The sequence below is a fragment of the Lissotriton helveticus genome, chromosome 8 (genome assembly GCF_964261635.1).
Source record: "Lissotriton helveticus chromosome 8, aLisHel1.1, whole genome shotgun sequence".
NCBI lineage: Eukaryota > Metazoa > Chordata > Amphibia > Caudata > Salamandridae > Lissotriton > Lissotriton helveticus.
Window position 1 is genome coordinate 61,401,792 of NC_136069.1, and position 270,426 is coordinate 61,672,217.

At 45.1% G+C, this 270,426-nt stretch overlaps 1 protein-coding gene across 2 annotated transcripts; it reads right to left on the reverse strand.

Moving 5' to 3' along the window:
• Positions 1-4,503: 4,503 nt before the first annotated feature.
• On the reverse strand, positions 4,504-182,453 carry LOC144772359 (CD276 antigen homolog). 2 transcript variants are annotated; one of them, XM_078656623.1, is made up of 7 exons: positions 182,369-182,453; positions 139,873-139,977; positions 136,776-136,834; positions 124,746-125,099; positions 46,024-46,311; positions 7,157-7,289; positions 4,504-7,067 (listed from the first exon to the last, which is right to left on the reverse strand). In XM_078656623.1, the coding sequence occupies exons 2-6, from the start codon at positions 139,926-139,928 to the stop codon at positions 7,183-7,185; spliced, it is 864 nt and encodes a 287-aa protein (XP_078512749.1). In that variant the 5' UTR covers positions 139,929-139,977; positions 182,369-182,453; the 3' UTR covers positions 4,504-7,067; positions 7,157-7,182. The 2 variants fall into 2 exon arrangements, with proteins under 2 accessions (XP_078512749.1, XP_078512750.1); XM_078656624.1 differs by lacking the exon at positions 139,873-139,977 and having other exon boundaries at positions 182,369-182,434.
• Positions 182,454-270,426: the final 87,973 nt, after the last annotated feature.

Genomic DNA, 270,426 nt, shown 5'->3' on the forward strand with positions numbered 1-270,426 from the left:
AAAATTGTTGGATTGATTCCGGATAAATATATCTCCTGAGAGTTACTGTTTAGGTCAGTAATTCGAGCGATCAAGCTAGATCCATTATACAAGTATTGCGGCAATATTGGTGCCCTTTTCGGTTCTTAGTGATTGTATTTGAGGCTTGTCCTTATTGCCAGTGAGCCCAGACCCTGTCTTGGTACTGATAGAATATCCAGCGCAACCCCGCTGTATGATTCTGATCGTTTGGGCAACTTGTGGAAGATGAAAGGTTTTGATAAATGGGACATGATAGGTATAAGTAAGGTTGAAGATCTTTGGTCCAAAGGAACTGTTAAGACCTTTGAGGCGCTCAAGATTGAATACGAGCTTGACGACAAGGAATTCTTTCGGTACGTGCAGGTGCAACATGCCTTGTTTTCTGCCTTCCCCACGGGGACTGAGATTCCTGAATCCTCGCCTCTCGAAGATCGTATTCTCGATGGCCACGTACCTGACAGTACCATCTCTTTGATTTATAAAAAACTCATTAATAACAGAGTCAACTTGCTGGTGCGCCTCAGGGCTTCATGGACCGCTGACGGTTAGGAATTGGACGACGAGGACTGGCAAATGGCCGTGTCCTCCCCCAAGGAGGTGGCCGTCCCTGCCCGCCTTCGGTTCGTCCAGTTTAAGATCCTTCATCGAGTGTACGTAACTGGTCCGCGTCTGGTGCGAATGGCCTACTCTCTAGACGGTTTATGTAAGCGTGGCTGTGGTATGAGTGGTACCTTTCTTCACATCATTTGGGAGTGTCCTGTTGTGGCTGCCTTCTGGTCCAGAGTGCATGCAACTATGGACAGGGTCACTGGGGTCTCGCTTTTGCCTGAGGCCAGGCGATGCCTTCTCAATGTTTGGGAACCTACTGACTATAACACGGCTCAGACTTTTTGGGCTACACTTGGTAACATGGTGGCCAAGAGGGATATTGCGCAGCTATGGGGTTCCCACAGACCGCCTTCAATATCGGCTTGGAAGGAAACATGGACTGGTGCATGTACAGAGAAAAGACGGTGTACCTATCCCGGGGCAGACCCAAGAAATGGAGTAGAATATGGTCCCAGTGGAATGCCTATTGTGGAAATGTTTGTACTCCTCCACAAGACTTTACCCCTGATGTCCCCATATCTCCCTAGACGGCATTCCAAGCCTACATACGCTATTTGTATATACTGCATGGTCTCCTCGCTGCCCCCTCCCCTCGACACAGATGCTTCGATTATAGTGTGCTAAAATGGTTTTCGTCCCCCGTGACCTCATGTTTCCCGAGTATGACTTTTGCCAGGTGAATGTGTTTATCTGTTTGTTTTTAATCTACGACAAAATTAAAAACCAGACCTTCAATGATCTGCTTTCTGATCTTGTATCCCATACACGCGTACTTTGCATCGCCGCCGTACCCCCGGGTTGACAGAAGAGGGGCTGTGTTTTAATGGAATGTGGAAATTTAATTGCCATTGCGGCCGGCCCGCTGGGTTGTAGGCTGATAGCTGTGTTATGTGAAACAATACAATAAAGGTCTTTAAAAAAAAACAAAAAATAAATAAAAATTGATTTATATGAGGAAATTTCTCCCCTAATACCTTACAGCTGAACAATCTGTATTTCATTCTGTCATGCTGTTCGAATGTTCACGCAAACAGCTCACTGTACAATTTTGGACTTGTATATTCGTTTTTGTCTCATTGTGTTGTATAGTTCTAGAGGCATTATGGTAATCTATCTGTTGAACACTATATATGTTGTTATACCTTACGGAAGTGTAAATGTAGCAAATCAGCAATGTCTCGTAATATGTAAGGTTTGATGTGTTGAAATGCTCCTGTAAAGTGCTCTGATATCCTGTGCAGGGTCATGTTCGCGCTATAGAAAACACTAAAATAAATAAATAAATAAACACATGCGTTTGATTGTGTTCTTACGATTATGATCTTTTTGTGCGCCATCTTGTAAGATGTGTATTAAAGAAGGATCTGACATGAGATAATGGATGCTTGTTTTGATCCGAATATTAGGGTCTCTTATGCCATGCCCTGTATGAAGTTTGTAAGTGTGGAGTGCATGTGTGTATATAGTTAGATTTATATATATTTAGCCACTAAGTTAGTGTTAAGATTTGTGAGTATACATGAATGCTAACAGACGGTGCATGGGCCACCGCTAAACCCGAATTCTGGTCTAAGACAATTTACCTGGTTCAAGGGGACGCAGTGTAGGGACTTCTTTCCTTCTAGTACAAGTCAGAGTGTATCTCCAGATAGTACATACGGAGACCCAGTCTCATGTTTGTGCAGGACTGTTGTAGCTGCTGGTGTGTGATGTTCCTGCAAGCCAAACATGGGTTTCCACAGCTAGTAAGCAGTATGATTTGTGAGAGACAGTAGAAATGCATGCAGTGTGGGTAAGTGGAGTCTGTTGTGTCCCCGTGTGGCTGATCGGTGGTGGCCTGCAGGAAAGTGACTTATAAACACGACTGGGAGAGTCCGATTAAAGAGTAAACTTCTGAGTAGGTCTGGTCTGTCAATGTTGTGAGGAGACACAATGTGGAGCAGACCTTCAGCTCTGGGGTTTGACTTGCGCCCTGAGAAGCAAGAGTAGTAGGTGAAATTCCTCCCGTTGGGCCTGGGACCAGATCTCCTTTTGTGTATAGGAAGTCCACCAGTGTGCCTAGAAGTCTGATTTGGGGCGTTACCAATCATTGAGAGTCGTAAGCTTGCACAGTAAATTGATTCGCTGAATGTAACACCATCCCTGCTTCAAAAGACAAGGTAAGTTAATGTGTACTTAGATTTCTGAACCATAGGTCTGGAAGAATGGGTACGAATCGATCAAAATAACCATCACATTGGGGAAAATAAACTACATTTTCTGTTGCTGTTTATCACTGCTGAAAATTGATTTTCACTAGGGGATTTCCTGCAGTTCCTGGATCCACATCACATACTAATATATGTTCTACATTCTTACACTAAACATTTAATTTTATAGCCTTCAATGGATTATCACTGAATAGTTTGGAATTTTCACTTGATGTACAAAGTACTATATACATTCTTACTAGTAACTCGGCTCGGAGAACTCTGGGAGAAGCTGCAGAAAGAGGGAGATGGGTGAATATTCTATTTCACCAATTTATTTCCACCATGACGTGGACACCGCTGGTTGTAACTCTGCTCTGCGTATTTGACAAAAATGTTCCTGTCTGTTGATATAAACCTCAGGTAGCTGGAAGAGTTCAACAGAATTAACTGGATTCTCATTTGAAGACACATTCTGATACCATTCGAGTTATAATTCAAACCAAATCCTGTTGCCTTCCTAGGGTGTTGATAAATTAACCCGTTGTCGGCGGCATCACTTGTCAAATAACTCCTGTTATTTCATGGCTCACACAATGCATTGCCCCACAAACATTCTTAGACACACTGGCATATTTTTACGGTGAGTCAAGGTCAGCTTTGTGGAGTTTTACTTTATGATCCCACAAGGATACAAAATAAAGCTAACCCCGACACACAAACATGATCGTCAATAAAGAGAGCATGCTCAGGAGTAGGCGAACTGAGTGCGCAAACCATGTCTTCTGTAGGAAGATGATGTTGGATTTGCATTAAATCGTCATCTCTTCAATGTATGAGACGTTAGTTCTTACAGACCGATAGTTCAGGAGGCGGTGTAGTTCCATCCTAGCTCTTCTATACAAAATCAAAAATTTTCATTAAATGGACGCAAATATCATGGATCTGTGTCATAAAACTATGGACTTATGAGATGTTGAGACCTGGGCGCTTTATTATCGTGTTTAGCATCATAACAATGACTGAGTATATTTGGAACTACATATGAATGATTCTAAATTTTGTTTTTCTTTTTTATTCATGGCCACGATAAAGCAAACCTTGTTCATGAAACAATTAGGCATGCAATACATTTTAACTTAAGAGAAATTTAAAATTACCTTGAAGAACTTACTAACAAAAAAATCTTTGAAGCGGGCATGCCCTTTCGATATCTTCAATTAGGTCACAAACTTTTAAATGGACTGCTTCCATTGACATTGTATAAATAGGGGGCTTTAAAGACCCTGTTATATACTCCATTATTCCAAAATGCACAAATCTGGCACAACACTTTTGTGGGCATATGTCTCAGAGGGCCCTGTGAAGTCAGCTGTCTTGGCATCGTTCAAAAAACACTAAACAGCATCTACTTGTGAAAAGAACAATCTTCCTCCCAGAATTTGAAAGACATAATTTGAAGGACAAAGAAAGCAAATAAAATTAATATGACAGAATATACTAAAATATTCATAAAATACATTTATAATTAAATAAACTCAATACTGGTCACAAATAGTTACATCCAACATGACACTTTACACAGAATATTCAGATTTAAAACCTGGCTTGGATGTAAAGCTGTGGTCACAAAATAATCAGACAGTGTGTTGTGTCCTATGAAGGTAGACACCAGGAGCCAGGATGTACATTCAAGTCTTCTTTATTATCTCTCAGTTCAGATTACATCAGTCTTGACTCCAGCCAGCATAGTGTGGTACCAGCCCCACCAGGAGCAGCCTGCCTAGCTGCTCAGCCCATCTCTAACTGCCAACGCTCATCCATTCAGACACCCAGGCATTCCACGCATCACAGGCACACCAACATTCCATGACCATCTCACACTCTGGCTGAGCAGCTAGGAGCAGCAGGGCTGGAATACATGTAATAACAACTAAGTAGGGTATAACACAGTGCATACAGACCCACTGAATATAAAACAAGGCACTGAATGAAGCTAGTGTTCCCTGAATAATGCAATATAAATTCTGGCCTCTGAAGTAAAGCAGTGTTAAAAGAGTAATGGAATGTGCAATTTGGCACAGATTGAAAAACTGTGTTGACAAAATAAATCTATCACTTAGTATTAACAAAGAAGCAATGCTACCAAAAATAATTAAGTCTAGTATCTGGCAATTATTGAATGTACCATAGTGCTCATAGAATAAATATATAATCAAGGCCACTGGGATAGTGCAATCCTGAGGCTTTGGCAGTTTCTATAGAAATATGATTTTACCACACTTGCCACATAATCCGCCAACTGATTCCTAATTTGCAGATTTCAACAAAAAAAATATTCTAGCTCGAACGGATGAAAAGTGACTTAAAAACCCCAGATGTGGTGCAACTGTTTGCAAAGTTTCACTGGGCACTTTCAGTTGCTGATTGCTGTATTCTGGTTTTACTCTGGTACCAATGGTATGAAACATTTGCCAAGTGTGCTAAAACGACAAACAGCTAATATTGCCACAACATGTTCTGCCTAATTTGGCTTTTCTTGAATTCAACCTTGCTGTATAATTTGTTCCTCCACTGGCACAATGTCAGTGCCCTGAATGCAATTGTTTATAGTGCTGCTAAAACACTTGTCAAAATCTCACATTTATGGGACTATTAATTTCATAAATCTAATTAGAGTCTTTCAAAAATCGAAAATTAATGATATATTGATTATATTGCAAGATTTCTATAAATTGCACTGTCCAGTGTACAAAACTGTCAGAAGTATAAAAAAATATAACATTATCTATTGACCGGAGGGTGCTGCCCGATAATATTACATTTAGCTGCAAATGTACTGCAATGGCGACTGGAAAATGAAACCCAGCATTGGACCATGATTATATGACACTGCTCAAGACACAGTTTAACTCACATCTGGCAAGCAGTGTTCACACAGAACAATGCCATATTTACTGATAGCTTCCATATCCCTTGGAAATCCCTCATGGATACATTTCATGGCTCTAATACGTCGGGCAAATCTTTTTGCAGTGCTCCTACTAGAATAATATAATATATCTGGCACTGGCTGCAGGACAATGCTTTAAAAAATGTAAACCTAATATTCAGTATGAACTTTTTTTGGCATAAACTCATAATTAACTAAATCCTACTGCTAATATCCCTAAGTGTAGGGTTTTGCTCATAAAAAATGAAATGTAATATTTATTGCTGTTCCTCTAAGTCCCCCATCATCTTGCAAAAAAGCGCAATTGAGTCTACAACATCTGTGTGGCGTTCTCCTCCAGTCCCTTCCTCCGTGCTCAGCTGATAGTCAGAGGCCACCGTACTCCAATTAACAAATGATGCTAACACAGGGATGGATATCTGCACCGCCAAAGAATCGCCCACTGTATTATGTGCACTATAACTTCTTAGTTTTGTGATGTTCTCCAGCTGCATGGCATTCTACAGAATCAGACCTCAGCCAGTGTCTCCGGGCAATGCTCGCCGCAGTTGTCCACAATTTCCTCCAGAAGCACTAACAACAATATGAACAACCAAGCCATTTCTAGCCAGATCCTTAGAAGGCAACCACTACGATTCCAGGATAGCTTGACACCAGGACCAGAGAGAGCTGGGCCTTTCTCCAGGAACCCTCAGCGGGCTGCTTCTTCCCAAACGACCAAGCTTCTATTGATGCTGGACATTGTCGATGGCTAAGCTTTGATAGTGCATAAACATCTCCAGCATGGGCCGAAGCTCAACATCCACAGATAGATGTCCAAGGACGCAGGTAAGGCCTTCGTTCTTTAGTACCTGGAATGACCTGCACTCCTGCTTCAGCCAGCCTCAAGTGACCTTCAAACTCTACTGTTCTTCACAATAGAGCCATCAAGCTGGCAGACGACACCAGGGTGTCTACTCGCCTTCACGAACAACAATAAGATCTGAGACCATTAACATCAAAAGGAAGTTGAAATTAAGAGACAGGCAGGAAACTTTAATACCGTGATAGATCGGTAGAGGTAAGAGAGGGTTCAATTAGGTCTTTTCAAGATAATCTACAAGGATTTTCCCTGGCAGTTAGCATTAATTATGACCATATGAACCGTCCTCTGTCCTTGAATGTTTTCGGTGGCTGTACAAGATCCTCTTACCAAGTACCTACTCCCGGTGGGACGGCTGTGGGATGAGCCTGCAGGAAGACGGTTCAAGAGCTTTCTGCACTTCAGCATCTGTGCTGGCCAAGAGCATCGCCACCTGCAGAAAAGGAGCACACATTTAGTGAACCACACCTCAGTTTACACCCCAAAGGTTGATTCCAAACAATACCTTCCACAGGGACTCACCCTTGCAATCTGGTGTCCCTGCCCTGTTAAATTTTCCAGAAAATCCATTGCACTAACAGGTATATGAAGGCAACATAACCATCGGGTAGGGCCAGCTCGCAGTTACTAGTCGAGCGACTTGTACCAATTTGAGCTGAAAGAAAATGCAGGCATCGTTATTGTGCAGGAAAAGATCTCTGCTGCATGTTACTTTCATAACGTCCTACAGAAAAGAATGGAAACAAACAGCATTTGGATTTTCAGAACAGCCTGACGCAGCATTTAACCTTTCCTTTGCACAAGTAGAGTATAGATATAGGTACTTGTTAATAGTGCCCCTGGGGATTTGGGGTTCCTATTTATGTTTGATATGTGACATTCCTATATAAATTCTGAATGGATTACCATACATTAGTCAGAGAATCTCTTGTCCTCCCTTAAGGATTAGAATGTTTGATGGCTATTGTTTCCTACTAATTATTGTTCTAGCATCCTCTTGAGTACATTTTATGAGACATCAAGAAACAGATGGATTATTCCTGTGTTAAAGAAACTAGGTTTGAGACGTTGCCGATCCACATTTTTAGCATTGCAACTTTTAGAAAATTAATTTGTTAGCGCATCTGTTCTTGCGTTTCTAAAAAATGTTTTTAACCTTAGGAAATCAATGAAAATGTGATTGGTAAGTGTGTACTTTGTTGGCTCAGAAATCATTCTTTTAATTATGTACATTGATGTGCTTTTATGGTTATTGTCATTATAACCGAATAAAGATGTTTGAATTGAATTGAGTTACAATGTCTTCTTATATTTGTTGTTAAGTCTTTATTTCATGCAATATACATGACAATCATAATAACAATGACGAGGAAAAACTGAATTTACAATCCCTGGTTACCTAAACCAATTCTAATGTGTGCTTTCTAAACTACCCATGCTTCTTATCCATCGCAAAATACCAGGAGCATTATGAATATGCTTAAAAGGTATGCGTTGAGTCCGGCACCCGACATAAAGAGCTCCTCAAGATCAAAACAATGAAGCAATAGAGTCGTCTGAAACCAAATGTACTGTCCTATGCCAAATGTAACCTCTAATGGTACCCAATTCAGTAAGGACCTCAATACCTGGCTCCTCGCCTGAACCTCCACACCCAGACGGATCAGCAGCCTCGACTCCCCCCTTCAGTTCCTTGAGAGCCTTACGGGTGAGTAGCCGTGCTTTACAAATCCCTGATTGAATGATGGTATCGAGCAAGCGAAGAGAGAGCCCAACCAGCCGACAAGGTAGAACATTTCTTAAAAAACAAAAGCCAAAATGGCACTCTCATAGAACAACTGTTTAAACATTTTAGCTAAAAATCAAGATTTTCCATGAAGTTCTGAAGGAATAATAAAAGAATTAGGTACTTGTTGCTGGGACTGCCATTCCACATGGGTACAGGGGAATAATAATCTGTCTATACAACTTAATTTGCCTTTTATCATTTATTAACTAAGAAATCAAAACGAAAGAAAGGTGGTGTGTAGTATGACAGTGGGAGGAAACCGAAATATTGGGAAAGGTGGAATAAAAATATTCAATGGATAGGAAAGAAACAAGCATTGGAAATGCAATAGGGCTCGCATTAGGAAAGTTTGGGCTATTGGTCTTATAAATGATTTTTTTTTATTTATGTGTTATTTTTTAAAATAGCTAAATTAATAGCTTTGTCATTTACAATGCTAATAGTTATAACTTTCGCAAATGTGACACCTATAGCATTTGTAATGCAACATGTTTTGTATTTACGTGACTTAGATGTATTGATATTACAAATAACAATGGCTTTTAATTTTTTTAAAAAAATTTATACTTAAATAATTTATTTAATTTGTAATTTGCAATAGTTTAAACTTACTCTGAAACTGAATTGGGAAAAATCCTGTCTGAGTGGATCTAAGGAACAGGTAAACTGGAGAACAAATCCAATAATACACAAACATTGGATCCTGAGTAAATCAAGGGAACTAGTCAAAAGAAAGGAGACACAGCTGGCATAAAGAGGCCAATCTTGGGTAGTGCATAAACATAAAGATCCCATCTCTAACTACATAGTATTGTGCCGCCACCGGGTGCCAGGCCCAGCTGGGTGTGCGGGCTCACGACAGATGGCGGTGGCAAGCCTATGTCAAATAGGACCTGGGCAAGACTTCTCTCCGGGGGTTCTAAAAGAAGCCGAATAGACCATTCCAACAGACGGCAGGGCGGTACCTGGCCAATGTGCAGGGCAACCGCAGGCCTACCGCAGGCCTATCCAGATCTACATCTCAAAGATACACATTGATGTACCCATCGAAAAATTTGCCCTCAAAACGGGCGTATTTAAGACCACATTGAGGGTCATGGTGTCTTTAAAAGCTTGCGAAACACAAAGACGGTGATAGAGTATGGCCGGTAGTAATGGCGAAACTCTTTGTACAGCTCTTAACCCTGATATAAACGATCATTAACAGGCGTATTCAAGACCACATTGAGGGTCAGGGTGTCTGAATCACCTTACTAAACACAAAGACGGTGGTAAAATTTGGCCGGTAGTTATGGCGAAACTCTTTGTAAAGCTCTTAACCTTAATACAAACAATAATTAACCACTTCTCACAAAAGAATCAGGCGCTGCGCCGATTCCCTCACCACTGGGAATGGGCTTGTTAAACTACACAGCGAGGGTCAGGAAACAAATCAAAGCATATTGATAATCGTAATGTTTGGCCGACAGTGGTGGCGAAACTGCTCGTCTGAACCCTTCTATGAAAGACACCGACTCGGGACCGTAAATAAATGAAAGATGCATATTTTACAAAGATAGCCAATACAGGCGTGCATGAGTTTTAAACAGAGACTACTTTGTTGCAACAGAATTCCGATATTGGTCTTTTAATGAAAATAGTGTTCCATACACGCAAGGTCTTTCAGGATAAACACATTGAAGTATAGATTACAAAGACGGCCAAACAGGCGTGCATGAATTACTTTATCACAAGTAAATTCCGAGATTACTATGAATAAGCACTAGTTTATTGACGGCTTATTATAGGTCAACAATGCGCATGAAAGAGACAGAGTCCGAATACTGTAGAAAACAAGCCCTTGCTGTGGTGGGGAGGGGGGGCGGGGAGAGGCAAGAAGGGAAGAATAGGGGCCGGGAGCAGCAGCCTTTGATGTGCCGGCCGGCCGTGCAGTGAATAATTAGGGGAGGAGAAATGCCGGCTGGGGGAAGCTGAGATGCCTGTGGGAGGGAGGCTTTGATGTGCTGGTGGCTTTGATGTGCACGCGCTTTTTGCCAATGCGCTTGCGCATTGAGCTTATGTTTCTCGGGCACTGCAACAAATCGCCGAGATGGTTAAGCTCTGTTTAAGCCACAATATAGCTCGCCAGCTATGCGCAAGCGATCAGCAGGCGAGCCCTAAAAAGGAGCAATGAAAGAAAGAAGATACGAAAAAATGATAAAGAAAAAAGAAAGAGTTGAAATCAAAGAAATGGTGAAAGAAAACTAATGGTTGGAACCAAGAAGATTTGAAAGATAGGAATTTTAAAAAATGAAGAAAAGAGGAAAATTGACAAAGTGAGAGAGCAAAAGGAGAAAGGAAAGAACCAAAACAAAAGAGAAACTGATAGTGTGATGTATTCCTATAGGTTCTGAATCGATCCCCCTATTCCTGACCCTATTCTGGTTAACAAACCAGCAAGTTAACTAGCAGTCAGCCCATGAGGCAGCAAACCCCCATGATGCAGATACCGTTATCTGACGAAGCCACACTACGGCACAGGAACGTGTTATCTGATTAGGTCATAACGCTTGCGATCTAATTAGACAAGCGATATTCCTCCAGCCCCTGATAAGGCATACGGAGTTCTCATAACAAATCAAACCTATGACAACCTGGGAAAAACCCTGCGGCCATTGTTTTGATTTCACCAAGAACTTCAGCAAAAGAATGTGCTAACGACCTGGTCGTATGACATCCTTATTGACGTATCTATGTCCATCCTTACGTCAATCTCGGCACCTTAAAGGTATAAATATTACCGATATTGCCCTATGCAAACACACGCGGTGGTGACGAGACGGAGCAGCCATACTTGCCGAAGCCCAGAGCAGAGCAGACCCCGCTGGCGCAGCCCCGCCTTCCTGACGCGCTGAGAACGAGACGCGCTGCTTTCTCCTGCCGAGAAATCCAGCACCGGCGTTTCTGGGTAGCCCTCGCAGGCAGCCTGGAATATCGAGAGCAGAGAAGAGAGATACCATCCCTCATTCATCCTAACTTCCAGGTACAGAACTGAATAACCCCTCACAGAGAATTCTTTAGTCAGTCACTTGGCAAAACAAACTTAACTTAAACTGAAACTTTCTATTCCCGCCCACGTATTAGGCTTAGGTCAGGTACACGGGGTAGGCGTATCTAGAAACACCAGTTGAGTACGTTTAGTCAAATGTATATGTGTATGTAATATATTTTATTCATTTTAAACCTTCATATGGCTTAGAAACCATATCAATGTTTTTACAGTATTATTTTATACTTCTGCTTTTAATGTATGCACTTTACTTAACGATAAGTATTGCAATAATATCGATCCATTTCTCTTGTATGAGAAAAGAGACTGATCAATAAATAACATCTTTTATTTAACACGCCCGTCTCTTCCTTTTCTCTACAATCTGATGAGACTAAGAATGCACGTACTGACTGAGTAAAATAAATTGCCTTTTGTTCACACGACTCTCGAGATACACTCTTGATTAGGGGAGAGCAAAGTTGTCATGTTCTATGGTTGTCAGAAACTAAATCCCTTCTTGTCTAATCAGGGAAGTTAATTCCTTCCTGAACATTCGAGAAAGTTTCTAGTGAACTCTGAGCTAGCTGGCAAACCCAAAACTTTAAGTCTAATATCGACAGTAGTAGACCTCGTTAACGTCTGGTCTAGGACTATACTATTGAAGGTATTATTCCAATGCGCAGAGCCTATTGGGATAATAGGAACTACACTACATGGCGCCCAACGTGTTTGGAAAGGGCGATAAAACTAACGTAAGACATTTAAAGTAACTCAGTCGTGCTTTCTCACTCAGACCCCTTTTCCCATAATACTCCAAAGACGTCTGGAGTGGGTGAAAGGTAATATCCGCCAGACCTCGCAGGAGGGAACTCCTATGTATGGTTCTTGGTATAGTCAACGTTGAAGGATATACTGTTCCAGAATATTGTGCATCGAATCTTTGTTTCCATAAGAAACCTGATCTGCAAACAAACAAAGTAACCATCCTGTCAGTAAAATGGTAGACAGTGATGAAGAAAGAGAGACAGTTAGATTAGCAACTGAACTCGCAGCAGCTGATGCAGCACTGCAAGACGCAGACCAGGATATAATACTCATCCCGGTCATCAAAAGGAAATCTATAACCTTAAAACTTATAGAAAATGGACTGACACCTAGAGGTGGTACAGTCATATTCGTAATTGAGGCACACGAATATCGGCAGACAGAGGTATACTATTCATGGATAAATTTTCCAGCAGCAAATGCTGTAACAAAGTACTTCCACTATTACAAAATAGAGGAACCTCCTGAAACGTACACTCCTTTCGAGGAGGTGGAAGTACCACTCAAATTTCAAGAGCACCTGCTCTTATTTGATGGCGCCCTAAAACATAATAATCACATCACCAGGCTCGGTCCCTTAGGTAGACCAGGAGCAACGTGGCCGGTCCTAGCCGGATACACACCACATCCAGACATCGACGGGATGTCTGCAGCAAACCTTTTAACACAGCTAAAACAATTAATAAAAATACATAGACAATTAGTCCAGTATGTGATGCGGACTTCTACAATTCAGCCAGCAATTAAAATTCCACAGCTGACCCCTCACCAGGGGAACACAAATAAAATTACACCACAGAACATACAGTCCTGCCTAGGTAAAGTACCAGCTAAACGGGAACAAATACCATTCTGGTTGGCACAGAAAATAACCCAAATAGAGGCGGTGTTTCCTGACACCACCCCGTTAGAAAAACACAGGATTCTGACTATCTGTCTTCCAATGGGAATCGCACCACACATTGAGGACTGTGACACTTGGGGTACAGTCTTTGCTTCAATTTACACAAAAACGCACGGTGTTCCATCCATTTCGGTAATACCAGATGTGCTAAAACAAATTCAAGACGAATATGGTCCAGAACCCGCTTTAACTCTTGGTATGAAATTACTAAAAGACTTCAAGCAGGTCTCAGCTATATTATTAGCCAACATAAAGGGAGAAGCAGCAAACGTGGCGATCCGCCAGAGGTTAAAGGAGACAGATATAGCAGACCAACCAGCTGAAATTGCCAGAATCATAGAAAAATCCTATGAGGAACTAGGTAGAGATAGTCTAGGTGGAATACCAGTAAAACCACAACTGATTGAAAGTCCTGAAAAAATATTTTTTAATAATAATTCAACATCACAGAAAAAGAGCTGGGATGGAAACAAACAATCCAATCCTAAAGAAAAGAAATTCCAGTCCAGAGGCAGGTCTCCAAGGCGAAGAGAAAAATCTCCGACCCAAAGACACAGGTCACCCCAGAGTGACCCCTCTGGGAAAAGATATAACCTTAGAAATAGGGATAATATAAAAAAGCCTGATAGATATCAAGACATTGATACACGTCCCTCTCAATCTTTTCAGACTTCCTCGCAGAAATCGGAAAGAAGAGGACGATCAGAACAAAGAGAAGAGCACGCCAAGTCCAAAGACAAGGAACCTGCTCAGCTAAAAAAGATATTACAATTTCCAAAAAAGAAGGTAGCCAGTATCAAGGTAGTTAACAATGCCGAGAATACTGAGGACACAACTGAAAAACGGAGAATGGGCTCAGACAATGCTAGACAGCGCAGCAGAAGTGAGCATAGCTCGCAAAGTCCTTATGAATCATCTGGAGACAGTGGACACGAATGAATATCTTCAAGTGGAAACTGCAGACACCAGAGTTAGCAAACCTCACAAAATATACGAAATAACATTACATATAGAGGGAGATAAGACTAGAAAAATAAGGGGACTATTTTGGGATAATCTCTCCAGGGGCTATGACATCCTTCTAGCTGAAAAAGACTGGCCACCAGAATTTGTCAGCGAGTGCCCTCATGGCGAAGAAGTAATTATGTAGAAGAGAAGGGACTAATATAGCCCCTAAACCAAATGCACAGCTTTGTGCCGCTATTTAGCGTGCACAATTTAATTCAAAATCCTTAGTTCTTTATATCTTAATTATCCAACTTATGTCTGTATTTTAACTAATACTTTCCAAATGTTATTTCAATCCACTTTATCAAAAGTCCAACACTCGGGTTGTGGTGCCAATTTTCAGTTTTCTAGCATTCAGACAGTGCCAATCCTGGCCTTTTTGAAAGAACACGAGTAGTGCACAAAGTCCATCACAAGCAGTATTTTATTCAAGTTAAAAACCCAATGCATTTCGGGCCATTTCCAGCCCTTCTTCGGGGGTCACTACAAATGAACAAACAACATAAACAAATTATTAGCACTTTTCATTTTAAGTGAATAAAAATGTGACATACTTTCAACGTTTAACTCACTCCGTCAGTTTCAAAAGCCTAAACATTTCCCCATGGTACATGGTCCCTCTACGTCTTTCTCTTTTGCAGTTAAAGAATCAAACAATAAACCATTAGTGCTCAGGACGTGAGCCAACATTTCCGGTGTTGCTGCGTGTTAATTCATATTATCTAAATAATCATCCTTCCCTTCCGTTGTAAACCTCCCTCTAACCCTCTAATCACATCGCGCTGCCTCCAAATCATCAGCAGTGTTTAAAACCACTCTCTAAACTTTTAAACATGTACGGTACTGTTTTCGATTCTCTCCGTTATTACAACATTTCAAAAATCATTCTTCCCCTCCCACGCTTCTTACGACCTGCACACAAACCAAGTCTTCCCACTTTTCCCCGTACCTGCTTAATAAGTTAACAAACGTCTCCGGTTCTCGGCATGATTACTCCAAACAATTAGTAAATGTCGCGTCCCGCCCATTGCCTTTTAAACATTCCGCCCCTGCTTTATCCCTCCCGATTGGCCCAAAAGTCTAAGCTTTCCTTTACTATCTAACGCCTTGGTTTATGTAAGAACTACATTCCCCATAGTGCATGTCTGCAGTACATTATACTGTCCATAGAGTCCATAAATAAACAAGTGCCACATTCTACTACATGCGCATTTGTAAAACTGTACATGTGGTTTGTATCAGTGCATGTAATTTGGTTAGGACCCCTGTGATAAACTTCGATTTTTCCTCCGGTTGTGTTGGTCTTAAGGCATCCTTCTTTTTCTTGTTTATATCCAGTTTTTTAGACGGGTGCAAACCCTGTGTAGGGCTATAGTTACATAGTACCGTACATGTTTAAAAGTTTAGAGAGTGGTTTTAAACACTGCTGATGATTTGGAGGCAGCGCGATGTGATTAGAGGGTTAGAGGGAGGTTTACAACGGAAGGGAAGGATGATTATTTAGATAATATGAATTAACACGCAGCAACACCGGAAATGTTGGCTCACGTCCTGAGCACTAATGGTTTATTGTTTGATTCTTTAACTGCAAAAGAGAAAGACGTAGAGGGACCATGTACCATGGGGAAATGTTTAGGCTTTTGAAACTGACGGAGTGAGTTAAACGTTGAAAGTATGTCACATTTTTATTCACTTAAAATGAAAAGTGCTAATAATTTGTTTATGTTGTTTGTTCATTTGTAGTGACCCCCGAAGAAGGGCTGGAAATGGCCCGAAATGCATTGGGTTTTTAACTTGAATAAAATACTGCTTGTGATGGACTTTGTGCACTACTCGTGTTCTTTCAAAAAGGCCAGGATTGGCACTGTCTGAATGCAAGAAAACTGAAAATTGGCACCACAACCCGAGTGTTGGACTTTTGATAAAGTGGATTGAAATAACATTTGGAAAATATTAGTTAAAATACAGACATAAGTTGGATAATTAAGATATAAAGAACTAAGGATTTTGAATTAAATTGTGCACGCTAAATAGCGGCACAAAGCTGTGCATTTGGTTTAGGAGCTATATTAGTCCCTTCTCTTCTACATGTTTCTTAACAAGTGGCAATAGGGCATGCCTAATAGCCAATCTGCACGCAACCGCGCTAAAGGAATGATAAAAATGAGGATTATATAAAAAATGGTTTAATAAGGTGTGCATCCCTCCATATTTGCAAATGTTCGTAACTATAGCCCTACACAGGGTTTGCACCCGTCTAAAAAACTGGATATAAACAAGAAAAAGAAGGATGCCTTAAGACCAACACAACCGGAGGAAAAATCGAAGTTCATCACAGGGGTCCTAACCAAATTACATGCACTGATACAAACCACATGTACAGTTTTACAAATGCGCATGTAGTAGAATGTGGCACTTGTTTATTTATGGACTCTATGGACAGTATAATGTACTGCAGACATGCACTATGGGGAATGTAGTTCTTACATAAACCAAGGCGTTAGATAGTAAAGGAAAGCTTAGACTTTTGGGCCAATCGGGAGGGATAAAGCAGGGGCGGAATGTTTAAAAGGCAATGGGCGGGACGCGACATTTACTAATTGTTTGGAGTAATCATGCCGAGAACCGGAGACGTTTGTTAACTTATTAAGCAGGTACGGGGAAAAGTGGGAAGACTTGGTTTGTGTGCAGGTCGTAAGAAGCGTGGGAGGGGAAGAATGATTTTTGAAATGTTGTAATAACGGAGAGAATCGAAAACAGTACCGTACATGTTTAAAAGTTTAGAGAGTGGTTTTAAACACTGCTGATGATTTGGAGGCAGCGCGATGTGATTAGAGGGTTAGAGGGAGGTTTACAACGGAAGGGAAGGATGATTATTTAGATAATATGAATTAACACGCAGCAACACCGGAAATGTTGGCTCAAGTCCTGAGCACTAATGGTTTATTGTTTGATTATTTAACTGCAAAAGAGAAAGACGTAGAGGGACCATGTACCATGGGGAAATGTTTAGGCTTTTGAAACTGACGGAGTGAGTTAAACGTTGAAAGTATGTCACATTTTTATTCACTTAAAATGAAAAGTGCTAATAATTTGTTTATGTTGTTTGTTCATTTGTAGTGACCCCCGAAGAAGGGCTGGAAATGGCCCGAAATGCATTGGGTTTTTAACTTGAATAAAATACTGCTTGTGATGGACTTTGTGCACTACTCGTGTTCTTTCAAAAAGGCCAGGATTGGCACTGTCTGAATGCTAGAAAACTGAAAATTGGCACCACAACCCGAGTGTTGGACTTTTGATAAAGTGGATTGAAATAACATTTGGAAAATATTAGGTAAAATACAGACATAAGTTGGATAATTAAGATATAAAGAACTAAGGATTTTGAATTAAATTGTGCACGCTAAATAGCGGCACAAAGCTGTGCATTTGGTTTAGGGGCTATATTAGTCCCTTCTCTTCTACATGTTTCTTAACAAGTGGCAGTAGGGCATGCCTAATAGCCAATCTGCACGCAACCGCGCTAAAGGAATGATAAAAATGAGGATTATATAAAAAATGGTTTAATAAGGTGTGCATCCCTCCATATTTGCAAATGTTCGTAACTATAGCCCTACACAGGGTTTGCACCCGTCTAAAAAACTGGATATAAACAAGAAAAAGAAGGATGCCTTAAGACCAACACAACCGGAGGAAAAATCGAAGTTCATCACAGGGGTCCTAACCAAATTACATGCACTGATACAAACCACATGTACAGTTTTACAAATGGGCATGTAGTAGAATGTGGCACTTGTTTATTTATGGACTCTATGGACAGTATAATGTACTGCAGACATGCACTATGGGGAATGTAGTTCTTACATAAACCAAGGCGTTAGATAGTAAAGGAAAGCTTAGACTTTTGGGCCAATCGGGAGGGATAAAGCAGGGGCGGAATGTTTAAAAGGCAATGGGCGGGACGCGACATTTACTAATTGTTTGGAGTAATCATGCCGAGAACCGGAGACGTTTGTTAACTTATTAAGCAGGTACGGGGAAAAGTGGGAAGACTTGGTTTGTGTGCAGGTCGTAAGAAGCGTGGGAGGGGAAGAATGATTTTTGAAATGTTGTAATAACGAAGAGAATCGAAAACAGTACCGTACATGTTTAAAAGTTTAGAGAGTGGTTTTAAACACTGCTGATGATTTGGAGGCAGCGCGATGTGATTAGAGGGTTAGAGGGAGGTTTACAACGGAAGGGAAGGATGATTATTTAGATAATATGAATTAACACGCAGCAACACCGGAAATGTTGGCTCACGTCCTGAGCACTAATGGTTTATTGTTTGATTCTTTAACTGCAAAAGAGAAAGACGTAGAGGGACCATGTACCATGGGGAAATGTTTAGGCTTTTGAAACTGACGGAGTGAGTTAAACGTTGAAAGTATGTCACATTTTTATTCACTTAAAATGAAAAGTGCTAATAATTTGTTTATGTTGTTTGTTCATTTGTAGTGACCCCCGAAGAAGGGCTGGAAATGGCCCGAAATGCATTGGGTTTTTAACTTGAATAAAATACTGCTTGTGATGGACTTTGTGCACTACTCGTGTTCTTTCAAAAAGGCCAGGATTGGCACTGTCTGAATGCTAGAAAACTGAAAATTGGCACCACAACCCGAGTGTTGGACTTTTGATAAAGTGGATTGAAATAACATTTGGAAAATATTAGTTAAAATACAGACATAAGTTGGATAATTAAGATAAAAAGAACTAAGGATTTTGAATTAAATTGTGCACGCTAAATAGCGGCACAAAGCTGTGCATTTGGTTTAGGGGCTATATTAGTCCCTTCTCTTCTACATGTTTCTTAACAAGTGGCAGTAGGGCATGCCTAATAGCCAATCTGCACGCAACCGCGCTAAAGGAATGATAAAAATGAGGATTATATAAAAAATGGTTTAATAAGGTGTGCATCCCTCCATATTTGCAAATGTTCGAAGAAGTAATTATGCCTGCCTTCTCAAATCACATCCCAATTCATAAAAAATACACACTTGCTAGAAAGTGGGCAGTAGCTCTAGCTCCTGCTTTATATAAAAATCACGTAGGATGGGATGAGGACTCTCCTCCTCACAAAATCCAGTTAAAATCACAACCTACTGCACAAAGGCAGTACCCAATTAAGCAAGAAGCTAAAAAACAGGTAAAAGAAATTCTAGATCAGCTAGAATACCAGGGGGTGATTGAAACTTGCACCTCACAAATGAACAACCCTTTGTTTCCGGTCTCCAAACCAGACAATTCATACCGTCTAGTTTTGGATTACCGACACCTTAACTCATGTTGCAAAACTTTTGCAGTGCAAAACTCACATAGTGCTGCACTAATGAATAACATAGTGCGCAAAAAATACAAAACAACCTTAGACATCTCTAATGGATTCTTTTGTCAAAACATAGCACCAGAGAGCAGATATTTGTCTGCGTTCTCAATAAATGGCACTCAAAAACAATTCTGTCGGTTAGCCCAGGGGTACAAGAACAGCCCGGGAGTATTCTCAGCGAGAGTAACAGAATTACTACAAATATATGACGACGAAGCATTATCATATGTCGACGACATATACTTAACAGATGATGACTTGGAGACTCACTTGAAGAGAGTGAACACCATAATACTTGGGTTCGCAGCAGAGGGTTACAAATTCAACTTTAAAAAATCCAGAATTGCCCATCTGACAGTCCTGTTCTTAGGATATGAATTATCAAGTGAAGGCAAAAGCCTGGCTGACAATTTTCTAGAAAAATGTGCCGTACTCCAAGCACCTAGAACACTAAAAAACCTACAGTCAATTCTAGGCTTCCTAAATTTCGGAAGAACATATATTGCAAATTACGCAGAAAGGGTCAAACCCCTTTATGATCTAATAAAACCAGATTTTAAGAGATCTAATTGGACTCAAATACACACAGAAATATTGAGATCCTTACAAACAGACATGCTAATTAAAACAAAATTAGAAACACGTGATAACACACGCAATCTTGTGATCCGAGTCATCCCAGGGAGATGCGGATTCACATACCTGACCTCTAATGAGGGAGAAAAGGTACCAATTGCATTCAAATCACACTTGTACACAGAAGCTGAACAGAAATTCAGCATTAAAGAAAAAATTGTTCATGCAGTTCAAACCACAATAGCTAGAGAAAAAGATCAAGCGGACGGTAGACAAATCACTGTCAGAACAGCTGAATCAGCCTTTGAGGCATTAACAACGCCGTGTAATTTACCAACAACAACATTGAATCCGGAATGGATACAATGGGTGAATTCAATCACAACGGACAAAGTATACTACTACTTTGATCCAGAACTAGAGGAATTAAAAAATCTAGAATATGAAAGAACATTCCCTCTGCCAATCGATATTCTGCCTTTACGACATTACGCCTGTGTAATTTATACAGACGGACATGCTCAACCCCCCGTTTGGGGAGAACAAGCATACAACCCCACATGTGGGATTACAAAAGAAGTGTGGCGCGGAGGTAAACTAAGACCTCTATTAACAAAAACACACTCAGTAGAAACTAATTCAGAACAACAAACTGAAATATTAGCATTGAAAATGGCGCTAGATAATGCGGATCGCGAATTCCCGACACTTATAGTGTCAGATTCATATTACTGCGTCAAATCATATAACAACGATTTGCAGACATGGATTCAAAACGGTTACAAAGATGACACAGATGCAACAATAAAGCAGAAACTGCTCTGGGAACAAATAGCTCTTTTACAAAAAGAACTACCAAAGACTCACGTGACACACTCACTGAGTCATCAGCGTGATGGCGTTCACGTTGCAGGGAATTCATTGGCTGACACAGCCACAGCGGTAGCAACTAAATCGGCTCCCGTAGTTCGAAAAAAGCGTACATTAAAATACATTGACGGTGAAACAGTGCTGGCGGTGAAAACGTCATTAAAAAGGCGACTGCTCAGCGCTACCGATCAACTATCCACTCAATTATACATACATAATCGATGCAAACTCCGTCCCTTTTGCTCGAATCCCTGGAGTGGGGGATAGAGTGATTCCAAACATGGACAGGAGAAACTTGTTAATCGCAGACGCACATATGGGCGAGGGTCTCGGACACCTCAAACTAAAAGATTCTCTGGAAGAATTACAATCACGGTACTGGTGGCCAGGCATGAGCCTGCATCACACCATGTTTGTAAAAAACTGCCCAAACTGCAACAGAGATCGCAGTGGGGAGAGAAACAGCTTAATACCTCGTCGTTTTACTCCAGAAAAAATCAAGAGTAAAAAGCAAGGCTTGCGATTAACATATACAGGCTAGTTTCCACTTATAATGTAGACCACCAGCACTCGGCTGACGTCTGGACTGTTATACAAAGATTTGCGAGTCTAAATGGCATATACGCTAAGAGCATGCTACGTTTGACCATTATTTTCACTCTAGCCCTCCAGCCTGAGGGGACACATGGCCAAATGAGCATAGCACAGCGGGAATCTTCTCACTTCCTTCCTGAGGGATACGGGATGGTGTAAAGAAAAAACCAAGGCATAAAGCAATCTATAACGGAAAGGATATTAGGTTCGGGAGCTGGGTGGGTCAAACATCTAATAAGTGTCCAACGTAGTCTAAATAACTTGCCAAGAAATTCTCTGAAGGGATTCAGTCCGTACGAATTATTATTTGGAACTAGGATGTTGATCTCTGACCTTGATAGTCAGACTTCAGTGGTGAAAGAAAAAAGCTTAGATATCAAAGACCGTTTGGCTATTTTGCAGGACTTAAACAAAACAAGAAAAGACCTGAGCAACATAAAGTTGAAACAACAGCCAACAACCACTGACGAACCACCACCTGTCCCAGGAAGACCTGTCTGGATTCCAAAAGTCGGGGATCTGGTCAGAGAAAAGATCGCGGTAAAGAAGGAATTTGGGCCTTCTTACAGAAAAGCAGTTCCTGTCTTGTCTGTCAACGGGACAAGATCAGTTGTACTACCGCCGCTTGCTGGTAAAAAGGAGAACCGAGTTGTATCAATCGACCTGGTAAAACCACAATCATGTGGCCGATAACAAATAGTAGGCCAAGTGGACTCCCAATAAGTAGCAGAACACCAAGGTTTGCTACCAATACAGAGGTCCTAACTAAGAGGCTCATTACATTCGAAACGCCTAGAGAAGAACAACAAGGACTATGCAACAATGCAATGGAACTTAGACCTCTGAAAACCCAAATAAAAACATTTAGCAGAGACACACCAATCTATAATGAAGTACCAAGTGCAAATGCAAGAAACAGTAATCCTGAACCAATTGGAACAATTGACAGAACTGCATCCGGCTACTTCATAAACTTCGATGATTCCTCTGAAGGCTTCAGTGAATCAAAGACACAGCCATCATCAAAAACCTTTAAAAGATAAAGCTAAAGAACTTTTGAAACAACTGAAAGAAACATATCTGGTTTCTCCATGGCTTGAATTTTGGGTGGGTTTTGGTGCATTTATCCTCATACTTTGGCTCATCATGGTACTAACTTTGGGACGCTTCATTGAGGGAAAATATGCTAAAATGGACACCGCAAGTCAGAAAATCAACTTGATCCTCAAACCACACACATCTTCACACGTCGAGAAAAGAGAACTTTCTTCAGTCAACTTCACAGCCAATCCTATACCGGGTGGGGTAGCATGGAATAACACTGACTATGAAATTTATGGTCCGGTCGAAATCCTGAAATATCCACACCAAATTAAGATCTCATTGAGTGACTTTGTAAAACCAAGCTCATTTGCTGATGATTGGGACTTCGAAAGCATTAATAATATGATGTCTGACTTAGTAATGTCTGCTAAATTTACAAAACATGATTATTTGCAGGGTTCTACAAATTATGATAGTATGTACTGTTATAACCACTATGGTAACCATTTTCTACATAGATCTGCACAACCTAGAAATGTTTTAAATTATAATCAATGGGAACATTGTGCAACCCCTCCAAAAGGAAGCTCAAGAACCGTTTACGACAAATATTCATATTTTTCAGGTTTTAATATAAGTAATGCTGAAACATTTTATTTCAAATTGTCAATTAAGACAGGGATGAAGACCATGATAACCAACACGAAATTGATATATTCAGACTCATTCTTTGAACAAATGAATACTTTTGGTTTTGATTATTGGGACAAAAATGTTGAATTGAAAAGTGTTTGGGGCACAAAAGAATGGCAAGTACAGGGTATAGAATCTTTGTTTAGAGCCTGCATGATCCCAGAACAAATTATATTTTTAAATGACACTGTTCAACAAACCACCTGTCTTGGCCTAGCCAAAATCAAAGACTTAAATAAACCGTCTATTCCAAAACCAACAATGAACAGCAATAGTTCTACAGAAGAAGAGAAAGACGTAAATTATGTATTCAACCAAAACAGAACACATCCAGATTGGAAACAATGGTTGATCTGGCCCACAGATACTAATAACTGTCAAGACAGATTCCTGAACAAAACACAGGGGTTCAAAATGACCAGGCCAGACCCTAGATATCCTCAAAGACATCACCCAGGGATAATAACCAGCTACAGTGTGGGCAAATTATGCCTTCAATGGCTACAAACTTCCACACTGGCAGAAATTAAGCAACACCTAACTTTACTTACTGATGGTGCTGACTTGCGTGATTTCACTATGGGACCACGCAAACAGCGTCAAAAGCGTTTCATAGCAGCCTCAGTATATGCAGCATACAATGAGGCCTGGAAGGTTACTCAAATTGAAACAGCAGAGAGAATACGGGAAATTGACCGTATTAATTTGGAAAAATCACTTTCTGTAGTAGACAATGGGTTAATGACTCTGTCCTCCAGAATTTTTTCTTTGGACAGCATTGTGTCTTCAGCAATCGACATATTATCGCAAGACTTACTGTTATTACAACACGGTCAGTCCCAATTGCGTTCTATTGTACAGCTTGGCTGGACGTTACAAAATCTGCGTTCAGGCTATGTGCCTTGGCGTTTAATCAACACAACGTCACTATTCTATATCTTTAACCTTACTGATAGACAAATCAGTATGGCCCAAAAGGGAGCTGATTATACAATCCTGAGCATTGAGAAACTTGAGAGATTACCAGTGACAATGTCAGAACGACCTGTCAGTGAATGGATAATACATGGGATAATAAATATTCCAATTTCAACCTTCAGGTTTCAATACTGCCAAAAATATATACAGGCTGGCATGTACGAGAAATTGGGAAAGGGGTACATTAAAACAACATGGGACCTGCCCTATTCACATGCATGTGTCAGTAATAAAGGACAGAAAGTATTTCTTAGTGGCAATAATTGTGCAATGTCACTAAGCGGTACACTTCTGTGTAACGGAATTAGTTTGCACGGAGCCTGTGAAGGGAACTCAAATAACCTTTCATGTCACCAGCAAGGCGCACCTGCAACAGAGATAGAACCATTCTTTCAAAGACTCTATAATGGGAGTTACATTCTAATTGTAGATCGCAGATGTTGTAGTCTTATGCCCGGGACTCCTTATCTCGTAACTACGACTGCGAAGGTCAAGTGCTGTGGACACTCATTGTTCCCCAGCTCCATTCCAGACAGGGAGGCAAGGGCATGGCCCAACTTGAAAATTACTTCTATTCGAATAGATACTTTAAGCAGAATGAAAACAGTGCTTCTTCAGACGCCGACCAGGCTCACGTCATCAAAAGAAACATAAGATCTACAAGTCGCAAGGACGACTGCAGAGATACATTCATTGTTATCAACTAATTCCCCCATACATTTCGCAGAAATCCTGAATGAAATTTAAATATTTCTGATACCAGTGGGGTCTCACAAGTATTTAAGACAGTATTTTCGATGGCATTAACACCATTCAAAGCCATACTGGGTATTTTTCCAGACTTCGTCCATTCGATTTTTGGCGGACTTCCCCTCATTTTAGGACTGATTGCAGGAATCCTATTCCTAGTCCTTATTTTTCGTTATGGCAAACCATGTCACAGACAAAACACCTGCGACAAGGGAAGAAACAATCCTAGCCATTGGATACCGGGACCGGATATCAAGAATCCTGGGACTATCCCGGCTTAGAGACCTGAACATGACTTGGTTTCTATCCTTTCGACCTATGTGGCAACGATGTGTTTTACCTGTTTTAAGGTGCCTGCTATGCGGAGAAGAATGCGTGTTAGACACCTGTCTGACGCTACAATCGGATGCGCCAATGGATGCAGAAACATTGTTGAGTCCGATCAAGGCTCATGCTTTGTGCTGCCCTCAAAGGCTACCAATCCTGATGACGGCATTCGTGGAAGCTTCACCACTACGATTAAGGGGTAGTGAAGTACAAGATGAAAGCAGCATCGATCAGGTACGACCTTCTGTCAGCAATCCAAATCAGAATGTCAATGGAGACAATCATGCGCATGAATGCATGGTTACACCTATTTCCGAGTTAGTGGAACTCTCCCAGGAAGCTGTTGACAACTTTTTCGAAAGCCTAAATGATATGATGTTCTCACCAGAACAGAAATAGGGACTTTTGAACAAACTCGTACACGGCGTTCCCTGAATTTGGCCTTCAACTTTAATAATAAAGTCACATGAACAATTTTCCCTCCAGTTCACGGACAGCAATTTTTTCAGCAGCCCCAAATTATTTTTTACAATTTTTCGGGACACTTATCTTCTGCTTAAAGTAAGAAACTATTCCTAGAGAACTAAGATTTCTATTTTTAGACAGCTTATAGACATTAGCTGCCCGCTGGTATGTTCATTGTTATTATATTCTGTGATGAAATGGTCTCGAACTTTTTTTCTGTATTAAGAGCCATTTCATGTGTAAATCTCATATACCAAAGAGCGATAATGTATACAAATGCGTTATTACTTTAGCATTATTCTACAGCTTGAGCGCACAATATACATATGACTGCATTTCTTCCGTATATTTGAAAATTTCAAAATGCATTTATGTATTTTGGGGTGGTAAGGTATACACAATACTCTATAATATATTGTACTATGTTTTACTATGCATAGATTAGTAAATATGACCATAGTTAGCGTGGAGTGGGTGTGATGTATTCCTATAGGTTCTGAATCGATCCCCCTATTCCTGACCCTATTCTGGTTAACAAACCAACAAGTTAACTAGCAGTCAGCCCATGAGGCAGCAAACCCCCATGATGCAGATACCGTTATCTGACAAAGCCACACTACGGCACAGGAACGTGTTATCTGATTAGGTCATAACGCTTGCGATCTAATTAGACAAGCGATATTCCTCCAGCCCCTGATAAGGCATACGGAGTTCTCATAACAAATCAAACCTATGACAACATGGGAAAAACCCTGCGGCCATTGTTTTGATTTCACCAAGAACTTCAGCAAAAGAATGTGCTAACGACCTGGTCGTATGACATCCTTATTGACGTATCTATGTCCATCCTTACGTCAATCTCGGCACCTTAAAGGTATAAATATTACCGATATTGCCCTATGCAAACACACGCGGTGGTGACGAGACGGAGCAGCCATACTTGCCGAAGCCCAGAGCAGACCCCGCTGGCGCAGCCCCGCCTTCCTGACGCGCTGAGAACGAGACGCGCTGCTTTCTCCTGCCGAGAAATCCAGCACCGGCGTTTCCGGGTAGCCCTCGCAGGCAGCCTGGAATATCGAGAGCAGAGAAGAGAGATACCATCCCTCATTCATCCTAACTTCCAGGTACAGAACTGAATAACCCCTCACAGAGAATTCTTTAGTCAGTCACTTGGCAAAACAAACTTAACTTAAACTGTAACTTTCTATTCCCGCCCACGTATTAGGCTTAGGTCAGGTACACGGGGTAGGCGTATCTAGAAACACCAGTTGAGTACGTTTAGTCAAATGTATATGTGTATGTAATATATTTTATTCATTTTAAACCTTCATATGGCTTAGAAACCATATCAATGTTTTTACAGTATTATTTTATACTTCTGCTTTTAATGTATGCACTTTACTTAACGATAAGTATTGCAATAATATCGATCCATTTCTCTTGTATGAGAAAAGAGACTGATCAATAAATAACATCTTTTATTGAACACGCCCGTCTCTTCCTTTTCTCTACAATCTGATGAGACTAAGAATGCACGTACTGACTGAGTAAAATAAATTGCCTTTTGTTCACACGACTCTCGAGATACACTCTTGATTAGGGGAGAGCAAAGTTGTCATGTTCTATGGTTGTCAGAAACTAAATCCCTTCTTGTCTAATCAGGGAAGTTAATTCCTTCCTGAACATTCGAGAAAGTTTCTAGTGAACTCTGAGCTAGCTGGCAAACCCAAAACTTTAAGTCTAATATCGACAGTAGTAGACCTAGTTAACGTCTGGTCTAGGCCTATACTATTGAAGGTATTATTCCAATGCGCAGAGCCTATTGGGATAATAGGAACTACACTACAATAGCAGTATGAAGAGACAAAGAAAGCATGGCTACAATAATAGCGCTGCGCTAGATAAACAGAAAACAAATCAAATAAAGTGAAAAAGATGAAGTGAGAGGGAAAAGGAGAGTTAAGGTGAGAGGAACTGGACTGATTAGAAGAAAACGCATGAAAAACAGATAAGGGGAGGAAAACAGGAGAAACGTGAAGGAAGATGGACTAGGAGAGTGATCAAAAGCATGCAAACGAGGAAGATGAGATATGTGTAGAAATAGTCTTTTGGGGCGAGAGTATTTGGGGAAGAACGAGATGTGACGATGCCCATCACAAACCATGTTTGGGAACCATACGCAACAGTAGCCAGCCATCATGCTACCTCGGATGTACACAATATGCCACGGATGGCTAACTTACTCCAGGGCTGACAAGCCTATGCCACCAGCGACTGCACTGCTAGCATGTTTACAGTATGCCCAAGATATGCACCTTATGCCAGAATCACCATAATGGCTTGAATGTCCTCCATAATCTGTATAGGTGTCACGATCATCTTAATATTCCAGTTTCCCTCTCAGCTCTACTCTCTTAATCCATTTCACCCCCATTTTCACAGCTTTTCTCTCGCCCGAACGTTTTCCTCTCTCTCGCCCGAACGTTTTCCTCTCTCTCTTATCTCAAGTCCTCCCTAGTCCCTTCCAAATGCCATTACCTACTGATTCTGCCACACTCCCGTGCTTCCCCAACTCCTCCCAGACCTATGCCACGTTTCTCCCATTCCCACCTCGGCATCTTATTCCTTCTACACCTTCTAGTACCTCCCACTTCTCCTACCTCACTAAGTAGCTCCATCATATGTTACGTAGGTTTGTATGGCGCGGCTAACCAGCCGTGAGGATATCCAGGAGCCGAACAGGTGCGAAGGGTGGAGCTGGAACATGGGTGGGACTGGCTCGGCAGGTCCCACGTAGCTGATTTCGAATAGCCAGGTCTTCGGCTTCACCAGTTCTTCATGCTTCTCTTCTAGCAGCTCCTAATCCCGTAAAGAGCCTCCACCACGTTGGAGCCTGATGATGGGTCCTTCAACTTTACTACATATTCAACTACTCCTCTATAGCATTCCTGCCTTCATTCTCAGCACCCCTATTCACAACTAAGGCTACACCCGAGGGAGTGGTCAGATATAATGCGTTCCTGCACCAAAGTAAACCTAACCTCTCAGAGCACTTAGCAAGCGAAGCACGTAAGCCAGACCCATCATGCCTCTCCACACCAGGTTTAGAGTATGTCAATGCGCAATCTCCTTCCAATGCTCCTTAATGCCTATCCCATCCCACTACAACTAGGATAGCAGCACCCAAGTCATCTCGAAGCTGGACAGCCCAATGGAGCTAGATGCCTTAGTCTAGACCCCTGCCGCCAAGTCATCAACCAATAGATGCAGAGGAACCACGTGAAATTGATCTAATCTAAAATGGATGACTTAACCTGCACAGACTATAAGAACAAGCAGCCGACAACCATCTGACACCAGAAATAAGGCTTTCTTCTGACATCTGCTAAAGAAAGAAATCTGGGCTGGCCATGGACTCGACCCTACTACTCTTTCTTCCAGTGAACTATCCAATAGAAATACACCATAAAAAATCTACAGCACGTCTTCCACACCCTATACCTAGGGACCCACTCTTTTTACTTGAAAGACCTCAAAGAATCTAGAATAAGCAACGAGACAAGTATTACACCAATCCCTACTTGACCACATCACACCAGCAATACAAGCGCCCCATAGTCCTGTGCTCCTCCTATACAAATCAAATGTTCACAAGGACAATCACAATTCATTCCACTTTACGGATAGCACAACCATGATTGAAGGAAAACAATAAGAACAATCAACAGCTCATCACACAAAGCAACAAAAAACTTCCCGCAAAGGCCACACTGCAAATCAACACTCTTCAAATCAAGCACACATTGAGGATGCTCCCTATCCACCAGGGGTCTTTGCATCTCATCGGGGATGAAATTTAACTATAGTACAATATAAGCTTGTATTCTTATGCACACAATGTCATCCATTGAATACGTTGTGTTCTCGTACTTTTATCTACCGCTGCAGTAAAGTCTCTTCCTTTCCAACAACAAAAAAGATAACCCACTCTGGCATCTGGGCAGAAACTTATGGTGATGGAAGAGAGGGATAGAGAAAGAAAGAGATGGAGAGAAGGAAAGCGAGAGACAGAGGTGCCCAGGCATTGCTTTATATTTGTTTTTACCTTCTTTGACTGTATTAGTTGGAACAATAGATGGAAGTGGAGTGAGTCCTTTTCCCTCACCCACAGCTTCTGTGGCAACAACACACAGAGCAGAGAAGTCACCAATGACAACAACAGGTTCATTCTTGGGAGTCTGGTCTTTGGGGGTCGAAAACCTTGGAAATGGAAGATTCAGATTGAGGTGCATTCCACATGAGCACAGACTGCTCAATGAAGAGGATTCCCTGCTTGGAAAATGTATGTTTGGCTCAGAGTCCTAAAAGAAGCCCTGCAGTGGCAGATCTAGGAGGAATGACCTCTCTAGCCTGCAGAGCCCTTGTCTGGATGTCTCTTTGAGGGATGCACAGGTTCATCTTGAGATGCTGAGCCTCAGCAGTCGTTGCTTTCATTGGTGGTGCCTGATGCAAAGTTTCTTCAGTAGGGTTCAGAACAGGGTTATACCAAGACAAATCAATTTAACTCTTATCCATCATTGTGACTCACCACGGCATATAAAAACTGAAATGATATTACAGCAGCTAACAGAGTCTGAGCAATATCTGTGAGCCAGTCTGCACTGGAATTGAAATGAACCAGATGAATATGCTTTCCTCCAGAAACTATTGTCAAAGTAGAGAGGCCTTAAGTTGTAACTGGCGGAAGTAAGGCAAAACATAAACTGGGCTTATTGTGTTCTGAACCACTAGGACTGAGCATTTGAACATTATACCAAGGAGCACTGGCCACATTTTGGCAGACGTTAAGAAATCAGATTAAAACAAATGAGGGACTCCCATATATAGGCGCTCAGATCATCTCCTAAAAGTTGAGAATATTTGCTGAAGAATTATTGCTGCTCTGATTTTGCTCCCCCTGGTTACAGATCATCAATCTCTCCTGTTTGTAGAGTCCAGCTTGTGAGTGCATGCTTTGGCACACCCGTCTGGCTTGTGAGATACTATTGTTTACAAAAAGGGCTTGGAGCCTGCCCACTGCTTACCATTTCTTGGCTCACGTGTTCCGTTTCTATGATGCCTCCTTAATTGGCCAGTGCTTGCCAAACCTCACTTACGATCCTTTCAGTGGAGCAGGGGCCTTTTTTGTAAATGAGCTTAAGTGGACGACTCTGCAAATCCACTCAAAAGCAACAAGAAACGTCAGGCAAGGGGGAGATGGGAATAAGCCGTACAGCCTCATTATAGTGATTAGTCTGAAACACCACAGAAATCAGGAGCCATAGTGATGTGAAACTTTTCATAATTGGCAAAGTGTTTTTCATTTTATTCTTTCCAATTGATTTGTCTGAGAAATCGATGGGAGTCTTGGATACGTTATGTAAACATTGTTTTAAAAAAAAGCATTATGCTCCAACAAAACAGCTGCATCAGCCACTTAACACTCTTTAGACACATCTGCCTCTAGGTTTTGGGGCTTGCGCCCCTTCTAATTTTCTCCTAGAAATGTCCAGCCTAACCTGCTGTCGTAATGCGACTGCCTGACCCCTGTCTGTGACAGGACAGGCAGGAAAGGAAAGGGCGTGGGGAAGGAAGGAAGTGGGGAGGAGGAAGTTAGTTGAGAGGTAGACACGGTAAAATAAAGACGTGTGTAACCTACCTCTTTGGCTCCGGTGTTTCCTTGGGGGAAGAAGCGACACTGGCGACGAAGGTGGGATCCAGGACTGATTCCCACGTCGCTTGAAACCCCCGCCGCTTGTGAGCGGCCGAACACATCGAGCCTGCAGCCTGCGTCGGAGCGGTGCGTGTGAGCAAAACGAAGACGCGCCCACACGCTGCCCGGTTGCCGCCAAGAGCGGAGCCCAGAGACGAAGCTGCCCTCCAGGGGGAAGCGACCCCTGATGCACAACGCCCTCGCGCAGCCCCAACAGTAGCTGCGACTAAGGAAAGGGCGCGAAAACGGCAAAAGAAAAAAAAGGGCGCGAAGGCGGAGAAACATCTGCCGATCAGACGCTGTGACCGGAGCTGAAGGGGTGAGTCCCTAAAGTCAAGCGATAACTCCCATTGCAGCGGATCATTCAAAAATTACCGGCAAGCACCCTGCAGCGTGCCCCCTGCAAATGAAATAAACATTACCTAGCTGGAGCCACGTGTCCTAAACGGCGGCCATCTTGAAGTCAGGCACCGCCCATAGTCTTCCATGCACAAAAATCTGTTTGCCATTTTGAAGTCAGGCACCTGGAAATAAGTGTAAACTTAACACTGCTTTAAATTCAGGCACCTGGAAATAAGTGCAAATTAACACTGAAACAAGCACCTATACAAAAAGAATGTTGTTGCAACCCAGCTCATCCAGTGACACAAGAGGGGCGCCAGCGACACAAGCCCCACCAAGTAACCCTGCAGTGACGACTCCGGGGCCCCCGGCAATCATGGGAATATCATACCTCAGGCCACCTGAGCCTCTGGAACTCACCTCTGGCAGCAGCATGGACCCCAAATGGAAAAGCTGGTCCGAATACTTTGAGGACTACATGACTGGGTCGCAAGTACAAGACACCAAACAGAAGCTAATTGCCCTACGAAACCTGGTGGGGAAGGACATTGCCCAAATCATCAAGGAGCTGCCCAACGCAGCCACCGCCTCATATGATGAGGTCAAAGGAACTCTTGACCGGCAATTCCTACACAAATACAACCTTGACTACGAACGGTACACGTTCAATCTAGCTACGCAGGAGAAAGAGGAACGAATGTGCGACTTCATACTGCGCATACGACGGCTAGCCCGCCACTGCAACTTTGACGACTTTAACACTGAGGATGCACTACGGCTCCGCATAATTGAAGGATGTCAGTCCGAGTCACTACGTCGGCGTCTGCTGAAGAAGCGCTATTCATTGGAAGAAATTGAAGAAATGACGCGCATAAATGATCAGGCGGAAGATCATGCAAAGAAAATGGAGGTAAACAAATCGGACAAGAAGGAACAAGCATTTAGGCTTCAAGCCCACAAGGATCAGAAACACCAGACTGATCGTCGGAAATCGAACAAGTCAACATACCACGCGTCGTCTCGGAGACCTGGGGCAAGCCATGGATCACGGGAAGCACGACATGCCAAATCCAACAAGCCTGCACCAGCCTGCTACAGATGTGGACAAGACTATCCCCACTCGGGCCAATGCCCAGCCATTGGGCAGCGCTGCCACCGTTGCGGCAGAGACAACCACTTCGAAACTGTCTGCCAGACCAGGTCGTCGAGACAAAGATCATCGCGCTCAGGACGAAGATCATCACGGCCTCGATCCTCAGCACATCATCACACACGGGCAGTCAAAGAGCGGGAAAGACGCTCAACCAGCTCCTCCCGATCCAGTGATCACTCCCTCAGATCACGTCGGTCACGCCGGTCGAGGTCAACGTCCAGCGACTCCGTGACACACACACCAGTGTCCCAAGACAGTGATGAATACATATGCATGGTCTCAGATCCAGACCGTCTGCGGAAATATCCGAAACTAGACATCCGAATTGGAGATCACCCAGCCAAGTTTGTCCTAGATTCAGGCGCCTCACTGAACTATATCTGCGCCCTGGAATATCAAAGCATGAAGCCACGTCCCGCGCTAGAACCTGCAGCGGTGAGAATATTCACGTGGATGTCCCGGAAACCACTGCCATGCCTCGGCCGATTCCACACAACCCTATCATATAGGGACCGAGCGATTCCAGCGTACATTCACGTTGTGGAAGGTCCAGATGTAGCTGACTGTCTACTCAGTCTGCCAACGGCGGAACGACTTAAACTGGTAGAACTTCTCTATATGACCGAAGATACCCCAGACATCGTTGCAAAGTTTCCTAACCTTTTCAAGGGACTTGGAAAGTTAAACCACTTCAAGGTCAAACTCCACATAGATGAACGAGTAACACCAGTGGCACAACACCATAGAAAAATACCATTTCATCTGCAACAAGCAGTAGACGATGAACTGCAAGAACTACTCAGAACTGACATTATCGAACGCACATCCGGCCCCACTCCGTGGATATCACCTGTGGTGGTCGTCCCCAAAAAAGGACAAAACAACAAAGTACGTCTGTGTGTGGACATGCGTGCAGCCAACGTAGCAATTGAACGAGAACGTCACCCTGGACCACACATTAGTGACATGATTGCCCGCCTCAACGGGGCCACCATATTCTCAAAGCTGGACCTTAATAAGGGCTACCACCAGCTTGAACTTCATGAAAGATCTCGCTATATCACCACGTTTACAACTCACCAAGGACTCTTCCGCTACAAACGCCTAAACTTTGGCATATCATCTGCCGCCGAAATTTTCCAGGAGACCATCAGGCGCGTGATTCAAGGGATACCAAACACCTTCAATTACAGCAATGACCTACTGGTGTATGGCAAAGATCAAACCAAACATAACACTGCCCTTGACAGAGTGTGCCATGCCCTCCTCAATGCGAACCTGACTCTGAACTCAGCTAAATGTGAATTTCACAAATCAAACTTGAAATTCTATGGTCACATATTCTCTAAAGATGGCATGACTCCAGACCCTGAAAAGGTCTCGGCCCTTGCAGACACGCCAACACCACAAGACGTGAGCGACCTTCGCTCATTCCTAGGTATGGCAAGTTACTGCGCCCGCTACATTCAGGACTTTGCCACACTCAGTCACCCTCTGCGAGAAATCACCCGCCAAGGTCAGCCATTTGAATGGACGGAAGCATGTCATCACTCTTTCCAAAAGATCAAAAAAGCTGTCAGCTCCGCGATCAACCTGGCTTACTTTGATGCAAAAAAACGCACGGAGCTCACCGTGGGTGCCAGCCCGGTAGGTCTTGGTGCCATTCTCGCACAATACACAGAGGACTCCGACCAGCGCTACATCATCGCATACGCCAGTCGCAGCCTCACTGATACCGAGACCCGGTACTCCCAACCAGAGAAGGAGAGCCTGGCAGTGGTCTGGGCGTGTGAACACTTCCACCTTTTTGTTTACGGTAAACATTTCACCATCGTCACGGACCACCAAGCCCTCATCACCATCTTCGGCAACCCCAAGGCCAAGATGCCTCCACGTATCGAGCGATGGGGTCTCCGTCTTCAGGACTACATCTACACCATTGTCCATAAGCCTGGGAAGTCGGAGAATCCTGCCGACTATATGTCCCGTCACCCCAAAGCCACTGCCGCTGCACCGCAATCTGTTGCAGAAGAATACCTACATTTCGTCATCGACGCGGCGTGTCCTCCCACTGTCCCGCTTGCAGCCATTCAAGAAGCGTCCATCCAAGACCCAATCATTCAGGTCGTGACAGAACGCGTTCGCAACAACTCTTGGCGCCACGTGACGGATGATCAAAGTACACAGTCTTGCGAACTCATCGCGTTCAAACACGTCCAGGACGAGCTGTCCATCAGCAGTGAAGGTCTAATTCTGAGAGGGGGGAGGATTGTCATTCCCCAAAGACTGAGACAAGGGGTAATCAACCTCGCCCACGAAGGCCACCGAGGGATAAGCGCCACCAAGAAGGCGCTACGGGAACGCGTCTGGTTCCCGACATTAGATCAGATGGTAGAAGCCACCCTCAAGGACTGCATATTATGTCAATTGGTAAGCAGAGACGAACCCCCAGCTCCACTACAGATGTCGGAATTGCCTGAAGGAGTGTGGCAACAAGTTGCCGTAGACTTCTTTGGACCCCTGAAGTCAAGCCAATACATCATCGTCATTATGGACGAATACTCCCGGTTCCCCTTTGCACACCTCATACCATCCACCAAGGCCACCGCGGTAATCCCAATACTTGACGAGACATTTGCAGCATGGGGCATCCCATTACGTGTCAAGTCGGACAACGGACCCCCGTTCAACGGCCATGAATTTGTAGACTTTGCAAAACACCTTGATTTCAAACATCAAAAGATCACACCACTATGGCCTCAAGCCAATGGTATGGTGGAAAGATTTATGGGAACCTTGAAGAAAGCAGTGCAACAAGCGGAACTGGCCCACAGAGACATTCAGCAAGCACTGAACGAAGTGCTGAGAGCCTACCGCACCACGCCTCACAACACCATAGACCAATGTCCAGCTACTCATGTTAGGAAGAGTCCCACGCACCCGACTGCCCACCCTGGGCAGCGCGAGCCAGTCCCGACCTCCGAACATTGATCATGAAACACTAGTCAATATTGATCAGGAGAAGAAACTGAAAATGAAGACATACGCTGATCAGCGCAGGCATGCAAAACACACCGATATCCGAGAAGGAGATTGGGTGGTAGTTCGACGGGATCAAGGAACAAAAGCAGACAGCCGCTACCTTGCTCATCCTTTAAAGGTCAGCCGCCGGAAAGGAACCATGATCACGGCGCAAGGTGACCACAAGAGAATTACACGAAACGTGTCACATTTCAAGAAGTGCAGTCCCCAAGGAACAGACGATCACCACCCCTGGGAATCGTCCACCGACTCTGAAAGCCAAAGCAGAAGCAGTGACCGCAGTCAATCCAGTCCAGCAAGACAGGATCATCCCACGTACCACCGAAGCACCTCAGAACCATCTGAGAGACCCAGACGACAAACTCGACGGCCAGAACGCCTCATCGAGATAATCTGAGACACAGTAAGACTTTATACAAAAGGGGGAGATGTCGTAATGCGACTGCCTGACCCCTGTCTGTGACAGGACAGGCAGGAAAGGAAAGGGCGTGGGGAAGGAAGGAAGTGGGGAGGAGGAAGTTAGTTGAGAGGTAGACACGGTAAAATAAAGACATGTGTAACCTACCTCCTTGACTCCGGTGTTTCCTTGGGGGAAGAAGCGACACCTGCTATACACATTCTTCCCTAATTCCCTCTGGACATCTTAATGGATCATCGCTTTTTTTGCTTGCTTGAAGGAAACAACTGTGCCGCATCAAATAATACAACGAGACAGGCATGTGTGCAAACAAGCTGCGGCTTAATGGCAGCAGACTATGAAGGCAGAGCACTATATGTACTTGATATTGTTTCAGCCAAGTCAACTACCCTACCAGAAATCGCATAAGGAGGGGCGTGGCCAAGTAAGCCGACATGGCGGACGCAGCCTAAGACAGCTCGAAACCTTATCCGCCGACTTATCCTGCCTTCCATACCCTGCGGCGCCCCTGGGGAGCAGCGCTGGTTGCGGAGGGCTGTTGGCAGGCTAGGGGCGAAATCCCGTCTCTCAACGGTCACCGGGGACGGAGGATCAAGCACTGTGGCTGTGAGGCCTGCTCCGGGCTGTGGAGCCGGGGACCGCGAGTTTGGTGATCCCTGGCGGAGGCGGAGATCTGGCGTGGTGCAGTGGCCTCGGAGGAGCGGAGGTCCACCCGGCCGAGTGAATTTGGCCATTTTTCCTTGGCGGCTGTCCATCTGCGTGCCCCCGTGGGCCGGGTCCTGAGGGAGCAGCGAGGAGGTGCGGCCTGTCTGCCGCCGGGCGGGCGGGACCTCGATTTTGGTGTGGTCCAGCCGGGCCTGGCATATTGCCCGCAAGTTATTGGACTCCCCACCGTCCACTGGGGTAAGAGAGAGCACAATGACTGATGCCGGGGCCCCGGTTCGGCGGCCATATCGGGCCACGGTGGTGGGACGGGGACTGTTTCTGGGACGCGCCGGGGGGGGGGCCCCCCCAGATACTGGTCGGCAGCAGCTCCTGGAGCTCAGGAAAGGAGGCGGCACGGCGGCCGGGCTGGGGTCCGCCACTCTGTTGTTGGGCCCGGCAGGAGCGCGTCTGGTGGGGCGGGGGCCACCTGCACACGGCAACGGAGGACTGGTATCAGAGGGGACAAGGTGGTGGCCCCCATCGGACATCCTTTCAATAACAGGGGCTGCAGAAAACCTAGTCCAGTGACCCTACTGCTCGGTGGCTTTGTCAGGCCACGGCCCTCCTGGAGGGGCCCCCCGCTTATCCTTGGTGGTCGGGCCGGGCCGCGGCTGGGGTCTGGGTGGCCCGCGCCTCTTCTCCTGGGGGCTCTTTTGCTGGCCGGGTCCGGGGACGCAGTGAGACAGCGGCCTGGGCTGAGATCGGGGCGGCCGGGTCGGTGAGGAGCCCCGGCTGGTGACTCTGATATTGAGACCCCCATAAGCAGTGACCCCCGGCGTGTGCGTGACAATGACTCGAGGTGGTGGAGGGGGAGGCCCCAAGCAAGGCCCAATCGATAAATTCACCGGCCCCAGTGGGGGCGCTGGAGCGTCTGGGGGCCGCCAAGACTCCGGACCGGACATTGCAGCGTTATTGGCGGCCATAACGCAATCTAGAGATGCTTTGGACGCAAAGATTGGGGCCGTCGGGTCCGAAGTGACATTGCTCCTCCAAGACTTGCGAAATGCTGTGAGCCGCATTACGGAAGCCGAAACTCGCATCTCCGGGGTCGAGGACGATGTGGAGACCCTGAAGCGCAAGATGGCGAGCATGGAATCTATCCAGAAGGGTCTGGCGCTCCGGGTGGAGGATGCGGAGGGGCGCGCCAGGCGGAATAACCTGCGCTTCGTGGGCCTGCCGGAAGGTTGCGCGAAGGGCGATATGGAGGGCTTCCTATCGAGGTGGCTGGAGAGTTGGCTTCCGCAGAACTCCCTCTCCCGTTGCTTTGTCATTGAGAGGGCGCACAGGGCCCTAATGCAGAAACCACCGGAAGGGGCGAGGCCGGTAATTGCTAAGCTCCTGAATTACCATGACCGGGACACTATCCTCAAGCTTGCCAGGGACAAGGAGCCGCCCATGTTTGAGAACCACCGGATCATGATATTGCTGGACTACACGCGCCTGGTGCAGCAGCAGCGACAATCATTCAAGGCAGCGAAGGCCCGATTGCGTGAGTTGCGGCTCCCCTATGCCCTATTGTTCCCGGCCCGTCTGCGAGTGGTGTACCAGTCCCGTACCCACTTCTCTGACACCCCGGAGGTTGGACTGATGAGACGGTCCCGATCAGAGTGAACACGCCACCGGGGTTGGATGCCGATTCCACTCAGCCTGGGGCACAGGCGCGTACTGCCCAGGGGGCCCGTCGGAAGGGCAACTGGAGATCCCGCTCCCGGCAGCGCTCGGCATCGGTACATGAGACGGAGAGACAGCGGGAGGCTCGAGCGGATTGTACAGACGGAACTTAAACTGCCGCTGATGAAACTTTGGGTCCCTAGCCTACGGAGATTCGATCATTTCACTGTATTTCAGACTCTATGTCGTTTCTTTTCTTTCTAGTCCTTGGTCTGGTGGTGATCAGACCGATAAGTATTGCAACCAGGACTGCCCACCGTCTGGTCTGTTCTTCACAGGGGTGCTATGCGGTGGGGTTTGGGGGGGTGGCTGGGCGGGGGGGCACTCCAGGAAGTGCGTTAGTTACAGGGGGCGGAGGGGTTGGGAGAGTTCTTGGGGATCCATTGGGGTGAGGGACTGCCAGTATCCAGTTGGGTGTTGGTAGGTTGCTGCTCCGCGACAGGTACTTCACTGTTTTTGAGGTATGGGGGCAGGGGTGGGGGGCTGGGAGTTTTCACAGTTTCAGGGAGTTGGGGGGGAGGGGTAGGGGCGAGTGGGTGAATTCTGGGGTGGGACTTGGGGATGACAATTGCACGACAGTTCCAGTATTTCCTATGTATCTGTATCTCCTTTGGTGTGGTCCGCTGTGGGGCACTCTCCTTTCCTGGACTTCAAATGGCGACTGCTGAGACAAAGGCTCTGAGCCGTGGGGCCTCATTGCGTATTTTGAGCTGGAATGTAAGGGGTATGTTGGATAAGATTAAGAGGGGGGCAGTCCTGCGGCAGGCGAAGAGAGAACGTGCGGACATATTGTAACTACAGGAAACCCACTTATTGGGTAATAAGATCTTATGTTTACAGCGCCTTGGCTATCAGCATGTCTACCATGCAGGCTTTGTCAGAGGGTCCCGGGGAGTGGCCATTTTGATACACCGCAGGCTTTCATACATTCACTCCACCCAGTGGGTAGATACGCAGGGCAGGTACATCTTCATCAGGGGGCAGGTGGGAGGGGAGCCCATGGTGCTGGGCAGTGTGTATGCCCCGCCTCCGCTGCAATGGTCCCTAGTGGAGAAGTTATTCACGATCTGGGCGGATATCCCCGAGTCCCTGGCGATAGTGGGTGGGGACTGGAACGATGTCATGGATGGCCGATTGGACAGATGTAGGCCCGGGGATAGCCAGTTGACACCTGGGGGCACTAAATTAGGGGACTTGATAGGGGGCCTGGATTGGGTGGACACCTGGCGCTATCTACATGCACATGGGAGGGAATAAACCTATGTTTCAGCAGTACATAAATCCTTCTCTAGGTTGGATTACATATTTGTCCCCCGTTCGGTTATTGGGAGGGTGGAGTCGGTGACAATTCAGCCTAGGGGGCTCTCAGACCACTCCCCAGTAGTCCTGGACTTTGCTTTGGATAAGGGGCGGCAGCCCTTCCGATGGCGCCTGTCCACGTGGCATCTCCAAAATGAGGAATACCAGAGACATATGAGGGAAGCCAAAGGACTCTATTGGGCAGAGAACGCCGGACCTGGTATGAGGGCGGGTACCCTGTGGGAGGCTAGGAAGCCCTCGCTCCGGGGAATAGATATTACTTGGTGTGCGGCGGAGCGCAGACTAAAGAAATCAGAATTGCTTCAGACGGCGGCGGAAGTAGAGGCCCTAGAGAGCCGCTGCCGTATCAGTGGAGATGGCCAGGAGGTGGAGCAGCTCCTGCTGGCACAACAATCATATGCATCGCGGTTGCTGGATGAGGTATGGCTGGCAACGTGTAGCAGAGTATACCAGTGGGGGGACAAATCCGGGACAATGTTACACCGCATCTGCCAGAACACATTTCAAGCGCAGGCCCTCCCGGGACTTCTGGATACGGCTGGAGACCCGATCACAGACCCACGGGCACTGGCGGAGAGCTTTGCGACTTACTACGCGGCCCAATACGCCCCCAACGAGTGTATACCGGCCTCCATGGTAGACAAATTCATTGCGGATTTGCCGCCTCGGGCGGTGACGGATGAGGTGCGGGATAGCCTAGAGCTCCCCCTCACAGCAGAAGAGCTGGGGCAGGCGCTGGGGGAACTTAACACGGGGAAAGCCCCTGGGCCCAATGGGTTCCCCAGTGAATTTTTTCGGTACTATCATGTGCAGCTTGGCGCCCACTATGGGGCAGCCCTTGAGGAGGCGAGGGAGAGAGGCATACTCCCGGCAGATTGGCGGCACGCGGAGATTGTGGTCTTTCAGAAACCCGGCAGACCTCCGGAACGACACGAGTCGTACCGTCCTATATCGCTCTTAAACATTGAGGCTAAAATCCTGGCCAAGGCATTGGCTAACCGTCTCCTGCCCCATATTATGGAGCTTGTGCATCCGGACCAGGCCGGCTTCATGCCAGGTGGGGCCACTAGACATAACATACGTAGAGCACATGTGGCCTTGGCGGCTGTTCAGAAGGCTGGAGTCCAGGCCGCGCTTCTCCTCGCAGATATTGATCGAGCCTTCGATTCCCTGAGCTGGACTTATTTATTTGCGCTGCTGCCCCTACTTAACCTGGGGCCCCACTTTTTGTCATATCTGAGACTTCTATATACGAATCTGACGGCGTCGGTTAGAGTAGCAGGGGCGACTTCCACCAGGTTTTCGATTGCGCGTGGTACACGACAGGGGTGCCCCCTTTACCCTTACCTCTTTGCTCTAGCAATGGAGCCGCTGGCGGCCTGGGTGCGAATTGATGCACAGCTCCACAGCTTCGATTGGGGTCGAGGCCTGACGGACAAGATCGCCTTGTATGCCGATGATGTCTTATTCTTTCTTACACGGCTGGACAGATCGGGACCGCGCCTTTTGGAAATCATGCAGATTTTTGGCGAAACATCAGGTCTCTACTTAAATCCGCGAAAATCGCCTTTATGGGTCTTGGGGAATGGTCCAGGTGTTGGGGATTGGGCTTCCATGCTGCAGATGGCCGAGGACGGAATCAAATACCTGGGGATGTTCATCTCCATGAGTCCTGAGCTGTCCTGGGAGCGCAATGTATTGCCGGTTTGGGATAGGGTCCGCTCGGAGATGAAGACGTGGTCCCGGATGCCCCTCACCATATACGGCCGGTCAGCCATCTTCAAAATGGTGGCTCTTCCCCGTCTTCTGTATCAACTGCAAAACTACGCTTACCCGGTTAGGCCTCAGTGGTTCCGCCAAGTGGACTCAACACTGGGGCGATATCTGTGGGCCGGGGGGATGGTGCGGGTAGCGCTGCGCACCTGCTTTTTGTCCACCTACGATGGGGGATTGGCGACTTCTGATATATTGTCCTACTACCAGGCTTCCCATTTGCTAGTCCTCAACGAATGGTGGTATGGAGATAGAGGCGATCTGGCATACGCCCTAGAGAGACATCTCATGGGCTCTAACACGCTGCACACGATCCTATATGCAGCACGGCTGCGGAGAGAACTGCCGCCGGCCACTCAAGTGGTGTTTCAGGTTTGGAGGCAGGCTCTGCGTCGCATGGGTTGGTGGGACATACTAACGCGAGAGACCCCGCTGTGGAAAAATGGCCGCTTACCGGCACTTGCGTCCCTCCAAGGGTTTGGAGGGTGGGATGCCGTAGGCATCTCGTTCCTGGGAGATGTGATGTCTGGTACGACACTCAAATCCTTTCAGGATCTGCGCAGGGAGTATGGTATGCCCAACTCCCAATTTTTCCGGTACCTACAGTTCCGCCATGCCATTTCCCCGAGTATTGCTGACCTGGATTCCTTGCCGGAGTTCAGCCCCCTGGAGGCCAAAGTCTTTATGGGAGATATAGGAGATAAAAAGATGTCCCGCATCTACCGCACATTAGTTATACACTGCGCGCCACCCCTTCAGAAACTTCGGGAGTCCTGGGAGCGGGATGTGGGGGCGCTGGAGGAGGAAGACTGGAGAGAGGCACTGGAGGCCCCGAGAGGTGCCCCCATAGCAATACGGCCGCGACTGATCCAATTTAAATACCTACATAGGGTCTACTTCACAAGAGAAAGACTGTGGCGGGCAGGCCTCATAGCATCACCGGACTGTCTCAGGTGCGGGGTAGAGGTGGGGACGCTGATCCATACGGTGTGGAGCTGTGGTAGGCTGCTTAGATTCTGGACCGGTGTGTGGAATTGTCTGGATGAGGTGCTGGGATGGGAGCTCCCTCGTACCCCACAACTTGGGTTGCTGCATGTCTTGGACGGGGTGGGGGGTAACATTTATAAGAGACATATCCTACTGTTGGGTATTACCCTCGCCAAAAGGGACATAGCGCTGCCATGGAAGGACCCTCGCCCTCCCTCGGTCTTGGTATGGAAAAAGGGCCTTGACTTCTGTATGGGGCTAGAATTACCGATATTTGGGTGCCCGCGAAAACACTACAAGATATGGAAGAGGTGGGCGGAATATCGGGGTCTGTGGTTGGAACCCCCAGTGGAAAGGGAAAGGGACCAGGAGTTGTGATAGGAGATTCTGAAGTGGAGATACGCACACGCTACTGGTATGCGGTTATTATTGAAGACTTTGGAACATGTTGTCGTGCACTCGGGCTGGGTGGGATCCGGGGGGGGGGGGCGTTGGTATGGGGTTCGGGGGAGGGTCGGGGAGGGAAGGGTGAGTTCACTTCGTTGTAACATTTGATATAAAAAAGACTGTATGGATTGCCGATCTGGAACGAGCCATTTTATTGTGCAGTTGACCTCGGAGTGCGAGGGGCTGCTTACTCTGTGCAATCTCTCAATAAAAATTTGTTTAAAAAAAAAAAAGAAATCGCATAAGGGTCAACCGCAGCATCTATGCCAAGGTCCCTATAGACCAGGTGCATCCTCTGTGCCAAGGTCCCTATAAGCCAGGCGCATCCTGTGTGCCAAGGTCCCTATAGGCCAGGCGCATCCTGTGTGCCAAGGTCCCTATAGGCCAGGCGCATCCTGTGTGCCAAGGTCCCTATAGGCCAGGCGCATCCTGTGTGCCAAGGTCCTTATAGGCCAGGTTCATCCTCTGTGCCAAGGTCCCGATAGGCCAGGTTCATCCTCTGTGCCCAGGTTCCAATAGGCAGGCACTTCCTCTGTGCCAAGTTCCCGATAGGCCAGGTTCATCCTCTGTGCCCAGGTTCCAATAGGCAGGCACTTCCTCTGTGCCAAGGTCCCGATAGGCAGGTGCATCATCTGTGCTAAGATCCCCATGTGTGTTTTAGACACCGGCTTCACTGGAAACTGAATTGTAAGACAGAAGTGGTGAACATACTCACTTCAAGACGCTTGTGTCTGGTGTTCAGGTGGAAAGCAAAGGGAACTAGAGCCCTGCATGGCAGTATAAGCTTCCTTGCCCTGCTCACCAGAGAGCTGGGGCGCACTGCGGTACCTGCCCATTGGACTCTTCTTCCATTCTTTGCTCGGCCCTCTTGGCTGCGATGACAAAACAAGTGTTTTGCCTCCTTTGTGAAGAGGATTGACGTGAAATTTGTATTACCAAATTGATACAGGCGCAATGAACTATGACTGCAAAGCCTACGTGAGCCTCTTGGGTTCCAAGCCAGTGGTTCCCAGATCACAAAGATGCATGTGGTGTTGTGGGGTAAGCAAGAGCACAAGTTCCTGAGGCTAAGGACAGAGGGCTCACAACCAGGACTGTGTGTAAATCTATTAGGTTATGCCCACATGGCAGCACTGGTAGGGAAACTGTCTGAATCATAATTGCAAGCTGGCCATGTTGAACTGTGTCTGCTGTGAGATTTACAAGACTCCTCACTCCTGCCAGTTTAGTGCACACTACTTTGCATTCTGGTACTTGTATTTTAAATGCCCCTGTTAAGTTTACAAGTCAGAGTACTGGGATGTAAATAATGTGGGATAAAAATGTGGAAAATATAGCTGTCGAATGGCACATCATCATTAGGGACACATTCAGCTACCTAGTCCTGCTTGCCAACAAAAAGACCTAAGCATGCTGGGACTTGCAGTTTCAGCTTACCTTTGAAATGGACCTCCAGTAGGCACAGCATGCTGACTGCTGTTATCTAAAAAGCAAGGACTGAGTGGAATTCATAAACTGATTTCATCAGGTGCCCTGCAAGAATCCACAGCAGATAAATGAACACCCTCTGCTACCTTACTGTACGTCCTGGACTGCTGCAGTTGGTCCCATTGAACTAAGACGCCTTTAAAATACAAACTTATAAAAGATAAGACAGCATGACCGGCTGACTCGTGTCACCCGGATAGTCTGTTCTCATTACAGAGTTGTCATTTAAAAACACGGTGCATTCTGGTAGTTGTAGTGATTTGTTCAAAATAACAGTCTAACACTTTAACAAACCCTCTGGCAATGATTAGCATTAGGAAAGTTAATGAAAAGCTTTGGAAAGAGGCCACTATGGGCCGCACATAACAAGCATGGATCGGAATATTTAACTAACACTTAAAGAGTTTGCAATAACAATATGCAGCAACAAATTATTTTTCTGGGGTAAGCTGTGGAAAGTATCACTATTATTCAAACAGAGGTTTAACTTCTTCCAATCTGGTGCAACGTGAGAGTCCTATGAAAGTGTTAGGCTAGACAAGCATTTCCCTTTATATTTTGACATTTCATTTTTATTTTTTAATTCTGTTCAGAGCTTCTGGAATAAAAAAAAATTGAAAAGTAAACCATGTCATTTATAAAGATAAGAAAAGAATAATTTAAATGTACAGTTTTGAGATACCTTAGGATATGCGTTTGCTTTTCCAGTATTTTGACATTTCCTTTCGTTTTCCTTTTTCATTTTTTTCAAGCAAGGCTTTAAAATCAAGCCTTGGCAAAGCCAATAGTTTGGCACTCGCATTTCAAAAGCGAGACCTATTGGCTTTGCCAATGCTTGTTTTTTCCTCTGAGTCCTACTATCAATCGGTTTCATTACCTGACAAGTGGTGTCGCAGACCAGATACCACCCTTATGGAGGTCCATCAAAATCTACAGCCGAGGAGGCAGGCTCTTCCTATTTAGCGCGGGAGACAAAACACCTCAAGTGATGACTTGCAAAGTGCAGCTCTTGGCGCGGCCATCACAGGAGAACCCTGGACTTAAACCGCTTTAAAATGTAACCTGTACTCACCGCCCATTATTGATGCAGTCCGGTTCTCTTTGAGCCGCTTGTTTTCAATGATGCATTCAACACGTTCGGATGCTTTGGCGGTCAGACTGCTGGAGACGTTGTAGGTCCCGTTAGCGGCTTGTTTGGATGGCGTCTTCTGCACTCTTCCGGAGTCTTTAGCTACAGGTTCCCCATCAATGGTCCAGTGGACATCTGCCTCTGGATAACCCCCAGTAGCAGTGCAGGTGATGGTCCTACTGTTGTTGGAAGGTCCCTCTCTGGGGTGTAGGACTGGTTCATTGTACTTGGCTGAAAAAGACACCAGAACTACCATTTAGAACCACATGCAAGTGTAAGGTGTTTTATTAGGTCTCTATAGAGCAGCATAGGGTGAACTTAGTCTCACATCATATCAATCACAACAATCATACCAAATGTGTTTTACCATAATGGAGGGTATAGAGGAGCATGACTGGATTCGGCTCAAGAGGTAAACAGCAGGGCTAGGCTCAGGACTATGAGCCGCTCAGATGGTTACGGGCATTTGAGGGAGCGGTTCCTGAATGTATGGCACACAGCAGGAAACATACAGCGCATGGCTTCACAATTAAACCAAAGCATCTAAGCGACTTTGAACAGCAGGCAAGAATCACAAGCCACACAAGGGCAATTGTATGGCAAGCCACGGAGGCCAATATTATGCATTATCTTCTTTATTGCCACACACACAGCAGCAGCAACTAGAACCTTTAACTTCAGAATTAGAATACTAGTAACATTCGAGTAGACATGTCCCCTACAAGCAGCCATCTTCCTTCCTTGTTGCTGCTCACGCATCAGATGAGTTCTTTGGTTCATCAACAAGATTTATGTCAGAGGTATGCTTGATATGCAGATGATAAAGTGTATATATATATATATATTGTGTAATGATGGTAATATGTGCAGTGAATATACAGTTGGAATTAAAATAGGTAGCTTAAAATATACAGAAAATTGTGATAGATATAGATAAGTATAAACATGTTTTAAAAAGATTTATTCTGTAAGCACACTAGATTTATTTATAAGCTTGGGTATTTTCAGTAGTTTTTAGCAAAGTGTATTAACGTTTTGTTACTTTGCAACAAACAGATACGTTTGCAGCCATATTGTTTGGTGCTTACAGTTGAGCACTCAACAAATGGTTTGAAGATTATATAGGTTTATTAGTAAAGTTAAAGTTTAATGGTGACGAGCATTTAAAGTTTTCAAATTATGCAGAGCTGTGCAAGCGGATGTAACAGTGTTAGCGTGTGCAAAGAATGATGCAGAGCTGTGCAAGAGGACCTTATACATCATAGCGACATGAGCGCAGGAATGGAAAATTTGCTAACATTCGTGCCAAGAATTTTCAATTCTATTAAGGACAGGAGGCGAGGATTATGCTTACTCAATTTCTTTACTGACAAACAGCAGCCAATCAAAATGCAGTGAAGAAACAACTACAATACCCAGAAACACAGGGTAACCATAGAGTATGATAGGGTATAAATAGGGTCATAGAGGTGAACACTTTCTCTTTCTTTGTCCATAGTCAATAATAAGTAAAGCAACACAAAGGTAAACAATCCATCAAAGGGATCCCCCGGAGAGGTCTTCATCCTGCTGACGTGGAGAAGGAACTTCAAAGAACCAGAGGAACAGCAAGAGACCAATCAGGAGAAGAAAATCCCGGCACACCTCATTTAAGGTCGGAGCCTGAAGGAAGAGACAAAGGCCGTAAAAACTGTTCCCCAAAAATTGAACATAGTAATCATTACAGGGAGGGAAACATTTCATAAAGAAGAACCAGAGGTATACAGTATAAAAGCAATATGCATATATAAAGACAATCATGAAAAAAGGGTGGGATAATCCTCGCCTCCTGTCCTTAATAGAATTGAAAATTCTTGGCACGAATGTTAGCAAATTTTCCATTCTATGGCAGGACGGAGGCTCCGATTATGCTTGTTTAAAGCTTCGCCACCACAACAGATGCAACATCAAGAATAGGCTTAAAGTAATAAGTTTTAAACACAGTTTCAGATGACCAGTCCGCAGCCTTCATGATGTCCTGAAGGCTGGCACCCATGGATAAAGCTTTAGAAGCCATGGCTCCTCTAGCAGAATGAGCACCAAACAGAGAAATGTCAATGCCCGCTTCATGCATGAGCCAACGTAACCAACGTGCCAAAGTAGCCGGAGTTACCGGTTTGAAAGGTTTCTGCAATGCAATAAGCAATTGGCCCTGTAAATCATGCCGAAAAGGCGCCGTACTTACCTCGTAATCTTTAATACACTGAACCACACACAACTGAGGATTGTGGGGAAAAGAAGGGTAAGAGACTGAGGGCGTATTACACTTAGTCCTCTTTGAAATAATAAAGGTAACACCTTCAGGAGAGAAAGACCGACCAGCGAGATCCAAGGCCCGCACATCAGAAACTCGTTTGCAAGAGACTAAGCACAAAAGCATAGTGAGCTTGGCTGACAGTCGTTTGCGTGTCAAAAGAGAATTAGAAGGCCAGGCCGACAAGAAACGCAAAACAACTGAGACATCCCAAAGGGCTACATACTTGGGACAAGGAGGTTTTACCATCCGGATGCCCCTCAACAATTTAGAGATCAGGGGATGTTCTCCCGCTGGTTTACCATCAAGAGGCACATGGCCTGCAGAAATTGCCGAACGAAAGTTATTAACTGTTCTGTAGGCTAGCCCAGAGGATGCGAGGGACGCCAGAAAATTAAGAATTAAAGAAAGATCCGCTGAAACGGGATCCACCGACCGCTGTGAGCACCAATCACACCAGCGCTTCCAACTTGATGCATAACGCTTGTGTGTGTTGGGTGCCCAAGCCTCGTTGATAAATCTGGTAGCGTCGCCCGATAAGCCCTGGATTTGCCAGCGTCCCCCGAAATTCTCCATGCTACCAGAAGGAGTTGACCGGACAGTACCAGTGGGTGAGGCTCGCAGAGCGGATCCAACAGGAGGTTCCACATGTGAGGAAGTAGAAGCGGCGTCGAGCAGCTCATCTCCAGAAGAACTGGAAACCACGCTTGAGCCCTCCAAAGAGGGGAGATTAGAATCAATTCTGACAAGAAAAGACGTGCTCGGGCCAGCACCCGGGGAATCATGAGGAACGGCGGGAATGCATAGCACAGATGGCGAGGCCACGTCTGGAGAAATGCGTCCGTGGCCAGCGCCTCCGGATCCGGACGCCAGCTGAAGAATTGGGGAATCTGGGTGTTGAGCCGGGAGGCAAATAGATCCAGATGACAAGTCCCCCAAATGCGGGACAGTTTGCGGAACACACGAGGATGGAGCCTCCAATCGCTGAAATCTCTCAGGTGACGAGAGTTCCAATCCGCGATCAGATTGCGAGAACCCGGCAGGTATTCCGCAATAATCGTGATCTTGCGCTCCAGACAAAGGTGCCAAAAATCCTTCGCAATCTCCGAGAGAAGCTTGGATCTGGTACCCCCCAGTTTGTTCACATAACGAACCGCCGATACATTGTCCATTCGGAGAAGAATGCAACAATTCGTTTTCTGAGGGGTGAGACTCCGAATCGCGAAGGAGCCCGCCAGCAGCTCCAGGCAATTGATGTGTAGGGTCAATTCCTCCGGAGACCAACGACCCCCGGTCGACACTGATCCGCAACGGGCTCCCCAGCCCCAAAGGCTGGCATCGGACTCTATCACAACATCGGGAGTCCTCCCAAACAGAGCCCGGCCGTTCCAGGAATCCATGTGGTCTAACCACCATCTCATTTCCGTCCTGGCATCCTCCGAGAGGAGGATGTGATCTGAATAACGAAGAACCTTCTGCAAATGACGAATTTTGAGGCGCTGAAGAGCCCGATAGTGCAGAGGTCCTGGAAAGATCGCTTGGATGGAAGACGATAAGAGACCTACAATCCTGGCTATTGACCTGAGCGAGACAGTCTGTTGAGCAAGAAACGATCTCAAGTCCCTCTTGATGGATCTCATCTTCTGACCTGGAAGAAGAAGCTGACAAGAGACCGAGTCTATCTGAAAACCCAGGAAAGATATCGATTGGGATGGAGAAAAATCTGACTTCAGGGGATTGATAAGAAAACCCAAGGATTGCAAAAGGTCTATGGACCAGTGCAAGTGAGACTGTAGAAGAACAGGGCATTGAGCCAAAAGGAGAATGTCGTCTAGATAGACTATAAGACGCACTCCGCGTGACCGCAAAGACTCCATCACTGGACGGAGGAGCTTCGTGAAGCACCACGGAGCGGAGGACAGGCCGAAAGGAAGAACCTTGTACTCGTACCACCTGCCCAACCATTGGAACTGAAGGAATCTGCGATGAGGAGCATAAATCGGTACTGACAGATAAGCATCCTTTAGGTCGAGACGAACCATCCAATCCCCTTCTTGAAGAAGGTCTCGTAGAAGATGAATGCCCTCCATCTTGAAATGGCGATAAACCACATTGCCGTTGAAGTCCTTTAAATTGAGGACTAAACGAGATCCTCCCCCTTTTTTCTCCACGAGAAAAACATTGCTGACGAACCCTTGGGGATGAGGAGAAGTAAGAATGATGGCTCCCTTTGTCAAAAGAGAGGAGACTTCCTCGGTTATGAAGTTCTGATCTTGTTGGGAAAAAACAAGGGGGCGAGGCCGAAGATCTTGGTGAGGGCGAGAGTAAAATTCTATCTTGTACCCTTTCACCGTCTCCAGAATCCAGGCATCGTTTGAGATCAAACGCCAATTGTCGTGAAAAAATTGAATCCTGCCCCCCAGAATTACATTTGAAGCTGAAATCAAGCTCACCTGATGGGGAAGAGTCTTGACGTCCTCCATGACCTCCGGAATATCCACCTTTGCCAGGCTGTCCTCTATTCCTCTTAGAGGGGTAGAAGGAAGACTTGTTTGAAGAATACTGCTGTTGACCACCACGTTGGGACTTGTTCCCTCGCTGGGGAGCATTGTCGGAACCACGGCCGGACGAACGCCCCCTTCGTCCGGCCCTGCCAAAAACTGGACGGAAAGCCCGCTTCAAATTAGACTGGGCCTTGTCAAGGCCACTAAAGGTGGAAACAAAGTTTGACAGTTCTTTCAGGAAGGGGGTACCAAAAAGCAAACCTTGGGCCATAGGGCCCGACTCCGAAGAGGCCAAATTCGTCAGACGTGGATCTAGTTTCATCAGGATGGAGCGCCGGCGCTCAGTGGACAAGGCACAATTAGCGTTGCCCAGCATACAGATAGCCCGCTGAGACCAACCGACCAGGTCATCCGGGTCAATTATGGAACCAGATTCTTTGGCTTGGTATCCTAAATTCTGTATTTTTGTAAGTGGGCCCAAGAGATCCAAAAGTTTGTCTTGGCACAAACGCCACGATCTATCCAAGCCTTTGGTAGGTTCTTTTGAATATTTCCTCATGTAAGTGATCATCGTAGGATCTACATCAGGAGTAGCGGCCAACTTATTTGGTAAATCAGGACGTGGGCACTCGGAGCGCAAACGCGCCCTCACATCCTTGTCAAAGGATTGACGGATGTGGGATTGAATGTATTGAGCCACCTCGGGGCAGGCAACCAAGAAGAAGAATGTGGGTGGATAATATCAGAGGGATTGAAGGTTAACAATTGAGGTGAAGAAGGCGCGTCAACAAAATGCTCCTTACGCGATTTTTTGGAGGGAGGAGGCTTAGAAGGCTCGGAGGAAGAAGACGAGGACGTGTCGTCATCCGTGTCAGATGGAGGATCAGAATGAGAGGACTTCTTACGCTTCTTTGCAGAAGGAGCAGACAGGGTCTTTGCAAGTTTTTCAAAATGGCTGGAATGTGGATTTTTTGGGGACTTTTTGGAACGCCCAGAGGAAGGAGGCACCCAGCCATGTTGCGCAGCATAATCTGCCAGATGTTTCTTCAACGGCGCAATTGCTTGACAAAGCGCTTGGCCCATAAAATCATCAAATGAAGTAGAGGATTCCTCCTCCTCATAATATCCATAACCTTCTTCATCACAGTAATCTGCCATGGCTAGAATGTCAGCCGATAATGCACAGTGAAGGTTAGCACTTAAAGAGGCAAAGCCTGATAATTTGGGGGAGTGGTACCCCTTGCGCAAGTCTGATAACACAGAGACTGTGTAGAAACTACTGAATTAAATGTGGAGGGAGCAGACCTGCACAAACAAAATACGAAAAAATAGTAATTTTCCCACTCTAGGCAAAGCCTAATCCAAATTTTACAACCCTCAAACTGTAATTGTTCGTGGGCGTCAAGGAGCTTAAACGGCAGCAAGCAGGGCGCTGTGGAGAAAGTCCTCCGTTTCTGACAGGCTGAGGCACAGGCGGCGGTTAAAGAAGTACACGCTCGAAGAGACGTGTAAACAAACCGCCGCGCATGCGCGAACAGCCGCTGCCGCCTAGAAAGGGTGCGCGAGGGACGCGCGTCCCTTCAGCTCCGCTCCCGCTCCACAAATGAAGACCGGGTTAATAAAACCCTGGTAGGAGGTGTCGCACACGCTCCTAAGGCACCGGCACAGAAGCCGGTTCCGTGACAAAGACGCGTCATACAACGCTCAAGCACTCTGACAAAAGCGGCAATGCAAGCGCTGAAACGCGCACACAGCTTTAGCAATAAGGTACAATGCAAGCAATAAATGCGATAAGGCTACGCAGTTATAATAAAAGCGAGTAATGTAAAAGCACTTAACTGGCTGCGAAGCAGCAAAGAAAGAGGAAGTGTTCACCTCTATGACCCTATTTATACCCTATCATACTCTATGGTTACCCTGTGTTTCTGGGTATTGTAGTTGTTTCTTTACTGCATTTTGATTGGCTGCTGTTTGTCAGTAAAGAAATTGAGTAAGCATAATCGGAGCCTCCGTCCTGCCATAGAATTAATGTCAGCGTGTGCTGTTCTTTGAACGTTGCGTGCTATGTGCGAGAGCAAAGCCGTTCAAATTAAAACCGGCAGTTGAAGTAGAAACGAGCAGCCGCCAGTAAAATAAAGGCAATAATAATAAAATAAAAAATTAAATGTAGGAATTGAATTCAATGAGCACCTCGAGGAAATTACCGGATATCCTTAATCCTGCATACTTCAGCAGAGACGCTGTCAGTGTTCTTGACTCTCCCTGGAAATTATTTCCTTGGGGCTCGCCGTTGTAGCGCCGAGGACACTGGCAGCCATCTTAGATTGGTCTAGTTGCATTTAATGAACAATTTTACATGCCAGACATATTTAGGGCTTAAATAAATGTCGTTTTTTTCAGTCAGAATCACTGTTTGAGGGCAGATGTTCGTGAGGTAGTGTGAAGAAGGTGTATATTGGGAAGTGTGGTTCTTTGATGAGATTTGGTATTATAAATATAATATTAGTTGTGGAAGAGACGATAGAATTTAAGACAGCAGAAGGACAGAAAGGCTTTTACTGCAATGTCATCTCAATTAGGTAAGAGATTTGATGATTGGATGGAAAAGATTTTACCTACAAAATGAAGTAGAGAGATTTGCACTGATGATGACGATTGATTTTTGGTCTGTGGAGGAAGCTGAGGTTAAGGTATCTACCTCTAAAAGTGCTCCCAGGGCAACACAGAAGAGAAAACATGTTATGGAGAACAGAGATGGAGCATACAAGATTAAAGGACAAGAGGGACCTCAGGCAAAGAGGACATTTTGAGTTTGGATGAGAAGGCGGCTATGAAGGCCAAAAAAGGGAGTCGCAAAGCCCTTGTCTCCTCGATGGACACCAGCTGATGTTGTGGCCCAATATGCGCATAATTGGGCGAGGTCGGGAGATGCCTAAAAAGGTCAGAAACAGGATGGGATCAGAGTGTCCAAGGTCATCCTTGGAGAAATTGGATTCTAAGATGGTGGCATTCTTCAACAAGACTGGGAAGGATCCAAGGAAGGGCTTAGTCAAGGGCCTAAAAAGATATCAGGACAGATCTTGGGTGTCTTTGCCCCTTGACCAAGATATTCGATTTAAGTGAGTAGGTATATATGAATACAACTAAGATTAATATTGAGGAGTTACGCCAATGGACGCAGACAGCAGTTTGTTTGAGGGCAATTACAATGCACCCTGTGTATTGAGAGGAGAAAAAGTATTATTGTGAAGGTAGGCCCAAACTTACATAGTTAGCCTTTTAAATTGGCCAGGAGAGCGTGGGGTTATGGAATCACGCAAGCTTCCTTCTTGAGAGGCTTTAGACCCTCAGGAGGTTACTATAACCAGGATTCTTACCCACCACATCAGAGAGGAAGAGGAAGATCATCCAGGGGTGACAGAAGGGCAAGAAGAACCCAAGGTATGTTTGTAAAAAGACCCTTGATGTATCCCGTTAACGTTGGGTGGCAAACTCGCCTACTTTGTAACACCATGGATAGATGGAGATGACCTCAGATCAATGGGTAATACAAGGGTACAAGGTTATCAAACAGATTTTTAGATGTACCATTTGAGGTAAAAATGCCAAAGACACAGACATTTCCAAAAGAATGGACACAGTTGGTGACTCAGGAAGTGGAAGCACTTGTAAAGAAGGTTGCAATAAAGAGTTGTTTGAGAGACTCAAAATGATTTGGAAGCAATATATGTTTGGTAGAAAAGAAGAACAAGGGAATTGGGCCAGTCATAAACTTGAGAGATATGAATGATTGGGTGCAGTACAACCATTTCAAAATGGAAGGAATTCATTTACTGAGAGATCTACTGAGAAAGGGAGTTTGGGTGACACAACTGGGTCTAAAAGATGCCTATTTGACAATACCTACATGTCGGGAACACAGAGATTGTCTGAGGTTTCAGTGGTAGGGTAGGATGTGGAGATTCACTTGTCTCCCATTCAGAATGACGTCAGCTCCAGGATGTTTCACCAAAGTAATGAGACCAGTAATGGCTTGGTTGAGAACCAGAAGTGTACGTCTGATAGTTTATTTAGACAATGTTTTTATAATGGCAGAAACCAAGACATTAGCTTTATAGCACACCGAGTCAGCAGTCTGTGATTTAGAGAATCTGGGATTTGTTGCGAACAGGAAGAAGTCATGTTTAGTACCGAGTGAGGAAATGACATTTTTAGGTTTTCAAATACGGATGTTGGAATGTGCATTCAAATCAGCCATTGGGTGGAATTTAGTATTCCCGCCCCTGCCCTCCTCTCAGACTTGTGGCCTGGTGGTTTATAAAAGAACCCCAGAGGGAGCAGGGAGATGTTAATACTAGAGACAGGGCCCTGGATAACCCTGCTTGAAATATTGCCCGCCTGCCAGAAGTTGTGGAAATTAATGACAATACAGTCACCATCCAAGATCCTGTCAGAATGACCAATCCAACCCTCTCTCTGGGCTATGATGATTTCATTTGTAAAAAGTGTGATCTAAATGTGCCCTGTCAGACAGCCAGTGAGTTACTTTGTTTTTGAGCTGCTGATAGCTTTCAGAAGCCTCTAGTTTAAGGGGAAGCATTAGCCAAACCCATAACATAGGGATTGGATGTGGGGGGGGGAGCTAAATTACATTACGAGATTAAGTCACCATAGGGGATTGAAGACGGCCCTCCCTGCTCCCCAGTGAGCTAGAGATGGATTTAGTCCAGGGGGAATATCCCGACCATTAAGGTTGGAAGCCCCTCGTGGCTGGAGGAGGCGGGGGATTGGTGCTAGAAGGAAGATCCATGGCGGGGGCGGCACACCTTAACCCCTGACCCACTCCGCTGGCTGGGAAAGGCAAGCATGAAGGGGGCACTAGTGTTAGGGGCAGTTAAATCAGATGACACTCAAGGTTTATTGAGGTTGGCCAAAAGCGACTGGGTTGCAGCCACCAAGTCTCCCAGTTTGCTCATAAACTGCTCCACCTCGGAGATGCGAGCCCAACTCCTGACAGAACGGTGACATAAGCTGCTCACATTTCTGAAAGGCAACGAAATAGCAGCAGAGGGTCAATGCCAGGGAGAGGTGTGGCACCGCGGCGAGGGCGACTGATGCTGGAATCTGGGGATCACGATTCGATCCCCGACAGATTAGCCCAGCACCATGTGACTCTGGGCAATAGCTTGCTTAATCTTCCCGACGGCCCCCAGCGCCTGGAGAACCTTACGGGTGATTGTTCGCACTTTACAAATGTGGATTATTATGGTTTTACCGGTAAGTCAACATGATGTGGTAAAAAATTGCTAAGGGTGCGGTTGAAAGTGCCTCCAGGTCCGAACTACTCTGGGATGTTGATGTAGTGTTGAATGAGTCATCTACCTGGAGTGACAATGATTTTTTGTCTTTAAACCTGACCTTAAAATTAACAATGCTACTTTGTTTAGCATCATTCAGAAGAGTGTCCGATATAAGGGCCTTAGAAGTATCCTCTAGGAGTCATGTTCCAAAGTATGTCCCAAAAACTATTTTGTATCCTAGAGAGGGAGAAAATGAGAAATTGTATGTAGTAAAAACTTTTAAGGAATATGAAAGAAGGAGTGAAAGTTTGAGAAGATCGGATGATGCTCAATTGTTGATTTAATTGAAGTATCCTTATAAGTCAGTATCATGTCCAACACTGGCAAGGTGGGCTTAACTGGTCACGGAAAAAGGAGTAATAGATTATCTATATTCTGGGCACACTGAGCAAGAGGTGCTATGACTTCAAAGGCATTCATGGTCGGTGGAAGTCTTAGCAGCATTCTCACTTAAGCAGATTGGTCAACAGACTCTGTTTAACACCTTGAACGCTATGGGGATTTTTCTCCTGTGCTGGGATTCTACAGATACCACTATTCATGACGAGCTGGGCTCGTCATCAGCGTAGCAGGAGGCTACTGCATGACGAGCCCAGCTCGTCATGAGCGTCGAAGGGGTTAAGAAATGTTAATTAAAATCAATAGAAGTTGCTTCTTTTAATTTTATATGTAAAGTGGAGATTGCCAGCAAGGGATTTATTTTGTGATATATTATACAGCATGTGGAATCTATACTTTAAGTTTAAGATTCAGACTGTGAATATCAGTCGCTGTGTTAATTTCAAATATTCAATTATTAAAAATACATGTAAATAGCTACCACACTAGCTAGAGAAACAAAGACATGCAACACAGGGAAATTATTGTATCAAAAATGTTATTATTTGTTATAAAATGATAAGGGTTCTTGATCAGTCATGAGAGTTAAACAGAACAAATCTAATGTACAAGGAATACAGCCATCTTTCCTTTAATATAATAGGCTTTTGGGCTTTAGATCCTGTGAAGAAGCAGAAAGAATATTGCAAACAGATGCTACACAATCAATTGGGTTCAGTGTAAGCAGATATCTTTTTTGTGTAGACTTAATAAGAAAGAGAAGGGGACTAACATTTTAGGTATTTCTCAAAACAAGTGTGTGCCAATTAAGTAATAGGCACTCACCTAGACGTAAATCTTCAGTTAATTAGCATGGAACCTTGCACATATCTTTGATAGTTAATAAATACATTTTATAAAGGAAGTATTTCCCCTTACAACTTGTGATTTGAAGTATTACTAGGAGTGTGAATTTATTGTAGGATGGCCTTGTTGAGGGGATTTTATCTTATTTATATTCATATTTATTGCTTTTTAAAACCTTAGGGAAATCCTTATTGGGACATTGATTGCTATTTAAATTGTATTCGGTCGGGCGGGTTTTGTTTCGATGTATTGTCGTATGAATATTTTATATAACATGTAGGGCCAGATGTAGGTAGGCAAATACCGGTCGGTAACGGCCGAAATTCGGTAATTTCGGCCGTTACCGACCGGTATTTGGAGTTTGGGATGTAGGGGCATGTTAAAATACAGATTCGGTAATTTTACCGAATCGGTAAAATACCGAATCGGTATAATTACCGAATCAGTATTTTGACATGTAGGTAGCACTGTAATCAGTGCTACAGGGGTTTATGAATTCTTAATTGACCACCAACTAGAAGTTGGTGGTAAATTATGAAAACCCTTTAAAAAGCATTGTTTTTGCTTTTTAAACAGTGCCATGTTGCAGACATACATGCCCTAAGGGCATGTATGTCTGTAACATGTGCACCCATGCACAATTGAGGGGTGCAACAGGGTGTCAAAGTGACACCCTGCAATGTTTCACCCAATTACCGAATCGGTATTAACCGATTCGGTAATTGACATTGATTCCTATGGGCCTCAAGGCCCATCGGAATCAATGGTAATTACCGAATCGGTAAATACCGATTCATTAATTACCGAATCATACCGATTCGGTAATTAATTCGGTAATATTACCTACATCCCGATTGCCAGTTCTTAAATACCGAATCGGTATGATTCGGTATTTAAGAATCGGTAATCTGGGATTACCTACATCGGGCCCTGTAATCTTTTATGGTTTTTTAAATCGAAATAAAGATTATTGAATTGAATTGAATCGTAAATAAGGCAATTACTGTCAGGTAACAGAGTACACTAAAGTGTGCCATGACTTCACAGAGACCAGAAATCTCCTGTTTCAACCATCACTGTAACCTAAGGAAGACAAAATATGGAGTGTTGAACTTTAGAGTTTGAAGGACAGAATGTCATGCCAGAGGGGAAGTGGTGGAATACACAGATAAACCAATAAGTTAGTCCTTGTGGGCCGGAGTGTAGACAACAAATCTAAGTGGAGCGGAAGCACAGCTGGTCCCATGAGAGTGTGAGAGATGCATTAATGCACCTCAATGGTGTGCTCCTACTGATGAAGCAAAGCTTCGCATATTTTGCGGACTTGCTGTACTCATGAACCTCGTTTGTGTGTAACAAAGTAATAATTGTGCGTCTTACTAATGTTTATTTTATGTTTAAACGAGGTTTTCAGACGCTTGCCTATGTGTATTACTAAAATAATTTACTCGAGTCCTTTAAAATGTCTGCCGCTTGTATTTAGTTACTGCGCATGCGTCAGCCACACTCACGTGTCCTGACGTGTCTGCAGAGTTGGAGGGAAAATTATGCGCATGCGTAATACATAGCTTGGCCCAATGTGGTACTGCTCGTGGCACTGCTCTTGTCGTTGTTTCCATGTAGCTAACATTTAGACTGCATAAGTATATTTTTATGATGATAAGTTGAAAGTACAACCCTGTGATGTGATTTCATAATGTTATTTCTATGTATTAATTTGTTCTCGCTTACTTTTCATGTACCGCGGGGAATGGGGGTCTGTATGTACCGAGAGCCATCTTGGAGGTCCCTTCTACGCATGCGCGACTTTCTGGGGCACCGACAACCTTGGCTGATGGAACTCCGCCAGTTGGCAGGGATGGGCAAGATGCTCCTGAGAATTGACCTGCAAGACTCGGCTGGACGAAATCATGTGTCCCCATTCTGTTACTTTGTACAATTGTCATTGTATTTCTGTGCAGTTTCTCATGGGAACCCCAATCTTGCTAGGCGGTACCCAAATATGATAATGAAGCATCTAAATGGCATGTTCTGATTGGTGTGTTACCCAAATCCTACCTTAGGACCAATCCAAATTGAGGGATTCTGACACTTTGCAACATTTGGGGGGTGGTACACTGACCCAAAGAGTATAACTACCCTGGGTTCACCTAGGGAATTGTCCGACTTGTCTGGTTTAGCTGACCTGTCACTGACCCATCGTACTCAATAGGTGACTGAAGATACAGAGCGCTGCGGAGCACTCTGTCTGAAATTGACCATAGACTAAGGTTTTACTGAACCTTAAAGTGCTGGCAAGCACTTTGCTGGGAGTTCGCTGACCCAATCGGGGTCTTGATCGATAGCTGCAGAGAGGGTGGAGCGCAGGCGTTGCTTCCGAACTGTGGGTTCCGGTCCAGTCCTGAGCGGTCCTGTCCTGAGGGTTTGCTGTCCTGTCCTGAGGTCCTGTCCTGATTCCAAATTCGAGGGTATCCTGTCCTGTCTTGGGTGTCCATTCTGCACCTGCTGTCCTTTGAGGGGTATCCTTCCTTGAGGGTTTCCTGTCTTTAACTGACCCGTGGCCAGGGTTTGGTTTCCACACCAGTCTAGGTAAATACTGCTCTAAGTTCCTTAAACTCGCACCTTCCTATATTTCTACCTTTTGCTTCAATAAAGTGATACCTTTGCATATGTTATTTTCCATGCTTTCCGCAAACCATTGAAAGTCATTTGCAATTATCTCATAAACGTGTTCCCATGTCATCTCACCTGTTAGAAATTATATTTTGCATTGCAGTTTGTCATTTTCTGATATGGTCTAGAACCTCCTTACCTAGACTGTTTAAAGGTCCCTTCACTTTAAGCTTAGCGTGTTACTCTTTATAGGCCCGCCCATAGTTACCCATGCATAGTCTGTCCATGCTTAAACGTTTATGAGTTTTTGTAGTATTTTTCCCATTTGCATTTCATTGCAGTATTTCGATGATTACCCTGTCTTTATTTCTCTATAGTTATATCATTTACATTATACTAGTTATTGAATGCCTTATTCTTGTATATCTTATGAATGAAAATAACGAACTTTAGATAAACATTTTAAAACTTCCAGTTGTCCGTGGTTATTTTACAAAGTATTTTTGAATGATATTGGTTGGGTTTGTATTTTGTTGCCTTTCCTTTACAGCTAGCTCCCCGATTCATTGTGGTCATTAGGTACCCGTGTTGGTGGATGGTAAGTCGGGTGCACTGAGAAACAATAGTAGGGAACACACACAAATTGGTAGAGCTCGTGAAGTCACCTGATCAATGTATACGGTGATTTGAAAGTATATGGGCCCTGAAGCCGGAAACGGCGAAATTATTGGTCGGGTGGCCTCGCGCGCTCTATCAGTTTTTCTGGTAAGCAGAGGATGGTTAGGGACTAGTTGAAAGTAAGGCAGAGACTAGTTGGTCTAGTCAAGTCGGTAGCTGCTAGTACATTGATGCTGCTATAAGAGCGGCCATTCCAGGGGATCTGATCAGTCTCTTGAAGTGTGTTGCCTTTGAATTCATGAACTGTTTTTTCATTATTATTCTTGTTCTTATATTGTTATATGTATTAATTCATGCGTTTGTTAACCGTTTAGTTTTGTGTTGTCCGAACTCCCCGGGGAATTGAAAGGGCAAGTGGTGAATAGAATCCATTGTCCTGAGGTCACAGGCTTGAGGAAAGTTAGGTGCAGGTTAGGATAACCGGGAAGCACTAACTAGGGTTTTTTCTGAATACATGTGTGAATAAATGTTAGTAACGAGGTTCGTTGGCAAAATTCCCATAGTGGCGTAACCTAGTAAGGGTCACATCGGAAGAGTAGCAGGTTCCTTGGAGCTTGGGTGAAAGCAAAGGGGTCCGCTGGGAAACCTTAGACTCGGAACATATCTTGGAAAGAAGTGGATGAGTTTAGGGGAATAACAGGTTCACTGATGCTAAAGTGAAGGGTAGGCGGAAGAGATCTACTCGCAGCGTGTGAAAAGTAAATGGAAGTAGTTTACTTGCAGTAAAACAAAGCGTTCCTGTCTAGACACTTGAGCACTGTGGCGAATGTGTATTTGTTGTTAAATAACCAAGCACTGAGCACTTTAAAAAGAAAGAAAGTTTCCGTTACCTTGTGAAGGGAGGGAGTCAGTCGCGAAGCGCCTCTGACGTCACTCCGTGCCGCGCTGGGATTGGTAGAAGCAGCAGGCGGGTAGCGGGGCTGGAATTGTAAAGGAGGGGTGAAGCACCGAGGAGTGGGAACTGTCTCACGAAGGGGCCGCGCACCCATTGGTCGAAACTATTTGAACGCGTGCACCCCATTGGTCGCACGGCGTTGCAAGGCGCATTCTGATTGGAGGTAGTTTGTAAACAAAGTTAAGCGTAGAAGTCGTATGTGGCACTCGCAGACTACAGGAACTAGACCTGATCCAAGGTACCTAGGGTTTGAAAGGGATCAGTGGAAGACTAATAGATACGATATTATGTATGGAACTAAGAGAAAATTGTCCCTTGTAAGTAAGGTGAAAAATTATTTCAAAACGGACAAACCAATTAAGTCTAGAGAAGGTGTTCTTGTCCCACCACCCAATACTCCTGCCTCATTCATGATGTTTGACCGAGGGTATAATACCTGTGTGTGGTTGGAGAATTGGGTGAAGTACACAAAAGATGACGGAGTATTGGCTTTTCCGTTAGAAGGTACTTTCAATGGTAGGATCTTATTTAATTTAAGAACCCGAATGAATGAACTACATCCCAGACCGAGACTAACGCAGTATGAGGCATTAGAGGAATGGGAGATTGAGGCTTTTGAAAGAGAAAGACCCCGAATGGACAAGGGATTGACCAAATGGTACCCCAGGCTGAAACAGGAGTCAAGGGACAAAAGGATGAAACAGTGGAGGCAGAGCATGATTGTTGAGGGTCTGTTTCCCATGATGCCAGCATGTCATAACCCTACAGCGGGTGAGAAAAGTACCGAAAAGTGTAAGCATTGGGGGGCCCCTGGGGAGTCAGACGATGAATTGATAGATGACATCTGTACCAGAAGTCCGCCACCTTATAATGAGGGGACCCGACCTTCCAGTGTAGGAGATGTTCCCAGACGCCACTTCCCAAAGGAAGAAGACAGATCCCTAGGACTGGGAGGGGGTGGTCAGGTATTGCCCTATTTTGAGAAACCCGAACCGGCGGAAGCGAGGGATATATATCCCAGAGTGCCCGCAAACCAAGAGGAAAAATATTCACGTACGAAAGTTTTCTTTCCCAGACCCCTGTATGAAAACGAAGAGAAACCATCGAGTTCAGGACTGCCTTTTGTTCAACCTCCATATGAGGAAGAGCGCAGGTCCTTTAATACCGGAACTTTGTTCCCAAAACCAAATTATGGTGGGGGATCAAGTGAAACGCATCCTACTGCCCCGAGTTTTACTCCTCCATTGACCCCACAGATATTGCATGACACGACTTTAAGAAGGATACTAGTGGAAAAAGGAGCAAGAGGCTCTAGCTAGACAAAGGACAGAAATAATTCAGAAAATCTCCCAGTTAAACACCAGTCCTGAGGCATTGACTATTCCAGTAACTATTGGACCAGTGGTTCCGTTATACGGAAATGGTCAGGGAAATCCGATTACTCCAGTTATGACCCCAGTCATGGCACCCCCGAGACAGGAACCAATAATCATAGATGATCAGTCCAGTGAGTGTGAGTCTGAAGTAGCGTTCTTGGACTTGCCAAACAAACAGACCGGAAAGGGAATGCAGCAGAGGCATAACCCTTTTAATGCGAAAGAAATTAAATTAGAGTCAGCAACAGGTACTAGGAGTGTCTCTCTGGTAACTCCGGATGAAATTGAGAGTTGGAGTCGCGAATTAGAGAAACAGACTCCGCAAACGAAACCTTTAGACCTCTACAAGCTGAGGGTCGAAATAGAAGAATTAATGGCAGGAAATGTGGGGTTGGATCGATTAAATACCTACTCTGAAGAAGAATTGTCGTTTATGTGTAAAAGCCTTACAAGAAACACCAGAGTGCTCCACGAAAAACTGACAGACACCGCAGCTAGTATGGGGGTAGATATTTCAAAATCCAAGCCCTTGCAGAAACCGTACAGAGCAGACTTCTCAGACAAAGATATAGAGCACCTGAATGTGGCCGGAAAAAAGTTGCAGATTAAAGAATTATTGGCGGTACTGCAAAAATGGGGAGATGTGGAAAGATGGAGAAGTAGGTGGGCGAGAAAGAAAGAAGAGGCTCGCTCCCGACAAGTGACTCCTGAGTTACGGGAGGTAGAAAAGCCTGAGCAGTTATGCCCCATGCGCGAAGTACCAGGAGGAAAATATGTGCACGTTCCCTGGTCCAGGCAGGATATTGTGTCCTTTACGAACGATTTTCCAAAATTAAGAGAGAAGCCAGTTGACTGGTACCGACAAGTGGAAAGGTTCGTCAAGGTACAAAAATGCCTGTGGAAGGACCTGGATGGGTTTTTCGACATTGTAGATCTATGGACCGAGTGTAAAATAGCTATAGCCTGGCCTAGTGAAGAGTACCCAAGGAATAAAGAGACAGGGGAGCCATCGAAAGAAGTCATGAGAAAATATGAGCAGGTAATTCAGCATTTGAAACTAAAAGTGCCAGCTAAGGAAACCGATTGGACCAAGATAGATAGGACAACACAGGAAAGGGACGAGACAGTGCACTCCTTCTATGAGAGGTTATTGCAGGTGTTCAAAACATACAGTGGTATTGATAACATCGAGATGAAAGACATGACGCATTTTATTTACAGGTTTGTAAATGGTTTAAGACCCGAAATTTGTCAGTGGATAAAAGATAATAAAATCTGTTGGCACACCAAAAAGATGGATGAGGTCCTGCGGTACGCAAAGTACTGCGAGGACGAGATGGCAGAAAAGAAAAAGGCCCTTAAGGAGAAGGTGATGTGGGCTCAGGTGAAGCTCGCAGAACAGCAAGAAAAGCAGTTGAGTAACCTGGTTAAAAATGCTGAGAACAAAGGTCCTGGAGGTGGGGGTGGAGGAAAGCCCCGGCCCAAATTTAGCAGGGAAGAGGCTATGAAGAAATTTCCCTGCCATCAGTGCGGCGAAATTGGACACTGGCGTAACGAGTGTCCCTATTTGATAGATGATAACGCCAAAACACCTGATTTAACTCCACAGACGCAGAAAGAAAGACCAAGAAAGACTCAACCACAGGTAAAGACAGTTCAGGTGCCCCGAGCACCAAAGCAAGTATACAGGGGAAAACAGGCAGAGGGGGATGAGATAGAAGTTTGGGAAAGCGGTGAGAACAGAAATGCAGCAACTTCGCAGTATCTGCTGAATGATACCTTCCTTTGTGATGACCAGTACTGACGGGGCCTGAGAGGGGAGGACGAGGAGTGCGTACTTGGCGCTTCCTTGCCGGTAGACCAGTCCGGACCATACATTGAAGGAAAGGTGGACGGAAATGATGTCACCTTTCTGTTGGACACTGGTGCTACCCGTTCTACTGTAAGAACAGTGGACGTTCCAAACCTACCCCTCTCGGGAGAAAATATCCAAGTAGTGGGTGTATCTAATCAATTGATTAGTACTCCTGTTACCGAGCCAATGGAGATTTCAATTGGAAATTTTAAACAAATGCATAGATTTGTCGTCTGTGACACCAGTCCAGTGAATCTACTGGGTCGAGATTTGCTGTGCAAAATGAACTGTACTATCTTTTGCACACCAAAGGGTGTTGAAATTCAGACCCCGGATGAAGATGGCATTTATAAATTATTGTTGCTCAGACCGGACTCAGAAATTAAACGATTGACCCTGCAGGACTTGCCCAAAGAACTCCAAGAAGCAGTGAAGCCAGATGTGTGGGACTTCACTGGAAAAGATGTAGGATTAATGAAGGATGTAGACCCCATACAGATAGCCATCAAGGATAATGCAGTATACCCTAACACCAAGCCCTACCGAATGAATGCTGAGGTGAAAGCCGGTGTTACACTGGAAATAAAAAAATTACTAGAAGGAAACATCATACAGGAAGTGATGAGTAGCCCATGCAACTCACCGATTATGGGCATCAAGAAGCCTAGTGGCAAGTACAGAGTAGTGCAGGACCTGAGAAAGGTAAACAAAATTGTAGTTCCCTGCTGCCCTATTGTCCCGAACCCTGCAGTGATTCTGTACCAGATTCCCTGGGATGCTGAGTGGTTCACTGTGATAGACTTGTGTCATGCATTCTTTTCCATTCCCTTACATCCAGATAGCAAATTTCTTTTCTCATTTGCCTTCGAGGGTCACGTATATTGTTGGAACCGGGTCCCTCAAGGGTATACAGAGAGCCCCTCTATCTTTAATCAGATCTTGAAAAGATGTCTAGAAACTTTGATCTTACCTGGGAACTCTGTCCTAGTGCAGTACATAGACGACCTTCTGCTGGCGTCTAAAAGTCATAGGGACTGTGTAGTTGACACCATTGCCCTACTGAATCACCTGTGTGAGAAAGGACATAAAGTGGCCCCTGACAAACTACAGTTTTGTGCAAAATCAGTGAAATATCTAGGACACCAGATAGAAAAGGGCGTCAGAAAAGTAACATCAGAAAGAGTGAGAATAATTCAAAAGATGCAGTTGCCCCGTACTCAAAAAGAGATCAGAATGTTCCTGGGCGTACTAGGATACTGCAGGCAGTGGATTCTGGGATTTGCAGTCTTAGCCAGGCCTTTGATAAAAATGACCAAGAGAGGAATGCCAGATATTGTAGAATGGGACGATGAAAGCCTAATGGCCTTCACAAGACTGAAAAATTGTCTGTGTACAGCCCCTGCGTTGGGAATGCCAGATTATTCCAAAGAGTTTGCCCTATTCTGTGACACTCGCGATAATTGCGCATTGTCTGTCCTGACTCAAGAACATGGCACGACCAGAAGGCCTTTGGCCTATTTCTCTGCCACCTTGGATCCAGTAGCTGCTGGGTTACCAGGTTGTCTGAAAGCAGTAGCTGCTACCTGCGCAAGTTTGGAACAAAGTGAGTCCATTGTCATGGGACATCCTGTGACTGTGTATGTTTCACATGGAGTGGTAATTTTATTGACCAGAACCAAAACGCAGTATCTCACCCCTAGTCGGCTGACTAAATACGAGAGGATTCTTGTGGGTGCAGCAAATGTAAGCATTGTTAGGTGCGGTATCCTGAACCCTGCCACTTTACTCCCCGACCCCATGGATATGGAAGGTGGGGACGATGATGAACATGACTGCATTGATCTGACAGAGTTCAGCACCAAGCCACGCCCAGACATTAAAGAAACTCCATTGCCCGTGCATGACATGGAATTATTTGTGGATGGTTCCTGTCTAAGACATGAACTGGGAGGCCTGAGTGCTGCCTATGCAGTAGTCTCCTTAACAAAAATTGAAGAAGCAGGTTATCTATATAACATAAAGTCTGCACAAGTAGCCGAATTGATCGCTATGATAAAAGCTTGCCAAATTGGGAAAAACATACGCATAACAGTGTACACTGACAGTCAGTACTGTTATGGTGTTGTGCATGACTTTGGCCAATTGTGGCTACAGAGGGAATTCCTGACCTCCTCAGGTACTCCCATTCGAAATGGAAAAGTTGTTCATGACCTTTTAGAGGCCATCCAGTTACCAAAGGAACTGGCAGTGGTAAAGTGTGTTGCTCATAAGAAGAGCATGGACAAAGTATCACTGGGAAATGATTTTGCTGATCGCGTGGCCCAATGGTGCGCCAGAGATCACTATATCATTAATCCTAAACGAGGGGGAATCGGAGCCAGCTGCCAACTTCAAGTGTTTGAAGAAGTGCCTACTTGGGATGAAGTGAGAGAGTGGCAGGAGGCGGCCCCATGGCAAGAAAGAGAGAAATGGAAGGAGGATGGGTGTAGACCGAGACGTGTGGATGGTGTCATCTTGGGTCCAACTGGTATGCCTGTATTACCCAGACACTTGCTTGGCACAATGGCAAGATTAATACACGAGGGATCACACATTGGTAGGGATGCCATGATTCTGGTATTTCAACAGACTTGGTACAGTAAAAAGTTCAGGAAAGTAGCAGAGTCCCTCTGCCAGAGGTGCCTGTCATGTCAACAGATGAACCCAGGCAAGAGGACAATGGTAGAACTGAGCAAAATTGGGAGATCAGGGGGTCCCTTTGTAAGGATACAGATTGATTTCATCACCATGCCCCGTTGTGAAGGGAAGCGATATGTCCTTGTCATTGTTTGCGTATTCTCAAAATGGGTAGAAGCTTACCCTACTCCCCAAAGTGACGCACTGACAGTAGCCAAGTGTTTACTAAAAGAACTGATACCTAGATTCGGGGTACCATTCATTATTGAATCAGATAAGGGTGGACATTTTCAGAATGAAATAATGGCTGAACTCTGTAAGGCCTTTGGAATAAGGCAGAAACTTCACTGTGCATATCATCCAGAGGCTTCTGGAGTAGTGGAGCAAATAAATGGAACTATCAAAAACAGGCTAGCAAAGCTGTGCGATGCATCTGGCATGACCTGGGTGAAGGCCCTGCCCCTGGTCCTGATGGGACTGAGAAGTGTTCCTGACCGCAAGACAGGCCTAAGTCCCCATGAAATCATTATGGGAAGAGTGATGAGACAAGCATGGGTGCCAGGAAGCAAACTGTTGAGTATTACTGATGATTTGGTGCTTGAGTACTGCAGAAGATTGGGTGACCAAGTGCGTTCTATCTCTCGCCAGATTGGAGACGACGGCATCCTCAATCCAACGACTCCTCTCCACAACTTGGTTCCAGGAGACTGGGTCAAAATAAAGAAGCACACTCGGTCAAGCTGTCTGGCACCAAGGTGGGGAAAGAAACGCCAAATAATCCTGGTAACAACCACTGCAGTGAAGTGTGCAGGTATTCCCCAGTGGATCCACGCTGGCCACACCCAGAAGGTATTACCAGACGAGGAACCTGAAGAAGAAGGGCGTCCAGCAGAGGACTCTGCAGGAGCCAGACCAGAAGTAGCTGACAACGTACGGCCCAAGAATAGTTGATGACGAACTACCAAGAGTCCAGCCTGCTGAAGGGGTCCAGGAAACTGAGCCAGAAGTAGCTGATGACGAGCTGCCAAGCATATGGCCAGAAGAGTGGATACCATTGATTGATCTGACTGAAGATCCCATCCGAACAAGAGAGCGACTTTGCGAAGGTAGAGAGTGGACTAGTCAGGAAAAGCAAGGCACAGGCGAAGAACCTCAGAATCTTGAGATTCACATCAAAACTGAGGAAGGAGAAGGTCAGACAGGGACAGAGCACGTGATTGATACAGAACAAGTGAATAAGACTGAACAAGTGCCCGATACTGAACAAGTATACTCAGACATGAGTCCCTTTCTCACTGCTCCATCAGGATTCAAGCAAGCCGGGCCGAAGAGGCTGAAATGCCAGAAACCGGTCCCCGGTAGCTTGTCTCCTTTCTGGTGAAGAATTGGCTTGGTAGTTTGGTCTGCCCTGTTCCCATGATGCACTGGGCCAGGGACAGACTAATTTGCATATAGCCAGGTTCTGAGCTGGGATGGGGCAGTGAGATAAATAACGGTGATGGATCAAGCCCTGATCTTTGGACTGGGTAAGAGTGGTCTGCTTAATTCAGACACTCTGTTCATCACCACCCCCTTTTCTGTATCGTTTTTGGCCACTATAGGTGTGGCAGGGTATACTCAGACATGAGTCCCTTTCTCACTGCTCCATCAGGATTCAAGCAAGCCGGGCCGAAGAGGCTGAAATGCCAGAAACCGGTCCCCGGTAGCTTGTCTCCTTTCTGGTGAAGAATTGGCTTGGTAGTTTGGTCTGCCCTGTTCCCATGATGCACTGGGCCAGGGACAGACTAATTTGCATATAGCCAGGTTCTGAGCTGGGATGGGGCAGTGAGATAAATAACGGTGATGGATCAAGCCCTGATCTTTGGACTGGGTAAGAGTGGTCTGCTTAATTCAGACACTCTGTTCATCACCACCCCCTTTTCTGTATCGTTTTTGGCCACTATAGGTGTGGCAGGGTATACTCAGACATGAGTCCCTTTCTCACTGCTCCATCAGGATTCAAGCAAGCCGGGCCGAAGAGGCTGAAATGCCAGAAACCGGTCCCCGGTAGCTTGTCTCCTTTCTGGTGAAGAATTGGCTTGGTAGTTTGGTCTGCCCTGTTCCCATGATGCACTGGGCCAGGGACAGACTAATTTGCATATAGCCAGGTTCTGAGCTGGGATGGGGCAGTGAGATAAATAACGGTGATGGATCAAGCCCTGATCTTTGGACTGGGTAAGAGTGGTCTGCTTAATTCAGACACTCTGTTCATCACCACCCCCTTTTCTGTATCGTTTTTGGCCACTATAGGTGTGGCAGGGTATACTCAGACATGAGTCCCTTTCTCACTGCTCCATCAGGATTCAAGCAAGCCGGGCCGAAGAGGCTGAAATGCCAGAAACCGGTCCCCGGTAGCTTGTCTCCTTTCTGGTGAAGAATTGGCTTGGTAGTTTGGTCTGCCCTGTTCCCATGATGCACTGGGCCAGGGACAGACTAATTTGCATATAGCCAGGTTCTGAGCTGGGATGGGGCAGTGAGATAAATAACGGTGATGGATCAAGCCCTGATCTTTGGACTGGGTAAGAGTGGTCTGCTTAATTCAGACACTCTGTTCATCACCACCCCCTTTTCTGTATCGTTTTTGGCCACTATAGGTGTGGCAGGGTATACTCAGACATGAGTCCCTTTCTCACTGCTCCATCAGGATTCAAGCAAGCCGGGCCGAAGAGGCTGAAATGCCAGAAACCGGTCCCCGGTAGCTTGTCTCCTTTCTGGTGAAGAATTGGCTTGGTAGTTTGGTCTGCCCTGTTCCCATGATGCACTGGGCCAGGGACAGACTAATTTGCATATAGCCAGGTTCTGAGCTGGGATGGGGCAGTGAGATAAATAACGGTGATGGATCAAGCCCTGATCTTTGGACTGGGTAAGAGTGGTCTGCTTAATTCAGACACTCTGTTCATCACCACCCCCTTTTCTGTATCGTTTTTGGCCACTATAGGTGTGGCAGGGTATACTCAGACATGAGTCCCTTTCTCACTGCTCCATCAGGATTCAAGCAAGCCGGGCCGAAGAGGCTGAAATGCCAGAAACCGGTCCCCGGTAGCTTGTCTCCTTTCTGGTGAAGAATTGGCTTGGTAGTTTGGTCTGCCCTGTTCCCATGATGCACTGGGCCAGGGACAGACTAATTTGCATATAGCCAGGTTCTGAGCTGGGATGGGGCAGTGAGATAAATAACGGTGATGGATCAAGCCCTGATCTTTGGACTGGGTAAGAGTGGTCTGCTTAATTCAGACACTCTGTTCATCACCACCCCCTTTTCTGTATCGTTTTTGGCCACTATAGGTGTGGCAGGGTATACTCAGACATGAGTCCCTTTCTCACTGCTCCATCAGGATTCAAGCAAGCCGGGCCGAAGAGGCTGAAATGCCAGAAACCGGTCCCCGGTAGCTTGTCTCCTTTCTGGTGAAGAATTGGCTTGGTAGTTTGGTCTGCCCTGTTCCCATGATGCACTGGGCCAGGGACAGACTAATTTGCATATAGCCAGGTTCTGAGCTGGGATGGGGCAGTGAGATAAATAACGGTGATGGATCAAGCCCTGATCTTTGGACTGGGTAAGAGTGGTCTGCTTAATTCAGACACTCTGTTCATCACCACCCCCTTTTCTGTATCGTTTTTGGCCACTATAGGTGTGGCAGGGTATACTCAGACATGAGTCCCTTTCTCACTGCTCCATCAGGATTCAAGCAAGCCGGGCCGAAGAGGCTGAAATGCCAGAAACCGGTCCCCGGTAGCTTGTCTCCTTTCTGGTGAAGAATTGGCTTGGTAGTTTGGTCTGCCCTGTTCCCATGATGCACTGGGCCAGGGACAGACTAATTTGCATATAGCCAGGTTCTGAGCTGGGATGGGGCAGTGAGATAAATAACGGTGATGGATCAAGCCCTGATCTTTGGACTGGGTAAGAGTGGTCTGCTTAATTCAGACACTCTGTTCATCACCACCCCCTTTTCTGTATCGTTTTTGGCCACTATAGGTGTGGCAGGGTATACTCAGACATGAGTCCCTTTCTCACTGCTCCATCAGGATTCAAGCAAGCCGGGCCGAAGAGGCTGAAATGCCAGAAACCGGTCCCCGGTAGCTTGTCTCCTTTCTGGTGAAGAATTGGCTTGGTAGTTTGGTCTGCCCTGTTCCCATGATGCACTGGGCCAGGGACAGACTAATTTGCATATAGCCAGGTTCTGAGCTGGGATGGGGCAGTGAGATAAATAACGGTGATGGATCAAGCCCTGATCTTTGGACTGGGTAAGAGTGGTCTGCTTAATTCAGACACTCTGTTCATCACCACCCCCTTTTCTGTATCGTTTTTGGCCACTATAGGTGTGGCAGGGTATACTCAGACATGAGTCCCTTTCTCACTGCTCCATCAGGATTCAAGCAAGCCGGGCCGAAGAGGCTGAAATGCCAGAAACCGGTCCCCGGTAGCTTGTCTCCTTTCTGGTGAAGAATTGGCTTGGTAGTTTGGTCTGCCCTGTTCCCATGATGCACTGGGCCAGGGACAGACTAATTTGCATATAGCCAGGTTCTGAGCTGGGATGGGGCAGTGAGATAAATAACGGTGATGGATCAAGCCCTGATCTTTGGACTGGGTAAGAGTGGTCTGCTTAATTCAGACACTCTGTTCATCACCACCCCCTTTTCTGTATCGATACTGAACAAGTGCAGGATACAGAACGGGTGTTTGATACGCCTCCACTAACTCCTGATGTGGATAAGGGACAGACTAGACATGGAGTAATAGTTCGAGCAGAAGAAAATCAAGAGATCGAAGTGCTTGAACAGGATCAGATAGGGTTAGAAGAACGGGTTCAGGAAACAGAAACAGAGACAATTGAAAGCCAAAAACAAAATATTCCTGAACAAGGCCAGATTAGTAACCAGGCAGAAGAACTAGATGCTAGCCCTGGAACTAGCCAGATAGGGGAAGAAGAAGAAAGTGAAGCGGAATTGCCATCTGTTAAAGATAAAAAGAGGATAAGGGAAGAAAGCGAAGTCCAAGTGGCAACTAAAAAAAATAAGAAAAGAAAGCACCTTGAGCCTAGGTTCGTAAAGAAATTGAGGCTAAGGATAAAGACGGTGGAAGAAAAACGTGCAGAGGCAAGGAGAAGTGCGCGAATAGCAGAACAAGAGGAAAACACTTCCAAAAGAAGAAGTGATCGAATAAAGAAACAAAACAAGAAGTACAAGTCACCTGAATGGATACTTGTGTTGGAAGAACTTGAAGATCTTGATATAACTGACGTAAGCGACGGAGAGCCCGTCCCTGAGTACTCTGCTGAAGAAGAAGACGAACCACCGTGAATTTGCACAAAGTAAGCTAGCTGTGTAAAGACACAAAGAGGGGTTGAGAAACTTCTTCTGAGCCAAAATGTCTGATTCAACTGTGAATGGTAGACCTAGTTGCAGTCGTTGCAAGACGTGCTGCAAGGTGTGTATATGTAGTATAGTAGTACTGATAGTGATATGGATAGGACTAACAGTTTTCATCCCTTTTATAGTGAGTAAAGATACTAATATTGTCCCTGCTGAAATTGTAAATACTGACAGTGAGGAGCTAACAACACAGAGTGTAGCAAGACATGAGAGAGCATTGAGACAAACAAAACAAGACTTAGAAGCATCAGATGAGGTAGGACTACATTATCACGGAGTTAAGAATAAGACACACTTAAATGTTTTCGCAAACTTGTTAATACACTATGTAGAGACTATGGAAATTGAAGATTGCTATGTCTGCATGAAGCTACCTACTTCTGTAGCTGAAGGCGTGACATACCATCACTTGCCGTTGACATATGGAATCTCCTGTAGCATTTTAGCTAGTTTATTTTACAAAAGAGGACCGTTACAGTACTATTATTCTAACAATGACGTGATCTTTTCTGAACTTCCTATACGTGGGAACTTGAATCCTGTACATACCAAAAGTGACACAATAAGGTATATGGGAGACTACTTTCTGACTATAGGTAACATTGACATAGCTGATGCACACAGAGATAACTTGACTTGTTCTTTGCGTGAGCAGGAAAAGATGTTCCTGAACATGGCAGAGAAAAGGAGAATTAAAATCCAAAAGAAGGCTAATGACGAAAGTCAGAAAAAGCCAAGATGGGCAGAGAACATGGAAGGCACCTCATCTGGTGGGGCGGGTCCTGCTCTGTTGCTGGATTTTGAAAAGAAAGGCAAGCTATGTCTTCATCGCGAGAAGACTAGCTATTATAATAACATTTTCATTGGTTCCAGTGAATGCGAACATAATTACAAGGTAATTGGAGGTTGGGGTTTCAAAAATGGGTCAGAGCCTGTGTTTCCTGGAATTTATTATATTTGTGGGGACAAGGCTTATTTCAAATTGCCGGATCACTGGTATGGAAGCTGCTATTTTGGCATTGTCTTCCCGAAAATATACCATGTGAATGGAAATGCTGGAAGCAATGAAAATACTAATGGCTTAGTGCGTAGTAAAAGAGAAAGTATAGGTGAAATTATGGGTAGTATTTTCAGTGTACTGATACCTGGAGTGGGAGTGGTTCTGAACACTCACAGAATTTGTAAATTGTCTACTATAGTGGATGTATTGTCTACTGAGACAGCTCATGGATTTCTGCTGGTCAATACCGAAATGGTTGCGATCAGATCAATGGTTTTGCAGAATCGACTTGCTCTTGATACCTTATTAGCGAAAGAGGGCGGAGTCTGCCGGATGTTGAAGGCGCAACATTGTTGCACTTATATTCCGGATAAAAGTGTACAGATCAAAAGATATGTTAAAAACATTACTAATTTGACAAAGGAACTCAAACCACTCGAGGTTGATAGTGCCTGGAAGAGACTGGTAGATGGTCTCTCAAGTGTAGGTCATTGGTTTGCTAGCTTAGGTAAAAGTTTATTGTTTAAGGTACTGATGCCAATTGGAATTATAGGTCTTATCCTATTCTTCATCTTTATCTGTTGCAAATGTCACAAACACACCAGAAAACATCAAGTGAATGCTAGAGGAGTGAAACGAAGTGTGGATGAGATCGAATTGGAGGAAGTGAATGATCAAATATACAAAAAGGTGAAGACTTCTCACCCTACCAAAACTGAAAGAGAAAAGTTGGAACGCTTGCTGGAAGAGATAGAATTATATAAAGTGTGAAAGAAAGTTGGCATCTGGTTCCAATTATGTTTTGTGATGATAGTAAATATCATCAAAGAGGGGATTGATGAAGCAAAGCTTCGCATATTTTGCGGACTTGCTGTACTCATGAACCTCGTTTGTGTGTAACAAAGTAATAATTGTGCGTCTTACTAATGTTTATTTTATGTTTAAACGAGGTTTTCAGACGCTTGCCTATGTGTATTACTAAAATAATTTACTCGAGTCCTTTAAAATGTCTGCCGCTTGTATTTAGTTACTGCGCATGCGTCAGCCACACTCACGTGTCCTGACGTGTCTGCAGAGTTGGAGGGAAAATTATGCGCATGCGTAATACATAGCTTGGCCCAATGTGGTACTGCTCGTGGCACTGCTCTTGTCGTTGTTTCCATGTAGCTAACATTTAGACTGCATAAGTATATTTTTATGATGATAAGTTGAAAGTACAACCCTGTGATGTGATTTCATAATGTTATTTCTATGTATTAATTTGTTCTCGCTTACTTTTCATGTACCGCGGGGAATGGGGGTCTGTATGTACCGAGAGCCATCTTGGAGGTCCCTTCTACGCATGCGCGACTTTCTGGGGCACCGACAACCTTGGCTGATGGAACTCCGCCAGTTGGCAGGGATGGGCAAGATGCTCCTGAGAATTGACCTGCAAGACTCGGCTGGACGAAATCATGTGTCCCCATTCTGTTACTTTGTACAATTGTCATTGTATTTCTGTGCAGTTTCTCATGGGAACCCCAATCTTGCTAGGCGGTACCCAAATATGATAATGAAGCATCTAAATGGCATGTTCTGATTGGTGTGTTACCCAAATCCTACCTTAGGACCAATCCAAATTGAGGGATTCTGACACTTTGCAACATTTGGGGGGTGGTACACTGACCCAAAGAGTATAACTACCCTGGGTTCACCTAGGGAATTGTCCGACTTGTCTGGTTTAGCTGACCTGTCACTGACCCATCGTACTCAATAGGTGACTGAAGATACAGAGCGCTGCGGAGCACTCTGTCTGAAATTGACCATAGACTAAGGTTTTACTGAACCTTAAAGTGCTGGCAAGCACTTTGCTGGGAGTTCGCTGACCCAATCGGGGTCTTGATCGATAGCTGCAGAGAGGGTGGAGCGCAGGCGTTGCTTCCGAACTGTGGGTTCCGGTCCAGTCCTGAGCGGTCCTGTCCTGAGGGTTTGCTGTCCTGTCCTGAGGTCCTGTCCTGATTCCAAATTCGAGGGTATCCTGTCCTGTCTTGGGTGTCCATTCTGCACCTGCTGTCCTTTGAGGGGTATCCTTCCTTGAGGGTTTCCTGTCTTTAACTGACCCGTGGCCAGGGTTTGGTTTCCACACCAGTCTAGGTAAATACTGCTCTAAGTTCCTTAAACTCGCACCTTCCTATATTTCTACCGTTTGCTTCAATAAAGTGATACCTTTGCATATGTTATTTTCCATGCTTTGCGCAAACCATTGAAAGTCATTTGCAATTATCTCATAAACGTGTTCCCATGTCATCTCACCTGTTAGAAATTATATTTTGCATTGCAGTTTGTCATTTTCTGATATGGTCTAGAACCTCCTTACCTAGACTGTTTAAAGGTCCCTTCACTTTAAGCTTAGCGTGTTACTCTTTATAGGCCCGCCCATAGTTACCCATGCATAGTCTGTCCATGCTTAAACGTTTATGAGTTTTTGTAGTATTTTTCCCATTTGCATTTCATTGCAGTATTTCGATGATTACCCTGTCTTTATTTCTCTATAGTTATATCATTTACATTATACTAGTTATTGAATGCCTTATTCTTGTATATCTTATGAATGAAAATAACGAACTTTAGATAAACATTTTAAAACTTCCAGTTGTCCGTGGTTATTTTACGAAGTATTTTTGAATGATATTGGTTGGGTTTGTATTTTGTTGCCTTTCCTTTACAGCTAGCTCCCCGATTCATTGTGGTCATTAGGTACCCGTGTTGGTGGATGGTAAGTCGGGTGCACTGAGAAACAATAGTAGGGAACACACACAAATTGGTAGAGCTCGTGAAGTCACCTGATCAATGTATACGGTGATTTGAAAGTATATGGGCCCTGAAGCCGGAAACGGCGAAATTATTGGTCGAGTGGCCTCGCGCGCTCTATCACTACCACTAAGAACACCCAGAGGGATTGGTGAGATGTGTGTGATTACCTAGTTAGTCAGAACCCTTTCCACCAAGACTCTAAGAATTAAGTCTTGCATTCTCTGGTAAACTTCTGGAAGAGCATTGTGAAACTCTTGGGCTACCTAATGAAGGTAATACACACTTCATAGACATCAGCGCCTGGAGATCATGTGTGCTATACCAATGTAAACTGATGCTAAATTGCCCAACACTCTGTGGGGTGGCCTGCGTGCCCGCTACAGCAGGGTGTAGAGATCCAGGCCCAAAGACTTATTTATGCACAGACTGGCTGGTTGCAAGTTCTCTGTGGACTTCTGAATACCAGTGGAGCACCAGAGCTCTGTTCCTGTTGCAGCAGCCGCTGGTTCCCAGCAACAGCATCGCAGGTTGGAGCTGATGCTCAAAGTTAAATCTTTCTGTGAAGTATAATAGAGCATGGACGACACACATTCCCCAGAATTCTCCACGCGTTGTTGTAATGTGTCAATGCGAGTGGAGAAAGAGGTCCTAGTAAGCGTAGTGTTTAAACATGCACGCACTTAATACTTCTGAACTTCCATGGACTTCTATCTGTGCAGGTACACCTCCTTCAACTGTGGACAGCAGGGCTCTGGTGCAATGATTCTGTTGAACCTGGCACACTCCACCAGGTAATAAGTTTAATTTCTTTATGGTTTCTTCCGTTATGAAACATCCACCCTATATGTTTTGAATGTATATATGCAAACTTAGTGTTTTTTTGACTTTCTGAATATTACTTTCAGGAGGTATAGGAAATGCCATCACAATCCTAACAGAAATATGTACATTAAACACAAATTGATCAGTCGAATACAAGATACCCTACAAAACAGATGAGACCAAAAGATATATTTAAATCAAAGATCCACTCCAACAGCACACACACAACATTTACAATCAAACACCAAAGCATACAACCCTCCATGTAGGCATTTATGGAGCCAGGAAGATCTATTATTTGGATGTTAATTTTTCTAAATACATCTTATGAACACACTTCTTTTTTGCGTAATAGGTTTTCTTCAAAATTTTCCGTTCCCAATTCATAGGAAATAGATCTACAAACTCTTAGCACAATATTGATATCAGATAGTTTCAAAGGTAATCCGGTTGTAAAGAATATATTTCCCACAACTAAGGATAAAGGATGAAGAAATAGATTTATAAGCATGACAAGAACATGTTTAGAAGCTTTCCTTAATCACACCGACATATTTTACTACCTATTTAAAAGAAATCATCATACTACAGACAAACTAGAGATAATTTTATAGCAGGTTCTATGTGTGTGTGTGTGTGTACACCATAGGCTCTTCAGATACCCTGAAGTTCTCTTGTCACAGAATTTACTAAAACGGTTGAGAACATACTACTACTTAGAAGGAAGCATGTACAAAATAAATAGTTATCTCCAAAAGTCTTCTTTCACCAGTCTCTTTTTTTCAAAATGTTTCTCCTTTTAGGTCCAGAAGTTCCCAACATTTTCACAGTTTCTTGTTAATGTGTATATGGACGATTCTATTTATCGCCATGCGTTTTTGCATCATTCATTTATATATTTGACCCTATAGTCACTCCTCAAAACCTGGTGGCTCCACTCAGTCTTTTATCCTTGTCAGGGATCAATAAAAAGAGTACCTTTAAGTTGGGTGACAAATATTCATTATCTGTCAACAGTGCACAGATGCACGTACCAGCTTCAAATACACATGCTATGTTATGCCACGCCAGTATTTGCACTGATACCCAGAAGGCATACACCACTGCAAATACAGCATCCAAAAGGACTTCCGGCATCTGATTCCCCAGTACCATGCCATATTTCTAAGGTTCGCCCCGGTAACATAGAGCATCAATGCCATACCAGTGTAGACATTATCCCCAGCATCTAAAGCTGTGTTATGATGCCTGCGTCCACAGTGGTCCCCGCACTTGGAGCAGCGCCACTTTAACCCCTTGGGCGCAGCCGCAATTCTGCACCTGTGCGGCCGTTTTGAAGAGTGGGCGGGTTCATGACGGCCCCCAGCCGTCATCAGCACACGAGCACTATGATTCATGATGGACGGGAGCCATAATCCAGAATTATCTGAAGTATGTAAATCTGTAGTACCATTTTAGTTCTGCTCTGGTCATCAATATGTAAAGTGACTTTGCAATGTAACTAGTCACATCAATGCACACCATGCCCTTCCCTTTGAAGTGTCAGTGACCACAGTTGCCCACTGCATGTAAAGCTCTGTTACTATGACAGCAATCCTCACTGCTCCAGTAATCAAAGCACTATTGTCATGGTGTGATCCCCTGTAAAACCCTATAATGTCATCAGTCATTGCCACACTGTAATTATTATTAATTACTCGTATGACCCTATTGTCATTACGTTAACCACATTGATCACCACCCCATTTTCACCAGCATATTGTTATGTATTGTTTAATAAATAACATGGGAAACAATTACCCTCACGGAAATATATTCTTAAATGAAAAACAAAAATGAAAAGACAAATTGATCCAGCAATCGTAACATACAGAAACTTTAATATACACTCATTAGCAGGAAACAGCATTAACAACGCTGTTGGAACCACACGCGCCATTAGAACACAAGCTTTCCCACGCTTGCCTTTACCACATATATGCCTATGCCATGTATATTCCTTTACCACGCAGGCCTCTACAACAATTTCTGTTGTAATAGCAGTAAAGGCATATGCGTGGTAAACGCAGTCAGTGCCCTGGACGAAAGAGGAACGGGAGGGACTTACTTCCCATACAAGATTGGGAAGAACGGGAAGGATCGGGACACGGCCTGGTGAGTAGTTTTCTGTTTTTAGGGCTGGGGTCCGGTTTTAGGGCTCAGGATGCAGGCTGGCGTGTTTTTAGGGCTGGGCTTGGGGTCGTTTTAAGGGCTTAAGGCTGGTTTTACGGCTCAGCGTGGGGTGCTGGGGTGTTTTTAGGACTGGGTGTGGGGTAGATTCCACGGCTGGATGCCGGGTTTTAGGGCTCAGGGTGGAGTGTTGGGGTCGTTTTTAGGGATGGGGGTTGGTTTCAGGGCTCGGAGCGGGGAGCTAGGGTGCTTTCAGGGAAGAGGGCCGGGTTTTAGGGCTCAGGGCAGGGGGCTGGTGTGTAACCTTTACCACGCATATGCCCTTACCAATCATGCCATTACAACGAAATTTGTTGTAAAGGTATGCATGCTAAATACGTGGTTGTGGCAAACACCACGTTGTTAAGACATGCGATGTAATCGCATGAATTGTTGTTCCGTCATACAACCCTCACAAGCATCTAAACCAGTGCTTCCCAATTTTTTAGAACCGCAAACCAATTTTTAGAACGACAAACATGCGCAACCCACCAAGCTTTAATATGCATGAGGCAAGCAATTTTTTAATGCAACTAAAGCATTGTGCTGTAGTTCATTGTCATTTACAGACAGAACATTTAGAGCCACTATATTTGCATAGATATACAGTGTTACTGATAAATCTACATTGCACTCAAATCATAATTTGTGAAAATCAGGTTTCAATGAATATTTATCATTTGCCCATCAACAAGTAAAGTGTCTTGATTTGTTTTGGTCCTAATAAATCCTTTGTTTCCATCACACTTCAGAATTACAAAAAAGTGCTTTATTTTTGGTTTCCTGACTGCTGAATGTGTACTGGTAATTTACAGGTATTTACATTTTGCTGCGTGTTACAAAAAATGACATCCTACAATCTTTCCTTTTAAACTCCAGTACCCCAGCAATGTTGTCACATCACTCGCTTTACTTTTCTTTCTATGACTGCAAAGTGAGAGGGGTTTGTAAACGCCAATCCCTATGTTATAAAAAGCAGCAAATTGTCAGAAGACATACCTGACATTTGACCACGGCCTTTGAAGTGCAGCAAATGTGACAAGATAAATACAGAATTAAAAGGCATCTTTATTTATTCTATGGACTTTTGCGACCAACCAAACATCGGCTTGCGATACATTCACCATTTGGGAAACAATGATCTGAACCTCTACAAATAGCATAAGCTTCACAAACATCTATTGTGATCTCCTTCTAAAAACTTTAATAATGTGGTGTGTTTTTACTGACCACATAATATAAAAACAATATAGTCAATGATTTCTGATTTCAAGAGTTAAAAATATCCCAATGTTCTAACACTTTTAGGACAGTAACAACACATATCAGAGGGGCTGTGATATCTCTGAATAGGGCAAGACCAACATTTCTAAGTGGAACTACCACACTTTTAGTGGAAACAACATGTATTAGAATGGTTGCTGTATGTTGAATGGGTGAGCCTACTCCTCTCCACAGGCCACACAGACATTTACAAGGCACTCCCCATCCTCAAGTCCCAGCAGAGCTGCTAAACTTTCACTGCAGATTAGGTAGAACTTGCAAGAAAGCAGTAACATTGAAATCCGGATCCAACAGGATCAATGAACATTTCCACACTTCTTCATATCCACAGCCAACCAATCACAATAGCAATATATTGGTTAGTAACAGAGCAAAGGAAAAGGGAAATGGGACAAGAGAGAGGAAAGAGTCACTGGACTTATGGCCATAATGATGGGCACCAATGTTTACTTGTAATAGTAGACATCTAAAGACAAGATTAATATCTTTCGAACCGTATAGGTCTAGCGAATCATCTATCACTTGCTACAGAAATGCTACATCTTCAGAATCTCTCTCTACTTCGTACACCCTATGTTTTTGTACAACTCTGACATTCCTGGAATTGGTAAGTGTGTCTGACCAATGCTATTTGTCTTTGCCATCATCTCAGTCTCTTCACCTGTAAAGGTAACTGCCTTCTGTTTTTGTGTGTACACAATCTTTTGTTAATTAGCATTCAGAGTTTGTAAATTTGTAGCGATTCCTCAGAATTATACAGCTGTCACTGATACTAATAATGTCTTCCCTTAGCACTACCCCTACCTTAAATATAATCTACATTGCCAATATTTCAACAGTCTGAAGCAGAACCTTTCCGTTTCCTCATGTAATGTAGGATTCAAAATGTGCAATGAAATAGAGTTTTATACTAGTGTAAGATAAACTCACAAAAACACACACCATAAACCTTTAGAATACTTCTGTATATTCACTTTCAATTTCAACCATGCTTTCAAAAAGGAAAACAAAAGGAAAAGGATTCCAGTGTGCTGGTATCGGTTTTGCTTACTAAGACCACAAAATAGTGCCCCTCCAAGGACCTGTGGTCAACCCCTAGAGCACAGTAACGTTGTGCTCCCTACACACACTTTTTTTCTGGCGTTTGGGTGGGCTAAAAAATCCTAACATCCTTCACAGGGCCGTATAGCACCCAGACCTCTGGTGAGGGGGGATTTATGCTTAGGTGGAAACACCTATAACCTCTTCTTTAGCTCTTGGAAGTGACTGGACAGTGTTTCTTCCACTGCAGACTATTGTGATCTGCAGGGAGACACGCCAGGCATCCAGACGTAGACCCCAGGTGACACTGGTAACCAGGGCGGCAACCCCAGCAAGTACTGGTAAGCCCAGAGTTTCAGCAATTGAAGAGGCAATGGACACTGGAGCCCCAGTGACCACTCCAGAAGGCATCCCTCCACCGGACGCCCCCCAGCCTAACACACAGTCTCCTGGGGAGGGCAGTAAGGTGGCAAGTAAGGCTGTAACCCCAGAAGCAAGCACCAGCGCAGAGAAGGCTGGTGCCCAGAAGGCCTCTGGGCCTAAGCCGGGGACCCCTGAAAGCCCTTCATGCCAAACCAGGGAGTAAGGGGTCGGGCGAGGAGGGGAGTAGGCAAGGGACCGCCCGAACTGTTCAATGGGTATAATCTCAACCACAGACACGCCCAGGTTATGCAGTGCAAGGGGAAAATCAAGAAGGGACCCAAGCTAGACAAAGACCTGTTCCTGAACAAGGTCATCAAGACAGCTGGGATCAAAGGAAAGGATGTGCTGAGCTACCAAGCCTCAACATCAGGGTGGAATTTTCTTCCCAGCTTCGTCACCCAGGTCCTCTACAGGAAGTACTGGGAGATCTTCCAGGGGAAGAAAGAAGAGAAACCCTACTCAGACTTTGACATCTCAGCAGCATGTGAACCGGCATCGACGGAAAAGAGGATCACGGTTGAGAAGACCATCCCCCACATCATAGGCAAGAACATCGCGCCACTCCTCCAAAGATACAGGACCAGGACCCACCAAAGTCAGAGACAGCAAAGGAATCTGGAACAGGACCTGGCAAGCGATGGTCAGCCTCCAAAAGGACCCAGCATCAGGGGATGGCCTGAGACACGCACCTGCAAGCTTCTACCTGGGAGCTGACGAGGAAAAGGAAAAGATTAAGTATCCAGGACAACCCTTCAAATGCCGGATGTTCCAGGCCATGGGGCACATGGGAAAGGGCAGCCCGGGGAAGTTCTAGAGGATCTCCAAACAGACATGAGGCAAGTGGATGCAACGGGATCAAGAAGTGCAACTTCTGCGGAGGACCGGGTCACACCATCTACCGATGCCACAAGTCTGACTTGCCAAGGACCTACGAAGCGGCAGCAGCATGAACCCCAGCCTGGAGAGTCACAAGACAGACGGTATCCCCAGCAGCCAAAGCCAGGGTAAACGCCCTCCTGAAGGATGCAAGGCTACAGACGGCCAAGACACCAGAAGCACCCAGGAAGTTCAACCAGAAGGGCCCAGCGCTGAAGGCCCCAACACCCCCAGGACCGGACCCAAAGCCCACAGAGGACCCCAAGGCAGGACCAGCCACGGTGGAGGAACCAACACCCCAGACTGGGACAGCACAGGCCACGGAAGACCAACAACCCAAGGGAGTCCCCGAGGAATAAGCACCACAAGCAGCCATGCCAAAAAAAAAACAAAAGGACACAGACCTGGTGCCAAAATCAGAGGTAAAGGAGGAAGAGAAGGTGACAGAAGACTCGGCTGTGGCGTAGGGAAAGAAGAAGCAGCAGAAGCAGCAGAAGCAGCAGCAGAAGAAGAAGCAGCAGAAGGAGAAGCAGCAGAAAGAGAAGCAGCAGAAGGAGAAGCAGCAGAAGGAGAAGAAGAAGCAGAAGAAAATGAAGAAGCAGCAGCAGAAGGAGAAGCAGAATCAGCAGAAAAAAACAGCAGAGGAAGTAGAAGATGAAGAAGAGAAAGCAGCATCGAGGATGACATGATTGCAAAGACATGGGGTCAGGTCCAATATGCTGCACCACAAAACTGCAAAAGAGAGGGAAGAGGCAGAGGAACAGAGAAGGACCATTTCCAAAACACAGCAGGCAACCCTTCAAGGATCATCACAGACCGGGCCCAAGCCGTAGAGGTTGGAGGAGGATGCTGCGCCGGACACAGCCCTCCAGCGGGCAAGCAGGAAGCAGACGATGACAAGAAAAGAAGAGCACCTAGGCAGCAAGAAGCTAAACAAGAGCGGCGACGTTATCATCGTCGAACAGGACAACAACAAAGAGATGGAGGACGAAGAAGAGGATCAAGAGGTGTTATCCTTTCAGTCGGTTCTCCAAGAACTCCATCAGCAACTGACCATGACGGGTACCACCGAAGAGGCAGCGCAGTGGTTACCGGAAGTGGGAACAGAGGTGTTCATCAGAAACTCTGAGGACCGCACAGGAGAGGGAAAGCAGGACCAGCAGGAAGCTCAGCACCCCAAGTAGAGCAACCCAGGGCCTTAAACCCCAGTAGGTTTCGAACCAGACACTGACTCCTAGTGCTGACACAATGGTTGTATCATTTATCACCCTAAATGTCAGAAGTGTTGAAGGATCAGGTCAGGCGAGTTGGCATGTTGCACTTCCTGGCCGCCCAGAACCGAGATATCTGCTTTCTGCAGGAATGTGGGATTACGTACGCCCAGTCGTACAGCCAGCTCGAACGGCAGTGGACACATCAACCATTGTTTTAGTTCACAGCAAACAATTGCAAATCGTCTAGAGGGGCCATTCTGATCAAGGGGAGGCATTTCACAATGGCAAAGGTCACCAAGCAGGTCAATGGCAGAGTGCTGGTCGTGGACGGCTCATGGGCCGGTGAGCCCGTTAGGCTCATCAATGTCTATGCCCCCCCAGATAAGAATGATCGGCTCAAGATGTTCAGGGTGCTCAGGATGCCACTCGTGACCTCCAGGACCATTCTGATTGGTGGTGATTTCCGCTGCATAGTAGAGGTGGATGGAGGCACTGGGTCACACTGTGTAGGGTTGGACATGACGCTGGCCCAGAATCGTGAACGATGAACTGCTAGTTGCTGGAAAACGAAGAGTTAGTGGCGAACCTCAGAGTCACATATGTAGAGTGGAGGGACATGAAGGACCTCTTTCACTCCGCAAGCGAGTGGTGGGAATGGGTAAAGTACAGGTTCCTGAGCTTTTTCCAGGATGCAAGCAGAGCTGCTGCACGGGAAAAGAAGAGGTCATTCAGCAAGCTGCAGAGCAAACTGCAGCAACTGTATGAACTCAAGCTTGGGGGATGGGACTTGGATGACGAAGTGGAGGAAACCTGAAAAGGGATCACAGAGCACTTTAGGGAGGAATCCAGGAAAATCATCTTCCGGACCAGAACCTAGAACCTCGACAAAGACGTGAAATGCAACTCGTTCTACAAGAAACTTCACTCAGCCTACACACCACTGGTAGAGCTTCGAGACTCAGAGGGCAACCTCCAAAGTGAGAAAAAGCAAGCCATGAGAATCGTAACAGACTTTTATGGCGAGCTTTACTCACCAAAGTTGTCAGAGAGCACAGGCGGATAGTTTCCTGGAGGCGATCTGGGTTACGAAGAGAGAGAGAGGGCCTAAATGCGTCCTTCACCCTGGAAGAGCTGCACTTGGCCGCTTTAACCTCGATAGCTGTAGTACTCCTGAGGCGGAAGGCGGGAGGTAGACAATTTTATCTGTACTTTTGCTGTTAAAAAAATTTGATTTTTGCAGTTTTTTTAACCAATCACCTTAGCTCCTCTGGGCACTTAAAACTACCCTTTAAACGCATTCACCTCAGGATTTGCTCCCCTCTTGGGACCCCTGCCTTCTTCCTTGAGCCGATTCACTTGCTCGTCAGGATCACACTCCTCTCCTTCCCAGGTGCAGACAGCGGCCGCCATCTTGGGTGAGGGGCAGGACAGCGCTCTAGTGCAAAGGCCGATTTGGGGCCAGAGCACTATTAAATGAATCACACTTCCCGTCCGCGCAACGGGCGCGCCGGAGGCGCGCCAGAGGCAAGCCCGTCTGGGCCCGTCCGGGCACTGCCGGGTTCAGGGCGAGAACCTATGCCCGTTTCTGCCGATGGCCCCATCTCTTATTCTCGAAGTGATCTCCTCTCCCTGAGACCCATTAGGAACATACGTTGTCACTACGTGCTTAAGCAAGAAGACACATATACACACTGCGATCTCTGCAGTCTAGACTCACGGGGACCGCGGACTAACCCTCCAGCCACCACTAATCTGCGTATGGCCCTGCTGAACTGTAGGTCCCTCCCGAAGCATTCTCTTGAGCTCAACTTTTTGTTACATGACCATAACCTAGACATCTTGTTTCTTACCGAAACTTGGCTATCTTCCAACTCCGAGGCCGACATTGTTCGCGCTCTCCCCCCAGGGTATCTCATCCACTCACAGATCAGACCCTCTGGTAAAGGAGGTGGATTGGCCATATTGTATAAAAACCATTTGACTGGCAGGATGAAGGACGGTGGCATTTCGGACTCCGAAAACTGCCTCTTCCACTTTCAACTATCTCCTACCATGTCCTTCACAGGCCTCTTAGTCTATCGCCCTCCAGGGAACTCCAGCCACTTTACTAGTTCTCTCCTGGAAACTGTTACCGTTTTGGCCTCTTCCGCTCCCAATTTCACCATCTTAGGTGATTTTAATCTCCATTTCAACGACCCCTCAGACAAAGTAGCAACTGACCTTCTCCTTGATCTCTCATCATATGAGATCCATCTTGTGAACACAGGTCCCACACACAATAAAGGACACCTTCTTGACCCGCTACTCACTAATATTAGGTCACTTCAGGCCAACCCCCCCTTCTCCCCTCCCCTGGACAGACCACTTCCTCCTTACCTTTACCTGGGAGGCCGAGCTTAAAACACTACAAATGCTCAGTTCCTCTAATTGTGAAAGAGCGTGGTCGAAACTCTCGGTGGAGAACTGGATTCGTACTCTTGAACGCTCCCCCCCCCCTCCCCCTGTTCTGGACCCCGTGGTAGCCGACACCAATTTTAAAAATTGGCTCACGAGCTCATTGGATTTAGTCCTATTAAAAAAAATTCTGCGGAAAAAGCCTGCCAGAGCTGGTTCTGCCCCCTGGTATACTCCTGAGCTCAGAATTTTGAGGAAAGGCTGTAAGAAGCTCGAGCGCATCTGGAGAAAAAACTGGGATACTGCAAACAAAGACACCTATCGCGACGCGATCAGAGCGTACAAAGTTGCCCTTAGAAATGCCAAAATAACATTCTATGATCAGAGAATGAAAAACGCCTCTAACTCCACGAAAGAAACATACAAGATCGTTAAAGAACTTCTGAAGATCCCCGACCCCCCGTTACCCCAAGATCCATCAGGGGCCAAGTGTAACGAACTAGCCACTTACTTTGATCAAAAAATTAAAAATATTATATCCACCCTACCCCAAACGGAGAGCCCTGCCTGTACTGAAAATCTGCTCCTGGACACGGACCCCCAGCTTAACACCTTTAATCCGGTTTCCGTTGAGGATTTTCTCAAAATCCTATCCGGCATTAAAAGCGGCTCCCCTAGCGACCCAGTCCCTTTGCGGTTCCTGAAACAGATAGCCACTTCCATCGCCACCCCGGCAACGGAGCTTATCAACATCTCTCTTTCCCAGGGCATCGTGCCGCCCAGTTGGAAAGGGGCCATTGTCAAGGCCCTTCTAAAGAAACCGCATCTCGACCCTCTCGAGCTTGCTAATTTCAGACCAATCTCATTACTCCCTGGACTCAGCAAGATCACAGAAAAAGTGGTGAACCACCAACTTTCCCACTTTCTGGAGTCCAATGATCGGCTGCGTAACTCTCAAACCGGATTCTGCCCAGGCCAGGGCACTGACACGGCCCTCCTCTCTGTCATCGAGGAGGCTAGGCGCATTCTGGATTCAGGAGGATCAGTGGCAGTGATCCTCCTGGACCTTAGTGCTGCCTTTGATACGGTGAATCAACATATTATTATTCAGCGCCTGGCCGAATCAGGAATACGAGGGTCTGCCCTGACCTGGTTAACATCTTATCTTTCCAACCGCACCTTTCAAGTCTGGGAAGGCAACTCACAATCTGCCTTAATACCCCTCCAGTGTGGCGTGCCGCAGGGCTCATCCTTAAGCCCCACATTGTTTAATGTGTACATGGCCCCCCTGGAGGACGTGGTTGCCCCGTTTGGGATCAAAATAGTAAGCTATGCCGACGACACTCAACTGGTCGTCTCACTCTCCCAACTCGATCAATGCCCTGACAACTTCCACCTATGTGAGATCGGAACATAACATAACATATGTCTGACAAAGATATATGCCTGGACGTGTGACTCCTCACTTAAGTTAAACGGGTCAAAAACGGAAATCATGTTTCTAGGCCACAAGTCGGCCTCAATGCCCTCTTCCATCTGGCTGGCCTGTTTAGGGGACCTGCTTCGGTCTACTCCGATCTGCCCGGAAAGTCCTTCCCCTCCTCTCGTATCACTCTAGGAGGTTATTGATACAAGGTCTAGTTCTCTCCAGACTAGATTTCTGTAACGCGATTTTCTTAGGAGCCCCCGAAGCTACGATCAATAAGCTTCAACAAATCCAAAATGCCGCTGCCAGGCTCTTAACGGGTATCTCCCTTAGGACATCAGCTAAACCTGCTCTTAAATCGCTTCATTGGCTCCCCGTGCGGGAGAGGATTATGTTCAAATCCTTATGCATTACCCACAAAATCCTGCAAGGCAAAGGACCCCCGATTATGAGAAGCCTAGTCACGCCCTACAAACCTAATAGACCCCTGCGCTCAGACAAAGGGTTCCTGGCAACGGTGCCGAGAGTCAAGAAAGCACGCACTGGAGGCCGTCGCTTCTCTGTGAACGCGGCTTTGCATTATAACTCCCTCCCACTGAAACTACGTGCGGAACCTGGCCATATGCGCTTCCGGAAGACACTGAAAACCTTCCTCTTTCCCAAATGATCCCCTGTCCCCTCGCTCCTCTTGAGTATGACTATCGCAGCGCTGGGATGCCTTCTGGTAACCACGCGCTTTACAAAAACGCCTTACATTACATTACATTACATTACATTACAACCTCCAAGAGAGGCAAGATGCCTGGAAATTACGGTCTCCCAGTGGAACTTTATGTCGAACTGCGGGACCTCATCGGGCTGGACTTGCTGGACCTCTACAAGGAAATGGTGAGCAGGGGCAGTATGCTGCAATCCCTGCGAGAGGGTATGATAACACTTTTGAACAAGCAGGAGGGAGAGAGAGAAGACCTCAAGAGCTGGAGGCCCATCTCACTCCTTAATTTGGACTACAGAATTCTCACAAAGGTGATGGGCAACTGCCTAAAGAAAGTGACAGCGAATCTAGTTCACCTGACCAGTCCTGTGGGATACCAGATTGGCAAATCGTGGACAGTCTGGCCCAGCACACTATCGAGTACATCAAGAGTCACAAGGTTTCGAAGGCCTTGGTCAGCCTGTATCAGGAAAAGGCATTTGACCAGGAGATCGTGGACCGGACACTTGGAGCACTGGGGCTGGGAGACTTATGTGGCGATGTGGTGACCAAAATGTATAGAGATATCTCTAGCACAGCGTTGGTTAATGGCTGGAAAACTGACCCATTCCCCGCCCGGTCAGGTGTTAGGCAAGGCTGTCCGCTCTCCCCTCTTCTGTTCATCTGCGTGATGGAGCTCCTCACCGAACTCAGACAGAACAGGAACATCAGAGGAGTGACAACGCCAGAAAGCAATGGAAAGGACGAAGTGAAGTGCTCCCTCTACATGGATGACTTGGTCTTCTGTGCGGACGGACGATCTGTGAAAGAGCTGGAGAGGGCTTGCATCGAGTCTGAAAAGGCGTCAGGAGCAAAGATCAACAGCTCCAAGTCAGAAACCCTACTCTTCGGCCATTGAACCCCCACCTGAGACCCACTGCCATTCCCTTCAAGCAGGATTTCCTGAAGAGTCTGGTTTGGCAGACCAGGTGCTGCAGAGAATCATTGGGAAGAGAGACTGGTGAAGACTAAGCAGAAGCTGGGACTCTGGAGATCCGGAAGCTGACGATCGAAGGGAAGTCTTTCGTCCTGGGGAACGAGACCCTGCCAGTGCTCCAGTACGTCGCTCAAGTGTGGCCTTTGTTTATATTTATGTTTTCAGATTTCTAGAGCGCATGGCTGCCCGTGAGCGTCCCAGCGCTAGTAATAGAATGTGTGACGGCAAATGCGGGGAAATTAGGGAAACAGCCAGGTCTTAAGAAGCTTACGAAAGGAAAGGAGATTGGGTTGGGCGCGGATGTCCAGTGGGAGTGAGTTCCAGAGTTTAGAGGCGTTGTACGAAAAGAGGCGGCCTCCTGACCAGGCCCTCTTGATCCTTGGTATGGCGGTCAAACGTAGATGCGTGGATCGAAGAGTTCTATAGGTTTTGTATGGGGAGATAAGGTCCTTTAGAATAGGCGGGGCCTTGCCATGCAGAATTTTATGGGTAATGCACAGGGCCTAAAAATGTACTCTTTCAATGATGGGCAGCCAGTGCAGTGACCTGAGGGCAGGCGTAGCTGAGCTGCGGTTGTTGGCGCCCGTTAAAATCCGAGCCGCAGTATTTTGCACAACCTGCAGTTTAGTTGTCACTTTCTGTGGAGCGCCCAAATACAACGCATTGCCGTAGTCCAGTCTGGATAGTATAAGGCTCTGTATCAAGAGCTTCCTGGACTGAATGGGCAGCGGCGAAAGGATTTTTCGCGCCGTTCGAAGGAGGCCGAAACAGGCTCCCGCAGTTTTTCTGGCTTGAGTATTAAGTGTGAGTCCTTGATCGAGCCAGATCCCCAAGCTTTTAATGTCTGATTTAAGAGTTGGAGGCAGTCCCATACACGGAGGCCACAGCGTTTCTGGGCGGAAATAAGACTGATTGCTCATAACCATGATCTCCGTCTTGTCGCTGTTAAGCTTGAGATGGGAACTGTTCATCCAGCTGGCTATGTCACCGAGACAGGAGTACAGATCGATGGAAGGGCAGTCCTGTTGACTGAGTGCCACCCCCAGCTGGGTATCGTCGGCATAAGTCAAGAGCTTAATGCTATAGGGGGTAACAATTTTTTCAAGAGGGGACATTTAAACATTAAAAAGCGTGGGGCTCAGAGATGAGCCCTGGGGGACGCCACAGTGTATTGGAGTTGTATTGGAGATAAAATTGCCCTGTGCCACCTGAAATGACTGATTATGTAAAAAGGATCTCAGCCAAGACAGAGCAAGTCCTGAAATTCCCAAGTCCCTCAACCGCTGAACCAGCGTTTGATGGTTAACAGTGTCGAAGGCTGCGCTCAGATCCAGGAGGATCACTGCCACTGATCCCCCTGAATCTAAGATCTTCCTCGCCTCTTCCACCACTGCTATCATCGCGGTCTCCGTACCTTGGCCAGGTCGGAAGCCCGTCTGTGAGGGTTTAAGTAAGTGGCTTGCTTCCAGATAGTCAGATAGCTGCCGGTTGATAAATTTTTCTGCCATCTTGCTGGTACCTGGCAGTAAGGAAATAGGCCGAAAGTTGTTCAGCTCCAGGGGGTCGAGATTGTTTTTTTTTACCAGGCTTTGACTACCGCCCTCTTCCAGTTCGGAGGCACGACTCCCTGTGACAAAGAGGTATTAATCAGGTTTGCCATTGGGGCGAGGATAGTAGGAGCAACTAATTTTAAGATATGTAATGGAGCTGGGTCGAGCGGGGAACCGCTTTTCATAGACTGGAAGATGGGGGAGAGGATGTCTATTGTGATGGGGGCAAATGAGTCCAAGCTATGCTCGACTTGCTGTGTTGCTAACGGGGGTGGGACATCTAGATCAGCATGGCTATCCGTAGGAAGGTGCTTCAGAATGTTTTGGATCTTCTGATTGAAGAACTCAGCCAGTTCATTACAGCGGCTGTCCGAAGGGGCTACCTAGCAGGGGGGATCTGGGACTTTTAAAAGTTTTTTCACTATTTGAAAAGTTTCTCTTGACGAGCTCGTAGAAGATCAAATTTTTTCTGCAAAAAAAGCAACTTGCGAGAGTTTGAGTGCCTTTTTGTAGTTTAGGATCATCAACTTATAGTCCCGCTTTCTGCCGAGGTCATAGTCCTTCCTCCATGCCCTTTCGGCCTGCTTGCAGAGTTTATTTTGCAGACGGACCTCCTCAGTAAACCAGGGCAGGGTGGCTTTTTCCGAGGATTCAGGGTATATTTTTTGGGGAGGACTGTGTCCAGAGAATTTTCAATCCATGAGGTGAACATGGTATCCGCTAGTACGGGGTCCCCCTCACAAGTAGGCGGGGAGAGTTCCAGGGTGCGTTTCCTTTGCAGACCCGTACGGCCAGGGCCATCAAGAGAATTACCTTCTACTTCATCTGGAGCTGGAAGATGGACAGAGTGAAGAGGGAGGTGATGTTCAAGACCCATAACAAGGGAGGCAAGAGAGTGCCGGACATCACCACCATCCTGAGGGGAATCTTCCTGTGCCACTGCATGAGGAGCACTCTGAGGACCGAAGATGAGAGACATGCTGAGTTTCTGATGGCACACTTCTTCCTGTTCCCAACGTGGAGGTGCCTTGGATGGACAGTGTGGGTGAGCGCCATCCCCTACAACTGGGAGACCCCGGGGTTCTACATAGAAGTGGAGAAATTCATCTAGGAGTTCCAACTGGAGGCTCCCGCTGCAACCACAGGGAGTTTGAAGATCATCCAACCCCAGATACATGCAAGGGACGTCAGCGAACCAATCAGCGCCCTCCCCTCAGCCACAGCGGATCACGTGTGGGAGAACATCGCCTCCAAGCGCTTGATCAACCAGCACAAAGACACAGCCAGGGTGGCCATCCAAGGAGGACTTTCACTGAGAGCCTTCATGCATGCAAGAGGACTCAGCCGATACAAGTCCAGCCCGAGAGAATGCACCGTGGACAAGACAACCTTCCATCTCTTCTGGGAGTGCGCGTATGCACAGGACCTGCTGAAGGCCCTATGCACGGAGCTCAGGGCCTGAATACCTACGTCATTCATCACCGTGGACTATGTGATGTATGGTCAGTTCCCGGGGGCCAAGCACTCGGGAATCACCAGGACTGGTGGAGGCTCCTGTGCTGTTTAAATGATGTTCTCCGGTTTTCGGTTTTCCAGAAACCACCTGGTCGTAGCGAAGGAGGAGACATCGACCCTGGTGTGCCGAAATATGATTCAAAGCCTCCTGCATGACTATGCTGCACTGGACGGATCAGAAGAAGACAGTGACGATGAAACCAGAAGGGGTCGGCTTGTACCCTTACATGGGGGGGTCGGGGGGGCCTGGAAGGCTCAGGCAATGAAGAAGATGACTACGACAGCTGAGGACCCAAAGGGGTCCCCCTGCCCTTAGCTAGGGGGGGGGGGGGGAGGCCACTAACCTGTTATGTCCTTTTTTCTTTTATCCAGGAACCGGTCGGTGACAGGGGAAAGAAGAAAGCGGATGAAGACAGGTTGAGTAAATGTAGTTATTTATTGAATGTATTTGACTAACAGGACTGTCACGGGGTCCCCTGGCCGGTCCCCTGCTTGGCCCCGGATCGGCTAATGGCTTCTTCGTCTTCTCCACAGGAGGACTACTGGCCCTTTAAGAATACCCGCTCTGGTCATGACGAGGTTCTTGCCTCTGGACCAGCTGACTTCGGGAACCAATCAGGAGCGGGATGGGGACTTAACAGGGAGGATCCGGAAGACGCCGGGGCGCGGATGGAAGACTCGTGGGAAGCTGCGGTTCAACGCCAGGAGAAGAAGAACGCGAGCTGGAGTACCGAGGACGAGACCAAGACAACCGAAAAGGAGGACGGGACCCAGGCGGTGGAATCCTGCACGGGAGCCGACACAGCGAGGGCAGAAGGTGCCAGGACAGAACCGGATGTGAGGCAGAGACCGGCAAAGGAGACGCCAGGAGGCCAACGATACCGTGTATCGCCCAGTCACGCAAAGGAGGACGCGTGGCTCACCCAGGTGCGTGCTCGTTTGGGTTCGCTATTCCGAGCTAAGAAGGGCGGGAGCGAGTAGAGAGACGGGAGGGGAGGTCTGTCAATACTGCCTTTGTAGTACCGGGATATCTCACCGGACCTCTCGAGCACTGTGCACGGGTGCCTGGGTAGAAGCATTTGATGGTGGCGGTTCTGACTGTTCCCAAATATTTTGAAAGAAGGGGACCCCTATATAATATAGTTCTACTTGCTATACATAGGGAAAGAACAAGACATTTGGAAGAGGTCTATAGCCAAGTAGCAGAAATTCTTCTTTTTGTTTTCAATATCTGAATGTTTTAGATATGTTGACAAGTATAGTCCAACTGTAGTGAAACACTTCAAAAAGATAGCTTATTTGACATTAAATTTTATTGATGATATCTGTTTTACATATGATAAATGTTTATATATCTTTTTTTGATTTTTTATATATTACTCTTTTTTTTGTCAGATTAGCGGTTTATAAAGAACAATACAGTGTATAAAGTCACTATAATTATACATAAAACTCGTGTATTTACATATTCATCTAAATTCACAAAATTTTTTTACAAAAACATATGAACACATTAGATAGAAGACATAAACAGTAAACTTAAAAGCTCAACAAATGAGTTGAAGGCAATACGGTAGATAACACTACGCGCGTTTCGGCTCTTGGGCCTTCTTCAGGTGACCGTCTATTGCTCTATAGGGTATGGAAAGAGAACATACATCACTTTTCTTATATAACAAGTTTATATACAGTAGGACAAGAAAAGCAGAACAGGTGTTATTTAACTTATTTCGCTAATTTTTATACAGTAGTTCTAACCTATTTTAAGTGAATATGTATATACAGTGAGACAACCCTGTAAACAATTCAGGCAGCACATATATATATATATAACAGTGAAAATAAATATTGTGTCTATTATATGATGAGATATCTCATGAGTTTAAGACATAGCAGAGAGAAATGATATTAGAGGGACATTGAGTAGCTGTGTCCCTACCTAGACTACCAAAATATGGAGTCTGGGTATAACTCATCCTATAGATGGTTATTGGCTTCTCATATTTTTTCTAGGCTAATTGGTGGAGTGATCGATAGAGCCACTTATAATTTGTAAAAGACATTAGGCTGAATATAGTAGAAAGAAGTGTACTTACAGCAGGACAAATAGATTGACCCAGACTAGATGTATGGCAGCAGTGAATTCTGACAGCTGCAAAGTAGAGGGGTTGTTCAGGTATAGAGATTTCCGGATATCTGAGAGTGAAAATTATATATGTGTCATATTTAAATACCATTCATAGGTCGGGCCATTATAAAAATGGAAGGATTGAAACAACCACTGCCTAGATATTAGCGATTAGAGTGGGATAGTTTGATAAGTGGTTATACATGGCTCTTTATAGATGGAGGAGCCTCCAAACAGTTTATATAACATTAATGAGAGTCCATATATGATATTTACATGCGATTGAATTCTCTCTCAAAAAAGGATCTAAAGAAATGATGAAAAGGAGCGGGGGTCTGGAGTGTATATTAAGTTTATTTTATACCTATGACTTTCTAAATAGATACAGTGACAACATATATGTACACAAATTATGTGTACCTGGGTGCTTACACCTTCTTTTCTCGTAAGCGTAGTTGGCAAAGACGCTTGGCAGTGGTTCTGTGTCGTCTGTAGTTATCTGTGGATGAACTTAGAATGGGTAGGAAAGCAATGATCAATAAAACTAACTAGTTAATTGATGTGAAAAAACACTAAATAATCTATACTAAGATGGTTACCTTAGATGTAATGTTCTGTTATATTGCAGGCATAGAATGCAGGCCGATGTTTTATAGGTGTTTGGCAGCGGAACTGTGAATAAAAGAATTATTTACAAGAAGCGTCCAGTAGAGGTCTAATTACCACGCTCATGTCTGTTGTTTATATATTAGAAAACGGCTTTTAAATGGCCTCTGCATATCTACATGAAGATGAAAATTACTTAATTAGACTAGAAATGTGAGCGGATGACAAATTACCTTTTAGAAGAGAATCTTTCGTTTTCCTGGAGTTCGAGTCAGGTGAAAGTATGAAGATTGCGAGAAAACGTAACTAAAATGAGAAAATAGAATAGAGTGGATGAAGTCGAATAAGTTATAGTGAAAAGCCCATTTACGTGATTTTATTTATTCTATTAGAAGACTAGACTGAATGAATGGTAAGTATCTAGTCTAGTAAAACAGAGAGAGTCCAGGCTTCGCTACTTAAACAAACATGATATGCGCCGTTGGTAGTATATGCGGTTGCTATATATTTTTCCGAATTGAGCGGTCTGAGTCTGATTCGGGTTAGGGCTTCAATACTTAAGCAAGCATGATTTTCGCCATCGGTATTATTAGCGGTAATCTAATCTATTACCCGACTTAAGCGGACAGAGTCAGCTCTGTTAGATAGTAAGGGACAAATGCAGCCTGTAAAAAAGCGTCTTTCAAGATAGGCTGCAGGAGTTTAGAACCGAAAAATGAGACTCCGTAATTAGCACTTTTACCTGTTGGTTGTCAGTTAGTGGCGAGGAACTCCCGGTATTAATGCACGAAGATACATCGGCTATCCAAAGGCGGGGCAGTCGGGTTCAAAGGACCTGCAGTTTGAAGCGCCGCTTTTATATAGAGATCAGGTGTGTATGTATGACGATGTAGCGAAGTGAAAAGGGATAACAGACTCAAAAAGTTGTTTAATAGAGATAGAAGGAAGACTCTATAGGTAACCATTTATACTTGAGGAGGATTTATGTTCTGAATCTTGAAATCAGCCAGATATTTAGTATGTTTTAACAATATATTTCTATTGTACAATTATAGAATTGCCTGGTCCCAGGGAATTTCTAAATTTAACCCGTCATATACAGTGTTGAATATAAAAATGTAATAGACCTCCCGTTTTTGCCTTATTTTGTTACAGCAGAGCCCTGCTGTGGGGGAGATTTTTTCAAGTATGTACCAGCGCATATCGTCTGGTGAATGTTGGTTTTCCAAATAGTGGCATACCAGAGGTGCAGTTGTTTTTTGAGTGCGTATTGCCGATCTATGTTCAGTGAGCCTTGTGTGTAGAGATCGAGAAGTCTCTCCCACGTATGCTTTGTCGCAGGGGCATAGTAGTATATATACAACATTTTTACTTTTGCAGTTTGTAATGTATTTATTTTCGATCGTTGTACCTTTGTGGCTAAACGTTCGGTTCTCTATGGCCATAGGACATGATTTGCATGTGCCACATCTGAAGTTACCATATACTGGTTGTAAGTCCGTTATGTTGCGTTGTATAGGTTGTTTCTTTTGTGGCATGCGGGATCTTACTATTAGGTCCTTGAGGTTTTTGTTTTTGCGATAAGCAAACATAGGCTTTGGTACAGTCTCGTTGGTTGTTCCCCTCACTCCCTTCCCCTACCTTCTGAGAGCGTGACCAGTACCTAATAGCCTCGTTGTTTTCTTTGTGTTTCCCTACATGCTCTGGGACGCTCGGACATCCGCCACAATACCTGACGCTGAGGACACCAAGGAAGGACCCTGGACCCTCACTGTGTTTTTGTTTGAGAACTCTAACTTTGTGTTATCCACAATAAATAACGTTAACTCGACCAAAACTATACAGGCCACGGCAAGCAGGAGGGAGCTCTTGCCCAGAGTCAATTCTTCGAATACCGATGCAATGGCTTTGCCAAAATAAACTAAAGTGTAACCACACCATTTAAGCCAAAACCCAAGATTAAGAAACAGGAAAAGAGAAATACCCTACATTACTGGGACATTCACAAAAACAAACTATACCCCATAAAACCCCAAATAAATCAAAATAACATGAATAAAGATAAAACACTCTTATTTGAAAGGGGGAAACTAAAATAATAATACTGATAAGAGATTAATGTTTCAGACTCTGGCACTTTTAGGTTTTCATTCATCTACATCTGATGAGTCCTATGCTGCCTGCCATTCTTTGCACCTGAATTTTAAAGGGGCCATTCAGTGAATGATGTCACAATGCATCTCACAACCCCAGCTGACGTCATCAACAAAGGGACATTCTGGAATATCTATTGTTGGTGAATGCTAGTGATGCCGACTTTGGTTTTCTTTTCCTCGGCAAGGTGTAAATTGTTTAACCCGCTGACCGTGTCACGAATTTCGCAGCGGTGCAGGTGATTTATGGAGTGGGCATGTTTCGGAAGGCCCGACTGTCCTCCGCACACGCCCACTGTGACGTTGGACAGAGGGGGCCGTCCGACACACGGAATGGGTTAAAGCACAATATTCACCCCGAGACCTTTCCATAAAATCAAGTAGTACACCTAAAGAAAAGCCAGGACCGGATAAAGAGTCTGTATTAATACTAAGGGGTACTAGTGAGCTCAGAGAGGGAAGCCTGGGTGGATTAGAAGTACTAACAAGGCACTCATTAAGGCGTAGCACTATAGTGACGCCGCAAACAGCTAGAGAGAATGCATGTTCCAGCAGCCTTGCGATGAGGAACCGTTAGTCACACTTGTGTAATCTCATAGTGGGTTCAGTGACATCCGAGTGAAAGCCAAGTAGAAGGCATAGGAAATGAAAAGAGGAACCATCTAGAACATTGGAGCAATTTCAAATCACGAGGGAAGTGAGCACTAAACTAACAACAACAAATCACTGCAAGACCCGGGCGCTCTTGCAGTGAACGCATTTCTCCAGCCATGGTCCCCTCTTCGTCCTTACGCCTTTCCTCCGTTCGCCATGATTCAGAGGGTTCTTCAAAAAGTGAGACAAGATCAGTGCTCCCTAGTCCTGATAACTCCTTTCTGGCCCTCTCAGGGGTGGTTCGCCACAGCTCTGGAGCTTTCATGCGGCATTCCCTTCCTGATTCCTGCAACGAAAGGTCTGGTTCTAAACGCAAACGGAGAAGATCATCACCTGGTTCTTTCAGGGAGTTTGAACCTTGTTGCCGGGAAAGTGTCAGACAATCTAACGAGGTGTCTGGACTTTCGTCATCTGCTCTCACTCTCCTCGGAGAATCCTGGGCACCAGGAACTCACTACAGATATAATAACATCTGGAGAAAATGGTTTCGTTGGTGCATGGAGAGGAACTTGGATCCCGTGGAGGCTCCTATCGTCAATATAGTTAATTTTCTTGTTGAACTATTCGACAATGGCCTCTCCTATAGATCGATTAATTGTTATAGAACTGCCATTTCCACCGGACATTCTCTTGTCAACGGTAAGACGGTAGGTAAGAATGTTATTATTTGTAGAGTCCTAAAGAGTATTAGGCTAAAAAGACCTCCTAGGCCTGAATACCAATCTGTGTGGGACGTTAAACTTATGCTTGACCTTTTTTGCTCTTGGCTTGATAATTCTCTTCTTAACAGGAAATGTCTTTCCATTAAACTTGCATCTCTTTTATGTTTAATGTCTTGTCGTAGAGTTTCCGATGTGAAAGCTTCAGATATTTTTAATAGATGCTATGACATGTTTGGTGTTAAGTTTGAAATCCTTAGGAGAACTAAAACCATGTCTGACTATTTTTTACCCTCGTTTTGACTACTGCAAAAAACTTTGTGTTGTTGATTGTATGAAAGAATACAATTCCAGAATGAAAGACCTTCGCCCTTCTGATGCCAATCAACTTTTCATTTCTTTTGTCAAACCTTTTAAACCCATCTCATCCTGTTCTATTGCCAGATGGGTTAAACTAGCTATGAACTTTGCTGGTATTGACCTTTCCAAATTTTAAGCTCATTCTCTCAGAGGTGCTATGGCTAGCAAGTCCTTCTGGTCTGGTGGTAAGTTGGATGTTATCCTTAAAGCTGCTGATTGGTCCAATGCCTCTACTTCTGCTCATCATTATTGTAAACCTATTAAACATATGTTCGACGTTGTTCTTCAAGGCTACCAACATGCATATTGTAGCCTCCTTGTCTTGTAATGAAATTGCGATTCTCCTATTAACATGACCAGAGAATCTGGATTTCATTAAAGACATGGAGGCTAACATTATCCCTCCTGTCCCTCCCTTGGATGGAGAATCTATTCTTTTGCCTTTTTGACTATTTACACTTCATATGATGTTGTTATTTAGTCATGTTCATGTTTACAATTTGCTTTTTCTTTGCAAGGTTCTTTCAACCTTTTAATTTTTCACTTTTATTTTCAGATAATTCGACCTAACGGATCTTCATGGATTTGCCTTCACTTACTTCCTTGGTTTTTACCTTCTTCATCGCTTTTAGGTCCAAGTTGCACCTCGATTTTGCTGACTTTCTCCTTGCCACATTGCATTTAAAAGAGGCAGATCTGCTCTTGCTCATGCCTTATATTGTTGCTATGTTGTCATCACATTCTAGTTCTTATCTTTATGATGTAAGCGGCTGTTTGTGAGTTGCATTAAAGGATTAATGCATAATGTTAGCCTCCGTGTCTTTAATGAAATCCAGATTCTCTGGTCATGATAATAGGAGAATCGCAACTTCAAATCACGAGGGAAGTGAGCACTAAACCAACAACAACAAATCACAGCCCAATCAACCAGTATTTATAAAGCGCTGCAAATTACCAATGAGGGTCTCACAATAATTAATCCTGTGATTGGTGCTGCAGGATACAAAAAAACAGAGGTTCCTGTGTAAAATGTCAGAATAGTCTTATGGTATAATAATGTTGCATTAAAGGAGTGAACAAAGCAATTGAATATGCGAGAATTCGTTTTTGAAAAAACACACCATGACCAAGTTATAAACAATGGAGAAAAAATGTTGCAAAGGTGTTATTACGTACTAAAGACAATAAATAGGTATTGATAAGGTGAATTTTCCAATCCGGTCACAATACACAAACTTTAAAAGAATGCTTTGTTTTCCATTATATACAAGGAAACAAGTTTATTCAAGGGAAATTAGAGTCTTTTTTCAAGAAGAATGAGTGGCTTTTCGGTTCAAAAGTAGACAACGTTTCGACCCAATTAGGATAAAGGTTATCATCAGGCATACAGAGAGTAGAAACTGGACGGATAAAAGGCTCTGTGTGTGACGGCGTATCTGTTAATGAAGTCCGCTCGTGCGTTCAACGGCGCGTTCACTCGGGAAACGGCTGCCGTCACACACAAAGCGAGGTTATTCAGAAACCTATGACAAGAGGACGTTAAAACTATCGTGGCTCCAGTTGACATATATGCACCTTGACACTAGGACTGTCGTGTTTATACTCGTCTTGAGAAAGACCCGTCGCGACCAACAAATTGGCGCCTAACAGGGTCGAAACGTCGACATTTCCCTACAGGCCCCATAACTCTAGAACTCCATTGAATTAAAAGAAATTAAAAGAGTTCAGGAAGTTTACACCAATGGAAGGCCTTTGTAAATCAAGAATATTGTAATTTTTGTATCTTTGTATATTTTACCGGAATGTATTAACTTTGTATATATCGACACGTGACCACTATTCATTATTTTCACTGTTTTGCACTATATTGTAGATATTGACAGTCGTTATAGAGAAGGTTTTTCTGTAAAAGTGTGACTTATATAAAATATAAAGAGAATATATAGTCACTCAAAGGGCTTTTCTTTTCATTTCTTGTAAGAAAGTGCTTCTTTTGTTTTCAGAGGGGGCTGAGCTGTTGTTGTTGGGTTTTTTGTAGTTCTAAATTAAGTAGAACTCAGGTATGCTATGACAAAGAAATTGTTGTTCGCACCCGACAGAACCAATTTTGTTTGAACTATTAAGTACCCAGGTTCTGAGGGACACAGGGTCAACCCCGTTGTTTTCATAATGTGACTGTTTGGGGTCAGGTTGCAGAAGTGTGCAAATCACAGTGCATTCCAGACTACAACAAGCACATGGGAGGGGGGACAAAGCATATCAAAGGTTGGGGCCTTACAATGCTGCTCGGTATCTGGTATAAGAAGTTGGCTGTTCATCTATTTCATTTAGCATCCTTTAATGCTTACGTTGTTTTCAAAGATCGTTCTCCAGAATCCAAGATGTCTTTTGCACAGTTTCAGCAGTCTGTAATAGGCAGCCTTGTTGCAGTTGAGCAGGCAAGTGTTCCTAGAGTCAGAGTGGTGGAAGATGTGGCTAGTTTGAAAGATCCGAGGGGATCCGAGTGATCAGACCTGAATGCCCTCACACATCCAAAAGGGTGTCATGCTTCAACATAGGGGTGCTTCTCCTCCGGCCGACGCTGCAATGTCCGTTGGGCCCCTCAATGAAGGGTCTTTAGCGGAGATCTTTTGATCTTAGCTGAATTGATGAAAGCAAGTGAGGAAGTGTGTAGGGTGGTATGCAGGTGGTTTAAAATAGACTAAGGAGTACCGAGGGTACTTTTATTAATTAAGTGGTCCCCTTCACAAAGTAAAAACAGGTGATCTATCACTGGTAATGATGCACCTAGACAGCTTCAGAAAAGGTGACTTGAAGTCAACATGTTCCATGCCACAATGTCCGGAGAGTCGATGGCATTTCTTCAGGCCCAGGTAAGTATACCTACCCTATAACTGACTGGAAACTGAGATAGTGCAGTGAAGGTGTCCAATCAACAAAGGTCTACTGCACCTGTTGCGGTGCAGGACAATTGATTCAAACCCTATAATAGAGGTAATAATGTGCCTAGCTGCGGGGGAGCTGAACCACACGGTATTCACCTGGGACCTACTGTCCTCTGTCAACCTCTTTTATAGGGGCAGACTCAATTGTCCTGCACAGTCAGTTTTCATACCCACAATGCCCTATAAACCTCAAAATGTGCCTAAAATCACATTTCTCCTGTGCATTTCTGTGACATATTCTTCCAGAATCATAAGGAATCCACAAAATTCATACCACACAGTTCCGCTTGTGTCAGGAAAAGAAAAAGCGCCTCTTGCGTGGCTGGGCTGAGTACCTGTGACAGGTACGTGGTAGGAAATGTGTTTCTCTCTGCAGATTCCAGAATTTTAATCACAGAAATGTGAGGAAAATGTGTTTTTAGTCGAAGTTTGATGTTTGCAAGGGCTCATGGGTAAGAAAACCTGGTGAAGGCCATGCAAATCACCCCACCCTGGACTCCCCGGGGTGTCTAGTTTAAAAAAAAATGTGTAGGTTTGTGATGTGTCCACGTTGCGTTTTGGCGCTTTTGCTATCATGGGCACTAGGCCTACCCACAGAAGTGTGGTACCATTTTTATTGGGAGACTATACACGATATAGCATAAAGAATCCATAAGCCACTTGATGTGTGTATGCCCACTAAAGACTCTAGAAGGATACTCTTAACCCTTTCGCTGCGGCGGCAATTCCGCCGCAGCGCTAATGGGCGGGGGAGGGTACCGCGCGGCGCTCCGACGCTGGTGACGGAACCGCTCCGTCACGCCCCTCGGGTGGGCTGTGCTTGTGACGGAGCGGTTCCGTCACGGCCCGCCCACTCAATAGAACGCGCCGCGCAGGCGCGAAATCAGCGCCGCGCAGGCATGGCGAGCGGGCCGTGACGGAACCGCTCCGTCACCAGCACAGCCCACCCGAGGGGCGTGACGGAGTCGTTCCGTCACCAGCGTGGGAGGGGTTAAAACCGATTTTAAATAAATTAAATATTCGTACCTGCAGGCAGGCTGTAACCTGCTGGATGGAGGGCTCAAACATTCTAATCTGTAGAGGGGTAAAGCTCCTCACATTGACTGGTAACCTCCTTCGAAAAGTGGACACGCACTAAGCGAATATGACTATAAACGGGGCAGTAAACCGCACAAACACCGTAAAAATGAAATATTTTTGGGGAAGTGTATTGTTTTAACTTTTGTATTTGGCAGATTTTATATATTTTATTGTGTGCTTTATGGTAGTGAAAGAGCAAATAAAGGACTTTTTGACTTGCACACAGAATAGTAGAACACATGTTTTTTCCCATTGTATTTCCCTGCAATTGTGCCTTCCAAATGTAAGTCAGTGGGTAAAAAAGAAGACATTTTGAGAAATGCCCTCAAATTAACACATGCTAGTATGGGTAACCACAAATTCAGAGATGTGCTAATAACCACTGCTTCTAAACTCGATATCTAGTACCCATTAAAAAAATATATAGGTTTCCTTGATACCCATTTTTCACTCTTTATATTTTACCATATGAATCGCTCTATGACAGGTACACTATGAAAACCCATTGTAAGGTGCAGCTCAATTATTGGCTCTAAGTACCGTGGGGTTTGGTAAAATCCACAAACCCTCAATATCTTCTCAAACAGAAGGGTCCAGCTGATGTAACGGTAAATGGCTTATGTAAATTGGTCATTGTTACAAGAACTGACAAATGAAGACTGTCACAAATGGACGTTTTTACCTACCTATTTTCCATATTTTTATTTTAACTGTTTCTTTGAAAAAAACTTGAGAGATCCACATAAATAACCCCTTGCTGAATTTGGAATGGTGTCTACTTTTCAGAAATCTATAGCTCTCCAGGATCAACCATTGGTTTCACAGTGGTTTCCACCACAAACTGGAAGTAGACTGAAAGCACAACAATAAGGAAAAAACAGACTAGCTCTTAGAATTTTTTTTTTTTTTATTCAGCTCTGCATGTTCCTGAATACCGGGGCAACTGGGACTTTAGCATAGCAAACCTTTTGTTGATGCCATGTTTAGGAAAGCATAGAGCACAGAGCACTTATCCCGTTTTCCCCCCAAACTCAAAATCCAGCTATATTTTGCTACTTTCTCAGCCCCCTCCAAGGTTTTCCACAAACTTGGGATACCTTTAGGATCCCCACGATGTTGGGAAAAAAGGGATCCCCACGATGTTGGAAAAAAAGGAAGCAAATTTGGCGTGGATACCTAGAGACCCATTAGGATGTCGGGCGGATTGCCCTGCCAGGCTGGCGGTAGCCACCGCCAGCCTGGCAGGGGCAATCCGCCCGACATCCACACTCGTCCCCCCCGCCATATTAGTATGGCAGGGGGGGACCTCGGCGGACGGAAAGACCGTTCGCCGCTTTTCCGCCCCGGTCGCCTTGCAGCCGGGGCGGAAAAGGAATAATATGGCGGCGGTGTCTATCAGACACCGCCAGCCATATTATGATGGTTGTTTTAAGGTGCCTTTACGCGGCGGCGATGCCGCCACGGAAAGGCATGCAGTCTTCACTCTGGGGGCCCCCTGCGGGTCCCCAGAGTGAAGGAGAGGTGGGGGGTGCACACGGGGGGTACAGGTACCCCCTTCATTTGCATTTACAAAGCGGCAGGCTCAGTGTCAATGTTACTTCATTTATCATCATCTTAAGGATGAACTACTAAGTTGGCTTTACCAGGATTTCATCTTGTGACTTGGTGCTCACTCACAGATGCTATCGTGGAGCACCTAGCTCACCGAACCATCTTTCTCTGCACAGTGTACTAGTTTTCAAAATTAAGATTTTGCATTTCTTTTTTGTAAACCCTATATTTAACGCTTTTCAGTTTCCAACAAATATTTCCTATAGTTGAAGCTCGCCTCTATAGAGAACAGGATTCCAGAATATTCTTATCTCGATTGAGCCATTATTCTTGTTTAAAACCCACAAATATATGCATTATCAAATAATACAAATTGGGTATCCTGCAAAAGGGAGTTAAAAAACAGTTCAAAGCATTTACCCACAAAATCCCCTTCGTATAGGAACACTTCTATTAGTTGCTTCACTTTTAGGATCAAATCAAGCATTTTGTTAACTGTGTAGGTGGCCTCTGCTGTTCCTACATTGCTATGGTGTTTTACAGATGTGCACATATTAGCAGTGCAACTGAAAGGTTCGACATGGAGCAACTTTCATATGTGTTTTTCTGGACACCATAAATATATCTATGGCTGCAGACCACATGATTGAACCAGAGAATCGTAGGCTCTTTTTGGGCTATTTGGTGTAGTTCGCACATAGGCATTCATAAAAAGGTTTTCCACATTAGGGGGGTCATTGGGATGACGAGCGGACTTTGTCCGCCCGCCATCCTGTCGGTATTTGGGACCGCCCGCCATAAGGGTGGGGGTCCCGTGGGGGGGTATTAGGATGTGCCCGCCACAGTGTCGGGCACATCCTGTACTTTTAGCATTGTGGCGGGCGGTGCTCTCTGCACCGCCCGCCACATTGGTAAAAATGCATTTCAGCATTTGCATTTACAAAGGGGGAAGATCTCTCCCGATGTAGGTGGAAATAAATCCAGAGGTTCACAGGCAAAGGGGAAAGTCTCTCCCGTTACAGGTGGAAATTAATCCAAGGGTGAGTTTCATGCGGCGCGATGGCTCCCCACCGCGCCGCATGAAACCTACATCGGGAGAGATCTTCCCCTTTGCCTGTGAAACTCTCAACTCTGGAACCAAGCCCACCCTGGACTGAACTTTAACTGTCTTTCCTCGGATCCAAGTGCTCCACCGTCCAGATGAGGACCCCGTTGTGAGGCAACCGCTCACCCTCCTTACCGCAGGGGTCGAAACGTAGACTGTCTCACTAATGACTTTTACATGCTCATAGAATCAAACGTATGGATGTTAAATACCCCTATGAGCATTGTATATAAAGGAACTGTTCTGACCTACTTAGGCTGGAAAGGTCTATTTGTGAATATTGTGTATTGTTTTCTCATGTCACAAACACCTTTACCTTGTCCCCCACCTGCCAACTCACCATCACCACCCTGAATCCTCTTTCTCCTACACCCATGAGCACTACCAAAAAGAAATGCTAAGTGATCCACTAATGTTTTGAATTACAATCGCATTTGATGTGGGTATCATTTGGAAATAAAATTTCTGTTTTTTTTTAATTCATTCCTATTTTGTGGTGAGCTGTTGTGTATATCTTCTTCCTATTTTGTTTAAACCACGTTTCCATTTGTACTCAATGATCTGACCATTCCGTCCAATTGTGCAAACGTACTGGCTTAACAATGGACACCTATACGAAATCTTTTTGTAATTTGCTAATGTGTCTTATACATGCAGATGTCCTTCTTAGCTGTGCTCAGGCTGCGTGTTTCTTTTATTGTTGGGAGGCGAGGGTGGGCTGTCGTTGTGGGCGGGGGGAGGGATGAGGATATCCTCACGGATGTTCATGTTGTGTGACATTGATACTTGTGGCTTTGCTCGGCCCGTTGCTGGCTCCTTAGAGACATCTGGTTGGTCCCTACAGTTCCTTTCATCGATGAACCATGAGAATGACAGATAATCCATGCACTCTGGTTACAACTGTTTGACGTGGAATGTATGAGGCTTAGGCAATCCCCGCAAGCGTAGACACATACCAGCTTATTTAGACAGGTATAATATTCACATTGCCATGTTGCAGGAAACGCACCTAGGCCACTCTCTGTCCTCTACCTTAGCCTCACGCTGGGCTGCTTATAGAGGATTTGGTTCTTACTCCACCTATCCCCGGGGATGGTGATTCTTAGCAAGAAAAACACCCCATTTGTAGCGATGGGGTCAATACAGGACCCATTGGGTAGGTACAGCATTGCGTGGGGTCGATTGGCATTGCAGTCTGTCTCTTTGGTATGCTGCTATGGCCCCAAAAGTGATGACCCGGAGTTCTTCTCTACATTGTGGGGGAAAGTTACTGACATAAGATCTACTCTTTTCATCTTGGGGGGAGGGGGGATTTTAACACTTTTGGACCGGTTTCTGGCATTACAGCCGTCTTCAGCCCGGCTTGTTTGAATCCAGTGGCAAAGTGAGCAAGGGACTCACGTCTGAGCATACCCTGCCACACTTATGGCGGCCAAAAGCGGTACAAAAGGGCGTGGTGATGGACGGAGCATCTGAACCAATCAAACACTCACACCCAGTCAAAAGATCTGGGTTTGACCCATCACCGTTCTTTAGCACACTCTGCCACCCCAGTTCAGACATGACTATATGCAAATCAGTCTGACCCTGTGCCTCATGGGAACAGTCCAGCCCGAACTGCCAAGCCATGCCTTCCCTGGACCGGAAACAAGCTTCCGAGGAACGGTTTCTGGCATTACAGCCGTCTTCAGCCCGGCTTGTTTGAATCCAGTGGCAAAGTGAGCAAGGGACTCACGTCTGAGCATACCCTGCCACACTTATGGCGGCCGAAAGCGGTACAAAAGGGCGTGGTGATGGACGGAGCATCTGAACCAATCAAACACTCACACCCAGTCAAAAGATCTGGGTTTGACCCATCACCGTTCTTTAGCACACTCTGCCACCCCAGTTCAGACATGACTATATGCAAATCAGTCTGACCCTGTGCCTCATGGGAACAGTCCAGCCCGAACTGCCAAGCCATGCCTTCCCTGGACCGGAAACAAGCTTCCGAGGACCGGTTTCTGGCATTACAGCCGTCTTCAGCCCGGCTTGCTTGAATTCAGTGGCAAAGTGAGCAAGGGACTCACGTCTGAGCATACCCTGCCACAATTATGGCGGCCAAAAGCGGTACAAAAGGGCGTGGTGATGGACGGAGCATCTGAACCAATCAAACACTCACACCCAGTCAAAAGATCTGGGTTTGACCCATCACCGTTCTTTAGCCCACTCTGCCACCCCAGTTCAGACATGACTATATGCAAATCAGTCTGACCCTGTGCCTCATGGGAACAGTCCAGCCCGAACTGCCAAGCCATGCCTTCCCTGGACCGGAAACAAGCTTCCGAGGACCGGTTTCTGGCATTACAGCCGTCTTCAGCCCGGCTTGCTTGAATTCAGTGGCAAAGTGAGCAAGGGACTCACGTCTGAGCATACCCTGCCACAATTATGGCGGCCAAAAGCGGTACAAAAGGGCGTGGTGATGGACGGAGCATCTGAACCAATCAAACACTCACACCCAGTCAAAAGATCTGGGTTTGACCCATCACCGTTCTTTAGCCCACTCTGCCACCCCAGTTCAGACATGGCTATATGCAAATCAGTCTGACCCTGTGCCTCATGGGACCAGTCCTGCCCGAACTTTCTATGTCAGGGAACCCCATCCTAAGGGAGTTCCTTCGTTTTGGATGTTGTTCTGGGAAAAGCATTAAATGGGAAAAGTCCCAGATAATTCCGCTCACGTCCGCCGTCCAGCGACACAAAATGGATTATGCCTTTGCGTGATGTGATGAGGACATTAAATACTTAGGAATCACCATTATCAGGGAAAAAACAGAACTAATGCACGTAAACTATGGCAAGACAGTAGAGGCCCGACTGATTCGATCTCAAGATGGATTTCTATGCCCCTCTAATTGTCGAGTCGGATCTCATTGATAAAGAAGGTCGTCCTGCCCAAGCTACTCTATCTCTTCATTAACATTCCCCATAATCTGGGTCACCATTATTTTAAAGCCTTGAAAACTCAATTTATGCATTTGACATGGGGAGGGAAACTACCTAGATTGAAATGGGACATATTGACACAACCCTTCTCGAAGGAGGGGGGGTTCAAGGCCCCGGATAAGGAGCTCTATTTTTTTAAGTGATCAAGCACACTTTGCTGCATACTGGTTTTGACCTCCCCATATATGCAGCATTTAGCCATTGAACAGAGATATATGGACACAATCCCTATTTCAGCATTCTTTGGGACGCATGCCCGGAATAGAGAGACTAATCCCTCTATGGTCATGTGTACCTCTGTGGCTTGGTGGGGAATAGCTAAACGCCTGTGCGCTCCTATATTCTATTCTCTTTTATTGAAACTCCCTTACCACTAGGACCTCCCCGTGACTCGCGAAATCGCTTGTCGCAAGATGTTTCAGAAAACATGGGTGCATACATGGGGGATATGTATGAAAATGGTACATTCCGTGACCGGGACCCTTTTTTACAGGTGCTAGTCCTACAGCTATGGAGCTGTTCCTTTACATTAGGCCGGGACAGAAAATCAAGGCGATCACCCCTGACTTCCCTCATGAACCTCCAACGATGGCTCCCTTACATAGACTACTACAAAGTACCAACCCTACACACATGGTCTCGATGATTCGATAATTTATCATAATGTCCAAGCTGAGCAAGTGGAACTGCGGGGAAGATCGCGCTCGCAGTGATATGAAGAACTGGGCATTGCATATAGCGATAACCAATGGGAAAATTGCTGCCAACAAACTAGAATGGTTTCAGCAAGTAGTCGGTTGCACATAATACACTTTAAATACCTGCATCGACTGTATCATACCCCAGCTCGGCTATATAGATTTTTTGTGACCAAATGATGGCTGTGACAGTTGTGGGAGGGAGGGGGCAGCTGTCCTACACATGGATATAGTGTGTGAGTCGGGGACGCTATTGTCAGCAAATTTTCCAAGCCTTGGAGCAGATGATTGGATCCTCACTGCTCTCTACCCCTTTCCTTGCATTGCTGGGATACCCAGAGGAGGTGGAGGCATCTTTCAGGAAATATGTCTCACTTGGGCTATTAGAGGCCATGCGCAGGGTGGCTTACAGGTGAGGGAGTCGGCGGCCTCCCAAGTTTAAGGAATGCATACAAGACCTGATATTTTGGCAGGAACAATCACTCACCTATGCACAGCTCTTACCATCGGCCTCCAGGCCGAGAAATATATGGGACCCCTTGCGGGCATGCTTACTGGACCATCCACTCGAGTGAGAGATTAAGCGCTCCACTACCCGTGCTAGAGAACATACGGAAGGGAAGGGAGCAGTCCGAATATCCCCCTTGATGTAGATGGAGGCGCATGGTGCCTGTTCTTGAAGAAATTGAATAACACCAATACTCGTTAATCTGTCTAATTGGGGGCGGTGGGATGAGTGAGGGATCAACTGACAAGAGTTAAGTAATTTACCTTCTCAATTCTATTGTGGCAATGTAAAGTTAATTGTTTATGAAAGTCGCGCGGGAGCGACATGGTTATGGACAGATTTTTATGTTCAATAGAGAAAAAATGCACATGAACCTGATATCCGCCACTGTTGATAAAGTTTGTATCATTCTTTGAGAAAATACTTCTAAATAAATGAGAAAAATAAAAAAAACAGTACTCCAGAAATGCTTCGGTACATACCAAGGGCGGAGCTAGTACCCAACTTCAGTAGGGGGCTAACATGTTGCCCAATAGAGGCGGGGCTAACACTTCAAACAATGGTGTGGAGCTATCCTTAGAACCAATACTCTTAACGAGTGATTTAATGTGTGTTTTAAACATATTTGTCAAACCGAATAAAATTACAACAAACTTTATAATTTGACAACGTTTATAGGCTACTGCCAGAGGGCCCAAAATATTTTTTTTGCAGCGAGGAAACTCGGACGCAGTGGTGATGGAGTTCCCTCTCTGCCAGTACAGATGTCCACCCCCATCGGATTTAAATGTTGGCGAACCATAGATTTGGCTATGGTGGTGACGACTCCATCACAGTTGTAGTTAAACTTCTCCGATGGCGTAAGGGCAATCGTAGAACTGGTTGTATGTAGGTCTGCCCAATTAGGATGGGCGGACATAGACTTTTTTTTACTGTCCGTCACCGCCAGGCAAACCCCAGCGGTAAAGGGCAGTGAAAAAAAAAAAAAGTTCCACTTGCCGTGGGAGATTACTTGCATGGCGATGGGGGCATTTTCTCTTTCGTTATCAAAAACAAAATCCCACTTCGGGATTTCGAATATAAAAAACTATTTGGTGCAAGGCACCCGTCCTGTTGATGGAGCCCGGCACCAAACTGCGAAAAGCATTGACAGGAAGCACTTTGGTGGTGGTTCCTGGCAATGCTTTAGAAAGGACAGCCAGCTTGGTGGTCATTTAAAAATCTGGCGGATGGTACCTCCTTCAGGGTGATGGAGTAATTTACTTCATTGGCTTGGCAGAGAAACAGGCCGACAACCTTTTTTCCAATTCCTTCTGTGAAATGACAGTGAGCTTGTGAAAGATTTTTAATTACATCTTTGGAAATAAGTTCCTGGCTGGCTGTTGCTCAAAGGTACATGTTCAGTCTGCTCATTGGGGTGTTGCAACATATGCTTGTTTGAGACAGCTCACAGGTAGAGGTGTCAGAATATTGAGCCGAGGGGGTTAATACCACTGATTTTGGTATGTGTGGCTGGCAAGTCACAGGTTTAATTGGTCATCTTTTTTTTCCTTCTTAGATTGAATAAGTGAGTGAAAATCAGTTGGCAATCTTGCCAGCTGTACATTTCTCTGCCAAGAATCTGCACTATCCAAACTCTAAATAAAAAACATTGAGCTGTTCTCATATGAAATGGCTTTAGCACATTCATGCACAAACCTACCAGGCCTAAAGAACTGACATAAAATGTAGTTGCCTTCAAATAACTTTGCAGTAAATTGTGTTTATTCGTACATATGGTAAGGTATTCCTTTGAGCTTCAGAACATATAGAATGTGAGTGGCTGATAAGCAATGCTCTGCATAAACATCAAACCAAAACATACAGAAATTGAGGCTCTTAATAGCATATGAAATAATAACAACTACGTCCCAGAGTGTGACCGCCACAAGAACCAATTCTATCAATATTTGCAACTTTAAAATGCACTCCTGCCCTCAGTTTTTGGTTTGGAGAAGCTTTCATAGTTCAGTCCACTGGGAGGCACAGGTATTACTTGGCGACCCCCAAATGACACAAACTTTCTTATATAATATAATATAATATAATATAATATAATATAATATAAAATATAATATATATATATAATATAATATAAATCTCATGTCACACATACCCAGATTCCTTCATTAGACTGCACAAAGCTTGGGCTCACAACCTTGCCAACTGACAGATGATGATTGGCAGAGAGCCTATGGATCTGCATGGGAGGTTGGTATTAAGGTACAGTCTACTATTGAAATACCTACATCCGTCTATCTTATGAGATCCAGCTTGTGAAACATGGGTGTGATCACTTCACTGCTTTGTCTGTGCTGTTCTAACCATCGGTGAGACTTTCTCCATACAGTTTGGGGCTGCTAAGTCCTCATTCAGTTTTAGGAGGTTTTTTTTTACATACCTCGAAGGGGAAGGTGTCGCTCTGCAGTGATCTCAAATTAGCCATTTTGCATGTTACTAACAACTTAGAAGGCAACAGGTACAAGGGAGCTCCACTGTGGTTTGGATTGGTGGTGGTCAAAGATGATATTACCAGAGAATGGAAAAAAGTCGGGGCTCCATCGGTGGTAGAATGGAAGAAGGGCCTGGATAGATGTATGACCCTGTAAAAAACAATATACGTAGCTAGGTTTCCCACATATTCATGGCAATGTCTGGAGTGATTGGGCTCAGTAAAGAGGGATTTGACATGAGCCAGGCTACACATGATCCAGGTCTTTAGACAAGGTGTCCACCTTTGGGATTTGATGTGCTGGAGGGGCGTAGAGGAGGATGGGTGATAAACAGTTCTTATGGCCTGTATGTGCTATACAATATGTTTTTTTTAGTTTGGATCTGCTACATGGGAATGATACAGAGAATTTGTTCTTGCTGTACCATATTAATGTTAAATGCCAATGAAACGTGCTATAAAAAAAACAACCATGCTTTCAATTCTATTCTGAAACCCTCAACACAAAGTGTCAAATGCATTTAAATAGTGTTGCTTTTTGTTAGCCCTGTCAGCCTTAGGGCTGTTTTACCACAAACCTTTTGCCTTCCCCCTCCTACATTGTTTAAAATCATTTGTGCTGGCCTTAGGACTCTAGCACTAGTTAGCAGTGGTAAAGTGCACAAAGTGTTTGTGCTCACTCTCTAAAACACGACAAGAGGAGGAGCCTAGCCTGCAAACATGATGGCCGCCTAAACCCTCGGCTCCGCTGCCCCGCTTGTCTTCCCTCCGTACCGTTGCTCATCCTGTACTTTATCCGGTCTTCTCGATACGGTATCGGATTCGGGAAGTGATGCTGATTCCAGCGGTGTGCCCCCCGATGTGCTCCCTGCAACAGGACTGATTGAACGTCCCTGTTTCTTTTCCGGTGTTAATGGCGGCGACCGGGTCTTTGTTCTCGGAGCCGGCTGTCCCCGATCGCCACAACAGCGGCCACTGACGGCAGAGCGGAGTCGACCGGCGGATAGCGGCGGCCGCTTAGAGTTCTCCGCAGCAGCGCACTTTCATTCCTTTTCACCTCCACACTTGCTCGATCTCGCAGCTGCCAGTGCTACATTTGTATCCTTACCCCTGGCCGACTTTGGGTGCCTTTCAGTCTCCGGAGCTGTGAAGGTGGCCATTTTGAACCGAGCGCTCGGCGACTATACCTGGTGGCCTGACCGACTACTGAGGGTGCTTACGGCTGCCGACATCGCACAATGTCCGTGTGCCGATTCGGTATGGAATGTGCTGCCCATGTCCCCGCGACCTGGCTGTGCTTGTCGGGGCGCCCATGGGACGACGGACTGCTGGAAGGGGATGCCGGCGTACGGACTCGAGGACTGCCCCTAGTCGTCGAGCCCTGTGTGCAAGGAGCTTCATCATCCTCATCTCCGGAGGTGCCCCTTAAGATCACCGAGATTTTGGGCGCCCTGGTTGCCTTACGAGCTGCTTGGTGTGGTCATGCCCGGGACCTGGGAGGCCGATTAGATGCCATTTTGTCCACGCCATCCTTAACGGGCCGAGCTGGAGATCGCGTGCAGAGCGCTTCGCCACACCCTGGGCCCGATTATGGTGAGCTGTCTATCCAGAGGTACATGGAGACGCTGGGGGTGCGAGAGTTGGATACCGCTGCGACTCTATCTGCTACAGCGGTGGAGAGCTGTGAGACTCCTGGACTGGCGCAGCTGCTGGGGAGTCGCCTTTGGGCGCCATGTCCTGCAACTTCTTCGGGATCTGCTGGCGATTCTTCCTATTGTGTCCTGGGCGCGCTGCTTCTACTTCAACTGTTTAACTTTGGAGGACTGCCATTGCGCACCGCCCTTCTTTGTACACCGGTGGCCCGCATGGCTTTGTGTTGGACAGTTCTTTGTGGACGGCGCCCTGTCCTGCCGTGGTCCTTGCAGCTGTTTACCTCATTCTGGGGGGCTGTTTTATTGTTGCTTCTCGTTGGCACGCTGGATCGTCAGGGACAAGGTTGAAAATGATTTTCATTTTTGCTTACTGTTGTTTGCTTTGCTGGGACTGTTATGGGTAGACGGGGGAGCTGGATGTTGGTTATGCTTCAATTTGGGGTCGGGGGTAGGGCGGCCGAGAATATCCTGACGGGCTGTTTAGGACACATAAATTTGGCCCTCCTCCGGTTTTATATGTATACTTTTTCTTCCTTTCTCTTCTTTCTTTATTTCGGCTACTCTTTATTGGGCGACAGGCACGCTGCTAGGGGGGGGTAGGCCGTAGCCTCTGCATGTGTGCTGGGTGGGGGGCAGGGGGGGGGCTTTGTTTTGTCTGTTTTAGTTCCTATGGGCCTTATTTTTTCTTTCTTTATTCTCCAATTCCTTTCCTTTTTCCTTTTTCTTTGGGTCAATGGCGTGGGTCGGGGAGGGGTGGGTAGCGATCGGCACAAGACATGCTAGGCGATTATCAATCCTTTTCAGATATCACTGTGCCGCCATTTTGCTTCTGTTTTAATGCTCGCTGGATTTCTTTGATGGACGTCGCCCACCTTTGTTTTGACTGTATAGTGAGAACTTTGATCCTTTCTAACGTTTATTATTTACATATGCTTTATGAACATTATAAAATTAAACCTTAATTTCTCCTGCTTCTCGGTAGTGTAAATGCTGCCATGTAACCTAGGTTGCCTGTATTTGGATTTGAGTTGCTACTGAGTTGCCATATTGCTTGCTACGGTGCTCCGAATTATGTCGAGGCCGGCCGGATGGTTGTAGGCCCGTAATTGTTTATGATTCTGTGCAATAAAGGTTTAAAAAAAAAAAAAAAAACACAACTAAATTAGCTTACACCAGATTGCCATACTTAATTTATTTGTAAGTCCCTATTAACATGGTATACTGTATACACCAATGGTAAGTAAGTTAAATGCTAGTAGTGGGCCTGCAGCCCTTATTGTGCCACCCACTTAAGTAGCCCTTTAAAACATGTGCCAGGTCTACCATTGCAGCCTATATACAGTTTTAAACTGCCAGTCCGACTTGGCAAAATAAACCCCTTGGAACGTCTAAAACTCCCTTTTTATTACATGTACGTCACCAATAAAGTAGCCCTCAGACAGCCCACAGGGCAGGGTGCATTCCAATTAAAAAGTTAGACATGTAATTTAACTTTTTACATGTGCTGGTAGTGAAAAACTCACAAATGTGTTTTTTGCTACTGTGAGGCCAACCTCCTCCATAGGATAACATTGATTACCTTATTACATTTAGCAAGTGCTAAACTTTGAGCGAGAGCAAGTAGGAAAGACTTGGTTGGAATCTGAGGAATTGTCCTTTAAAATCCTCTGCGATTATAAAGTCGGATTTTAGGTCACAATTTTGAAACTGAAACATTGAGAAAGTTGGCATTTTCTTGTCTTAACCATTCGGTGCCTGCAGCCTGTTCTGGGGGCCACCTGACAAGGTGCGAGTGAGTGGCAGTTGGCCGTTTTATATTCCTCACAGACAGTCACATAAAAGAGGGTCTGGATGTTGGAAGGATGGGCCATCTCTGAGTTGGGGGGGGGGGGAGGGCAGAGCTGTCACCTACCACACTTGTGCTTGAACGGCACTGGCTCAGCTCACACACAGTGTTGTGCCCTCAGAAAAATTGGGAGCAGGGCAGGGGGCAGGAAATTCCAGAAACTTCTGTGAAGAGAAGTCCCATAATGTTCTCTCACTTCAAAGGTGGAACCAGGTACTAAAATCGGACCCGAATACCCACTCTCCATTACACTCCTTAACCTGTAGATGCTACAGAAGAAGGGCGCCCTGCTGTGCTGCTCAAGGCCTTCCTTGCTAGCTGAGAAGGGAGATTAGACCAGCTTCCTTCATCTCTGGCTGAAGTGACTCCAAAGGTCAATTTACTGACCTATCTGAGCTACAGGGACACAACAAGCTCCAGAGGCGTCCCTGCAACTGCCAAGCTGACCGGCTGCTGGGACCTGCAACTGGAACTGCCTGAGCCCTGCTGGAGTGAGTTCCAAGTCCCCAAGTGGGGTACCCGACAGGTCCTCAGGGCTGACACCATTTACTCTTTCCATCCAGATCACGCTATGAATGCACAATAGCTAGCTGCCCATCAACCAAAGAGTGCTTTGGCACTTCTTCAGGGGCATAAGGCTATGTAAGAAAGCAACCACACTACAATACACTACACTAAAATACAATCTATGTTTAACATGTCAACTTGATCTGAGTCGGATGTGCATTTGCTCTAATGAATGTGCGTTTGGAAAAGCAAATGTGCATTCATTGTAAGCAATTGGCTTATCTCTATACAGAGGCATATTTTTTTGTTTTTTCCAATGAAATGTAAATAGTGTTTTTTACCTCTTATATAAGGCTGCTATATTGGTTTTCCCACTTATGTAGTAGCGTTGAACATTGCGAGGAGTTTGACGCAACTAAGAATATAAAACAAACTGATTCTAATAGTGATTTTTTTCATGTGCCCAGTAGTTCTCATGGGTAAATTCCTCGTCTAATTTCTGCTTCAACCACCACAGTGTGCCGGACTAATCTAAGACTATCGCCTTTTCCTCAGATCACCTATTCACTCCACCGAGAAACTGTGTTTTGTTTTACGGATTCTAACTGTAATTGTAGCCATACACTTGTGTCCCTCTTTTCCCCTATGGGGAATCGTTTTGTATACTTCTGTACTTCTAAGCCTTTTGTTTGTTCACTTCTGTAAACCTTGTAAAGCGTTTGATACCCTCACGGGTCAAGTTCGCGGTCTATAAAACACTAAAATAAATAAATAATTAAATAAGCATTTTCCTTTAGCCGTATCAGTCTAAATTGAGCCGTTTTAGGGATTCATTGCAGGGCTTTTAATGTAGTGGGTGTGTTGCAGGGTACCCCTGCTGTGTATTTGTTGATAGGGTGGGCTTTAATACCAGCAGCTTTTGTCTGTGCTGCCGCCATGACACCTGGTAATCTTGATACGGAAATGATTAGGCGGGACAGTGCAGGGGGCATTCGAGTTGATGACAAACAAAACTAAGGCTAAGGAAGTCCGGCTCGTTGTACTTCAACGTTCTTGAGAGCCGAAAGGAACACTTTAAAGTGCCCGACCCGCAGGCCAGACTGGCAGCACAGCCCACAGAAACGGATGGGCCCGGTCAGACCAATGACCGCTGAGCCCAGGCAGGGCCGGCTTTAGGGCAGTGCGACTGGTGCAGCCGCACTGGGCCCTGACCTGTGGAGGGGGTGCTGACCTCAGGAGGGGGGAACTGTGTTTAGCAATAACTCATGATTGGAGAGATGAGGGGCACTTTTGCCCAGTGGTAGGAAGAGAATCCGAGGAGGTGGCCATGGGGCGCCAAAAATGATTGTCGCACCGGGCGTCACTAGTGCTAAAGCCGGCCTTGACAGAAAAGGAAACTGTTATGGCTGCGGAGAAGGCGGCGTCTCGCCCTTCTTGCTCTCATGAGTTTCAGACAAGCAATGTGTGACCAACGATACCTCTGGCTCTGTCCACATGCCGCCATTACCAGTAGTTGGCTGTCCAAGTGGTTCATCATTAGCCAGAAACAGGGTCGGATTGGGATCAAAATTCGGCCCGGGCACCAAAGGAATCAGGTGTTATTTTCCTCTCTCTTAATATCCTTTTCTCGTCCCCTCTTTGTCATTCTTCTACACTCTGCAACTCTCACTTTCCTTTTGTCTCCACACTGCGCCTTTCGCTCATTCCCTTTTGTTAATTTCCCGTCTTTTTCCATTGTCATTTTGTTCCCAGGATGAATGTTTTTCACAGTAATGCTGTCAAAAATCAAATTATTTTGAGTTGTCCAAAAAGTTCTTTTCTGTTGCTTAATTTGGTTGTTAGCCTTATTTTTATATTTCCTCCAATTGGAAAACAGAAGCCCCCTTGCAGTTTTGAAGATGACAACGTGGTGGCAGCAGACACTCGAGGATCATCTGTTTGCTACTGGAGACAAAAGTAGAGCCTCTTAAATGGCCACCACTTGTAATCTGACTCCTTGTACCACCCCCTTCACTCCAACCCCATGTGACATGGGTGCCAGCTGTGATGCTCAAAAACAGCATCACTACTCCCCGAGACCTCATTGGTACGCTCAGTAACTCAGTATGGCGGGGCGGGGGAGAGACCCACCACATGCTGAGCATGCTGGGTTTGGCCCATTGTCCTACTGCACAAGACAATGGGCCACCCAGGGTCTGTACTTGGTCATACGGAGGTCTGGCCTCTGCCCGAAGCCTTCAGCAGTCTTTCGGGTTGTGCACCACAGGACGCTGCGCTCCTCTTAACCCTTGCATCTAAACTGGAAACTGAAAGTCTCTGGAATAAATAGGGGCTCCAGAAATGCCCAATCCCTGCTCCTGGAACTCCCCTCCCCCACCTTAAGTCGAGAATGATACATAAACCAGTCATTCTCTGGTGGTGCCAAGAATCTGTAACTCTCTACCTACCTCCCTCCCTCCGCCTAACCAACGCCTAGTCACCTTCATAAAGGAACTCAAGCTCCACCTATTCGACAGACACATGGGTTAATCACCCTCAAACATACTTAAGTACTCTCTGCACCAGGATCTGAACTACCTTCCTTATGTGACCCCACCACCTAAATCAATCGCCTGAGTACGTATTCTGACCAGCTCCTGCAGTTGTCTTAATAATAATAATACACGTTTTCTAGAGCACGTAGCTACTCCTGTGAGGAGTGTCCCAGCCCTGAGCATTCGGAAACAAGCTGAGGACTGGGAGAGCTGGGCCTAAAAAAGCCAATTCTTGAGGTTTCCCGAAACTGTGGCTCTGACGGAGATTGCCTCAGCCGCACGGGAAGGAAATTAAAGAGTTTAGAAATAAGAAAGCAAAAAGATCTACTGCCAGCATGAGCTTACTTGATTCTGGGCACTTGCAAAAATAGTCCCTCCAAGAACCTGAGGCACCTTCCAGGAGAGAGTGGAGCCAGAGGAGAGTATAAATAGGTCAGCCCAGTCTTCCTATGGATCCTATAACAGTAGCAAAGGGCCATAAAAGAAAGGTGCCTTCTCACCGGGAGCCAGTGCTGTTTCAGAAGTGCCCCCCTACAAATAGATGCATGCTTGGGGAGTTTAGGCAGCAGGCGAGCCGATGAGTTCTATACTTGCTGGAGTCTCTTGATCCTAGCCTGAGAGGCTCCCAGGTAGAATATGTTACAATAGTCCCCCTGACACACCACTGAAGCCTGGATCACAGTTTTCTGGGCCGAGAATGGTAGGAGATGGATAAAACATTTGAAATATCTAATAATGCCAAAACACTTGCCCGCTGGGTTGTGATTTGACTCTCAAAAGTAAGTTTATTGTCAAACCAAACACCCAAGTTTTTAACCTTGGGGTTAGGCTGGGGAAAAGGACCCAGGGATTCTGTCTACAAGGCTGAGGACCAGATCGTTGTGTGGCAACTTCTGCACACATCCAACAAAGTAAACGTCCAAGTTTAAATACAGGAACTTGCGGTAACCCATGTATCCCGCTACGGTTCTAAAGCGCTCTGATGCCTTCGGGCCATGTTAAAGCTATAAAATTTGCAATAATTCAATAAAAGAAAAGAAATACCAGCAGCCAAGGTGGCTCAGACAAATGCTGGGAGTTTATTTGCAGCTGAAAACAAGATGGCCCACCAGCTAGCCTGTGCCACATACCCCTCGCCCTGCCAATCTGGTCCAGAAAAGAATCATAGCAACTCTTCCTGTCGGAGTAGTATATGGTCTGGTACAGCAGCATTTCCCAGATGTTGGGCTCCTTAAACTTCCCCCAACTGAAAGACAACCTCTGACCCTGCTGAGCATTAGTGACAGGTATCCCCGCAAGCCACCTGCAGGGATTCTGCCTGGAAGCTTAGCAGCAGAGGGCTTTCTATGCAGTCATGAGCCTGTGTCATCCCAATGCGCGCTTATAAACAATGGGTTGGACCCTATAACGTCGAAAAGGACCTGGGTAACAGTAGGAATGAGGGAAAAAGGTCCTAAGACTAGGTACAAAGATTTTCACACATTAATTCCATTACATTAATTTAAATCAATTCAAAGAAGCAAAGCTATTCAATGCAAAAGAATTTAATTCAAAATTTGCATATATATCCTTCTCAATGGATTACAACTTATGTGACAATAAACACATTTGTGAACATGTTTGTGCCCACAATCACAACAGGGAGGGGTGAAGTGAAAGGAGTGTCGGGAAAAGGGTAAACGTGATCTGAGTCATTCAGTGACAAATCTTATTTATATTCAAAACAATACATATAGGTGGTCCCTTGAGACAAAGGCCACATTACAAGGCTCGTAGAGAGTCCGAATTTGTTCAAGTAGAACGAGCCTAACTCCCTTGTAGCGATCAGTGTCTATATGGGGACGGGAGTTGGTCACTGGCGTGTAGTTGTCTACGTTTCGACCCGAAAGGACAGTAGGAGTTTCTTCCTTACAAATGGGTCTTCATCAGGACAAAAGAAGTTGTGGGCGGGCAACCTCCTAGGGAATAATAAAAGAATTGTTTGAGTTTTTTCGTTAGAAACCACTTCATCCAGTTATATTTTCAATGGATGGTGGAAATAACATTAAAATATAAAACCGTGTCGTCTGATAGTGTCTGATTTGCACACTATTACGTCTAAACCTACGTACACAAATAGTTCTCACCTAACGCCGAAGGCGAGGGAAGTCGGAACTACTTCAAGATGGATTATCTGATCCTAAATCCAATCCTTTTTGGTCGTGACGTGGATAGTAAGTAAGTTTGTGCAGCGTACTTGGTATTTGTCTAAAGAAAAAGGAAATTCGAACTTAGTGAAACCAGTTCATTAATATTGCTCCTAGACCACAGAAAGACTTCCAAAACATTGGGAGCGTTTACGCACACGTTGGAGAATAACATCTTGTTTTATTACCTATTGGCCTCTAAAAAGTCAGCTTTAAGGGGACTTATAACAAATATTCTTTCTCAGTAAGTTTGGCACCCTACAAAAATAAATAAAAGAAAGTTGGTTACCATATTGTGGGCGTGATTGTATTCTACCACAATACATTTAGACCACAGAAAGACTTCTAAATCATTGGGAGCGTTTACGCACACGTTAGAGAATAACATCTTGTTTTATTACCTATTAGCCTCTAAAAAGTCAGCTTTAAGGGGATTTATGACAAATTTTCTTTCTCAGTAAATTTGGCACCCTACAAAAATAAATAAAAGGAAGTTGGTTACCATGTTGTGGGCGTGATTGTATTCTACCACAATACATTTAGCGTGTCCATACCTCAAAGCGTACTTCAAAGCCACTTCCGGATTAATCTGGTAGTGCTAATGGGTTCAGCATCAAGTGAATGTTTTTTCTCTATTTCATATTCATATTCGCGTTAAGGATCCAAGAAGCCTTATTTGTAAAATGACAAGTAAAATCATACATTGATTAACTTAGTCTACGTGATAACTCCAAAAAAGAAGGAGGGTATAATTGCTATTATTATCATACTTAAACATTACCGCTTTCTCTTAGCGTGGCTTCTAACACGTAGGAGAAGTGAGGAATACAGCCTGAAAATGTAAGAGAAACTCATTACCAATGAATATTTGAACTAATGTGCGCGATCTCAAACGAATCTCAAAGTTATTAAATCATACCTTCACCAGAGGATTACTGTCAACGGTGAAAGACTTGATCATGTGGTATATTCACAGCTGTCTGTTGGATAATAAAGCGGACACCTGCGTTTTAAAAAGGTGTCTTCAAATTCATCCCGCGATTCTATATAGAAAAACATATACAAGGAGCTCGTGTTAAATACCTTGAGACGTCTTGAATTATTCCAATAGATCGTCAGGTATTCCTCGCATGTATGGTGGTTCAAAGATTACTGTAGGACATTTAAAGGAGACAACCACGTTTTAAAAAGGGGTCTCATGTATAGAGCGCGATTAGTTTAAACGAAAGCCGGACTCGCGGTAAATACCTTAGAACGCCATAAGTCATCCCAAAGAGATTCTCGGGTATTCCTCCCACATGTAATTGCTCCGAACGCCAAAGGGAACTACATAGTACAATATGATAAGACGTAGACTAAGTTAATCAATGTATGATTTTACTTGTCATTTTACAAATAAGGCTTCTTGGATCCTTAACGCGAATATGAATATGAAATAGAGAAAAAACATTCACTTGATGCTGAACCCATTAGCACTACCAGATTAATCCGGAAGTGGCTTTGAAGTACGCTTTGAGGTATGGACACGCTAAATGTACTGTGGTAGAATACAATCACGCCCACAACATGGTAACCAACTTCCTTTTATTTATTTTTGTAGGGTGCCAAATTTACTGAGAAAGAAAATTTGTCATAAATCCCCTTAAAGCTGACTTTTTAGAGGCTAATAGGTAATAAAACAAGATGTTATTCTCTAACGTGTGCGTAAACGCTCCCAATGATTTAGAAGTCTTTCTGTGGTCTAAATGTATTGTGGTAGAATACAATCACGCCCACAATATGGTAACCAACTTTCTTTTATTTATTTTTGTAGGGTGCCAAACTTACTGAGAAAGAATATTTGTTATAAGTCCCCTTAAAGCTGACTTTTTAGAGGCCAATAGGTAATAAAACAAGATGTTATTCTCCAACGTGTGCGTAAACGCTCCCAATGTTTTGGAAGTCTTTCTGTGGTCTAGGAGCAATATTAATGAACTGGTTTCACTAAGTTCGAATTTCCTTTTTCTTTAGACAAATACCAAGTACGCTGCACAAACTTACTTACTATCCACGTCACGACCAAAAAGGATTGGATTTAGGATCAGATAATCCATCTTGAAGTAGTTCCGACTTCCCTCGCCTTCGGCGTTAGGTGAGAACTATTTGTGTACGTAGGTTTAGACGTAATAGTGTGCAAATCAGACACTATCAGACGACACGGTTTTATATTTTAATGTTATTTCCACCATCCATTGAAAATATAACTGGATGAAGTGGTTTCTAACGAAAAAACTCAAACAATTCTTTTATTATTCCCTAGGAGGTTGCCCGCCCACAACTTCTTTTGTCCTGATGAAGACCCATTTGTAAGGAAGAAACTCCTACTGTCCTTTCGGGTCGAAACGTAGACAACTACACGCCAGTGACCAACTCCCGTCCCCATATAGACACTGATCGCTACAAGGGAGTTAGGCTCGTTCTACTTGAACAAATTCGGACTCTCTACGAGCCTTGTAATGTGGCCTTTGTCTCAAGGGACCACCTATATGTATTGTTTTGAATATAAATAAGATTTGTCACTGAATGACTCAGATCACGTTTACCCTTTTCCCGACACTCCTTTCACTTCACCCCTCCCTGTTGTGATTGTGGGCACAAACATGTTCACAAATGTGTTTATTGTCACATAAGTTGTAATCCATTGAGAAGGATATATATGCAAATTTTGAATTAAATTATTTTGCATTGAATAGCTTTGCTTCTTTGAATTGATTTAAATTAATGTAATGGAATTAATGTGTGAAAATCTTTGTACCTAGTCTTAGGACCTGTGTCATCCCAATGAGCAGACTCTTCACACCCACTTAGAAATATGTACTCAAAAGCAGAATTAAACAAATCTTTTAAAGAGAGTCTTAAAGGTAAAAACGTTTTTGCTTTATCTCCATCTGACAACTTACCAGAGGGCTGGAGATCAATCAAGCCTTCCTGGGAGATTATGGGGCTTCCTTTGTCACCAAGTAGGATCCAGCATTCATAACAGGCTTCGTCGTCTAAACGAACATCTGACAATAGGAGAGAGAAGTTGCCATCCTTGAATTGGCTCCGAAAGAATTTAGTTCGACTGCGGTACCTGGGATCCTGCTCAGGCACCTCTTTTACTTCTTCGTCCGCATAGTCAACCACCAGGATATTGCCCCCAGACACTGTAATCTGCCAGTAGATTTTAAATCTCGGCCGACTGTCTGGCTTACTCTTGGAGGTACACGGTAAGACCACACTACTACCCACGGCTGCCACGATGGGAGTCGATCCTGTAAAGAAAGAATTCATAGCTGATTCCCTCAAAGCAAGAACTTGGATCCACTTTATAAGGACATTAGAGCTCCTAAGTCAGATCTCATCACTACTGCTAGCTAGGCTTACAGGAAGCAACACTCACAGCAACAAATAAGCAACAAACCCTGTAAGAGTGAAGTGACAGTCCTGGCAAGACTGAAGCAAAACAACCGGCAAGAGGGAAGCAAAAGTCCTTGCAAGACTGAAGCAACACACTGCTGAACTGAAGCAACACACCCTGCAAGAGTGAAGTGACAGTCCTGGCAAGACTGAAGCAACACCCATTACAAGAGTGAAGCAACAGTCCTTGCAGGACTGAAGGAACACACCCTGCAAGATTGAAGCGACAGTCCTAACAAGACTGAAGCAAAACAACCTGCAAGAGGGAGTCAAACGTCCTTGCAAGACTGAAGCAACACACTGCTGAACTGAAGCAACACACCCTGCAAGAGTGAAGTGACAGTCCTGGCAAGACTGAAGCAAAACAACCAGCAAGAGGGCAGCAAAAGTCCTTGCAAGACTGAAGCAACACACTGCTGAACTGAATCAACATACCCTGCAAGAGTGAAGTGACAGTCCTGGCAAGACTGAAGCAACACCCATTACAAGAGTGAAGCAACAGTCCTTGCAGGACTGAAGGAACACACCCTGCAAGATAGAAGAGACAGTCCTAACAAGACTGAAGCAAGTGAAGTGACAGTCCTTGCAAGACTGAAGCAACACACTGCACGACTGAAGCAACACACACTTCAAGATTGAAGCAAGACACACTGCACAACCGAAGCAACAGTCCTGTCAAGTGTGAAGTGACAGTTACAGCAAGACCGAAACAACACACTGCTACAGCGAAGCGACACTCTTGCCAAGTGTGACGCAACACACCCCGCAAGACTAAAGCAGCACACCCTACAAGGGTGAAGCAACACAACCTGAAAGAGTAAAGTAACCGTCCAGTCAAGAGTGAAGAGACTGACTGAAAGACTGAAGCAACACACACTATAAGAGTGAAGCCACAGTTGTGGGAAGAATTAAATGAGACAGCAAGACTGAAGCAAAAGTCCCAGGCAAGGCTGAAGCAACAGTCAACAGTCAACAGAAAATCTGAAACAAGGTACACAGCAGGACCTAAGCCAGACATTCCTCTTAAGAGTGAAGCAACACACACTGGAAGAGAGAAGTGACAGTCCTTTCAAGAGAGTAGAAACACACTCTGCAAGAGTGAAGGGACAGTCCTTGCAAGTATGAAGCAACACACACTGCAAGAGTGAAGCGTTAGTCCTTGCAAGAGTGAAGCAACACACTGCAAGACTAAAGCAACACACAGTGCAAGAGTGAAGAAAGAGTCCTGGCAAGAGTGAAGAGACACACACTGTAAGAATAGATTGACAGTCCTGGCAAGTGTGAAGTGACACTCATGCAAGACTGAAACAACACAGTGCAAGAGTGAAGTGGCAGCCCGGCAAGACTGAAGCAACACACACTGTAAGACTGAAACAACACACGGCAAGAGTGAATCAACAGTCCTGTCAAGAGTGAAGCAACACACGAAAGGATAGTCCTGGCAAGAGTCAGGTGACACAGCAAGACTAAAGCAATAGTCCTGGCAAGAGCGAAGAGACATTCACGGCAAGATTGAAGCAACACACACTATTAGAGTGAAGCCACAGTCGTGGGAAGAATTAAATGACACAGAAAGACTGAAGCAAAAGTCCCAGCAAGGGTGAAGCAACAGGCAACAGAAAAACTGAAACAAAGTACACTGCAGGACCTAAGAGAGAAAGTAAGCCTAAAGCATCATTCACAGCAAGAGTGAAGCAAGACTCACAGCAAGAGTGAGGTAATGCTCAGGGCAACAGTGAAGTAACACTAACACGGACACTCGCAGCAAGAATCAATCAACACTCACAGGAAGATAAAGCACCAGCAATGCTCAATACAAAAGTGACGCAACCCTTAGGGAAATATAAGAGCAACATTCACTGCAACAAAGGAGCAACACTAACAGCAAGACTGGAGCACTGACAGGGCAAGAATAAAAACAATGCTCATGGCAAGACTGAAGCAACAGTCACTGCAAGACAAGCAACACTCACATCAAGAGTGAACCAACACTCACAGTCAGGGTGAAACAACACTAACAGCAAGACTGAATCCATGCTCATGGCAACACTGAAGCAACACTGTTAGACATGTCAGGGGTGGTCTTTTCCCAGACATTTTGTCTTCACTTGCCTTGTTTTGCTGAATTTGTTTTTGTTAGCCTTAGAACTCTGCTCACTTTACCACAGCAAACCAGTGTTAAAGTGCTTGTGCTCTTTCCTTTAAACATAGTAAAAATTAGCTTACACCCAACTGGCATATGTATATTTACTTTGGGGTCCCTAGTAAAGTGGTACTGCATGTACCTAGGGCCTGTTAATCAAATACTACTAGTGGGCCTGAATCACTAATTGTGCCATCCACTTAGGTAACCTTTTAACCCCTTCCATGCTCGTGACGGAACCACTCCGTCACGAGCCATGGACGCACTGTGCTGGTGACGGAGTAGTTCCGTCACGGCGCGGCCGCCCCGCGCCGGCTGCAGGAATTCCACGCCTGCGCGGCGGTTTTACTGAGCGGGCGGGGCCGTGACGGAACCACTCCGTCACAAGCAGCGCGCCCGTGGCTCGTGACGAAGTGGTTCCGCCATGAGCATGGCGGCGCCGCGCGGCCCCCCTCCCCCCAGCGACGCGGCGGAATTACCGCCGCTACAAAAGGGGTTAAACATGTCTCAGGCCTGCCATTGCAGCCTGTGAGCGCAGTTCAAAACTGCCATTTCGACCTGGCAAAATAAACAGTTTGCCAAGCTGAAACCTTCCTTTTTATTATATACAAGTCAGCCCTAGGGTAGACCCAAAGAGCCCATAGGGCAGGGTGCGTTGTATTTAAAGCATTGGAGAGGTACTTTTATGTTTTACATGTCCTGATAACGAAACCCCCCTAAATTTGTTTTTCACTACTGCAAGGCATTGTGTCAGCTTATTACATATTAATAAATGATAACTTTTGATTGGGAGCCAGTAGGGAAGTCATGCTTGGTGTCTGAGGAATTGTATTTTAAACCCCTCTTTAATGGTAAAGTCAAATTTTAAGTCACAATTCTCCAAATGCCGCTTTTCGAAAGTTGGCATTTTCTTGTCCTAACTATTTGGCAACTGCAGCCTGTTTCCTGGATCACATGATTAGGTGTATTTATTTGGCTGGTGGCCTTTCTGTATTTCTCCCAGACACTGTCATACTAGAGGGTCTGGGTGTTGGCAGGATGGGCCATCATGGCTTAATGAGGGGGCGAAGCGGTCACCTACAATACTTCAAAGGCACTGGCTCAGCAGACTCACAAAGGAAGGGCTTCCCGCTAGCCTACTGTGCCCCCAGACTTGCACCATGGCATGGAGGCAGGACATTCCAAACACTTATGTAGGGGCAAAACTCCAGAAGTTTCTCCCACTTCAAAGGAAGCACTGTGTATAAGAATGGGACCCTCAGACCCAACTCTTCAGATTACTTCTGGACCTGTGGAAGACTCAGAAGGAGGACTACCCTGCTGTCCTGCTGCAAGAAGGACTGCCCAGCTACTCTGCTGTCCTGCAGCTCTGTCTGCAAAAAGGACTGTTCTACTGCTTGAAAACCAGGAGAACTGGGCCTGCAACTTGAACCCGTGATCACTAGAGTGACTCCCAGTGCTCCAACATCCTTGAACCCTGAACCTAAACTCTGCCTACTATGAGTCCTAACCCCCACAAATTGTGCATGCCCAGTCCTGGACACTTGGAAGTGGGGATAAAGGTGCTCTGCCAGCCAAACTGTGGATCACATCAGAAGCGTTGCAGCACAACACAACCAGACTGACTCATTGTCAGTGAAATTGCTCTCCCACCCTCGTAGCTCCACCATTAAGTGAGGTCTCCCCTGAGCCCCTGTACTTTCGAGTGTTGGTGTTCGAGGCCCTCCTCCACCCGCAGGTTTCACCTGCACCTCATCCCTGGTGGTCCAGTGGACTTCTGTCTACTTTCTCTCTCTCCGCTTTTCCTCTGTTTTACTCGTTTTTACCCTCATTTCAATCTCTCCCTTTCACTCTCCTTCTATCTATTTCCTTCACTTTTCTTGCACATTTCTGCTTTATCCCATCTTTATTCTTCTCTTCCCTTTCCCACCCGTTTTCCCCACCGCTGCTGCCCCCGCGGACCCTCCACCCCCCCAGCACGACCAGTGTGACCAGCCCAATCTAGTCCCCCTCCCCGCTCCCGCCTCCCAGCTGTCCAGCCCTCCACGGCCCCTACTTAATGGCGGGATCTGCGCGGCCGCGACACTGGCGCGAGAATGCCCGTCAGCGCCTGTCCGCGACCCGACCGCGACCAGCGTCAGGAACCCTGAACATCTGCACCACCAACGCTACACCCCAGCGGCACTCCACGCACTCAACCCAGGCAGCAACAACAACCGCAACCTTGCATCATCAGCCGACGCCCACGGACCCTTCTGCTGTCACTGATGCCGGGACACCTACAGCACCGCCAGGAACACGGACCCAGCACAATCCGGCCGCAAGAAAACACCAGAATCGAAGACCCTACAATGCATCCTCCTCAACATCAGATCACTCCACCGGCACGCCACCGAAATCTGGAACCTCCTCGACAGCACCACCCCAGACGTAGCATTCTTCACAGAAACGTGGACCAACACCACCTCGGAACCGGCCATCACCATTCCCCAAGAATACAAGATCTCCAGGAAGGACCGCCCCACCCACCCGGGAGGAGGAATCGCCATCATCCACAAATCCACCCTCCGTCTGAGCACATTCCTCGGCGAGCCCACAGACCTGATGGAACACCTGCACTTCAAGATACTGGCCAGCCCTATCACCACCCTACGGGGAACCCTCATCTACCGACCCCGCGGACCATTCACTAACTCCATCACGGACATCATCTCCTCGCATGCCATCGCATCCACCAACTACACCCTGCTGGGAGACCTTGACATCCAACTAGACTCCAACACCACATCCCTCCTGGACAACCTCCACAACATTAGACTTTGCCAGATCGTGACCGAACCCACGCACTCCGCGGGACACACCCTCGACCCCCTCCTCAAAACAGGAAACTCCATCCCTTTCAGCCACACCACCGAACTCCCGTGGACAGACCATCGATGCATCCACTTCACCTTCAGAACACTCACCATCCACAGACACCAGCACATGCTCCCATGAAGAAACTGGACAAAAATCACTGGTGACCAGCTCACCTCCTCACTCAGTAACTCCACCCGACCACCGCGGATGACGACACCCCCAACACCTCAGCCCGAACTCTACACAGATGGATCACCAACAGCGCCAACCCCATAGCCCCCCTCAAGAAGAGCAACAATGTACTCACCAAGAAGGCGAGATGGTTTACCCCTGAACTCAGAGAGTCCAGGCGCACCTGCCGCTACCTCGAGAAGTCCTGGAGGAACTCCAAATCCACAGAAGCCCACAACTTCAAAGCCGCCACCACCACCCACCACCAGCTCAGCAGAAACACGAGGAAAACTGCAATTGAAGACAGAATGTCCACACATGCACACAACAGCTAAGAACTCTTCAACATCATCAAGGAGTTCGCCCAACCCACCAGCGAGTCAACTGACATTCAACCCTCACAAAACCTCTGCAACAAACTCAGCACCTTCTTCCACCGCAAAATCTAGAACATCTACAACAACTTCGATGAGGACAACCAACACACAGAATCCCCACCAGCCACCCTCGACACAACCTGAAGACAACAATTGACAGCTGGACAGCCCTTACCACCGAAGACACACTGAAGACGATGAAGTCAATACACTCCGGGGCCCCCACCACATCTTCAACAGAGCCATCATCACACCCATGCTTCGCCATACCATCAATCGCACCCTGGCAAACGCCTCCTTCCCCGACGACTGGAAACACGCCGAGATCAACCCCCTCCTGTTAAAGCCCTCGGCGGACCCCACCGACCTCAAAATCTACAGACCCATCTCTCTGCTCCCGTTCCCAGCGAAAGTCATCGAGAAAGCCATCAACAGCCAACTCGCCACCTTCATCGAAGAGCCCAACATCCTCGACCCGTCACAATCCTGCTTCAGAAAAAACCACAGCACAGAACCCGCCCTCCTTGCCGCAACAGACAACATCCACTCCCTACTGGACAAAGAAGAAACAGTAGCCCTCATCCTCCTCGACCTCTCAGCTGCCTTAAACACTGTATCCCACCGCACCCTAATACACAGACTCCACAACGCAGGTATCCAGGAGAAGGCCCTCGACTGGATCTACTTGCTCCTCTCGGGCAGAACGCAGCAGGTCAGACTTCCCCCCCCCCTTTCCTCGGACCCTACACCAACCACCTGCAGAGTCCCCCATGGGTTCTCCCTCAGCCCAATGCTCTTCAACGTCTACATGGCTCCTCTAGCCCCTATCGTCAGAACCTATGGACTCAACATTGTTTCATACGCAGATGACACCCATCTCATCCTCTCCATATCCAACGAAGCCAACGCAGCCAAACACAACTTCCAAGAAGGCATGGAAGCTGTCACCAAATGGATGAAAAGCAGCTGCCTACAACTCAACACCGATAAAACAGAAGTACTCATCATGGGCCCCCACCCCGATGCCTGGCACGACACCTGGTGGCCCTCGGTAGCCCACCCTCCCCCACTGACCACTCACGCAACCTTGGAATCATCCTAGACTCAGAGCTCAAAATGGACCACCAGATCAACTCCGCCACATCCTCCTGCTTCCACATCGTCCACCTCCTAACTAAGACCTTCAAATAGATCCCCCTCGAGCACAGAAAATCGTCACCCACGCCGTCACTAGCAGACTATACTAAGGCAACGCACTCTACGCAGGAATAAACAAAAACCTCACCCGCAAGTTACAAAACATCCTGAACACAGCCGCAAGACTGGTCCTCAACCTACCACGACACTGCCACATCTCCTAACACCTGCGCACACTACACTGGCTCCACATCGAGGCTAGAAGAGCCACCTTCAAGATCCTCACCCACGCACACAAAGCCCTCCACAACACTGGACGAGCATACCTCAACAGCCAAATCAACTTCCTCGCACCCCAAAGAACCTTACGATCAGCCCAGCTCTCCTACGCCGGAAAGACCAGATCAGGAGGCCTTTCCTTCTCCTTCCTCACGGACAGAGTATGGAACGCCTTACCGCTCCAACTCAGGCAGACAACATCACTCCCCATCTTCACGAGAAACCTCAAAACCTGGCTCTTTGCAGACCCCTTCCTTGATGGACTGAAACCTGCACCTCCCCTCCTCCCCAGTGCCTTGAGACCCTTACGGGTGAGTAGTCTCGCTTAACAAACCTGTGAATGATTGATTGACTGATTGACAGTTCCTCATCGGAGCAGAACCAATGTAGTACAATGCAACTTGACACAGGACTCTGTATCACTCTTCGGAACTGCCGCTGCACGGTGCAAAGACTCACATTCAGGACATAAACTACAATTCTCAGTGGGCCTAAACCTGGTCCCTGTATCTAGCCTGCACTCCAACGCAGTTGGCCTGAACTTGCGACTTTGTACCAATCCGCAAACAGATAACCACAGTAGGCACGTTGTGCTTTTAGGTACCATTTTTATGTAAATCTTTAGAATTGCATAGCTCCGGTTCTATTAATTGGGTTTTTATTTGGTAGTAAATCATTTATTACATTTTACTCTTTTCTCTTTTTCAATTGGTGTGAGATTTTTCTTCAGGTGTGTTTTCACTTTATTACTGTTTAAGTGCTGCATAAATACTTTACACTTTGTCTTTAAGTTAAGCCAGACTGGTTTGTGCCACGCTACCAGAGGGTTAAGCACATGTTAATTTAGTGACTTTTTGTGTTTCACCCTAAAAGAGATTGTGCTTGTTCCTTGAGAAAGGCTCACACTCCCCTCAAGGGTGAAAAAACACTCACAGCAAGACTCAAGCAACACTCACAGCAAAAGTTAAAAAACACTAACAACAAGACTGAGACAACACCCAAGGCAAGACTGCATCGATGAAACAATGTGCAGAGCAAGACTGGAGCAATGCTATGGCACGAGGGAAACAACACTCGAGGCAACCCCCGAGGCAAGCCGGTGGCAACCCCCGAGGCAAGCCCCAACCAGCTCTCAGGCCAAGCCCCGAGCAGCTCTCAGGCCAAACCCCGAGCGGCGCCCATGGCAAGACTCCAGCAGCGCCCACGGCAAGACTCCAGCAGCGCCCACGACAAGACTCCAGCAGCGCCCACGGCAAGACTCCAGCAGTCACTGCAAGACTCCAGCAGTCACTGCAAGACTCGAGCAGCAGTCACTGCAAGGCTGCAGCAGCGCCCACGGCAAGTCTCGAGCAGCACTCACGGCAAGACTCAAGCAGCACTCACGGCAAGACTCAAGCAGCACTCACGGCAAGACTCAAGCAGCACTCACGGCAAGACTCAAGCAGCACTCACGGCAAGACTCAAGCAGCACTCATGGCAAGACTCAAGCAGCACTCACGGCAAGACTCAAGCAGCACTCACGGCAAGATTAAAGCAGCAGTCACTGCAAGACTCAAGCAGCACTCACGGCAAGACTCAAGCAGCGCCCACGGCAAGTCTCGAGCAGCACTCACGGCAAGACTCAAGCAGCACTCACGGCAAGACTCAAGCAGCACTCACGGCAAGACTCAAGCAGCACTCACGGCAAGACTCAAGCAGCACTCACGGCAAGACTCAAGCAGCACTCATGGCAAGACTCAAGCAGCACTCACGGCAAGACTCAAGCAGCACTCACGGCAAGATTAAAGCAGCAGTCACTGCAAGACTCGAGCCTCAGTCACTGCAAGACTCGAGCAGCAGTCACTGCAAGACTCGAGCAGCAGTCACAGCAAGACTCAAGCAGCACTCACGGCAAGACTCAAGCAGCACTCACGGCAAGACTCAAGCAGCACTCACGGCAAGACTCAAGCAGCACTCACCGCAAGACTCAAGCAGCACTCACGGCAAGACTCAAGCAGCACTCACGGCAAGACTCAAGCAGCACTCACGGCAAGACTCAAGCAGCACTCACGGCAAGACTCAAGCAGCACTCACCGCAAGACTCAAGCAGCACTCACGGCAAGACTCAAGCAGCACTCACGGCAAGACTCAAGCAGCACTCACGGCAAGACTCAAGCAGCAGTCACTGCAAGACTCAAGCAGCACTCACGGCAAGACTCAAGCAGCACTCACGGCAAGACTCAAGCAGCACTCACCGCAAGACTCAAGCAGCACTCACGGCAAGACTCAAGCAGCACTCACGGCAAGACTCAAGCAGCACTCACGGCAAGACTCAAGCAGCAGTCACTGCAAGACTCAAGCAGCACTCACGGCAAGACTCAAGCAGCACTCACCGCAAGACTCAAGCAGCACTCACCGCAAGACTCAAGTAGCACTCACGGCAAGACTCAAGCAGCACTCACAGCAAGACTCAAGCAGCACTCACGGCAAGACTCAAGCAGCAGTCACGGCAAGACTCAAGCAGCACTCACGGCGAGACTCAAGCAGCACTCACGGCAAGACTCAAGCAGCACTCACGGCAAGACTAAAGCAGCAGTCACTGCAAGACTCGAGCCTCAGTCACTGCAAGACTCGAGCAGTAGTCACTGCAAGAAACGAGCAGCAGTCACAGCAAGACTCGAGCAGCAGTCACAGCAAGACTCGAGCAGCAGTCACTGCAAGACTCGAGCAGCAGTCACGCAAAGACTCGAGCAGCAGTCACTGCAAGACTCGAGCAGCAGTCACAGCAAGACTCAAGCAGCAGTCACAGCAAGACTCGAGCAGCAGTCACAGCAAGACTCAAGCAGCAGTCACAGCAAGACTCAAGAAGTGGTCACAGCAAGACTCAAGTAGCAGTCAAGGCAAGACTCAAGCAGCTCTCATGGAAAGACTCAAGCAGCAGTCACGGCAAGACTCGAGCAGCAGTCACTGCAAGACTCGAGCAGCAGTCACTGCAAGACTCGAGCAGCAGTCACTGCAAGACTCGAGCAGCAGTCACAGCAAGACTCTAGCAGCAGTCACTGCAAGACTCTAGCAGCAGTCACTGCAAGACTCGAGCAGCAGTCACAGCAAGACTCAAGCAGCAGTCACGGTAAAACAGAAGAAATATGGCAAATCTGAAGAAACACTGGCAGCAATACTGAAGAAACACTCACACCAAATCTGAAGAAACACAGCAAATCTGAGAAAACACTCACAGCAAGACGGAAGTTACAATCACTGCAAGCCTGAAGTGACATACAGGGCAAGAATGACGCAACACAGAACAGGTTGTATGCAATGATTTTTTAAAACATAAGCAAATCCTGCAGCAAAAGTTAAGCAAGCCCTGTAGAGAGAATTAAGCCAAATTCAGAAAAAGACTCATTCTAGATAGCAATTGGTGTCCAAAACATAAATCAAAAGTAACGCAAGACTGAAGGTGTGCCAGCAATAATAATAATATCAATGATAATACCGTATGTCTTCTCTCAGCAGTAACCATATCTCTCTAGATTACCCACGGTATTTTATTTAAATCCTCAAGTTTCTTTTTGGATTCTCGTCCAGTGTAAGTCATTAAACATTTTTCCTCACGGTGTCTGAATCCCTGCAGTATAACAATAGCTACATTTTGACCCATCACTAATGTTTCACTAGTCATTTGAGTCAGAACATGGAGTGGGAGATGACCTCATGGAATAGCAATAAGCTTATTACAGGTAACAGGGGGAGGTGCAGCCTAACTAGTTATGTTGTGTTAAATTATTTTAACGTACACATACACCGGAACTTCCGGACGAGGTAAAAGGTAAGAAATGAAGGCAATGGCCGTATACGTGTCTCGTCAGCAAAGCGGAGTCCGTCGATTCCCTTCTCCAGCGCCCCCCTACAAGGCAATCTTTCTCAATGGTTGCGGTTACGCAAATCAGGATTGTGATGCAACTGCCTTCAGGGCGGCCGCAATGTGTATTCTTTGTATTGGTGCGTGTGCTGAGGGCTGCACCATATAGTGGGATTACCACCATGAAATGGCTGGTGGAAATGGACATCGTAAACCCTATGATGGTGCCACTGTAGTAGGGATTGCAGTCTCTCTGACTGGCACCATGAGCCCGTCGGATGCATGGCGGTCGGTCTCTCCGGCTGCCAACCATCCGCCCGCCATCATAATGTGGGGGCGAAAATGCAGGACCCAACGCCATCGTAATCAGGCCCATTTTGCATCTTTTTATTTAATAAGATGTTATTTGATTAATTCTTCCCTCAACAATGTTTTATGATTTTTCTACTTTGGTATAATAGGTTTCTTACAATTGTCTAATAATGAAAGAACTGTATAATTGTATATGTATTCTGGAGTCCATATTGAATGACATTTTACAGTAACATGAACAACCTATGCCCCCCCACTAGCTCTTCTGCTGAGCTCTATCCGTTTTCACTTATTTTATTTATAAAGTTTTTCATCCCATGTACTGTCCTTTTGGGATGTTTGGTGGCATTTCACTTAGTCATTGTTGGCTTGGAAATAAGAGAAGAAATAGTAGCAGACAGAGGTCTCTTACTTTGTTCTGTATACTTGCAGCACATGGCGGAGCCAACACAAGCCCAGAACAGCCACATCCTACAGAAAAAAGAAAAACAGTCAGTAAATCAAGAGTACTGTGCAAGGCTATAAACCACTACACACATCAACAAACACAGACCATAACACAGCTGAAAAGAAAATCCGTAACCCCTGGATATGTCCTGTAGCAGCACAGAGCCAAACAACACCACCATGCTTCCAGCAGAGGAGTCTCGGCTGAAAATGTCCACCATTATAAATACATTTGTGTGTGAGGGGAGGTATGTGTGTGTGTGTGAGAGAGAGAGGAGGGGTGTGTGGGGGAAGGTGTGTGTGTGAGAGGAAGAGTGTGTGAGTGGGGAGGTGTGTGTGAGAGGAGTGGTGTATGTGTGTGAGAGGAGGGTGTGGGTGGGGAGGTGTGTGTGTGTGGAGGGGTGTGTGTGTGTGTGTGTGAGGAGATGTGTGTGTTTTCAAACCTTAAAGTTTACTGCAAGCTATGAAAGCACATCAAAAACAGCTTCATACATCAACACAAACATTATAGCTACGGATCAAAACATGATGGAAAGAATGTTACAAAACTTCAGCTGAGACAAGTGGTTATGTTTCAAGGGCAGACTCGTGACACAAGCCAGTGCAACGCACAGCTGAAATAAGAGCAGCAGTGAACACACATCTAGATACTGAGAGAAACACACAAGATTAGGCAGTCACCTCATGTTAACCAGAGGGAGTCTTTTCCAAGGTATGCCCAGGGATGCAGAGGCAGGGGCCAGATGGAGGACGGCAGGGTAGCATAGACCTCAGCTGTGGTCTTCCTCCTCTGGAGAATGATGCTTCCTCAATCCCTTGGGGGTCCATCTGGCTCCTCCACTCATAGAAGAGCAGAGACAGAGCTTGGTTCACATTCAGCTGGGTCTCCATCCACAACCGAGAAGGAAGAGGGCTTTAAGAAGAGCGATCAAGGAAGAGCTGCAGACCCTCGAGGCCGATTGGATATTCGATGACATGATATATGATGTATATATATCCATCCATCCAAGTACACGCCTCATATCCTGAAACGTTGTCGTTTAAAAATCCGCCCGACTGAGAATGTATGACAGTGTTTGAAACGTGGCCAGCCTGGGCTATATCCTGCTCTTCTAATCCCGATATGGTATTCCTTAAACATAATGTACAAAAAGAGAAAAGCCAAATAAAAGCAAATCTTGAGAACTCTTGTTTACCTACATTTTATCAATTGATATCCGGTAGTTGCAAGTTTGTTACCCATGGGAATTATCAGAAAAAAATATAAACAGTTTAGTTATAACGTTCATGTACGAAAGCAGTATTTAACTACAATGCTGCAGTTAATACTCAGAACTCGTGTTAACGAAAAAAACAAGCGCGCTCACCACGCGCGGCACCTAGAGAGAGTCCAGGCAGAGAGAGGAGAGGGGCCTGCACCGGATTCCCTTGCGGGAGCGAGTAGCAAGGCACGATAATTGCTAACAAGGGAATCGCCAAGCGTTGCCATTCAAAGCAATGCAACGCGTGCACGTTTTTTCCTCGCAAAGATGTGCAAATTGCGAACGGTCTTTTTCCTATGCAGTGCATGTGGCTGCATAGGTGAGACCTAAAAAGTAGTTCCTTAAATGTGAGCAGTAGCAGATTCTGTCAAATTTATGCTAAACAGGCTATGCATCGGGGGATGAACAAACAGAAGAAGGGGTGGGACTAACACAAGATACACAAGGAAAGATGTTGATTAAAAAGCAAACAAATAAGATCCACAAGAAAGGCAAAGTACTGAGGTACGTGAGAGAACGCAGAACAGAAATAGCCTCTAAGGACCACTGAGATCTTGTATGTAGATACGAGATACCAAAAAACCCACTCCCTCGAGCAGTGGTAGCCATGGATGCTAACACCAGCAATTGCAGCTACAATTGTGATGTGTATTTGTAACCAGTTGTGTTTCCTGAGCTGAAGATGTAGATATCTCAGGCCACTCAAATATTGCAATAGGGATATGAAATGTCAGCTGTTTGGGGCTTCAGATAATCAACTGTCTTGTGGACCATGCTACGCAGGGTGAGAGTTGCTGGGGAGTGCCCATTTCAGCCAGTAAAGGAGTGGCAAGTGTCACTCGCATGGCTAAATGTCTAAGTGTTACTCAAGAAATAGTAATAGGAAAATCTGGAAAATGCAGGTAATGTTTAGTTCAATGCAGTGAAAAGCTTGGAAACCAGTATGGTTATAAATGATACCCTTAGCCAGATCACAATTCCAGAGCTGTAGTGGTCCCAGAAATGGAGGTTGGTGGAAAGAACAGTAGTGCAGTACACAGGCGAAAGGGGTTGTACTTGAATGGAAAATCGAAGAAGCGAGGCAGGATATCGAAAACTCCTACATAGAAATTGATAAGTGCGGTACAGTTTTCCTATAATCGGGTGGAAAATGGAAAGTCAAAGTGGTGAAGAATTACTTCATTATTTAATTTCTTTGCAATATATTGCTTTTTATTTGGTATACTTCACATATGTTGTAATTACTGAACAATAGGGAATGCACTTAATCATTCTATTTTGGAACACAAGGTATGGTTAAAAGCTCCAGTTTGCGACATACACCTTCGGCATGCTCCAGGGAGAGGAAGGCATCTCCCCAAATTATCTTATTTTTTAATAAGTTAGGATTAAAAGCTCCAAACTGCTTTGTGTGCCTTTGGCAAGGTGCAGAGATAGGTAAGCAAACTTATTGTCCCCAGTATAAATAGCACCAGGGCCACAGCTATAGGGCTTGCAGGGAGAGCGGGCTGAAATGCCAAAGTGGAAAAGAATCATTCATGGGCATGCCATAGTCCATTCTAAGTATTTCCAATGCAGAGACTGACAATTACTCTTCACTGTAATATGCCTCTTCCCTGTTCAAGATGAGTTATTCTCTTCCCACTGAGTTTCCAGAAGAGCTTTCATCCAATTACGAGCATGCCCTGCACCTATTAAATCCATGGAACCATGGCTTGCATCCGACAACGCTGAACAGCCTCGTGTGCAACTATAGAATGCGCTCACTCACTCACTCACCACCTCACTTTCAGGACTTACCTGGCCATTGTTACGGTTTCCAGAAGGATCCAGAAGGAGCGAGAGACTGCGACCATGGTCGACAATGTCAAAGGCTACATTTCTGTCTTCTTTGGCTTCTAGCACCTGTGGTGGGGAAGAAGTAAGTAGCTCATTGAGTGAAAATGACAAAAAGATACTTTTGATGCAAGGGAGACAGATCTTAGAAAGCTGCTGTGGGAAGCACCACCAGTGTAAGGAGGCTGGGTCACTACAAAAAGGTTGGAGAGTTTAGTTTTAGGAGGACTGAGTCCGATGATACTGTAAACTCAACAATCTAGTCAGGTTCATGGAATGCTCAACAAATTAATCTTGAAGGATCACTTTTCGAAATCTGAGGCTATTTGGGTGTTCCAAGAATATGCCCTTCTCCATCATGATGATTGTTAGAACTGAACAACAAAGTAGTGGGTGGGAAGACTGCTGTTCCCTAATGCAAAAAACCCCAAAAAGGTATGTGGGAACAACGAGTTCCTCTTCCTCACGTACCTTTAGATGTCTCTACAACAACTGCGCCTTAACAACGAATTACTTTACCACGCATTCCTTTAACACCAACTTTCATTGTAAAGGCATGCATGGTAAACGGCTATACGTGGCTAAGGTTACCACCCCACCACTCCGTCTGAACCCTAAATACATCCCACCCCCTAAAAACTACCGGAACAACCCCACCCCCTAAAAACTACTTTTATTCTCCCAGCCCTGAAAACTACTCCAAATACCTCCCACCCCCTACAAACTACCCTGAACCCCCAAAAAACTACCCAAAGCCCACCCCCTAAAAACTAGCCCGAAACCCCCACCCCTTGAAAACTACTCTGACCCCCCCCCACCCCCCCCCTTAAAACCCTTTTACCTGACCTGTTGGCTTTCCGATGCTCCTCTCTTTCCCCACCCATCCCGAACCCTAGAGCAAGTTTGCCTTAACCACTCACATGCATGGTTCAATCAATCAATCATTTGTAGCGCGCACTATTCACCCATGAGGGTCTCAAGGCACGGAGGGGGAGAGGGAGGGGGTGCAGCTACTGTTCGAACAGTCAGGTTTTGAGAAGTCTCCTGGAGGTCAGCAGGTCCTGGGTCTGCCTCAGCTGTGTGGGTAGGGTGTCCCTGTCTTGGCGGCGAGGTAGGAGAAAGATCTGCCACCGGTGGTGGTCCTGTGGCGAGGGCGAAGTCTGCAGAGGGAAGCTGGTGGTTGGGGTGTAGAAGGTGAGACGTTTGTTGAGGTATGCTGGTCCGGCGTTGTGGAGTGCTTTGTGAGCGTGGGTGAGGAGCTTGAAGGTGATCCTCTTGTTGACTGGGAGCCAGTGGAAGTCTTTCAGGAGGTCGGTGATATGGGTGTGGCGGGGTATGTTGAGGATGAGGTGTGTGTTGGAGTCTTTTCTGGAGTTTGGCCATGGTTCCTGCATAGAGGGCGTTGCCGTAGTCCAGTCTGCTACTGACGAGGGCTTGGGTGACCGTACTTCTATTTCTGGTGGGGATCCATCTGTGGACCTTTCGGAGCATGCGGAGGGTGTTGAAGCAGGAGGAGGAGACGGCGTTGACCTACTGGGTCATTGAGAGCGATGAGTCCAGGTTGCGTGTGTGGTTGGTGGGTGTGGGTGCAGCTCCCAGGGCGGTTGGCCACCAAGAGTCGTCCCAGGCGGAGGGGGTGGAGCCGAGGATGAAGACCGTTGTCTTGTCTGAGTTAAGTTTCAGGTGGCTGTTCTACATGCAGTAGGCGACAGCCTTCATTCCTTCCTGGAGGTTGGTTTTGGTGGTGGCGGGGTTCTTGGTGAGTGAGAGGATCAGCTGGGTGTCATTGGCGTAGGAGACGATGTTGAGGTTGTGCGAGCGGACGATGTTGGTGAGCGGTGCCTTGTAGACGTTGAAAAGGGTGGGGCTGAGGGATGATCCTTAGAGCACGCCACAGATGTTCTTGGTGGCTTTCAGAACGGAATGGGGGAAGGCGGACCCTCTGGGTTCTGTCGGTGAGGAAGGAGGTGGTCCAGTCCAGGACTTTGTCACGCATTCCTGCGGCGTGTAGGCGTATGCATAGGATGTGGTGGCAGACGGTGTCGAAGGCGGCTGAGAGGTCCAGGAGGATGAGGGCCGCGGTTTCGCCGTTGTCCAGTAGGGTCCTGATGTCGTCTGTGGCAGCGATGAGGACAGTTTCGGTGCTGTGGTTGCTACGGAATCCAGAATGGGACAGGTCCAGAATGTAGTTCTCCTCGAGGAAGTGGGTCTGTTGCCTGTTGACGATCTTTTCAATTACTTTTCCCGGGAACTTGGGCCGGAGTTCTTGAGGTCTGCTGTGGGTTTTTTGAGCAGGGCATGGATCTCAGCGTGCTTCCAGCTTTCCGGGATGGTGGCGGTCTTGTAGGAGCGGTTGATGATCTTCCGGGGTTGTGTTGCGATGGATGATACGGTTTGCTTTGTTGAAGATGTGGTGAGGGCAAGGGTCGGATGGTTAGCCGGAGTGGATATCGTTGTTTGGGCAAGCCGTTGTTTGGCTTGCAGGCTTACGGAACTCGTGGCTCTGGCCTAGTTGTTCCGGATGGTTCCCCAAAACAAAACATAAGTTCAGGGGTCCAAGGTTTTTCTGAGCAGCTTGCCGTCCAAGTTGCTGAACACTTAGGATGTCTAGTCTAGATTATACCATATGCAACATTTGTTCCCCCAATCCTCATCTGAAAAATGAGTTACATTGCCCACCACCCACATATATTAAGTTCTGGGAGACTGGACAGCAGGCATTTTAGATCTGCCTTTCAAGCCAAACCACATTCTCACCTAAAAGCAGAGTGAAAGTGGAATGTGTTGACCATGACATGACTAGGGAAGGGAAACCTTAAAAGCACTCCACAGGTCAGAATGACTTCTCAGATAAAACAAACAAAGTCCTGGAACACTACCTTGTGGAATGTGCATCATGGGCCACCAGTGACAGCCTGCTGAAGGTGAATTGGCATTTAGGTTGTGCCACCATCGTAAAAGGTCACCACGAGAAGAGAAGACCACAGAGCTTTGATGCTTCCAGGGATAAACCGTCATAAGGATAGAGACATCATTCTCCAAAAGACAGTATTTAAATTTAAAAAGAACAGATTCTATGGCAGGATCGGAGGCTCTGATTATGCTTCTTAATCTTTCCTACTCATAAAAGTAGAAGCCAATCAAAAAACAGTAAATATAAAACACACTACATTACCATTGAGGCTTTTAACCATGTTTCTAACAAACCCAGTAATCGTCTATTAACATGCAATACAACATAGAGTGCCTGCCTCTTTCTTTGCTGCGTTGCAGTCAAGATAAGCGTCTCTATTTTGTCGCTTTACAAACTTCATGTTACTGATGTGCTATTTGTACTATTTATTCATGTGTGCCTGTGGCTTCTCCGCTTGTTATATGCTTGTGTAACCCCTTAGTTTCAGGTTGCGGTCGGCACTCCACGCCCAATTGACTTATAAGACCGCTCCGCGGTCACTTCTTTTGCTCGGCATTGGTGCATATTGCGCCTTAAAATTATTTATTTTCTGTGTTTCCTTCCTTGGTTTTTTCACCCTTCAGCATTTTTTGTACGCCGCTTGGTCCCGTTCTCTTTCCCCTTCTAACGGTGTTCCGCGCAGAACCACTGCAGGTGGCAGCCACTCCCAGGAGGGAGGTCGCGTGTGTAGCCCAATTGGGCTACACAGGAGCGCCTCTACGGATGCCTGCCTGAGCGTCTCTCTCACATTCGACAGCTTCCATAGATGTTGCTGGAGTTGCCTCTCCCCAGACTGCAACAACAGGGGATTTCTGCAGCTCTCTTGTGACTGGGGCAATTTTAAAAACAAAGAAGTCTTCTTTCAGGCTACTGGGAACTTTTCTAATTCCCTGTATAAGTCCTGTTATCCACACTTTGGTAACTTCCATTTAGAGTCCTGCCGCCTGCTTATTGCTCCCATTAGTCAGGACGACTCTTGGCTGAGCAGAGCTGTAACAATTTTACATTTACATTTTGCTTCCCTCAGGGGATTTTGAGTGAGGTGTTACCTCCCTGTTTGGGAAAATGTCTTATTATGAGACCTTGGACAAGGGTCTGGCAACCTATGGCCCTAACGAAGACGAAAATTATTGTTATGATGATGGAATGGAGGCCGTATGACAAGGCATTCGGGAAATCTGTAGGTAAGGTCCTCAGCTCAGCACGTCTACCCATTTCTCAACGCTTGGATGAGCTTGAAGGGCGATCGTCCAGCCCCTCTAGGGTTCCCCCTCCTCTTCTTCCCCATCTGCCCCATCATGGCCACGGGTGAAGGTGATTACTAAAGTGACTAAAGGGACTTAGCTTGATCATGCTTCCAGTGCAGCTTCCCTTCCAACCCACCCCCTCTTTTCCTCCAGCCCCTGCCCCAGCCACTAACCTCTTACATGATACCTCTTCTTCTCAGGGGTTCCAAGCTCGCAAAAGCTCTACAAAGCTCAAGCCCTCCATATCGCCTTCCTTGGTTTCACCCTTCAGCTATGTCCCTTCTGACATTGTGCACCTCAGGTACTCTGACTGGTCCCAGTGTCCCGCAGTGGCCGAATATATGCAGTTAAATATGTGCAAAGGTTTTGATAAGGAAGTGAGGTCCTGGTTACTCTCTGAATGCCCTCGGCCAGATTTACCCCTCAAGACCACCCTCACCCCTGAGATTGATGCATCTATGAAGACCTTCCTTAAGAAGTACGATAAAAACCCGAAAAAGGACATTGATAGAGCACTTTGTGCATGCCAAGGCAAATTCCTTGATGTTTCTGGCCCCTTGGCCAAAATCTTAGAATTGGCCCTCCAAGCCCAAGAGACAGGGGATCCTGTCCATACGGAGGCACTTGCTGGTTGGACTCATACGGCAATCTGCCTCTTGGGAAATGCGAATTGCACTCTAAACTCAGAACGCCGCAAATCTGTACTTCTTCGTATTGACCCACAGTTGGAGAAACTGGCTACTGCAGAACTGGGTCCCCTGGCAGAAGGCCCGTTGTTTGGTGACCGCTTTAAGAATATAGCTAAGTTAGTTAATACATTTACCGCTCAAACGAGTTTTCAACCCCCTTCTGGCGTAGCCCGTCGTGGCAAAGGACGCTCAACCGGTCGCTTCAACCAGCAAGGTCCCCCTCGTGGATTCAACCCCAGGAGTAGAGGTTAGGACCAAGCAGGGTGCTACCCTACAAGATTCAGAGGATTCCAGGGCCGCTTTAGTAGAGGAGTTAACAGGGGGCTTTATAACTCGGACAACCAATCTGCAGGTAACAGTTCCCACAACCCTTTGTCATCTTCCTCTGAGGGGGCAGACTGAGGTACTTTATACACAGTTGGGCACATAAGCACTTCTGATTCTTGGGTTCTAGATACTGTTCAGGGTTATCAGATAGAACTGTCTCAACCTCCCTATCAAGACTCCTTACTCCCTCCTCTCCTTTTTTCCCCCCAAGACAAGTTTTTTATAGACTCCGAACTTCTGGAACTTTTGTCAGAACAGGCAATTGCGCCAATGTCCCCTCATCCCTAGGGCTTTTGCAGCAATGTGGCAATGTGTTTCTGGTACAAAATCTCAGACTATTCAATCCTTTTGTGATTTATCGTCACTAAGGGATCTTCTTCAGGAACGAGATTTAATGGTTCATCTAGATCTCAATGATCCTATTGGTCGGTCCCCATTTGCCCCGCTCATCATTGGTACTTGCAGTTCTACTGGAAAGGTCAATGGTGCCAATATCAGTCTCTCCCATTCATTCTATTCTCGGCTACCTGGATGTTCACCAAGCTTTTGAAACCAGTGGTTGTCCGTTTAAGAGAGATGGGGGTTCGTATGATCATCTATCTAGACGACATGCTCCTCTTGACTCAAGATCACTCAATTCTGTTAGTTCATTAGTCTTGGAAAATGTCCCTTCTTCAGGATCTGGGATTTGTGATAAATACCGAAAAGTCCAGGATTGTCCCATCCCATCAAGTGGAATTCCTGGGCTCTCAGATTAACTCCCTCATGGTGAAGTTGCTACTTCCTCCCTTGAAAGTGAAGTCTAGCAAGAGGGAGTTGAGATCGACTCTGTTGAAATGGATGGTGTCTTAAAGATCCCTGGCCCAGATTGTGGGGTTGCTAGCATCTTCGAGTCAAGCAATTTTCCCAGGCCTGTTGCACTACAGGGCTCTTCAGCGTCTGAAGATTCATTACCTGCAACAAGGGTTCAGTAACAACCATCTGATTCCCTTGTTGGCCGAAGCCAAGGAGAACTTCAGTGGTGGCTCCTCCACATGGAGGCATGGCCATTACCACGAACAAAAACAGTTAACTGGGGCGATAGACGCTTCCTTGTGGCAGCTCCCAGATTATGGAATTCCCTGCCAGCTTCCATCAAAGACAGCCCATCCCTGATGCATTTCCGCAGAAAGATAAAGACCTGGCTGTTTGATCAAGAATAGTTACCGGCCTAACCTCGGAATACATTCAAAGTTTCTAGCGCCGAGACGCCTACGGGCAATTGTACGCGCTGTATAAATCTAAAAAATAAATAAATAAATAAATAAATAAATAAATAAATAAATAATCGGAGTATCCTCAGACATAGTCATCAAATCAGATGCCAGTCATTGGGGTTGGAGTGCACGATGAGGAGACTTTTCTACAGGCGGTCATTGGTCTGCCTGAAGAATTACGACTTCATTTCTATTGCCTGGAGCTTTTGGCAGGCTCTTTTTCCATAAAGTCAATCCCTCCCATCAAAAGAAACTGCTGCATTTTTTTGTGGATGGACAATGTCTCTGCAGTTCGATACATCAAAAGCTTGGGGGGGCATGAGATTGCACCTACTGGCCAACATAGCCTGAGACTTCTGGCACTTCTGCCTTTCTCAGAAGATGACAGTTCTGGCAGAGTATCTTGAGGGCAAAATTAACCTATTTGTTGATTGGATTTCCAGATTCCTGAAAGACTACATTGACTGGAAACACTATCCTCACATCTTTCAGGAGATAATGTCTGCTCAGGATCCATGCCAAGTGGACCTGCTTGCGTCCCGGATCAACACTCAATTGAAACAGTTCTACAGTTGGAAGGCCTGATCCAATGGCCATGGGGACGGATGCCTTCCTCCAGTCATGGGGAGGTCAGATGAATCACGTATTCCCACCATTTGCCATAATTACGAGGGTGGAGCCTCAGGTCAGACATCAATCGCCGACTCTGATTCGGGTTACCCCTCTGTGGAAGACACAATTGTGGTTTCCAACTCTTTTGGAATTATCCGTTTCTCTTCCCATCCTCCTTCCGGTTATCTCTCAGCTACTCCTAGACCCAGTGGGTTCGCCGCATCCTCCAATTCTTCAAGACCAATTGACTCTCATGATCTGGAAGGTATCAGGAGACATGAACAGATTACAGGACGTTTGGCAACAGCTGCCTAATTTATAGATCAAGTTTGGGCTCCTTCCACCCACAAACGATATTCTTCTGCATGAAAATGATGGGTGGGTTAGTGCCTTCAACGGAAGGTAGATCCAGTGGGATCAGAGTTGAAAGATGTCCTGAATTTCCTTTCCGAGTGTGCTGAATCTGTGATTATGTTACAGGTGAATAAATAATTTTCAGTCAGCACTCTCTGCTGGGCATAACCCTATTAATGGCAAGCCCGTGGGTGTCCATCCCATGATATGTAAACTACTAAAAGGTATCAGGGTAGCTCGTCCTCTGAAACATAAGTACAATCAGTTATGGGATGTTACAAATGTTTTGTCTTTATTAGTCATGGCCTGATATTGATTTGTCCTTGAAACAAATTTCTGCAAAACGGACTATGCTTTTATGCTTGATTTCGTGCTGACGAGTGTCAAATGTACGTCCTCTGGATCTTGCAGGCGGGTTGTTTTTTCCTGAAGGGGTTTCTTTTCTTATTTGAAAAAGAAAAAAAGACCATGTCACGGTCTACTGATTATCTTGCTTTTCCACACAATGCTAAATTATGTGTAGTAAAGTGTTTATAGGTTTACGATGAACATACTTTGGCTCATAGAACTGATCCTCTTGTTGTTGCTGGCTATCCAAAAGCCTTTCCGCTCGGTGTCAGCAGCAGCCTTGGCCCGTTGGGTCATGCGGGAAGCTGGAATTGATATTTCAGTGTATGGTGCTCACTCAACTAGAGGTGCTCTGGCTTCAAAAGATTTCGCTTTGGGTTCTAGACCGGAAGATATTTTTGTGCTGCCTATAGGTCATCTGACTCCATGCTTACAATTAAATTAAGACGGGATTCAAGTTATTTTTCTCTTTTTAGGTTCAGATTCTAAACAAAATTAACACCCTTGGCTTGGCTAATTCCACTAGTTGGTGCTTCAACTCCATTGGCTCAGTTTGGATTTCCTCCTTCTGCTTGGACTTCTGTTTTGGATAGTGGTAACTCTTCATTGAGAATTTTTTAAACTGTGTGCTTGTTCTCTTTTGGAATATTTTCTTACTAATAGACTGCTTGTTCGCAAAGAAAGAGGCAGGAAGATGGTTGCTCGCTGTTTTGTATTGGCTGTTCATAGATGATTGGTGGGTTTGTTAGAGGTGTGGTTCAAAACCGCTTGGGAAATGTAGTATGTTTTATGTTTACTGTTTTTTGATTGGCTGCTATTTTCACGAGTAGTAAAGATTAAGAAGCATAATCCTCACATCCGTATCCTTAATAGAATCTAAAATTCGTGTTGCATTTGCTGGAAATGTTTCTATTCTTTGAGTTTTAAAGAGGCAAGCCAGTGTAGAGAAAAAAACTGTTAATTGCCCAATCCTGAATCACTAACAATAACCAACAATAGGCTTTCTAGATTATTTATTTGTACGATTTTGTCAACTGGGGTTTTGAGATCTGTTGTGAGATCCTTCACTAGTTGGCCCCTATAAAGAACAAGCATGGAGTAGAGGGAATGGTTGCTTTTACTTACTCCACTACAGCATTTTTATAGCTAACTGTTCTTTAATAATCATAGCAGACGGGTGAATAACAGTGGTTACACATGATCACTGTCTGCTAGAGTGAAATTTATATAGTGTAGAGCAGCAATTAAGAGGATAGTAGAAGCTAACTGCACCCAGTTGATAACTGGCATAAGATTCATCTATTGAAATAGTGCAAATAGGGAATGTCTCTCAAGATAGAAGCATTTTAGGTTTCTTTAAAGGAAATACCGGGAGGGGTAACTTTAGGTGATAATATTCCTAGTCGTAAAGTGACCTACATATAGGTTGTTGTAAATTAGTTGTAATGAAAAGCTTTTGTTTAACCTACATGTCAATGTTATCTACACATAATGTTGTATTACTTAATGTTCCTTTTTTAAATTATGTGTCCATTATTTTGCCTTCAGAAGGGCAAGATGCCTTTTGTGAATATCAATGCCCAACCTCTACATTACCAAAGATTGAACTGTCTATTTAAGATCCTGTTCAGAGATGTACAATTCTATCCGTCTCAGAAGCAGAGGCTGGAACTGGGAATTCTTAGCCATGTTATTTAAGTGGCCATTGGAGAATGAGATTCTTGTTGAGGATGGTACTTGGGATTTGGTGCAAGCTACAAAGTCGGCCATGCATTTCAAAATGGTTAGAGTCTGCCCGGGATGGAAATGGGTATTTGCAGTTAGGGCATGGTAGAAGAGGCTTAAGCTTTCAATGCAGTTTAGTCATCAACATGTGAATATTCTCCAGGTTTAGGGCATTTCAGTAGAAGAGGAGACTTTCAAGTACTACTAGCCACTGTTGACATACGTGTAGTGAGGCATGCCCCGAACGGTGAACCAAGTCACCAAGAGGTTCTAAGTGCAGACTAAGGAACCTGGAACCAAGCATATAGCCTTAGGGGACAACTTACATGAGGGGGACTGGGCGAGATACTGAGGACTTTATTCAGAGTTTGACGGACAAGGTACTCTGCGAAAGCATTGCAGATGTGCCATCCGCCCTACTTCAAGTACACAATAGTCACTGGGACTCTATACGGCGGACGTGGCGTCCGCCACATTTTGATGGAGTACCCTGTTCACAATTTGATAAATAAGGTCCAGCGTCTTCCATTTGATCCTTCTCCAGCAGTGTTACGCACAGATAGTGGTGTTCGACAGCAGATCAACAACCAGCTTAGTTTTTAACTGATTGTTTTGGTTCTTGAAAGGACCGTAGGTTATGAGACTGATCCTACGTTGCAGCTGCAAGTTACTCGAAACCCACTACTTGTGATCTGGATTTTCTTGTGGTAGAGAAGCGTACCTACTAGGGTCACACACAGCACTCACTGGTCCAACTAGGGTGAAACAGAACTTGGTCTTTTAGGCTTATGTTGTAAATATGAATATCTCTCTGCAAGTAAGAGCTAGGAAGGATATTATAAAGATTCCAGAATTAGGAAGATCTCCTCCAGCAGTAGATCAAAAGGCCTCTTGTGCTCCAGGGCTTAATAAGTGGTTCACAGGCATCCTGCAAATAAAGGATGGGCCAGAGCCTGTGAAAGTTCACCCAGGAAGATGTACGAAGGTAATAGCGCCTTACTCCATAAATTATGCAGCGTTTCACCAAAAACGTCTGAGGGTTTCACTAATTACTGGTGCTCTGCTCAAGTCTGCAGGAAGCTATACTCCACTGGAGAGGTCTAATGAGAGATGGAACTAATGGCTAGTGGATCAGGATTGAAAAAAATAATCTTCCAAAGCAGTAGTTTATTTTCTCATTCAATAAATAAATGGCTCCAAAGCAAAGGGAGTTTTCTCCCTTCAAATTGTGGCCATTCTACATTTTTCATGCCCATGTCCTCACTGCATGGCATGGAGGACAGGGAGAAGGAGAGACGTTCGCCCTCCTGCTTGCAGAAGGAATCTGATCTGGCAATGGGCCGACAGATGCCACAGAGGATCCTCCGGTGGATGCACAATGCTTCTCCCAACTGTAAGTAGAGTAGTGTAATGCAAGTTTGGTGGTTCCCTGCTCCACCTGACTCTAAACGAGGCCCTTTGTCAGAACGCAGTAAAGCATACAGAAATCAATGGAAAGAATGGTTGAATTACTCTCAGTCACTGGTTTTTACTTGGGCCACATCCTAGTCCATCGTTATGTTGCACACCATGTCACCTCAGTTTGGACCCAGCCATATGCAAATCAGTCTTGACCCCAGGAGCGTTGCCCCATTGCTTTAAAGTAGTGCAAAGTAAAAATATTAACGTAACGTACATTATTATCATTGTATATTGCAGTTCAGTTGCACTACAGTGCAGCCCCGTTGTTAGGGTAGGGCTGGCCTCCCCGGACGTTGAAGTCGGAGGAGGAGTGGTGGCTGCACCTAAAGTGCGCATGCCGAATTGGTCGACCGTCTCGGGCCAGCCAAAGCGTCATGCGCATTGTGCATGTTCTCCACAGGCTGTATTATACAGCCTTAGTGGAGAACATGCCCAGCCTCCAAGCCCCCATCTGAGCACCGAACCACGGCGCTCAGACCAATCACAATGCTGCTTAACCCCTTAAGTGCTGCCGTCGGCCAACGGTCGTCACGGGCACTACCTCCCCAGTGCTGCGTGCGACCGCTGGACGTCCAGTTCAGCACCGGATAATGGACAGCGCAGCACTGGGGAGGTTTGTTTACTAGCTCCCAAGTGGTTAAGGCAACGTTGTGATTAGTCAGGGGGTTCTGGGATGCTGGGTGCTTCCTGCTGGAGGAGAAGCGGCGGCTGCGACCTCCAGGTAGGTTTGCTTTTCTTTGCTTCTGTTTTTTTTCCCAACCCATCCACCTTCCCCCGCCCTGCCACCACTGTTCCCTATTAGCCTTCACTGCTTTACATTGCTCCAGTATGAACCATCCAGCCTGGACTACCAGGCCAGGTCCTCTCTGAACCAGAACGCAAGTAGCCCAAGACCAGTTTTGTTCTTATTAGAGCTCATCAGCCAAGTATAGCTTGGTTCCAGTGACAGTGTGCACCGGACCCAGGTATGGGCATATCTGTCCACACACAAGTGACACACAAGTCCATTGCTACTTTGCACACTATGTCACCTCAGTTTGAAACCAGCCATATGCAAATCAGTCTTGACCCTGCTTCAATGGGACAGTCCGGCCCGACCTGAGGTGACATGATGCGCAAGATAACGAAGAACTGGGACGTGCCCCCGTTATTAACAGTGGCTGAGATTAATTCAAGCATTTGTATGTTTAATTGTGATGCCCCAATTGGGACGGGTATGTCCAAGGGTGGGACCCGTGCACACTGTCACTGGAACGTAGATATCCCCAGCTGATGAGCCCATAACAAGGGCTAAACCGGTCCTGGGTTGCTTGTGTTCTGGTTCAGGGAGGGCCTGGATTGGCAGTTCGGACAGGACTGTTTCTACTGGAGCAGGGTAGAGACTGATTTGCATATGTCTGGGTCCAACCTGAGGAGGCATGTTGTGGAAAATAACAATGGAGTAGGATGCGGTCCGAGTGATTATCAGTGGCTGAGATTCATTCAATCATCACTTCTTTGAAGGTTTTGTCAGAACTTCGGTGGGCAAAGCAGTGTCCCACTCCACGACTGATGCATTTCACTTGCAATGAGTGAAAGGGGAGCCTTGCTGACCTCACAGAGGGCCTTGCAACTTTTTGGTAATGAATCAACCTAACCATCCACTTATTCATGCATAGAACACGTTCTTGCTTGAAGTGGCAATGGAAGAGCAGAGGCCCTCTGTATGCACGGCTGTATTGGCACCAACACAAAGACACTCTGTTATTGAAAGTGTGACTCATTGAATTGCACTGTGTCGCTTATTCTAAGATTTACACTGTTTGAGAAGTTATGAAAATGTAAAATTATTTTACTCCCATTTCCCAACTCTGCTAGACGTGGAGAACATGGTTGTGTCCTCGCCAACTTTCTTTTACTCCTCCTCCTCCTCCACACTTCCCACATCATACTTGCACCTCCTCTCAGTACCTTGTTAGTAGTCCCTTTCCTCTTCCCTCTTAAGGCCTCATCTGCGATTCTCGTGTTTGTTATTTTGGCTGTGATCTCTGTTCCCTCCATTCTTCCCTTTACCTCAGTGGTTCCCAAATTTTTTTGACCCGCGGCTCCCTTGACCCATTGGCCATTGCCAGTGGATCTCCACTTTTACTTTTTTTGGAGAGTGGGGGGGATGTTAGCCCGGCCTCGGGATTACTTGCCTTTTTCTCCCTAAAAATAATTGGGATGAAGCTGAAGAAGGAATTATGATCATATACGCAGGTTGTTTTGTATTACTAAGGTGGCGCCTCTAATAAAATATTCCTAGTTACACTTATTTACCCATGCCTTTTTTAGAGAACCCTCTCAAACTTTTTCATCCCAATTACAGTGCTAGATAGCACCCCTATGCATGTGGGCCCCGTTGCCAAAGTGTTTCTGAGCAATGAAGAATATTTACATGCGCTTTCATTTCTACCCATGTCATAAGTGCCAACACCAGTCTCAGCAGAGTGACACACGGTTTTTTAAACCACATGCAACTTTATTTTTTATGTCTCCTCCCTAAAACTGCCTCCAAATCAATGCATTTGGAAAAACCCGAAACTATTAATGAGTTTAACAAAATAAATCAGGCATCTTCGGCTTACTTTGGGAGCATTGGAACATGGGGATCCAGTGAAATATGGAGGTCCTCTCCCTCAACATGCCATCAATTAAGCACTACTCGTACAGCTTTATGCATGCCATTTACAAATCATAAACATCATGTGTTTAAGTCTAATTAGTTTACCTGAAGCCAACAGACCCTTCAACATTAAATGCATTAAAGTGCTTGGTGCGCGGCTCCCCTGGCTAGGTTTGGTGGCTCCTCAGTGAGCCATGGCACACAGTTTGGGAACCACTGCTTTACCTCTTCCTGCACATTCACCTCTTCCTGACTTTTGTATCATTCATTTGCTTCACCTACACACCTGGGCGATTGTAAAACCCCCAAACTGAGGTTCTTTATCAGCAAGTTCTCTTGCTCCCTGGGGCGTGTGCATTGTACATGCAGGTCAATAATATGTCAGAGGTAAAATTCTCACACTGGCATGTCAAACATAACCTGCATATATGCAATCACACATGATAAACATTTTAAATATACCCCACAACAGTCATGCACAGATCCAAAGGAACAGAGTTCCACATTTTGGGAGCTGAAAAGGTGAGAAAGAATCCAAGCTATTTGGGTGGTGGATTTTTGGGATACTCATTTCTGGAGGTGACACCTTTTATTCCAACCCTAGTACCAGTGTGGTACCCAAGACTGGTCCAGGGCTGTAGTTGTTTTACTGAGCAATTACTGTAGCCAACCAATTAAGGAAAGATGTTATGGATGCGCAACAGTCATGACGATCCATTTTCAGGCCCACAAATATTTCATGCCCACCGTGGGGGACCATTTTGCTCCATGGCACCCACTGGCACCATGACCTGCTACAGGACCAGTTTAAATTCTCATTTGACCCTCTACTCTGAGCCTGGTGTCTCATTAAAAGTTTCTGGTCAACTGAAAAGCCCACTGGCAAGAAACCTGCTCCATCTAACCATTGCCAAATTTTTATATTTGTACAGGTTGCAGTGTTTTGCGAGTTAGTACCAACAGAACCCTTTTGGCTCCTGATGGACTCCATAGAGCTGTGACGTAAGTGTTAGAGTGGAATGCAATGAAGGTTGATTTGGAATGTTAGGTTCGCAGTTACACACAGATGAATAAAGACGTGTAATACTAAGCTCCGTGTGTAGCGAAATCATTGGCGGGTATTGAGGCTGGGGAGGATACTACACAGGTGTTTCAAACTATCATTAAACAAAGGAAGTCTTCAGCTGGGGCTTGCTAGAATGCCAGGCATTAAGTCTGACATGAATTTGAGAGGGAACAATGAACAATACCAATGCAGGTAGCATCCCTCATGGATTAGCTTTGGTCCCATGTGGTTCAAAAACTCCCTTAACCGCTGATGGAATTCATTTAATGAACTGTCCAGCCCGTATTTGACCTGTGACCATGCGGTCAAACACAGATCCCTGCACTGCAAGACTTACACAACCACAAAGCCACTATCTTTTGGACACTGGATAGAACTACTTGTTTTATGGTAGAAAGCAGCGGAAGAAGATTGTGAAGAGGTTTCCTGGACTAATTGCCTGGGAAGCGAGAATCTGGATTGGTTCCTAATTTCCAGAAGTTTTGTACGAGTACTACCCAAGGAGCCAGAAACGTGTGCTCGCCTTGAGTCACTCTAGAGCACTACAGCACCAGTTGGAAGGCAAGGCATCAATGCTACTGATGTACCCCTCCCCTCCACCACCCCACCCATTAGAGGAGAAGAAGAAGCCCAGGGACCAGTAGACATGCTATCGCTGTGACCTGCCTGGAAGATAAATTGATGAACTGTCCACGGAAGTGAGAAGCTGTCCTGACCTTGAGGACCCTGTGACCGTCGTGGATGGATAGTTAATCAGCGGAAAGGTTTACTGTGCATTGCTCCCAAGTGATCTTGCGTGCTGTGCAACACTTTCACCCAGGACCAACGGCATTCTGCACTCTGGGGTCTGTAGTTTCTTTTTTATCAGTTTTATTACCGTTTCACCAAAATAACTGCATTCCAAGTGTCCCTTTCTACTAAGAGCCCTTCTGCCTCCAGGGGTCTCGCATATTAGAAAGGGGTGAAACGTTGCGCTGCATATCTCGTGTGGTGCTGCCTGTTGATTTATGATCAGGCCTGGGCGTAGTGCGCAGAGTTTTGCTATGTGGAACTCGGCAAAGTTACAAAAAACCCTCGAAGTTCCGCAAGTGGCATAGTGCAGTGCAAACTGCAGTTTGTGCTGGTATTCCTGCCGCTCGGGTAGAAATTCTACCTGAGCAGCAGCTAGCGAACTTACCGTACGCGATCGCGAGTGGGGAAAAAACTCTGCTGCACTTCGCGATGCATAGTTTTCTGCACTCTGTGAGCTCCGCGGAGTGGAGAAAACTCCGCAAACAGAGCGAAATTCACCACCCAGGCCTCTTTATGAGGTTGCATTGCGAGGTTATCTCAGACTCCCACTGTTGTATGAATGGAATAAACTTACCACCCACACCAGAAACTCATGAGTTTAACAAACATAGGCACAGCCAATAGATCTCATGTATCCAAGATTTATTAGTTTTGTCAATGTGTTTTTTAGACATGTTGCACGGCAGCCCAGGCTGCTGTGCAACATGGCGTAAAGATTTTTTTTTTAAATTATGACGTGGCCAGCATTGACCGTGCCATATTGCTTTTTATAATCCATGTTGCACAGCAGCCTGCACTGCTGTGAAATATGCTAAAAAAAGCGGTGGGGAAGAAACACAAGAAGACGCAGGAGAGGGAGTAACAGAGCGGGAGGAGGGGTGTAAGGGACAGCAAAATGAGAGTGGTGCAGGGGAGGAGAAAGGAAGCACCAGACAGTCGGGGAGCGGAGGGGACAAGAGGAAATCGTATCTCAATCACAGCAGATGGGCACCAATTAAGTTGACAATGTGTGCTTGGTTAGTGCACCAGAGAAAGGAACAGAACTGCGTCTTGGCCTGCACTGGCCAATTAGGAGCCAGCACAGATGAGTGACACTGAAGCCAACAAATGGTAAGCAATGGGTGGACTACAAGCCCTTTATTGTAAACAATAGTATCATAAGCCAGAGTGCATGCACTGTTGCAGGCTCAACCTAAAAACAAAGGAAATGACTTGTGTGCTATCCTAGAACTGTAGTGTGCTGTGCAAGAGTACAAACAAAAAATAGAAAAAAGGTCTGAAGTCAAAGGCAAAAATGGTAGCTAAATTTAAACCGGGGCCAGAAAGTACTTCCTATTCTATATAAATAAGAAAAACACTGCTAGTGAGTGCACACATAGCTATCAGAATAAAAATGGCATACATGAATGGTGCCAAGCTCTAAGAAAGGGAGGGAAAAGCTGAAATTTAAATGTTTTATCCATATCCTTTTCTCTGACCTCTCTATTTGGAGCTGGCTGGTCTCTTCTGTGGCTTAGAGCCTTTGCAAACACTCGCATCCCCATATAAACCTTCAGTGACATAACACAAGTTTAACTCACATTACCTGCTCATGTAGAGTTCCCAATTCTGCCCGAAAGGATAATGTGACAAACAAAACCAAATTTTTAGGTCTGGCTACCAGACAACATAAGCGGTCTGGTTGGAAAACACCTATTGTGGCATTACCAAGAACTTACGGTGGGCTTTTACCCCACCCATTGCTACTATTAGTTGGCTTTTCGGTCACTCATTTGCTTGTTTGTTATTTGATGACTTCTCTTCTCTATCTCGTTCCATCATATTGTTGTCCCTCCCCTGGAGCACAGTCTCTTTACCATTCTTTTGTTTGGCTAACTTGTATTCGTCCACCACTCACTTTTAGGGAACTATTTTTTCTTTTTGGTTTAATACTCCATGGAGGTGCATGTGTTTTTTAGCCCTCTACTATGTGCCCGTTCCCCCTCATATTTTTTGCCACTTGAATCCCCGCTCAGTGTTGGTTTCTACACTGTGTGCTTTTCTCCCACCAAACCGTCCCCCCACTCACCATGTTGCTTTTCCCCCCTCTTGTGCTTCTCCTCCTCTGCCCACTGTGTTGTTCTCCCACATGTGCTACATTTTCCTTCCATGCGTTTCATTTTTAATTTAAAATTCCCTTTTCCCACTCGCCATTGCTCCCCTCAGCTCCTCAGTTGCCACTTTCAACATATATATATATAGATATACATACATACATACATACATACACACACACATAGGACAATCAGCAAATTGCTATTATTGCTGTTGACTCTCCACAAAAGTGCTTTTTAACACTTAAAAATTCCTTTTTTCAAAAGACAAATCTGAATGGTGCTGTCATCTTAGATTGATCAACTAAATAAAAGAGGCGTGCACGTCATTCTGTAGGTGCATCATGCAACCCCACCTCTCCCATCCCCCAAGATTGAGCATCACCACCTCCATGCTAAACAACATCAGCAAAAAGCATTATGTTTTTACTGATGCTGTTTAGCATTGCCAAACGCACTGGCCAGGCCAGCAGGCCCCAAAGGCTATTGGCTTTGTCAATGCTGGTTAAAATAGCATGACGTTTTAATGGGGTTCTCATCACCATGCATACCCATACAGAAGGTGTGGATGTTCGCTGCCCTCAGCACTGGAAGCAGTGTAAAGCATGTTCCAGTCCAAGTCTGCCAACAGTTGCGCAGTGGTGCTGCTCAGTGGCATTTCCCTATGGCAGCTGCATATCACATCTCTCACCTCACCTCTGGCATGCAGCATGGCAGCATGGACATCATTTGGGGGTCGCCAGGGTTTGCAGCTGCACTGCAAAATTTGTGCCTGGAACACAGGGGCAGCTCTTCCTAATGGAACCTGGTTGGAGCTACACTTGCCTGTTTTTTGTCGATTTGTTTTTATTATACAAATAGTTAAAAATATTACCCACTATTAGCGTAATAAAAAATGGAGTACATTAGCTGGAATCTGACCCTATCTGGAAGCTATGTAAACAAGCATTTGCAATGCAATAGGTCTCACATTTGCGAGAGTTTGAGATATTGGCATTGTGAATGACAATGCCTTTTATATATGTGTTTTAGGTCTCGCCTGCGTGGGCTGCGCACATGCGCAGTCTCGCTGGCAAGATTTTATGATTTAGAGGTCTTTCATGTATGGGGCTGGTGTCACCCTCTTTCCCATTGGCTGTGTCACCGTTTATGCTAAACGGTGGCCAGCCATTGGGAAAGAGCTTTTACTGATGTCGACTTTTCTCTTTTTGAGCCGTCTCACTTGGACTGGCTCGTCTGCCTTCCTCCCGTCGTAAAAGGTTTGTTATCTTTATGGGGCCATGTGTTTCAAACACATGGCTCCATAAAGACGATAAAGCTTTCACGACGGCGACGACGCCCCTCAGCACTCGAAAGCGGACGGTGCTTGTTAAACTGTAGCTAATGTATTTCGCGTGCATCTGAGCCCTGGCGCTGCGGATCGGTTCCCTGTGTGTGCAGATCGCTTTTCTTCCCAGCGCTCTGTACATTGTTTTCATCTCAAACAGCTGCTGCCAAGTGGTATCACATTGCATGCTTGGATTTTTAGTATTGTTGGCGCCATATTCTACATGACCGCTTGGGGGCACTATTGCCCTTTAAAAGAAGTATAGAACTTAAGCTGTGAAGGTGCCATAAACTAGAGTTTATTAACTAGTAGACCTTCCTTCACAACAACAAGGGGATGATGGTCAAGGTACCATCACACTCGCCTCTCACAAAATTGCCCATAGAATGCTCTCCCTGGCAAAGATTACTGCCTTTTATATCGAACCTTCTTTTGAAAGTATTATTTATTTAAAATAGCAAACCACCTGATTTTTTATGCACTTGATGGGTGTCCAGTTGTCTTCGCCAGCAGACAGTGCCCCGGTAAGTATATATGGGGTCTGACCAGCAGGCATGCGAACATCTCTTCATATGTACGCCAGGCCAAACTCATTGCAATAATGTGTTTTTAACCAAAAATACCGTTCCAGCACACCGAGGCTTGACGTTTGTCACAGTAATAGTTTGGGACTGAAAATACCAACATGCGTAATGCCTTTTCTTAAAGAGACACGACATGACTGCAACGTACTCTTATGACACGGGGCCAGTTGACACTTGTTAGTTGTAACTTTTACTAAGGCACGTCCACATTCAACACCCCGAGAAAGAAAGTAACAGGGAGGGGGTTGAATGTAGACGTTGCTCTTTAAACGGCGTCTCGCTGCTTTGTCACAGCAGGCTATTTGCCGAGTTTGCATGCTACGTTTTGTTGTCAGGTTTGCGCGATGCGGCAAGCACTTTTTGTTTCGCGGTTTTATGTAGTACGAACTCGACCCGAAGGTATCAGAGCACTTTACATGAGCTCCCGTTACATTACAGAGGGACACATTCATTTTAGGCATGGGGGAATTAAGTGATGTGCGCCGAATCACAGGGCGTTTGAACCTCTGCAGCCTCGAACCTAGCTCCCCCGCGTCAAAGTCGCCTGTGCTAGCCGTTAAGCCACATCCTCTCACCTGTTGTCCACTTGATTTGTATTTTTTTAAGCTAGATATACAGGACAGCAACTACAAAAACATTTGTAATAGTCGGCGCATGCAGCCCTGGACAAGGAGGAGCCCAAAGCAGCATGTTTCCTATCAGCCTGGGGCAGAAAATCAGAGTCCTCGTTCAACCCAGTTTGCACCATCAATCCATACCGAGGGAATAGCTAGCGTGCCATTCGTACACCGAAAGCACGTAGCCGCTACAGGTTTATGACGTGCTTACATATGCAGTTACTAATGTCTCTGAATCATATTTTAAAATACCTTACCACCCATTCTGGACTTTCGCCTTATGTACTGACTCTTTACCATACCTGCCAACTCACAAAATCACTTCACTGTGTGAGGAGTAAGCGGGGCCTGGTGTGAGAGCTTCTAAGAAATTCTTTGCCCCTCACCAAGCACAAGGGGTCATGAGGCTGTCGGTGATGTCCTGGGGTGTTTTCACACCTCTTCATGGATGGACATCGACTGCTGACAGCCTCCGCCATCTCGCAAAAATCCACTCTCTACAGTGGTTTCCAGCTCGTTTTCTCCGCCATTGTGGGATTTAGGCAGTGTTTCTGTATTTTTTTTCTTGTAGTGTATGCCTACTATGAAATAAGTCCCATCAGGTGTTTATAACGGGCACGATTGAGTTGCGTTTATAGGCAGTGCGATTGTATGCAAAAGTGTTGGTAGGGTGGCAATCTATGGGGGATTTTAGTTTATAAGTTTAATCCACGCCCTTAATTATATAGACCACGCCCCTTTGCACACTCCTCCCCATTTCAGCTCACTTAAAGCCCTGCCAATGTGCCTCTGAATACTGGCCGTAAAATGAAGAATGTAATGACACTTCAGGGGAGGAAAAAAGGCTGTCCCTGCTCCCCTTTCCTGCTGCTCCTCCTTTCACTCCATAGTTCCAATCTGTCATACGAGTCATTTACTCCTAAGCTTGTAGGCCTCGGCGCTTGAGGTAGTTCACCCTGGCTGGCTGTACACAGTGCCAGCACGTAGGACACTCACCCGCTGCTCCCAGGGATCATAGAAAGCCCTACCTATGAGCGTATGCGCCCAGTGCGCCCGTGAGCTGCTTCTGTCGCTCCTGGGTGGACTTTGGAGAGTTCCTGGAAATCATTAGCATCAGTCAATGAATGTAAACTGCAGGAGTTCCCTCAAGCGTGTTACTGCTGTTACACGCTTTAGTGCTGAGACCATAGACCAGCCAGGTAAGAGCACCCACCAGGCCCCGCCCACACAAACCACACTGCACTACCTCTGCGGTGAAGCTACCTGTGTGCATTCATATGAAGCCTATATCAATGCCACTATAATACAATTAGATTTACAAAAAATTGAAAAAACTTCCAAAATGGAGGCATTGAATTTCAAGAATTCTTCTTCCAAATCAGACCCTTCAGCTTTTCGCGATTCTGGGTTTTGCAAAATGAATGTGAAATGTGCTGCAAAGCTTGATCCTGGCCAAAACAGAAGTAAACAAACCCTGCATCCTGGTTACTGTAGTGCAAAGGCCAAGAGTGTCTTGAAAAACTCTCAGCACACTCTGTGTCTAATCTTCTGATGCTTGGACAAGGACAGGAGCTGCCTGAAACTGGTTTAAATCTAGAAACTCCACTTGTCCTTTACAGTGAAACTTCAGTGCTTGATGTTTCCATTCACAAAATATTATAGGAGCCTTAGTTGTAATGCGCTCCTGTCCAGAGGAGTTTACAGTCCAATGGCGTGCATAGGGTGATAAACTCAATGCAACAGTACCCAGTACATCCTACTGGACACACTGGGCCTTTGATGGCTCCACTAAGTTAGCTGCTGCAGTAGGTTGTATGATGGAACAACATATGCTTCAACAACGCATGTCTCAACCACGACCTCTACCCCGTATCTTTCCATGCATGCCTTTACAACGAATTTCATTGTAATGGCATGCATGGTAAAGGCATACGTGGTAAAGATCACACCCACGCTATTCGGCCCTGAACCCTAAAATCAGAACCCTAGCCCAGAAATGCACCCCACCCCAGTCAAAGAAACAACCCCCACCATGAGCCCTAAAATAGCCCCAGGAAAAAAAACTACCCGGACCCTTGCCCTCCGCCCTGGGACCTAAAATGTCCCCAGCCATGAAAACAGCCCCTTGCACCGCCCTGAGCCTTAAAGATACCACCTTGCCCCATGAAAACTACTCTCCATTGGACCCAGTGTGAAAAAGAACATGCATTGAAAATGCAATAGGTATCGCCTTTCATTAAGTTAAAGCCATTGGCTTTGCTATACAATACCATTAGCAAAGCAAATGGCTTTAACTTAATCAAGGGCGAGACCTAATACATTTTCACTGCTTGTTTAAACCTGCAAGGGGTGCAAGCTTTCCGGTTTTTAAAACACAAATAAAAGGCTTTGTTATTTACGATGCCAATATCGCCCAATAGCGGTCTAAAAAACTCAAATAACTTACATGCGCAGTCTTGAAACAACCAACCCTATTAGGATTTGGTTCATTACGATTCATACACAGCCGCGTTAGAAATAAAAGAACTCGATATGCCTTCTGGATACTGGCAATTTAACATGCATGTGCTTAGCTGACCAGAGCTCTTCCAAATGTGACTAGTTTTTAGGTCGAGCCTAGCGCAGCGCGCATGCGCTGCTCTAGGAGAGGGCCTCTTGGAATCACTCCAGACTTCCCAGAGACTTCTCCATGTGGGTCCGACTCCTGCCACACATTCCATTGGCCTTTGCCTGTGGCTTTCAATAATGAAAGCACGCAAATGGCCAAAGACGGGTGCATGTCCGCCTTTCCTCAAAACGTTCACTCCCATGGCCTTTGGGTCTCAGAGAAAGCAGCGGCGCGCAGGCTTGAACATGGTCATGGATCAGGTTACTAATTTATAGCGCAGTCGCTTTCACTTTCGCGGGCGCGCTTATTTTGTGTTTGTTTTTACTTTCTATGAGTGTAGGGGTAGTAGATGCACTGCCTATCAGCGAAAACCAAATGTTTTCGTTTTTTATGGGCAAGTGTGCTACACCACAGCTTGTGTTGACAGCACAAGCAGAACGAACTGAACTTAAACAGGAATAGCAACATGGTTGTGGTGAGCACTGTTCCAAGCGAACCGTAGGTTATAAGTTATTATATACATGTTTGAAACACCTGTCATCAATGTAAAGACATAATAAACAAATAATGACTAATTCATTAGTGTATATATTTTTTCAAAAAAAGAAATCAATTGAATGGTTGTTTTACATCGTAACAATAAGCATATGTTATACAAACAAAGCAATGTTTTGTGAAAACAGACATTTTCAAGAGAATAAATACTCAGTCCTTTTGAAAATATATGTGTATCTTCCCACTGATGTCAAATTCTTGTGGTTAAGCCCTATGCATTTCGGTCCTCTGTGGTCCCTTCCTCAGGGGCATGTCTAGAAACAAACAGATATGTACAATGAAATCTATTTACATATTACATGGAGGAATTTCACTTGCCAACAATATATATAGTGACTGTGGTGCAGTGATATAAAAGATTGTAAGCCCAGATATGAATACAAGCTGGTGAGAAAGGTGATGAGTTGAAAAGTCCCGAAGAAATAGAGCCCTGATGTGATGAAAAGAACATATTCCCCCTATGCGTTCATGTATGCTAAAAAATGAAAAACATATGAAAAATGTGTAAAAACCGAGCAACCTATGTGAAGAGTGGTATGTGAAAAGACAGCAAAGCCGGTAAATAGAAAGGCTCACCTTAAACTAATCGAAAGATATCACAAGAAAATGCCACAAGAAAATAATGGTAACCATGCGGAAATGATGAACTCTAAAAAGGGGAAAAGAATAACGTGAAAATGATGCTGTAGAATGCGTGAGCGATGTAAACGGTGTAATATGATATGCTCACCAAATCGCTGTGCAGTATGATTCAACGGACCTGAACATGATATTCCTTCTAGTGCTCCTAAAAACAGTATGAAATAATGAATAATGTGCGGGTTTAAGAGGAAAAATAAGGAGGTAGTGTACGCTAACACTCACCTAATATTTGGACAGCTGTCCGCAATATGTATAACCGGGTCAACAGGCTTATGGATTTTGTCAACCGAAATAATGCGTGTTAATAAAATCAAAGTGGAATGCGGTGAAAATTGGGATAAAGCGTACAAGCAGGAAATAATCTTACAGTAATGATACGCGAACGGTGTTGTAACCAACGTGCATTCGGAACCAAGTAAGACGCCGATAAAATTGTGTGTACCGGACGTGATATTAGTAGTAGAAAGAGCACTGTGAAAATCAGTCGACCAAACGACGTCAATAGCGAGCTCGAAAATGAAGTGCTGTTAGTGAAGAAAGAAAACAGACTGTGCAATGAATGCGGTCTGAGAAATATTTCTAAAAACCAACTGTGGAATGTGCAATGGATGTAAAAACAAAAAATGCCTAAAAATAGGAAAATAATGCGGCAGCGCAAAAGCGTATATTGTCTTAATGTCTCAATCTGAATTGTAATAAGAAAGATCCCAAGAAAAATAATTGCCCGTGAGAGCTTGCTTTATATCCAAAAACACTGCGTGTATATGACATAGAATACCTTATCATGGTCACATTGATATCAACAGTTCTAAATGAAATGATTCTATAAAAAACAGCTCAAATCTGCCCTGACATTTAATCCTTTTGGGGATAAGGTGTCAAGGAAGTTTATCCAAAATACTTCCCATTGCAACAATTTTTTACGATTGTCAACACCTTCCATAGGTTTGACTACCTCAATGACCTGACATCGTAACTGGAAGATAGTGTGCTTTGCCTCCTGCCAATGGACAGCTACACTTGATGTACTACTGTGGGTTAGCATTGTACTTTTATGTTCTGTTAATCTTGTTTTGAGCCTACGTTCTGTCTTACCTACGTAAGCCTGACCAAATGGGCATTTTAGACAATAGATAACATTGGTAACATTGCAATCTGAAGAATGTTTCAGTCTTATATTTTTGCCTGAATGTGGATGTGTTAGTATGTCCCCAGTTATAATGTTGTTGCAATGAATGCAATCAGAACATCTCAAGGTGTCCCTGTATTGTGTGCTGTCACAGATGAATGGAGTGGAGATCAGTTCTTGTAAGTTCTTTCCTCTATTGTATGCAAATGTGGGTTTAGTTTGAAAGAGACCATTAAACTCGGATTCATTCTGGAGTAATTCCCATCTGTTGTTGATTATGCGCTTTATCCAATTGGAACTCGTTGACTATTTTGACACAAAAGTTGGTGTGTTGGACTTAGTATCAGTAGCTTTAGTAAATAAAGACATCCGATCTTTCCCTGCAAGTCTGGTTATGTTTGCCTGTAAAGTTTCTTCAGGATACCCTCAATCAATGAATCTTTGTTTGTATTCTAGTGTTTTCAATTTTCCTGTGTCCGGATTTGAACATATTCTTTTGATTCAGGCAAATTGTGAAAATGGTAGATTCCGAATAAGCATTTTCTTCTGTCCTGACTGTTCCTGTCAGTTGGTTTTGTATAAAACTCAGTTTTAAATCCACTATCTCTTAAATCCTTTTTCACAAGAACATCCAAATAGTTGATCTGTCTATTACCAATGGTGTGGGTGAATTGGATCCTAGGATTCCTGCTGTTCAATTGGTTTATCAAGTACTCCAGTTTGTCTTGTGATTTTGTCCATATTAAGAATATGTCATTGATTTATCTGCTATATTGAGCGATGCCTGATGTCCACTCCGTGTTGCTTAGAATGTGCTCTTCCTCAAACTTCGCCATAAAAATATTGGCGTATGCCGGAGCTTCGGAAAAACCCATGGAGGTTCCCGTTAATTGAGCATAAAAATTGGTTTTCCAAGAGAAATAGCTGTGATGTAGACAAAAGTCTAAAAGCTTCAACGGAAATACCTTGTCAACATCAATGTCTTGCATGTTAAGTAGGGCCCATTCCACAGCTTCAAGTCCTGCCTCATGTGGAATCGAAGTATTTAAAGATGTGACATCTATTGTGCACAAACACCAATGTTCTTGAATGTAAGATTGTATGTTTTGCAATTTTTGTAAAAAATCTGTGGTGTCTCTTGTATATGTACACCTATTTTGAACAAACTCTTGCAAGTAATGGTCCAAAAATGTCCCCAGTGGGTCGAAAAGCGACCCACAACCTGACACTATTGGTCAAAATGGTGGATCTACTTAATTTTTGTGAATTTTGGGGATGTTGTATATTTTGGGTCTACGGGGATTGTTGGTAGTTAGGTATTGTTTTTGTTGAACATCTAATAAACCCACCTCCTCTGCTTCATTAAGTATGCCTTGTAGGATTGCTTGTAGTTTTGAGTTTGTATCATTATCTAGTAACAGGTAAGTTGCATTATCAGACACATGTTCATTGACTTTGTCAACATAATACGTGGTATCCATCACAACAAGTGCTCCACCTTTATCCGCTGGTTTGAATGTTAAAGACTTGTTGTTGGCTATTGATCGAATTAATCTTCTGTCATGTTCAGCCACGTTTTTGTGTTTGATTTTCTTGTACTTCAATTTAGATAAATCCTACTTCACTATATTTTCAAATGCATCTAGCATGTTGTGAGTGACTGGCGCTTGGAAACAACTCTTAGGTTTAGACAATGTAATGCCATCTTCGTGTTGGTCACTGGATTCCACAACGATATTAGTGAAGTAATGTTTTAAACGTAATCTGCGCATACACTTGTAGAAAGCAACCTCCGTCTCCAGTTTAGTTGTTACAATTGTGGGAACAAATGTCATTCCTTTTGTCAGTACGTTAATTTGTTGTGTGGTTAATGTAACTGATGATATGTTAATGATCAAGATTTGGTCTTGCTACTTTCTGCCACCACTCGACGCAAACCAGATGAGGAAAAACGTGTTTTAATTTTAAAGAGTTCCTTATAATTTGAGTTGCATGTGAGCACGGTAGGGTGTGCAGTGGTTTTTCACATATTTCCTATATGTTTACTTAGGATTAACTTTCACAGTGTCATGTTGTTAAAGCTCAGCCAAGAGGCGGCCAACACAGGTAGCATGTGAGGCAAGGAGGCACCGTGCCACACAATTACATGCCACATTTACACTCTACTCAATGCAACATAAAAACACTCCACATAATACCACTCAGTGCCACATAATTACACGCCATATCATTACACTCTACTCAACGCAAAATACTCCACATGATGCCACTCATTGCCACATATTTACTCTACTCAATGCAACATACAAACACTACACATAATACCACTCAGTGCCACATAATTATATCATTAACAACCACAGGGGCTGTCCATAAACCCCGAACCCGGGACAATCAGTTATAACATCAAACAATAGGTTCAGGGAAAGAAAACCTGAAATTATGAGTGGTCAAATGAGGAAATAAAGAAATAAGATCAAAAAGAATTATGATCAAAAAGGAAGGATTGAAGAAGCCCAAAGAACTATATTGTCCGTATCAAAAAGGAATATTATTTATTATAAATATACCACACAATCATTAAAAAACTTTGGCTCAAGACAAACAACGCTGGTGTACATAAGCAGAACATATAACAAAGACCAGACATGTGGCAAACAAAACCACTACATGTTAAAGAAAGAACAACATATACATAAATGTAGTGTCCTTATAAATTTGGGCCACAGAAAAGCGTCGACGGCGTTTCGACCGCTGATTTATGCAGTCATCTTCAGGACAGAGAATTGGCTTGAGCGTTGCATATCTGAAAAAATTGATCGGGACCAATCAATAAATTATGGTCATCCACATATTTACTTTAGGTGAGTGGGAAAACGTGTTGGAAACACTACGAAAATTAGGGTTTAGAATTTGTTGCAGTGGCATTCAAACTTCAGCCAACTGTGCGTCCACTATTTTGGCAGCTGTAAAAAATCGCAGCGTCTAGATCACCATGCGTATTTCCAACGGAAAGAAGCCGTCGGAAATACGCGTGGTGATCTAGACGCTGCGATTTTTTACAGCTGCCAAAATAGTGGACGCACAGTTGGCTGAAGTTTGAATGCCACTGCAACAAATTTTAAACCCTAATTTTCGTAGTGTTTCCAACACGTTTTCCCACTCACCTAAAGTAAATATGTGGATGACCATAATTCATTGATTGGTCCCGATCGATCTTTTTCAGATATGCAACGCTCAAGCCAATTCTCTGTCCTGAAGATGACTGCATAAATAATCAGCGGTCGAAACGCCGTCGACGCTTTTCTGTGGCCCAAATTTATAAGGACACTACATTTATGTATATGTTGTTCTTTCTTTAACATGTAGTGGTTTTGTTTGCCACATGTCTGGTCTTTGTTATATGTTCTGCGTATGTACACCAGCATTGTTTGTCTTGAGCCAAAGTTTTTTAATGATTGTGTGTTATATTTATAATAAATAATATTCCTTTTTGATACGGACAATATAGTTCTTTGGGCTTCTTCAATCCTTCCTTTTTGATCATAATTCTTTTTGATCTTATTTCTTTATTTCCTCATTTGACCACTCATAATTTCAGGTTTTCTTTCCCTGAACCTATTGTTTGATGTTATAACATAATTATATGTCACATAATTACACTGCACTCAATGCAACATGTACTCCAAATAATACCACTCGGTGCCACATACTTACATGCCACATAATTACACTACTGAATGCAACATACCTTCCACATACCACTAATAACATGCCACATAATTACACTCTATTCAATGCAATATAAATACACCCCACATAATCCCACTCAGTGCCACATAATTATATGCTATATAATTAATTACACTGCACTCAATGCAACATACACTCCATATAACACCACTCAGTGCCACATAATTACACTCTATTCAATGCAACATAAATACACTCCACATAATACCACTGTGCTACATAATTACACACCACATAAGTACACTCTACTTAATGCAACATAAATACACTCCACAAATTACCACTCAGTGTGACATGGTTACATGCCACATAATTACAGTCTACTGAATGCAACATACACTCCACATATTACCACTCAGTGCCACATAATTACACGCCACATAATTACACGCCACATAATTACACTCTACTGAATGCAACATATACTCCACATATTACCACTCTGTGCCACATAATTACACTCTACTCAACGCAATATAAATACACTCCACATAATACCACTCAGTACCACATAATTACACGTCACATAATTCCACTATTCAATGCAACATAAATACACTCCATATGATAACACTGTGCCACATAATTACACGCCACATAATTACACTCTACTCAATGCAACTCAGTGCAACATAAATACACTCCACATAATACCACTCAGTGTGACAGTTACACGCCGCATAATTACACTCTACTCAATGCAACATAAATACCCCCACATACCACTCAGTACCACATAATTACACTCTACTCAATGCAACATAAAAACACTCCACATAATACCACTAAGTGGCACATAATTACACACCACATAATTACACTCTACTCAATGCAACATAAATACACTTCACATAAATGCACTCTATGCCACATACCACCAATCAACATAAATGCACTCCACACCATGACACAATTTCACTAAGCATAAATCACTCAACACCACAGTTTCAGGCCACACAATTCAACTCCACACATTTCCAATACACACCACATAATTATATACCAAACAACATATCTCAACTCCACAATCTACAACGTACCTCCAATCCACACCATATAGTAGCACCACCTGAGCACCAAACATCACTCACCACCACCATTTTGCATCAGCACCACCTAAGCATCACCCAAGCGTCACCTAAGCATCACGTCAGTCTGCCCTCGGAATCTGGCATCTGTTGATTCTCCCCTAGTGTCGGTCCGCTGCTCCTGTTCTAATTAAATTACTGTTTTTCAGCCTCCACCCCCCCCCCTTTATTTATGTCCCTCTCCCCCATAACAAAAAAACATATAACAAACAAGCATGAGAACAGGCAGGAAGAAGTTGCCAACAGTGCAATTAGAGAAAAACTAGAAGACATTTTTTATGTTAAAATCTTTTTTTAATCAGGTTGTTCAGTTGTATATAATGTTTTCTTGGTTCGTATAAAGTTAACAAAAATGCTTAACACTTTTTATTATCACTTTTCAACATGATGCACAGCAGCCACAATGCTCTACAACATTGCCAAAAGTTCTGGCTAAACACATAAGGTCCCAAAGGCGAGACCTATTGGCTATGCCAATGCTTGCTATAACCAGCAATCATTAGAAAAATAGAATTTTACTTGTCATCCTACATACAGTATGTACCCACCCAGGGGTCTGCCCATATAAATCAATCTCAAATAGATCACCAGGGGAGGCTCTAAAGCATGTCAATCTACTCCGCCTCATGTACCGTGTATGAAAACATTCAAGAGAACTGAAATGACAACATTAAACATGCATATCAAAAGACGTTATACTGCACAAATAAACAGACTGCTAACAATTCCAATTACAGTTTACACGGGTGGCCTTTGTTGCAAATGCATGACTTTTTTCAGTTAATTATTTAATTTTTGTCAATCATTTTCAAACTGCCTAAACTGAAACTGGACTTTGAGATGTTTTAATTAACCCCTCCCATGCTCATGACGGGTTCAGCTCGTCATGATCCACGGTTCTTGTGTGCTCATGACGAGCTGAGCTCGTCATGACCGTTAGAACGCTCGCACGCTGGGTAAATTCCCCTGCTGTGCGAGCATTATAAGGAAACGGTTGTGGTCATGACGAGCTCAGCTCGTCATGAGCACACGACCACCGTGGCTGTCATGAGCACCGGGTCGCCTCCCCCCCCTCTACCCCCAGCACAGCAGGGGAATGTGCCCCACAGCCAAGGGGTTAATAAACTAGATATAATAAAATGTCTGATTGACTTATGCTGCTAATACTTAAGGAAGCAGCTTTCTGATACAATGTTAGATGTGTTTTGCTATATTGTGAATAATCACGATCATTCAGCATATTGTGTTATTTTTATAAAGGCCTGCAAACAGCGAAATACCACAATCTGCTGCTTAATGAGCTTTCGTAAAAGAACAAATCGCATAAAGGTCAGATCCCAGCCATATGGTGGGTTTATATTAGGCAATAACGAATTACTAAATCAGAGAGGTTCGCAGTGCTTGGGCCTGCATTAAATGAAGGAGTGGTCGGCTCAAACACATTTCCGTACGTGAGGAATAAAATGATGCTGATAGAACAGACATTGAGAACTGTACTGTTTGAACAACTAGAAAGTCACGCTGCATGACCGGTATCCACTATGCTGAGAGAACAGAAGACGAATGGGAAACACGTGTACTCAGGTGTAGCTTCGGCAAAGGACTGAGGGGCAGATTTACAAGCCCCATGCGCCACATTTACGCTGCCGTTGCGTCACTTCTGTGACGCAGAGGCGGCATAAACCATGCGCCTCGTTGTGCCTTATTTACAACGTGACACACCTAGGGAGATGCGTTACATTGTAAAGCCCTGCGCCACATGAAACCTGCGTTTGGTTTCATGAGAGGTTTCCAAGACAGGGTGAGCGTTCCGTTGCAGGAACGTCTCGTAAAAGTGACGCAGTGAAATCTACAAGAGTCTCTTTTACGTCAAAACCCTGCCCCTGTTTGAAGTAGGCGTGAGGAGTGATGCAGCATGTTAGACATAGGGCACCCCTGAGCATTGCTGGAGCCGCGATGCGCTTGTGACACGACTCCAGCAATGTGCCGTTCTTACACTCTTATGCCACCGGATGCACCAGAAAAGATGCGACATGCATCGCCCTATCCATGCGCCATGGTGCGCTGCATTGTAAATGTGGCGCATTCGTGGTGGCGTAGGGAGGAATTGCATGTCGCATCTTTCCTGGCGCATCCCTGCTGATTAGCAGAGATGTGCCAGAACTCGTAATTCTGCCCCTCAATTGTAACCCTTCCTATTAAAACACCTATGCATCATTCCACTCTCAACAATTGTACATTGGTTACAAGTTATGGTCCCAAAACAGGACAGCGAGTGTGTCGAGAGACAAATTAATTGCTAATGCGCAGGCATTAGCCTGCTAATTAGCGCAACTACGACACCCAGCATGCATCACAAAGAAAACGAGTAACCATGGTTACACTTACTGTCAACAGCCACTAAAGGTAATAAAATCTAGGAAAATCCTGCCAGAAGTAGACACAGTAATGGCTATGCATGAAGTGCAAACCTTAAAAACAGTCAATAATAACTCTGAAGTCCATGCCTAATACCTACGTTTACATGAGGATGCAGCCATTCGAGTGCCCATTAAGGAAAATGAAACAAAAGAAATACCTTGTAAACTGATTATCTGAATATAACTGGGCGCGATGTTGGAAATGCAGCCCTCAGAGCGACAGACAATGATCCAGTCATACTGACAAGTAAACAAACATGAAAATAAAGCCTACATCAGACCCGATGTGCACAATACATTCCTAATGCATGAATATGAATTAAGGATTCGTGCCGAGTGATACCGGAGCCAGAAACCACAAGCGTGCCCGCAGGAAACAACCTATCGCCAACAAATGCGTGAACCCTGTGTGAACACGATGATGATTTAAAAACGCTGAATTACGTACCTGCGAGTGAAGCGGATGCCATGCTATATAAAACAAGCATTTACAATGCAATAGGTCTCGCAGCATTAAAGTTTGAGCTATTGGCATTGTATATTACAATGTGTTACATTAATTTGTTATCAAACTCTGAATTGTTGTATAAAGAGGATTTGCAAACTGTCAAATGTTGCTGAAAAGTAAGCAACGTTGTGAATAATATTGTTTGCTCTGCACTCACTACTCTGCACTCACTACTCTGCACTCACTATTCTGCACTCACTACTCACTACTATGCACTCACTACTATGCACTCACTACTCACTACTCAGCACTCACTACTCACTACTCTGCACTCACTACTCTGCACTCACTACTCTGCACTCACTACTGTGCACTCAATACTCTGCACTCACTACTCACTACTCACTACTCTGCATGGCGATTCCATGTTGATTGATGATTACGCATCCATCATCTAAACACTTGACAAAAGGTTCAACCCCAAGAAAAATGTTGTACTCGAATGCCACAAATTCTTGCAACGTGCCCAGATTCCAGGGGAATCAATCGACGATTTTGTTGCTACCCATAGAACTTTAGCCTCCACATGCAACTACAGAGAATCAAAGGATGAGATCATTCGAGATCAGTTGATAGAAAGAAACTGCTTTCCACTGAGGACCTTGATCTCGAAACTGCTCTTAGACTTGCCAGAAGCATTGAACATTCCCAATTGTGTATGTGAGAGTTAAATGTAACTATTAAACTCGGAGAGGTCAAGCAATTTAGATCCGAATTTGGTGTCTGACGTGGAATCCTGCAACGATTTTCTGTAAGACTAAATTTGGCAAATGTGAACTTGTATGTTTCAGATACTGTAGCAAATCTCACCTGGGTCATGCCAGATTTTGTTTTGCTCTAAATCAGTCTTGTTTCAAGTGTGGGGAAAAAAGGACACCTCGCACAGGGATGCAAAGCTGCATCGACCCTAAAACCTCCCATGCATACTGTGAAGGCTATTGAAAAGAACTTTGACAATTCCGATGAGGAGAACAAAGTATTATTAATGTTGTCTTCTTCAACAGCTCAAACCAATGAGGAAATAGAAATATCAGCCTTGCTAGGATCATGCAAAAGAAAAGCTCCAGCTTGTGTGGTCATACCGAATAACAAGAATATAACTTTTTGGCTGACTCTGATTCTCCTTTCACACTCTGTCACAGGGTCGAGAGTTCAGGTATGGAGAAACTAAGAATTATTTTTTTTAAAGGATTTCTCACCTTATTTCCACACTCGATTGGCGCGTACACTGTGACCAAGAGGAGAACTACGGAGATTTCTCGTGCAGTCCCTTTAACTGGGAGTTCGCAGCAAGTCCCAACCACACCCCCGAACAGAACGTCACTCTCTCGCATCCAATCAAAGAAGACGATCCCCGGAAGGTAGTGTGTCTCCTTTCCGATACCGAGCAGCCAGGTGGAGAACTTCAGGAGGACGGGACGACAGGAAGAGGAGGAGAAGAACAGACAAGAACGGGCCCAAAAGACGCCGAAAACCGGGAAGAGCCGAAGACACCAAAGGAGGATCAGCCACGCGCGAAAACGCGCTACGCTCCCGGAGGAGCCTGGCTGACCCAGGTACGGAGGAAGTTTCTCGGTTGGGTGGGGAGGCGGTCTACATCAGACTTTTAAGACTCCTTTCCCTGCATGATATCTGGATTGTGTGTTTCACTCACCGTCACCGCCCCGTTAAATCACTACCGCCACGAACTGGTGACCCCTCACTCCCTTTTCCCCGCGAGCACGTATTGGGACGTATTATTTAAAGGTCTTTATCTTCTCTGTGTGTGTCTCTGTGTGCGACGGCGGGGGGAGTGTCTCTGTCTGTCTGCGTGCGTGTATGTGCGCTTGTGTGTGTGTGTGCGCATGCGTGCAGGGGGAGGTGTGCCTGGGTATGTTTGCGCTTCCCAGGAGACAGCCAGGCCGAGCGCGGCGCGTGCCAGTCGGCGCGTGCCACTTTCAAATCGCCTCCAAGGCGATGCGCGCGGCCAGGATTGTCTCCTGGGAAGCACACATGCCGACAAAAGAGTCTCGGCGGAGACGCGCTTCGCGCGGCTAGCCGAGACCTAACAAGTAGTCCCCAAAGAAGTACATCTAGACCTATTGTGTAGGGAAACTGTAATTGGTAGGTACGCCTGGCTTAAACACGGAAGTGATGTATTGGGAGCACCGGCCAATAAGGAGACAGGAAAGAAAAGCTGACCAAAGGCAAGCATCGAGTGAAATTGCACTCCTTAGAGTGATTACCCCAGGTCCTGCAACCAGCGCATGCACGCTGATGCTCGGCCTAAAAATGCCGTTACATGTATGTTGTATGCATGCTTGCGGGTGAGAGTGTGTTTATGTGCGCAAGAGTGTGTGAAAGTGTTAGTATGTGTGAGCATGTGTGTGTGAGTCAAAGTAAAAGTCAAATGACCCGCAGTGTCACTTACACTGCCCCATGCATTTTGGTGAATTGACGTCCATGCATGGCAGACGGTGTCTCTACACAAGAATGTGTGTCCCTTTTCACTAGATCACAACTGTACAGCGAACACTACATGAGAGTGCATTTACAACATGTAAGTCCAACATAGGTCCAGTAGGATCATATTTTTCCCAGAATTTCAGAATAAATACTATGTGCGTGAACTCCATTTAGATTCAGGGAATCTATATTTATCTATTGTGGTTATCCTGAATCGTAGGAATTATCTGGCCGACATGGGAGGGACACCTCAGGTAAAGAAGTGTATATTAAGGGTAACTCTTGCTACAGGACTAAGATATTGAAATGCGTAAGACAATAGAAAAAAAATAGAAGTAGGCAATACATAGTTGTAAGAAATCAGATTATTATTTGGGGTCGGTGACTTCGCATGAACCCTCAAAATCACGAAATTAACCAGATTCAATTGGAGGCTGGCCACAATGGAGCGCGGGTCGAATACACTAACCAGATTCGTCCTAGTCAAAGATGTTACCTGCTGACTTTGTCCTTTAAGTCCCAATCCACCACAGGAGTACACTTCTAAAGCCCTCAAAGACCTCTGGGAAGGCATGTAGAGACTCACAGGGTGAAAGGCAGAGGGTAACTGCAGGTCCCAGTCCAGGACCAGTAGTCACTGGTCAGCTGGGTACTTCCAGTAAAAAGCCTCTTGCAGCTTGTTGTATCTCAGTAGCTTAAACTGGAGATCAGGCTCAAGACCCCTGGAGTCCAATTCTTTGCCTGGGGTATAAAGAGGGAGCAGGTCCATCTCTTCAGGGCTCCTCTCAGGACACAGGCAGCAGGTCCCGTTCTCTTCTGTTCTTCCTCAGGTTCACCAGTGTTCTGAACTAGGTGCTTGGAAGTGCCACGTTTATGCCTGGAATCAGGTAGTGGATGGGAATGACTCCTGGGCATGCCCTCTCTAATGGGGTAAATGTTCCCAGGGCTAGCCCTACCTACTTTCCGGCATTTTAAAATGGCAAAACTCTATGACCACATTTAACTTGGCCTCTGAGGCTGGGTGTGTGTATGGGCGTGGACTATAGTAACCCTAGTTTCCTCTCACATCTAACACTAAAATCCAGTCAGAAGCAGGCCCTGTACCCACAACAAACACAGAGCCTGCGGTGGACACACAAGAATTGTCCTGGCATCCTTTTTTTACCCTGTTTAAGTGTGGCCCAAGGGTTATATGTAAACCCAGTGACAGAAGTCTGGTAGAACAAAAGCAGAGTCCTTCAGCAAACAGACAGTGGATCACAACAGAATGGTCTTGACATCCTGTTTTCTCCCCTAAGGGAGGTTCTTACTAGTCCAAAAAATGATTGACAGTTTGCAGAGCATGTTTTACACTGTTACAGTCAGTCGATACTGGTAGGTCTGAAGCCATGGTTGTGCAGCCACTGATGTGGATGGCACAATAGGTGCTGCAGCCCACTGGTACAATTCCTAGAACTTGGAGGGTACGCTAGACAAACAACGGTTCCACGTAATAAGAAGTTCATTCTTTTACAGATGAGAATTTTGAACATTTCAAAACTCAATTAGTGAACCAGACACACAAACAATTATCCCATATTTTGAATGCTATTCAAAAAGCGCTCAATGCTCATGAGTGCTCACAGAGTGCTAAATGGCAAACAAACAATACAATGCCTACACAACTAAAATGACCCAAGGAGTAGATAATCAATGTTCCTTAATGTCCATTCAATAATTGGTCAATCAATGGGTTCAATCAAATAGGTTCCATTCACCCTTCATGTCGATGGCGTTTCGACCCCAACCTTGTTATGGATCATCATCAGGACAGTTAAAATCCATACGGAGCAGCAAGCCACGTATGTATGAATCTTAGAGAGAATGTTCTGTCTGTAAGGACTCGGCAAAAACAGGATTATGACTCCATCATCTAAGGTGTTCAATCCTAAAGGCGAGGCATCAAGAATTAGCATTCAGTGCGACTGAGGAATATTCAGGCAGCCGTGGCACAGGGCGTCACACGGAAACAGTTGCAGCAGTCGGCATACGCTGCTAGTTTTCTAGCAGTCCACTGGTGGCATTTAACTTCCAGGCCTTAGTTACACTTTGTACCATGTACTAGGGACTTATAGGGAAGTTAAATATACCAATTAGGAGTATGACACTGCAACCATGTTAAAAGAGGGAGTGCAGCCATTTTACTACTGTTTAGCATGGGCAAATTGCACAGAGTCCTAAAGCCAGTAAAAATATAGGTCACAACAAAAGGCAAATATATCTGGGATTACCACACAGAAAAAGTAGATTCCTACAGTACTACAATCAAGGAGACTGTGTATAGTAGGACATGCGCTATGTGTGGTTAAGGATGCCTACAAATGGGGGTGGAGGGTGGGGGGGCAGGGTAAATGTAGGTCCAGGAGGGCCGGATACTTGTCAACTGTTCAAGGTCAGATTAGCTACATTTACTCTTTTAAAAGAGCAGTAGTTATCCTGAAAATGTCAAACTGGTCTTCTTCAGGACATCCCTGTCACGGGGACTGCAGTCTAGAAACTCAAACTAGGCAACCGAAGGTTCTTCTATGAAATTAGGTAGAAACAGGACAGTGAGCTTGATAACCATCTGCAAATTGTAGTCTTGCTGGATGAGATTATTTTAATATTAACCCAAAGAACAGGACTAGTTTTATTTTAGTGGAAGGATACAGATGGGTAAGGATGCACCTTGCTATTTACACAAGTGTCCCCCACTTTCTATTTTGAAGTGGGCCGCATCAACCATCAGCAACCCTGCCCTTTACCCAGTGCTTACTTTTCAGTCAACAGCCCATTCCATTCTGAAGGGTGTAGTTTGACTTTTAATACTGCAAGTATGGTAAAAGAACCCGGATATATAATGTACTCTGGCCGAAACGTCCAGACTTGCTTGAAGATGTCGCACATGACAAGGCCTACTTAACGGGAAAACAGCTTTACTATAGCTTTGTAGCTCGCCGTAGAGAGCTATACCAGCTATTAAAGGCCCGCTCCCACGTTAAAGGCCCGAGCTGAAAGCGAGGGACTTTAACAAGGGAATGGGACTTTATGTCGGCATAGCCCTGCTACGAAGGGCTATAAGGCTATTAGAACATTCTGCCACTAGAGGGCAGAATGTTCTAACAAATAAAACAAAGGCCTCTCGAAGCTCGAGGGGATTTAAATCCCCTCGAGCTCCAAGAGGCCTTTACCGGCCCGTTGAAGCAGGGAGCACTCTATTGTCTTCAATGGAGCTCCCAACATTCCAATCTTCTAATACACAATACCTTTACCACGCAGCTTTTGTCCCACATGATACATATATAAGATTAGTGTACAGATATAGATATTGGGTTTAAGGGAGGTAAGGGAGGTTTTAGGGTTTAGGGGTGCGTTGTGGTAAAAGGTGGTAAGGGTAATTTTAGGGTTGGGTAAAGGTAATTTGGGGAGTTTGGAGTGGGTATTGGTAAACAGTGGTAAGGGTAATGTGAAGGTTTAGGGGTGGGTAGTGTAAAGGGTGGTATGGTTAATTTTAGGGGTAAGTGATGGGTAGTGGCATAGGGTGGTATGGGTAATTTTAGGGTTTAGTGGTGGCTACTGGTAAAGGGTGGTATGGGTAATTTTAGGGTTCCGGCGGTGGGAGTCGTATAGGGGGTATGGGTAATTATAGGGTTCTGGGGTGGTTATGGGTATAGGGTGGTAAGGGTAGGTTTAGAGGTAGGCAGAGGTATTGTCATACACCCGTACTTCAAGACCATGCAATCTCCACATACGTATGTTCCCAAATATCCAAAGTTTTAACGCTCAATCGCTGCCTTGCGGCAGAGTGTAATCTTTCACTAGTCCTGGCTTCTAACCAAGAACACTATGCCTTCCTATATTTCCAAAAGTCCCGCTTGTAATACCACCTACGAATCTACAAATCCCAGAATGCACAGCTGTACTTGTTAGAAACCTCATCCTGCTGAAGGCGTGACGTGAGGACAGGTGACTGATAAAACTCTAGAACTTTTGTCGCACACCTGAAAAGTTCTAACAAGCTGCAGGGAGAGTTAAACAAACAGCAGGGAGAGAGAAACAAACAGCAGGGAGAGTTAAACAAACAGCAGGGAGAGAGAAACAAACAGCAGGGAGAGAGAAACAAACAGCAGGGAGAGAGAAACAAACAGCAGGCAGAGAGAAACAAACAACAGGGAGAGAAACACACAGCAGGGAGAGTGAAACAAACAGCAGGGAGAGAGACACAAACAGCAGGGAGAGAGACACAAACAGCAGGGAGAGAGACACAAACAGCAGGGAGAGAGACACAAACAGCAGGGAGAGAAACACACAGCAGGGAGAGAGAAACAAACAGCAGGGAGAGAGAAACAAACAGCAGGGAGAGTGAAACAAACAGCAGGGAGAGAGACACAAACAGCAGGGAGAGAGACACAAACAGCAGGGAGAGAGAAACAAACAGCAGGGAGAGAGAAACAAACAGCAGGGAGAGAGAAACAAACAGCAGGGAGAGAGAAACAAACAGCAGGGAGAGAGACACAAACAGCAGGGAGAGAAAACCAAACAGCAGGGAGAGAGAAACAAACAGCAGGGAGAGAGAAACAAACAGCAGGGAGAGAGAAACAAACAGCAGGGAGAGAGAAACAAACAGCAGGCAGAGAGAAACAAACAACAGGGAGAGAAACACACAGCAGGGAGAGTGAAACAAACAGCAGGGAGAGAGACACAAACAGCAGGGAGAGAGACACAAACAGCAGGGAGAGAGACACAAACAGCAGGGAGAGAGACACAAACAGCAGGGAGAGAGGCACAAACACAGGGAGAGTAACACACAGCAGGGAGAGAGAAACAAACAGCAGGGAGAGAGAAACAAACAACAGGGAGAGAAACACACAGCAGGGAGAGTGAAACAAACAGCAGGCAGAGAGAAACAAACAGCAGGGAGAGAGAAACAAACAGCAGGGAGAGTGAAACAAACAGCAGGGAGAGAGACACAAACAGCAGGGAGAGAGACACAAACAGCAGGGAGAGAGAAACAAACAGCAGGGAGAGAGAAACAAACAACAGGGAGAGAGAAACAAACAACAGGGAGAGAAACACACAGCAGGGAGAGTGAAACAAACAGCAGGGAGAGAGAAACAAACAGCAGGGAGAGAGACACAAACAGCAGGGAGAGAGACACAAACAGCAGGGAGAGAGACACAAACAGCAGGGAGAGAGAAACAAACAGCAGGGAGAGAGAAACAAACAGCAGGGAGAGAGAAACAAACAGCAGGGAGAGAGAAACAAAAAGCACGGAGAGAGAAACAAACAGCAGGGAGAGTGAAACAAACAGCAGGGAGAGAGAAACAAACAGCAGGGAGAGAGAAACAAACAGGGAGAGAGAAACAAACCGCAGGGAGAGAGACACAAACAGCAGGGAGAGAGACACAAACAGCAGGGAGAGAGACACAAACAGCAGGGAGAGAGACACAAACAGCAGGGAGAGTGAAACAAACAGCAGGGAGAGAGAAACAAACAGCAGGGAGAGTGAAACAAACAGCAGAGAGAGTGAAACAAACAGCAGGGAGAGAGAAACAAACAGCAGGGAGAGTGAAACAAACAGCAGGGAGAGTGAAACAAACAGCAGGGAGAGAGAAACAAACAGCAAGGAGAGAGAAACAAACAGCAGGGAGAGAGAAACAAACAGCAGGGAGAGAGACACAAACAGCAGGGAGAGTGAAACAAACAGCAGGGAGAGTGAAACAAACAGCAGGGCGAGAGAAACAAACATCAGAGAAAGAGAAACAAACAGCAGACAAAAGAGAAACAAACAGCAGGGAGAGAGGAACGAATAGCAGGGAGAGTGAAACAAACTGTAACAGCAGGGAGAGAGAAACAAACAACAGGGAGAGAAACACACAGCAGGGAGAGTGAAACAAACAGCAGGCAGAGAGAAACAAACAGCAGGGAGAGAGAAACAAACAGCAGGGAGAGTGAAACAAACAGCAGGGAGAGAGACACAAACAGCAGGGAGAGAGACACAAACAGCAGGGAGAGAGACACAAACAGCAGGGAGAGAGAAACAAACAGCAGGGAGAGAGAAACAAACAACAGGGAGAGAAACACACAGCAGGGAGAGTGAAACAAACAGCAGGGAGAGAGAAACAAACAGCAGGGAGAGAGACACAAACAGCAGGGAGAGAGACACAAACAGCAGGGAGAGAGACACAAACAGCAGGGAGAGAGAAACAAACAGCAGGGAGAGAGAAACAAACAGCAGGGAGAGAGAAACAAACAGCAGGGAGAGAGAAACAAAAAGCACGGAGAGAGAAACAAACAGCAGGGAGAGTGAAACAAACAGCAGGGAGAGAGAAACAAACAGCAGGGAGAGAGAAACAAACAGGGAGAGAGAAACAAACCGCAGGGAGAGAGACACAAACAGCAGGGAGAGAGACACAAACAGCAGGGAGAGAGACACAAACAGCAGGGAGAGAGACACAAACAGCAGGGAGAGAGACACAAACAGCAGGGAGAGAGACACAAACAGCAGGGAGAGTGAAACAAACAGCAGGGAGAGAGAAACAAACAGCAGGGAGAGTGAAACAAACAGCAGAGAGAGTGAAACAAACAGCAGGGAGAGAGAAACAAACAGCAGGGAGAGTGAAACAAACAGCAGGGAGAGTGAAACAAACAGCAGGGAGAGAGAAACAAACAGCAAGGAGAGAGAAACAAACAGCAGGGAGAGAGAAACAAACAGCAGGGAGAGAGACACAAACAGCAGGGAGAGTGAAACAAACAGCAGGGAGAGTAAAACAAACAGCAGGGCGAGAGAAACAAACATCAGAGAAAGAGAAACAAACAGCAGACAAAAGAGAAACAAACAGCAGGGAGAGAGGAACGAATAGCAGGGAGAGTGAAACAAACTGGTAGAGAGAAACGAACAGCAGGGACAGAGAAACAAACAGCAGGGAAAGAGAAACAAACAGCAGGGAAACGAACAGCAGGGAGAGTGACTCAAACAGGGAGAGAGAAACAAACAGGAGGGAAAGTTAAAGAAACTGCAAGGAAAGTTAAAGAAACTGCGCGGTGCACACAGCAAAAAAAAAAAGCGGAACTCCGCGCTCTGAAAGAACACTGCACAGCCGCACCCTGGGTCGTGTATTTTACGACATCCCATTATTAATGTTATTTAAAATAAAATGCTACTTGGCGAAGCATGGCATGGGTGTATGAATACTCACAGCGGAAGCGCAGCAGCCCTCTTACTTCTGCATCCACGTTCCCACCAACACCATTCAGAAATACAGCTGTAAACTCACAGCTGAGGCCACGCCCCCTGGCACCGCCTCCACGTGACGTGCCCTCCTTAACACGTGCCAGAAAATTGTGAACTCCAATCAGGGACGCAGCAAGGGAAAAATTTGGGGATTTCTCAATCTTCCATTCATATCATATGCGGGGGAGAGATAATTTATGCAGAAGTATGCGGTAACAACGTACAGCGGAATGATGAAACTTATGAGCATACTGAGCTAGCACCCGATAGAGCGTCTGTGGAGGGAACCAAATCCAATTGGACTTTTAACTCGCTGATCAGATTCAGGGGTCAATAGATTAGAAATCCGAATTAAATTAAAAGGCTTGATGGCTGAATGTTTATATCGTACGACAAATAGCCACATTGCAACAACGTAGGTTTATTTTCTTTTTTTTTTTCATTTGCAGTGGTGTGCAATTGAATTGTAATTGGATTTATATAGTGTTTACCACCCCTGGTGAGGCGTTGAATGTTAATCCCGTCCTCGTTTTTTTGAGCCAGGCATGCAGAATTACCCCGATTACTTACCAGTAATCTTTATTACTCTAGATCCTACTCGCCCTCATCAGCAGTATTACATCATGAGGGTGACTCCACCCCCTGGACTAAAAAAAACCCCAGGCGAATTCTAGCAAGCCCTACCCACCTTCATGGGTACCATATAAGGCATGATGGAGTTACCCAGAATACTCCAGAAATATCCAAGCAAAATCCAAGGCTCGTAGGGGGGAGGGGGGGGGATCATAAATAATGTAATGAGTGGGGCTAAGAGTAATGAAGCTTATCGGTAAGTAATCAGAGCATTGCCTCTATGTCCCTCGTCCTCGTCCCAGTCATTACATCATGAGATATACCAAATAATAAGGCATACGCATCAAGCATGTACACCCTATGATGTCATGAACACTAAAGCTGTGAAAATAATAGTGGGTAAGCAAAATAATTCATTTCAAAACTGAACTTAACACCGTGCACCAAAATTCTTAGTACAGTCCAGAACAATATTCAGCCTGTAATGTCTCACAAAAAAAAAATTCTGAAGACCAATTAGCTGCTCTACAAATCTCTGAACGAGAAACTCCCTGGAACTCTGCACAGGAGGCAGCCATATCCCTAGTAGACCATCCATGAATCAAGACCCCTTCAGAAGGGTCTCGCTACCATGCATGATAATGTTCTTCAATCACCTACTTAACTAGCTAGTTGCAAGCCTGCCTTGACCTGCTTGTCCAAAAGTTACAAAAAGTCAATCTGTCACTCCTGAACGCTTGAGACCTGTTGAGACCTCCTAAGAGCCACTGAGACTTTAAGAGCGGGGGCAGATGCTGGTCATACAATGGCCCTGATCATGCTCGACCTAAGCGCGGCTTTTGACACCGTAGCGCACTCCATCCTGCTACGGTGTCTGAACGAAGCTGGGGTTGTTGGTCCTGCGCTGGGCTGGCTGCAATCATTCCTTACGGAGAGATGTTTCCAGGTACAACAGGGGACCTGCCGCTCAGTGGAGATGTCACTAGACCAGGGAGTGCCTCAGGGCTCAGCTCTGAGCCCCACTCTTTTTAACCTATACATGGCCTCCCTGGCGAAAGTTGTACACTCTTTTGGGGTGGAATTAGTGTCGTACGCTGACGACACTCAGCTGCTGATCTCCCTATCGCAGAGCACCTCCAACACCCCTAAAAATTTTAAATCCTGTATGCAGGCATTAGCAGAGTGGATGGATGCCCACTGCTTAAAACTCAATGGCTCTAAAACAGAGGTGTTGGTGGTAGGGGGAAAAAGCGAAAAATGGTCGGATGAGTGGTGGCCTTCATGTCTGGGCCCTACCCCCATACCATGTCAGGAGGCCAAGAATTTAGGAATTTGGATGAATCCCTCTCTCTCTTATGAAGGCCACATAAGGCGCCTCGTGGGCAAATGCTTTGGAGTTCTAAAGACCCTAAACAAAACCTTAGACCTCCTCCCTTTATCGGCCAGAAGGACACTAACGCAGGCACTGGTGACCTCGCGGTTAGATTACGGCAACATTCTGTTCCTTGGGGCAACCGAGGGCAGCATAGGTCGTCTACAAGTCATACAGAACTCCGCCGCCAGACTGGTGACCCAGGAGAGCCAGCTCGAAATTGGCGCTGGATGCGCTTCATTGGCTGCCTGTGAAGAAGCGTGTGCTATTTAAGTGCCTCCTCTTCTGCCACCATATTGTCTGGGACAAGTCACCGACATACCTGAAGGATCTAGTCAGCCGCTATGAACCTACTAGGACCCTCCGTTCAGAGGGTACTGGACTGTTGACAGTCCCCAGGATTAGGAAGGCTAGAATGGGTGGACGTTCCTTCGCGCTCCAAGCAGCTCAAAATTGGAACAAACTCCCTCCTGTGTTGAGGCTGGAGAGCAATGAATTGCGGTTTAGGGCTCTGCTCAAAACACATCTATATATTGCATAGAGTCTGGGTTTTCTATGCTGCTTCATTGGTAGTTTAGCGCGGGGACACGCCGTGATGGCGTTACTGAGCGCTTTATAAGCTCTTTATTATTATTATTATTATAAATGGAGAGAGCATAATTAACATCTAAAGAGTGAAGAGCCTTCTCCGAAGGAAAAAAAAGAAAGGAGTACTGAAACATGAGAAGAAGCGCTGACCTCAGGTAGAAAAGAAGGATCAGGACGGGTAATATCCCCAGCCTCAAAAAATCTCAAAAAAGGAGTAGAACAGAGTAAAGCAGAAAGTGCATCAATCCGTCGTGCAGAATTGATAGCCACCAGAAAAATAACTTTATAGTAGAGAAACCTCAAAGCAACCTTCTTGAATGGTTCGAAAGGAGGGGTTATGTAAAAACCGGAGAACAGTGGGTAAATCGCAAGTATGAGAGGACTCAACCATAGGTCTCGAAATAAAAAACTCTTAAAGATGCTGGTTATCAAAGCCTCAATTTCACCTTGAGGTTCAGAAAACTATCTAAAAGCTTTCATAGAGAACCAATGAGAGGGAGAAAGATTGAGTTGATGACCTTCCACCAAAAACTTAAAAGCTACAGGAAATCAACAAGAAGAAGCCAAGAGACCATACTGAGGACAACAGCTGGAAAAATATCCCAGTGTCTAGAGCAGGTCATGAGAGTCGAAGGCTGACGGGAACTCTGGATGGTCTTGATTAAATCATCTGGGAGACCCTTACTTAAAAGGTCTGCCCTCTCAATCTCCAAACTGAGAGAGCGAGATGAAGATGTTGAGGGAAAGGAGTTTTGAATGGAGACAGAGTTCAAGGGAAACTCCAGGGAGGACAAGTCTTCAGTTGCTGTAGAAGAGGGTATCAAGATCGTCTTGGCCGGAAAAGGACTACCAGAAACACCTCTGGTCTCTCCCACTGAATTTTCTCCAAAGTTCTTGTGATTAGTGGATATAGAGGGAAAGCAAAAATCAGTTTTTGGGGCCAATCCACCAGGACAGCTTCTGTGCCCCATGCTCCCTCCTCTGGGAACCTTGAACAAAATCTCAGAACCTTGGAATAGTTCCCTGAAGCGAACAGATCCGGAAACGGAACTTCTTGCAGATCTGGCGGAAGACTGCAAGACAATGACAGATTTATCGATGAAGGAAATGACCTGCTTGGATGATCTGCCTGACAGCTATCTACACCTTTGATATGAGACACTGTCAAACTCAGAAGACTGGATTCACGCAGAGACCAATCAAAGTCACCACTTGATTCAAAGTCTTGGACCTGGTGCTCCCCTGATGGTTTATGTAAACAAGGGCGATCATGTTGTCTGATCTCACCACACATCTCTTTGCCTGACGAGATCCAAGAAGTGTCTGAGGGCTCTGTAGATCGCCATGAGGTTCCTCCAGTTCAAAAACTTCCTCCGCTCCAACCATGACCATTTCGGCTGACATGACTGAGTGAGACATGTGGCTCCCAAACCGATCTTGCTGACATCTGTAGGTAAGACCAAGGGTTGCTCCATCCACAGCCACATACCCTTGACGAAGTTGCGAGTGTCCATCCACCCCTCCAGCTCCTGCTTTACCTGACCGGAGAGAGGAACCAAGGGGCATATTATCAAGGGCTTTATCTCCGCTTTTTTGGCTTTAAAAGCCAAGAAAGCGGAGATAAAATTATCTCCCTATTACCAAGCTGTCGCTAACACCAGTTAGCGACAGCTAATAGGAGATAGTGACCATCTTGGGCCCCGCTTTGCATGTCAGTGATATTTATCACTAATGACATGCAAAGTGGGCGTGCCAAGATGTTAGCGACTGGAAACAGTCGCTAACATCGCTATCTCCTATTACCAACTTTTGGAGATATTCGCGCTAAGCGCGAATATCTCCAAAAGCTAACACCTGCCCTGAGCAGTTCTTAGCCATGTTATCCAATGGGAGGTGGATAACATAGCTAAGAGCATTTGCTCGATAATGCATGAATATCGCTGACTTTTCAGCGATATTCATGCATTGCGGCCGTTTTTTATCGCATTTGCGATAAACCTTGCTAATAGCAAGGTTTATCTGCGATAAAAATCGCCGATTTGCGGCGATAATTTTTGTCTCTAAACAAGTTAGAGACAAAAATTATCTCTATTGGTTGGTAATATGCCCCCAAGTGATCCAAGGAGTGAGTCTTTTGGGAGTAGAACCTGTGAAGATGCCAAAGGAATGGCTGCAGATGTAGACATGTCCAGGGAACCGCGGACCTGCATTCTGCCGTATGCTCCGGACATCCAGACACAGCCGAGTCGGAACCTCTGTGCTGGAGAAAAGAGAACTGATCAGGCTTTGCATTCAAGTGATCCTGTCTTGGGGAAGAAAAGTTCTTGCCAAATCTGTCCTGAATACAGCTCCTATGAACCTGTTCTCCTGGGAGGGTGTCCGCTGACATTTGGGAAGATGGAGGATAAGGCCCAACCTGTTCAACACTTCATTTGTGCGGTCCAGAAAGTCCAAGGTCTCCAGAATGGAAGGAGCATGGAGAATTGCACAATTTTCTGTTTCTCCAGCAGTTTCTGGACCCAACTTTTTTGGGTACCTATCTTTTCTGGCCTGAATGAAATAAGTGTTACGCAAAAAATATCTGATGGACACGGATGGAATTCTATGCAATAGCCTCTCTGAATATTTTGCAACATCCATTGGCAACCCTGAGCTCTGCACAGCAGGTCATTAGTTGTTGGGGGTCAGGTGTTGTTTTTGTTGCTTCATTTGGGTAGACATATGTCATTGTAGATTCTGTCTGCTCCAGACTGTTTGTGATCAGCAGTGGGGAGTCCCCTGGGTTGGGGCCTGGGATTTTTTGTATCCTCCCTTCATCTTTGAGTTTTTATGGAACAGTTCTGTTTAATTGAGGTCCACAGGGGATGTAACACAGCTTCTCTTCCTACAACCTTCGGCCCACAGCATATATCACAGGGGGCCAGCAGTACAACGCTATATACCTACATCCGGAGGCCGGCAGCGATACAGGGACTATTTTATCAGAAACAAATAAAGAGAGGGAGATAAGTCATCAACCAAGCACAAACCACACAATAAAGAAAAAATAAGACAAAGAAACTCCTCCCTCCACCCCCTACTCTTCTGCACCTAAATCACATACTAGTTGCCTGCCGACTACGCTATATCCTTTGAGGACCCCTATGAAGTATCTAATGCTACGAGGAGGGTTAATGCTGTCTTAGTGTCTGGAGGAGGGAGCAAGCTCAAAATCTGCAGGTATTTGGGGCAGGTTACTTCCCTAAATTCTGTGGAAAGGTTAAGATAAAGGGGGCCCATAAATCAGGGTAAGCGGTTGCTCTGTTCTCAACAGTGAGGGACATGCGTTCCATTGCTAAGGAAAACCATAGCTTGTGTAACCAGGAAACGTGGTCCGGAATGCTATCTGTTCCACAGTGCGCAAAGATCACTTGGCACACAGCATTCAGAGCCAAGGCCATCTGCCGACCCCTGGAGCGAGCGCAAAGGGAAAGTCAAGGGGTTCTGTAGCCCAAGCAGGGTGTACACAGGGTTGCGCGGAAGGATGGTATCAAATGCAGTGTTAATGTCATCTAAGACCTGCTCACAGAATCTGGTCAGTTTGGGGCAATGCCCGTCTGCCCACAGCCCTGCCAGCATTTCTCTGAACGCCCCTTGTTCCATCTGTGAATACGTGCAGGAGTGAGACACCAGTAGGAGGCTATTTGGTAAGCCGCCTCCATAGCAGCCATGTTGTGTGCAGTGTGGTGCATTCTATAGTAGATATTTAGATAGTAGCATTTATACCCAGGAGTCTCAGAGACCCCTCTGAGAGAGTCCACAGCCTCAAGGGAGCCACACACAGCGGAGGTGTGGGAATGGCACCCCTTGCCAAAGCACTCCTTCTCCCCTTATTGGCGAGGGATCCAGTATTTATGCTCTGGAGTTTCAGAGACCCCTCTGAGAGAGTCCACAGTGGAAAGGAAACCACACACAGCGGAAGTGTGGGAATGATACCTCTTCCACTGGGATCACAGCACACCGGACGTCGGACACCGTTTTTCCTCATCTCCCGGTTGCGTTTTCCTTCACCCTCCCCTCCTCTTTTCCTCGCTCATTCTTGGTCTAGCTCCCATGCTCCTATCCTCTCTCACCTGAATCTCTCCCCCCTGGCCTGCTTTTTTACATATATGTTTTTAACACATGCAACTTCGTTCCAGTAACTCATGTAACTTGTAACTATGCTCTGAAACAATGTTCGGCCTCATGTAAAGCGCTCTGATACCTCCGGGTCTAGCCAGCGCTATATAAAACTTTTCAAATAAATAAATATCATTCTATTCTTTTGAGGAGAGTGCCCCATTTCCTCCTCCCAGCATAACTGGCCTTTGGATTTAAACGCAGAGCTGCTGTCAGAAAGCAATGCATAGAGTTCAGAGATAAGGCGCTTATCGCCCTTCTTACAGACCAACAATTTCATAAAAATGACAAGTTGACACAAGGCCGCCTGTTTGTAGTCCGGAGAGGACACCCAGTGCAGCAGCTGCAGATAATGGAACGCATCGGATGCGGGGAGGGAGTAATCCCGTTGGAGTTGGTTGAAAGGGACGATCTCCATAGAGTCGAAGAGAAAACCCAACCACTTACACCCATGTCCGCGTTAGCGACTAAAGACCTCAGAGCCACATCCAGGGGGGAAGTCAGGGTTATCCACAATCTGCAGCATCAGGGAGGGGAACATTGTCGGGCCAAGCCTGACAGCAACACCATTCCAAACCTTCATAGTCGAGGCCATCACCGGTGGGCAGTACAAGCCCCATGCTTTCGAGGCAGCCACGCCTTCCGCTCTATATTCACACTGGCAACCGGCAGGTCCATAAAGGACCAGTGCTTTTCGGAACGAGGCCTATTCCACTCTATGATATATTGAAGTTGTCAGGCTTGGAAATAATGAGTAATCAGGGCGAGCCCTAGACCTCCCTCCCCCTAGACTGTGAGAGTTGCTTGCAGTGGAGACGCAGTCTTTTACCACCCCAGACAAATTTGTTGATGGCAAGTTGCAACAAAAGCAGCACCGAGGGTGAGGGAGTCAGCTGCAAGTTCTGAAAGATGTACAGAATATGCGGGAGTACAGTCATTTTGACTGCCATAATGCGGCCTTACCAGGTCAGCCGCAGGCGACCCCAAGAGGAAAATGACATACCCGTCTGGTGGAGGAGGGACCCATAATTCGCCGCCAGTGTCTTCCATATAGTGGGAGCGAGCTGAATGCCCAGATAGAATATGGTGTCCGTCGTCCAAGCCAAAGGAAACTGGACGCGAAGTGCAGCTATGTGCGGAGGAGAGACTGATCGGTTTAGGATCTGGGACTTCGTCAGGTTGACTTTAAACCCGAGACCTCTTCAAACAGCTGGAGCTCATCAAGCAGGGGCAGCAGAGAAGTCAATGGGTCTGTTACTGAGACCAAGAGGATAATGTCATCACGGTACGGGCTTATGGTGTGAGTTTCAGCACCAAAGCGGATACCAGAGATCTGCCCATTATTCCGACCTCTCTGCGCCATCGGCTCCAAGTAGTAGAAACCAAAACGAGCACCACTATTGCCTACCAACTTCAACTTGGATCATGGATGATCTCTCGAACTACTGAGTCAAACAGTAACTCTCGGGATTTAATTTTTCCGGAATTAATCCAATAATTTTAATTAGTTTGAAATCAGAAACCATACGAATGAAAAGTTTTTTTCTATACAAATACAAACAGAACTTTTTGACTCCACATCACATATATAAAGACAATTTCTTTCAACCTAGCAACTTTCATTCAAACACTCATACACAACAGCACATCAATATATACACTCTTAACTTCAGGAACTATACAATATTATTTACAATTTAGTTATTAGAGAACATAGCATTGGAAAAACAAATGAAAAGTTTTTAAATGATTGGTATTCAATAGAACATTCCTAATGCTGAGTAGAGGGGGTCTACGCGTTTCGATAACCCCTGGGTGTGGGGAAATCTCATCAAGACCGACTAGATGGTGCTGGCCCCTGAACCGATCGACAGAGGCTGAATGGCGTGGACCCCCTGATTAAGTCAGAGCTAGAGAATTGTAAAGCCAGTACAAGCGCGAAGAACCGCCGCGAAGCCCGAAATAGCTATCGGACCACACACACGCCCCAAACAAATCTCCACTTCCCCCAAATTTGATAAGTCGCTGCACGCGCAAAAGATTATTGGCAAGCAAGAGGAAATCGAGCACCTGAGAGGCACATGGTCCTGATGAGATTTCCCCACACCCAGGGGTTATCGAAACGCGTAGACCCCCTCTACTCAGCATTAGGAATGTTCTATTGAATACCAATCATTTAAAAACTTTTCATTTGTTTTTCCAATGCTATGTGCAGCTGCGGTCCGTGCAGATAACAGCGGTGGGCGGTGGGGGTGCGTGGAGGGTGATTTCAATGGAAGATGCAGAGGGAAAATTAAATAAATAATACATTTTCCCTCTGCATCGTCCATCGAAAACCCTCCACCCCGCACGCAGCCTGCATGGACCACGGCTGCCCATGGGCCGTTCAAATAAATGAGGAAATATACTAGTTGCTGCTTAATTGTTTTGAATCCCAAAAATCAAATGAACAAATATCAACAGGAGGAGAAAATTATTGGAAAAACATTGGGTAAATACAAAGCATTGTGCAATATTTTAAAAACTGATATTAAGCAGTGGGATCTGAAGAATGAGAGAAAGAGCGCAAAATAGGAAATGTAAATAAAAACATGACCACGGAGGGGGCCTGAGATGCAGAGCCGAAGCCCTGCGGGCTGGATGGACTGCAGCTGCACAGGGCTAGTGAGGGGCCAGGCAGAGCCGGCTGGGATGAATTCACCAATTCAGGCAGCACTAGGGGAGAAACCAGCTATCTTTCAATCACCTGGCAACAGCCACGCACCTCACCTGCACCCGGACCCGGAAGTCTCCCTGGGATGTTTTAAGGCCTCTGCTGGGACCTCTGAGGCTCCCCGAGGCCCACGCAGGGGGCCCCCGTAAGAGGATGGCCACCCTAGTGCCACATGATGGCACTAACACAACAGGGCTGGTGTTTGGACCTCCCGGATGTCCAAGCACTGCTCTGTCATTTCTGGTGCACCAGTGGGCAGGGGGGCAGCTATATCTGCCTCCCCCGCCCAGCTGGCGATCCGTTTTTGCCGCCGAGGGCAAGCCGTCTACCTTCCTACCATTTACCCGGCTTGTTGGCTAGAAGGATGGCTAGGGTAGGAAGGCTGTTAACTTGTTCTTTTGTGTTGCAGGCAGAGTTACAGGGTGATCCAGAGGCTGAATGGTACATAGGGATACCCTCTTCATGACCAGAAGAAGGGTGCAAATGCCAAATAGCCCCAGGAAGTCCTTACGGCAAGACCCTGGAGGAACAACGGCACCCCGTTAGTCCTTTGGGCGGTTGTAAACCAGAGCAACCGGGGGCTTACCTGGATACGCTCCGCCCCCTCAAGGGGCATGAGTAAATGGGTGGACTGGTGGTCCTCAGGATGTAAGGGGTAATCCCCCAAAATGGTTAGCACCGATTGGTTATGCCACAGTGCAATTTGGTTCATCGGGTGGTCAGGTAGCCTGCCCTTGGATCGCCCGTAAGTTGACCCACCACGTTGGCATATTTCTTATGCAAAATAAACCTGCAGCAATGTTTTCTCCAACAACCTATGTGTCTTGTGTGTTCTTTATTCTGGTAGTGCTGTGTTTGCGGGTTGGGTGTGTTGCCGATATTGGCACTATGTCTCTCAGGGCCTCTGAGGGCGTCCATGGCAGCAGATGTTTGTGTATCCCAAGGCCCGAGGTTGCCTCAATAAACATTCATTGTGGAGTGAGACGTACGAATGTGCCTGGGTCACGTGCCTGCAGTTGAGTTAAGACAGGCGGCATGTTGTCTTTGGCACTGTAAGAAGTGTCACAGGGTTGAAGCTGCCTCGCAGAGCAAACATCCAGCAGTTAAGCAACAAATGAGGGCAGACAGGAACAATGTAGACACTTACTTAACAGAAGAGGACATTGTTTAGCATTTAATTGCCAGTGACAGGCACAGCCAGGAATTCAAGCCGCATAGTACGTTGTCCCCAATGAGAAGTGCTGTACTCTGTCGCACAATTTGCCTTATCTTGAAGCACTCTTCAGCCAACTTTGTGTCTGCCCACGCTTACTACAAGCACCGCAAGCTCTGCTGAAACCACTGTTCTTAGAAGCAAGCGTGAGCACGTGCTGCCAGGCCATCATGCTTTGTTTATCCGCAGATCAATTCCTTTAATTTGTCCACTTCTCAAGTTTTTGATCCTGGCAGATAATATGATGAAATCTGCAACATAAATGTGCAACCTTTATAGGAATGCTTACATTTAGTTGAATCCTGAAAATAAAGAGAGGAAGTTTAGCACCTTAGCACTGCCATGCATATGCCTTCATTACTGTGATTATTATTATGCAGATATCTACTGGTTTTTGTTCGTATGAAAGAAATATTTACTGGACCTGCTTAATAATAGATGTAGGTATTAGTTACAATGCCTAGAATGATTTGAGAAAGTCTATGCACTTTAGTATTATCTGGTACTGTTTGTAGAACATGATTGGCATTGTTTTTAGGAGCTTATCTTTGGCTTATTTTCTAATGTCTTGACTGCAGTGATAACTTAAGCACTTTAGCACCAACTTGCCCTGATCCTTGAACTCTTTTATTTGCAGCTTACAGTGTCTGAATTGAGTTGACTGTAAGCTCTTTTGCATTCACTGTTGATTATTATTGATACTGTTTTTAGATGCTAATGTTCGTCTTATTTTACAATGTGTTCGAGTGGACTCTAAGGGCCAGATGTACGACCTTCTTTGCGGTCGCAACTTGGAGAACCTCCCGTTTGCGGCCGTAAAAAAGGGCAATAGCATGTACAAATGCTATTTTGCGGATCACTGACTTCCAAAATAGCATTGGCGACTCTCGCTATTAGGAAGAGGCGTCCCTACCTAATAGCAAGTCAACATGCTATGTACTAGTGTTTTGCAACCGCATTTGCGGCCGCAAAACACTCACAGTTTACCACCTACTTCAAATTAGAGACCCCTTCCCCTTTGTGAGTATGTTGGGAAAAAAAATTTAAGAGCTGTCAGTGGTTCCAGAGACCACTGCCTGCCCTTAAAAAATGTAACTGAAATGTTTCATTTTTCTTTTTAAATGCATCCCGTTTTCCTTTAAGGAAAACGGGCTGCATTAAAAAAAAACTGCTTTATTAAAAAAGCACCTAAATGGTTACATTAGATGTGTATCGTTCTGCACCCATAGGACTTCCCAAGGGAGTTCCACAGGGCTCCTGTTTGAGCCCCACTTTATTTAACATCTACGTGGCTCCCTTGGGTAATGTTCTAAGAAAACATGGATTCATTCCAATATCGTATGCAGACGATACACAGCTGCTTTTTCCCTTCGACGTACTTACTCCGACTATCCAGGGGACCTTCTCTCGGGGCATGAATGCCATCTCACACTGGATGAGGAGTAACTTCCTCCAATGTAAGGTTGGTAAAACTGAGTTCCTTCTTTTTGGACAGGCCCCAGTACTGTGGTCACCGAACTGGTGGCCCAATAATCTTGGAAATCCCCCTATTCCTAAAATCTCTGTGAAAAACTTGGGAGTCCAGTTAGACCAAGATCTTTCTTTTAAAGAGCATGTTGGTCAGACAGTCGGTGCTTGCTTCCACACCCTGGGCTTACTCCGGCGAGTCTTTCTTTTACTTCCAGACTCTGTCCGAAAGACCCTGACCCAGAAACTTATATTGAGCCGCCTAGACTATTGCAATGGTCTGCTGCTCTCTGCTAATGAAGCATCAATTAACAGATTACAAGTGGTACAAAAGACGGCGGCCCACCTGGTTCTGAACATGCCGCCTAGATCTGTTTCCCGACCTCTTCTCCTAAATTTGCATTGGCTCCCAATACGCCAACGAATAAAGTTCAAGATATGCTGTATCGCCCACAAGGCACTACACAATCTCGGCCCCAATTATATATCCAAAAAGTTTACCCCTTACCATCCTTTGAGAGCTCTGCGTTCTAGCACCAAATCTTTGTTGACAGTTCCTAGAATTAGGAGAGCTAGATTGGGGGGTAAGTCCCTTTCATACCTTGGACCCAAGTACTGGAATGACCTCCCTTTTCCACTAAGAGAATGCTCGAACCATCTTGCTTTTAGAAAATTGCTTAAAACCACTCTGTTTTGTTTCTAACTAATTTAATAGTTCCCCCTGGAATAACATGCATCCACTTAAGCGCAGAGATACTCCTCCGAGTCGATTCTGGCGCTATACAAACCCAAATACAATACAATACAATACAGTCCCAGACATGGTGGTCTGCCATTCCCAATGGGGTGGCGAATTGCGAGAGGCTCATTAATATTCATGAGCCTCGCAATTTGCACCCCCATTGGGAATCGCAAACAGTGTAATAAATAACACTGTTGTATATGCAAAATATCACATCAAAATATCGCGTGTCGCAAATGACTTGTAATTTGCGATGCGCTATTTTGCAGGTCGTACATCTGGCCCCTAATATTGAAGCACCTCAGTGTTACTTTGCCCTAAACTTTGAACAATGATTGTTAATGATTTAGAAGCCAATCTTTACAGACGTGATGAATTTGTAAATGTATCTTTTTTAGACGAGGTATGGTTGTAGCCAAGCACTTAATTTTTATCTTCGTTTGATTCTGATTGTCGTCAATGTATTGTTGTGAGAAGTGCTGTAACTATCTTATTTACAAACAATGTAATGATTAATCAGACAATAAAATGCACTTACTTACTTCAGCCATCTCCGCCGTGAATATTGGTCCTTCATTGCCGCATAGTTTCAGGGGCCCTCCCTGTGAGCGTATGGAAGACTAGTTCTCATATAATCATTATGCTGCCGCATCTTTATCTGAGAATCATCATCGCCTCTTAGCCTCCTACACCCAATCACTCCTCAGATAAATAGCCAAGATTGTTGCATATATTTCGACTATTTTGCCTTCTATTCCCCAGTTAGATTTTTTTTTGCAGTTCTACATAGAACACATTTGACACAAAGGTATTGGAGTGCTTACATAAGCACCTCTTACATTACACATGAGCACATTCATTTTTATTAATATTACTTTTTTTAGTCATTGGGAGATCACATGATTTGCCCAGAATCACAGGATGTTGAGCCTGCACTGAAACTGGATTTGTGTTCCTCAGTTCCAAAGTCGGCAGTGCTGGCCATAACACCACATTCTCTCCTAGTTCTAACTTTTAACTGTTTATCCCTCCTTCCCAGAAGATACGGTTACCTGCCCCAGTACCCGCAAGTGTAAATGTTCAACTAGATCCCTCTAAGTGACTCCACGTATTGGTGAGTCATCATTCCATTCTACTCACATCATCAGCACCAGAAAATAAGAGACACCAAGAAAACAGCACTGATGGACCCAACATCAAAGGGAGAGCCAACAGCTGCAAGAGGATCTTCTTGATCATTAAGGATTTAACCTCGCTCTCAGTCATTGTCAACAACATCCCTGCCTTCCAACAACTCTGCGACAATCTATGCAACTACTTTAACCCTATATTCACAAACTTCTACAGTACCTTACTGTACCAACCCAACTACAGAGAACTCATTCCTAACCTACCCATCACCAACCAATATGGCCACCTGACCAAAATGACAACCCTAACGACACAGCGGCAATCATATGGACCATTCACTCAGGGGCCCCAACAGACCCATGCCCCAACCACATCTACGACCAGGGAACATCACCAATCAGAAGCACCTTGTCACACATCAACACCTATCTGTATCCAGCCAAAGTAATTGAGAAAGCCATCAACAAGCAACTCACAACCCACCTCAAACGTCACCATCTTCTAGGCAACACACAGTCAGGATTCCGAAAAAAACCACAGCACTGAAACAATACTCATCGTGGCCACCGACAACATTTAAATTATCCTGGATGAAAGGAGAAACAGCAGCCTGGTCGACTTCTCCACTGCCTTCAACAAGGTCTCCCATAACACCCTCATCAGACGACTCCCCTAGATTGGCATACAAGGATCCTCTTTCAACTGGATCTGTTCCCAAAGGGTCAGGCTACCAGCCTTTACATCAGAGACAAAAAAGCGATAGGCGGAGTCCCACAGGGATTGCTTTCACATCCAATGCATGCGGCGAAAGATCTTCAAATGGTTGCCTATGAACATCAGACGGACCGTCACATAAGCATTCATCACCAGCATGGTGGACTAGGGCAACACTCTCTATGGCAGAATGTCCAATCAACTTCTACACAAACTCCAGCCGATCCATGACACCGCTGCAAGGCTCATATGCATTCTCTCATGCCGCACCCACATCACACCTCACCTCAGGAAGCTTTATTGGCTTCCCATTCACAAGCGCAGCCAATCTAATCTTTATCACGCACACATACAAAGCCCTACACAACACAGTACTAGAATAATGGAACAGCCGCATTCACCAATGAACGACGCTCTGCCTCACTGTCACTCACACACATTCCCCTCAACCACATAAGAAAAACTGGAGCTCACTCATTCTTCTACATCACACTCAAGACATGGAACACCCTCCCTCGACAAATAAGAGCCTCCACCTCCCTTCTTGAGTTCTGCAAGAAGCTGAAGACCTGGTTCTTTGTATAAGCACCTTGATGACCACACACCTACACACCCGTCCAAGCGCCTCAAAACCCTCTCAGGTGATTAGATCACTATACAAATCAACATAACATAACAACATCTCTGTTCTAAAATCATGACGGACCTTTTCACAGCCACCGCTCATCTTATTTCTCGACAATAGACAGTCCTCCTGTGTCTATCCCTTCCCATACTTAGCACATCCCCGGAATGCTATTCTAATGCTCTGGAAAACGATGAAATATAGGTTTGGTGTTCCATTCCAGGAGAATTAACCCTTTGAGTGCTCATGACGGAACCGTTTCGTCACGAGCCTCGGGTGGGCTGTGGTGGTGACGGAACGGTTCCGTCACAGCCCGCTCGCCGCGCCTGCGCGGCGCAAATTCCGCGCCTGCGCTGACATTCTAAAGAGCGGGCGGGGCCGTGACGGAACCGTTCCGTCACAAGCACAGCTCACCCAAGGGCCGTGACGGAGCGGTTCCGTCATGAGTACGGGAGCACCGCGCGGCCCCGCCTCCCCCTTAGCGCTGCGGCGGAATAGCCACCGCAGCTAAGGGGTTAAACATTAGTAAACTATGTTTTGGTCTTGAGAGCCCCACAAGTTTCCACAAAGTCCAACATTGCTGTTTGGTTCTGTCTGTGTTTGTTCTCTGGTCTCTCTGTGTCATACTCCACTCTACCCTTCAAGAAAGCAAATCTCAAAATGCCACTTTGCATTTTGCCCAATATTACATCAACTAAAGCAAATCCGTCTTCAACAATTTAAGTAATCTTTATAGAAATGTCTGGACCTGGAATCTGATACTGCGACTCCAAAGTGTAGACATACGCCGGTGGCAATGTATACCCCATATTTGTGCTTATGCATATGCATGTGTTACCTGAGTTGGCAATGCAAAGTGCTCTCACTAAGGCAGCCCTTTTGCCTAAATCCTAAGACCTCTCTTCTCCACAAATGACACCTACAGGTGGATATTAAAGGCGGGTATGTAATGTATGCAATGTGGTGTTTACTACGATGAATGTTAAAACTCAGGCCTTTACAATGCGGCTAAGTACATCAAGGGCCCTTTTTAAGAGTATTACAATGCAGGTAAATATTTTTTCAAACTGCCAATTTTATATCTCTTAAAAAAGGGAGGGTTTAACAGTTAAGGGATGGGGTATTAGTGGTTTAGGGGTGGGTGGTGGTAAAGGGAGCAAAGTTTTTTTTAGGTTTAATGGGCAATTAGCAGTTCAGGGTTGGGTAGAGGTAAAGGAAGGTAAGGTGTTTTTAAGGTTAAATATATATATATATATATATATATATATATATATATATATATATATATATATATATACATACATATATGTGTGTGTGTGTGTGTGTATGTGTGTGTGTGTGTGTGTGTGTGTGTGTGTGTGTGTGTGTGTGTGTGTGTGCCTGGAAGTGCATTAAAATCAGCTAAACAACAAAGTGTGAAAGGATTTTTTAATTCATTTATTTCATATGCTTATGTATTAATTGAAGCAAAAAATTCATATAAATTAAAAAAATGTTTTTGCTTTAAAACCCTTTTTACATTACCTTTATAAATACCCAATAGCCCTCATTAGTCTTTTTCTAACTGCAACTGCAGTTCTATTCTATGGAAGGGGCGCAAGGTTGGGAAAGGCTCCTGCTGGCTTTGAATCCCTTTGTTTTCTTAGTTTAGGCTGTTGAAAAAGGGGCACGCCCAAATGGCAAATAACAAGTGCAGATAAGAGATGGCGTGAAATGAATATGGCTGACTTGGGTATTAAAATGCCAGGTCACAAAACAGTTGGCTGGGGTACAAGATGTTTGTGGATGTTGTCACCGTGTGGAGTTGGAGGTCTCCATGTACCTTCATGGCATGTTTGGTGTATGAGATTGTCATAGACTAGAAAGGGAAGTCTAGTTCCCTAATATTAGACCAGATGCCTATGGAGGACAGGAACCTTACCAAGTGTCTGGCTACTTTAGTTCAATACAAAAGAAATGGTAAGGGTTGCACAGTGGAGAAGGTCAGAATCCTTAGTTGAAAGCATCACGTTGGCCTTCAATTGTTGTTAATGTTGTTGATGCTGGGTCAAAGGAAATAGATCACGAGTGTGTCACGCTCAAGATATGGAAAGGACGTGCATGCAGATGCCCATGCATGAACCGGGTAAGCACAGGTGATAATAAGCTACTGATGCAACAGTGGTGATAGCGATAAAGACACATGGCGTTTCTAGAATGTGAGCAGACTAGATACATGGACTTCAATATGCAACCCTTGATGAACATCAATTGGCCGGAGACTGTACGGTGTTCAAATGGTCTTTTTCGTAGAATTTGTTCTTCATTTATCACCAGATGATTTTCCTCCAATGTTGTAGCAACTTACATTGTTTGTCATGACCTATGGGGTATTGAGTTATTGTTGCATGCCTTTCGGCTGACTTTGTCATCAACTGTGTCCAAGACAGCAGCGCCAAGAGAGCAATGGCAGTCTATTTAGGTGACAGATATGGTGATCATCTTTTCAGGGTGACAAACTTGTGCACCAACTAGATGAGGCAGAACATCGCACATGGTTAGAGAAGGTTTGACATATATTTTGACATATCGCTAAAAGAGTGGCTGAAGAAAATACCAGTACAGTAGGGAAGGTGGTCCCATTAGAACAACATTAAGAAGCACACACATTTGAAGACCTCTTATACAAAAACAGACTAGTAAAACAATATTTGTCATCCAATGTTATTTAATCACATTAAACATATGCTCTTATATCACCAAGAAATACAAATTTGTAACTAGCAAGTGCCCCACGCACAGGGGGGAAGGAGAAAGTAAAAGGTTGTGTGCATCAAGTGAGGGTAGGAGTAGTGAGAAGGGAAGGTAGTACCAATACATCCATCACATCAATATTTACAATAAAACCGGTTTTCCTCAGCCTATTCTGAAGATGGAGGGATCTGGCCATAGGCTTATGACCGCACTGAGTCAGTACCAAGGCCTGAAATTGTATATGCTTTGTGAGTACTGAGTGATGTGGAACGAGAGTCCATCATCGTCCTTGCCTTTTGCTTCCGGTGACAACAAGAGAATACCTGTGGGGCATGCCACACATGAAAAGGTCGGACCATAAGCCTTCAGTGCAACTCTAGACCACAGCTGATTCTAGAAGGACACCCCTATGAACTGCCAGGTGCTTTGTGCGGTTTGCTGGAATAAATCCTTTTGTGAGTTTGATCTTTTTAAAATATTGGGCCCGATTCACAGAACTAACTTAAGACTACGTTTGGTATTCACAGAAGGCATTTAGTAGTGGTAAAGTTAGGATTTTGTCTTAAGTCTGTCTAAAGTTTGTCTTAAGTCTGTCTTAAGTCTGCCTTAAGTCTGTCTTAAGTCAAATTTAAGACAAAATCCTAACTTTACTACTACTAAATGCCTTCTGTGAATACCAAAAGTAGTAAGTTTAGGATTTTGTCTTAAGTTAGTTCTGTGAATCGGGCGCCACTGTGCCTGAGCATCTTCGGGATAGCCTTAAGCCCTTCCTCAGTCTGGCCCTAAACCCCTCCTCATAATTGAAAAAGGCCATTTACCATTAACATTCAAGGAGCTAACACTAAAAAGGCACAAAGAAATGTCCTTGAGTAAATTTGGTGTCTGTTTGAAATTTGTTTTCCCAGTAGGTATTTTTGAAGCAAATTACTTCCAAATATTGTTTTTTAATACCCTTACTTTCAGACACATTTTTTGTATATAGTATCAGCATTCTGCTCACATGCACCGACTTCATCATACATTTTTACTTGACAGTGTACACTTACATTGATGTTTCTTAACCCTGTGTAAAACCAGTTAGCATGCTTTGCCCAGTTATCAACCATTGTGTGCAGATGACAGATTCCTTTGTGCTCATTTGACACCTTAGAAAGGCTTTGCTTTGGTCAGTTAGCAGATCATGGCCAGTTTCCATTAACCCTCACTGATGCAGTGGCTCTGGTAAGGCTGGGATCTGTAGGGCAGGGCAGGTATGGCTGAGGTCTACAGACTCTACAAGAGAGGGAGGTACCAATGCACACAGGATTCTCAGATATGAATGCACCTGCCCCAGGTAGCTTCAATAAGCGCTGAAACATGTCGACAGAAATACTGTCGATGAGCGACATCCCCAGTCATTGTAATATTCTGCAAGGAATGCAGTGAATATGTTTAACTTTAAGCAATTGTACCTTTTCTATTCTAGATGTGTACACACTGGCGGTAGAGCGATAACTCTGTTAAATTAGGAGTATATCAGTTGACAAAGAGAGCATCAGCAAAGTGGTTGATTACTAAGATATGCAGAATATTAATGATGAGGCTTCTAACATGGCTCTTCCACTGGTATCACCAGGTCATGGAGCTGCCATGTTTTCTCTTTCCATGGAAGATATTTGTTTACAGTTATAAATAGGTGCTCCTGTTATGTGGGGCCCTGCATTAAATATTTTACCCGGCCCCACAAAATCCTCTGAGATAGCTCGTCTAGTTCCCTGTTGGTGTTTTACTTGTCATGCCCTCCTATGCTGGGTCTCACTGAGGCTTCAACTTTACACAGTTCACTGGATAACAGGGCAGAACACCAAATACCACTACATAAAGCATGTTTTACAAACCAAATTTTATGTTTTATTATGTTATATTAAGGTGTCTTATAGAGCGCGACAGCTGCCCCAGCAATGGGGCATCCCGGCGCTAAAGAGAAAGCTGACAAATATCAGAGTAACACCAGCTAGTTAGTGGGGAAAAGAAAAGTCTTAATGGTCTTCTTGAATTCCAGGTTGAGGTGATGGAGATTTGCTGCTAGCGCTTCTTCCCTCAGTGCTGCTGAGGCACCTACCTTGGCCCAGACCCATCATATTCACTTCTACTACCTCCATGTGTGACTAGTCCATCAACAATTGTCACTATAAGTTGATGGAACATGTACAGCAACATTTCCTTGATACCTCACCAAGTATTCCACAAGACACTCTATCCCTGTGACAAAACCCAGCACTTTAAACTAAATTTTTGTTACTTAACATTCATGTCTCTTATTCTTCGTCCTCCGGCATTTCTTATGATTCTTGAACTTGCCACTGGCTCTGGAACCCTAACGGCGCCTTGCACCAGCATAGCTTAATTCTGTTCACCAAATTCTGGGGCCCGTTGACAAGAATGTCACGCAGTGCAGAGCAACAAGTCACCGTGCTGCGCTGCTTGACGGGGATAGTGCAGGAATGCGCTGTATTTAAGGCAAGATTGTGCGTTCCTGTCTTTTCCTCCTGCGCTGGCACCGTTTTGAATGCCTAGCACCAATGCAGGCCCCCTTGCACCAAAGTGCAATGGTGCCTGTGTTGCAGGCAAGATTGTTTTTGTGCAGGAAAGGAGCAGCTTCCTGCACAATAACAATACTGAGAGGCAAATTCCTCCATCTATGCCTGCTGCACAATGCAGGACACATGTAACGAGGAAGTAATAAGGATTTTTCTTCTTGCTACGCCTCTCCTGGGAAGGCGTATCTTTTAGGCACATTCCAAGGTTTACTAGTTCAGGAAAATCTGGAAATGTGGAAAGAACCATGGGAGGTGGTGGCAACCCCATCACAGCACCCAAGGAACGCCTCTCTAGCACAGAGTAAGACAACGCAGAGATCTGCGCTGCAGTTCTTTATTCAAGATTTATACAGCCACTCGGGCCGTGCAAGGTGACCGTGCATTGTTCATAAACCGCATTTCTGAGTTGCGTGGTGTGAGAGCGAATGAAAGGGCTCATAAATATGCCCCTTTGTGTCTTGTTCATCAATTAATGTGGCTGGTGTATCCTCAGGTGGCAAAGAGTCACCTGGCTTTTGGAACTATATTGTATGATTTTTGCTCTGGTCACAGCTTTTCAAGTGATGATGGCCGGCTTTCATGAACTGTATCCATCGTGCACCCTACACTACCCATTACTGTTTAACCCCTTGTCTGCTGGGGCTATTCCCCTGCTGTGCTGGGGGGTGGGGAGGCGCGCACAGCGCCCCGATGCTCGGTGCTCCGGTGCTCATGACGATACTGAGCTGAGCTCGTCACGACCATGCCCGTTTAATGGAACGCTCAGCACAGCAGGAGAATTAGCCCAGCGTGCGAGCGTTCCACGGGCCATGACGAGCTCAGCTCGTCATGAGCACCGGAGCACCGTGGTTCATGACGAGCTGAGCTCGTCATGGGCATGGGAGGGATTAAATACCGCCCCTGTTTCCACTTTATAACCCTTATCAGAAGATGCGCGGAGCACTGTAGTTACTACTAAGGCACTACTACATGTTTTCCTCTGAGGAACAGGGAATCATGGTTCAAGTTGGCGTTTATACATAACTTTCCATATATAATTAAGGCTCCCAGATTTCCATTTTTACTGATTTTACAGATACATACAGACAGACAACTACGTGTTTATTGTCTGTATCTATTTTTTAAAGTAAACAAAACCCTGAAAATATGGCTTCTTGTGAGGGACTCTAGATGCAGTCTTTCCTTAATTCAAAGTCAACAGCTGAGCAGATAGACATCATGGAGAGTTAAAAACAGGATGAGCTTTCCTTAAATACAGGCAAATGTTAACATATATTTGTAGTATTATGCTAATATTTACCTGTTGATGTAGTGTTTTGCTGCTTAATTTGGGGAAACAGCGTTTACAACGCTGTCAATACCAGGCCGGTAGGTTACAACGCAGACGTTACATCGTCCACGTTGTTACCACGCATGGCATTACATCGCAAGTCGTTTCTACGACTTGCGCTAGATGGCGCGCAACCCCAGGGAATGTGTTGGATTTTAAATCCAACACATTCCCTGCTGTTGCGCTAACTGGAGTAGGAATAGTAATTTATACTATTCCTAAGTACAGCACACCATCTAGTGCAAGTCGTAGAAACAACTTGCGATGTAAAGCCATGCGTGGTAACAACGTGGACGGTGTAACGTCCGCATTGTGAACTGCTGAGTGATAATGTATGGCGTAGTAACGTCATACATTCCTTAATTTGCTAAAACATGACCGGCATCAAAGCATGAGTGCATGTTTATTAGTTAAATAAATGTGGAAATATACAATTTTAAGACTTAATTTATTCTCACATTATAAAATATGAATAGGCTGGCCAAAAAATAAATATAGATCAATACAGACTGAAATGTTCCAAAAATAAATACGATAAGAGTAGGAGCCCTGTATATAATTCAGACGTTCTGGACAGTGGCCCTCAGACACATTCCGCAAGGCTTTACTTGGAGGTATGTGTCTGCAGGACTGCCCGGGGGCGCGGTTTTGCTCCATGCCAGCATCAAGTGCACTGTGTATAGAAAGGATCGCTCCCACTTTCAGTGACTTCTTGGGTGGCTGTAATTCACATTTCGCTTCCGCCCACCAGAGGGTACAGCATGGGGAAATGGGTCAGTCCACTTCACCCACTGTTTGCCCTGCCCTGTGAGTCACTGCATGCTGCCTGGTCACACATCTGCCATCTTTGGTGCCAGCCTTGGAAGGGCAACATTTCAGTCTGCCAATGCTTTTTTCTTGCCCTCTTGATCTTTAGTCATCCTTGTGTGTTAAAGTATATTTACAGCTTAGCTTAATGCAAAACCAATACTACATTTCAAGTCATATTTTTTTCAGATCTCTATTGAAAATAAAAAAAAATTTCTTTATCTGTTTTAAGTACACGTGACTGCTATGAAGCACCTGGACTGTACAATTAAAATAGATTACAAGGTTTATTTTTTTAATTTAAACATATTTTTGCAAACATATGGCTGTTATGCCATAGGTTTTCTTTCTTTTTCTTTTTGTGCCCTCGGTTTAAGCTGCCACCGTTTGACCTATTGGCTTTGCCAATGCTTGTTTTACAATCACTGGCAGACAGGCTGAGTTTCTTTCTTTTTGTGGCCTCTGTTTAAGCTGCCAGGGTTAGACCTATTGCCTTTGCCAATGCTTGTTTTACAATCACTGGGAGAGAGGCTGAGCTGCAGGTGGTGAGAATGCACAGAGGCCACATAAACACAGTCTGGAGTCCCTGGTCAGACACCCATCTTGCAGAGAAGCCCCAGGGTGGAGTCACACACTGTCCGGGAAAGGCCACAATGCACAGACTGTTCAGAGAGTGTTACACACACACACACACACACACACCCACACTCTAACTTGACGCACGTGCGCCCCTGGCTCAGCTCCAGGTCTCACGGCCAAGTCTCCCGTCTGGCCTCGGCTCTCCTCTGCCTCTGAGGCTTTGCATATAAATCACGTGACTGCACAGAAGGATAAAAAAAACATTGGTTATGACACGCAAGAGCCGGGAACAAGATTGCTCCAGGCTGCCGAGCCTGGAACTTGCACACAGGCCACTTTTTCCTCCTGTAATGCACCGTTTTCTACCTCTTGTATTTTGTTTGCTCACAATTGACACTTTTGCCTCATGTAACTTAACGTTTGCTTTTGTGTAATTTGTTCTCATGTATCATTACTGTTCCTACTGTGAAGCGCTCTGACACCTTCGGGTAAAGTCCGCGCTATATAAAAACGCATAAAATAAATAAAAATAAATAAAAATGAAAAAGCCCACAAACCGTGCAGGTGAGCAGCGGCAGCAGCACATGACCTGGCACGGGTGCCTGTGCTGCTGGACACCTTCCTGCACGAAAACAATCCTTAGAAGCATTTCCCTCTTCCCAAGTGAGCTGCACGATGCAACCCACATGGAATGAGGAAACAACGAGGAGAAATAAAGATATTTCACCGCGGTGCTCCTTGGGTGCGAAGGCGTACGATTCTGACGCCTGCCTATGTTGGTAGACCTGGGAATGCTTCAGAATACGTGGGCGGATGCTCCACCCATGTAATAAATTCCCGGCACGGTAAATCTCATTCTAGGTTTTTCGTTGCCCTTTGCCCCCTGGATTGGCGCAAGGGTGGCGTAAAACTTTGAGAAATCCGGGCCTCCGTCTGTAGACGTGATTAAGAAAAAGACACGGGCCAACATCCATGTAAAGTGGATCAGGCTGCAGGTGCTTCACAAAAAGGTACACATTGAGTGGTCAACACAAACTTATACAAGCCTTGGCAAAGCCAACAGGTCACGCTACTTGTAAAGAAGTAATGGCATGTTGGTAGGTAGATGGGTCTGGTAGGAATAGTAGGCTATGTGCAGTAAGTAGGTGTGCATGGTGGGTTAGGTATGATAGATATTATGGATAGGTAGGGTATGTTAGGTATGGTTAAATATGTTGTGGTACATACAGCAGGTTTGTATAGTAAGTTAGGTATGGTAGGCAGATGGTTATGGTAGGTAATGAAGGTTAGGTACAGTAAGTAGGTGTGCATGGTGGGTTAGGTCTGATAGATATGATTGATAGGTATGGTATGTGAGGCGTGGTAGGTTAGATAAACTGTGGTCGTTGTCGCAGGTTAGTATTGGTACAGTAAGTTAGGTATGATAGGTGGACGATTATGGTATGTCCAGTAAGTAGGTGTGTATGGTAGGTTAGATAGGCAGGGCAGGGTGTGGTACATTAGATAGGGTTAAGACTTTTTTTATATTTAAATGTTTGAACTATTAAACCATTTTCTACACATCTCGTTTACTAATCATAGCATTGTAAATAAGAGGCATAAACACAAACTGTTATCATTGAAGCACTTTTTAACTTATAGACAAGTTGATTATATGCATGGGGTTATGATCAGCAAACAAATGGTGGAGTACGAGGAGTACATCGCGGCGCCCTCCCAAGCAGAGGTATTACCCAATTGTTGTGTATCTGCACGAGGGGAGAGAGGAGGCGGCACCAAGCTGCCTGATAAGGGCTCTAATGAAGGTTTTGGCCGGACCATTAATACCCAGGACTCCTGAGGTGGAATGCAGGAAGCGCCAAGAAATTGGGGGCATTAGTTTAAGTCTGTGTCCCATACACCTGTATGCGGGACCTCGTGAACTGCAACATCCACAATGCAGTGCTCCTGGGCGGTGCAGCGCAATTAAGACACTCACCTGTGGGAGGAGGAGCCGAGAGACTGCTGTAAAGGGAGTGGTCTCTGGAGCCCACGAATTTTCACTTGCCTGTGGGACCGGCACTGATGACGGCCATTCCGGCCAGAAACGCGTCTGCCACAGCGTTTCACAGACTACAGGAGTGCGTGTACATTAAGCCAAATAAATCCTTCATTTGAGCCTGGAGCATGTGTCCCGCTGATTTCTTTTTGAGGTCAGCATGGGGGGTTATGTTCCTATTCACCTGTTTTATGTACCACTACCTTTAACGCCTCGAGGGTTTTAAATTGTGAGTTTTATTTAACTGTACAATAAATTACCTACTTACTCACAAAAGCAAATAGTGAATATCGCAATGCCTTTATTTTGTGACTTAGGCATCTAAACAGTAAGAAGTAAAACTGTGACTCAGCAAATAAAATGTCCTTGTGCCAGAAAAGTAAATACAACAAAGAACACAAACTTGTTGTTGCATCTGCAGTTTAATAAAATCACTACTTGATCCCATCACCAAAATCTAATGGGAACACAAATGGGATAAAGTAGTCAATTGCTATAAGCTGAGGTGGAGTGACGCACATCCAATCCTGTAATTATAGACTTTTGAACTCATAATAACCCCGTCCGTGACCAGACTGCAGCCGTGAAAGTGGCTGTGAGCGGCCTCCGCCCATCGGCTCTCACGTGGCCGCTGTATCCTCAAGTTAGCGCAGTACCTGTCATAGGTTAAGCTTAAATACCAGGAACTTTACACAGGGCCCGATTCACAGAACTAACTTAAGACAAAATCCTAAACTTACTTCTTTTGGTATTCACAGAAGTTAGGATTTTGTCTTAAGACAGACTTAAGACAGACTTAAGTTAGGATTCTGTCTTAAGTCTGTCTTAAGACAAACTTAAGACAAACTTAAGACAAAATCCTAACTTCTGTGAATACCAAAAGTAGTAAGTTTAGGATTTTCTCTTAAGTTAGTTCTGTGAATCGGGCCCTAAGACTGCAGGTGGATATACTTTCAGCAGGGAACATTATATGTAGTAGTCATGCGCATAACTGTAATTAATGATAGCATTATCTCACACATGTAGAAATAAAAAAAATACTTATGCATGTAAAATATACAATGTGGAGTGAAAATGTACAGCTACGAGGCAGAGTCCTCGGAAGAAAAAAAACATTGCCTTTGATAGTGAGGAAGTTTAAGGCAACATTATGCCCCCTGGCTACCCGATGCTTCTAGTTAAATGTAAAATTCTCAGATGGTGGGTGGGGAAGGCATCTCGACTGCGACGTAAGTGATTGTATTTGTTTCACCCATATTGGTATCACTGTTCATCCCCCTGTATGTAAACTAAAGTGAACCTATTTGCAACTTATTTTTTATTAGATTTGCAAAAGTCAATAAAGTTTTGATTAAAAAAAAAAAAATAAGGGGAGGAAAGGATCTTTGGTGCGCCTCCTCATTTTGGTGTTTAGAACCGCCCCTGAACATTACCCCACAAGTGTTCTTTTCACAGGGCTCCAATCCCAACGATCTCAGACCAAGGGCCTCTAGTTTCAGCAGCAGTGATATCTGAATCCATTTTTGTTCTATATTAAAGGAAAGTGATAGAAATAAACCAAAGATTCTGTGATTGAAATGCAGTTGGCCCATTACCATCACAGATGAGGCCGGGAGTAAGGTTTGATTGAGTAAAGTATACATGCTGTAGGTTGGCAAAAATTCCAGAGCAAAAACGTACACCCCCCGCCTCTCCTCGCTACCTGCGATGGGCGGCAATCTGAGGGATAGCCCCGGGCGCCAGAAGCTCTAGCTACGCCACTGGTAGAATCCTGTGGCTTAGAATAACATCTTCGAAAAGGTGCCAAAATACTGGGACAGCTAAATTTATAGAAATATGGTAACAGCAAAACTACCAGAAAAGAGGAGACTTAAACCCAGTGTTTCCATCGGACAACTGGACTAAAGAGACCTTCATTATAAATGATTTGCCTATTTGTCTGCTAACCAAGGGGCAGATGTACGACCGGTTTTTGCGGTCCCAAACGGGAATTTGGCTTGTTTGTGACCGCAAAATAGGTCAGCCCCATGTACAAACCATATTTTGCGACTCGCTAACCTATTAGCGACTCGCAAAATATGTTTTTGTACCGCTATTAGGAAGGGGTGTGCCAAGGGTGTCTCTTGCTAATAGCGAGTCTCACACCAATGTATGATTGTTTTGCGACCGCATTTGCAACCGAGGTATAATCGATTTGACTTCTCCCTAGGAAGTTACCCATTTCCTCAGTGGGCTCCTCTTGGCGACCAGCTTGCCTGGTTTGCCATGCTGATGCTGTCTCACAGGTTTAAGTAATTGTTGATCTGTGGGCTTTTCTCTTTTTCCTGGACAGCCTTGCATTGTCCTGATCAATTGAGGACGTCCCCCCTTGAGATAGAATCACAGCTCCTTGTCCTGCGGGCGAAGCACTGTCCATAAGCTGAGCAGGTTGCACAGCAGTGACCTGAGAGCACCTATGAGTAAGAAAATGGTCCCTAGAAGCCACATCTTAAAGGTCACCCCTGGCATAGAATTGTCACTTTGCCTCCCAGAAATAAATTGTCCTGGTGAATCCTCGTCTAACATCTCTCTAGACGCATGGCATGGCAAATCAACATCATTGTTACTCTGTCAAGATGTGGCACATCAGGGGCAGTACTTACACCTGTAGACTCTAGGGTGTTGTGCACGCCCTCTGAGAAAGCATCTTGAGTAGCTGGTGCAGTGATGCCCCTGGGTAATTCACCAACCGAGGTAGGAGTTGGAATCGGTGGGACCAGGCCCAGGTCAGAGAGTGGTAAGACCTCCAGCATCTGCTCAATAGCCCTAACCCGTAAAGCCAAAAACAGTACCCTACACTACTCTTAACCCTAAGCCCTAGACTGGGGTGGCAGGAGTTTTCATTATTGTGCCGCCAAAGCATGGAACAGTCTTCCTTTCTTCTAAGGAACTCGACAGAGCTGCTTTCATTTAGGAAGGGATAAAAAACCTGGCTTTTCAGGTAACTGTTTTTGCCTACAAGAACAGTCACAAATCTCTTCAAATTGGAGCGTATAGCGCCAGAACACCTCAGGGTAACAGAGCACTTTAAAGTTTTTAGTAACATTAACATTAAGCCCTAAACCGTAAAGCCAAAACAGTACCCTACACTACTCTTTAACCCTAAGCCCTAACCCGTAAAGCCAAAAACAGTACCCTACACTACTCCTAACCCTAAGCCCTAATCCATAAAGCCAAAAACATTACCCTACACTACTATTAACCCTAAGCCCTAAACCCTAAAACACAACCATATACTACTTTCTCAATCCTAAGCCTAAATCCTAACCCCTAAAGCCTCAAACAGTACCCTCCACTACACTCCCTCTCAACTACCCTAAACCTAAAACACTACGAGTCCAGCGCCATCCTTACCTGTCTCTCGTTGTGGTTCCAGCGTTGTCTCTTCATCCCGGCGCACGGCCTTCCCCGAGCCCGTCCCAGCGCACGACCCGTCGGTGTAAAAGCATGCGTTTTAACATCGCACGCGATGTAATGGCGTGCGTAGTGAACGCATGCGGCGTAACATCGCGTGCGTTGTGATGGTGATCCAGCGGGCTATAGAAAATATATCATAAACAACGCTACCCAACTTCATAACCTATAAACAAAATTCTATACTAAATTTGGACCCATTTATAAGCTTGATATATTTTGGGCCTACTGAATCAGGTGGTCAGAATAAATCTATATACACATTATCTACAAACTATATACATATTTATACATTTGCAGAAAGAATATTGTCATTAGAATAAAACCCAACCATTTAAACGACCACCATAGGCGACGTGATCTAGCTAATAGTAACCTACACTTCTGAATAATTAAGACCAGCTTGTTTGTCAAAAGTAAGATTTTATTTACTAAATTATGGTATATAAGTTGATATTTTTATAAATGAATTTTATTAGCATTAAAGCAAGCATGATTGTAATGAAATATGAGAAAAATACAATTTAAGCAAGTGAATCAAAATCAAAGTGAATATTTAAAGTTTAGCATTTCTAAAACCTAATTCCCTAACTGAGCTAAATAGATAGAAATTAAAGTAAAGTTCTTAGAGGATTCTTACGTGCTCCACGCAAAGTCCAACAGCACATCACCCTCATCGGAAAGTCAGAAAGCAGCAGCCAGCCCATCCCTAAGGGCATGACTTTTTATACCTTTCTACGCTAACTAAACTAGCAAAGGAAAGTTTTCAGAAATCCTCGACGTCCCATTGGTTGAGAGTGACAAGTGACATGTCACCCAGTTCTCAAAAAGTTCCATTAAATCATGTCTCATAAAGACCATTGTCTCTTCCACGTGAAGCCAGAAGCTTCCTGAGATTGCAACAAATGTATTAAGTCATTCTCGCAGCGTCCATAGACTTTCAATACGACTTCCGCGGATGCCAAGTTAAGGACTGACAAAATGTTCACTTTCGACCTTGGCCATGTCCGACAGAATGATGTCAGCTCATCAGTTTTTGCTTTGTGAATGCAGCTTCAATAAACGCTTTAATTCAGAATGGGCGTCTCGTGACTTTCTGCAGAATTATATGTCAGCTCTTTTTCTGTGGTTCAAATGACTAGGCCCAAAAGCAGGCAACTTATGATTTCTAATATAAAACAAACACAAGAAAAGTATTAATGTAAGAAATAATGTAGATTCTGTATCCACCCCTTGGTTCACTAATTATTTAACCCACCCAATTAATCAAAATGTTACCTAGCCTTTGCAAACAAATAAAGCAGCGTTTATATCTACCAGTCTCCGTTATTCCATGAGACCCATATGCACCTAGAATAGTAGAAATGACAACACACAGACAAGGAAAAGCAAAATAAGCACATGTTTCTTTTAAGTTTGCAGCAGTTAATAATGACAAAAACGAAAACAATAATTTATTTTATTATTTTGCACGAACAAAAAGATGCAACATTTATGCACGTTTATGAGCACACTTGTTAGTCCCCCCACGTGTAAAGTTTAATCTAAGTTGTATTAGCACGACATATCACAAATCATTAATATTTTTATTCATGTTATGGAAATGTGACTTTGCGAGTTTAAACAAAATTTTGTTTTCTATCTCGCTCCATCAACTCCCTCATCTGGTGATTAACAAATCACCACACCAGCACTCAAAATTTTGGTAAATTAAATTTATAAGAAATCGATTCAAATTCATTTGTATCAGTAAACCTAAAAGTCTGTTTCTGCATAATCTTTGCAATTAACATGACGCTCTCTATGTAACTCCTGCAATTCGATCTCCCTTTCTTCTTCTTTTCTGAGTTTATAGATTCTTTTCTTTTCTTTCAACTGTTTCTTTCTTTTATGTAACAAACAACCTAATTTGGTCAAAATAAAAATGAATACTATTATAATCAAAGGTGCCAGAATCTTGCCAAGAATTGAACTTCCGATATTATGAAACCAGTTTTTAATTGCTTGAAACCTTTTTGAAAGTTTCCCTGTAAAATCTTCTTCTTCTAAAGGAATTATCTCTGAATGCATTTGTGTAATATTCTTAATATACATTTCAATATTCTTACTTTCATCAGGTATATATGTACAGCAATGTTGAATATGTAAAATGCCACAGACTCCTCCCTCTTTTGCTAGGAGTATGTCTAGAGCAAGTCGGTCTTGAATTACCATAGATCTAATTGCAATAACTTCAACATTCACTAATTGAAACCCATCAGCTGTGTCAGTTGATAATCTATCAACTATAGTGGACAATTTTCTGATTCTCCCTGCATTTAAGGTTATACCAACAAAAGGTATTACAGCTTGAAAAATATCTCCCAGAATTTCAGTAAAAGTTTCTCTTTTAGCTCTATTTATATAATTATGAATTTTAAACAATCCTTCTGAATCTCTGTCAACATGAAACACTTTAGGAAAAACAATTCCCACATAACAAGTTCCATACCAATGGTCTGGAAGGTTGTAGTAGGCTTTGTCACCACAAACAAAATAAATCCCAGGAAAGATAGGATCCTTTCCACCTTTAAATCCCCAACCTCCCATAATCTGATAAGTATCTTCACAGTTACTTGCACCTACAAAATAATTATCAAAAAGTGTATTATCTCTTCTAATGCAAAGTTTTCCACTAACTGGTTTGTCTATGTGAATTGCAATATTTTCAAGCATTTTACCATTTAACTTTTCATCTTCTTTCTGCCAGAAAGCAGTTTTAGTCTGCTTGACTAATTCATTCCTCTTATAAATTGCTCTTCTCTCCTCAACCATATTCAAAAATTTCTTTCCTTCAGCACTTAATTTACATGTTAGATTATTCTTGTAAGCATACTCATATGTGAGTTCGTTAGTAACAAGGAAATATTCTCTCATTTGTTTTGCTTTCTTATGCTTATTTAAAGCATTATCAATCTTAACATTAGCAAAAATCTCATCATAATTTGAATAGTAATATTCTAAACGTCCAGTTTGATAAAATAAACTAGTTAATACACTACATGTTACAGCATAAGTGAGAGGAAGCATATTATATGTTACTCCCTCAGAAACAGAAGCAGGTAATTTAACACAGACATAGCAGTCTTTTGCATCCATTACCTTAACATATTCACTCAATAGCTTTGTAAATGTATTACTTGAAAAATCACCTATTGATTTATCTTGATGAATGTTAGGCTGATGATCAATAACTTTTGCAGATGCACTATGTTTAGTTTGGCTAACCAGAGCTTTGCTAGTTATGTTAACTTTGTGTAATTCTCTATTCATTTCTAAAGGGATAATCACAGCTAGAACCAACCAGAGCAGAACTAAAATGAGCAGACATACCAGAGTCATCTTACAGCATCTTTTAAAAACAGAACACTTTGAAGTGCTCTCCTTAACATAAGGCATTTTTGGTTAATTTTAGCCTCAAAAATAAAAATAAATTTTAAAATTTATATACACCCCCCTTTTAAAATATATTTTTCTTTTATAACCCTAAACAAGATTTCTTCGACCTTATGTCATACATAAGTTTTCTTCAACTAAACAGTTTTTCTTCGACCTTGTGTCAACTAACAAATTTTCTTCAGCCTTTTGCCAATTTATTAATTCTGTACTTTAATCATTGTCACTAATTTCTTGGATTTCGTTTTCTTCTTCACTACTATCATATATGTCAATAACAGGTGGAATTACTAAGTAAGTCCACTCAGGAGACTTGTATTTTTGGTTTGGTCTTATTATTCTCTTCCCTTTTCTCGATATCACTTCAATTTTCCTTCCAATTCCAACTTCTTTTCCAGGACTCTTTTGACTACTGATTTCTTCAACTTGTTCTATTGGCTTTTTGATCAGTCTGACTCTCAATCTTCCACCTGGCCAGTAGTCTGCTTTTCTCACGTACTTCTTCTTTGGTTCAGAATTATTTGATTCTGACTTCCAAGTCCTTTTCTTTCCGTTTTCACTTCCACCTTCCACGTCACTTTCTTCAGTTTCGTAGTCTGAAATTTCAATTGACTCAGGAACTTCTCTATTCGGCAATTTCACTCCTTCAGGAACTTCACTTTGTCTTCCATCACTGGTACTTGGTAATTCGTTCTCCTCCTCTTCCTCAATTACCTCCAACTTCCCAGATTTCGGATTTTTGTTCCTTACTTCAGAGTTTGTTCTCTGCCTTTCGATACTCTCCTGGTCTGAAACTTCTTTTGGTTCAGCTTCTTTGTCTTCAATAGAGACAACCGAATCCTCAGTTATCTTTCCCTTTAACAGATTCTCTTCACCTTCAGAATCTATTTCAATTATTTCTAAGTCTTTTCTTGTCAGATTTCCATTCACTGGCACAGTTTCCAGATGTCGACTTTCTCGTCGATCTTCAGAATCTGGAATTATTTCACCTTCTGTTTTGTCTTCTGCTTCAGAATCAGAATCATCTGTGGTATCACTTTCAATATCAGAACTCTCAGGAGTTGGTACTGGAATAGTATGACTAGGATGTATCCAACGTTTCAATCCTCTGCACTTTACAGCATTAGTAGTGATCAAAATTATCTGCCTAGGTTTCTGCCATCTAGGAGCTAGACAATTCCTTCTCCGATGTACTTTCGTTCTGACCCAATCGCCAGGTCTCAGATCATGAGTCAAAACTTTTTCATTTGATTGAGCTTCAGTTCCCACCTGATTAGACACAGAAGTTACCATATCAGATAACCTTTTACAGTAATCCAAAATTGCACTGTCATTTATGCTTAACAGTTTACCTACAGGTACAAAAGCTTGTCTCATAACTCTTCCCATTAAAATTTCATGAGGACTCAAACCTGTCTTTTTATCTGGTGTACTTCTTAATGACATCAAAACAAGTGGAAGAGCATCTGTCCACTTAATACCTGTTTCAAGACACATTTTTCCAATTCTGTTTTTGATTGTTCCATTTATTTGTTCAACTACACCTGATGCCTCTGGTCTGTATGCACAGTGTATTTTCTGCTCAATGCTCAAAGCTTCGCAAATTAATTTCATTAGTTTGTTATCAAAATGGCTTCCTCCATCACTCTCAATAGTGACTGGAAAACCGTACCTTGGGATGATTTCTCTGAGCAATAGTTTTGCTACTGTAATTGAATCACAATGTCGTGTAGGGAAAGCCTCTACCCATCTTGAGAATAAGCAAACAATTACAAGTACATATTTCAAACAATTGTGTAAGGGCATTTCAATGAAATCCATTTGTAATCTGGTAAAGGGACCACCTTCTCGACCAATTATTCCTGTCCCCACCACTGATTTTCTGTTTGGATTCATTTGTTGGCATGACAAACACCTTTGACAAAAAGATTCAGCAATAGTTCTAAACTTGGTATTGAACCATGTTTCTCTGAAAAGTCTGACCATAGAATCTCTTCCTAGATGTGCTGGACCATGATATAATCTGGCCATATCAGCAATCAAACAATTTGGTAAGACTACTCTGCCATCTTTGTAAACCCACACTCCATCTTCTTCACGTGGTCTACAATCTGATCTTAACCATAAGTCTTTTTCATCATCTTCTGCTTCGTTTTGTAAATCTCTAATCTCATGCCATGTTTCTATAACAGTTGTTAGCATTAATGAATTTGAATCAGTTTCTTTACTCCTCTCCCGATTATATGAATAATTTTTCCTTGCGCAGTACTTTGCTGTTTCATCTGCGAAGGCATTTCCCTTGGAAATATAATCAGTTCCTCTAGTGTGCGCTGCACATTTGACAATGGCAATTTCTTTTGGTAATTGTATTGCTTCAATTAATCTCCTAATGAAAACTGCATTTTTAATTGGTGATCCTGTTGATGTCATGTATCCTCTCTGTGACCAGAGTTGTCCATAATCATGCACAACTCCGTACCCATACTGACTATCAGTAATGATGGTAACTCTTATATCCTTTGATATTTCACATGCACGAATTAAAGCAATCAATTCAGCCACTTGTGCTGAACGAACTCCTTCAAGACATGATGCTTCTTCAACATCTACGACTGTACAAACTGAGTATGAAGCTTTCAAGACACCTCCTTCGGATCTTAGGCATGAGCCATCTACAAAGTAGACAAAATCCGATTCAGACAAAGGTCTGTCTTTGATGTCTTTTCTTGGTTTAGTGCAGAATTCCATGACATCTAAACATTCATGTTCTGTCTCAATGTCATCAACAATTTCAGAATCAGGCAGTAATGTAGAAGGATTCAGATTCAAACATCTTGAAATCGAAACATTATCTGCTCCCAGTATGATTTTCTCATACTTTGTCAATCTGCTGCTTGTTAAATGTTGAGTCTTACCTCTTGTCAGTAATATTTCAACTGAATGAGGCACAAAAACTTTTACAGGAAATCCCATTATGATCCCTTCACTTTGTTCGAGGCTGATACTTGTAGCTGCAACTGCTTTCAAACAACCTGGTAATGCTTTTGCAATTGGATCAAGAACTGCAGAGAAGTATGCAATAGGTTTCTTTAAATTTCCATGTCTCTGAATTAACACAGATAATGCACATCCTTCTCTCTCACTGCAATATAGTTCAAAATCTTTCTCATAATTTGGCATACCTAAAGCAGGAGCTTGGCATAAGCTCTTTTTCAGGTTCTCAAAACATTCCATCTCAGCATCATTGAGAATAATTGGATCTTTTACATCTGACTTTGTCAGTCTTTGTAGTGGTTTTGCAATTACTGAAAATCCACTTATCCATTGTCGACAGTAACCTACCATTCCCAAGAACATTCTGACTTGTCTTTGTGTTCTTGGTGGTAACATTGCCTGAATCATTTTTATTCTCTCTATTGTTACTTGTCTTTTTCCTTTTGCAATTCTGTGACCAAGATATTTTACTTCTTGTTTGCAAAACTGTAGTTTCGCTGGGGACACTTTATGTCCTTCTTCTGCAAGGCGATTTAACAGAATTATTGTGTCTGTTACACAATTTTCTCTTGACTTTGCAGCTATCAGTAAATCATCAATATACTGCACTAGCGTAGACCTACCTGGTAAATCTAGGTTTTCTAATGATCTTTTTAACAGTTCGTTAAAGATTGAAGGACTTTCTGTATAGCCCTGAGGGATTCTTGTCCATCCGAGGGTTTTACCTTGGAATCTGAAAGCAAATATTTCATAACTGTCTGGATGTAAGGGAACAGTAAAGAATGCATTGCAAAGGTCGATGACTGTATACCATTCAGCATCATGTGGAATCTGAAATAGAATTACTGCTGGATTTGGAACCACAGGACAACATGGAACAACAATTTGATTAACCTTTCTCAAATCTTGTACGATTCTAAATGTTCCGTTAGACTTTTTAACTCCCATAATTGGTGAATTACAAGAGCTACTCTTCATTTCTTTTAATACACCTTGCTTGATTAATTTTTCAATTATAGGTGTAATACCTTCAATTGTTTCTGTTTTCATTTTATACTGTGGAGTGTTTGGAAATTCTATTCCCTGTTTCAATGTAATCTTTACTGGATCTACGTTTTTCATCAGACCCATCTCATTTCCACTAAAATCCCATATTTCGGATTTCACTGTTTCTTTGAGTTCTTCAGGTAGATCTTTTTCTTCAAATGCAGGAAACAATTTTGTTTCTTCTGCTTCTATCATCATCATTGTCATTCTGTATAAACCATCTTCCTCCATTGTTTGTAACTCAACTCCATCAGGAGAACAATATATTCTGCAATTCATTTTACATAGGATGTCTCTGCCTAATAGATTTACTGGACTACTATTACAAACCACAAATCTGTGTTTATCTCTGTAATTTCCAATTTCAACTGGTACTGGATCAGTTAAGTCAGTTTTAATTTGTTGATTACTTACTCCGACAACTTGGATGGTATCCCCTGAGAGAGGTAGGTTTTCAATTTCCAGTGATCTAACAGTAGAACGGGTAGCACCAGTGTCCACTAGAAAAGTGATGTCTACATCATTAACTTTCCCGTTTACATAAGGACCAGACTGGTCAACCTCAAGAGTGGCTCCAACAACACACTCTTCCTCCTCTCTCGGGCACCGTCAGCAATAATCATCTGAATCACTGTCTTGACTTTCTGTTAATAGAAATTGTTGTGAAGCATTTTGCATTTGAACCCTTTGCTGCTTTTGCTGTTTTTGTGGTTTTATTACCTGTTCACTTCCCTGAAATCCCACGTTTGGATTATATTTTTGAACTCCCCCACAATTCGGAAAAGGTGGTTGTGGCAATTGGTCTTGACGATTATTCACCTGTTGTTGTTGCTGTTGTTGTAACTGTCGTTGAATATTAAATTCGTTTAACCCCTGTTGCATCTGTAGCTGTCGCTGCAGGTCAACACCATTCTGCATCTGTGGATTCAATAAGGGATTCTTTAAGTTTTTAGGAGGATGAGGACACTCGTCCCTCCAATGTCCAATTTCTCCACAATTAAAACAAGGTAATCTTTGCTTCAGCTCTTCAATCTTTGGGCTAAATTTCTTTGGGAAATTATTACCTTTAAACTTTCCTTGTATCTGGTTTGTATTTCCAGATTGAACAAAATTAGTGTTCTTATTACCCATGCTGGCAATCTGTTGCTCAGCCACTTTTACCTGAGCCCACATGGCTTTCTCCTTCAGCTTCTTCTGTTTTACTTCTATTTCATCACTGCAATATTTTGCTTTTCTTAGAATATCATCTACAGATAGTGATTGCCATCCGACAATACTAGTTCTGATCATTTCTCCAATTTCAGGTTTTAGTCCATAAACAAATCTATAGACAAAATGACTCATGTCTTTTTCATCTAATTTTTCATAACCACTGTATTGTTTAAAGATTAACAGTAGTCTTTCATAAAAAGAATGAACTGATTCTTTTGTTTCCTGTTCTGTTCTTTCTATTTTAACCCAATCGACTTCTTTGGGTGGAATTTTGTTTTTCATCCAAACAATTACTTTTTCATAAAAATCCATTACAAGTGGATTTGGAGCACCTGTTTCTTTAATTCGCTCGGGTTCTGCTTTTGGCCAACTAATCGATATTTTGCATTCTGTCCAAAGATCAGATGGAACAACAATGTCAAAAAATCCATCTAAATCAATCCACAGAACTTTTGACACTTTAATAAATCTATCGACTTGCCTGTACCACTCAACTGGTTTTTCCCTCAATTTTGGAAAGTCATTTGTAAATAACAGAATGTCCTGTCTCGACCACGGGATATGAACATATCCTCCACCTGCAACTTCTCTCATTGGAAATTGTTTTGACAATTTATCCAATCTTTCATCTTCCTTCTTTTTCGTCCATTTTACTCTCCATTTATTCAGTTCTCCTAGCTTTTTGATATAGACAATTAAATCTTTAATGTGAACTATTCTTCCCATTGAGTTCAAACTCTCAATGTCACTTTCTGAAAAATCTAATCTGTAATGTTTTGCAAAATTCTTTTGTTTACTTACATCGATTTTAAGTTCTGCTGCTAGATCCTCTAGTTGATCATATTTATTTTTCGTTTTCCACTGAATGCTTTTGCAAATGAACAATAAATCATCATACCGATAGTAATTTAAACTATCTGGACCAATTGTTCCAATTATTAATTCTTCGATATTCGCTTTTAATTTGGCCACATCTAGTTTTGGTGTGGTTACCCTGACTTCAGGACTCCCTATATCTGATACAGCACCCATTGGTGTTTTTGGAGATAAATCCTCATTAAAGGTTAAATCAGGCATTCTTGATTTAGAAGTGTTTATTTCAGATAAATCTGAATAAAATCTTTCAGCAGCCTTTTGAATTTCTGTATTTAAAGGAATAGTTAATCCAGTTTTGTTTGTTTCTCTTGGTTCAAATACTGGCTGAACAGGACCAATTGTTACTGGAACTGTCACAGCTTCCATGCCTTTTGTCATTCTTTTTATTAGTTCTTCCTTTGATCTTATATATTCATTATAATCAACATCTTCAACATTTCTTGTCTCTCTTGTATAATCTTTTGGAGGTTCCCTTGCTCTTGGAGTCATTGTAAAATGTCTACCTTCATTTCGAACATTCTCGAATTCTGGTCTTCTAGGAGTTTCAGTGATTTCACAATTATTTGGATAAAGTTTAGGAGCTTCACTAATTGGAGGTGCACTCGGTGAAGTTTTAGTAGAAACCACCGGAGTAGACCATGATCTAGGAGGTCTCAAAGGCTGATTAGGCTGATTCTTTCTAGCAGTTGTATATATTTCTTCCATAACTGCATCCTCAGATTCACTTTCCATAGATTTCCCTGTAGGAGTACCCATTACCATTTCATGAATTAAATATAATCCTTCACTCATGTTTCCCTGTCTCCACATTCGCAATCTATCTTCATGAGTTTCTCTTTTCCAAGATGGATTTTTAGAAGGTCTTTTAATTCCACTAGCTTCTCTTTGTAACTGATACATCTCGTCTTCCCACTCAACTAAAGCTTCAAATTGAGTTGGTCTCGGTTTTGGAACAAGAGCATTCATTTTCTCTCGTAAATTTCTTAAGACTCTTACATTAAATGAACCTTCATCAGGCCAAGTTAAAACACCGTCATTTTTAGTATAACGTTTCCAACTGTCGAACCATAAGACAGTATGATATCCGTATTCACCTTCCATATACGCTGCAGGTGTTTTATACTTATGAAGTAATTTACCACCTCGCGTTTCGATTTTCTTGTCAGGTGAAAATAAATTCTTGAATTTCTGAAATAATGTTGTCTTTTTCTCAACATGTTTAAAATGATAACTCATTTTTAAGAGTTAAAACTAATTTATAAATTCGTTCGTAAAATATTTCCGGGATGTTCCGCAAAACAACCAATCCGTGCGCGAAACACACCAACAAGCCAATGACAGTTGAGCTACGTCACTTTTCTGCTCCACCAATAATTTTGGAGTTTTTCCGAACGACCAATCAGCTCACAGGCCGTCAGAGACTCAAGAGCCAATCAGAATATAGTTTGTGACGTAGGTCACCCAATCCCAGCGCGGCTCTGTGACGTACACAGCAGCTGCGGTTTCTCGTTTCTCACTCCTGGCGCTTACCCCTCCTTCACAAAATCTTTTCACAGCGCCATTTTAAGGACACTTTTCAGTGTAAATTAATTTTTAACGATGACTATAAGGACAACATCTGTTCGTTTCACTATTTAGGATAGTTTACATATATTCAAGTATCCACACTTCGGAATAGACGGCGCTATTCACACTAAGGATAATATTCAATTGTCAGTAGAGTAACCTTACCCCACCCTTCTAACACGTATAATTATGAACTCGCTTTGCTCTGAACCCACCGCGAAGTGAAAGTTCTAAGAGTTCCACTTGAACATAAAATACAATTCAAACTCGCACTTTCATACGGAAAATTCCCTAATTTCAAACACACATGAAATCCGTACAGGACTCTCACCTGTTTATAGAAATCATGCACCGTTAGCAAAATAACGACGTTATCCGTACAGGACTCTCACCTGTTTATAGATATGAAACATGTACCCGTACAGGACTCTAACCTGTTTATAGATAATCATGTACCGACGCTAATTTACCCTTCACTCAAGCTCGGATATAACTAATACTTTTATCACAGTGAGTTTTATGGAAGGCGCTTTGTCCCTATTCTCATGCTGCTCTAATTTCTTAGAAAACCCTCACTATACAAGATTCAGACCTAGCCCTAAAACTGTGCTGCTCGGCGACAACACTATGGTACACGGCGATACCTCTTGTGATACTCGGCGATATCACTACAAACGGAACAGATGGCTTGCGTGACTAATTTCTCGCCACACAATCTATACCGGTATAGCTTACAGATAGCACGAAAACGAACTCAACAAGTGTTAAAACATCGATCCTATTTCCATACCATAACGCAACCCTTAGCAACCAACATATTACCTTGGTTACCCCTTAGCAACCATCAATTTCTGCTACCAGAGAATTGATCCAGCGGGCTATAGAAAATATATCATAAACAACGCTACCCAACTTCATAACCTATAAACAAAATTCTATACTAAATTTGGACCCATTTATAAGCTTGATATATTTTGGGCCTACTGAATCAGGTGGTCAGAATAAATCTATATACACATTATCTACAAACTATATACATATTTATACATTTGCAGAAAGAATATTGTCATTAGAATAAAACCCAACCATTTAAACGACCACCATAGGCGACGTGATCTAGCTAATAGTAACCTACACTTCTGAATAATTAAGACCAGCTTGTTTGTCAAAAGTAAGATTTTATTTACTAAATTATGGTATATAAGTTGATATTTTTATAAATGAATTTTATTAGCATTAAAGCAAGCATGATTGTAATGAAATATGAGAAAAATACAATTTAAGCAAGTGAATCAAAATCAAAGTGAATATTTAAAGTTTAGCATTTCTAAAACCTAATTCCCTAACTGAGCTAAATAGATAGAAATTAAAGTAAAGTTCTTAGAGGATTCTTACGTGCTCCACGCAAAGTCCAACAGCACATCACCCTCATCGGAAAGTCAGAAAGCAGCAGCCAGCCCATCCCTAAGGGCATGACTTTTTATACCTTTCTACGCTAACTAAACTAGCAAAGGAAAGTTTTCAGAAATCCTCGACGTCCCATTGGTTGAGAGTGACAAGTGACATGTCACCCAGTTCTCAAAAAGTTCCATTAAATCATGTCTCATAAAGACCATTGTCTCTTCCACGTGAAGCCAGAAGCTTCCTGAGATTGCAACAAATGTATTAAGTCATTCTCGCAGCGTCCATAGACTTTCAATACGACTTCCGCGGATGCCAAGTTAAGGACTGACAAAATGTTCACTTTCGACCTTGGCCATGTCCGACAGAATGATGTCAGCTCATCAGTTTTTGCTTTGTGAATGCAGCTTCAATAAACGCTTTAATTCAGAATGGGCGTCTCGTGACTTTCTGCAGAATTATATGTCAGCTCTTTTTCTGTGGTTCAAATGACTAGGCCCAAAAGCAGGCAACTTATGATTTCTAATATAAAACAAACACAAGAAAAGTATTAATGTAAGAAATAATGTAGATTCTGTATCCACCCCTTGGTTCACTAATTATTTAACCCACCCAATTAATCAAAATGTTACCTAGCCTTTGCAAACAAATAAAGCAGCGTTTATATCTACCAGTCTCCGTTATTCCATGAGACCCATATGCACCTAGAATAGTAGAAATGACAACACACAGACAAGGAAAAGCAAAATAAGCACATGTTTCTTTTAAGTTTGCAGCAGTTAATAATGACAAAAACGAAAACAATAATTTATTTTATTATTTTGCACGAACAAAAAGATGCAACATTTATGCACGTTTATGAGCACACTTGTTAGTCCCCCCACGTGTAAAGTTTAATCTAAGTTGTATTAGCACGACATATCACAAATCATTAATATTTTTATTCATGTTATGGAAATGTGACTTTGCGAGTTTAAACAAAATTTTGTTTTCTATCTCGCTCCATTAATGGCACGCGACATAAATGCATGCGTTGTAACATATGTGGAAAAGTCAGCCCATAATGCTCCTGATGCCCAGGCTGCTGGCGCAAGACGCCTCTTAGTTCCCATCTTGAACAATTACCAAATAAAGAGACGGGCGCTGGAAGCAGGAAAACAAGAACAGAGTTTTATTTCTCATGAGGAGAGCCTGTCATGTCGGACACTCGCATAGTGTCTTCAGGAGGTGATCTAACAAGTTTCTCTGAGGCTTCGTCTTTTATACACAGGTTTATGGTGCACAATCATCCTTCATTACAATCAAGACATTGTGAGGCATGAAGATGACATCCCCGGTACCCCCCCCACCCCCAGCTCCGGCCCATTTCAACACGCGGCTACAGTAGTGGCCTTTACCCCTCATACAATAGGAGGAGGGCTATCACGCCGCTGAGTGTTCTGTCGATTCCTTTGGAATGTGTGCGCCTGATCGAATCTCAGGGGGTGGGGAGGTCATGATCAATAGTAGCTCCCTTTGAAGAGGGGCGAGTGCATACAGTAGTGGGCAATAAACTGTATCCTCAGGCTAAGGGATGACCAGCGGTCTGTGCAAATAATCAGGCTCAGAGGAAGGGGTCATCAAAGGAGGGATATTCATGGAAGAAAAGGAGGTGTTGGTCAGGCGCGGGGTGTGATTCTCAGAGCCAGGGTCATGCGGAAAGGGAAGGGTTCATGACTTGTGCATGTGAGAGTGGGGGCGGTCGGGGTGCATGGGGGATGCTTGCAGGGTCAGGGAAGGGCGCTGATGATCGATCGCGAACAGGGAGACCATGGTACCTAAAATGGCGGTCGTATATATGTGCGCATGGGTCTATGCTGGCGGGATAACACAGTCAGTGTTTCGCAATATCTGTTCTGCTTACGACAAGAGGTACAGTGAACACAAATGAACGCCGCTTATGTACATATACATTGTCATTTTCAACAGTTGCCGCTTTTTTTACATAAGCTAGTTCAGTTCTATACAGCCGATACGATAGGCAGAATGCGGTACATGTGAATTTACATTTGTTGGGTTCTTCATACAAGTCTAGAGATCGATATAATACTTAGTCGAGGTTAATCAAGAAAAAGGTTCAGACACATTATAGAATCAGGTTCTGGCTTTCTCTCCGGTGACATCAACATACAGTAGAAAGTGCTCTGATACCTTCGGGTCCTGTCGGTGCTATAAGAGACTTTTGGAAAACTAGATACATGAGTGACCGATGAAGCATTTTAGAAAGCAATACAAAATGGTTGAGGGAGTGATTCAGTTAGATACAAGCAATTAGTCAAGGGGTGGGTAGAAAGTTCAGGAAGGGGGGGGTCTTCGTCACAATGTCTTTTTAACAGAGTCCGTCTTCTTTCGTTGGCGCTGTTGAGCACCGGCGGTGGAGCTATAGGTCCAGCTCGGATTCATCCTTACACGTTGCAGGGTGCGATCAGTCCTCTGCTGTTAGATCACAGTCCTGTTTCCTAACTGATCTTCTTAGGGGTGCCTCATGCTGGGCACCTGCGTGTCTTTCTTCTTTTGTGGCAAAACCTTATTCTACCTAAATGCTGCTCTTCTTTTCTGAGTCAAAAGTTATGCGAAAAAGGGTGACGTTGTTGAATAATCATGGGAAGAGAGGGCGGAGTGGGATCAGATCTTTGAGCACATCAAGGGACCAAAGGAGCAAAGGATGACGAGCAGGTAGGCCCATCAGTCGGGCTCAAAAGGGACGGGGACTTCAGGCACGAGTGGGTCAGCAAATTGAGGGCTTCAAGGCAGCCCCTCATTCCTTCATCTGCCGAGTTTGAGAGTGGTGCCTCGTCCTGCGTCTCGTTGCTCTGCGACTCCACCTTTGGTCGAGGTCACACGTGCTTCATGATCTGTGGCCAGGCTGTGCATCACGTCCAGCTTCTCTCCTCCGGTGATCGTATCTTTGAATGAGTACAAAACACGTTTTAGAAAAACTGGCAGGAGAAGACATTTATACATCTCAATTCCGTCCCCAATCCTAAGTAGGTGGGGATATGTTCATCGATCACAGTCAGAAGTCATCACTTATGGAGTATGTAGGAGGGCATTATCATTGAATTCATAAATCTATTTGGCGTTCATTCGTGACGTATGTGGAGAGAAATTGGACTTTTATTCACAGTGTATTATATCAAACTCAAAATCGAGTCCTTATGTAGAGACTCGCCCTTTTTCTTTTTAACCCAAGTACTGACAATCTTACATTTCCCTTCGGGGGTCGGCTAACTCTTGCAAGCAGGGGCGTTATCGTCATGAAGAAGGAGGAGGAGGGCAGATGTCAAGCATGCTTTTCTTGGGGAGTGACCGTTAATCAAGGTCATCAATTACGCTTCGGGGGTAGCTGACATGAAGCTGGGGTGAATCGGAAGAAGCGGGGATGCTTTGGACAGGGAGCTGGGGTCAATCGGGAGAAGCGAGGACGCTTCGGACATCCGCACTTAAGTGCAGATGGGTGAGGCAATCTGGGCATTGGGAATTGCATTTCTGACGAGCTGGAAAACAGAAGACCATTGACGTTATAGCCCCCCTATAAAAAGGCCAGATTAGGGGACATCAGTCGTCTTACCTGTCCTTTCCTTTATTACCAACTCGGGTTCTATCGTTTTGCAGAAAGGAGAGGTAGTAATATGGTAAGTTACAATCGTTTTAGTTCCTGTCAATTTTGCCGAACACCTTTGTGTTCGAAGAGACCCAATTAGGTTTGTGCCTGTGGGGCACAACGTTCTTGCACAAGGGAGGAGGCAACAGGGGGACCCTCAGAGAGAGAGAGAGTCGCCCGCACTCTAAACGAACCAGTTGGTACACGTATGACGTGGAGAGAGAGAGAGAGAGAGAGAGAGAGAAACGTGTACAATAATGGTCTATCCAGTGCGCACACAACACAGAACAGCAGGGGTTAAGTAATACAGAAACACAGGCAGGGGGACGACATAGATCCATACGTTACGTACACACAAACTCAGACGGGGGAGACAGTACATGTATTATATACAAAAATCCAAGACAAAACATAGAACAGTTATTGGCCAAAATTATCTTTTCCTGTATGCTGCGCATCCTTAGCATCCTAAGCTCTTTTTACCTTTTTCTTCTCTTTTATTCGTCGGCTGCCTTCACTGGTGGCTTTGATTGTACACACTTACGCCTTTGGCAATTGCTCAAGAACTAACCTGATCGGGCTAAGGTATTTCCAGCCTGAGGCAACAGTGGGTGTCAGTTGGGAGAACAATAGGGCAGCTTTGAGTTTCCGGTCTATGAGGGTGCGGAAAGGATGTAGTAAATTCTAAACACTGGCAACATTCCTAGTCCTCCAAGCGGAGGGTACTTGGGTAAACCTCACCTCGGAATATTCCTTTAAACTTTCCCTATTTAATTTAAACGTAGGATGCTTATTCATGAGTGCACGTCATTTTTGGTTGTATTATTCGGGGTGCCAAGCGAAGTCATATTTTGTAGTTTCCGCTTCAGGCTGTCCTCCCAAGCGCTAAGTTCAGGGCACTGTTCGCTCATCGTGTATAGGTACCATGATCAAACCCCTTTTTCCCATCTCTTCGTCCGCTAGACCACTATTTTTTTTTCGTACTTTTTACTCGACGTTCCGATGTGACCTGCAGAAAGAGGGAAGAAGAAGGGGGAGGGGGCAGCATTTAAACAACACATTGGCGCGCATAAACCCGAAAAGGCTTTTACTTACTACATACTCGGCCTATCTCCACAGGATGCAGTCCCTGCCAACTTGGCGTTTAAGCCCAGGTGGACCGCTTAGTGTGGGAGAGATAATTATCGGAAGCCTGTGGATAGCATAGGTCGCCCAAGTGTGGTATTACGGATTATGTGCAGGGGGGGGTCAAGTGGCACTCCTTCGGGGTGACTTAGGGGTATTTTAAAACAATTTTCCTGATACAGGTAGCATATAAAGTATAGGCTAGATACCAGGATCTTCTTAGCGGTTGCTTTAGGCTGTACAAAAATGCAAACCATATACAACCAAAAAAAAAAACCTGGACCGTTCAAATTTTGCAACATTTCTGCGTACTATATTTTTCAGCCCTTAACTAATGGAACTGAGCCATTCCACCTGTAATTTAGTTACATCGGAAATAGTAGTCATTTATTCGAAACGTACCAATTTACGCGTGACAATTGCGTTTGCTTTTTCCCAAAATCTTTAATAAGAATGTCGGTGCACACATACGGGCCTACAACCTCGTGGGCCGGCCATGGAGCAGGCTGGAACTGTACATGTGGGGATACTTAGTAGTGGAAAACTTAATGGAGTCAGCGGTCGGTAATTTCATAAAAAGTGCGACAAGTACAATAAAATCATATCGAAACTTCAGTGTGAGCAAGTATCATAAGCGTTGAAATTCGAACTTTTAATAATCATGATGCGCCAAAACTTAACAACAATTCATTGTCCGAATGTTCAGTCAGTACCCATCTCATGTCAATTCATTGTCCTTCATTGTCCGAACACATAATCAGTACCTATCCCATATCAATTCATTGTCCGAACTGACAGTACACATCCCATATCAATTCATTGTCCGAACACATAATCAGTACACATCCTATATCAATCCAATAAAAACTGCATACATATCTCATGACACCAAGGCTGAGCAATCGGGGTACAACAAGGAGTTGAAAGTTTCATTTGTACCGGCGCCATTTTGGGTGCAACCAGGCAGATCCAGGCATAGTCTAAATCTCCACTAACTCGTGGTTGGCCCAGAGCCTCTTTTGGCAGTCCAAAAGTTCCGTTAAAGGGCAACAGAAAGGATCGGCAGTATGGACCATCAGTCAAAAGGGGGAGGGAGGCAACACATTTTTTTTTTTTCTACCGGGTCATACTGGGTTTTCACCGGAACTGATCCGAACTGCAGTCTGCAGAATTTTAGTCATTCAAACTGAGGCAGGCGTCAGCATGGGAGCGCCGACGTCCCGCGGCTACATTTTCATCGTTCCGCGGGCAATCATGGCAGTCATTCCCCATCGGGGGTGTCTGCGGGGGTCGGGGACTCCCGCGGCTCCTATAGAATCTTCAAGGTCGAGGAGAACTTTTATGAGGTGGGACTTGTTTCTTAATCAACAAGCAGCCGGGCCATCTCTTCACCCCGGGCCCGCTCCAGCAGGATCGTCCGCCATTTTACGAGTGGGCGAACCCATGTCGAGCGTTGGGGGTGCCGCTGGGGCCTCCACCCGGGGAGGTGGGAGAGGCTCGTTTGCGCCGCCTCTCCCTCCCAGGGCACCCCACGCAGTTTTCCTCGGCGCTAATATACATGATGGCCGGACCAGGCGATGAGAGAGATGGGGGGGGTCGGAGGCATAGGCAAGGCATCCCCCCCCCCGGTGGTCTGCAAGGCGCCGCTTCAGGGCCGACCGGGGAGCTTCTACCAAGCCGTGGCTGGACCAGGAGATGCGAGGGGGGGGTCGGTGGCACGAGCAAGACATCCCCCCCCAGTGTTGTCGCAGCCATTATTGAAGAAGTGGGGACGGCCGGACCCCGACGGCCTCGGCTCTTCTTCGGGCCCACCTTACTCGATGACCTCCGGCCGACGGCTGGCAGCAGGACCCGCCCTACATGTGCCGAAGATCTCGTCTTCCGGATGGGCGTAGTCGCGAACCTGCTGCATTTCGGGAGTTTCCAGAATGGGGGTAGGTATCTGTTGACTTGTATCTGTTTCATGTTACCGTTATTGGGGCGTGGCAGGCGGTGGGGCAGACATGTTTGGAGCAGTGAGGGGTGGCGAAGCCTAGTTGCCTCGTGGCTGCCGTGATGTCAAGCTTGGCTTCTCTCACCATTTTCATGTTTCTTTTTACGGGCTTATTTCTAGCGTTTCTTATTTCTAGCGAAATCATGTGTTTTATCGTGAGCTAATTCTAACGTTTTCTTATTTGTAGCGAAAATCAAAAACTCATCAGTGGCCTACTGACTTTCCTCGATTCCTTTTGTTTTCCCTAACGATTTTTATATATATACATTTCCTTTTTTTTTTATTTGTTTGCTAGCACGATACAGCGGCTGATCCGCATTTTTCTTTATATTTGTCCTTTTTATTAGGGGCGCCCTCCGGCCGAGCCGGATGACCTACCTCCAATAAATGGTCCGGGTGGAACTAGTTTACCAATCAGTGGGGAGTAGATAGGCCCGAGAGATTACAACGGGGGACAAGGGTCCGCCTTACCTACCCTTCACTACTTGCAAAGATTAGACAGAATATTTCTTTTCTACCTTATTTGCAAACAGAGGATACCTCAAAAGAACTATTCCTTGAACAATAAATGTCCAGACAATCAATCAATCAATGTGGAGAAAAACAGGCATGACGGATTACAACGGGGACAAAAGTCTGCATTACCTATCCTTCACTATCTGCAAAAGGGGGCAGAATATTTCTATTCTCCCCTGTTTGTAGACAGGGAATATCTCAAAGAGCAATAATCGATAAAAATCGATAACAAACAATCAGTGGGGAGAAAAATAGGCATGACGGATTACAATGGGGGACAAACGTCTGCATTACCTATCCTTTACTATTTGCAAAGAGAGAGAAACGTTCCTATTCATCGCTGTTTGCAAATAGAAAATGTCTCAAAGAGAACCAATACTTCAAGTACAATCAATCAATCAATCAGATGGATAAAGCCATCCTACCAATCGGACATAAAGATGTCCTACTTAACCTTACCCGGACCGGACCGTGTGGGCAATTCTTCGCCTTCCCCTTTCCAGCGCCCAATCGTTCTCTTTCTCCATGTTTTTACCGCAGCATTCCTGTGGGATTCCAGTCAGGACAGTAGGTCACTTGAGAGAGGTCCGTTCGGAATCGGTGAAGTTCATTCAATCGGCAGCCGGACGAGGGCCCTCTCAAGGCAGGTATACTCCAATCGTTTAGATGTTCACCCCATCGTCTGGACCTCTCTTACCGGACCTTATGTCGCTGATGGACCCCGCGTTGGGACGCCAATTGTGGAAAAGTCAGCCCATAATGCTCCTGATGCCCAGGCTGCTGGCGCAAGACGCCTCTTAGTTCCCATCTTGAACAATTACCAAATAAAGAGACGGGCGCTGGAAGCAGGAAAACAAGAACAGAGTTTTATTTCTCATGAGGAGAGCCTGTCATGTCGGACACTCGCATAGTGTCTTCAGGAGGTGCTCTAACAAGTTTCTCTGAGGCTTCGTCTTTTATACACAGGTTTATGGTGCACAATCATCCTTCATTACAATCAAGACATTGTGAGGCATGAAGATGACATCCCCGGTACCCCCCCCACCCCCAGCTCCGGCCCATTTCAACACGCGGCTACAGTAGTGGCCTTTACCCCTCATACAATAGGAGGAAGGCTATCACGCCGCTGAGTGTTCTGTCGATTCCTTTGGAATGTGTGCGCCTGATCGAATCTCAGGGGGTGGGGAGGTCATGATCAATAGTAGCTCCCTTTGAAGAGGGGCGAGTGCATACAGTAGTGGGCAATAAACTGTATCCTCAGGCTAAGGGATGACCAGCGGTCCATGCAAATAATCAGGCTCAGAGGAAGGGGTCATCAAAGGAGGGATATTCATGGAAGAAAAGGAGGTGTTGGTCAGGCGCGGGGTGTGATTCTCAGAGCCAGGGTCATGCGGAAAGGGAAGGGTTCATGACTTGTGCATGTGAGAGTGGGGGCGGTCGGGGTGCATGGGGGATGCTTGCAGGGTCAGGGAAGGGCGCTGATGATCGATCGCGAACAGGGAGACCATGGTACCTAAAATGGCGGTCGTATATATGTGCGCATGGGTCTATGCTGGCGGGATAACACAGTCAGTGTTTCGCAATATCTGTTCTGCTTACGACAAGAGGTACAGTGAACACAAATGAACGCCGCTTATGTACATATACATTGTCATTTTCAACAGTTGCCGCTTTTTTTACATAAGCTAGTTCAGTTCTATACAGCCGATACGATAGGCAGAATGCGGTACATGTGAATTTACATTTGTTGGGTTCTTCATACAAGTCTAGAGATCGATATAATACTTAGTCGAGGTTAATCAAGAAAAAGGTTCAGACACATTATAGAATCAGGTTCTGGCTTTCTCTCCGGTGACATCAACATACAGTAGAAAGTGCTCTGATACCTTCGGGTCCTGTCGGTGCTATAAGAGACTTTTGGAAAACTAGATACATGAGTGACCGATGAAGCATTTTAGAAAGCAATACAAAATGGTTGAGGGAGTGATTCAGTTCGATACAAGCAATTAGTCAAGGGGTGGGTAGAAAGTTCAGGAAGGGGGGGGGTCTTCGTCACAATGTCTTTTTAACAGAGTCCGTCTTCTTTCGTTGGCGCTGTTGAGCACCGGCGGTGGAGCTATAGGTCCAGCTCGGATTCATCCTTACACGTTGCAGGGTGCGATCAGTCCTCTGCTGTTAGATCACAGTCCTGTTTCCTAACTGATCTTCTTAGGGGTGCCTCATGCTGGGCACCTGCGTGTCTTTCTTCTTTTGTGGCAAAACCTTATTCTACCTAAATGCTGCTCTTCTTTTCTGAGTCAAAAGTTATGCGAAAAAGGGTGACGTTGTTGAATAATCATGGGAAGAGAGGGCGGAGTGGGATCAGATCTTTGAGCACATCAAGGGACCAAAGGAGCAAAGGATGACGAGCAGGTAGGCCCATCAGTCGGGCTCAAAAGGGACGGGGACTTCAGGCACGAGTGGGTCAGCAAATTGAGGGCTTCAAGGCAGCCCCTCATTCCTTCATCTGCCGAGTTTGAGAGTGGTGCCTCGTCCTGCGTCTCGTTGCTCTGCGACTCCACCTTTGGTCGAGGTCACACGTGCTTCATGATCTGTGGCCAGGCTGTGCATCACGTCCAGCTTCTCTCCTCCGGTGATCGTATCTTTGAATGAGTACAAAACACGTTTTAGAAAAACTGGCAGGAGAAGACATTTATACATCTCAATTCCGTCCCCAATCCTAAGTAGGTGGGGATATGTTCATCGATCACAGTCAGAAGTCATCACTTATGGAGTATGTAGGAGGGCATTATCATTGAATTCATAAATCTATTTGGCGTTCATTCGTGACGTATGTGGAGAGAAATTGGACTTTTATTCACAGTGTATTATATCAAACTCAAAATCGAGTCCTTATGTAGAGACTCGCCCTTTTTCTTTTTAACCCAAGTACTGACAATCTTACATTTCCCTTCGGGGGTCGGCTAACTCTTGCAAGCAGGGGCGTTATCGTCATGAAGAAGGAGGAGGAGGGCAGATGTCAAGCATGCTTTTCTTGGGGAGTGACCGTTAATCAAGGTCATCAATTACGCTTCGGGGGTAGCTGACATGAAGCTGGGGTGAATCGGAAGAAGCGGGGATGCTTTGGACAGGGAGCTGGGGTCAATCGGGAGAAGCGAGGACGCTTCGGACATCCGCACTTAAGTGCAGATGGGTGAGGCAATCTGGGCATTGGGAATTGCATTTCTGACGAGCTGGAAAACAGAAGACCATTGACGTTATAGCCCCCCTATAAAAAGGCCAGATTAGGGGACATCAGTCGTCTTACCTGTCCTTTCCTTTATTACCAACTCGGGTTCTATCGTTTTGCAGAAAGGAGAGGTAGTAATATGATAAGTTACAATCGTTTTAGTTCCTGTCAATTTTGCCGAACACCTTTGTGTTTGAAGAGACCCAATTAGGTTTGTGCCTGTGGGGCACAACGTTCTTGCACAAGGGAGGAGGCAACAGGGGGACCCTCAGAGAGAGAGAGAGTCGCCCGCACTCTAAACGAACCAGTTGGTACACGTATGACGTGGAGAGAGAGAGAGAGAGAGAGAGAGAGAGAGAAACGTGTACAATAATGGTCTATCCAGTGCGCACACAACACAGAACAGCAGGGGTTAAGTAATACGGAAACACAGGCAGGGGGACGACATAGATCCATACGTTACGTACACACAAACTCAGACGGGGGAGACAGTACATGTATTATATACAAAAATCCAAGACAAAACATAGAACAGTTATTGGCCAAAATTATCTTTTCCTGTATGCTGCGCATCCTTAGCATCCTAAGCTCTTTTTACCTTTTTCTTCTCTTTTATTCGTCGGCTGCCTTCACTGGTGGCTTTGATTGTACACACTTACGCCTTTGGCAATTGGTCAAGAACTAACCTGATCGGGCTAAGGTGTTTCCAGCCTGAGGCAACAGTGGGTGTCAGTTGGGAGAACAATAGGGCAGCTTTGAGTTTCCGGTCTATGAGGGTGCGGAAAGGATGTAGTAAATTCTAAACACTGGCAACATTCCTAGTCCTCCAAGCGGAGGGTACTTGGGTAAACCTCACCTCAGAATATTCCTTTAAACTTTCCCTATTTAATTTAAACGTAGGATGCTTATTCATGAGTGCACGTCATTTTTGGTTGTATTATTCGGGGTGCCAAGCGAAGTCATATTTTGTAGTTTCCGCTTCAGGCTGTCCTCCCAAGCGCTAAGTTCAGGGCATTGTTCGCTCATCGTGTATAGGTACCATGATCAAACCCCTTTTTCCCATCTCTTCGTCCGCTAGACCACTATTTTTTTTTCGTACTTTTTACTCGACGTTCCGATGTGACCTGCAGAAAGAGGGAAGAAGAAGGGGGAGGGGGCAGCATTTAAACAACACATTGGCGCGCATAAACCCGAAAAGGCTTTTACTTACTACATACTCGGCCTATCTCCACAGGATGCAGTCCCTGCCAACTTGGCGTTTAAGCCCAGGTGGACCGCTTAGTGTGGGAGAGATAATTATCGGAAGCCTGTGGATAGCATAGGTCGCCCAAGTGTGGTATTACGGATTATGTGCAGGGGGGGGTCAAGTGGCACTCCTTCGGGGTGACTTAGGGGTATTTTAAAACAATTTTCCTGATACAGGTAGCATATAAAGTATAGGCTAGATACCAGGATCTTCTTAGCGGTTGCTTTAGGCTGTACAAAAATGCAAACCATATACAACCAAAAAAAAAACCTGGACCGTTCAAATTTTGCAACATTTCTGCGTACTATATTTTTCAGCCCTTAACTAATGGAACTGAGCCATTCCACCTGTAATTTAGTTACATCGGAAATAGTAGTCATTTATTCGAAACGTACCAATTTACGCGTGACAATTGCGTTTGCTTTTTCCCAAAATCTTTAATAAGAATGTCGGTGCACACATATGGGCCTACAACCTCGTGGGCCGGCCATGGAGCAGGCTGGAACTGTACATGTGGGGATACTTAGTAGTGGAAAACTTAATGGAGTCAGCGGTCGTTAATTTCATAAAAAGTGCGACAAGTACAATAAAATCATATCGAAACTTCAGTGTGAGCAAGTATCATAAGCGTTGAAATTCGAACTTTTAATAATCATGATGCGCCAAAACTTAACAACAATTCATTGTCCGAATGTTCAGTCAGTACCCATCTCATGTCAATTCATTGTCCTTCATTGTCCGAACACATAATCAGTACCTATCCCATATCAATTCATTGTCCGAACTGACAGTACACATCCCATATCAATTCATTGTCCGAACACATAATCAGTACACATCCTATATCAATCCATTGTCCGAACATATAATCAGTACACATCCTATATCAATCCAATAAAAACTGCATACATATCTCATGACACCAAGGCTGAGCAATCGGGGTACAACAAGGAGTTGAAAGTTTCATTTGTACCGGCGCCATTTTGGGTGCAACCAGGCAGATCCAGGCATAGTCTAAATCTCCACTAACTCGTGGTTGGCCCAGAGCCTCTTTCGGCAGTCCAAAAGTTCCGTTAAAGGGCAACAGAAAGGATCGGCAGTATGGACCATCAGTCAAAAGGGGGAGGGAGGCAACACATTTTTTTTTTTTCTACCGGGTCATACTGGGTTTTCACCGGAACTGATCCGAACTGCAGTCTGCAGAATTTTAGTCATTCAAACTGAGGCAGGCGTCAGCATGGGAGCGCCGACGTCCCGCGGCTACATTTTCATCGTTCCGCGGGCAATCATGGCAGTCATTCCCCATCGGGGGTGTCTGCGGGGGTCGGGGACTCCCGCGGCTCCTATAGAATCTTCAAGGTCGAGGAGAACTTTTATGAGGTGGGACTTGTTTCTTAATCAACAAGCAGCCGGGCCATCTCTTCACCCCGGGCCCGCTCCAGCAGGATCGTCCGCCATTTTACGAGTGGGCGAACCCATGTCGAGCGTTGGGGGTGCCGCTGGGGCCTCCACCTGGGGAGGTGGGAGAGGCTCGTTTGCGCCGCCTCTCCCTCCCAGCGCACCCCACGCCGTTTTCCTCGGCGCTAATATACATGATGGCCGGACCAGGCGATGAGAGAGAGGGGGGGGGTCGGAGGCATAGGCAAGACATCCCCCCCCCCCGGTGGTCTGCAAGGCGCCGCTTCAGGGCCGACCGGGGAGCTTCTACCAAGCCGTGGCTGGACCAGGAGATGCGAGGGGGGGTCGGTGGCACGAGCAAGACATCCCCCCCCAGTGTTGTCGCAGCCATTATTGAAGAAGTGGGGACGGCCGGACCCCGACGGCCTCGGCTCTTCTTCGGGCCCACCTTACTCGATGACCTCTGGCCGACGGCTGGCAGCAGGACCCGCCCTACATGTGCCGAAGATCTCGTCTTCCGGATGGGCGTAGTCGCGAACCTGCTGCATTTCGGGAGTTTCCAGAATGGGGGTAGGTATCTGTTGACTTGTATCTGTTTCATGTTACCGTTATTGGGGCGTGGCAGGCGGTGGGGCAGACATGTTTGGAGCAGTGAGGGGTGGCGAAGCCTAGTTGCCTCGTGGCTGCCGTGATGTCAAGCTTGGCTTCTCTCACCATTTTCATGTTTCTTTTTACGGGCTTATTTCTAGCGTTTCTTATTTCTAGCGAAATCATGTGTTTTATCGTGAGCTAATTCTAACGTTTTCTTATTTGTAGCGAAAATCAAAAACTCATCAGTGGCCTACTGACTTTCCTCGATTCCTTTTGTTTTCCCTAACGATTTTTATATATATATATTTCCTTTTTTTTTTTATTTGTTTGCTAGCACGATACAGCGGCTGATCCGCATTTTTCTTTATATTTGTCCTTTTTATTAGGGGCGCCCTCCAGCCGAGCCGGATGACCTACCTCCAATAAATGGTCCGGGTGGAACTAGTTTACCAATCAGTGGGGAGTAGATAGGCCCGAGAGATTACAACGGGGGACAAGGGTCCGCCTTACCTACCCTTCACTACTTGCAAAGATTAGACAGAATATTTCTTTTCTACCTTATTTGCAAACAGAGGATACCTCAAAAGAACTATTCCTTGAACAATAAATGTCCAGACAATCAATCAATCAATGTGGAGAAAAACAGGCATGACGGATTACAACGGGGACAAAAGTCTGCATTACCTATCCTTCACTATCTGCAAAAGGGGGCAGAATATTTCTATTCTCCCCTGTTTGTAGACAGGGAATATCTCAAAGAGCAATAATCGATAAAAATCGATAACAAACAATCAGTGGGGAGAAAAATAGGCATGACGGATTACAATGGGGGACAAACGTCTGCATTACCTATCCTTTACTATTTGCAAAGAGAGAGAAACGTTCCTATTCATCGCTGTTTGCAAATAGAAAATGTCTCAAAGAGAACCAATACTTCAAGTACAATCAATCAATCAATCAGATGGATAAAGCCATCCTACCAATCGGACATAAAGATGTCCTACTTAACCTTACCCGGACCGGACCGTGTGGGCAATTCTTCGCCTTCCCCTTTCCAGCGCCCAATCGTTCTCTTTCTCCATGTTTTTACCGCAGCATTCCTGTGGGATTCCAGTCAGGACAGTAGGTCACTTGAGAGAGGTGTCCGTTCGGAATCGGTGAAGTTCATTCAATCGGCAGCCGGACGAGGGCCCTCTCAAGGCAGGTATACTCCAATCGTTTAGATGTTCACCCCATCGTCTGGACCTCTCTTACCGGGCCTTATGTCGCTGATGGACCCCGCGTTGGGACGCCAATTGTGGAAAAGTCAGCCCATAATGCTCCTGATGCCCAGGCTGCTGGCGCAAGACGCCTCTTAGTTCCCATCTTGAACAATTACCAAATAAAGAGACGGGCGCCGGAAGCAGGAAAACAAGAACAGAGTTTTATTTCTCATGAGGAGAGCCTGTCATGTCGGACACTCGCATAGTGTCTTCAGGAGGTGCTCTAACAAGTTTCTCTGAGGCTTCGTCTTTTATACACAGGTTTATGGTGCACAATCATCCTTCATTACAATCAAGACATTGTGAGGCATGAAGATGACATCCCCGGTACCCCCCCCCCCCCCCAGCTCCGGCCCATTTCAACACACGGCTACAGTAGTGGCCTTTACCCCTCATACAATAGGAGGAAGGCTATCATGCCGCTGAGTGTTCTGTCGATTCCTTTGGAATGTGTGCGCCTGATCGACTCTCAGGGGGTGGGGAGGTCATGATCAATAGTAGCTCCCTTTGAAGAGGGGCGAGTGCATACAGTAGTGGGCAATAAACTGTATCCTCAGGCTAAGGGATGACCAGCGGTCCGTGCAAATAATCAGGCTCAGAGGAAGGGGTCATCAAAGGAGGGATATTCATGGAAGAAAAGGAGGTGTTGGTCAGGCGCGGGGTGTGATTCTCAGAGCCAGGGTCATGCGGAAAGGGAAGGGTTCATGACTTGTGCATGTGAGAGTGGGGGCAGTCGGGGTGCATGGGGGATGCTTGCAGGGTCAGGGAAGGGCGCTGATGATCGATCGCGAACAGGGAGACCATGGTACCTAAAATGGCGGTCGTATATATGTGCGCATGGGTCTATGCTGGCGGGATAACACAGTCAGTGTTTCGCAATATCCGTTCTGCTTACGACAAGAGGTACAGTGAACACAAATGAACGCCGCTTATGTACATATACATTGTCATTTTCAACACATATGCGTTGAGATGGTTGTTCGCCGTATAATACAGTTGTCTGGAAAAAACAGTCTACAGCAATTCGATGGGTGGCGATGCTCTCGACTAAAAAGTTTCAGGGCCAGATATTAAAAACTGCTGCGGACTCTAGTGGGAGATGGGTTTTGCGACAGCTGCTTCTATATTCTGTGAAATATGTATTATGTGTTGTTTATGGACAGGAAACTGTCTCCAGCTTAATGCCACGAAAACGGAGGTAATGGTTGTCGGGAAGGGAGTGGAGCTATGGGGCGATCAGTGGTGGCCTTCTGAGCTGGGCCCCACTCCGACCCCGGTGTCGGAGGTGAAAAATCTGGGGGTCTGGTTGGACGCTGGCCTTACTTTTGTAGGGCATACCAAAAAAACTGCAGCCTGTTGTTTCGGTCTGTTAAGAGGATTAAGACCTGCTCTTAAATTCTTCGACGCCCCAACTAGACAGCTTGTAGTCCAGGCAACCATCATCTCTCGTCTGGACTACGCTAGCTCTCTCCTGGCTGGGGCCAACCAGGCTGAGTTAACTCGCCTGCAGCGGGTTCAAAATGCTGCGGCTAGAGCCATTGTTGGCCTACCCAGATTTTGCCCGGTGGCGAATGTCCTCCGCTCCCTGCATTGGCTCCCTGTAAGGAAGCGTATTCTTTTTAAGGTCCTTTGTTTGACCTTTAAAACCTTAAGAGGTATCGGCCCCGAAATTTTGTCCAACTGCATCTCTTTCTATGTCCCCACCCGCAGTCTTCGATCCCAGGGCCAAGCTCTTGCTGTGGTCCCCAGATTTAGACTCAGCCAGATGGGGGGTCGTTCTTTCAGCGTGAAAGCTGCACTAATTTGGAACACCCTCCCAGTTGAAATCCGTTTGCTAGAAGACCTGTTGTCTTTCCGGAGAGCTATTAAAACATTCTTGTTCTAGCTGTCCCTTTTAGGTTTTATCTTTTCCTGTTGTGTTATGTTTCTCCTTGTCTCTGCGCCGGGACGCTCCTTGGCTGGAGTAGCTGTTGCGCATAATAAATTAATATAACATAACATAACATAACATATGGACCAAATACTGAGGACCCCGAAATATTAAATACACTCTTCCTGGAATTGTTGAGCTGGGCTGGGGAATTGGACTTTAATTATGTAATGAATTATGGCATAGATTCTACTATTGTGATTAAACCTAGAATAACGCTTTCCTTGAATGACTTAATTAATTTATATCAAAACACACAAGATGATGGACGGAATGTTGCGCAATGGCATAACATTCACTCCCAGTCACAGATCTGGGTTTAATCCATCGTTATTTTGCTCATCATTCCACCCCAGTTCAGACATGGCCATATGCAAATCAGTCTTGACCCTGTGCCTCATGGGAACAGTCCAACCAGAACTGCCAAGCCATGTCTTCCCTGGACCGAAATGAAGCATCCTTGGACCGGTTTATGGCTATCAGCCTTCATCAGCCAGGATATCTTGACTCCAGTGGCGTAGTGAGCACGGGACCCACGTCTGGGCATACCCTTCCCACATAGGGTGAACACCAAAACACACAAGATGATGGACGGAATGTTGCACAATGGCAAAACATTCACCCCCAGTTACAGATCTGGGTTTAATGGATCGCTATTTTGCTCACCAAGCCACCCCAGTTCAGACATGGCCATATGCAAATCAGTCTTGACCCTGTGCCTCATGGGAACAGTCCAGTCCGAACTGCCAAGCCATGTCTTCCCTGGGCCGGAATCAAGCATCCTAGGTCCGGTTTCTGGCTATCAGCCTTCATCAGCCTGGATAGCTCGACTCCAGTGGCATAGTGAGCACGGGACCTACGTCTGGGCATACCCTTCCCACATAGGGTGAACAGCAAAACACGCAAGATGATGGACGGATTGTTGCACAATGGCAAAACATTCACCCCCAGTCACAGATCTGGGTTTAATCCATCGTTATTTTGCTCACCAAGCCACCCCATAATTAACTTATATGGCATCTGTGATGCCTGGTGGACTTTATATCCAAGAGATCCTGGTTACACTTATTAATGCATCCTCACAAACATTACTCAAGAATTGATATGGTCTTCATTAAGCGTATGTGGCTTGAAACTATGGAAATGTCAGTATGCCCACGGATAGTCTCAGACCATAATCCAATCTACTTTCAATTTTCTGTGGATTTAAGTTGTGTTGGGCTCATAACTCCCAGGTTCACCTTCCCTCCCTACTTACTGACTAATGGTGACTACATCATTATTATTTCAGGATATCTTAAAGAATTTGTTACCACTAATGGAGGGTCAGCTTTGCCATCAATAATATGGGACACTCTGAAGGCATTTGTCTATGGTTATACATTTCAATATATAGTCAAACGGAATAGACCCACCTCTAAAGAAGCAGATTCTTTATACCAAATGGTCCGCCACCTTGAACTGCTTCATGCACTTAAAATTACACAAGGTGCTATTGATGCATGCCAAATATTCACTGAACACTTCGAGATGCAGGCTCATGCTGGACGGCGACTGAGGAACTGATAGCTACTAGATTTGTTAAAGATAAGAGTCTCCAGAATGAATATGGGGAAAGGGTCGGCAGAGTATTAGCAATCCAAATTACAAAAAAACTAAATAAGGGTAGAGTTCAGGTCATCAAGGGACAAGATGGGAAGCTTTATTCAAATGTTCCAGCTATTTTAGAACAATTCTCTCTGTTTTATGGAAAACTATACAGCCAGTTACAATTGTTCGATTAATGTAAATGCATAGAATATATTCAACGCTGCAATCTCCCATCTTTAGCAGAGGACCAGTCAAAGGACCTCCCCTCAGATATTTCAAGGCGGGAAACTGAGGCTACACTATTGGCTTTGCCCTCAGGCAAGGCTGCAGGGGAAGTTTCACTACCAATTGAGTTTTAAAAGTTATTCAGGGACATATTACATCTGGAATTTACTTTTGCCATTCAATTTATTCAGGCAGGAGGGCCAGTTCCAACAAAGTTGGCAAATAACTAACATTGTGGTCTTTTTAAAAAAAGCAAAACCTGCTGAGGAATTGGCTCATATCGCCCGTTTCACTCATTAACCCTGATGCCAAATCGTTCACTAAAATCTTGGCTTTCCATCTTAATTCAGTAATTACTCCCTTAGTATCCCCACAGTAACATGGATTTGTTTCAGGGAGGGATACTATTGCACATATTAATACAGCAATTGCTGGCTTCGGGATCGCCGAGAAGTGTAATAAGAATATGGGCATATTAGGGGACGCCGAGAAGGCATTTGACTGTGCTGCATGGATCACATTGGCTGCCTTTGGTATAGGGGAATATTTTATTAAAATGATTTGGGCACTTTATGAGACATCACACGCCCGGGTGGTACACGCTGGGAGCTATTCAGGATTCTTTAGGATCTTTCGTGGGACAAGGCAGGGGTGCCCACTCTCCCTCCTCCTTTTTGCCTTGTATATGGAGCCCCATTTACAATCCCTCTTTAGGAATTTAGATATCCAACCATGGGCTCTCAGAGGCCAACAATTGAAACTAAATGCATATGCCAATGATTCAACAATTGCTCCAAGCACACAGAATCTTCCAAGCTGAGGTCGCGGTTTCAGAGGTCTTTTATTCCACCGTCTTTACAGATGTCCATATGCCAACACGTGTTTCGTCTCTAGCTGTCAGTTACTGCAGACTTCATCAGGGCAATACATCTAAAACATAAACATTTTGCGATCAGGGGTAGTAATCTAGAATTTGTTAATCAAGTGACCGTCACCAGAGTCATGTGATCAAGATAGTTCACCCGAACGTGTATCAGGAAAGGTTCTTAATAGATTTCATTGCCCCAAAACGTGATATTAGAATTTAAGGTAGTGCAGATGTGGGTCTAGTGTAAACAGACTCCCTTATACCAAACATTATAGATATATTGTGTTAGAAGTAAAGCCATGCAGTATCTTAAGTTCATTTCTATTGTAAGAGTTGGGAAACTAGAGGACTGGTACTCACTAAATCAATTAGCGTCAGTACCAATCTGGTCCAAAGTATACAATTGGGTGTGTAGTCAGAGAATTCTGTAAATATATATCAATAGAGAAACTATGTTGAACTTATTATTAAGTTTGATAGTCAAAAAAAGTGCTCTGAAGATCTACAGCTTTACCTCTAGGTATTAATCCATATCCCAAATCCAAGAGATTTAAAATAAATAAATACAATTCTAATCCAAATGCCCAAAGATATCACAGTAAATTATTAGATATTCTGACATGAACCCAGTGGCAAAAGAAAGACCATTTTCCATATTTGAATCACTACGAGAAAGACGCATAACACTAAAGAAGGGAGATGGGACAAGTCTGTCCTGACATTCCATCATAGGGCGTGAACTCCTCAGGGTGTCTTCGGATAGCGTGACCTCCTTGGGTCGCCTGGGGTAGAATATGTACAAGTACCATGTAATGGAAATGCATGCCACTCGGTTACAATAATACATTGTCTAGCATGAAGCTGGTGAACAACAGTATTTAAATCTTGAATAATGGCAAAACAATAATAATCCAAGAACTGCTCTTAAAGTTTCAGGCCCTATATTTGCCTGGGGTACCTAAAAGAATGCCACTCAGTAAAATTCCTCAGGAAGCCTATATGTGGCCAACTTATATAATAAGTCAATGCCACGTGATTGATAGCGAATAATAAGCATAGAAGCGTAAGTCCCTATGGTTAACTTGGGCAAATACAATACCAGCCAGCGCAAACTATTCAAAAGTGATAAGGAAACCTTCTAGTCATATGAACAAGCGCAAACTCTCGAGAGTCAAGAAGACATCTTCTAGCCAACCCCGCACTGGATCCCAAAGATATGCGCCCAAAACTCACTGTTTGTTGCCGGCTGTGAAGCGTAGTAAGCTCCATCATCCACCGAGTAAGCGAAGACGACTTCTGGCGTGGACGGTAGGTGCCACCTCTTACAATAGAAATTAACTTAGGGTACATATCTAAAACCCAGTTTCTTCAGAATTTTTCTCCTGATGTTCCTATTTCTGGGAACACTACTTCAGAGGTTTACCCAGGCGTTAGGTTAGGCATTGCCCTGTGATTTCTAATATAGTCAAATTAAACTATGGACCTTTATTAGCAGCAACTATTGCTGAATTTAGATCATGGAGTAAGTTACCACTTACTATATTAAGATGGATAAATATCATTAAAATTAATATTCTTCCTAAATTATTTTACTTGTTCAGGGCAATCCTGCTAAGGGTTCTGGATTTTTTTTTTAAAGACTTGAAGATGCAATAGGTAGTTTTATCTTGGGCTACATGTGGGCAAGGCGTGCTATCTGACTTTTGAAAACTCCTTATAATAGAGGAGGGCTCTCACTTCCAGATTTTAAGCTTCTTTTTTTGGGCCACTTTTACTGGATGATTGCGTAGCTTATTGACTCATGTTGAGCTAGGTTCTGTACCATTCTGCTATTGGCTTGCTCTTGGTCCCTTGGTCCCGCCGTTTTTTTTTTAATCGGCTGAATGATCCCAACTACTATAAAAGGGTCAGTTTTACGATACTTAAAGATACTATTTTCATATGGAAGGGGATATGTAAGAAATATTTTGTTGGTTTTATTAATAAAGACACTCCCATTCGGGACAACCCTGCTTTTCCCCTTTTTTCTAAGGACTTAACTTGCAGAGTCTGTGCAGATTGCCATAATATAACAATGGCCAACTATTTGATCTAGATGGTTTTAGAGCTTTTGCTGCATTATAAGATTATTTTGGGATACACGTCACTCTTTTTAAAAATATCTTCAATTGAGGGATTCCTTGCGGACGAGTGTTAAAAAAGCTCAGGATATCGACAGATCCAGTCTCTCTTCATATTATTTTAAGCCTGGTATTAAACCCATTATAAGCATGGTGTATCAAGCATTTCTACAATTTGCTTTGGAAGATACTCTACTCTACTTTAGATCTGCTAGATCGCTCGGTACACTCTGTCAACCTTAAGTTACAACAGTGGCTCATGCTGTGTCTTTTATATTATACCCCAGATGTTATTGTTAAATGGGGAGCAACTGCTCCAACAGGAATTACAGACAGAACAAGATGCCCTAAGTGCAATCTCTTTGCGGCTGATGCCCTACATACGTTTGTATTCTGCCCCGCTTGCACAAATTCGGGGAAGGGGTGATAAATTATGTGTCATTCATTTTGGACGTGCCCGTCAATTTATCTGTTAAGGAGAAAATGATAGGTATCAAGGTATATTGTGTTGGGGCTTCTCAAAAAAGTATTACAATCATGACGGCCTCTGTGCATTGCGAGGGCATGGATCTCAGGGAGTGCTCTGGAGGACCCTGAGTGGCGAACCCTTATCTATCAAATATATGAATTGGAGCTTGCTTTGGCTAAAACAAGGGGTCTGTCTCCGCTCCAAAAATGTTATAAGATCTGGAAACCTTTTAGATGGGATCTTTCACATGTCGATAATGATTAATTGGAAGCTGAAATGGTTTCCTACATGGTTTTATGCATGTTATGATATCCTATGTCATGTAATTTAATCTAATCTTGGGCAGTTTTCCAATTAAAAAATAGTTTTTTAATTGAAGAATGTATTTATGAGCCTGCTAATGATTAATTGTGACTATTGACACTGTTCTTAATTTCTCTATGATAATTTTATCCTGTATGAATTGTCATTATGTTGTCTACTTTATAACCAATAAATATTGTATGAATACAAAAACAAAAAAAACAAACGAGTGCAGAGTCTCCGCACATAAAAAAGATAGGTCTTTTTATATGCGCACTCCTAAAGATACTACTCAGAGGCGCAACTAGAGCCAAATTTCGGGGGGGCTAAGAAATATTTTTTGGGGGGGCTGAATCTTTACTCAATAGGCAGAGTGGAGCTGCAGGGGCTCTTAGAACGGGTGAAACAACAGCAAGGCCTCATTAAGATGCAAATGATCTTCTAAAGACCTGTGAAATGCTCGGATGGGGCTGTGTGTGTGTCCGGGAAGCTGTCTCATCCCGGGCTGCCACACACGACGGGGGGCGGCTGAAGCCCTTTGAGTCCAATGGGTGTTGCGCCAGCAACACCCATTGGCAGCAGGTAGGTCGCTCCCCAGCCGCCGCACGGTCCTCCTGTGGCGCTAGTAAGTCCTTTGTGCTCCTGATCTCGTTTTGCCTCGTTTTGTGCCCTGTGCCCCTCTCTCCCCGCTTTTCCTCTGTGCCCTGATCTTGTTTTTGCTTCGTTTTCTGTGCCCTGTGCCCCTCTCTCCCCGTTTATTCCTCTGTGCCCTGATCTTGTTTTTGCTTCGTTTTCTGTGCCCTGTGCCCCTCTCTCCCCGTTTTTCCTCTGTGCCCTGATCTTGTTTTTACTTCGTTTTCTGTGCCCTGTGCCCCTCTCGCCATTTTTTCTCTGTGCCCTGATCTTGTTTTTGCTTAGTTTTCTGTGCCCTGTGCCCCTCTCCCCGTTTTTCCTCTGTGCCCTGATCTTGTTTTTGCTTTGTTTTCTGTGCCCTGTGCCCCTCTCCCCGTTTTTTCTCTGTGCCCTGATCTTGTTTTTGCTTCGTTTTCTGTGCCCTGTGCCCCTCTCTCCCCGTTTTTCCTCTGTGCCCTGATCTTGTTTTTGCTTTGTTTTCTGTGCCCTGTGCCCCTCTCCCCGTTTTTTCTCTGTGCCCTGATCTTGTTTTTGCTTCGTTTTCTGTGCCCTGTGCCCCTCTCTCCCCGTATTTCCTCTGTGCCCTGATCTTGTTTTTGCTTAATTTTCTGTCCCCTGTGCCCCTCTCCCCGTTTTTCCTCTGTGCCCTGATCTTGCTTCGTTTTCTGTTCCCTGTGCCCCTCTCCCCGTTTTTCCTCTGTGCCCTGATCTTGTTTTTGCTTCGTTTTCGGTGCCCTGTGCCCCTCTCTCCCCGTTTTTCCTCTGTGCCCTGATCTTGTTTTTGCTTTGTTTTCTGTGCCCTGTGCCCCCCTCCCCCACCTCCCTCCGCACCACCTTCCCCCGCCGCTGCTTACCTGCGGCCCCACCCCCCGCTGTCCCCATTCGCCACCCCGCTCCCGCCTCCCAGCTGTTCCTCCCTCCCACAGCCCTTCTTATGGAGGCCGCGCAGTGGCCGCGCAGCGGGCGCGCCGCTGACGCACCTAAGGCAAGCCCGCCTTTGCCCGTCCGCGCCTGGACCGTGCCCAGCGCCAGAACCCCTCGCCCCTGCCGCACCTAGAGCCCCCGACTGAGATACGACTCCGCTGCCCTCACCGCACTCAACACCGGACGAACACCCACCTGCTACCGAGCCACCCCGAAGCGAACCCACGGACCCTTCACCTGCCAAGCCTGCAAATACACCTGCCTCCGAACCTGCAGACCACCCACCGGAACTCGCAACAACAACAACCACCTCAAATGCATCCTCCTCAACACACGCTCATCCACAAGCACGCCGTCAAACTCTGGGACCTCCTCGTCACAACAGCACCAGACGTCGACTTCCTCACGGAAACCTGGATGAACGCCTCCTCAGCCCCCGACAACGCCACAGCCATCCCGGACGGCTACAAAATCACCCGGAAGGACCGCGTCAACCAAACCGGGGGAGGAATCGCCATCGTCTACAGGAACACCATCAACATCACGACCATCACCGAAGACACACTCTCCGCCGCCGAACACCTACACTTCCAGATTCACACCGACCCCAAGACAACCCTTAGAGGAACACTCATCTACAGACCCCCGGGCCCACGCACGCAATTCAGTGAAACCATTGCCGACTTCTTCAGCCCGCACACCCTAGCCTCACCAGAATACAGACTCCTAGGAGACCTTAACTTCCACCTGGAGAAAAACAGCGACAACAACACCACCACCCTACTCGACAACCTCGCCAACCTCGGACTCAAACAACTGGTGAACACCACAATCCACATCGCTGGCCACACGCTCGACCCCATCTTCTCCGCCAGCAACCACGTCTCCTTCAGCCACTCCTCCGGACTACACTGGACCGACCACAGATGCATCCACTTCACCTTCAAAAAGAATACATCCCACCACCGCACGCAACAAATGCCCCGCAGACTCTGGAGCAAAATCACCACAGACCAGCTCCTCTCATCACTGAGTCAGAACCCACCAACAAACACCGCTGAAACCAACGACGCGGCCCATAACCTCGCACAGTGGATCACCAACTGCGCCGACGACCTCGCACCTCTGAAAAAAAAAACAGGCATGACCGGCTACAGGAAAACTCCATGGTTCACAGACGCCCTCAAAGAATCAAAGAAGTACTGCTGAATCCTCGAAAAAACCTGGCGCCACGAACAAACTACAGAAAACATGACAGCCCTCAAGACCGCCACCCGCAAACACCACCAGCTGATCCGCACCACCAAAAGGACATCATTCAAAGAGCGACTAGACAACAACACCCACAACAGCAAGGAACTCTCCAACATCGTCAAAGAACTCTCCAACCCCAGCGCCAGCAACAGCGACATCACACCATCGCAAGAACTCTGCAACTCCCTCGCCACGTTCCTCCACCAAAAGATCGCAGATATACATGACAGCTTCGGACCCCAGACTCCGCCTCCAGGCAACGAACCAACGATCCCCACCACCACCCTCAGCGCCTGGACCCCCATCAGCACTGAAGAAACCACCAACGTCATGAACTCCATCCACTCCGGCTCCCCCTCGGACCCATGCCCTCATCATATCTTCAACAAAGCCAACACCATCATCGCACCCCATCTCCGGAACGTCATAAACATCTCGTTCGCGTCAGCCACCTTCCCCGAGAGCTGGAAGCACGCAGAAATCAACGCCCTCCTGAAGAAACCCACAGCATACCCCAAAGACCTCAAGAACTTCCGCCCCATCTCTCTTCTTCCCTTTCCGGCCAAGGTCATCGAGAAGACCGTCAATAAACAGCTGAATGCTTTTCTCGAGACAAACAACTCGCTCGACCCTTCCCAGTCCAGTTTTTGAGCCAACCACAGCATCGAGACCGCCCTCAGCCACCGACGACATCAGGACCCTGATGGACAACGGAGAAACAACCGCCCTCATCCTCCTGGACCTCTCGGCAGCCTTCGACACCATATGCCATCACACCCTAATAACACGCCTCTTCAACACTGGCATCCAAGGAAAGGCCCTGGACTGGATCACCTCGTTCCTCTCCGACAGAACCCAGAGAGTCCGCCTCCCTCCCTTCCTCTCAGAAGCCACCAAAATCATCTGCGGCGTACCCCAAGGATCCTCGCTCAGCCCAACGCTCTTCAATATCTACATGAGCCCCCTCGCCGCCATCGCACGCAAACACAACATCAACAACATCTCCTACGCCGACGACACCCAGCTGATACTCTCCCTCACCAAAGCCATCGCCAAAACCAACCTACAGGAAGGAATGAAAGACGTTGCAGAATGGATGAAGCTCAGCCGCCTAAAGCTGAACTCAGAGAAGACGGAGGTCCTCATCCTCAGACAATCCCTCTCTGCCTGGGACGACTCCTGGTGGCCCGCAGCACTGGGCCCCGCACCAACACCCTCGGACCAGGCACGCAACCTGGGAATCATCCTGGACTCCACCCTCACGATGACCAAGCAAGTCAACGCCGTCTCGTCATCATGCTTCAACACCCTGCGCATGCTCCGAAAAATATTCAGGTGGATCCCCACCGAAACCAGAAAGACGGTCACCCAAGCCCTCGTCACTAGCCGACTGGACTACGGAAACGCCCTATACGCAGGAACCACCGCCAAACTCCAGAAATGACTACAACCCATACAGAACGCCTCCGCACGACTCATCCTCGACATCCCTCACCACAGCCACATATCCGCCCACCTCAGAGACCTGCACTGGCTCCCCGTCAACAAGAGGATCACATTCAGGCTCCTCACCCATGCACACAAAGCTCTCCGCGACATGGGCCCCGAACACCTCAACAACCCCCTCACGTTCTACACTCCCACCCGCCGGCTCTGCTCCACCAGCCTCTCCCTCGCCATCATCCCATGGATCCGAAGAGCCACAGCCGGAGGAAGATCGTTCTCCTACCTGGCCGCCAAGACATGGAACTCCCTCCCCGCACACCTACGACTGATCTAGGACCATCTCACCTTCAGGAGACACCTCAAGACCTGGCTATTCGAGCAGTAGCAGCACCCCCCTTCAGCGCCTTGAGACCCTCACAGGTGAGTAGCGCGCTCTATAAATGTTTTGATTGATTGATTGATTGATTGATTGCGCGCCTGATACTACTCGTAAGTCCCTTCCTGAATACCAAGTCATAAGCTTACACAAAAGTGTAAGTGTATTTTTATGTGCAGAGACTCCACACTCGTAAAGATAGTACTCGCAAGTTCTTTTGTGAATACCAACAATCATAAACTTAAAGAAAAGTGTAAGTGTCTTTTTATCTGCGGAGACTCCGCACTCGTAAAGATACTACTCGCAAGTTCCTTTGTGAAAAAAAGTGTATGTTGACCTTTGTGAATCAGGCCTTTAGGGCCATATATATCAAGCTAATTAGCATTCGCAAAGGCCGAAATTCGGCGAATTCGGCCTTTGCGAATGCTAATTAGCTAATTGGTATGTATGTAACATTTTTGCTGCAAAATAAGGAATCGCAAAATTTGCTATTCCTTATTTTGCGATTGCACTTAAGGAATCGCAAATTTTGCGATTCCTTAAATGCAATGTATCAAAGAAAAAATATTTAAAAAATGCCCATAAGGATTCGCAAATTACCACCAACTTCTAGTTGGTGGTAAGTTGCGAATTATTTAAAAAAAGCTATTTTCAAAAAAACCCAAAGGTGCCATATGACGCTCATACATGCCCTTAGGGCATGTATGTGCGCCATATGCCCCCACTTGTCATTTTCAGGGGTGCAGCAGGGTGTTCTTGAGACACCCCTGCACCCTTGAAAATATTCCTAATTTGCGATTAGCAAATTGCTAATCGCAAATTAATTTCCCCTTCATTCTTATGGGCCTCCTGGCGCATAGAAATGAATGGGTAATTTGCGATTAGCAATTTGCTAATCGCAAATCAGGAATGTTAAGGAATCGCTATAAAAAAGCGATTTTTTACATACATACCGTTTTGCGAATTCTAAATAGCGATTCCTTAAAAATCGCTATTTAGAATTCGCAAAACGGAACTATGATACATATGGCCCTTAGTGTTTTAACTGAATCAATCCCATTCAGCCAGCAGCCTCCTCCTGAAACTGAAAAGCAGCCACTATTTATGTACTTTTCCACGGTCAGATGTAATCTGGTTTCCTGTAAGATTAGGTCTGTACAAAGACAGAGCCTGAGTTAGAGTTTGGTGGATGGGTCATGCCATCACATACATGACAGACATCCAGTCCGCTTTATTAGAAGTGCATTATATCCAATAGCATGTGTAATAACACAGACAAGATATATGTCCTGCTTGTGATGGAGTAACCCATCGCCCAGCTCTGAATCAGGCCAATTGCATTTACCAGCTTGACAGGTGAGCGACATAACACAAACAAGGCTTTCTGCCATTAGAAACAGTTCCGGCTTCTCAAAATGTGACAATTAGTAAAATACTTAAATGTAGCATTGTATGGTGATATCTGGCAAGCACTTTTTAGAGGCGACAGATGTCAGAAGGAAAGGTTTTCCAAGGACTGAAGCAAAGGTGAGCTGTCGAGAAGAGGAACACAGGCCTGGAGGTCTCAGGACACAAGATTACATCTGCATTTTTAGGCACTGTTGTGTTTATCTTCCACAGCCCCTTTTCTGCTTCCTCATGCACTTTAGACGTCCATTTGTGTCTCTTTATCTATATCATACCCCTCTTTTCCCATTATTTGCTACACAAACCCCTGGCTTCACCTCTTGTACACTTTCTTTGTCATACAGCACATGTATCCTGTTACTCCCCAAAGCACATGGAATGTGCAGAACATTATGGAGAAACATAATTTTAGGGCAAACACAAAGCCCTCATCCCTCCAGGAGAAGGAGGAATCCCACCACCTTCCTGGATTGTGTGAATCACCATCTGCCCAGCTTCAGTGTCCCTTAGCTACCTTCAATGAGTGATTCCTGGACTGGCTTTTTTTTCTGTGCTCATGGTGTCCCTATGATTGTACTGGATGGGGTGTGTGGGACTTTGTCAGCGGGTTGTGGCATTTATCTGTGGACTAAGAACAAAAGAGTGCCCCTGTAGACAAGGGACCTGGGGCCCCAGGCAAATATCTCCTGGGACCTCAGTCTCTATGCTGAGGGTCCTGTCTGGTGAATTCCCACAAAATGTGCTTTTTTCGGTAAACAACCTTTACAACGCAACTTTTACCACGCAGTGCCTTTACAACGCAACTTTTACCACGCAGTGCCTTTACAACGCAACTTTTACCACGCAGTGCCTTTACAACGCAACTTTTACAATGCAAACCATTACAACGTATTGCGCTGGGGGGCGCTCTAGGATAGGGAATAGGTTTAATGTACTATCCAACACCTTCCCTACTATCCACGGGGACTGGAGTTGGAATAGTAAATTAAACAATTCACTATCCAGCGCCTAAAAGCACTATGCGTTGTAATGGTATGCGTTGTAAAAACCACGTTGTAAAAGCATGCGATGTAAAAGCATGCGTTGTAATGTCATACATCTGCTTTTTTCCAATGGCCATAGGGAATTTGTAGTTGACTTCCATGTCCAGGAAGCTTATTCCAGGAATAACTTAACATCGACAAATTCCGTGGTCTTCAGGGAGAAGTAGATGGATGACGGGTTGAGGCACAGGTGGAAGTGACCACATGGATACCATTTCTGAAGCACAGTGAGGACACCAGATGAAGCTTTTCAAAGGCATTGTAATCTGCAAACTCCATTGGCCACTTCTTATGCCCATTTGTACTTTCACGTCTATTTCCAACTTCCAGGAATGCCTTTGATGTTGACAGAGTGTGAGCAGATAGAAACAAGCCTTGTGCCTACCTGAAACCGAGGTACCCTTTTCATTACAGCACAATCACACTTCCTTAGTTAGCCTGTGCTCATTGTTCTGGCATTTAATCATTTCCTCATCTACCACAATGGTGTTAAGAAGTGAATTTACACTGCCAAGAAATCCTCCCCTCCCATAAATCCACGAACACTTGCATAGTGCTTACTTTCTTTTTTCCTGATGTTTCTCGCGAGTACACGAGGCATCACTGTAGACTCAAGACACAAATACGGTTCATTGCGGGAGGAGAAAGAAGAAAGAAAAGGAAAAGATCAGAACATGGGACAGATATGAATATTGTCCATTGGGTCACAACTTCAAAGAGACCCTTTGGGTTCAAGGAACTCAACAATGTGACAACCTTGGGTCAATTGAATTTGGTGCTCAGACCTGGTCAATGGGCATGTCCTCAATTTAAGTCAAATGCACACACTCTCAGAACTCAGAATTCATACAACACTTTGGGGCATATTTACAAGAAAGTGACGCAAGCCATTTGGCTGCTCCATGCTGCTGCACTTTTAAAGCACAGGGATGCATCATATTTGCAACAATATGTCAAATACATCATCGTCATCATCATGGTTTTATTGTATGATTAATTAAAATCTTTACAATGTCTGCAAAAAAGTAATACAACAACAAGTTTAAAATGCGAGTTAAAAAAATTGTCATAGAGTCTGATTGTTGTCTGTCGATAGTCTTTACGTTTATCATAATCCTCGGGAACAATGTATTAAGTCCGTCGGTTTTAGCTTAGTCAATGTATGTTCATTAAGTCGGTTCCTTTTCTAGTATCTGCTTTGCTGCCATGGCCATAAATTTGAGTCCCCGACATGAGAGTATGGGAGAGACACCACTTAACCACCGTATAACCGCCTGTCTGCATGTGCGGATTTTTAATGTGTTGAAGATTGCCCGCAGATATCTTCTTCTTAAGGCTTGCAGCGCAGGACATACACATAGTATGTGTGACACTGTTTCGCTCTTGTATCCGCAAAGTCTGCAGCTTGCATTGTCTGTTTTTCGTTTCCAGGAAGGCATTAGGTCTTTTGTAAAATGCGTGCCCAGACGGTACACTATTAGAGTTTTTTTTAGATGTTGACAGAAGTGTTGGGCTAAATAAACTTGCAGTTTTTGGATGGAATAAGAGTTTACTACTGTCCAGGCGTGTCTCCGTTTACTTAGGGTTTTTTTGTCTTTGAGCAGCGAGATCTTTTTTGCCGAACCATTTGCTATTTTGCAAAACTGCTTGTGGTCCATGTTTTTTTTCCATGCTTCGTGGAGTCCAAGGGCTGACAAACTCAGGTTTAGGAATTCTACCCAATGGGTGGTGTTCGGCTGGTCTAAAAAAAAGTTTATTTCTTCCCAGCAGATGTTGTCCCAGGAGCCACTGGATGCAAGTCAGATCTTGTGGCAAAATTTTACAAATGTGGAGTTTGACCTAATATCTTGATTTTGTAAACCGAATTCTAGTCGAACTTGGGCTCCCGATGCTGCTTTTGGCAGCCCAAACACTACTTTGTATATTTTATTTTGTAGGCTGTTTAAGATTGCTGATTCGCTCCCGAGCCATCCGATTAATCCGTAAGACAAGGTAGGGATGATTTGGGCGGCCATGACTTTTAGTAAGTGGGTGTAGTTAGGACCGCCCACTGTCTTTTGCAGTTGTTTGTATGCGAATATTAAAGATTGCGCTTTCCCTCTTAGTACCTGAATGTGCTTCTTTTTTGTATTGCCGCGCTCGATGGTCATCCCCAGGTATTTGTACGAGTCCTGTTCTTCGAGGAGAGATTTATTAATTGTCCATGTGTATTTCAATTTCTTACACTCCGTGATACGAAGGACTTTGGTTTTGTTTTTGTTCAACTCCAGGTTTTCCTCTGTTAGGTACGAAACTAGCCTGTTCACTAGGCGTTGCAGCCCGACTGGTGTTTGACTTAGTAAAACTATGTCGTCGTCGTACTGCATTATAGGTACGGGAACATTGCCTAGTTTCGGTGCATGGCTTTCTTTTGCATCTATTTTTCTTCCGATGTCGGCGAGGTATAGGTTAAAGAGACTGGGTGCAAGGACGCAGCCTTGTTTTAGTCCATCCTGTGTTTCAATTTTGTTGGACAGGCTGCTACTATTCCCTTGTTTGACCTTGGCCCATGTCTCACTGTATAGTCTTGAGATTGCATTTATTAGATATTCCGGCGTCCCCCATTCTCTTAACTTGCTCCACAACCTGGGCCTGCTTACATGGTCGAAAGCTGATTTTATGTCGACAAAACAAGCGTATAGATGCTGTTTTCTTTTTTTGGCATTGTCGGGTAATAAGCACAGGGTGGCCAAGTTGGTAGATGTCCCCATCCCCGTTCTGAATCCGGTTTGGAACCTGGGTATTATTTTTGATGTGGTCTCCTAGTCCTGCAGCTCTTTTAACAGGCATGAGGCGTACAGCTTTGCTTCCACATCTATTAATGAAATTAAGCGATAATTTCCAGGCTCTTTCCGGTCCCCTTTCTTGTGAATTGGGTGGATGATGTTTCCTCTCCATGTTTTCGGAAGGATTCCTTTTTTTAAGATGTCATTGAATAGTCAAATACCTGTGCCTCACCCCTACGCTGGCGCACAATTGGCTGCCATGCGCCAACGCAGGCACCATGCTGCAAGGGTGTCTGCGTTTTAGGTGAGATTGCTTTTGTGCAGGTAGGGACATCGCCCTGCACAAAAACAATCATCTGAGGGGTTTTCCTCTTTCTATGCGTGCTACAGAATGCAGCATGCATAGAAAGAGAAACAAAAGGGTAGAAATGTATGTATTTCTCCTAGTTGTGCCTCCTAGGATTCTGCCGCATTCCCAGGTTTACAAAATGTTGTAAATCTGGGAATACGGCAGAATCCATGGGTGTTGCATGGGTACGCCCACAGCAACAACCATGGCATGCCCCTTTCACGCAAAGTGCTGCGGGATAAGGGGCCGTATTTACAAGGCCACAAAAAGCCACGTGGGTGGCTTTTAGTTAACCCTGTGCGGAGCTTACGACAAGTATTCTGCGGAATTTCACGGAGTTAGTAGAAAACTCTGTGAAATTCTGCGCACTCCGTGGCCTGGCAGAGTTACGTCTGCAACACCCCATTCCCCCCCTCCATTTTCCACCTCCACTGCACTCCCCACAACCCTTCTACGTAGTGGGTGGGTGGGTATGGCAGCACCGGCTTCCTTTCTGGTTCCTTCCTTTCTTCTCCCCTGCTGCTGGCTGCACTCGTCTTTTTGTGTTCCGGCTGGCTCCTAGAATATAATTAACAGGAAGAACTTCAGTGCGCTTGCATGAAGGCATGCCTGACCTATAGAGTCAGGCATGCCTTCACGCATGCGCACTGCAGTTCTCCTGTCAATTGACTTCTAGGAGCCAGCCGGAGCAGCAGGAGACAAGTGCAGCCAGCACAGAAGTAGGTAAGTCCTATACTCCTGGCACCGGTACACTTCGCTTCGCTGCAAGTGCAGAGTTTTTTTTAAACATCGCACTCCAAAAGGAGTGCGGAGCTAAAAAACTTCGCTGGCTGAGTGGAGTTAGCCACCCAGGCTTACTTTTAGTGGCCATATGTAAATATGGAGCACCATACTGTGCCGCCGGTGTGTCAAAAAAAGTGACACACTGGCGGTGCCAGAGGCTTGTAAATATGCCCCCTTGTATCTTAAGTTCATATCTTGTATTATCTATACTCTGTATCTTAAGTCAGTCCTAACACACTGTACCATATGACCCGAGAACTCGGAACGCGGAACCCAAAACTTGGAACCTACTGAACCTAGAACGTAGAACCCAGGACACATAACCTAGAAACCTTACCTGTTACATGTTCTTACCCTCCATGTATTCTTGCAACCTGAGTCCCCTGCAGTCAAGAGTTTTTTTTTTCAAGTTCAAAGTTTATTGTGTGATTACTTAAAATCATTACAAGTGACGTAAAATGCAAATATCACAATAAGAGCACCCAAAATGCCACTGAACCATGGCATTAATATTCGTAGGACAGTAACAAACGATGTACGGTTTATGAAATACAGGCAGCATGTAAAAATGAGTGATGCATATGTAAAGCTAAGGCTAAAATGCAAAATACTGTGCCTGAAGGCATATGTCTAAGTGCAAATAACATAATGAAGATTCATAAATAGAAGCCACAAGCAATCACTGTTTGATGAAACTCAAACGGCAGGGTTTGATTAAAAACTGTTGCGACGAATCAAGCCACATAGTTAAAGTGCTAAAGTGCCTAGGAGAATGGGGCCTGTAAAGTGCAAACAGCCTATGATGATTCATATATCAATCAATCTTAATTTAAAAACCTTAAAAACAAGAAGTTCAAAGCATTTGTTTTTTGTTGAATGGTAAATATATTATTTTTATATTTAAAACATTTTTTAGTCCTCATTTCACCATGTCTGCTGCATTCTGAACCATTTGGGTATGCCCTTGATCTATCCGTGGTCCATGCAGAATTAGACTCCAGGCTACAATGACGCTGGTCTTATGGGGGGCATGCAGGGTTAACCTCCACAAGGCCCTGGCATGATGTAATCATTGGACCATGTATCCGAATTGATAGCCAGACCATCAGTCTTTACACTAAGATCCTATTCTAACCATGCCAAATACTCCTTCCATAGCTTTTAGTCTGTGTGTGTTCCATTTGATGTCAAATTTGCATATCCAATTTATTGTGATTAACCAGGCAACCGGGTGGGGGGGCAAGGGGTCCAACCATCTTTTACAGATCTCTCTTCTTGCCAGAAGCAGCAGATAGAACAATAGGCCCCTTTGCCTGCTGTTTAATATCTGCCGGGAAGCATTATCGACCCCAAAGGTGATCGGCGCTCCCCTGCCCTCTCGCGACCCCAGGACACCCCCTGACCGGAGCCTTACCGGAGCCACCTTGGAACGACCTCTCCCCGACTTCAGTTGTCGTCAAGACGTCCGCCACACAGAGGAAAGAAATTGGCCACCGCACAGACTGGAACACAAACAGAACTGCTTGAACCTCGCAGTTCGCCACCTCCGTGCCTGTCCTTAAAATGGCGGCTCGAGGACTCCAGCTTCAGCGACCTACTGGACTCCGTGGCTCAGGCACAGGTGAGTCGCGCCGGCGTTAAGCCCAGCCGAACTGACTCCTGCCTCTCCCACCACCAAGTAGCCCCTTCTGTGGAAATTAAACCTCAAACCCCCGCGCCTGACCTCAAAATGGCGGATCACAGGGACTCTCCAGCCCGAGGACACCAGCTACATCAACCTACAGGACTCCGTGGCACAGGCACAGGTGAGTCACGCCGGCGTTAAGCCCAGGCGACCTGACTTCTGCCTTCTCTGCATGGCCGTTCTTAGTTGGTGGAGCGATTTGTCTGGTTAATTCCGATAACGAACGAGACTCCTCCATGCTAACTAGTTACGCGACACCCAGCATGTATATAATGTTAACAAATGATTACTATCTTTATTGAAACAATACAACTTTACTATATATGCAACAAACTCTGATGTTTGGAGCCTTTTTTTCTTATCAGACATTCCTCAGGAATCCCTCAAAATGTTTTATTGCTATTAAGCTGCAAATCAATTATTGTGTGTACATTGATTGCTCCACTGGAACCATTGTTTTCCTATATATAGTTCGCACCCTGGTTCCTCGTGAGTAGGGTTCCCTTGTTTCTTCTGTGACTCCCGCCACCAAGCAGCTCCCTCTTTGGAAGTAAAAGCCTCTAACCCCCGCCCTGTCCTTAGAATGGCGGACCACAAGGACTCCCCAGCCCGAGGATACCAGCTATAACGGCCTACAGGACTCCGTGGCACAGGCATAGGTGAGTCGCGCCGGTGTTAAGCCCAGGCAACCTGACTCCTGCCTTCTTCCGCCACTAACCAGCCCCGTCTTCGAAAAAAAGCCTCAAACCCCAGCGCCTGTCCTTAAAATGGCGAAACACAAGGACTCTCCGGCCCGAGGACTCCAAATATAACTACCTACAGGACTCCCTGGCACAGGCACAGGTGAGTCCCGCCGGCGTTAAGCCTAGGCGACCTGACTCCTGCCTTCTCCTGCCACTAAGCATCCCCTTCTTTTGAAGTAAAGTAAAGATTGCTCTAAGCCCAGGTGACTGCTCACTCCTCGGCACGCGCCCCGAGCCTCCCTCACCCGGACACGGATTCCTATCCAGCCACCAAGCAGCCCGTTCTTTTGAAGACAACTTGCCCGGTAGTGTCAGGCCACACTCTCTCTGGAGTCCTAACCCGGCTGAATCGCTCCCACACCTGCCAACACGCACGTACTCCCCCCTCACCTAATGAACCATGTCGATTTTTAACGCCCCCTATTTGAAAACCGGAACACGGTCACCCCTGAGTGATCAAAGGGGATCTGTGTATAAAATTAACAGCTTCTGTTAGCACCTCGGAAGCAAACCCGGCAACCCTAGCTACGCATATCAACACAACCGATTAGCCCCCTACGGGCAATATTTACACACTCACCATCCCCTCATCCATCTCGCCCTGACTCACCCCGTCACCCCCCCGCTCAGGCACCCTTCCGCTCACATTACCGCCACGATGGCTCGTGACTCGCCTTCCCCTCCCACCCAAGTCCTGCCTGCCCACTTGAGACCCCACAGCCGGAACTCTTTCACCATCATCTCCCCCCCTCCTCTCTACAAAAATGAGACGCATTTTCAAACAGAAACTTATCCGCCAACACAAAGAAACCCTAATCACAGACATCTACCACTCGGCCTCCAAAGGCCCGACTAAGATGGACCTTATATTCCACACTGAGAGACCGGAAGTCTGGATCTCCATGATCAGAACGCAACTGTATATCGCCAAAACCACATCCACTTCCCACAGTTGCAAACTAACTTCTATACTCCCTAACGGCTTGGCCAGAAGAGGGTACACAACCGTGACCATCTATACGAATGGCACGGTCCTCATTCAGGCAAACAATGAGAACCTTGAAGCTTTCTACTCCCTATTTCCCGCATTAAGATCAGCCCTCCCAACCCTACCTCACCTTGCCTCAATCCTTACCCCACCCTCATCCACAGCTAACAGCGGAGCCTATGATCCTCTCTTCCGCGATACCGTCACGGTCCGCTATGCTCCCCTTCTCCCCGCCACATCCCAATGCACGCTTACAGCCAGCCAGCCACAACAGGAAACTCTAACCACACCTTCAATTCCCCCTTCCAACCACCACACTTCCCCCACCCTCCGTACCCCACAGCTCCTTACAGAAAACACTACCTCACCCACCTACTGGATTCCTCCTCAGCAAATTCACAGATGCGACACAAAGGCAGGGACCCCTATCCCCACGAGCCTCATCCCAGCTCTCAGACACTCAAAGCCTTTCCCTGTCCCTACCCTTCCCCTTCCTCCGACCTCTCCCTCGATCCCGAAAAAAGATAATCCGACTTGCTCCACAATCAAGATCCCTCAATCCCTCAACCCGATCCACAGCACGCTAGACGTTACCCTAGAGGCCCCAACATGTCTCTTAAAAGCCAGATAGATGCAATCTCCCTGGGCTTGACCAAAATGCTCTCTAACCTAGGTATAGCCCGCAGACCCTTGAATTCCCCTCCCTGGACTCCCCACACCGTCAACGCTAACAGCCCCCCTAGGTCCACAGATACCCAGCCTCACGGTCCCCACTCCAGGGTCTTGGGATCATGTTCACATAAGGCCTCAAAAACCGGAGTCCCCTCCCCTAGGACAAAGATCCCTACACTATCTGATACAAAACAACTGTCCTCAAGACCCATCAGAACAGAAGCACCTATGTCAGACAATGAAGCAGACTTACTAGCCGCTGCGTACGACACTCCCACCTTAGACTCTCCTAAATCCAAAATACAAGTGATCACAGGTCACCGGAAAGACCTTTCCTGCACTAAACCACTGAGACATCCTGTCCTCACTGCCATACCTAGGGCGACTAAAGAAAGTACTGCCAACAACCAGGATATTTTCACCAATTGCTTACTAATCAACTGCAGATCGGCCTCAGTGCACGCAACGGAACTAGCTAAGGCTATCCTCACTCATGACATTGACATTGCGTTCCTCACGGAGACCTGGCTGAATAAGATATCTTCTCCTTGCCTAGACATGCTGGTACCACCTGGTTTCTCCCTTATCACCAAAGACAGGATGGAGCAGCGAGGAGGAGGGGTTGCTATCATCCACAAGGATAGTTTAGTCATCTCGGAAACCACCTCTTTTGACTATGACTCATTTGAATATCTATCCTCCATCATCAAGACCAAAGATAGCGGTTCTTTACTGTGTCACCTGCTCTATCACCCCACAGGCAGAAACGCTGCATTTGGAGAACAACTATCCGACCTGATAGCGCAAGGTGCACTCGGTGATACCAATAATTTAATTCTTGGTGATCTGAATCTACGATGGAACGAGACAAACAATCCTCTAATCCAATCCTTATCCAGCCTCCTCCATGATAACAACCTTAAACAATACTGTACTGAGGAGACTCATTACAAAGGAGCCACATTGGATGCCATCATTGCACAAAAGAACTCAATCACGGTCAACCACATACTTCCCGTCGACTGGTCAGGCGACCACATGATCTTCTTTTATATCAATCACCCCACTATCTCCCATCAACCTCCACAAGACCCCCTCAAATGGATGAGAAACCTCTCCCAAGTACCCCTTGATATCCTGGAAGCTCAGCTAAGCTCACTTCTCCCGGACAACAAAGCCCACCTCTCCACCAATGACCTCACTGATCAGTACAATTCCGAGCTAGTGTCCATACTCGACAAACTAAATTAAAGCTCAAAAGAAGCAGACCCACTCCATCCAGAACATGGTTCAACACTGACCTCTACGCAGAAAGGAGAAACTTAAGAGCCAAAGAAAGAAAGTGGAGAAACAGCCCGACCGCCATCCTGCGCGATCAACTGAAATCAGCCCGTAGGAAGTACAACAACCACATCAAAATTAAGAAATCCAGCTTCTTCTGCAAGGCACTGGACAATGCCAAAAACAGACCGAAGGAGCTCTACAGCATCATTAGACAACAAACCTCCAAGCCACTGTCCTCATCTGTGCAGGCGTCCAAAGAACTATGCGACAACTTCGCCCACTTCTTCAACGACAAGATCGCAAGAATCGAACTATCTTTAGACATCAACGAATCGCACCTCAAGAGCAACATCATGGCTATACCTCATGCCTTCTCTCCTGGCTCTTCTCTCACCCCCTGGCTTAGCTTTCGCCCCGTTCAAGATACAGAGATAATCTCGTTGATCTCCACCTCCAAACCATCAGCACACATCTTAGACCCCATTCCTCCACTACTAATCAAGAAAATGAAGCACGCTTTCGCTCCTCTATGGGGCAAAATCATAAACAGCTCCTTAAAAAATGGAGTGGTTCCTGACTGCCTTAAAATGGGGCAAGTCACCCCCCTGCTGAAAAAACCCAGTCTGGATACGACAGATCTGAACAATTTCAGACCTATATCTAACCTCCCCCTGCTCTCAAAAACACTTGAACATTGCGTACTTCACCAACTAACACAGCACCTGGACAACATCAACCTCTTAGACCCCCACCAGTCTGGCTTCAGAAAGGCACAGGGTCAAGGCTAATTTGCATATGGCCATGTCTGAATTGGGGTGGTGTGGTGAGCAAAAAAACAATGGATTTAGGCCCAGATCTCTGTACTGGGGTGAATGTATGACATTGTTCTGCATTCTGTCCATCAACTGTTGTTTTTTCATCAGAAAAGGCTGTAGCACAGAAACCGCGATTCTGAACATCATAGATGATATTCATGGATCACTAGACTCTGACAAATGCTGCCTCCTCATTCTCCTTGATCTCTCGGCAGCATTTGATACGGTGGACCACAAACTCCTCATCAGGGCTCTTCAAAAAAGAGCTGGTCTCGGTGAGGTAGTGCTCAAGTGGTTTTCCTCCTTTATTCATAATCGCACGCAAAAAATAAAAATCAAGAACTTCACCTCCGAAAACCAGCAAGTCAACCAGGGCGTCCCCCTAGGATCGGTGCACTCTCCACAGCTTTTTAACATCTATATGGAACCGCTCTCCAAGCTACTCAGAAAAGCCAACATCTGCTTCCACCCCTACGCAGATGATACACAGATCTATCTGGAAACTTCCTCTCTCAATGACATCCAAAGACTAAATGTTGTCCTGAAAGATGTTCAAGAATGGCTGAGAAACAATCACCTGAAACTAAATCCGGACAAGACCGAGACACTCCTCATCTCGAACAAGGAGGACAACCCACAAATCACCGAATGGCTAAAAGCAATTGATGTGCTCAAAGGGAATCTTACTCTAGCAGACTCTGTTAAATCTATAGGCGTCACCTTAGATTCTAAACTAAACATGATGAAACACATTAAGAACTCGGCCAAAAGTGCACTCTTTAACCTTAGACTTCTGAACAAAATCAAACCCTACATTCCAAACAAGGATCTCAAATTGGCCACACAATCTCTGGTACTGTCAAGACTGGACTATGGGAACGCAGTCCTAACAGGTATTCCTAAATCGCACTTGGCACCAATCAAAACAACATTACATGCGGCAGCCAGAACGGCGTCAAAAGATCTGATCACATCTCCCCTGCACTCAAAGAACTCAAATGGCTCCCAGTAGAAATGCGAAGTAATTTCAGAACGGCCTGCCTATCCCACAAAGCCCTCCGTACCGGCAAACCTGAATACCTGGCAAAAAACTCAAAAAAACAGGCCAATCCAGGAATCTGTGAAGCTCTAACTCCCTCCTACTCATCCTACCTAAAACCAGAAAGAAAAGAACAGCGGACTGCTCTTTCACGGGAAACGCCCCCAAAATTTGGAACTCCACCCCCCGGCACATCAGAACCATACCGTCTTTTGTGGAATTCAACAGACAACTCGAATCCCTGTTCCTCAACCGTTCTCTTGGTTGTGGATAACACAGTACAGACAGCAACCACAGAGCTATGCAACCGCAATGATTCCTGAAACCAAAGAAGTTTCTGCATTACAATTACGCAGCTCTTACTCTAACACTCGTTGATTGTTAATACCTTTCTTATGTCATGTTTCTGTTGATTATATGCTATTCTCTTAATGTAAAGCGCTCTGCTACCTTTGGGTCTTGACAGCGCTATAGAAAATTTCTTAAATATATAAAATAAATAAACACTTATGGGCATATTACCAAGGGTGGCGATAGGCAATTATCTCCGGTTTAGCGGCCGTTTTCGGCCGCTAAGCGGCGATAATTCTATCGCTCTATTAGCAAGTTGTCGCTAACTGATGTTAGCGACAGCTTTTAGGCGATAGCGAGCAGTTTGGGGCCCGCTTTGCATGTCAGCGATGCTTATCGCTAATGACATGCAAAGTGGGCATACCCAACCTGTTAGCGACTGAAAGCAGTCGCTAACGTCGCTATCGCCTATTAGCAAGGCAGGCGTAGCGATGGAAATATTCCCGCTATCGCCAAAAACTAACGCCTGCTCAGACCAGTTCTTAGCCATGTTATCCAATGGTAGGTGGATAACCTGGCTAAGAGCATTTTGTCGCTAATGTGTGAATATCGCTGTATTCTCAGCGATATTCACGCATTTAGCCGCTATCGATGGATATTTTAGCACAATGGAGAAAAACTTTGCTAATAGCATGTTTTCTCCGCTAACATATCCAGCGATAGGCAGCGATAAAAAAATCATCGCTAAGCCTATTTAGCGATAAATATCGCTACCTGTTGGTAATATGCCCCCAAGTTTTCAGTCAAAACAATATTCTTGGTAAAGATCGCCCTTGAAGTGAAATCAACATTCTTCCAAAATTCTCGGATTCCTGGGCAAGTGAAGAAGACATGAACGTCATTGGCCTTTAAAAGATTATACCTCCTACAGCTAGATACCAGTTGCAATACAAATTTAGCGAATCTTTGAGGAGTCCAGTATATCCTATGAATAACAAAAAAGTGATGCCGTTTAAGGTTAGCAGGTGATACAAAGGCGTATAAGATTTTCAAGGATTCTGCCCATAAAAATTGTATACAGTCTTCTTGCAATATGCTTGCCCAGATATCAGAGAGAGCTTTCATTTTATCCTCTTCAGCCTCCAGGAACTGTCCATACCATGTTGCAACCTCTTTGGTGCATGGGTTTATGTCCTGTAATGAAGCTTCAAAATCCCAATTGCCCGCTACCTCCTCTGTAACAGTAGCGAACCATGAAGTAAGATGGAGGTATTTAAACCTGGATAATTTATTACTTGTCCTGTGAATGGTAAAACTATTGACCGTACTTCAAGAACCTGGTGTACATTTTCCATTTGTAAATGGTGCCTAAGACCCTTGATTGTATGGCGATATAAAGTGCAGAAGCAGTTATTCTAAAACCCTTTTGAAAAATGAGACCACTTAGTCTGTTTCCTTATTGTGGCGGTGCACTGTATTATGCATGCGACTAATTTGGTTGCAATACATGCTAAAAAAGACCTTTCCAAAAACTATTCTTTCAGCTAACACTCTTATTTTCTGAGTCTTCTTGCCAGAGGAGTTTCCTTAATTGTGTAAAATAGTTTGCACCCCGGCAAGACAAAATAATTGAGGAGCCCTCGATCCAGCTAATCATGGCTTGTCTGCATGTGCGAATGTTTAGCTCATTGAAAATAGATTTTAAAAAGGATTTCCTTAAGTCCTTAACTGCGGGACATGCACACAACAAATGAGTTATTGTTTCATTAGAGTAACCACATAATCGGCAGTTCGCAGCTTGTTGTTTACTTTTCCATGATGGCAGTAGATCCTTCGAGTCATGCATTCCTAAACGGTAATGAATGAAGCTCTTTTTTATCTCAATGCAGAAATGGGCTGCAAGATAAGCTTGAGGCTGTATGTGTTTGTGTAGGAGTTTATCACTGTCCACATGTGACGTTGTTTGGACAAAGCTTTTTTGGCTTCCAAGAGGGATTTCTTCTTTGCAGAATCATTACTGACCAAACCAGTCATTATTGCACTCTGTATTTTCTCCATGTAGGCTGCACGCAGCCTACATGGAGAAAATGTCCTCCCCATAGATGCCTGTGTGGTCGGCGTCCCAGCCAATCACACGCTCCCAGTACAACATTGTGATCGGATTAGGGGAGGGAGGCTGCCTGCACTGCCTGCTTCCTGATCCAGTAAAACGGGGGACCCGGCCGGGAGCTGAGATGGCACAGGACCCGGGAGGGTACGTTTATTATTCTTTTTTTTAATAAGCCCTGCCCCGGCATGAACCTCCGCATGACCCCCTCCACCCGCGAGTCATGCCGGGCGCGACTGGATTTTAGTGAAAATAGCACCAAAATGCAGAAAACGCCAACTGTCAATATCTTGTCACGCTGGACCAGGACAAAGTCACAATTTTAGGCTGACTGCGATGGAGCATCATCCGGCAACAGGGTTCAAGTTAAGCCTGCTGAACAAAGTACCTTAAATCCAGAGTGTTGTGAGGATCCGTGTTGAAGATGTATCGCGCAGCTGAAGCGATGAGTCAGTTCCGAGATGCGGCGAGGCTGCGATAAGAGGGTCTGCAATGTCATTAAGGATCCTGGTGACGGGGCTTACGGTCAGCAGAGCAGCAATCCAGCAAAGTGGTAGTCCTAGTAGTAGTCCTTCTTTCTGCCAGAGTATCTACAGGTCTAGAAAATTACTGTAGTGGTGGTATCTGAGGTGATGTAAATATATATACCCAGTTGTGTCTTTGAAGTGGGGAGAAGCTTCTAGAGGCTTGCCTTTCACATGCATAGTTGCCTTGCCTTCTTGGCCCTGGCTCCAGACTAACTCCAGGGGGTATGAAGCCCTTTGTGTGGAGACACGACACAGCCTATTCAAGTGTAAGTGGGGCTGGTTCAGATCCTCCCTCCCATCCTGCCAGTGATGTCCTATCCAGTCACACGTTAGCTCCCTGTTGTCTGTGGGTGTCTAGGAGGATTATAAAAAGAGCAAATGTCACACAGTCCCAGTCATGTCACCCAGAGGCGGGCTGCAAGCACCAAAAAAAGTGGCATTTCCAAAACTGTAATTTAAATTCTGACTTCACCATAAGTTAGGACTTGAAGTTACAATTCAAGAGACACCAAACATGAAATGGTTACCTAGTCCCATTTGGAAATTGCACTTATAAAATGTAATAAGGTAACTACAATGTTCTCCTATGGGAGAGGTAGGCCTTGTAGTAGAGATAAAAAACTTTAGAAGGTCTTCACTAGCAGGACATGTAAAATATAAAAGTACATTGCCTACTTTTTAAGTACATTGCACCCTGCCATCTCGGCTGTCCAGGGCTTACCCTAGGAGTGACATTTGTATTACAAACGAAGGTTTAGGCCTGGGAAAAGGGTTACTTTGCCAGGTCAGAATGGCAGTTTAAAACAGCACAACCACAGGCTGTAAAAGCAGGTCTGACACATGCTTAAAGTGCTACTTAAGTGGGTGGCACACTCAGTTTTGTAGGCCCACTAATACAATGTAATTTACAGGCCCTGGGCAAATGAAATGACGAGTAAATGAAATAAACCAATTGGGAGTTAGCCAAACTAACATGCTTTAACCCCTCCCATGCTCGTGACGGAACCGTTCCATCACGAGCCTCGGGTGGGCTGTGCTGGTGACGGAACGGTTCCGTCACGGCCCGCTCGCTGCACCTGCGCGGCGCGATTTCCGCGCCTGCGCTGACGTTCTAAAGAGCGGGCGGGGCCGTGGCGGGGCCGTGACGGAACCGTTCCGTCACAAGCACAGCTCACCCGAGGGCCGTGACGGAGCGGTTCCATCACGAGTACGGGAGCGCCGCGCGGCCCCGCCTCCCCCTTAGCTCTGCGGCGGAATAGCCGCCGCAGCGAAGGGGTTAAAGAGAGAGCACAAGAACTTTAGCACCGTTTAGCAGTCGTAAAGTGTACAGAGTGCATAGACCAGCAAAAAATAAAGTCAGCAAAAACAGGAGGTCTGAAGGCGTAAAGTTAGGGGGAAAACCACACCAAGGATGCCAGGTCTAACATGGCATTTTATTTGAGTTTGGCATATTCCTCTCAAGGCATGGACATTTTTTAACAACTGTCATATTTCTAGTGTGTTTCATTTTAATTCCAGGATGTGTCATATCCATTTCAAGGTCTGCCATATTAATGGCAGAGTAGGTCTCTGTAATTTTAGAGCATGTCGTAGTTATTTAAAAACATACTTTTCATCTGTTCATCTCAAAGACAGTCATTCATTTCAACTCATGTCATTTTCACTGCTTGCATAGTGATGTAAATGTTGGTTATATTAATTTAATCATGTGTTGTACTGATTTCAATACAGGTCATATTAATTTAGCTGTATGCCATTCATTTCAACATATGCCTTATTTTTTCAACATGTGTCATATTCATTTCAGTGCTTACTCTATTCTAAGCAGCTATGATCATATTCCTTCCACACTGGTTGGTAATTATTTCAGTATGTGTCTTATTCAATTATATATTATTTGTTGGATTTTGTACTCTTTCTTTTGTATTACGTTTGTTTTGCTACTTGTTATATTTGGTGTATGTTATTTTTCTTTTGCTGCATGCTATGTGTTCAAGCAATGGAATATTTTCAGATCTCCTATGATCTGATCGCACACGATCATGCTTGCAGGATAAAGATAACACACATAGAACACAGAGTAAACATGTGGGAGATACCAGCCAAAGTAAAATTAGAAATCAGCAAAATTAAAAGGGTAGCTAGGACAAAATACAAGTGAAAACGTACCACATTAAAAGTGCAACATGACTCAAAGATGTCCATGTTTGCTAAGGAGGGGCGATAGAGGTGGCTGCAGCAATCTCAAACAGACTGAAGGCTGATTCAGAAGCTGGGGGTGTGGTAGGTTTTTGCATTTGATAATTGCTCTCTCCTTATGATTGTGATGTACCCTGATAATGCAGGACTTAGAGAATTTCTGAAGACTAACATGCCCTAACTGTCAGGCCAGGTCCTCCCTGGACTGGAAACAAGCATCCTAGGACCGGTTTCGGGCTTTCAGCCCTCATCAGCCAGGATAGCTTGACTCCAGTGGCATGGAGAGCACAGGACCCACGTCTGGGCATACCTGTTCCACTCAGGGTGACAAATGCAAAAAGAACAATTGATGGACAGAATGCAGTACAGTGTCATACATTCACCCCAGTACAGAGATCTGAGCCTAAATCCGTTGTTTTTTTGCTCACCATGCCATTCCAGTTTGGACACAGCCATAAGCAAATCAGTCTTGAACCTGCTCCCAATGGGAATAGTCCAGCCCAAACTGGGGTGGCATGGTGAGCAAAAGAATGATGGATTTAACCCAGATATCTTGACTGGAGGTGAATGTTTTGATTTGTTCTGCATTCCGTCCATCAATTGTGTGTCTTTTGCTTTCTCGCCCTAAGTGTGCCAGGGATGCCCAGACATGGGTCCTGGGCTCACTGTGCCACTTGAATCAAGCTATCCTGGCTGAAGAGGGGTGAAACCCCGAAACCGGTCCTAGAAGGCTTGTTTCCGGTCCAGGGAGGACCTGGCTTGGCAGTTCGGGCTGGACTTTTCCCATGAGACACAGGGTCAAGACTGATTTGCATATGGCCAGGTCTAAACTGAGGTGGC

Excerpts from the sequence above, each read along its gene's own strand:
- LOC144772359 (XM_078656623.1), bottom strand. The coding sequence starts at position 139,928 with ATGGTCGCAGTCTCTCGCTCCTTCTGGATCCTTCTGGAAACCGTAACA. Across the intron at positions 46,312-124,745 it reads GATTGATCTCCAGCCCTCTG|CCAAGTACAATGAACCAGTC; the intron begins GTAAGTTGTCAG and ends TGTCTTTTTCAG. Across the intron at positions 7,290-46,023 it reads GACTGCATCAATAATGGGCG|CTCAAATTGGTACAAGTCGC; the intron begins GTGAGTACAGGT and ends ATTTTCTTTCAG.